This window comes from Achroia grisella, unplaced genomic scaffold, assembly GCF_030625045.1.
Source record: "Achroia grisella isolate CSIRO2021 unplaced genomic scaffold, CSIRO_AGI_Agris_v1 utg149, whole genome shotgun sequence".
NCBI classification, from domain to species: Eukaryota; Metazoa; Arthropoda; class Insecta; order Lepidoptera; family Pyralidae; genus Achroia; species Achroia grisella.
Genome location: NW_026712644.1, coordinates 4,304,407 through 4,588,357, shown reverse-complemented (window position 1 = coordinate 4,588,357; position 283,951 = coordinate 4,304,407). Strand labels below are relative to the sequence as shown.

The 283,951-nt window shown below is 36.8% G+C and overlaps 14 protein-coding genes across 16 annotated transcripts; 4 read left to right on the top strand and 10 right to left on the bottom strand.

The window, feature by feature from the left end:
* Positions 1–5,858: 5,858 nt before the first annotated feature.
* On the bottom strand, positions 5,859–12,514 carry LOC131840714 (zinc finger protein 32-like). Of its 2 annotated transcripts, XM_059188908.1 has the most exons (6): positions 12,164–12,514; positions 11,102–11,458; positions 10,819–10,959; positions 9,327–9,452; positions 7,728–7,850; positions 5,859–6,424 (listed from the first exon to the last, which is right to left on the bottom strand). In XM_059188908.1, the coding sequence occupies exons 1-6, from the start codon at positions 12,374–12,376 to the stop codon at positions 6,221–6,223; spliced, it is 1,164 nt and encodes a 387-aa protein (XP_059044891.1). In that variant the 5' UTR covers positions 12,377–12,514; the 3' UTR covers positions 5,859–6,220. The 2 variants fall into 2 exon arrangements, with proteins under 2 accessions (XP_059044891.1, XP_059044892.1); XM_059188909.1 differs by lacking the exon at positions 9,327–9,452.
* A 567-nt stretch (positions 12,515–13,081) lies between these two features.
* On the bottom strand, positions 13,082–23,128 carry LOC131840715 (zinc finger protein 180-like). Of its 2 annotated transcripts, XM_059188911.1 has the most exons (7): positions 22,649–23,128; positions 21,221–21,496; positions 19,883–20,017; positions 18,276–18,401; positions 15,458–15,580; positions 14,445–14,642; positions 13,082–13,290 (listed from the first exon to the last, which is right to left on the bottom strand). In XM_059188911.1, the coding sequence occupies exons 1-7, from the start codon at positions 22,865–22,867 to the stop codon at positions 13,222–13,224; spliced, it is 1,146 nt and encodes a 381-aa protein (XP_059044894.1). In that variant the 5' UTR covers positions 22,868–23,128; the 3' UTR covers positions 13,082–13,221. The 2 variants fall into 2 exon arrangements, with proteins under 2 accessions (XP_059044894.1, XP_059044893.1); XM_059188910.1 differs by lacking the exon at positions 13,082–13,290 and having other exon boundaries at positions 14,170–14,642.
* A 3,014-nt stretch (positions 23,129–26,142) lies between these two features.
* On the bottom strand, positions 26,143–36,887 carry LOC131840842 (collagen alpha-2(I) chain-like). Its single transcript, XM_059189037.1, has 3 exons — positions 36,613–36,887; positions 27,684–28,268; positions 26,143–27,491 (listed from the first exon to the last, which is right to left on the bottom strand). The coding sequence occupies exons 1-3, from the start codon at positions 36,722–36,724 to the stop codon at positions 26,203–26,205; spliced, it is 1,986 nt and encodes a 661-aa protein (XP_059045020.1). The 5' UTR covers positions 36,725–36,887; the 3' UTR covers positions 26,143–26,202.
* Positions 36,888–53,165: 16,278 nt separating this feature from the next.
* On the bottom strand, positions 53,166–58,047 carry LOC131840841 (uncharacterized). The gene is made up of 2 exons (XM_059189036.1): positions 57,981–58,047; positions 53,166–57,559 (listed from the first exon to the last, which is right to left on the bottom strand). Exons 1-2 carry the CDS (start codon positions 58,045–58,047, stop codon positions 53,166–53,168), a joined length of 4,461 nt encoding a protein of 1,486 aa, XP_059045019.1.
* A 7,114-nt stretch (positions 58,048–65,161) lies between these two features.
* LOC131840717 (aldo-keto reductase family 1 member B1-like) lies at positions 65,162–74,483 on the top strand. Its single transcript, XM_059188913.1, has 7 exons — positions 65,162–65,262; positions 67,329–67,471; positions 70,245–70,386; positions 71,671–71,865; positions 72,547–72,746; positions 73,633–73,788; positions 74,228–74,483. Exons 1-7 carry the CDS (start codon positions 65,191–65,193, stop codon positions 74,265–74,267), a joined length of 948 nt encoding a protein of 315 aa, XP_059044896.1. The 5' UTR covers positions 65,162–65,190; the 3' UTR covers positions 74,268–74,483.
* A 705-nt stretch (positions 74,484–75,188) lies between these two features.
* LOC131840716 (zinc finger protein 418-like) lies at positions 75,189–80,915 on the bottom strand. The gene is made up of 5 exons (XM_059188912.1): positions 80,718–80,915; positions 78,762–79,322; positions 77,180–77,305; positions 76,296–76,421; positions 75,189–75,461 (listed from the first exon to the last, which is right to left on the bottom strand). Exons 1-5 carry the CDS (start codon positions 80,838–80,840, stop codon positions 75,288–75,290), a joined length of 1,110 nt encoding a protein of 369 aa, XP_059044895.1. The 5' UTR covers positions 80,841–80,915; the 3' UTR covers positions 75,189–75,287.
* A 1,510-nt stretch (positions 80,916–82,425) lies between these two features.
* LOC131840678 (WD repeat-containing protein 74) lies at positions 82,426–95,526 on the bottom strand. The gene is made up of 8 exons (XM_059188858.1): positions 95,213–95,526; positions 93,691–93,845; positions 89,929–90,151; positions 88,334–88,514; positions 86,692–86,784; positions 85,732–85,930; positions 83,491–83,654; positions 82,426–82,597 (listed from the first exon to the last, which is right to left on the bottom strand). The coding sequence occupies exons 1-8, from the start codon at positions 95,274–95,276 to the stop codon at positions 82,426–82,428; spliced, it is 1,251 nt and encodes a 416-aa protein (XP_059044841.1). The 5' UTR covers positions 95,277–95,526.
* An 8,757-nt stretch (positions 95,527–104,283) lies between these two features.
* On the bottom strand, positions 104,284–109,580 carry LOC131840695 (uncharacterized). The gene is made up of 5 exons (XM_059188882.1): positions 109,405–109,580; positions 109,246–109,334; positions 105,517–105,638; positions 105,031–105,107; positions 104,284–104,546 (listed from the first exon to the last, which is right to left on the bottom strand). Exons 1-5 carry the CDS (start codon positions 109,478–109,480, stop codon positions 104,395–104,397), a joined length of 516 nt encoding a protein of 171 aa, XP_059044865.1. The 5' UTR covers positions 109,481–109,580; the 3' UTR covers positions 104,284–104,394.
* Positions 109,581–110,064: 484 nt separating this feature from the next.
* LOC131840707 (segment polarity protein dishevelled) lies at positions 110,065–121,686 on the top strand. Its single transcript, XM_059188896.1, has 9 exons — positions 110,065–110,997; positions 113,159–113,330; positions 114,381–114,581; positions 115,485–115,630; positions 116,346–116,503; positions 117,815–117,916; positions 118,734–118,816; positions 120,557–120,737; positions 121,323–121,686. The coding sequence occupies exons 1-8, from the start codon at positions 110,113–110,115 to the stop codon at positions 120,733–120,735; spliced, it is 1,926 nt and encodes a 641-aa protein (XP_059044879.1). The 5' UTR covers positions 110,065–110,112; the 3' UTR covers positions 120,736–120,737; positions 121,323–121,686.
* A 15,421-nt stretch (positions 121,687–137,107) lies between these two features.
* On the bottom strand, positions 137,108–143,603 carry LOC131840694 (UDP-glucose 6-dehydrogenase). Its single transcript, XM_059188881.1, has 2 exons — positions 142,139–143,603; positions 137,108–137,487 (listed from the first exon to the last, which is right to left on the bottom strand). The coding sequence occupies exon 1, from the start codon at positions 143,590–143,592 to the stop codon at positions 142,153–142,155; it is 1,440 nt and encodes a 479-aa protein (XP_059044864.1). The 5' UTR covers positions 143,593–143,603; the 3' UTR covers positions 137,108–137,487; positions 142,139–142,152.
* A 3,378-nt stretch (positions 143,604–146,981) lies between these two features.
* Positions 146,982–170,125, bottom strand: LOC131840703 (U4/U6 small nuclear ribonucleoprotein Prp3). Its single transcript, XM_059188893.1, has 14 exons — positions 169,744–170,125; positions 168,384–168,717; positions 167,309–167,495; positions 165,963–166,046; positions 165,657–165,778; positions 164,974–165,165; positions 163,781–163,908; positions 162,437–162,621; positions 150,892–151,039; positions 150,464–150,617; positions 150,159–150,214; positions 148,515–148,664; positions 147,625–147,757; positions 146,982–147,117 (listed from the first exon to the last, which is right to left on the bottom strand). Exons 1-14 carry the CDS (start codon positions 169,869–169,871, stop codon positions 147,004–147,006), a joined length of 2,115 nt encoding a protein of 704 aa, XP_059044876.1. The 5' UTR covers positions 169,872–170,125; the 3' UTR covers positions 146,982–147,003.
* LOC131840702 (uncharacterized) lies at positions 157,619–160,647 on the top strand. Its single transcript, XM_059188892.1, has 2 exons — positions 157,619–158,278; positions 159,640–160,647. Exon 2 carries the CDS (start codon positions 159,656–159,658, stop codon positions 160,241–160,243), a length of 588 nt encoding a protein of 195 aa, XP_059044875.1. The 5' UTR covers positions 157,619–158,278; positions 159,640–159,655; the 3' UTR covers positions 160,244–160,647.
* A 267-nt stretch (positions 170,126–170,392) lies between the features above and the next one.
* On the top strand, positions 170,393–192,311 carry LOC131840677 (U4/U6 small nuclear ribonucleoprotein Prp4). The gene is made up of 14 exons (XM_059188857.1): positions 170,393–170,733; positions 171,178–171,287; positions 172,386–172,480; positions 172,707–172,865; positions 175,972–176,077; positions 177,743–177,813; positions 181,282–181,411; positions 182,907–183,031; positions 183,609–183,739; positions 185,767–185,851; positions 188,752–188,893; positions 189,934–190,003; positions 190,690–190,811; positions 192,005–192,311. Exons 1-14 carry the CDS (start codon positions 170,571–170,573, stop codon positions 192,095–192,097), a joined length of 1,602 nt encoding a protein of 533 aa, XP_059044840.1. The 5' UTR covers positions 170,393–170,570; the 3' UTR covers positions 192,098–192,311.
* Positions 192,312–196,837: 4,526 nt separating this feature from the next.
* LOC131840666 (AT-rich interactive domain-containing protein 5B-like) lies at positions 196,838–277,068 on the bottom strand. Its single transcript, XM_059188844.1, has 13 exons — positions 276,339–277,068; positions 265,065–265,206; positions 263,360–263,469; positions 209,886–210,090; positions 208,948–209,120; positions 204,345–204,530; positions 203,135–203,297; positions 202,542–202,662; positions 201,641–202,089; positions 200,703–200,818; positions 200,354–200,435; positions 199,690–199,823; positions 196,838–198,895 (listed from the first exon to the last, which is right to left on the bottom strand). Exons 1-13 carry the CDS (start codon positions 276,357–276,359, stop codon positions 197,780–197,782), a joined length of 3,018 nt encoding a protein of 1,005 aa, XP_059044827.1. The 5' UTR covers positions 276,360–277,068; the 3' UTR covers positions 196,838–197,779.
* Between the last annotated feature and the right edge of the window lie 6,883 nt (positions 277,069–283,951).

The window sequence follows — 283,951 nt, the reverse complement described above, 5'->3', positions numbered from 1 at the left end:
ATTATTATTATTAAGTTTAAAGTGGTTGAATTTTACGTAAGGGGTTTTTATACATTATTTCTAATGTACCATTTATTTTAAGTTTTTTAAACTCTATTCATCGAGACCTATCTAATGAGTCCAAACACGATATTTCTGCTGTAAGTTTTCGAAGAGTATGTTCATCATCTGATAATACTGGTGCCAGCATGAAGTCAAGGTTAACAGATAACTAATTACTTTTATTTCGTCAAAATCTTTAGATTACGTATAATAAATTCATAATATCGCTACCTATTCAAATCAAAACAAGTATTAGGTACTTCATGTACTAGTATATAAATTCATCAACACACAAGTAAATGATTTTTAAATATATTCAGAGCCAAAAAATCTTTGTGCATTTAAAAAAAATGCCGATACGGATTCACTATTGCAGGAAATTGTTGAAAAAATATATATCGAGTATAAGTATCTACTACTATCGACGAATACATTTGGCAACAACGCATGGTCTCGGCCGGAACGGCAACATCGCATATTAGAATACAAAGATAGTGATAGAAAGAGAGAGACAGTGGATCAGCAATATCTACGGATCGTGGCTGGATCAACTAAGTGTGCAAGTGTATATAAATATATATATATATATATACATTTGTCTTTAATTCAAAGGAAATATAAATAATGAACGCATCACATTTAAAACAGTATAAATAGTTAATAATTTAATAATAAGTTAATAGTTTAATAAGTACGTACGTAATATTATCACATGGTAACAGCACGTATTATGGCAAAAATAAACATCGGCTGATTTGAAAAGATTTATTATAGTAATAATAGTAATCTCAGGACAATTCACACAGCTTCATCGAGACCAAAGTTAAGCTAGCTGAAGATTATGTTATGGGTACTGATATAAATACAAAGATTTTTTTTCGTAAATACATATATATTATCTATACATAGAAAACACCCAGACCGTTACAAACAATCATACTCATGAATACAAATGTTTGCAGCGTGCGAGGAATCGAACCCTCGACCACCAAGCAGGAATCAAAGCAGTGTGCTAGCTAAATCGCTAGACTACCGACAACTAGCTGTACACGCGACTTCGTCCGCGTGGAATTTAACTTCTTATATTTTAGAAAAATAAAGTTAAATTCAACACGGACGAAATCCCGTGTACAGCTAGTCATCAATAAAAAAACACGTAGGTATCTCTAATATATTATACACTAGCTGTTCCCGCGACTTCGTCCACGTGGTTTTTAACTTTATTTTTCTAAAATAAAAGTAGCCTAAGTTACTCCTTATTACATCAGCTACCTGCCAAAAAAAGTCCCGTCAAAATCGGTCCAGCCATTTCAGAGATTAGCCGGAACAAACAGACAGACAGACAAAAATTGTAAAATATGTTATTTTGGTGTATGTACCGTATTTATATTCATATGCAAGTAGTAAAAAACGGTTATTTCAATATTACAAACAACAGGCTTCAACATTCTCAAGTACCACAAAAAAGATGTTTTTATTAAAAACAAGGTGTTCCCGCGACTTCGTCCGCGTGGAATTTAACTTTATTTTTCTAAAATAAAAGTAACCTAAGTTACTCCTTATAAATCAGCTACCTGCCAAAAAAAAGTACCGTCAAAATCGGTCCAGCCATTTCAGAGATTAGCCGGAACAAACAGACAGACAGACAGACAGACTAAAATTATAAAAATAGTTATTTTGGTATATGTACCTTATATATATTCATATGCATGTAGTAAAAAACGGTTTTTTCAATATTACAAACAGACACTCCAATTTTTATTAAATGTATAGATGTATAGATTATTATTTATTTATTCATCCAAAATAATACAAATTGTGTAGGATAACGTAATAGTAACATTACAGTAAAATTTTGTCAATAACATAATAGCAACTTAAACATTAAATCTCGGTATATCTATAGACTAGCTGGCCCCAGCGACTTCGTCCGCGTGAAATTTTATTTTATTTTTCTAAAATAACAGTAGCGTAAGTTACTCCTTATTACATCAGCTACTTGCCAAAAAAAGTCCCGTCAAAATCGGTCCAGCTATTTCAGAGATTAGCCGCAACAAACAGACAGACAGACAGACTGTACTATGCTATACTATGTATTGATTGATATACCTAAAATAAATATAATATCTGAGGTTTGAACAAAAACTCAAAGGGTAATTTATTTTGAAAAAGTATTTTGAAAATACCTATTTTGCTTTTAGTGTTATAGTACTTTAACTGTTATGTTTTAAGTAACAATGTTTAATTATAATTAATACTACTGCACCAACACTCCGATCGTGCAAAAAATTTAGCTGTTTCATTATTTTTTAGTTCAATTAGTGGTCTACCTAAGTCCTGGGCTAAGGGGGGAGAGTCATGACCCCCCATGACTCCCAAGACCTCCATGACGCTCCCCCCTGGATCCGCCGTTACGTCTTCTCTTCATTCGCTCAGTAACGTTGTTACAAAAGGAAAAATTCCCGTCCAAAAAATAACAAGTATTGAGGTTTGATCTGGAGTCACGTTACTCCAGACTGATTTCTATAAATATTTAGATTAGGTAGACTATTATTTTTGAAATACTAGCTAGACATTATTAAGTTACTGTAGCCATAATGTAGTAGCCCAAACGTGCCAATGAGGAAGCCCTTGGCAAATGCTGCACCCTGATTGGCCCGTTTGAATTGGATCAAGAACTGCTCGTATGCCAAAAAGGTGGATTTGTATAAAATCGTGTATAAATCGCTTAATTATTATTATTACTCGTCGTGACAGTTGTGGCTCAAAACGGATCAACATTTATATATGGTCATCTGGCATTAGATCAACAAAAGGCCTCCGGATCAACAAGTGAAAAAGGATCAACAAAAAACTACCTATACGGCACGTCTGAGCCACAAAGTGCCCAAGGGGATATTTATATATATATATATATATATATATATATATATATATATATATTGTTTTAAAATTGTCATATAATTTATTAAACAAATGCTATACAGTGTAAATTGTAAATTATAGGATAAAAAGCGTGACATCTTAGTCCTCTTAATCTCAATCTAATCTTAGTATAATGACGATACACTACTCGTGCGTCACGGGTGTTATTTTTTTTTATTTATTTATTTCAGGCAACTAGGCCCATATTATAAATACCTTATAGACTAACATACATATAATATAATATTTAAAAACTAATACAATGATATTGTCTGTGTGATCACGGCACTGAAGACGGCAATCTGCCACGGTAGCGCCGATATACCACACCTTTCGGCCAGTAGTCCTCTTTCATGAAGGTGGGCAGCAGTTATGATAACGTGATGTCCGTGATACTGTTCATGTATATAGGCGACGGTTACCACTTACCATCAGTTGGACATATGTTGTTTTGTTATATATAGGTAAAGTACCAGGACAACATGAATTCATAGAAGGTTCGGAGCGTGAATTAATATTAGTATATTTACATAGTACGGATGAGATCTTAGTTGTCAGTCAAGTGTGATATAGGCGTCACGTGATGTCCTGGATACTGTTCATGTATATTGGCGTCGGTTACCATTTACCATCAGGTTTTATTACCATTCTCGTTGAAACAAGCAGTGTGATACAGCGATACTATAGCGAAAGTACCAGGACAACATGAGTTCATAGAAGGTTTGGAGCGTGAATTAATAGTAGTATATCTACATAGTACGGATGAGATCTTAGTCGTCACGAATGACAACTCTTTATGTGTGATATAGACGTCACGTGATAACGTGATGTCCTTGGTACTGTTCATGTACATAGGCAACGGTTACTACTTACCATTAGGTGGGACGTAAGCTTTATTTTACCATTCACGTTGAAAGTGTGATACAGCGATAGTACCAGGACAACATGAATTCATAGAAGGTATATATTTTCTCTACGGTATAATATAAATACAAGTGTATTCTCTCTATCGAAATAGAATAACTGTCAGAAATGTAAGAACCACTAATTATGATGACGACTTAGGCTTCGAAGCCGGCCACCGGAAGAAAAACCCCAAGTAGCGCCCGTGACTTGTGACACGGGTGTAGGTTTAAAAGGCCCTTTTAGAATGCATTAACACTCACCTTCACTACTTGCAGCTTCCCCCCAGGCCCAACTAAGACCGGGATAAACCCATTCCTAATACAATTCACTTTAGAATCCAAAACACAACCGGCACGCTCTGCGCTCGTCGACTGAATGCCGCGGCTCACGCAACGAAAGAGAATTATTCAACTACCGACCTCCGTATTTATAGACCGAAATCAGTGTAGTAGGTCGGTCTATAAATACTAGATGGCGCTATTTACAATATTCGTAATAATCCTTACATTGGGTACTTCATTAGTACTAAACACAAACTACCTTCTTTTAATATCTTTTTAATATATCGGATTTTCTACAATATTGATGAGAACCGTAATATTCCTAGTTTCTGTATTTACAAAAAAAAAACACAATATACATTTTAAATAATTACTCGAATTATTTAATAATATATTTTGTTACAATATATAAATATTCATTAAACCAGTACATATAGATGGCACTCCAAACCGAAGGAAGGACTTATGGAGCGGCTGAAGGCCAACTCTCGCCTGACGGATACGACTTTAGTTTGAGGGTACCGCTAGGGGTTAAAACCTCTCAGGTCATCGTAATTACGATCCCCATTTGAATTGGACGGGGTTCGATCGGAGGGGTGACCGGGGGCACCGGTGTGGAGTGCCGGATATTATACATTAATTATTACAATAATAAATTTGTCTATGATATATATTTTGGCGCGAAAAGTGATGTAATAGTTTGTAAAATATAAAAACTTAATAAACTATAAATATGTCATAATAAAATTGTATTAAGCGAGATCAACATATTAATAAAATTAGAAATAATTATTCTAATATTCATAATAATAATAATAATACTTTATTTGCCAAATGTAGGTAAACAATAAGGTGTTATAAATATGTTGTTGAGATCCGTACATTAACCTCGTAAGAGGTGTGCAAAATTTCAAATTGTAGGTACAATTAATGTATAATGAAATAAAATTACTGTACTACGTCATCATACCGATAGTCATTAATCAATTGTCTTTACGTCAATGTATCAGTCAGGAAATCACCAACCGTGTAGTAAGTTTTACCAATCAGTATATTTCTAAGAGCAGTTTTAAATTGATGGATACTACCAATAGATTTTAATGCCCTTGGAAGATTATTATATATTCTAGGTCCCATTCCTAAAATACTATTACACGACATAGCAGTTTTAGCCGGAAAATTACACAATTTATCATTATTACGTATTCCTTTGATGTTATTAATCATAGGCAATGGGAGGCACAACCTATCCCTCAACTTGAAAATTGTACGGAACTGAACCCGCGACCAACAGATCGACGGTGTACCAAACCGCATAACCACCATAGTCTTCAAACTATATATGACAGCTGCTATAGTAAAAAATAATTACCACTTATGTGTAGATACAAACTGTGCATCTGGGACATATATGGTAAGCATGTCCGAAACTGAACTTTATGCTCTGGAGATAAGGTTAAAATTTACAGATACCATGTTCAGAATCTTGGCACATTAAAACTGAACTTTAATATAAGGATATAAGGTCCAAATTCCTTTATCATCATATACCTATTAGAGCTGCACCCGTACGATGGGCCCGTGTTGCTCGTCGTGCAGCCTGTGCAAGCGCCACGTGTTTTCGTATTCGTCCTGAGTAAGCTGAACTTTAATCTTTGGAGATATGGTCCAAATTCCTACAGCAGACCTATTAAAGCTGCACCCTCATGATGGGCCCCTGCTGTTCGTCGGGCAGGCCGTGAACTCGTCGTGCGTAAACTGGACTTTAGGCTAAGGTTATAAGGTCCTAATTCCTTTAGCGTCAGATACCTACCAGAGCTGCACCCTCACGATGGCCCCCTGCTGGTCTTCGGACAGTCCGTGAACTCGTCGTGCGTAAACTGGACTTTAGGCTAAGGGTATAAGGTCCAAATTCCTTTAGCGTCAGATACCTATTACAGCTGCACACGCACGAAGGCACCCTGTTCGTTGGGCAGCCCGTGAATTCGTCGCGCGTCTCGTACTCGTCGTGCGTAAACTGAACTTTAAGCTTTGGAGATACGGTCCAAATTCGTACAGCAGACCTACTAGAGCTGCACCCTCACGATGGGCCCCTGCTGGTCGTCGGGCAGGCCGTGTACTCGCCTCGCGTGTGCGCGCACTTTGTTGGGTTTCTCGAAGCGATGGTCGCAGACGGCGCACAGGTAGCCGTAGCGGCGGCCCGTGTGCGCGTTGTGTTTGTGTATCTGCAGGAACTTGCGGGACTTCAACCTCTTCGGGCACATGTCGCACTGGTCACCGAGAACAAGTTTAAAAGTAATTTATTCATGTAGAACATTTTAGCCGCTTATGAACATCAAATTATAATTTTTTCCCTACCGTCCAGTTCAGTATACAGATTCAATAGAATAGAATAGAAAATCATTTATTCAAATAAACTTAATTTAAGCACTTTTGAATACTCATAACAATTTGTTTTTTATCTACCGCTCGTTCGGAAAGCTGTCTCATCACAAGAAGAACGAGCAAGAAACTTGTGTGTTGCTCTTTTAAATAATCCTTGTAAGTTTACATTTACAAGTCGAAACGTGTGAATACAAACTACCAACAAGCACTAATTTTTTGGGTTAAATATAATCATGCAATAAGATTAAATCAGTCGTAGTGATAAGAGCAGACCAGTCCCTACAAGCAGCACTCGTTCACGAGTATGACGGATGAGATTAGGACGGGAGAGACAATTGAGAAGGACTGGCGAGAAACTCGACTGAATTTCTTTTTGAAGCCAGTTGGTTTATATTGTACGGTTATGTAGTTCTAACATTAAATGAAAATCCCGTGCATGAACGACTATTGCCATGCACGCTCGTCGTTCAAGTAAACGTTTGAATCGAATCGAACAAATTGACTAATTGACAGTAGTCGAGTGGACGTGTGATAGTCCTCAGAAACAAAATGCGACCTTATTATTCATGCAATAACGTAGGTATTTGAACGAAGCATGTACCTGAAAGTTCTTCTACCGTAGGCGTATGAAGATGCGATTCAAATTGCTACCTTAATACACATGCTATTAAGTTATTTTTTTATTGAGATGAAGCGACTACTTGACAGTAATTGGGAGGACGTATCACAGCGTTCAAGTACAAAATGCGACCTTACTAATCATGCAATAAAGTAGGTATTTGTTTGGATCAAATGCGTCCATGAAAGTTCTACCGCAGACGTATGACGATGTTATTTAAATTGCTACCTTAATACACTTGCTATTAAGTTATTTTTTTATTGAAATGACGTGATTACTTGAGAGTATTCGGGTGGTTACATCACAGTACTCAAGTACAAAATGCGACCTTAGCCGTCGTACAATAAAGTTGTAATTAAATTGGATCGAACATGTATCAGAAAGTTCTACCGCAGACGTATGAAGATGCGATTCCAATTGCTACCTTAATACACTTGCTATTAAGTTTCTTTTTGATTTGAAGCGATTACTTGACAGTAATTGAATGGACGTATCACAGTACTCAAGTACAAAATGCGACCTTAGACCTCATGCAATAAAGTTCTTATTTGATTGGATCAAGCGTGTACCTGGAAGTTCTTCTCCGGCAGATGTATAGCAATATGCTGCACCAGGTTAGACCGGCGATGGAAAGTCGCCCCGCAGTGGTCGCACACGTACGGCCGCTCGCCGGTGTGCCGCCGCTCGTGGATCTGAACCGAGAGAATATTTATTATTACACGAATATGTGAATCAAAAACTTTGTTGTTTGTTTGTTGTGTTTTAGGAAGTTGCGCGGACGGTCGAGTATGAAATATCACACACTTATAGTTTATATAGAGAATAGAATAGAAAATTATCACATTGAAGCACTTTTGAATAGTCATGACATTTTCTTTTCAATCTACCGCTCATTCGGAGAGTTGTCTCATCACAAGAAGAACGAGCGAGAAACTTGCGTGTTGCTCTTTTAAATAATTTTATTGTTACTTTACATTTAAGTTTAAGTGTGTGAATACAAACTACCAATTAGCACTAATTCAATTAAATAATCAAATAGAAAAAACATTCAATACACAACAACTGGTTAAACAATTAATAAAAGAAAATAAGTCATAGTGATCAGAGCAGACCAGTCCACACAAGCAGGACCCGTTCACGAGTATGACGGATGAGCCAGCCACCACTGCGCTCGACCATATTTTAGGGAGCCCCATGACCCGGCCCACCACGCCGCCACAAGTCAAATAGAGAAAATATTGAATATACAACAAACTAGTTGAGTAACTAAATAAGAGTAAATGACCACATCATAGCAACTTAAAATTGCCATGTGTATAGTATTCACATCTATATATAACTCAAAAGGTGACTGACATAGTGACATCTATCAACGCACAGCCCAAACCACTGGAGGGATCGGGCTGAAATTTGGTATGCAGGTAGATGTTATGACGTAGGCATCCGCTAAGAAAGGATTTTGATTAATTCTACCCCCAAGGGGATAAAATAGGGGATGAAAGTTTGTATGAAACTTTGTCAATTTTAAACCGATCAGGCTGAGACTTTGCATGCATAAAGTTACTATGACGTAGACAGCCCGTAAGAAAGTGTTTTGATAAATTCCACCCCTAAGGGGATAAATTAACGCGAGTGAAGCCGCGGGCAAAAGCTAGTTTTACATAAGAATACATGCGGTAATCGATACAAAAATAGCTACGCTTTTATATTTCTCAAATAATTACATCAATATCTCCATAAAGCGAGCTGCAGAATGTTATTATTAATGCATTGAAGATAAATAAATTAATAAAAATTGTAATTGTATCGACGTTGTTACGGGTCCACCCGTTCCATATATACACGACACCGTCCTCGCCGGCGAAGACGACGACCTCAAATACATCATACCGCACAACCAGGCTCCAGCGCGCGCCGTGGCGCTCCACACCGGTGCCCCGATCGACCCCCCGTCCAATTCAAACGGGGTCATAATTGCGACGGTTTTAACTCCTAGCGGTGCCTTCAGACTTGAAGTCGTATAAGGCGGGAGTTGGCCTTCAGCCGCTCCATAAGTCCTTCCTTTGGTTTGGAGTACAATCTGCACTCGCGCCTTATCGTCCGGTGAAGCTGTAAAGGCCAGCTGCGGACAGTAGTATTAGAGTAGTACGAGAAAACCGTGCACTGACCGTGAGCGCCTCCTTGGTGGCGGAGCTGTACTCGCAGTACGCGCACTTGTGTATCCGTCCGAGGCCGTGCCGCGCGCGCTTGTGTTCCTGCAGCTGGTTGTTGTTGCGGCATCGCTTGCCGCACGACTGGACAGTTACAATTTTTTTTTAATTAGTATTCCTAGCTAATTTTAGTTCATCCCCTGATCACTAGATGGCGATGTTCAAAACCTTAAATAGCGCTGTCAACATATTTTCACATTTAATGACCTATCTATAAAGATTATTGTTGCGGCACGACTGATTACGACTACGGTTATAACAGATTTTAGTTAATTCACTGCCGATAGATGGCGCTGTTCAAAGCTTTGAATGTTTTTTAAAAATGAGCTGTACAGTTATAACTAATTTTAGTTCCGTCACTGATCACTCCAGACCGATCGTCGTGGAGATCTTTGGGGGAGGCCTATGTCCAGCAGTGGACGTCTTCCGGGCTGCGATGATGATGACGATGACTAATCACTAGATGTCGCTCCTCAAAACTTTAAATAGCTACGTTGAGATTCCTTTCTAATTTTAGTTCACTAATCACTAGATGGCCTTTGGTTAAGATGTTTGTACATTTAATTAATTCTATATATGTAAACTATACAGATAAATAAAATTGAAGTGCGACACTTCTCGCACTACTGTACAGTTAGAACAGCAATTTTTTCTGGCTAATTTTAGTTCATTCTCTGATCACATAGATGGCGCTGTAACGATGTTTTCACATTTAGTTACCTGTCTATAATCGACTATTACAAATTCAAAATCATCATTTGTTAGTCATGATCATCAGTTATGAAATGAAATGAAATTTTATTGCATAAAATGTGGTACATTGGATGTGGTATTTTGAATATTAATATATTGTTCGCACATTTAGTCATTTCTGACATGCAACAGACAATTGTCAATTGAAATATTGTCATTATACATTGCTCATCATTACATACATATATTATTATAATTAATTTATTTATTAGTACTAGTCACTTTTTCACCATTTGTGAAAGGTATTCGTCTATATTATAAAAGCAGTTAGATAACAACCAATTATACAATTCTTTTTTTAATTTGCTTTTATTTAATTGTTTTAACTCCTTTGGCAACTTGTTAAATATTTTTATGGCCATTGGATAACAATTAGAGCTTGCTAGCGTTGAATTTATCAACGGATAATATAATTTAAAGTAATTTATAATTTAAGTTAACATTGTAGTATTGGATGGAAGAAGAAACATTCATTACTAACAGTTAGTAATGAGTATGGTATCTTATAAATTACTGGTGAATTTGTCAGGATGTGATAACTGACCTGACCTCATGCTCATCTTATCATCCTCCACTGGTGCCCCGCCAGCGTAAACCGTTAGCACAGGCAGGTGGACCATTCCATTATCATAGATTTAAAAAAATACATGGATTATCCACACATTACTTACCTCACACATACATGAATAGTGCTTACCTCACACACACAATAATTTGTGTGAAACCTCATATGAGCCTTGAATGTGGCCTTCATCCTGAACTCCTTGTTGCATGTGGAACATTTGTATGAAGCTGCGTTTGGAATCATACAACGCTTCTTGGGCCCTGGAGTTTGTTTCTGGAAAGTATGATATACGATTACGAGTTAGCTGTACTGACACACTTCCTGGTGTTTCTGAAGGGTGAACAGACTCCCCTGGTGTTGAGAAACACTGGTCAAGATAGTCTGTTAAGTTACAGCTATTTCGTAAGAGGCCTACCTGTTTAAATTTAGGCTTCACATCTTTCTTCACTAAATCATTAAAATCATTATTCACAACAGCATTCTCATAGTCATCGTAATGATTATGACAATCGTCATTCTGGAAATCATTATCATAGAAACCACAATCGAATTCTTCGTTTTTCACTTCCATTTTCGTATTTGTCAGTTTCGTTCTTTTTAGAACTCTCTTCTGTAGTCTGGTATTGTATTTCCTTTTTGATTTCCGACCTGACAGCATGTTTAATAGCGCTTTCTCTGATTTCCTGCAAATTCTTCTGAACTGTAACGCTGTATTCATTATTTCTATGCATTTTGCGCACATTTTTTGTGATAAACCATCGTCCATTTTGATCTGCAATTCAATCAATAATAGTATTATCAATATGTACATATAAATAAAATTGGAGTGTCTGTTTGTAATAACATTTTTTACAATTTTTGTGTCTGTCTGTTTGTTCCGGCTAATCTCTGAAATGGCTGGACCGATATTGACTGAAATTTTTTGGGAGGTAGCTTTAACCTAACTTAGGCTACTTTTATTTTAGAAAATTTTTTAATAAATTCCATGCAGACGAAGTCGCATGTACAGCTAGTTGGTAGTTCATATTCAAATATTTCAACTTAAAATTTTAAAATTAGAACAATTATTTAAAAACACTAACTACAAGTTTTTTTTTATTCTTCTAATGATGAGACAGTTTTCCGAATATATGGTAAATAAAAAAAAAATAACTATGACTATTCAAAAGTGCTTAAATAAACTTAATTATTTGAATAAAGAATTTTCTATTCCAGTCATAATCACGTAGACTAGGCTGTACGGTCTAAGGATCTTTGCCTGTTCCATTGAAAAGGAGATGGACGAATATGAAAAAAAAATATATAGTCATAATCAAGTTATCTAGGGATGGTTGATAGGGCAAAGAGATTCGCCCTGAGGCTCCAACCTTCACCCCCAGGGGGGCGCGGATGACCAATATCAGTCAGAAAAATAACCTAAGTTACAAATTTCAGTCATAAATTGATATTGCAGCGGTTGAAAACAATTAAAACTTACGTTTAAACCAGTGACTACCTTCAGGTCCTCAGTCCGTTTTTTCTCCGTATCTTTGTTTATAAATATAGACACTAGATCCTGGGTACTCAGACAAGTCCGACAGTGCACCATCACAGGCATCTTCTTTTCATTTCTAGCAGGTTTCACTGGTTTTTGTCTACTAGCATTGCGTCGTTTCATTGTGATGTTGTTTAATAATAATAAGGCGAGCATTTTCGCTGATTTGTCGATTATATATCATTTAATTATTAATTAAAACTAATTTATATAATTAATCATTTAGTACTAATAGTATTTACATTGCAAATCTGAGTTTGAGAATAATAAAAACAATAAACATTAAAAATGCTCGGTTGCTACACAGAATTTGTTTGACAACATCGACAGATTGTTTGACAGTGATGTGGGAATATTGACAACTAAAATGACATTTGTTACTGCACAGGTTACTTTTATTGTATTGGGCAAGACATGTTCTCCATCTACGGTATGAGTCGATTTTAGGACTATGAGTACTACGTGAGGTACTTTTACACTTTATTTATATGTAAGATGATACAGATATCTACATAAACTTGACGAACAAACAAAAAATATTAGATATGTTAAAAAGTATTTTGAATGATAACAAATGCACTTGGAATCCTAATGATACGGGTGCTTATGGGCAGCGTACTTGTTTTTATCATTGTTCATGACTTAATCAACAGGTGAGCCGCAAACTCGTTTGTCCCTATTATAGTTTATGTTATAAAAACTTACATATTTAATTTAAATTACTAATGACTTTTTATAAAGGAAACATCGATTAAAATTGAACCGTTACACTTCAAACATGTGTTCATAAAAAATGCGGGCGAAATGAGGTGGTAGTAAAAGATGGTATAATTTAATTATTATTTTATTTAATATCTTTGTTTCCGTGGTAAGAAATAAATGGTACTGGATTTTCTCTGCTTATTTCCACGCCCTTTTCAAAATTGAAGATATATAGGCATCTCAAAAATATCACAGAATTATATAATTCTTTTGAAGAATGCTGCTGTTCGGTCAGCATGCTACAGATGCAGGAGATAAGTTTCGTTTATATTTGGCGGGAGATTTTCTTCACTAATCTGTGGTTTTACCTAAAAAAATATAAATATTTTAGCATCTGCGGGATTAGTTTTTATGTCTTATAATATTTAATTATTAATATTTCGGATAACTGTTTTGCTGTTGGATAGCATATATATCAAGGAACACTATAAGCTATAACATTATGCTACGACCAATAGGAAGAAAGAAAAGAAAGACAGAAAGCTGCAATGAAAAAATGTTGCTAAAACAGGTAAAATGTGACGCAGTCAAAGTTACGTCCGGTCAACTAGTCTGGTAATAAAGCCAAAAACGACCAGAGACAAATCTCAAGATGTTTAAAAGATATAGAAATAATCTTTATTCAAATGAACTTAATATAAGCACTTTTGAATAGTCATATTTATTACTGGCTGTTCCCGCGACTTCGTCCGCGTGGAAATAAACTTTATTTTTCTAAAATAAAAGTAGCCGAAGTTACTCCTTATTACAGCTACCTGCCAAAAAAATTCCAAAAAAAATTAGCCGGTACAAACAGACAGACAGAAATTGTAAAAAATGTTATTCTGGTGTATGTACCGTATTTATATTCATATGCATGTAGAAAAAAACGGTTATTTCAATATTACAAATAGACACTCCAATTTTATTTATATGTATATATTTTGATATATTCCAGATTGAAATTAATGATGGTATGCCCCAACAACTCTGTACCAAATGTGTGGACTTCATAAATCAATATTTGGACTTCAGAGACACAGTTAATTTTAAACTTTCGTGTTTAATATACATGTTTAATAGAGGTAAATACCTTTATTTACCATAAAATTATTCGTGTTAAGACCCGGTTAATAATTCAGAGACACATCCCAACAAGCATATAAAACTCTATCCGAGAAATTAAGCTGTACCAATAACGACGCAGATTCATCACAAGAAGAATAAACAAGCTACTTGCGTGTTGCTCTTTTGAATAAACGTTCTTTCAAATAACAATAGGTGATCTCGGACCGTGCGATTTCAGAGGAGCCTTCTCCGGCGTACAGTTACATTAAAATAGTAAATATATATAATCTGATACAAAAGTCGGTTTTATCGCTAAGAAATCTCTTCCAGACTACCTTTGGGTGGATAGAGAAAGGAAAAATAAGAAATAAAAGAGAAAATAAAAAAGAAAAACATTATCATTCATATGACTAACCAGAATCTTGTCTATGACTCCCTGCTCGTGCCTGGCGACCCCGTGACTTCTGGTCAGGTGCTGCCGAACTGTTCCTGGACTCCTGAACACATCCTGGCAGACAGGGCAGAGGTATCTGTAGCGCTTCTGCCTGTGCACCTTGAAATGGTGATGCTGGAGCAGACGCTTCGACTTCTCCCGCTTGTGGCAGATGGAACACTGTGGAACATACGTTTCTTTTATTATTTATCATTACATATAATAAAACAAAGTCGCTGTCGCTGTCTGTCCGTCCCTATGTATGCTTAAATCTTTAAAACTGCGCAATGGATTTTGGAGCGTTTTTTTTAATAAATAGTGATGGCCGGCCGCCGCAACCTCTTTTGATACTTTTTTTTATTTTTAAATCTATATTTTTAGAACAGTTCTTTTTATATGTCATGTTATTTTATACTTCAATTTATTGTATTATTCTATTATTGTCTTTTGATAGTTTCGCAACTGCACATAATAATATATTATATTATTGCAAACTAAGTGTTTTCATCATTTAGACACCCATACAGTCCACCGATCTATTACAAATAGAGTAATTCAAGAGGAAGGTTTATATATATAATACATGTACACCCGGGCGAAGCCGCGGCGAGTAACTAGTCTTATATATATAATTCTCAAGTCATGTTTTATGAAATTATATATGCATATTCAGTAGGTCTGAGAATCAGCTACTATCTATTTATCATACCCTTAAATAACGAGGGTTGTCCACCCCTAACATTTTTTTTTAGGTCAAAAATTAATTTTATAATGTGGTATTAAAAATACCCTATATTTTCACCCTTCTCTCACCAACCCCTATTTTTAATAGCGATTTTAATTCACTACTTGATGGTGTTGGGTTCGATTCCTCGCACGCAACATTCATTATTTTCTATTCACGAGTATGACTATTTGTATGGTAAGAAAAACAAGCGACACCATGGTATAGCTTGTTTTTTTACCATTTACCATGTAAGAGCAGTTGGACTTACCTGGAAGTTGCTCTCTGGAAGGTGTATGGGTAGATGTTGTATGAGGTTGGACCTGCGATGGAAGGCCAGGCCGCAGTGGTCACACATGTATGGCTTCTCGCCAGTATGCCTCCGCTCATGTACCTAGTAAAACACATACATTTATATATATATATACTAGCTGTACTCGCGACTTTTATATATTTAAAATTTCTGCCATCGATACTTATCTATACATATAAATAAAATTGTAGTGTCTGTTTAATGTAATATTGAAATAACCGTTTTTTACTACATGCATATGAATATAAATACGGTACATACACCAAAATAACATATTTCAAAATTTTTGTCTGTCTGTCTGTTCCGGCTAATCTCTGAAATGGCTGGACCGATTTTGACGGGACTTTTTTTGGCAGGTAGCTGATGTAATAAGGAGTAACTTAGGCTACTTTTATTTTAGAAAAAATATTTTATTATAGAAATATAAACTTAAATTTCACGCAGACAAAGTCGCGGGAACAGCTAGTTTCATATAAGTGTAATGCAGGCGAATTTGCGCGGTTCACTAGTATATATCCTATTGTATTATAAAAACCGTTTATATGCCATTTAAAAATGAGCCCTATTCATATAGAGCGAGATTCTTATCTTGCCGTAACACAGTTATCTAACTAGCACGGGAGGTAATAATTTTTAACTGTATGACCCTCAACAATATTTGTTTTGTTTTATATAGTTTATACAATGTTTTTTTTTGTGGAAAATAAACACGTATTTGCTGCATGGGAAACTAAAATGGATGCGATAGGTGTTTTTTGTGACCTTTCTAAGGCTTTTGATTGCGTTGATCATAATACATTGCTAAAAAAACTTGCTTTTTATGGCGTCAAAGACCATGCTTTAAATTTAATAAAATCTTATCTATCTGATAGAATACAGAAAGTGAAGGTTAGCAACGCTACGTCTGACGGGTCACTTGTGCAAATGGGTGTACCTCAAGGATCTATTCTCGGTCCATTTTTATTCCTAGTTTACATTAATGATCTCCCATATACCATGCAGGATAGATGCGGCATAGTATTATTTGCAGACGATACTTCATTGATTTTTAAAGTTAATAGAATGACTAATAATTATGACGATGTAAATAGTGCTTTGCGGCGTCTCCTGCACTGGTTTACAACTAACAATCTTATGTTAAACGCTAAAAAAACAAAATGTGTTAATTTCTCTCTGTCTAAAAGTTTTAATACTAATTGCAATATTAAATTAAATGACGAATCTCTCGAATTTATAGAATCTACTGTCTTTCTAGGAATCACACTAGATAATAAAACACAATGGGGTGCACAAATTCAAAGCCTTGCAGCGAAACTAAGTTCAGCAGCTTTTGCCGTGCGTAAGGTTAGACAGTACACTGATACTGATACTGCTAGATTAGTCTATTTTAGTTATTTTCATAGTTTACTCTCTTATGGAATATTACTATGGGGAAAAGCGGCAGATATTAAAAATATATTCATATTACAAAAACGTGCCGTTCGAGCGATCTACTGTATGAAGAGTCGTGACTCATTAAGAGAGAAATTCAAAGAGGCAAATATTCTCACCGTTGCTTCTCAATTTATATATTCAAATATCCTATATGTTCATAAAAATCTTGACTTATTTCCAAAAAACAGCAATATTCATAATATTAATACAAGATTTAAAGACAAACTTGCTGTCCCCAAGTATCGTTTAGAAAAAGTTAATAGGTCTTTTATGGGAATAGGTATAAAAATTTACAATAAGATACCAAAGGATATGTTGGAATTACCCTTAAATAAATTCAAAACATCTGTTAAATCATATTTACTGAGCAAAGCCTATTACTCACTAAACGATTACTTGAATGACGAGTGTGCATGGCAATAGTTGTTCATGCACTGAATTTTCATTTAATGTTAGACATAGACACCTATATAAATATACATTGTAAATAAACTGGCTTTTAAAAAAAAAGTAATTCAATTGAGTTTCTTGCCAGTTCTTCTCAATTGGATCTATATACCGAACTGGACGGTAGGGAAAAAAATAAAATTATAATGTAAAAATTTGACGTTCATAAGCGGCTAAAATGTCCTACATGAATAAATGATTTTTGAATTTGAATTTGAATTTGAAACATTATTATTATTATTATTATATATATTTGACGATGCACTAAACAATTACTTAAGTGACAAACGTGCATGGCAATAGTGGTTAAAATCAGGGATGTTATGGATATGAAATTTCGGATACGGATAGGTTTCGGATATAGGAATGATTATTATACCGGATACGGATACGGATATGAAATTATTTCTGATTATCCGTTAGTTTCGGATAAATTATCCGGTTAAGGATATTATTTTTTTAAGAAATTTAAAAAGTATAATACAAATAGTTAATGAAATGGTTACATTTAGGTTATTTGATTTGATAACAGGTGATTTTTTCGATCACTAAACGATTACTTGAATGACGAGCGTGCATGGCAATAGTTGTTCATGTTCGGGATTTTCATTTAATGTTAGACATAGACACCTATATAAATATACATTGTAAATAAACTGGCTTTAAAAAAAAAGTAATTCAATTGAGTTTTTTGCCAGTTCTTCTCAATTGGATCTATATACCGAACTGGATGGTAGGGAAAAAATTAAAGTTATAATGTAATAATTCGACGTTCATAAGCGGCTAAAATGTCCTACATGAATATATGATTTTTGATTTGATAACAGGTGATTTTTGATTTGATTTGATTAGATAGCAGGGTGAATATAATTGCTTCCTTTGTCACTAGACTCACCACTAAGGCTTCCCTAGTGGCGGAGCTATAGTCACAGTATGTACACAGGTGCACCCGCTCGAGGCCGTGCCGGGCGCGCTTGTGAGCTACTAACAGGTGCTCGTTGAGGAACTTCCTGCCGCATACCTGTTAAATAAAAAAAAAATAAGATTTGTTTTTTTTAAGTTTTGTTTTTTTATATCCTGGGGTCCAGTGGTGGTGTTAGATGTCGGCGAAATTTGGATTCTTTTTTCCCAGTCAAGAAACCGTTAAATATAGTTAGTTACATAAGTTTTATAGTTATAGTTACACTAATGTATAATCGACGGCAACAGCGAGTACGATCTTAATTCTTACATAAATATTTGTTACTATTAAGTATTTATAAGAAATATATTATAAATATATATATTTTTTCTTTTTGAGTATTTAATTGAATTAGTGCTAATTGGTGGTTTGTATTCACACACTTAAACTTAAAAATGTAAAGTAATAATAAAATTATTTAAAAGAGCAACACGCAAGTTTCTTGCTCGTTCTTCTTGTGATGAGACAGCTTTCCGAACGAGCGGTAGATAAAAAACAAATTGTTATGACTATTCAAAAGTGCTTCAATGTAAGTTTATTTGAATAAATGATTTTCTATTCTATTCTATTAAAAAGCTTAAAAGACACTATTTTTTATTGAGATAATTTTTATAGATAGAATAATGATAGTATTTATAATGTTTGTTGCTAAGTAACAGCTCGCTAAGAAGTATGTATACTTCTTCACAGTTACGCTTATTCTTCTTTGTAGGTTCCTCAAGACTGAGGGTCGTGACCACCAGGAATGCTCCTTCCAACCAATACTCTCCAGGCATTTGTTACGCAACTGTATGTAAATTAAGGCGACGCATCGCAAATATCGACCTCAGAAACCTTAATTTTTCTCAGCAATTACAAATCCTTCGGGGCTGATATTTAGGTATTTCATTTTTCAGATCTTTGACATCATATTGACAGTTCTCGTTATATGATTGATTAACTTTTGTAGCAGAGAAAAGATCTCAAAGATTTGTCTTATATATTTTTGATTCGTATAAGAAAACGGGACTGATTTAAGACTCGTATTTTCCAATATACTTGCTTTAAATTTGACGTGGTCATTATTTATACGTATAATTAGTAAAAATCACGGGATATATATATTTATTTACTGAGTTCCCGATATTTCGGCACTGCCTTCAACCGCCATGATCACCATGTGGCACCACGTGGTCTTCCCACGCTGCGTCTCCCGGTCCGCGGTCGCCACTCGAGGATTTTACTGCCCCAACGGCCATCTGTCCTAAGAGCTATGTGCCCTGCCCATTGCCACTTCACTCTCGCAATTTTTCGGGCTATGATAGCTCATCCGTCATACTCGTGACCGGGTGCTGCTTGTGGGGACTGGTCCGTTCGGGTTACGACCACTGATTAGACTTTTTGCTTTTGCAATAGCACATGCTGGTGGTCACTCTATTCTCCCAAATTTGAACTTAAAAATGAATCTGTATTATTGTAAACATGTACAACATTTATTCTGCCACTTCAGAGTCGCAATTCTTCAGGCATTTATTTGAATATAGATTATTTATATTTCTTACCTCACAAACACAATAGTTTGTATGGCTGTGTATGTGCGCGCGCAGCGTGTATTTACTCTTGTACTCCTTCTCGCACATGTTACATTTATACCTCCCATTCTCAGATATTACAGTTGGGTACATCTGTTTCGACTTCTGTAATTAAATAAACATACTTAAAGGATTTGCTATTTAAAAAAGAATATTATAATGTAAGCGAATATTTAATAATAATAATAATAATCTCAGGACAATTCACACAGCGCCATCTAGACCCAAGTTAAGCTAGCTAAAGCTTGTGTTATGGGTACTAGATAACTGATACATATACATAGATATTTTTTTTTGTAAATACATACATATTATACATAGAAAACACCCAGACCGATACAAACAATCATACTCATGGATACAAATGTTTGTGCCGTGCGAGGAATCGAACCCGCGACCATCGGTCGTAAAGCGGTGTGCTAGACCGCTAGACCACCGAGGCCGTCAAAATAAAATATTTATGGAAAAAAAAATTATCTATGTATTTGTATCAGTTATCTGGTACCCATAATACAAGCTTTAGCTAGCTTAACTTGAGTCTAGATGGCGCTGTGTGAATTGTCCTGAGATTATTATTATTATTATTATTTTGCCAAAGGGGGCCATCCGCTCCATTTGCGGTATGGGTTCCAGGGAGTCTTTGCGTGAGTGCTTTAAAGAATCGAATATCCTCACCGTTGCTTCTCAATACATCTACGAAAATATTATGTATGCCAGGAAAAACATTAACAGTTTTAAAAAAGTAGGTGATTACACTAATAAAAGCTTACGTAATGTCAACAAACTAGTTTTACCTAAGTGCCGTTTGACGAAAGTCAGTAATTCGTTTTATGGAAATTGCGTAAGGTTTTACAACAAACTCCCAGAGTCTGTACTCAATTTGCCAGAAAAAAAATTCAAATGTGTCATAAAATATTTTCTTTGTAAAAAAGCTTATTATAAAATTGAAGAATTTATAAATGATAATAATGTTTTTATAGAAAAGCACTGACAATGTTATCTGATTGAACAGAGATTAAGTGCGTAGCGGTTTCTATGTTGATTGTCGCATGCCTAATCCTTGTTGTTAATTAAATATAAGTAAATCAATATTTATTTAAAAGAGCAACACACAAGTTTCTTGCTTATTTTTCTTGTGATCAATCTGCATTCCGAATAAGCGGTAGAATAAAAAAAACTTGACTATTCATAAGTGCTTATATTAAGTTTATTTGAATAAAGATTATTTCTATTTCTATTTCTATTTCTAATGCAAAAAATTGTAATACAGTTAAACGGCTACTAAATAAAATGCAAAAAATATATTACCTTGAGAAACTTTTCAATGAGTCCCTGCTTATTAACTTTCACATAGTTATGATCATTGTGCATTTCATTATGATACAACCCATAATCAAACCCTATACCCTCAGCTACATCCTCTGCTGGTGTACTTCTAACAATCATGGGCGATTTCTTTATAGGCAGCATACTTAATAATTTCTTCTGTGCATTTATACTCTTGATTCTGAACTGTAGGGATATATTCATTATTTCTATACACTGTGCACATATTTTCTGAGGCAGACCATCATCCATTTTTATCTGAAAATAAATTGAGACATCCCTATGATTGAAATAGATATAGAAATGGAAATAATCTTTATTCAAATATACTCATTACAAGCACTGAAATAGATATAGAAATAGAAATAATGTTCATTCAAATAAACTCAGTACAAGCACTTTTGAATAGTCATATTTTGATTCTACCACTCATTCAGAACAGATTCATCACAAGATGAATAAGCAAGAAGCTTGTTTGTTGCTCTTTTTAATAGATGTTTTTTTTTATACAATAATTACAGTATAACAAGTAAGAGGCATGCGATAATCAACTTAGAAACCATTACACACTCATTTTTAGTGCACATGCTGCTTGTAGGGACTGTTCAGTTTCATTTATTTATTTATAATTGCATATACATATAATTTACATATTATAAATTAACAATACACACATGGTCTCTGTTTGAAGAGTGTAGCAATTTCGTAGATGACTCTTTCCATATTTTAGTCTGTCAGTTTGTTAGGACGAAATTGAAATCTACTTAGCTCGTACAGTATGTCAGCTAAAAATTCTTTTATAGTATAATATAGTATATGTTTTTGCAGTCAATAAATCTTTGAGCCTTTTTTTAAATATATAAATATCATTACTAGATTATTTTCTTTTGAAACACAATAGCATATGCTGGTGGTCACTATATTCTCCCTAATTTAAAAATATATCTATATTTTTGTAATCATGTACAAGCTCATTTGAATACAATAAGAGCTGAATTTCTTGATAATTCTTCTTAGTTTGAAAGCACTCTGAATTGGTAGATCTAAATATAGCTCAATATAACTCAAAGGTGACTGACCGACATAGTGATCTATCAATGCACAGTCCAAACCACTGGACAGATCTGGCTGAAATTTGGCACGCAGGTAGATGTTATGATGTAGGCATCCCCTAAGAAAGGATTTTGATTAATTCTACCCCCAAGGCGATGAAAGTTTGTATGAAACTTTGTCAATTTAAAACCGATCGGACTGAGAGCTTGCATGCATAAAGCTACTATGACGTAGGCATCCCCTAAGAAAGGATTTTAATAAATTTCACCCTTAACGGGATACATTAACGCGAGCGAAGCCGCAGGCAAAAGCGCCGCAGGCAAAAGGTAGTAAAGAAGAAAGAAACGTTATAAATACCTCTAATCCAGTAAGTATCCTCAAATCCTCCGTTCTTCTTCTCTCTGTTTCTTTATTATAGAAGATAGACATTAAATCAACAGTGCTTAAACACGTCCTGCACATTTCAAGTATATCATTAGTTGATTTTTTTTCTTTTTTCATTTTTCGTTCTTTTCTATAGGCGCGGGAATCCAGATGCCTACTACTCATACGGTTTAATAATAAAACAGCAAGCATTTGCTAAGCAGAATTTACGTATGTTATATTAACTTTTTATTAGAAACACCGAAGGAAAATTAGGTATAGGTTATGTTGTGATTCTTTCAGTTACCCAATGCGTAAAATAAAATTATCGATTCTACCTGGTTATGAAAATGTATATTTACAGCTACATAAATTGCTTTAAGATTAAATACAAATAATTGTAGTATTTGCAGAACTTTTGGTTTTTGTTTTGTTTTCGTTATGTTAATTTGTAAATATTATGAAAATTGAAATGACAAGTATATAGTCAGCCATCTGTCAGTGTCAGTTGGACATTCTAAGCACGTAATCACTATGCTAGATCATTTTTTAATTTAAGTTTATAATATGGTGCAGATGGATGCACTGCGCTAACGTGGCACTAATATAGGATGGGATGAGAAAATGCACTAGGAATTTATCAAGATGGTTTCCAGGGGCCACCGCGTTGAGATCAACCAGACATTGTACATTGCTAGTAATGGTTTCATTAGTCTATATTACTAACAGTCCTAAATTAATATTTAAATATAAATAAAAAAATTAAAAGGACGTTTTCCAGGGGGAAACGTATGGAGGTAAACTTACTATTATACATTGCAAGCAATTAAGTCATCAATCCGCATTACTAACAATCCCTTTACCTCCCTTCAGTTTACATTGCTAGCAAGGTCCACTTTCATGCGGTCACCTCTGTAAGAAATTGTCCTGATACTTTCTCTAGTAGTGGCTGACCCAACTTCATTCTCATCCTATCTTCCACTGGTGGCATCTGCTACTGGTAGGTAGCTCGCTCGGACACACCATTTTCCATCAATAAAATAATGACAATGCATGAAACTACCAGGACAACATAAGTTACATGTAGTACAAAGTTTGTAATAATTACCAAACAAGCCGAGGGCTCTCTTTAGGCGGTAACTGTGTCCTATATACAGAACAGCACTACCAACATCATGCGATCAGTATTACCAAATGCGTTGCACTTTTCTTGCAATACCTGACCTGAGAGATGCTCTAAGGATCTATACTATCTGTGTACCAAATTTCATTTAAATCGGTTCAGTAGACGTACTCTTGTTAATAACCATTTACTCTATCGCTAACAATGTACCAAGTCAGCTTGACCACGCGGTTTCCTATCGTGATAAATTCCTAGTGAATTTGCCACTATGGGCCAACTGATCTGACCTTATGCTCTTCCTGTCCTCCACTGGTGCCCCACCAGTCTTATCCTGTAATTTCATCACTAAGCAAGGTGGTGAAACGGCCTACCTACTCATTGAAATAGAGACTGAGGTACCTATAATACTTAATGTTAGAGGTTAAAATAATACTCAATTGCTTACTTTACTGTATTGATACTGAAATTGCATTGATGTTACAAGTATAAATTGATTCACAAATTTCTGAACGTACTGTGTTCTAAAATCTACCATGGCTAGATATCTTCGGCAAATCCTTGGGTTCATTTATGGACATCAAATAAAGCCATTTTAACGACATCAATGGTGCATCTCTCGTCTGCTTGTGTGTTAATCTGGACTTCCTAACTGGTAATTGATTATCTGCCGTCATTTTCAAAGTGTTGCTTGGTAATGACAGGGTAGGATTAAGTTTGCTACATAATTTGCTTATGGAATCAACATCCTGTTCTGAGGAAGATCTCTTGTGATTATGCTTCAAATCTTTGTCCACATTCAGATTAGCGATAGTAGAGTAGTAGCATGCTAGAGTTGTGTTGACTGGTGGAAGATTTCGGCCGTGAAGGTTAGGTTTTGGTTTATTGAAGGGGTACGTACGAACCAAATTGGGGTTGACGTCGTGAGACGCAGGAGCCGGGGGTAAAGATCTGGGTGTGAGGATTTCCGGGCAAGCACCGCCAGTTTGGCTCTTTGTGCTGGCTGTCCTCGAGGCTCGGCAAGCGGGACAGAAGCAGGTCGGATTCGTATCTTTGAATGAAAGCGGGGGTACTATACAGCATTTGGGGCAAGGATCTACTGATCCGGAGGATCCTGTAGGGCTTGGCTTTATGGGGCCGCATACAGGGAAGGATGGACATGGACAGTTGTAGCAGGGGCCGAGGAAAGGACCACAAAGGGGGCTGCATGGACTGCAGCCGCTAGGACCGCAAGGGCCGCAAGGGCCGCAAGGACCACAAGGGCCGCAAGGACTACAAGGACCAGACCCGCATGGACCGCAAGGACCGCATGGTGCACATGTACCACATGGACCACATGGACCATAGCCACATGGACCGCATGGACCGCATGGACTGCATGGACCGCATGGACCACATGGGCCACATGGGCCACAGCCACAAGGACCGCATGGACCACATGGACCACAGGGACCACAAGGACCGCATGGACTGCATGGACCACAAGGACCACATCCACAAGGACCACAAGGACCACATCCACAAGGACCACAAGGACCACATGGTCCACAAGGTCCACATGGTCCACAAGGCCCGCATGGTCCAATACCACATGGGCCGCATGGACCGCCCACGTTCGGCGGGTTAGGACCACACGGTCCACCAGGAGTGACGGTGCCCGCACATCCACAAGGCCCAGTCTGAATGTGATACGGCCCACAGAACCAGAACCCATAAGGATAATAGTAGTAACCGGTCATATATTGAATGCACCGCGCTGGAGTATTGCAGGGAGCGGGCAGACGGCACGCGCATGGTGTTGGGCAGCCGCATATACTGCAAAGTTCCTTGATAGTATCAACAGCGCTCGGTTTTCCTTCTGAAGGGTTAGAATCCACAGATGGTGTAAATGCTGCACTTTGGATTGGATAACAGAAATGATTATGGTAGATAGGATAGTTTTGGTTGGGGAAGACGGCCGATTGCGTCCGGGGTAAGTATTCGTAGGGTATCTCTGCTTGAGTTTGAGACGCGTCTCGTTGGTGATATAAGAAGCAAGGGCAAGACATACTCTTGTACAGCGAGCTGGAGGTCTGCGCCGGTTTCTCTGGCTCCGGCGGGAGTTCCTTCACTCTCAGCAGCGGCATGTCAAGAAAGGCTTTATTTAGATGCTCTCGCAAGCCCATCTTCTTGGTGCCATTTGCTGAAACGACGAGCGGTACTGTAATCACAATCCTAACATATTTGGAAAGGGACAGGTAGAGTCAATAAAATCATGTAATCGGTTATAGTTTATTGGTTTTAACGATTTCAAAATGCTTAACTTATTACAAGATTATGGTACAAAATATGTGTTTGCTATTATATTTCAAGTCACTTTATATTTACTTTATAGTTAGGGTAATATATATTTAGGTGAAAGTGAATAATTTATGATTCAAATAGTCATTTAAATTCTGTTATTCTTGGTTGGGGGTTCCTGCAACGTGGTACAGAACTGTAGCTCTGCCGGTTTCAATCTGGCATTAGCCTGTTCCTGCCTGGTCATGATCTCTCTGGGTACTACTGCGGGATATAGTTCGTAAATATACCGTTTCGGTCTCTTATGGTGAATGGGACTTCTAGTGCCTTTAAGTTTGTAGTTATCAGAATATTTCGTAAATGTGGTTGATGATATTTTAGCCGTTGGGGTGGAATGACTTTTGACTGGCTTTTGAGAAACTAAGCTTTGAGTACCATTGAGTGACGCTGAATGTTTAGTGTGAAAAGCCTCTAAAGGGCTGTAAAAGAATATATCGGGCTCATATTTAGGCTGAGCTTTGGTACTGTAAGGGCAAAATAAGGAAGCCATAGTTGGTGTGCTTGGTTTCTTAGGGTCACTACTATTGACAGAACCAGGCGTCATTGTGGAATTGAACGGGAAATATCTAGATATGCCAGCACGACTATCTTTAGAAGCTTCTTGGGAGAGAGGACACTTGATGTGGTTCGGTGGAACTACGCCCGACTTAGTTTGTGCTTTAGCTTGCGCGCCAAAGACTGCTGTAGTGGCTGGACAGACGCAACAGGGTCCGCATTTTCCGCATGGACCGCATGGGCCACAAGGACCGCATGGGCCGCATGGGCGGCATGGTCCGCATGGACCGCAGGGCCCACATGCCCCACATGGCCCACAAGCCCCACATGGTCCACATGGTCCACACCCACCGCAAGGACCAACAGGACAGCAAGTGCCCGCAACATGATATGGTCCACAAAACCAAAAACCGTACGGGTAGTAGTAGTACCCGGTCATGTATTGAATGCAACGTGGTGGAGTATTGCAGGGAGGAGGGAGGCAGCCGCAGCCACAAGGACCGCCACAAGGACCGCATGGGATAGGACAGGGGCAGCCACAAACGCAGGGCTTCGAGTAGGGTCGTTTTGACAGGACTTGAGGGAGGTTAGATTCTAAAAGACCAGTCAGGAAAGAAAAAGGAGATTGCGTATATTTCTTAGGGTAGCTGGAATCGGTGAAAACAGGCTTAGTTCTAGGAGGGCTGAGGTGTCTTAGAGGCAGGCGGGGCCTCGCTCTCGTTTCCGGCACGAGATTCGGACACGAGACGCAGAATCGCATTGATGGAGTCTTGCTGGGGCCGGCGCGGCTCAACGACGACAGCTGCCGCGACTTCCCGATCTTCGCGTACCCGAGGGGCACAGCCCAGGCCTCTCTCGCGCTTCGGGCCAGCACTGCCTTCGCTGTAAAGGGATGTTATGCTATTGACCTCGATTAAAATTCGTCAACTCTCAGGATCAGAACTTACGACTACCAAATAAAAATCAATAATAAATATAAACATTTATTGAAAAATACATCCAAATACAAATAAAAGTGTGTAATAAATATAAGCAAGAAATTTCAGCCTAAACAATCATTGTCACGAAACCGTCATGGCGTTATTTTCACCGCACCCGCAGCGGATATGCGCGAAGGCATTTTCTTGTCATCCTTTTTACACTCCTCTGGTTTCATCGGCATTGCCATGGGCTGACCCCCGCACATGGGGCACGTGCCCTCGCACTTCTTCGGCTTCGGGCACGGACACGGACACGGGCAGGGGCACGGGCAGCACGGGCCGCATGGGCCGCATGGGCCGCACGGGCAGGGGCATCGACACGGTCCGCATGGGCCACAAGGGCCGCATGGACCGCATGGGCCGCATGGCCCACATGGTCCGCACGGACCACAGGGACCACACGGTCCACAGGGACCACAGGGACCGCATGGGCCGCACGGTCCGCACGGATAAGGGCACCGACAGGGTCCGCATGGACCGCACGGAAATGAACAGGGACCGTAGGGCCCGCATGGGCCGCAAGGTCCGCATGGGCCGCACGGACAGCCACACGTGGGGCACATCTCCTTTTTCTCATCCTCTTTCTTCTCAGCATACGACCGTATCGAGCCGCGCTGGTCTCCGCTGCAGAGGAGGGTCCTCATCCCGGTGGGGTTGGAAGCCGACGTCGCGTACGGTGCTGAAAAGGACATCCAAGCTTAATACTCGGCCAGTACTGGTCTGCGCATGCTATTGAGAAGAACGACGGCGCTCCGCTCGCCGGCCGAGTATTAAAGCCTGGAGTCCGTAGCTGGCGACCACCGTTCTCCAAAATAACACGCGATACACAGCCGGTTTTAAATATCCAAATAATAAATAAATTAGTACGGGTCAAAGTAACTTCAATTATTAATGAATTAGTACGGGTGAAAGTAACTTCAATTATTAATAAATTAGTACGGGTCAAAGTAACTTCAATTATTAATAAATTAGTACGGGTCAAAGTAACTTCAATAATTAATAAATTAGTACGGGTCAAAGTAACTTCAATTATTAATAAATTAGTACGGGTCAAAGTAACTTCAATTATTAATAAATTAGTACGGGTCAAAGTAACTTCAATTATTAATAAATTAGTACGGGTGAAAGTAACTTCAATTATTAATAAATTAGTACGGGTGAAAGTAACTTCAATTATTAATAAATTAGTACGGGTCAAAGTAACTTCAATTATTAATGAATTAGTACGGGTCAAAGTAACTTCAATTATTAATGAATTAGTACGGGTCAAAGTAACTTCAATTATTAATGAATTAGTACGGGTCAAAGTAACTTCAATTATTAATAAATTAGTACGGGCCAAAGTAACTTCAATTATTAATAAATTAGTACGGGTGAAAGTAACTTCAATTATTAATGAATTAGTACGGGTCAAAGTAACTTCAATTATTAATAAATTAGTACGGGTCAAAGTAACTTCAATTATTAATGAATTAGTACGGGTCAAAGTAACTTCAATTATTAATGAATTAGTACGGGTCAAAGTAACTTCAATTCCATAATTAATAAATTAGTACGGGTCAAAGTAACTTCAATTATTAATAAATTAGTACGGGTCAAAGTAACTTCAATTCCATAATTAATAAATTAGTACGGGTGAAAGTAACTTCAATTATTAATGAATTAGTACGGGTCAAAGTAACTTCAATTATTAATAAATTAGTACGGGTCAAAGTAACTTCAATTATTAATGAATTAGTACGGGTCAAAGTAACTTCAATTCCATAATTAATAAATTAGTACGGGTCAAAGTAACTTCAATTATTAATAAATTAGTACGGGTCAAAGTAACTTCAATTATTAATGAATTAGTACGGGTCAAAGTAACTTCAATTATTAATGAATTAGTACGGGTCAAACTTCAATTATTAATGAATTAGTACGGGTGAAAGTAACTTCAATTATTAATAAATTAGTACGGGTCAAAGTAACTTCAATAATTAATAAATTAGTACGGGTTAAAGTAACTTCATTGCGATTGATTAAACGTCCACTGTTTACAGAAGTGTCTCATACATCAGAATTCTACGATCATTCCAATGATACACGGGCTTGTTGGTCTAGCTGTTTAGGCATACTGTCCTACCTCCGACGGTTGTGAGTTCGATTCTAGTACTGTACGATCATTTGTATTCATGAGCATGCATTGATCTGTGTGGAATAGAAAATCATTTATTCAAATAAACTTACATTGAAGCACTTTTGAATAGTCATCACATTTTTTTAGTATATATTTATTAAGCTCTACCATTTAAAATGATGTAGACTAGATTACCAAAAATAGGCGATTTATCTATTGTAAATTACAATTTATCACATGTCAAAGTCAATATTTTTATGTTTACTATAGATTTATAATTTTGTAACTGAAAAGCTAAATGTAAATTTTATTATATATACATCATCATCATCATCATCATCGCAGCCCGGAAGACGTCCACTGCTGGACATAGGCCTCCCCCAAAGATATATATATATACATGGAAAATCTGAACTCTGAATTTATAAAGGTATTTATTAGTGATCGGTCTGGCATCCATAAACTCTTGCTTAGTTTGGGACTAGATGGCGCTGTGTTAATTGTCTCAAGATATAAATGTACAGAAAAATACTAAGAGTGAAAAATTACGAATAAGACACGTGGTGTCTCCACGTGTCTTATTCGTAATTTTTCACTCTTAGTATTTTTTTATTACTCAAGGTTAGCTTTTCAGCGAGATTATGATACTAGCTACTCGCCCCGACTTCGCACGGGTGTACATGTATTACATATATATAAACCTTCCCATAGAATCACAAAAAAACCGCTTCAAAATCCGTTGCGTAGTTTTAAAGATTTAAGCATAGATAGGGACAGACAGCGACAGAAACTATTTTATACTAGCTGTACTCGCGACTTCGTCCGCTTGGAATAACTTTATTTTTCTAAAATAAAAGTAGCCCAAGTACTTATTACATCAGCTATCTGCCAAAAAAGTCCCGTCAAAATCGGTCCAGCCATTTCAGAGATTAGCCGGAACAAACATACAGACAGACAAAAATTGTAAAAAATGTTATTTTAGTGTATGTACGTATTTATATTCACATGCATGTAGTAAAATCGGTTATTTCAATATCACAAACAGACACTAATTTTATTTATATGTACATACTAGGTAATGAAGTGATAAGTCTTTAGGCAGATGGGGATATGCCAGTTAAGTTAACCTCCACGCGGTTCCACCTAGAAACCACTGGATTTGTCACGATGGGCTACCTTGGTTGCCATTCAAACTACATAAAACCAAGACATCGCTACGTCATGGATGAAGCGTGTTGCCATTCTGTAGCTAAGATATGTCTCTTACCCTGATACTTTCATTATGATTGAGTGTGAAGTTGATCTTTAATCGAAAGAAAGATCTTGGCAGGTACCTGATGTAATAAGGAGTAACTTAGGCTACTTTTATTTTAGAAAATAAAGTCAACGCAGACGAAGACGCGGGAACAGCTAGTGCTAAAGTAAAAATGTATCTGGATAAAGTTATACAGTCTTCAACCGAAAGAAAGAAAATCTTGGCAGGTCCCTGATGTAATAAGGAGCAACTTAGGCTACTTTTATTTTAGAAAAATAAAGTTAAATTCCACGCGGACGAAGTCGCGGGAACAGCTAGTGCTGAAGTAAAAATGTACCTAGATAAAGTTACAGTCTTCAACCGAAAGAAAGAAAATCTTGGCAGGTACCTGATGTAATAAAGAGTAACTTAGGCTACTTTTATTTTAGAAAATAAAGTTAAATTCCACGCGGACAAAGTCGCGGGAACAGCTAGTGCTAAAGTAATGTAACTGGATAAAGTTATACGGCAACTGATATTGAGACACTAACGTGACGGTTCGTCCTATCAGTCGAGCCGTAAGCTTGTTTGTCATATATGTATATACATAAAAAAGTTATAGATTGGCTTTCTGCTAATTCCACTTCATCCAAAGTGACACTAGCGTGACGTTTGTCACTTTACCAGGCGAGCCGTAAGCTTCTTTGACATTCATATATTGTATATGGACTATCTTATTGCTGAAAATGTACCCTGCCAGGTCGACCTCCACGCGGAAACCCCTAGAAACCAACGTACGTTCCTGGGAAATTTGTGACTTATCTCCCACTAGTACCCCGCCAGTGTAAACCGTTAGCCCATAGAGGTACACTAATCCACTGTCAGATTAAAAAAAGTCCTTCGGGACAACAACAACAGTACCTGAACAGTATCAAAGACATCACCCAACTGCCTGTAATTTCATGTCATCCTGGTACTTTCATTGTATCACACCTATTTTATAAGAGCATGGAACTGACCTGTCCTCATGCTCATCTTATCCTCCACTGGTGCCCCGTCAGCGTATACCGTTATCGCAGGCGGGTGCACCATTACATCATGGAAGACCTTCAAGTCTATAGAAAGTAGCAATTATCGCCTATATACATGAACAGTACTGCCTGTAACTTCATGCTATCCTGGTACTTTCACTGTATCATTTTATAACAGCAAGGAAGCAAGGAACTGATTTTTTGATTTTTCTTTCTGCCTTCATTTTCAGCCTATCATCCTACTACTAGTACATCCTCTACTGGTGCCCGCCAGCGTACCTACACAGCAGCGTAGATATAGATAAAGTGTCAACCGTCGCCTATATACATGAACAGTACCAAACATCACCCAACTGCCTGTAACTTCATGTTATCCTGGTACTTTCACTACATCCCACCTATTATTTACTAGCTGTTCCCGCGACTTCGTCTGCGTGGAATTTAACTTTATATTTCTAAGATAAAAGTGGCCTAAGTTACTCCTTATTACATCAGCTACCTGCCAAAAAAGGCCCGTCAAAATCGGTCCAGCTATTTCAGGGATTAGCCAGAACAGACAGACAGAAAATTGTAAAATGTTATTTTGGTGTATGTACCGTATTTATATTCATATGCATGCAGTAAAAAACGGTTATTACAATATTACAAACAGACACTCCAATTTATTTATATATATAGATAAGAGCTTTGAACTGATCTGACCTCATTACTCACCCTATAATCCTCCACTAATGCCACGCCAGCGTATACCGTCAGCACAGGCGGGGGCACTATTCCATTATCATGTATATCATAGTATCTTGTATATACATGAACAGTACCCAAAGACATCACCCAACTGCCTGTAACTTCATGTTATCCTGGTACTTTCACTGTATCACACCTATTATTTTATAAGATCAACCTATCATCCTCCACTGGTGCTCCGCCAGCGTACCTACACATCAGCGTAGATAAAGGGAAAGTGGCAACCGTCGCTATATACACGAACAGTACCCAAAGACATCACTTAACTGCCCGTAACTTCATGTTATCCTGGTACTTTCGCTGTATCACACCTATTATTTTATAAGATCAACCTATCATTCTCCACTGGTGCTCCGCCAGCGTACCTACACATCAGGGTAGATATAGGGAAAGTGGCAACCGTCGCTATATACACGAACAGTACTCAAAGACATCACTTAACTGCCCGTAGCTTCATGTTATCCTGGTACTTTCATTGTATCACAACTATTATTTTATAAGATCAACCTATCATTCTCCACTGGTGCTCCGCCAGCGTACCTACACATGAGCGTAGATATAAGGAAAGTGGCAACCGTCACCTATATACACGAACAGTACCCAAAGACATCACTTAACTGCCTGTAACTTCATGTTATCCTGGTACTTTCACTGTATCACACCTATTATTTTATAAGAGGATGGAACTGACCGGACCTCTTATTCATCCTATCATCAACCACGGGACTCGCCAGGGTATACCGTTTACACCATGGGTGCACCATACAACTATCATACATAAAAAAACACGACTGATAACGTCATCACTGTACCAGACACCTTCAGTTCTACAATATATATAGAGTGTCAACCGTCGCCTATATACATGAACAGTACCAAACATCACCCAACTGCCTGTAACTTCATGTCATCCTGGTACTTTCACTGTATCACACTTGTTATTTTATAAGAGCATGGAACTGACCTAACTTCAAGCTCATCCTATCATCCTCCACATCCGGTGCTTTTTATGTAAATAGGCAACAGTCAATAATTTTCCATTAGGTGGGTAAGTCAGTTGCTATCCCATTGAAATCTTATAAAATTCTCGTGTCACAGTTTCGTTCCCATACTCCTCCAATTCTCATGAAATTTTGTGAGCGTATTGAGTAGTTCTGAGAATCGGCTAACATCTATTTTTCATCCCCCTAAATGTTAGGGGTAGTCCACCCCTAAATTATTATTTTTTATTTTAAGGCAAAACAACGTTTGCCGGGACAGCTAGTCATATATAAAATTCTCGTGTCACTATGTTAGATACCATACTCCTCTCCGAAACGTCTTGACCGATTTTTATTAAATTTTATATGCATGTTCAGTAGGTCTGAGAATCGGCTACTATCTATTTTTCATACCCCTAAGTGATAAAGGTTGTCCACCCAAAACATTTTTTATTTATTGGAATTTTTTATGTTTTTATAATGTTGCATTAAAAATTCATACAACTAAATTATAGCCTTTCTGCCACCAACCCCATTTTTAATAGCGATTATTTTATATGGCAAAGCAACGTTTCCGGGTCAGCTAGTAAATACATGAAAAGCTCGTAAACTAAAACTAAATGTGTTGAAATTTCCATGCGACATTTTTACACTACGATGGTTGTAACCAAGCATTCGGTTCCAATATGATGGTAATCTGATTTACACAAATAATGATCCTTTTAAATAAAAACTTCACCTAACGTTATCTACTTTAGGTGAAGTTTTTATTTAAAAGGACAAATAAAAAAATATTCTTTTTTATATTCAAATATACCCAAAAACAGAGTACCTTCTTATAAATCTGTTAAAAAGAACTAAAACATACTGAATTCTCAACAGACAGAGAGAGAAACTAGACAGTCGTTTTTTTAGGTTTTAAAGTGTCAAATTAAACAATTTACAATTGAAATGTGAACAAACATACCTAAATTCTCAACAACAGACACAGAAACTAGGCATTCGTTTTTTCGTTCGTCTATACATGAACAGCGCTACAGACATCACGTTATCACGTTATCAAGTGACAAACTCATGAGTTGCCTTAATACCAGAATACAAAGCATCATAACACCCTGTAATTTCATTGCCCTACACGCTGCTTTTAATTCTTTATGTTAATAGTCACTATATACATTTATTAATAGAACTATTTTTAATGAAAATAATATTTCTAAAATAAAGTAGCCTTAACATTAGCTATTTGCGAGTTAAGTCCGTCAAAATCGGTCCGGCCGTATCAAAGATTAGCAAGAACAGTAATAATACTTTCATAGGCATTTAGTGAAAAGCTGTTAATTTGAATTTACAGTTATAGACATAGAATATAAGAATATTATATATAGAATATAAACAGTTGTGTATAGATAAGCTTATAAAATTATATATTCTTGTTCGAAAGGCAATTTAGCTTTTAAAAACAGAGATATCAATCAATGCATTTCTATAATGAACCTATGTATTTCAAACAATTAAAAAAGAAAAGCTGTTAATTTGAATTTACAGCTATAGACATAGAATATAAGAATATATTATATAGAATATAAACAGTTGTGTATAGATAAGCTTATAAAATTATATGACGACCTCGGTGGTCTAGCGGTCTAGTACACCGCTTTACTACCGATGGTCGCGGGTTCGATTCCTCGCACGGCACAAACATTTGTATTCATGAGTATGATTGTTTGTATCGGTCTGGGTGTTTTCTATGTATAATATGTATTTATTTACAATAAAATATCTATGTATATGTATCAGTTACGAGTACCCATAACACAAGCTTTAGCTAGCTTAACTTGGGTCTAGATGGCGCTGTGTGACTTGTCCTGAGATTATTATTATTATTATAAGCGGTTAAAAAGTCCTACATGAATAAAATTATATATTATTGTTCGAAAAGCAATTTAGCTTTTAAAAACCGAGATATCAATCAATGCACTTCTATAATGAACCTATGTATTTCAAATAATGGAATAGACAACGGTGTAGAAAAAATCAGGCTAGATCCCTCACTGGGTAGACAGAACCTTCTAGTATTGGCTTTTATGCAGACCTAGTCCCATTTACATTCAACTCGTCTCATGCATAGACAGCAGTTCCAGTGAAATGCATCAGAGATAGAGAATCTGTAGGGTACAGAAGTATCTTCAGGAATGACAACATGAGTACCAGGGCGTTACCACTTACCATCAGGTATGTAGTTCTTTAGGTTTCCAGTTCAAGATTTAGTCCAACAACCGAAAGGTAGGACTTATCTTGCGGCGTCATCTACCAGGCAACCATGATAGGTGCAGAGCACTTAAGTTTTACAAAAGATTTGCTTGTATGCAGAACTAGTTCCATTTAATTTTATGCTATCAGAGATATAACTATAAGGTACAGATGCATCTTCGAATAGCAATGCACGAGTATAAGGTCCTAGTTGCTGTTCATGTATATAGGCGATGACCACTTACCATCCGGCTTGATTGGTTTCCAGTTCATTTTATGTACGCATTAAAAAAGTTTAATCTAGTACCCATAAGCACTTGGCTTGGGACTAGATGGCGCTGTGTGAATTGTCCAAAGATAATAGGAACAACTATTTTTATTAATTTAATGCACATAATCCAAAATGAACATGGCGGATGTGATGCATCTTGTCGCTTTATGTACCAGGCAACCATAAGTGACAAAGAGCTTACACAAAAGATTTTATAAAACTATTGTTTGTACAAGAGTTAGCGGCCTTACCTACCAGGCAATCATGAGTCTAAAGAGCCTTACACAAAAGATTTTATAAGACTATTGTATAAGAGTTAGCGGCCTTACCTACCAGGCAACCATGAGTCGTAAAGAGCTTACACAAAAGGACTATTACAAGAGTTACTTACATAGAGTAGCAGGGTTTTTCTTGTTGACCGTAGTGGCCATGGGTCGCCCCTTCAAACATTTCAGCAGCGAGACGTTCTTCGGCAAAACCGCCTTCCTCAGAACTAGAGCCATGTTTTTTAATTGTTTTTTGTACTATTTCTCTATTAGCCGGTATGGAAAACTTGAAATTTTTCTATTTTATTGAGTTACTTGAGAATTTTGGCCATGGTAGTGGGCTGGATGAATGTGATGTGCCCGAACAAATGCGCCGTGGAATGGATGCGAAATTCAAATTTTCGAATTATTCTTTTTCATGTTCTTTTTATGGCTGTTTGGAATTCTATTCTTGAGTTGTTTTTTTTTAATAAACCTATGAGATGATTTTGCGTAGATGGAGAAATTTATTATTGTTTATTATTTATTTACTTATTAATCTATACATATAAATAAATTTGGAGTGTCTGTTTGTAATATTGGAATAACCGTTTTTTACTACATGCATATGAATATAAATACGGTACATACACCAAAATATTATTTTCTTCCGGTTAATCTCTGAAATGGCTGGACCGATTCGACTGGACTTTTATTGGTATGTAGCTGATATAATAAGGAGTAACTTAGGCTACTTATATTTTAGAAAAATTCTATTATTTTAGAAAAAATAAATTAAATTCCACGCGGACAAAATGATAAATTCCTGTCGAATCCATTAAAAAAATTAGCAGATCAAGAACAACACAAAGATTTTTTAGTGTAGGTTATATTTGAAATCACGACCTTTTGCAATTCAGGGTAGCAGTAAGCTACAACTCACCTCCGATCGATCCCCCGTCCAACTCAAACGGGGATTGAAATTACGACGGCCTGTGCCGAGGTTCGAACCCCCATCAGTGTCCTCATGGGTACCAGGCTGTTACCACTTACCATCAGGTGGATGTGATTCTTTAGGTTTCCAGTTCAAGAGTCATTTTATCCTTAATCCTACTTAAAGGTAGGATTACGGACTTATCTTTCGGTGTTATGTACCAGGCAACCATGATAGGTGCAGAGCACTTACATTTTACAAAAGATTTGCTTTTATGCAGAACTAGTTTTTCCATTCAAAATCAAATTTAAAAATCATTTATTCATGTTCACCAGACATTTTAGCCGCTTATGAACGTCAAGTTTTTACATTATAATTTTTTTTCCCTACCGTCCAGTTCGGTATATAGATCCAATTGAGAAGAACTGGCAAGAAACTCAATTGAATTACTTTTTTTTTAAAAGCCAGTTTATTTACAATGTATAGGTATTTATATAGGTGTCTATGTCTAACATTAAATGAAAATCCCGTACATGAACAACTATTGTCATGCACGCATTCAATTTAATATATCAAGACATAGCAGAAAGTACAGGGAAAGAGGCATCCTCACACTAAAGTCGTATCCGTTAGACAGGAGTTGGCCTTCAGCCGCTCCATAAGTCCTTCCTTTGGTTTGGAGTACCATCTGCACTCGCCCCCTACCGTCCGGTGAAGCTAAAGTACGAACATTAGAGTATTCCGAAAAAAAGGTCTTATACATAAAAATAAAAACTATAATTAACATTTAATATATTTAATGGTTAATAATTTAATCATTTAATAATGTATCTAAATATATATAACTCAAAGATGACTGACATAGTGATCTATCAACGCACAGCCCAAACCACTGGATAGATCGGGCTGAAATTTGGCATGCAAGTAGATGCAATGACGTAGATATCCGCTAAGAAAGGATTTTGATTAATTCTACCCCCAAGGGGATAAAATAGGGGATGAAAGTTTATATGAAACTTTGTCAATTTTAAACCGATCGGGCTGAGACCTTGCATGCCTAAAGCTACTATGACGTAGGCATCCCCTAAGAAAGGATTTTGATAAATTCCACCCCTAAGGGGATAAAATAGGGGATGAAAGTTTTAGTACAGTAAAAAAGTTTAAGTACAGTAAACTGTGCTTTTTTTTTATTGGGTTGTTTGGGCTATTGTCAGATGTGTAGCACCTGTAGCACTGCGACCTACATAGATCTATTGTGCTCGCCCTTTTTCAAAGTTCGCTACCTAGACCCGTCAGGGACAAGAATTGAAGGATATTCTTAGGAGCGATGGTTTTTATCTCCTCAGGATAGAGTGTAAACTTTCCAAAGGAGATATTTCGTTTATGCATGAGTGGGCTACAACCACATAGGATGTGTAGTGGTGTTAAACTCTGCTTAGTTTCAAACTAGATGGCGCTGTGTTATGTGGGTTTATTTATTTAAATATCTTCAGTAATATTTACTCCAAAAACATATTTTTCTAATCGCCAGAATCAGGTGGATCTTCGACTGACTCAACTTCTGTAGGAAAGAAACAATTTATTCAACATATAAATAAAATTGGAGTGTCTGTTTGTGATATTGAAATAAAAATCGTTTTTTACTACATGCATATGAATGTACTAGTTACTCGCCCTGGCTTCGCACGGGTGTACATGTATTATACATATAAACCTTCCTCTAGAATCACTCTATCTATTAAAAAAACCCGCTTCAAAATCCGTTGCGTAGTTTTAAAGATTTAAGCATACATAGGGACAGACAGCGACAGCGACTTTGTTTTATAATAAGTACTAATTATATTTTTTATTACAGAAATACAGTACATACACCAAAATAACATGTTTTACAATTTTTGTCTGTCTGTCTGACTGTTCCGGTTAATTTCTGAAATGGATTGACCGAATTTGAAGTGACTTGTTGGCAGGTAGCTGATGTAATAAGGAGTAACTTAGGCTACTTTTATTTAAGAAAAATAAAGTTAAATTCTACGCGGACAAAGACAAAGTACAATAGTTTACTATAAATTTATTCGTGATTAACAATACAGATAACGTATAATCTAATATATAAAACTGTATGATTAATTATTGAATATTATGTATGATTACATACATGTTTAATATTTATATTCATTTATTCTGATTTATAGTTATTTTTAAAAAATTTTTCTATTAGTCGACTGGGAGAAAATGCCTTAAAGTGTTAAGAACGACATATGCATATGTATTTATGCATACATGTTTTAATAAATAAACATTATCTGGATAAAGGCCCCAAGATGCAATAAAAAAAAAATAAACCCTCCATGAAATTTTGATATCGATCGTACAAGCCGTTTTGGAGGAGAAAGAAAGAAAGAAAGAAAGGAGCATCGTTACAAAGAGTGTAAATCTGATAAATATATAAATACACTTACTAATATTATAAATGCGAAAGTAACTCTGTCTGTCTGTCACCCTTTCACGCAAGAACTACTAAACCGATTCTTAATACTTACGTACGTAGTGAGCACGGAAGAGTCCAGCCATTTCAGAGATTAGCCGGAACAAACAGACCGACAGACAGACAAAAATTATAAAAACTAGCTGTCCTGGCAAACGTTGTTTTGCCATATAAATTAATAACGCTATAAAAAAATAGGGGTTGATGATAGAAGGGTGAAAATTTAGGATTGTATGTATTTTTGTATGTTATATCATAAAATAATAGAAACTAAAAATTTTGTCTAAAAAATAAAAAAAAATATAGGGGTGGACTACCCCTAACATTTAAGGGGATGAAAAATAGATGTTGGCCGATTCTCAGACCTACTCAATACGTTCACAAATTTTCATGAGAATCGGTCAAGCCGTTTCGGAGGAGTATGGGAACCAAAACTGTGACACGAGAATTTTATATATAAGATATTATTTCGGTGTATGTATCGTATTTATATTCATATGCATGTAGTAAAAAACGGTCATTTCAATATTACAAACAGACACTTCAATTTTATATATATATATATAGATTAGCTGTGCCCGCGATTTCACGCGCGTTAAAGTTCAATAAAAATATACCCTATGTGTTATTCTGATGCATAAGCTACTGTAAAGTTTCATCAAAATCCGTTCAGTAGTTTCCGCGTGAAAAAGTAACAAACATCCATACTTACAAACTTTCGCATTTATACATTAATAAGAATAGCAACCCGTCCTTCGTAGCTTCGCACGTGCCCAATTTATTCATGTAGGTCTATTACAGACTCTTATGATATGTCAAATCTACCGTCAGTTCGCAATGATTTCGAGATGAGAAGAACTGACAAGAAACTCAGCTCGTATTCTTTTCAAATAAATGTTGTACATGTTTACAATAATACAGATACATTTAAATTCAAATATAAAAGTAGCAAACTTCGAATTTGACATCTGGGGAAGTAATAAATTAAAAAAAAATCTGCAAGCATGGTCTTGTACCATAATATTAGTTTCACGGTGCGTTTGACTGTATCCATATATGTAATAATTATTCATGTATGTATGTATGAATAATTTAATGGCATATAACATAATACATCACATTATTTGTAATTTATTTATATATTATTATATATAACTTGCTTCCGTCATGATTTGTAATTCCGTTCACATATAAAGGGCTCGAAGTTTAACATATATAACACTAGCTGTACCCGCGACTTCGTACATGTGGAATTTAACTTAATTTTTCTAAAATGAAAGTAGCCTAAGTTACTCCTCATTACATCAGCTATCTGCCAATAAAAGTCCCGTCAAAATCGGTCCAGCCATTTCAGAAATTAGTCGGACTAAACAGACAGACAGATGAAAATTGTAAAAAATGTTATTTTGGTGTATGTACCATATTTATATTCATATGCATGTAGTAAAAAACGGTTATTTCAATATTACAAACAGACACTACAATTTTATTTATACACATATATAGATATATGCCTAGTCTTTCCATAAATATTCTTACAAGGAAAAATCATTATTTTTTCTATTGCATATAACATTTATAATTGTAATTTGACGACCTCGGTGGTCTAGCGGTCTAGCACACCGCTTTACGTCCGATGGTCGCGGGTTCGATTCCTCGCACGGCACAAACATTTGTATTCATGAGTATGATTGTTTGTATCGGTCTGGGTATTTTCTATGTATAATATGTATGTATTTACGAAAAAAAAAAATTATCTATGTATTTGTATCAGTTGTCTAGGACCCATAACACAGGCTTTAGCTAGCTTAACTTGGGTCTAGATGGCGCTGTGTGAATTGTCCTGAGATTATTATTATTATTATTAATTTGTTAGTTTGAACATTAGTATAAAAACACTAATTATTTTAACAAACGTTGTTTTGTAAAATAAATTAATACCACTATTAAAATAGAGGTTGATTGTAATGATCACGATGTGCTAACTGACCTGACCTCATGCTCATCTTATCATCCTCCACTGGTGCCCCGCCAGCGTATACCGTTAGCGCAGGCGGGGGCAGCAATAACATGCATTAAAAAGAAAGTCATCATCAACTGCTTCTTCCCTTATCCCATTTGTGGTCGTCATAATATTTTTCTCTTCCATTCATACTTGTTCGCAGTCATCTTGTCATTCACTCCCTTTCTTATCATATCATCTTTCACATCCATCTCTTTTTCGGTCTACCTCTGTCCTTATAACCATTCACATTCATATGTAATACTTACTTAAAATATCTTGATTCCTACACATTATATGTCCATACCACAATAGATGATTACTCTTCAACCTCTCCGATATCGGCGCCACTTTCATACTTCCTCTAATGTATATAATATAATGTAAAAAGAAAGAAGAAGGAAAATTCACCATAATTAGGTGGAACTACTGCAGCTGGCGCGCCGTCTGCAAGAAAGAAAAGAAATAAACAAGAAAGAAAAGATATAAAATATTAGTTATATAAACTAGTGAAATGAAATGATATTTATTCGGCAGATGTTAAAAAAATAAAACACACATTAAACAAAAAAAAAAACTCAAAATATTGCAATAATTAAAAAAAAAACAGTAGGTACATTTACCATTTATTGTTATAAAATTACAAATTTACGTGTATGCATGTGTATGTCTGTCGAACCATCTACCGAAAAGGTCCGTGCTCAGCATAATGCTGCAATAAAATTATTCAAACATAACCTTATCACTTAGTGGTATAAAAAATAGATAGTAGATTCTCAGACCTGCTGAATATGCATACAAAATGTCATAAAAATCAAGTCGTTAGGGAGGAGTATGGTAACTAACATTGTGACACGAGAATTTTATAAAAGAATCATCATAACGCTTTGGTACGTGCTGATGCTCGAATGCTCGAATGCTCAGATGGTATCTACCATCTGAGCATTCGATGGCTTCAGCAGATTACGGGGTGAATAATTGATAGATTTCGCTTTATTTCTTGAATTTAATTGGTAAATACTATTATAAATTACTACCCCATGATGTATCCGAGTTTGTTTGTAATGGTTGTTGGGTATAATAAATTAGCATTGAAAAGAGATGTCTCTCGTAAAAAATGTTGTGAGTATGCTGCGAGGGTGGGTGCATCACCCAGAAATATTAGAGCAAATTCAGCTATGGGTACCCAATGGTTACGTGAGGGCGCGTCATCCCTTTTTATTCAGTATTCCGGTAGCCAGGATCAATTCACTAAAATATTCACCTGTAACCCGTGCTTTAGAGATACTGAACATTATCAGAAATGATATTGATATTTTTGATTGCAGTCCGCCGAAAATCACAGAAGCCATTCAAATGTATCTAGAATTTTTATAATGTTTATATTATGTAATAAAATATGTTATGTTGTAAATTAATATATACATACTGTTAACTATCGTGTGACGCACCATTAATTAAAAATGGTAAAGTCAATAATCATGTAACCTGAAACGGAACCTCAGAGGCCAGAGCCAAAGTAATCTATGTGACATTGACAAGTGGATGACGGATGATTGAACGTAGGCAGCGAGAGTTTTGGAGCGAAAGTGTTGATATTATTATAAAAACAAATAAGAGATAGGTAATTGTGAATATTGTAGGCATTGAGGTGTTTCTCTCCCTGACCAACCGGCATTACGCCTAAGTCGTCAGGATACTAGTGATTTTAAAAATATATATATGTATACTGTACTAAGTTGCAACACCGATTTGGATATACTGTAATGGTGTTGTAATATTGAAATGAATAAATAAATAAAATAAAAAAAAATTTTTGGTGGAGTGAACAAAAGTACGTCAGATCGATCGGTTGATTTTTGAAGTCTGTACGTTACGTAGCGAATTTAAATTGGATGGGCGTGCGGTCCAATCAATCTGATGTACAGGCCGATTATATAATTTTCAACTTCGTCATGAGCATTTCAGACACTGAAAATTGCCTGATCTGATGAATGAAATATATGAAATATACACCCAGAACGCTCTCTTTGTTTCCGTTTTGTTGCTGCTTGCTGTACGCGACACGCTTTTATATCGTAATATATTAATTTGGTACATTTTTTATTACAAAAAGAAACAACGGAAATTACACATCGCAATGTTTGTTGTCCTTTGCATTAGACGGTTAAGACAGATGTCTATCTTAAAAAGGAACGACTTATTTGACCATTTCTGTCTTATAATAAATACTGAATACAGATCTTGCCTTGATATATGTATAATTAGGATATTACGGGTACATACAATAGCAGTATAAGAATAAACTTGTGGCGGCGTGGTAGGCCGGGTCAATGTGCTCCCTCTAATATGGTTGAGTGCAATGATGGCTGGCTCATCCGTCATACTCGTGATATTAAAAAAGAAATATAAAAAAAAAGTAATAATAATAAAAAAAAATACAATGGATGGTCTATTTTTTTATTTTTAATTATCCTGTACATGTGGTACAGGATAATTAAAAATAAAAAAATAGACTCAAAGGATGTCGCCAGAAAGGAAGCGGCAGATATTACTATAAATTAAAACATAAATGGAAGCTATGAACGTGATCTGGTCATTTCAGGATAGGATCTTGGCAGCAGGAGCTTATTAAACTCGGACGGTGTGGTTTCAGAGGAGTTTTAATGGGCTTCAATGTTTTGTTACACCGCTATATATCGACATTTTAATAAATATATATAATTACGATTTAATTTACAATTTTTTTTTTCGGACTACTCTATAGCTGTTGGCCGCAGCTGGCCTTTACAGCTTCACCGGACGTTATGGGGCGAGTGCAGATGGCACTCCAAACCCGCGGAAGGATTATGGAGCGGCTGAAGGCCAACTCCTGCCCGACGGATACGACTTTAGTCTGAGGGCACCGCTAGGGGTTCGAACCTCGGCTCAGGCCGTCGTAATTTCGATCCCCGTTTGAATTGGACGGGGGATCGATCGGAGGGGGAATAATTTACAATTTGGTGTTTTATAATTATTTACAACGAATACATCCAAGCAACTCGTTGAGATTTGTACAAAATTTTCTTGTTCCCCTTAAGCTTAAGAGAAAAATTACAAGACCATGATCCAGCCTGCTGTCTTGGTACAGTTTATGCTGTAAATAATATAAATGACGTAGTGGAGTAACTTGAAACAGTCATGCTCGCTATAAAGTTCAAACTTGTGGCGGCGTGGTGGGCCGGGTCGATGTGCTCCCTCTAATATGGTTGAGTGCAATGATGGCTGGCTCGTCCGTCATACTCGTGAACGGATGCTGCTTGTGGGGACTGGTCTGTTCAGGTTGCGAACACTGATTAGATTTTTTATTTTTTTTTATATAGCATATGCTGGTGGTCACTCTATTCTGCCAAATTTGAATTTATATTATTGTAAATATGTACAACATTAAAAAAAAATACGAGCTGAGTTTCTTGTCAGTTCTTCTCATCTCGAAATCATTCCGAACTGACGGTAGATTTGACATATCATAAGAGTCTGTAATAGACCTACATGAATAAAGATATTTTGAATTTGAATTTGAATTTGTATGGATCAGAGTGCTGGCCCGTAAAGGAGATGGATGAAAGACGACTGCATGCAACTGAAATGAGAATGTTGAGGTGGATGTGTGGTGTGACAAGAATGGATAAGATAAAGAATGAATACATTAGAGGAAGTATGAAAGTGGCGCCGGTGTCGGAGAGGTTGAAGAGTAATCGTCTGTCATGGTATGGACATGTAATGCGTAGGAACGAGGATAATATTTTAAGAAAGGTGTTACATATGAATGTGGATGGTTATAAGGGCAGAGGAAGGCCGAAAAAGAGATGGATGGACTGTGTGAAAGATGATATGATAAGAAAGGAAGTAAATAACGCGATGACTGCGAACAGGGATGAATGGAAGAAAAAAACATTACGACGACCACAAATAAATGGGATAAGGAAGAAGCAGATGATGATGATGGTGTGATTTCAGAGGAGCTTCCTCCCGCGTACACTTAGATTGTGGAATGAACTGCCTTGAGAGGAGAAGACGATTGTTAGTAATGTGTCAGGTTGACCTCTGCCCGCTGCCCGCAGGGGGAGGGCAACCCCCTTGGGGATTTACTATATTCTGAGGAAAGTTAGTCGGGGCATTTCCTCCACCGTGGAATAATTGCTGCGGCTGAAATGGGTTATGTCCATGACCCTGATCCTGTGGATTGTAAAAAGAATCATCAAAATCAGTCCATTATTCAAAGACACACGTATCTGGGCCAGTTATAAATTAAGTCACATCTATTTTAGTTATCTATATAAATAAATAAAATTGATGCGTCTGTTTGTAATTTCAAATTAACAGCTTTTCACTTAACATTATAACATAAGGAATAACATTAAAAAAATAAGAAAAAAAAATTGTGTGTCTGTCTGTTTGTTCTTGCTAATCTCTAAAACGGCTGGACCGATTTCGATGGGACTTTCACTAACGGATAATTAATTTATAAAATATTAAAGTACTAATATTGCTACTAAAAAATAGATTTTGATAGTAGATGAAAATTTAGGTTATTATGTATGTTTCAATCAAATTAATTGATATATAAAAAATGACAATAAATATTTTGGTGTTTATTCCACTGAAATGGCTTGATCGAAATTATTTATCATAAGTGACATGTGAAAAATAACCTATACATACTTAATATACGCACAAAATTTCATTAGAATCGGTCAAGCCGTTTTAGTGGAGTATATTTACAAACACAGTGACACAAAAAAATTATATATACGGGTGTACATGTATTATATATGTATATATATATATATATATATAATCCTTCCTCTTGAATCACTCTATCGATTAAAAAAATGCTTTAAAATCCGTTGCGTAGTTTTAAAGATCTAAGCATACATAGGGACGTACAGACAGCGACCGCGACTTTGTTTTATACTATGTAATGATAAAATAATATTTCAGGACAATTCACCCAGCGCCCCCTAGTCCCAAGCTAAGCAGAACTTGTGTTATGGGTACTAGACAACTGATACAAATACTCGATGGTTTTGTCTTGTAAATACATACACAATATATATAGAAAACACTCAGACGGCTACAAACAATTATACTTATGAATACATGTTTGTACAGGAAGCGAACTCGCGACAATTACAAACAAGGCAGTGTGCTAAACCACTAGACAACCGAGACCGTACCGCGAAATTCGGTTAATTATTATAATATCTCACCATTATTTACTTAGTTAATTACAATATATTGTATTAAATTGATAAAATTCCTAAATAGCATCATGATTATTTAATATTAACGTAATAAATATAAACAATAATGAATACATAAACGTTTGACAAAATGTCATACAAATATATATATATTAGTCATATTGACATATTTTATTATACAGCTATAATTGTGTGGCGAATTTACTATTATCGCGCGGCAACACCGTTGCCTAGCAACGACAGTTTGTACAATGTAATTGTTTGGCTGAAAGGAAATTTCCAGGGCCGTAAAATAGTTAATAAAAAAATTAAAAATAAATTGCAGTATATCTACAACTGCAACCTGTTATTTTATTGTTGCTATACTATATATATAGTATAGCAACAATAAAATAACAGGTGGCAGCCCTAAACATTTAACAAAACTACATATAAAAGACAATAATATCTGTGAGTGTGGAGAAGATGTGGGTGATCTAAATCATATTGTGTTTTCCTGCTCGATCGTTCTTCATTTATAGTCACTCATCTCATTAGAAATTCCTTTTCCTTCATCCATTATATGCCTATTAGATCATCCTAGTCCTGTAATTTATAAATCTGTTGTGTCTTTTATTTCCCATAATAACAATAAACCATAAAACCCATGATCACGTAATTCCGAGTGTAAGCAGCACTAATTATGATAGACGACTGAGGCTTTGAAGCCGGCTACCGCAAGGGAAACCCCAAGTAGCGCCCGTGACTTGTGACACGGGTGTAGGTTTAAAAGGCCCTTTTAGAATGCATTAACACTCACCTTCACTACTTGCAGCTTCCCCCCAGGCCCAACTAACACCGGGATAAACATCCCTACAATATTAGTAAGGATTACGATATATTACTATACTAGCTCGTTCGCATGGAATTTAACTTTATTTTTCTAAAATAAAAGTAGCCTAAGTTACTCCTTATTACATCAGCTACCTGCCCAAAAAAGTCCCGTCAAAATCGGTCCAGACATTTCAGAGATTAGCCGGAACAGACAGACAGACAAACAAAAATAGTAAAAAATGTTATTTTCGTGTATGTACCGTATTTATATTCATATGCATGTAGTAAAAAACGGTTATTTCAATATTACAAACAGACACTCTAATTTTATTTATATGTATAGATTAATTTATAGAATGTTCTCATTAACTAATACAGTAGCTTCACGTCCAAGGTTATAAGCCTTATCTCGAACACAAGTTTATAGATTTATGATCATACGGTTTAGTATAACAATGACAAGGTCATGTTAACACCATAAACATATAATCTATGGTTTAGAATTGTAAAACTGTTACTCATACGGATAGAGATCTAGGTACAGTCGCCCTCTTACTCCCGCAAAAACTGCTAATTTTTCCAAGCTGAAGAGGAAACGCCACTACACATCCTATGTGGTTGTAGCCCACTCGTGCATAAACGAAATATCTCCTTTGGAAAGTTTACACTCTATTCTGAGGAGATAAAAACCATCGCTAAGTATATCCTTCGATTCTTATCCCTGACGGGTCTAGGTAGCGAACTTTGAAAAAGGGCGAGCACAATAGATCTATGTAGGTCGCAGTGCTACAGGTGCTACACATCTGATAATAGCCCAAACAACCCAATAAAAAAAATATATAAGTAGGTATAGCCTCGGATCTAGAGGGCAACACGGAGCCCATGCCCGGGCGGCAATTTCTGGGGGCGGCAAATCGGAACCCGGCAGATGAATACAAAGAAAGAAAAGAAAAAAAGAAAATTGTTTATTTGGTACACTGAAAATAATTTTTAAAATTTAATTTACATTTTATATTAATAATTAGAGTACCAACTAGGTCTCCGCTCAGCATATGTCGTGACGGGGTGCCACGACGCTGGTTTTCAGCAACATAACACATAACTTTAAATACACAACTCATACTGAGTCTGAGTCTCTAATCTGAGTCCAGACTGGTCTGCTCTTATCACTACGACTGATTTAATCTTATTGTGTATTTATATTTGAGCCTAAATAAATTAGTGCTGGTTGGTAGTTTGTATTCACACGTTTCGACTTGTAAAATGTGAACTTACAAGGATTGTTTAAAAGAGCAACACACAAGTTTCCTGCTTATTCTTCTTGGGAACGGGCAACACTGCGGCCGGCTGTCAAAACAAACGGCTCATACATTATTTATATTTTAATTTAATTTTACTAATAAATAATCGTGTATTTTAATAAAATTTAATATAATAAGTGATAATTAATTAGTACCAGTGTTTGTTAAAGACTTCATCAAGATTTAATTTGTGAAATTCTTGCCCGTTCGACATCTTGTCAAACGGGGTCAACGGCAGCAAAATTCGAAAAACTTTGGATAAACTTTGGATAAACCGGGGAAGTATTGTTTTTATTTATATGTTTACCTTTGATTGAGTAATCTATTTAATCAATAAACTACCTCTTAATATAAATACTTTCTTGCTAATCTAAATAATTAGATTGTCATCAATTCATCACATGCATCGTTTGTTATATACAAATTCTTTGAATGTTGTTTTATTTATAGAAAAATAAGTATCTAGATTTACCATTTTTTACTCATTTTATTCCTAAAGTAATATTAGAAATATTTAACAATAATTGCGACTTACAAAATACACTCCTAACTACCTACATAATAGTACTAACGATTCGTTTATTTTGTCTTTACTGTAATCCCTGACAATTTCTAGTATATTTTCTTAATTAATAATTAATACATAAATATAAAATAATACACAACTACAAAATTGTTTTATAAATTATTAAATTGTCAAGTAATCTTATATATTAACTCCCTAATCAGCCTTACTAAATTGTATATTTTCAATACTCATCTGTTTTATCTTTACTATGTTTCCAGTAAAAATGGTCACTCGCAGTAAGGACTTGGATGTGAAATTGAAGAAGGCTTTACAGGAGTTAAAAGACAAGAAGGAACTATGTGACAAATTAATTCAGGAACGGGATGAGGGGGAGGTAGAAATATCAAATATAGTACATAAAAATACTATATTAAAGCAAAACTTGGCTGAATTAGACTGTAAATTTCAAAATGTACAAAAAGAACGGGATCAACTGCAGTTTCTTGTCGACTCCTTTGACCAGTGCCGGAATGCTCATGACTGTGCACTCAACCGCATCCATGAATTAGAATGTGAATTGTCAGAAGCATATAATAAAATTAACACATTGACCACAAAAATGGGAGACCAAGAAGCAGAAAAGACTATGACATTATATGCCGAGTTGATCGAACAAAGTGTATGTGATGAGCCTGACCCTGTCCACTCCATCTCCGACACACAGAAGCCTTTTGTACAACAGAAGCGAGTAAAGCACCCTCTAACTAATTACAATAGTAAGAACTATAGAAAAATAAGCAGACAAATTAAAAGATTAAGAAAATCTTTCAAACTTAATCAAACTGCCTTATCAAAATTAGTAAAAGAAAAAGAATTTAATTTTGAAAAACAATTAGAATATTATGAAAATCAGTTCTGGACCCATAAATTACAGTTTGATACAAATACTACAAGGTTATTATTGCATATAAAAGAACTGGAAACATCATTGGATGCTATTAGTGACAAGTACTCACATGCTCAGTTTCAAATATCAAAACATAATGTTGTGATGAAGGAATTGCTTGAATTTAACTCAAAAAGTGAAAGTGGAACATCAGAACAACTGTCACAGCAACATGCAGACTGCAACACTATGTCGGGCAATTACACATCACCTTCATCAACATCCATTGTCACTCCGGAACAAACAAATATACTACCCAATGTTGTTAGTAGTCACCACACATGTAAGAATAACACTGTAATATATTCAGATAGTATAGGAATAAATCTAGGATCGCTCATGAATAACTGTTTGAGTGAACATATCCAAAACAATTGTATGCCGAATGCCCCATTTAATTATATAGTTGATAGAATGTTAAAAAATCAAAATAGTTATACTGAATACACAACTATTGTGTTATTCATTGGAAATAGTTTAGGTATCACTCAAAATGATTTGATGAACTTATTTGAATCTGTCTCAAATATGAGAATTAAAAAATTTGTAATATGTACATTTCCATACTCAAAATCATTATCAAAGAATAGAAATAATTATATCTTTAAACTTAACACTCATATATATAACATGAGCTGTTATAATGACAACATTCATTGTTTTGATACAAATAAATTTGTAAAAAAATTTACATTGACTAAAAATACTTTGTATTTGTCACATTTTGATAAAAGACATATAGCTACTTTGTTAGCTTATAATATACACAATCCTGTTGTAAGTAGTATAACGGGTATTTATTCTGACTGCACAGTTTTTAGTAGTTTTACTAATGTTTCTGTGCAAGAATCTTTAAACTTAAGTTACAGACAAAGAGAAAGCCATCACAACTAAATTTAGTACATCAAAATATTCAAGGCTTTCTTGGCAAAGAATTAGAGATAGAATTATTTATAAGTAAATTTAATATTGACATTGTATGCCTCACAGAACATTGGTTGAAACAGTCCAACATGGTATTTCAGTTACCAAATTATGAAATATTGAGTACATTTACTCGGCAAATTTCAATTAGAGGTGGTTCAATTATTTTATTAAAAAATAACATTAAAGGGAAAGAACGTAAAGATATTGTAGCCCTTTCAAATGAATGCATTATAGAATTATCATGTGTAGAACTAGAGAAACACATAATTATATGTGTGTATAGGCCTCCTAACTCAGACTATGAAAAATTTGAGTCTACCATGGAAGATGTACTGAAGTTAGCATTCAAAAGTAACAAATTTATTTTGGTATGTGGGGATTTCAATATAGATCTTCTTGTTGATAGTCCTATAAGTAATAAAATTAGAAACCTTTTTAAAAGTTTTGATCTGGATCATATTTTCTTTGAACCTACTAGGATTACATCCACTACGGCAACATGTATTGATAATATATATTGTAATTTCAGTATTTTAAATAAATCGATTATAAATAGATTGCCGTCAGACCATTGTGGACAAATAGTAACATTCGCATGTAATGAAAAAAACGAGATTATGTATAAGTTCTACAGACCAACAACAGCATTTAAATTACAGAATTTTAAAAACAGATTAAATGGAAGTTTACCGTTTTTGATATTTGATAATATTGATCCAAATATATCATATAATCGTTTTTTCAATATAATAAAAAATCATTTTGATAAAAATTTTACAGTAAAGAAACTTAAAGTCAATAATTCTAAGTACGCTGAATGGTCAACATTAGGTATCAATATAAGTAGGGAAAATATGTATCAATTATATGATATTAGATCATATTTGCGTGATCCTATATTCTATGAATATGTCAAAAATTATTCAAAGTTATTCAAAAAAGTATGTAAGGCCGCCAAGGCACTTTATTTAAAGAATAAAATTAAGTTTTCTAAAAATAAAATAAAAACTACCTGGAATATAATAAATACAGAAACAGGTAACATTAAGTCGCGCCAGTCAGAATATGAGTTAAAAGCAGAAAATGGCGTTATTATTGATAATAATGAACTAGTTGCTCAAACTTTTGATAATTTCTGTACGGGTATCTATTCCCCGTACTTGTTTGTAAGGTTGCGGGTGCAGGTGGAAACAAGAAAGACAAGTGTAAGTATCCTCTCGAGCAGAGTTCGGTGGTCTGTACTAGCGATGGAAGCGGAATGAATTGTGCCGCGTTCGGCACCTATATTTATACTCCGCCCGCTCGCACCGTGTCACGTACTAGGTAACGATTGTGTTACGCACATAGGTGCGAGCGGGACGGAGAGCGCGAAAGACCACCTCTACTCGCTCCTTTATTTATTAATTTAAACTTTACATACAATGCAATTATATTTAATTCTACCTATTAGGGAATTGAAACTACTACAATTATAAATTTTATTAAGCTAACAATAATCAAATATTTACAATAGTCGCGAACATATCTCCCGCCGCAGCTAAGCTGTATTTAATTCGAGTTCGCGTTGTTCGATTGGCAGGATTACTAATTTCTTCGTAGGCCGCCGAAGTATCCCCTTGTTAGTGCGCACGTCGACCGCCCGTATTTCACCATCCGGTCCCGGATACGTAGCCACCACCACGCCGCGCGGCCAGGAGTTCCGAGGCAGGTTGCCGTCCGCCACCAACACCAAGTCTTCTAACTTGATGACTCCGTGTGTAGCTCGGGGCTCCCGCCGGTGTTGTAGCTGTATTGTGTGGGCGCGCTCTTCGCTTGTATTTTCCGTCTGGTGGGAATCGTCTTCATGAGACCACTCTTCTTCTGGTCGATATAGAAACTGCGGCCCCCGGAACCATCTGTATGTTGAAGTGAAGTGGTGTGGTACGTCGCGTGTGGCATCATCCGCGACGTTGTCGGCCGTCGGCACCCATCTCCACTCGTTCGTTTTCGTATCTTCCATAATTTCAGCGACTCGGTGAGCGACGAAGGGCTTGAATGCACGCGGCCCGGTGCGTAACCAAGACAGTACGGTACGCGAATCCGACCAGTAGACACGACGGGCAGGTTTCAGATCGTGTTCTTCGACAGCCGTGCGTGACAGGCGGCTCCCTAGTACGGCCGCTTGCAGCTCCAGACGTGGTATAGTGGTGACCTTGTTCAAAGGGGCCACTCTTCCCTTGGCTGCGATGAGTGACACACGTACCTCGCCGGTCACGCATACGGCCCGCCAGTATACGACACAGGCGTATGCATCTGAGCTCGCGTCGACGAATGTGTGAAGCTCCGTCGTATGTGCCGTCGCCACACCGGGGTAACACCGTGGTATTACCAAGTGGGGTAACTGCTGTGCGTGCGATATCCAGCTCCGCCACGCTGCTGCTTCCCTTTCTTGCAGTTCGGTGTCCCAGCCGATACCCGTGCGCCACGTTTCTTGTAATATCTTCTTGGCTTGTATTGTGACGGGTGTGGCCAGGCCCAATGGGTCGAACAGCGACATAACGGCGCGGAGGGCTTCTCTCTTCGTTGGGGTGCGTTCGCCTCGTATGATGTGTAACGGAAGTTTGTTCCCGTTGAAGTTGAACCCGAGACTGTCTTCCTCAGGCCGCCACACCATTCCCAGTATCTTCTCAGCGTCGAGTTGCACCATGTTCTCTTCATTTCTATGTGAGAACTCTTCTCGTACATGGCGCGAGTTCGATGCCCAGCGCTGAAGATAGTAGTTCGCCCGGCTGTGGATGTAGGCGACCTCGCTTGAGACTCGTACGGCTTGCTCTTCAGTGTCGAAGCTAGCGAGGTAGTCGTCAACATAGTGATTGACAACCACCGCTGCAGCCGCCTCCGGGAACTCTTCTTTATGTAGTTCGGCGTTCTTGTTCTTCACGTATATCGCCGTGCATGGCGACGAAGTGGCCCCGAAGATGACGCTCTTCATCCTATATTCGACAGCTGGACCCTGGCGTCGATCTCCTCTCCATAGAAACCGTTGCATGTCTCGGTCTTCTTCTCGTATTGTGACACGCATGAACATATCCTTGATGTCCGCTGTGACCGCCACACGGCGCTGTCGGAACCTCATGAGGACCCCAGGTAGTGATTGGAGTAGGTCGGGTCCCGACAGCAGCATGTCGTTGAGACTAATGCCCCTTGTCTTGGCGGCGGCGTCGTGCACGATGCGCAGCTTGTCCGGTTTCTGTGGGTTGATGACAGCGAAGTGTGGCAGGTACCATACTCGTTCAGTCTTCACCGGTGGGGCGATTTCTGCATATCCCCTTTCTAACAGCGTGGTAATTTGCTGTTTATATCTGTTCTTCATGTCTTCATTCTTGTCGAGTTTTTTCTCAATTAACTCGAGGCGTCGCATTGCTGAGTCGTAGTTAGCCGGCGGCGTTGCGTTGTCGCGTTTCCATAGCAACGCGGTCTCGTAGCCTCCCGCCGGTAACGGGCGAGTTTTTTCCTGCAATATTTTCAGCGCGCGTTGTTCCTCTTCATTGTATGAGCGCTTCGGTGTGACGCCCAGTGATTCGAGAGCGAAGTGTTCTTTCATTAATCGCTCTATGGATTCTTCATTTTCTTGCCCGTCGACTAAGTGACTGATTCTGTGCACTTGCTGTCTCGCTCTCGCCGCTCCCGTGCCGTGCAACACCCAACCCAGGTCGGTGAGTGATGCGACCGGTTGTGTCTTATTGCCTCTTCTGACTTCATGTGCGAGCAGCAAATGCCAGTTGTCTTGACCCAGCAGAACCGTCGGTTGACCTTCTTCATATGTCAGCTGATCTATTATATCGTACAAGTGTGGACAGTCTTCTATTGCGCTGCGTGATACTGTTTGTGGAGATAACAGTAGTTTCTTCATGGTTCGCGCAGACACGGCATGATCTTCCGATCTTCGTCCCCGTATTGTGAAGTGGACAAGCTTCGATTCATCGGCGTTTATGCGTGTCCCGGCCACGGCCTCTATGTAGAAGGGTGCGGGAGGGCCAGTGGCGCCGATTTGCTTCGCTGTTGCTTCTTCGATGATGGTGCACGTTGCGCCGTCGTCCAGGAGTGCGTATGTATCGCACGTTCCTTTGGGACCGATCACTTGTATCGGCACTATCTTGAGGAATGCGATCTTCTTATCTTCTCTCGCAGACGCGACGACTGCGGCTGCTTTATCATCGGAGGGCTCGCTGTCCTTCTTCTCTATGGTGTCGACGTGCAGGAGTGGGTGATGTAGGTGTGTACACCCACCAACGTTGCATCTCTTCGTCTTGCAGTTGTGACGAAATCTTTTTATCCTCAGGCAACGGAAACATAGCCTGTGTTTTTTTGCTATCTCCCATCTTGCTTGTGGCTCGGCGTTCTTCACAGTGATGCAGTCGGGTGGTGCGTGTCCCTCCCTGTTGCACGTCGGACACGGCGGTGAAGTCGGTTTCTCCTGCGTGATGTATGTTTTCACGCTTCTCTTCGTTGCTGGCTCCCGCCGGTCTTCATTTACTATTATTTCGGCGGGTGCGAAGTCACCGCACCTGGCTGCGGTGATTTGCAGGAACTTGGAGAGCGTTATCAGGTCCGGTTGATCAGCTGGCTGTTCTGCTACGAAGTCGTAGTATTTGAATCGTAGCGCAGAAGGCATCTTCTCCGTGATGGATCTTGTCACTTCTTCGTTGTACAAATAGTGGTTCTTCTTCAGGGCTTGAATTGTTGCAGTGACATTGGCTATTCTGGATGCGAATAGACAGATGTCCTTGGGGTTGTCTGACAGCCGCGGCAGCGCACGAAGTTTATTCATCTCGGCCATCACGAGTGCTCCTGGACGGCCGAACCTCGTAGCAAGTAATTGTATTACTTCTGCTGCAGACGTATCCCCAACGAAAAGACAGTGTGCAGCCTCTTTGGCCGCACCCTTTAAACACCGACGTAATCTACCCAAGTTTTCTTGCTCGGTCAGCTGCCCCGCAGACTCTTCGTAGGCCATCTTCCAGGGCAGCCATTCGCTTGACGCGCCGTTGAAGGGTGGTAGTTCTGTGACTCGCGGCACTGTGGAGGGCTGAATTGCGCGAGCTGCCATAGTCATAGCAGTCGCCAATTCCTTATAGTCGATGCCCCCTTTCAGTGAATCCTCTTCTTTCTTCGTTGGCATCATCGGTGCTATGGAGTCTTCCCTCGGACCGTTGTGGCTTGCATGGTCCCGTCGGAATGCGTCGCTGCACGGCTGCGGCTGCGGCGCTTTCGTTCCCTCTCCGGCGGGTATCGATGAGATATTAATCCCCTGATGCAAGTCGGCGGTCGTCCTCTCTGTGTGCGGCTCCATTGTGAGTGCCAATGTGCTCGTCCGGCGAATCCAGTCCGTAGTCCTCTCTCTTCTTAATGTGGCGGCGTCCTCTTCATTTTCGTCCTCCTCTTCGTCGTCCGTGTCTGCCTCCAATGCTGCGACGCGTGCGGCGGCCAGTTCTACCTCCTTGCGTAGCAATTCTTCTCGGGCTTTAGCCAATTCTTTCTTCTTTTTTGAAGCTGTGGTGCGCGGCGCCCTTGGAATTGTTGTGGTAGTCTCCGCAGAAGTCTCCGCGGAAGTCTCCGTGGTAGCAGTAGGTTCCGAGGACGTGTACGTCGTGGTGGTCGACGTAGTGGCGGCAGCAGGCGACGTAGTGGCGGCGACGGTCGGTGTAGCGGCGACAGGCGACGTGACGGCGGCGGTGTTTTCTTCGTTTGATTGAGCTTCCATGGCTGTTCTTTGGCTTCTTGTTGTTGGCATCTGTGATCTTGATCTCTGTGCAGTCTTGCTTTCTTCTTCCAACAATCCGGCTTCTCGAAGGACCAGATCTTGATCTCTGTGCAGTCTTGCTTTCTTCTTCCAACAATCCGGCTTCTCGAAGGACCAGATGGTCTTGCTTTCTTCTTCCAACAATCCGGCTTCTCGAAGGACCAGATGTACGGGTATCTATTCCCCGTACTTGTTTGTAAGGTTGCGGGTGCAGGTGGAAACAAGAAAGACAAGTGTAAGTATCCTCTCGAGCAGAGTTCGGTGGTCTGTACTAGCGATGGAAGCGGAATGAATTGTGCCGCGTTCGGCACCTATATTTATACTCCGCCCGCTCGCACCGTGTCACGTACTAGGTAACGATTGTGTTACGCACATAGGTGCGAGCGGGACGGAGAGCGCGAAAGACCACCTCTACTCGCTCCTTTATTTATTAATTTAAACTTTACATACAATGCAATTATATTTAATTCTACCTATTAGGGAATTGAAACTACTACAATTATAAATTTTATTAAGCTAACAATAATCAAATATTTACAATAGTCGCGAACAATTTCTTTTCAACAATACCTCTCAAAGCTACGGAAAATTTAAACTCGTCACCTAGTTTAGCTGAAACATTATTAAAAAATACCATAAATCCTTGCGTTCATGACTTTACTTTTCATCATATCAGTTGCTCCTGTGTGATAAAAACGTTCAACGCTCTCAATCTAAAAGGAACTGAGGATATCTGGGGTATGTCAGTTAGAGTCATGAAAACTGTAATAAGTGAAGTTGCTTCACATTTAACTGAAATATTTAATATGAGCATTGATCAAGGTATTTTTCCAGATCTAATGAAAGTGAGTAAAATAATACCGCTATTTAAATCTGGTGACAAAGACAATATATCAAATTTTAGACCTATCTCAATTTTACCAGTATTTAGTAAGATTTTTGAAAAGATACTACTTACACAAATGTTAGCTCATTTTAATACACATGATTTATTTCATAAACAGCAATTTGGATTTATGAGTGGACGGTCTACTACTGATGCAGGCATTAACTTAATACAAAGTATTTTCGGTGCCTGGGAAGATTCACAGGATGCCATTGGTGTCTTCTGTGATCTCTCTAAAGCGTTTGATTGCGTTGACCATAGGATATTATTACGCAAACTAGAGCATTATGGAATTAGAGAAAAATCCTCAGAACTCATTGGATCATATTTGCGCGATAGAATTCAAGTGGTAGACATTAAAGGAAGCAAGTCCAAGGGGTCATTTATAAAAATGGGTGTACCCCAGGGTTCTATACTTGGCCCATTTCTTTTTCTTGTTTATATAAATGACTTACCATACCAGTTTCAAAACATACTTGACATAGTTTTGTTTGCTGATGACACATCACTTATTTTCAAAGTGAAAAGAAATACAAAGGATTTTAATAATATAAATATTGCTCTTGAGGATGTTCTAAACTGGTTTACATCAAATAATCTAGCGCTTAATTCAATGAAGACAAAATGTGTTAAATTCTCTTTACCAAATGTAAAACAAGTAACGACAACTGTTAGTATGAATCATCATGTTTTGGACTTTGTTGATGAGACTTCGTTTCTTGGTATTGTAATAGATAATAAATTGCAGTGGGGTCCACATATATTCACACTAGCCAAAAGACTAAGCTCGGCTGCTTTTGCTATCAGAAAAATTAGACAATTGACTGATACTGCAACAGCGAAACTAGTGTATTTTAGTTACTTCCATAGTATAATGTCGTATGGTATTATATTGTGGGGAAGAGCGGCTGATGTAGAATCAATTTTTATACTACAAAAAAGAGCAATTCGTTCAATATATAATTTACCGTGTCGCGAATCTCTTAGAGAACGCTTTAAAGAAACAGGTATTCTTACTGTTCCCTCTCAATATATATATGAAAATATTATGTATGTACGCAAAAACTTAAATTTATTTCCAAAAAATAGTCACTTACACGCTTTTAATACAAGGAATAAAAATAAATTAAATATGCCTAGTTATCGTCTCAAAAAAGTAAGTACATCTTTCATGGGACATTGTATACGTTTTTATAATAAATTGCCAGATAGTGTTTTAAATTTAAGTGAAGCCAAATTTAAGATACATGTAAAAAAAACACTTTGCTCTAAAGCTTATTATAAAATAAACGACTACTTAAATGACTACAATGTGTGGACTTAATTACAATTTTAACTTTTGTTATGAGGCATATAATTTTTCCCATTGACATGGATAATGTAATAACAATAAAGAAACTTATTATAAATTTTGTAATGACATATTGTAAATTAAATAATGTAAATTTAATATTGTAATGGGTGAAAACTGTGATCGGTACAGCCTATGCTGTAAATAATATAATTGACGTAGTGGAGTAACCTGAAACAGTCATGCTCGCTATAAAGTTCAAACTTGTGGCGGCGTGGTGGGCCGGGTCGATGTGCTCCCTCAAATATGGTTGAGTACAATGATGGCTGGCTCATACGTCATACTCGTGAACGGGTGCTGCTTGTGGGGACTGGTCTGTTCAGGTTGTGAACACTGATTAAATTTTTTGTTCTTTGCGATAGCATATGCTGGTGGTCACTCTATTCTCCCAAATTTGAATTTTAATAACTGTATTTATCATAAACATGTTCCACTATTATTTGAAAAAATTACGAGCTGAGTTTCTTGTCAGTTCTTCTCATCTCGATATCATTCCGAACTGACGGTAGATTTGACATATCATAAGAGTCTGTAATAGACCTACGTGAATAAAGATATTTTGAATTTGAATTTGAATTTGAATTTGTGATGAGACAGCTTTCCGAATAAGCGGTAGATTTAAAAAAAATTGTTGACTATTCAAAAGTGCTTAAATTTGAATAAATGATTTACTATTCTATTCATAATTTTTGACGTATCTTTGATAACTTGACCACTGACAGATGTCAAGTAAATTGTTTGTGTTCAATCCATTTGAAAATGAAGATAGGTTAATAAAACCACAATAATTAATAGCAAAACCAATTGTAAGTTAATATGTATATTGCAAAAATGTTTGCCGGATTGGGAGGCCGGGAGAGTGTTAGTGACTGCCTTTTTTTTGTTTTTGCTCCGCCTCGGATAAAATAAAGATCCGGCTGTTTTAGGTACATTCAGTAGAAACTCGTCTGCGTGGGTACCTCAGTCTGTTAGAACGAGGTTTGCAATCGATGTCTAGACTGGCTGGTATGGCAGATGAAGTATGTTTGAATATTTGAAAAGAGAGTGTGTTTTGTCATCTTGTCTGTCGTCGTATTGATGTATCTATAACTTATCTGTATATTGTATTAAATGTGTTTTTATATTATTTTATTTTAATTAGAAATATATTTTGTTTATCTTATTCTACGTTATTTACTTGAACACCACTATAGTTACTCTGTTAACGTGAGAAGTTCGGAGGTAACTTCTCTCACACAGTCTATTTCAGCTGCCCCAAGTAGATTGCTCTATAAAGCTGTTTTGGTTTAACGCTGACTGTACAGGAAGAAGGAAGTATTGAAATAACAGGATATGGAGGCCTGACACCATATGACATTGTATGACACCAAATAATAATAATAAATATATTAATTGCTAATATTAGTATCGTAATATACATTTATACATTTTTACTATGATTGGCAATAGGGACAAACTCAGCTATTGCTGGACTGATGGGCGTCCAGCGCTGGTTTTCAGTTTGTACGTACGCAGGCGTACCTAAACACGTGTGCTAGATAACCATACCATAGCATAATGAAATAAAGTTTTTACTATACATAAATAATAATATACACAAGGATACACACGTACCATGCATGCAATGCATGTGTACTTACACAAAACTCACATTTTATGTCGAGATTTGTCGCCGCTATCCAAGAGTTGTCTCTATCTATCTAATATTCCTTAAGAATTTTTAAATTTTATCGGTATTATCATTTGGCGTAATGGTAGAGGCAAACCGTTGCAATGTCCGTGGTGTTTTTTTTATGGATGATAATGTAATGGTGCCCCCGCCTGCGCTAACGGTTTACGCTGGGCGGGGCACCAGTGGAGGAAGATAGGATGAGCATGAGGTCAGGTCAGTTAGCGTCGTGACAAATTCACCAGGAATTCATAATGATGGTCCCCTTAGGGGTGGAATTTATCAAAATCCTTTCTTAGGGGATGCTTACGTCATAGTAGCTTTATGCATGCAAAGTCTCAGCCCGATCGGTTTAAAATTGACAAAGTTTCATACAAACTTTCATCCCCTATTTTATCCCCTTGGGGGTAGAATTAATCAAAATCCTTTCTTAGCGGATGCTTACGTCATAACATCTACCTGCATGCCAAATTTCAGCCCGATCCGTCCAGTGGTTTGCGCTGTACGATGATAGATCACTATGTCAGTCACCTTTGACTTATATATATTTAGATAAGATTTTAATATCATTTTTTAAATATCAAATTAAATCATTTTATATAATTCTAATTAAATACTTGGGAAATATATTAATCAAATTAATTCGGTTTCTATAATAATTGTGTACTGATAGTGTTCCAGTTACATTCAGCTTGTATGCCCACATTCCACAGGGTAAGGAGTTTCACGTAATCATGGGGTATTTTTTTTATTGGGTTGTTTGGGCTATTGTCAGGTGTATGGACCTGTATCACTGCGACCTACATAGATCTATTGTGCTCGCCCTTTTTCAAAGTTCGCTACCTATACCCGTCAGGGACAAGAATTGAAGGATATTCTTAGGAGCGATGATTTTTATCTCCTCAGAATAGAGTGTACTTTCCATAGGAGATATTTCGTTTATGCATGAGTGGGCTACAACCACATAGGATGTGTGGCGTGTCCTCTTCAGTTTGGCAATATCTGCAGATTTTTGTTGTGCATAGGTATGGGGTTAGGAGATAAGGAGAAATGGACTCTCAGTACTAAAACTTGAAATCCATTTTTCAAAAAAATATTTTCCGTACTTAATACAGTTTATTATTAAGCCTGCGAACGTGCTTAAAATATTGAAATTTGATGACGTCACGGAAGAATCTGTAAACTGATTACGTCATCAAATGACGAATAGACGTAATGTTCCTTTAGTATCAACTAGCGACGCGCCCCGGCGTTACATCCATGTCTGGTATGTTATGGAGGTCGTATATATATTTGACCTCGGTGGTCTAGTGGTTTAGCACACCGCTTTACATCCGATGGTCGCGGGTTCGATTCCTCAACATTTGTATTCATGAGTATGATAGTTTGTATCGGTCTGGGTGTTTTCTATGTATATGATGCATGTATTTACAAAAAGAAGGTACTTATATAAGTTGTTTAGTACCTACTACCTATAACACAAGCTCTGCTAAGCTTGGGACTAGATAACGCTATCTGAATTGAATACAAGTGATTGCGCCGTGCAAGGAATCGAATCTGCGACCATTGGATGTGAATAAAATTTAAGTGTCTGTTTTTAATTTCAACTATTAAAATATATACAATATTTAGATCAAATATCTATTTAATTTTTGCTGATCTATCTATTTGTTCTTGGAACTCGCGAACGGCTGCACCGATTTACACGGGAGTTTCACTCGCAGATAGCTAAAATCATGAAAAGTAACATAAGCTACTTTTATTTCAGAAATATGTATTTATTTTAATGAAAACAAAGTTATATTCAACGCAGATAATGTCGCGGGTAACTACCTACTCTATATATATAAAAAATCAGTCAAATCTATACATATAAATAAAATTGGAGTGTCTGTTTGTAATATTGAAATAACCGTTTTTTACTACATGCATATGAATATAAATACGGTGCATACATCAAAATAACATTTTTTACTATTTTTGTCTGTCTGTCTGTTTGTTCCTGCTAATCTCTAAAATGGCTGGACCGATTCTGACGGGACTTTTATTGGCAGGTAGCTAATGTAATAAGGAGTAACTTAGGCTACTTTTAGTTTATAAAAAAACATTTATTTTATATAAATAAAGTTAATTTCCGCGCGGACGAAGTATAACTAGTTAAGTAATACATTTTCTTTCTTTATAAAGTAGGTTTATTAACGTGTGGACCCTATAGTAGTCTCACGGTTCGTGTATATATGTGTCACCCTATTTTGACTGTAACGTTAAAATCTCCCAAGGTTAAACAGACCCATACTTTTCCATAGCATCAAATTTGAATGTAGATGCATGAGTCAATGTATGATGTAGACATATATATTTAGTATACGTTTCCATTAACACGACTGAGTTACGACAGAGTCTCTCATCATGATCTGCTTCTTCCATATCCCATTTATTTGTGGTCGGTGATCGGCCAGCCGAACAGGGATGAATGGAAGAGAAAAAATTACGCCGACCTTTTTTTTTTCGCACTACTCTAATGCTGTTGGCCACAGCTGGCCTTTACAGCTTCACCGGACGATAGGGGGCGAGTGCAGATGGCACTCCAAACCAAAGGAAGGACTTATAGAGGGGCTGAAGGCCAACACCTGCCTGACGGATACGACTTTAGTCTGAGGGCACCACTAGGGGTTCGAACCTCGGCTCAGGCCGTAATTTCAAATCCCAGTTAGTCCATAGTGACAAATTCACCAGATATTTATCACGTTGGTTTCCAGGGGAAACCGCGTGGAGGTCAACCTGACATGCTACATTGCTAGCAATAAGGTCGTCAGTCCACATTACTAACAATCCCCTTTCCCCCTCTAAATGCGGATTGAGGAGTAACACCCTCGCAAACATACAAAAAAATCTGTTATTTTCTGTCGGTTTGAAATTAGTATCAATGAGCGTGCGTGGAATAGTGAACTTGACCATATAAAGAAAAAAAAAATAATCTAACCAAAAAAATTTACATCGTTCTAGCTTCCAAATTGACGAAATCTGTATCGATTTCGTCATGTTCATCCCCTATTTTTTTCCACCATTAAGGGTAAAAAACTTTTAGAAACTTTGAATGTTATATTTATTTATATTTCATCAACAGCCTAATAAATAAGTTTCAAACTACTAGATTTAAAAATGACGAAACTTCCGTACAACCTTTCATCTCCCCTTCCAACCCCTTACAACCCTTTTTTCAATAAAAAGTTATAAACTTATATCCTTTCTCCAGGAACTGTGTGTGTACCAAATTTGAATCGGTTCAGTATACAGACGGACAGAGTTACCTACGCATTTATAATATTAGTAAGGACGGTAACTGTTAATAATGTAGACTAATAATTTATCAGGTTGACCTCCACATGGTCCCCTCTGGAAACCATCATGATAAATTCATGGTAAATTTACCACGATGGGCCAACTGACCTGACCTGATCTTATCATCCTCCACTGGTGCCCCGCCAGCGTAAACCGTTAGCACAGTCGAGTGCACCACCCCATCCAAGCCGGCTCAAGTTAATCAGAACAATCTTTTAAATTACGCAACGCATTTCAATGCACTTTTCAGCAATAGATAGAGTGATTCAAGAGGAAGGTTTATATGTATAATACATGTACACTCGTGCGAAGCCGAGACGAGTCATCTATAAATAAAAAAATATTAGTACGGATTGGTCGCACCAATGGAAACTCACCTTAACACGAATACTGGATGTAGATATAGAGCAATATTGCGCTTCCTTGCTTCAGTTCATCGCGACCTTTTGGCGGGAACGTTGCAGTAGACGCCATATTGATAAAACAATTTTCTTTTTCTTTTTTTTTAATATAAGTTCTAAATTTAAAAAATATGTCCGTAGTGCCAGTAGTAAAATTTGAGAACGGCCACACTTGTCCCGTTATCGGTCTCGGTACCTGGAAGGTGAGTTGCGAATTTCAAACAGCTTTATTTTATGTTATCCTGGTGGAGACAGCTTATTTTTATGATGGTGGAAAACAAGCATACGGCCAGTCTGATGATAAATGGTTACCGTAGCCTATGAACGTCTGAAACAGGAGGGATTTCATGCGCGTTGCGACCTTTAGAAACCTTAATATACCCTTCTTGAAAAACTCTAGGTAGATGGAGATCTAAAAATTTGTATTAATCACTAGCTGTCCCGGCAAACGTTGTTTTGACATATAAATTAATAACGTTATAAAAAATAGAGTTTGATGATAGAAGGGTGAAAACTTAGGGTTGTATGTATTTTTGTATGTTGTATCATAAAAAAATAGAAACTAAAAATTTTGTCTAAAAAATAAAATAAAAAAATTTAGGGGTGGGGTGGGGTAAAAATATATAATAAACTACCGGAAGATTTGAAAAATATAAAAGAAGATAAAATATTTATAGATAACCTAAAAAAATTACTAATTAAAAAATGTTATTATAATGTCAACGAATATTTGACAGATAAATTATAGTCACTCTATAATAATAATGTATACAGACCGATTAGAAAAATAATATATAAAATAATTAAATTCTGTTAACGCCACTGCATCTCATAGTAGCTTGCTGCGCCCATCAGGGTCCATGGTGCTCTTATAATAATACCACAGATAACATAATATTACATAATAATACTATGTTAACCACTATTGTAACACTATGGAACGCAAATGAATAAATAAATAAATAAAAACAGTTAAATTAGAGTAAATAATTAGAATACACTAATGCTACGGTAAGTGATAGGCCAGTGATGAAGTGATAATTGATAATACCTTGGTTTTCAATGTATTCGCTTCTAGAGTTGGAGAATTATATGAAACCTTGTCGACTGGCTTGTTAACTACATTCATATTGTAGAATGATGTTATTAAAGTAACGGCTTTAATTAGAATTATGAAAAAATAAGATATTGCACTGTTTGGTAGATTGTGATCGCAGGCTTTTGTTGAAAACGCTATATTTTATATAGAATAGAATAGAATAGAATAGAATAGAATAGAATAGAATAGAATAGAAAATCATTTATTCAAAGCTGCGTGAATTGTAAAAAAAACATTTAGCCGCGGTTTATATTCAATATAGTTTGTATTCACACACTTAAACTTAAATTGTAAGTAAAAATAAATTATTTAAAAGAGCTACACACTAGTTTCTTGATTAAAAAAAAATGTTATGTCTATTCAAAAGTGCTTCAATGTAAGCTTATTTGAATAAATGATTTTCTATTCTATTCTATTCAAATAAACTTACATTGAAGCACTTTTGAATAGTCATCACATTTTTTTAATCTACCGCTCATTCGGAAAGCTGTCTCATCACAAGAAGAACGAACAAGAAACTTGTGTGTTGCTCTTTTAAATAATTTTATTCTTTCTTACAATTAAAAGTTTAAGTGTGAATACAAACTATATTGAATATAAAGCGAGTGAAACCTCGGCCATAGCTAAATATTTTTTATACAATTCACGCAGCGCCATCTAGATCCAAGTTAAGCTACTTTGTGTTATAGGTGTTAGATAACTGATACACATACATAGATATTTTTTTCGTAAATACATACATATTATACGTAGACAACACTCAGACCGACACAAACAATCATAAATTCAAATTCAAATTCAAAAATCATTTATTCATGTAGGATATTTTAGCCGCTTATGAAAGTCAAGTTTTTACGTTATATTTTTTTTCCCTACCGTCCAGTTCAGTATATAGATCCAATTGAGAAGAACTGGCAAGAAACTCAATTGAATTACTTTTTTTTTTAAAAGCCAGTTTATTTACAATGTATAGGTATTTATATAGGTGTCTATGTCTAACATTAAATGAAAATCCCGTGCATGAACAACTATTGCCATGCACGCTCGTCATTTCATAATCATGATAATAAAATAAAAAAACTGTTAACTAATTTATTTGTTATTTGTTATATTATATTTATTTGTTTGTTTGTTTGTTTATATATTTATTTGTTTGTTTGTTTGTTCCAGTCTGCCCCCGGTCAGGTGACGGAGGCTGTTAAGGATGCAATCGATGCTGGTTACCGGCACATAGACTGCGCCCACATATACCTCAACGAGCCGGAGATCGGAGAGGCCCTCAAGGTCAAGTTTGAGGAAGGAGTTGTTAAGAGGTAAGAAAGAAAGACTAAAAAAAAAACATTTTGACAGCCATTGCATTCTCTTCCTTCCTTGATTCTCGGCCTCGGTGGTCTAGCGGTATAGCGCACCGCTTTACTTCCCATGGTCGCGGGTTCGATTCCTCGCATGGTGCTAACATTTGTATTATTCTTAGTATGATTGTTTGTATCAGTCTGGGTGTTATCTATGTATAATCATTACATATTATAAAACAAAGTCGCTGTCGCTGTCTGTCCCTATATATGCTTAAATCTTTAAAACTACGCAACGTATTTTGAAGCGGTTTTTTTAATAGATAGAGTGGTTCAAGAGGAAGATTTATATATATCTATAATACATGTACACCCGGGCGAAGCCGGGCGAGTAGCTAGTATAGTTTAAAACAAAGTCGCTATCGCTGTCTGTCCCTATGTAGGCTTAAATCTTTAAAACTACGCAACGGATTTTGAAGCGGTTTTTTTAATAGATGGAGTTATTCAAGAGGAAGGTTTATATGTATAATACATGTACACCCGTGCGGAGCCGGGGCTCGCTAGTCATCTATAAATAAAAAAATATTAGTACGGATTGGTCGCACCAATGGAAACTCACCTTAACACGAATACTGGATGTAGATATAGAGCAATATTGCTAGTATCTATATATTTATAAAAAAAACTGTATTTAAGTATTTCTAACTATCAATTGTCTAGTACCCATAACACAATATTACCTTGAATAATATAATGATATCGCCGAGTGAATTGTCTCGAGATATTATTAAAAACAACACTAAATCCTGCCCCGAGTCTGAACTTAAAACTTTGAACGGACAATTTTTAATATTTACAAAACATTCTAAAAATGGACTTTACACACAGATAATCAAGAACATTGTTATTATTTGTAAAAAAAATAACATTTACCGGTATTAGTGCTGACCTATAACTAGTATATCGTTAAGGTCGCACATCGGGTGATGTTTTTAATCTGTGGTTTGATAACAAAACGCTGCACTTAGCTCCCGATCAATATGTTAGGACAATTCACACAGCGCCATCTAGGCCCAAGTTAATCAGAGCAATCTTTTAAATTACGCAACGCATTACAATGCAGTTTTCAGCAATAGATAGAGTGATTCAAGAGAAAGGTTAAAAACCTATCTGGGTTTAATCATTACATAGTATAAAATAAAGTCGCTGTCGCTGTCTGTCCCTATGTATGCTTAAATCTTTAAAACTACGCAACGGATTTTGAAGCGGTTTTTTAATACATAGAGTATTTAAGAGAAAGGTTAAAAACCTATCTGGGTTTAATCATTACATAGTATAAAACAAAGTCGCTGTCGCTGTCTGTCCCTATGTATGCTTAAATCTTTAAAACTACGCAACGGATTTTGAAGCGGTTTTTTTAATAGATAGAGTTATTCAAGAGAGATAAAAACCTATCTGGGTTTAATCATTACATAGTATAAAAGAAAGTCGCTGTAGCTGTCTGTCTCTATGTATGCTAGAGACAAAAAATGCTTTTACTCGGTTGACGAATTTTTTGATGAATGACCGTTACTGTACCTGGACCGTTACCGAATTGAGCCACAGTAACGGTAACGACCGTTACTGTGGCTCAATTCGGAAATTATTATTGGTATTATTATTATTTTGACATTGTTATTTTAGATTTAGATTATTTAATTTTGTACTTTGAAATTCGACACAATAATTATTGTTATGAATCAATAAATAAATAGAACAAGCCGAGAAATTAAACGATTAGTAAAGTCGGTAGTTTAAGATAAAAATATTTGTGTCAAGTCTCAAGTTATCCTCACAAAGTTATCTATATTCAAGGTTAATTAGAATTGATTATTTTTTGTGCACACACAGTGGCGTCCATTATTTAGACTATATCTGGTGAGGTTACACACTTGTTCGATCTTTCAATTTATTAATAGTCATGTTTATAATAGAAATTAAATAGCCACTAGTTTAAATGTTTTTATAATCTCACCAAAAGTACAAAAGTACAGTATTATAAATAACTAGTTGACCCGCGCAACATCGTCTGCGTTTCATTTCTTCACCTTTTGCAATATATTTCATTGCAGCTCCGCTCCTATTGGTCGTAGCGTAATGTTATATAGCTTAAAGCCTTCCTCGACAAATGGACTATCCAATACAATAAGAATTCGAACCAGTAGTTCCTGAGATTAGTGTGTTCAAACAAACAAACTGTGTTATAGTCAAGTCAGTAATAAAAATAGTACATTAGGGTGTGTTGAAGCGAAGATTTCTGGTGTGTCTGATGAGTGAGAGGTTCTGAGGGTTTTAATGAGGAAGATACGGAGATAAAATAAAATGAAACTAATATGACAGCGATATATAATAGAATGTAACAAAAAATATGTCATAAAAATCATAACATAGTATAAAACGAAGTCGCTGTCGCTGTCTGTCCCTATGTATGCTTAAATCTTTAAAACTACGCAACGGATTTTGAAGCGGTTTTTTTTAATAGATAGAGTGATTCAGGAGGAAAGTTTATATGTATAATACATGTACACCCATGCCAAGCCGGGATGAGTAGCTAGTTAGATATAAACGCAAAAGTTTGTTAGTATGGATGGATGTTTGTTACTCTTTCACACAAACACTACTAAACAGATTTTGATGAAACTTTACAGTAATATAGCTTATACATCAGAATGACATGGCTATAAATTTCATGCGGGTGAATCCACGGGCTCAGCTAGTGATAAATTAATAAATATTTCTCAAATTTCATTCGCAGAGAAGATATATTCATAACTTCCAAGTTGTGGTGTACGTACCATCGACCAGACCTCGTGGAGGGCGCCGTCAGCGTCACCCTCAAGGACTTGGGTCTGGAGTACCTCGACCTGTACCTGATACACTGGCCACAGGCATACAAGGTAAGAAATTCACGTCCATGTGGAATTTTTTCATCCATATATATAAAACTGAATTGCTGTTCGTTAGTCTCGCTATGTAATATTATGTTATCTGTGGTCTCGCTAAAACTCGAGAACGGCTGAACCGATTTCGCTAATTTTAGTCGAGACTTATTCGTGGTAGTCCAGGAAAGGTTTAAACGGAGATAAAATATGAAGAAATTTAATGTGAAATAGTAAAAACAACATTTGTTTCCCATACTAACTGCTGATACCTGTCAAACAGGGTGCGTTCAGAAATTTATTGCGTAACTAAACTTCAAAAACCCTTTGATATGTTTATTTTGAGGCGAAACAGAGTTTGTGGGGTTAATTAGTATATTACATTTTATCATTGGTAATCAACGTCTATGTGACAGACTCGACCCATTGGCTTTGCGGCGAGATATTGCATCTCTGTGCATTTTCTACCGCATATATCACGGGGAGTGTTCTGAGGAATTGTTCGGATTAATACACCAGCTGAGTTTCACCACCGTACCACCCGCCAGAAACTGAAATACCATCCTGATCATATGGATGAATGGCGGTCTTCCACAGTACTGTTTTCTAGAAACTTTTTGCCTCGCACAACCACATTGTGGAATCACCTTCCAGCAATGGTATTTCCGAAGTGATACGATTGAAACCTTCAAGAGAAGAGCTTATTCCTTCTTAAAAGGCCGACAACGCACTTGCAATTCCCCTGGTGTTGCGGGTGCTCATGGGCGGCGGTAATCACTTACCATCAGGTGAGCCGCATGCTCATTTGTCCCGTGTTATATAAAAAAAAATTACATAAAATTAGTAATATGATAAATATAACTATGTGTTAAGCGGATTGTGGACAGTACATTAGGAACAAAACAGCAACAGGGGAACCGCGTGGAGATCAAGCTGACAGTACATCGCTAACAATGTGGCCATCAGTCCACATTACTATGTAATATTATATTATCTGTGACATTACTAACAATCCACTTTCCCCCTCGATTCTCGCGATGTAATCTTTGACACAGTCCATCCATCTCATTCACGGCATTTCTCTGCCATTATAACTTAATATTAGTTTTAATATTAAGTATATAGTAATATAATTATATTATTATATACTAATAACTCATATAAAATCTATTTTCATATGAGTTTAGTGAAAGCTGTTAATCTTTTTTAAGTTTTTGTTAAGCTGTTGGTTGAATTACAAACGGACAGTTCAATTTTATTTATTTATTTAGGTATAGATTCATTCTTTTTGAAATTTCTTAGGAAGGAGAAGAGAACTTGCCTCTTGACGAGAATGGCAAAGTCATACCCTCACCGGTGGACTTTGTGGACACGTGGAAGGCCATGGAGGGCCTCGTGGAGAAGGGCCTGGTGAAGAGCATCGGCGTCTCCAACTTTAATAGGAGACAAATCGACAGGTTGCTGACATTGGCTGATATAAAACCAGCTGTTTGCCAAGTAAGTAGGATCCAGTAACAACGCAATCGATTGTACTTTTAAAGTTGCTAAGTTCTGGTATAAACATATTTAGATTTACCATAGACACGAAAGAAGAAGGAAGCATTTTTTAATCTTATCTGTGGAACAACTTATAAAGTAACAATATTTGTTATTTGACAGAATCTCTAAACATATTTAGTTTTACCATAGACACGAAAGAAGAAGTAAGAATTTTTTAATCTTATCTGTGGTACATTTCATGCAGTAACCATTTTTATTTGACTAAAACTTATGCATAAATGATACATATCTAATTGGGGGATATCCATAAATTTCGTCAAACGTTGAGTGTCGGAAGAGGGTACAAAGTGTAGGTATATATATAACAAAGGGTCTTGATTTCGTCCAAAAAAATCACTTGCCACTAGAGTAGTAAAAAAAAACTATATCTAGGGCTACTATATTTTATATATATATATATAAAAGCCTTGAGCTTAGTGCAGGGACAGCTGTTAAAACATTTTATCTATAATCATTGATGTAAAATGTACAAATAAATAAACATACTTTTCTTCAATATAGACCATTACTATAACTTACCAAGACGGTTACCTCTTACCTACTTCTTACCTAGACCAGACAGTCTGCCGTCAGCTTCTTTACCATTCAGAATACATAAAACACAATTTTAATTTCCAGATCGAAGTGCATCCATACCTAAACCAACAGAAGCTCATTGACTACTGCATGTCGAAAGGCATCGCTGTGACCGGGTACTCCCCTCTCGGTTCCCCAGACAGACCCTGGGCCAAGCCTGACGATCCCCTCCTGATGGATGACCCAAAGCTGAAGACGATCGCGGAGAAGTATGAAAAGACAGTCCCTCAAGTGCTGATAAGGTATTTTTATGTAGTTATACCTCCGTTAACCATAGAGGGAAAGTTTAATTTTAATTAAAAAAAATTAATTAAAGTAAGTTTAACCAGTTAGGGAATTCATCCCCACACACTGGAACCTAAGTGGTCCCGAACAGTGCGTTTCAGAGGAGTTTCCTCCCGCGTACACTTAGATTGTGGAATGAACTTCCTGCCGAGGTTTTCCCACGAGACTACAGCATGGGGTTTTTCAAAAAGGGTATATTAAGGTTTCTTAAGGGTCGGCAACGCGCAAGTGATACCCCTGGTGTCTCAGGCGTTCATAGGCTACGGCTAACCATTTACCATCAGATGGGCCGTATGCCTGATTGCCACCATCGAAGTATAAAAAAAAATTAGGCCTTAGCTATCAATCTGCAGATGTTGCCAAGCTGAAGAGGAAACGCCACTACACATCCTATGTGGTTGTAGCCCACTCATGCACAAATGAAATATCTCTTTTGGAAAGTATACACTCTATACTGAGGAGATAAAAACCATCGCTCCTAAGAATATCCTTCAATTCTTGTCCCTCACGGGTCTAGGTAGAGAACTCCGAGAGCGAGCAGAATAGACCTATGTGCTCGCTCTCGCTTACATGTTTAGCTTGGTTCTAGATGGCGCTGTATGAATTGTCCAGGGTTATTATTATTATTTATATACTCTTTTTTTTCGGATTACTCTAGTGCTGTTGGCAACTGGCCTTTACAGCTTCACCGGACGATAGCGGGAGAGTGCAGATGGCACTCCAAACCAAAAGAAGGACTTATGGAGCGGCTGAAGGACAACTTCGACAACGGATACGACTTTAGTCTAAAGCCACTGCAATTATTATTATTCTTTTTACATAAAAAATCATTATTTTTTCCAGGTACGCGATCGAACGTGGTCTGATAGTCATCCCCAAGTCCGTCACCAAGAGTCGGATCATCTCCAACTTCGACGTGTTCGACTTCAGCCTCACACCTGATGATCTTACGCAGATCTCCACGCTGGAGTGTAACGGACGCTTCTGCAACATGGGAGAGTAAGTATAGTTTCTGTCAGGGAAAATAACGCTTGTTATGAAGCATGAGGTGAGAGTGGTCAGTCAGGGTATGCTCCGGTTAGGACTTCCCTGGTCTAGGTGATGTTCTCACTTTCTTTTCTATAATTAATCACTCACTTTATATATATTTGAGAATATTTTGATGTGTTATTTTCGATTTTTTTATACTACATACGGCCCATCTGATGGTAAACGGTTACCGTAGCCTATAGACGCCTGAAATACCAGGAATATCTCGTGCACGTTTTTCCAGTTTCAGTTTCAGTAGTTCCAGTTTAGTACGGATGTATGTACATATAAAAAATGCAGTTTATCAGTTGTCTAGCACCAATAACATAAGCTCTGCTTAGCTTGGGACTAGATGGCGCTGTTTGAATTGACCCAAGTTTTATTATTAACATATTTTTTTTTGTTACAGTACACACCACCCCGAGTATCCCTTCAAAGATGAATATTAAGCAAGCGTTGAGATATTTAAGTCGAGTGCCTATAATTTATAAAATTTATGTAACGTGAGCTGTATGGCCAATTTCCTGTGACTTATTGTTTCATAATTTGGTTATAATCTAGTATTGATTATAATCGATAGATTGTCATACAGCTTGTCACAATTAATTTTAAAAATACTATAGTATTTGTAAATATATAATCACAATTTACATTTTTTTTTCTTATTAAAATGAACCTTATAATAGCTTTGCAATGTGATACAAAATTATATAAACAAATTAATTTATTAATCTGTACCTACTATACACATGAAATACACTAAATAAGGAGATATTGTTAATTGTTAAATTTAATAAAATATCTTAAAAAATTAAAATGTGTTTTATTTATATCGCAAAGGTGAAAATTACTGTCTATGCCTGCAGAAGTGTTTTCTGATCACAAAAGTTCTTCATTCATATATTTTTTTTCGTTATAGACTATAAATCGACTGAATCGACTTTTGGCGGCAAAAATTTTACTTTAGTTATAGTTCTTTATTTATACCACGATGGTGGCAAACATGCACACTGCCTGTGATAGTAAATGGTTACCTTTACACGCCTGAAAGACTAGGAGCACTTTACTTTGCTTCTTGAAAATATTTATCCTTCTTGAAAAACTCCATGCTATAATCGCTAGAGAAAACCTTGGCTGATGATAGGTCATTCCACAATCCAAATTTATGTGGGAGGAAGCTCTTCTGAAACCGCACTCTCCGAGACCACACTTATTATTAAAAACAACATTTATTCAACAGAGCAACACGCAAATTTCTTGTTCATTCTTCTTGTGATTTTTCTACCTTACGAATGAGTGGTAGTTTAAAAGAAATACTTCAAATGTGTTTATATTAAGTTTATTTGAATAAAGATTATTTATATTTCTATTAATTAGGTTCCATGATGTGAGGATGAATTTTTTGTCTATGGTAGGATGATTAGTGTGAGAATGAATTATTTGTCTATGGCGCGATGGTAAAAGCTAGCTTATCTGTGGTCAGTTAACAAATCGGGGTGTTGTTTAGTGATGTGGGTGCGTAAATATTTCCGGTTGTAGAGCCGGCCGCAGTGTGGACAAGCTGTTCGAGAGCGCGCATGCGCGGAGTATCGGTGCCGGGCAAGATGGCGGCGGGATTTGAACATCTTATTACATTCTGTGCACTGTTATGAAAAAAATAAATATTAGATTATTTGATTTTATTTAAGAAAAATATATTTATTATGTTGTAGGCTACCAACCTCCTTGCATTAAGTAACTATATAACACAGATAACACACATATATAACACAGATAACACACACATATATAACACATTTTATAAAAAGTATATTGTAAAAAAGTCAAATTCATTCGCTTGCTAATGACTGATTTAATAAATTGTTAAATTAATTATTATTTGTTATTTTTAATTCTGATATTATATATACCGTCATATTATTCAATCTTTTATTAATATCTCTCCTGTATCAACACGCCAACCAAACCACAAGGTTATTTTGTTGTTTTCTATTAAAACAATACAGTAATATATCTTACGTAACTAACAATTTAAATAAATGACCATGGACAATTAACACAGCGCCATCTAATCCCATGGCAAGCAAAACAGCCAGCTCGATATTACCAACCATACTCATGAATACAAATGTATGCACCGTGCGAAGAATCGTACCCGCGACCATCGAAAGTCGAGCAGTGTGCTAAACTACTAGACTATCGGGGGGAAAGGGATTGTTAGTAATGTGGATTGATAACCCCATTGCTAGCAATGTACCATGTCAGGTTGACCTCCACGCGGTTCTCCTTGGAAACCATCGTGATAAATTCTTGGAGAATTTGTCACGATGTGCTAACTGACCTGACCTCATACTCATCTTATCATCCTCCACTGGTGCCCCGCCAGCGTAAACCGTCAGCGCAGGCGGGTGAGCCATTCCATTATCATCCATAAAAAAAAAACTATTACTGTATTGTTTAGAATGAAATATGCTTACATGTATAGTCCCTATATCTCTGTGGGTCTCGATGTGTTGGACGAGGCAGCGCCTGCTGTGGTAAGACGCCCCGCACGTGTCACATACGAACGGTCGCTCGCCGGTGTGTACTCGCCTCTCGTGAAGCTGCAACAGTAGTTGATGGTCATTACTGTTAACTTTAATATATTAATTTAATTTACTGATTAATGACTGATAATTACTGAAGGTTGGGGCCTCGGGCCCCATTGCCCCGGCAAAGGCAGGGAAGACAGCCTCTTAGGGCTGGTTTCTAAAAATAAGAGCCTAAAAGCCACGATACAATGGTAATCTTTTTTTATTAGGCCTTCCTTTCTTGTTCCTTCTTTTTAAATTTATTATAGAGTAATCATTTGACTAATTTGTATTATCATTAATTATTGGGGGCGCCACCGTCGTGCCACAGGGTAATTATATGGGAAGGAGAAAAGGTACGGCCTATCCCTCCAATCTAACCCCGTCCAATTCAAATGGAATTACGACGACCTACGCCGAGGTTCGAACCCTTAATGGTGCCCTCAGACTCAAGTCGTCTCCGTCAAGCGGAAGTTCGCCTTCAGCCACTGGTTTGGAGTGCCAGCTGCACTCGCCGTTGAAGCTGTAAAGGCCAGCTGCGGCCAACAGCAGTGTTAGAGTGACAGCATTTATCAGTTTGTGTCTCGCCCCGAAAAAAAGAAGACCCTGGGCTGTACATATACACAGCTGAAGCTGAAGAGCAGAACTTGTACGCACTAAGGAATTTAGTAATTTTTAGTTGTAATATTGCTAATTTCATATTGAATGTAAAATCTTCTTGTGGAAACTCTGGCTTGCGTTACGACCTGTTTGAATTGGACAGGGACCCAATGAATCTCTCTTTCACTCACCACTAGTTGCACGTTGTCCAGAGCGAGATAGCCGCAATGTTTGCAGGCCAGCTCTCGCCGCATACCGTGGTAGGATCGGCAGTGCCTTTTCAGCTGCGTTGTGGAGACGAAACTTTTGCCGCAATACTATAAAGATGCAAGAAATAGGTTGGAAAACGACCTTGTTGAAATGTGTTCTTAGGAACAGCGAACAAGTTGACTACCCACCTGATGGTAAGTGGTAACCGTTGCCCATATACATGAACAGCACTACGGACATCACGTTATCATAACACCCGTGATACCACTTATGCATTTAATATCAGACGTGGTTGCTAACAATGGGCCCCATCAACAAGCTCAGAGTCACTCAGAGGGCAATGGAGAGGGCTATGCTCGGAGTTACTCTGCGTGATCGAATCAGAAATGAGAAATCCGCAGAAGAACCAGAGTAACCCGAAGAATTGCGACTCTGAAGTGGCAATGGGCAGGGCACATAGCTCGTAGGACAGATGGCCGTTGGGGCAGTAAAGTCCTCGAGTGGCGACCACGGACCGGAAGACGCAGCGTGGGAAGGCCTCCAGCAAGGTGGACCGACGATTTGGTCAAGATTGCTGGAAGGCATTGGATGCGAGCAGCGCAGGACCGATCGTCATGGAGATCTTTGGAGGAGGCCTATGTCCAGCAGTGGACGTCTTCCGGGCTGCGATGATGATGATGATGATGATTTAATATCAGAGGACTAAGACGCCATACTTTGTATTCTGTAAATTCACTGTAGATTTCTCAACAAAGAAATGTAACTTATAAAGCAAGCTGCTTGGTAGTAGAAACAGGGGAGTTATATTTGAGTTTGAAGCCCTAAGTATAGTGAAGGAACCGGAATATCCGCAACCCCCTTAGAAGGAGCAGTTTCTTATGGATGATAATGGAATGATGCACCAGCCTGCGCTAACGGTTTACGCTGGCAGGGCACTAGTGGAGGAGAAGATTAGCATGATGTCAGATCAGTTAGCCCAATGTCGTAAATTAACCATGAATTTATCACAATGGTTTCCAGGAGGAACCACGTAGAGGTCAACCTGAAACGGTACATTGCTAGCAATGTTGTTATTAGTCCACATTACTAACAGTCCTTTTCCTCCCAGAAGGTGCAGGTTGAGGCCTCTTAGCGAGCCCCTTTGCCCCGGCATCAACTCCGGACGCAACAACTCCATGGGACTGAATTTAAGCCCCATGGACAGGAAACTTAACATGTAAAACATAAATACAATTGAGTTATCTAGATCTAGTGCCACAAACTTATCTTATACTTTTAATGAAACTGGTACTAATGTTGCCATTTTAGAATGTTATATTGATGTCAAATCAATAAATAAAGAACAATAATCATTCTTGACGTAAAAACAGCGATATAATTTAGTTTTTAAGTAATACGCCCTAAGAGGCCTATAATTCAGCTGACCTGGGGCAAAAGGACCCCAAGGCCCCAACCTTCACATCCCTCGGATGTGCGGATGACCTCTCAGCCAACAACGTTGTTATCCGGGAGATACAGTTGTGGAACTGGATAGTGTTTTTATTTATATTCATAAGTACTTACTTCGCACACAAATTTGAAACCCAAATGCAATTTCGCGTGACCTAAAAAACAAGACCATTTTCGTAGTGTCTTCTTGCAGATTTTACATTTCACAGGGCCACTGCGATCCAATACTCCGTCTACCATATTCAAATATATAGCTTTCTTCTCACTCTTTGATAGTTCTCCATCTACGTTTTGAAATTTAGGCTGTATCGTTTGTTGGTCTTTAGTCTCATCAGTCTGTGATATTTTCCCGCCTTCCGCATTGATAATTTTAAACTGTTCTTGCTGGTCTTTAGCCTCATTTGTGTCGTCATTTTTTTCTGCTGTCAATCTGTCAAATTCAATTTCGACATTAAATTCTTTTAATCCGTTATTTTCATTATAATCGTTGGATGAATTAATATCAAATGATTCAGCGTCAATTGCAAGTGATTCTTCGTCATTGTGTAAACTATATTTTTGTTTTCTAAGCTTGATTTCACTTAAATAACTCCTATTACGTAGGTCTAATGCAGAGTTGACTAATTTAGTACAGTTTTCACATATACTCTGTGGTAGACAGTCATTTGGTTCGATCTAAAAAATAAAACTCTTTTTTAATGTCATTGGAAATGAGCGCGGGATGTGCTCTTTGCACTGGATTTCGGGGGTCTTCCGGATGGGGGCTCGTTGTGTGGGGAAGTTTAGATGCTTGGAGATTGTGTGTTATTGATATGTATCGTAGTTTTTCTATACAACGATTTCTTCTGTTCGGGAGACTGCTTGCAGTCTTCCATGGTGGGGGTCGTGTCCCGCGCTCTCTTCAGGAATTATTAAGGAACTCAAGAACGTATTATATACTGAACTATTGAGAAACTCAGGATTTTTTTGCACTGTACTATATTATTTCAAAAATACAAGACTAAAGAAACTTAAGAACATCAAAAACGTACAGCTATGGCTGTATAGTCACAATTCCCTTTGCCTTTCCATTAAATGGTAAACAGAACAAAAAAAAAAGCAAACGACCAACCTATAACGTGGTAACCACTTATATACAAGAAAGCTCCACAGACATCACGTCATCATGTATTGTCAATCGGGATCACTAAGATGTCACGCCTCTTATCCTGTAATTTCACATCCTAATCTGCACCCTACAACCAAACAGCTTACAAAGCAAGCTGCTTGGCGGCTGAAATAGGTGAGACAGGTACACACACAGACGAGTTTTTACAAAGTATACCTGAAAATAGCTTGGACTAACTTTTAGAACATTTGACGGCCTCGGCATTTTAGCACACCGCCCTACTTTCGATGGTCGCGGACAAGGATGTTAGGGAGCCGTAACAATAAACAACTGATATAAAAAAATATTCGTAACGGTAACCGAATTCGAAATAAAAGTTTCGGATAATATCGGATAGGGGCGGAGCGTAATTGAGACACATTATGTAACCAATTTATTAGCTATTTTGTGTTTTACTTTTGAAATTCTTTAAAAAATTAATATCCATAACCGAAATTATCCGAAACTAACGGATAATCCGAAATAATTTCATATCCGTATCCGGTATAATAATCATTCCTATGTCCGAAACCTATCCGTATTCGAAATTTCATATCCATTACATCCCTGGTCGCGGGTTCGATTCCTCGCACGGTGCAAATATTTGTATTCATGAGTATGATAGTTTGTATCAATCTGGGTGTTGTTTATGTATGTATTTACAAAAAATATATGTTTTTCTAGAAGTTGTCTAGTACCTATAACACAAGCTCTGGTTACATGGGACTAGATAGCTCTGTATTAATTGTCTTGGATTATTTATTATTTGTTGTAATAATTTCATTCAAAGCGATTCACACATAAAAAAAATACCCATTGTTATTGCTAATACCACGTGATAGAATGTAGCGTGCACAATTACTTAAATCATATATTCATAACATCTCTAATAAAGATGAAATAATAAACACAAAAACACTTACTTTTAAACCTGTCGTTAGATACAACACTTTAGTATACCTCTCATGATGCTGCATATCAAGAAATATAGGACCCAAATTCGAATCCCGGAGACATAACCTACAAATATTTTGGCACTCAAACATAATTACATATTATGTTCATAAATAAACAGCTTTTTTTGTCATTTTGATCAGAAAGAATAGGAAAAGTTGAGTATAACCCAAACACAGTAATTATATTGACAGGTATAGCCTCAAACTCAAATCGTATTTTCTATTCTAGTATAGCCTGACATCTGAAACAATAATGCACAGACATATTGAGGTAAGTGCAACTATTCTAATACTAAACTGCTTGCACTAGTATAGTGGTACGGGTGATAAAAAAGGATGGCTATATTTTTCGTCATACGACTATTAATTTATAGCTACAGTTGTAAATGAACGGAGATGTCAAACAGATGTCATGCAAGTGTCAGTCGTATCGTACGGTTGATCGACTCGTCGTTGTTCCGTGTTAATCGGTTGTTACTCAATTCTCCTTTTAAAAATGAATCTGTATTATTGTAAACATGTACAACATTTATTTGAAAAGAATACGAGCTGAGTTTCTTGTCAGTTCTTCTCATCTCGAAATCACTCCGAACTGACGGTAGATTTGACATATCATAAAAGTCTGTAATAGACCTACATGAATAAAGATATTTTGAATTTTTTATTAATTGTTTTATAGATAATTTGATGGCGATACAGATTTTCGATATTATACAGAACTAGTTGTTGCTTGTAACTTCGTCCACTTGGAATTTTAGTTTTTTTAAAGGAATTAAAATTGTAAAATAGAAGTAGCCTAACTTTAGGTATCCGAGCATTCCCGTGAAAATCGGATAAACAATAAACATACAGAATTACAGACAGAGAGACGAACAAACATTTTTAAATAAACATTTTGATATTAACTGAGACTGGGCTGAAAGCGCAATAAATATAAAGTCGCTTTCAGCCCAGTTCATCCAATAATTTCAAATTAACAGCATTTCACTAAATTCATGAATTTAGTGAAATGCTGTTAATTTGAAATTACAGACACTTCAATTTTATTTATTTTTAAAGATCGAAATAGAAGAGATATTAAACGTTTCATCATTAATCGATGAACTGGGCTGAAAGCGATTTTATATTTATTTATACTACATAAATACTATTTATACTATTTTCTCAGTTATTTTATATTCATAACATTAATACTACATTTAAACTTTGCTATTCCTAGGTATCGTTTAGAAAGTCTTATCTTTCGGTCTTTTATGGGAATGGGTATGAAATTTTACAATAAGATACCAATAGATATATTGGAATTATCCTTAAATAAATTCAAAACATCTGTTAAATCATATTTACTGAGCATGGCCTATTACTCACTAAACGATTACTTGAATGACGAGCGTGCATGGCAATAGTTGTTCATGTACTGGATTTGTATTTAATGTTTGACATAGACACCTATATAAATAAACAATATATAAAAATAGCTTAAAAAAAAGAATTTCCGTTGAGTTTCTTGCCAGTTCATCTCAATAGAATCTGTATACTGAACTGGACGGTAGGCAACAAATATTAATACAAAAAACTTGACGTGCATAAGCGGCTGAAATGTCCTACATGAATAAATTATTTTTAATTTTATTTGATTTATTGAATTAAAACAATTATTTCAAATAAACTTTTATTAAGCATTGTGAAACACGCTCTTCGCCTTCTTTTCTCGTTTACGCTGCTCTCGCTTCCGCTTTTGCTTCTCCGTGCTTTTGAGAAGCTGCTTGATCGCATCTTCTGGTTCCAACTTCTGCTTCTTTGCTTCTGTCTGTTCCGATTGTATCTTTTTCTTTTTCGGTTTCTCACTGCCAGAAATATGTAACAACTTATAATACTGTCCCCTGTGCTATTTTTATAGCACAGGGGACAAACGAGCTCGCGGCTCACCTGTGAGTGATTACCGCCGCCCATGATCACCAACACCATGGGAATTGCAAGTGCGTTGTCGGCCTTTTAAGAAGGAATAAGCTCTTTGAAGGTTTCAATATCGTATCGGTTCGGAAATACCATTGCTGGAAGGTGATTCCACAATGTGGTTGTGTGTGGCAAAAAGTTTCTAGAAAACCGCACTGTGGTGGACCGCCATTCATACACATGATCATACTATACCTTCTACAATGCAATACCTTCTTGACAGCTGTTAGTCAGAGGTTTGTTATTAAAAAAAACTAACGGTCCACCTGATGGTAAGTGGTAAACGTCGCCTATATACATAAATAGCACTAAGGATATCACGTTATCATGTGACACCTGTGATACCACTCACGCGTCACCATTCCAGAGTACTAAGCTGTCACGCCTCTTATCCTGTAATTTCACTTCCTAATCTGCACCCTACAACCGAAACAGCTTACAAAGCAAGCTGCTTGACGGCTGATATAGCTGAGACTGAGGTACAGACGTTTTTTTTTAGTCTAACCTAATAATTTCATCATTGCTTCTCCTTTATCCCATTATTTGTGGTCGGCGCAATATGTCATTCTCTTCCACTGCTCTCTATCTATGAACATACTCTTCTTTTATTCATATCATCTTTCACACAATCCATACATCTTTTCTTAGGGCGTCCCCTCCCTTTACATCCATCCACGTTCATATTATACACTTTCCATAAGACATGGTCCTCGTTTCTCCGCATAACATGCCATACTAGCTGAATCTGTTACCTCGCAACTTAATAATTTATAAAATATCATACCCCACTGTCTCCATATTGTCAAACAACTCGTCCAGATCATCATCAATGAGTTCTACTTCTTCCTTCTCTTCTTTCAACTCTTCTTTTACTTCTGGCTCCTTCTTGAGTGGAGTTGACGTTGCGGTTTGTACCAGTACGGCTGATAATTTGGAAGTAAGGTATTGCTGAAAATAGAATAGAAATAATATATATTCATTAACAGTCTCTGTAGTCTAGCAGTTTAGTTTCCATGGTCGGGAGTTTGACTCCCGGCACTATACGAACATTTGTAGTCACGAGTATAACTTATACATTCCATTACACACAAAATAACATACACGAAGGACATAATGCGGTACCCTCAGACTAAAGTCGTATCCGTCAGGCGGGAGTTGTCCTTCAGCCGCTCTATAAGACCTTCCTTTGGTTTGGAGTGCCATCTGCACTCGCGGTGAAAATGTAAAGGCCAGCCGCGGCCTTAGAGTAGTCCAAAAAAAAAGTCAGTAGCAGTTTAGTCGCCAAACAATAAACACTAGGCTTCCAAGATATATCCGAACTCCATTAAATACCTGATGATGCCTCGTTCAGAAGCGAAACATGTCGCAATATGGATGTAAATAGACCCAATAACGGTCTGAATTTGATCACCAATAGAGAAGTTCCTTAACGCTTCCAGTAGCTGTGGTCAGGTTTCCACACTGAATATTTGTGGTCTCACATGCTAATGATAGCGGATTTAAACAAGATAATCTCGCTGAATAAATGCCAAACGGCCACAACGCAAAAAAGACTGACATTTTTTTCCAAAAACGGTATCTAAATGGTTATAATTTTTATATTAAAAAAAGACACCCATGATTCTAACACTAACACACAAAGTAAGATTATTAATTCCAGTCAGTAAAATGACAAGTGCAACTGTCACTGATACAGAAAAGGGTGACCCGCTACAATAGTGATGTTCAGCAATCAATAGACTTAGACATTTAGTCATGCTTCCTTGTATTAATTTCAAAGCCTTTTTTTTTATTGTAATTATTTAATATATACCGTATACGATTTTAGAAATATGGAACTTACCAGCATTTTAAAATTTCTCACGACTCTACATCTTTACAAAATCTGGGAAAATATGTAAAAAGAGATTCAGAGGAATTAACATTAATTAATTTTATTTATATAAAGGCAATTTGATATTGAATAAAAAAAAAAGTAATCTCGACTAACTTTTGATTGTTAAAACTCGATTCTACCACATCACTATATATTTGGGACTAAAAATCTGCAACACTGGAAATGTCATTTTACTGATGGGAATTAATAATCTTACTTTAGATATACCACTTATAGAGCAAGAGCCCACGACGGCCAGACATACGTCATTTTAGTAAACGTGAAAGTTGTTGTATGTGTGTCCCCAACACAGGAAAGAACGATCCCCAAACATGAAACCTGGATCGTGGTTCATTTGGCAGGTAACAAGTAACAAAGGTGTAAAAAAAATCATATCAAATTCGTTATTTTAAGAAACTCCATATTTTCATATATCGTTCGTAGCATTATTATAACTTGCGCTGCTCATTGCCAGACACTTAGTGTGGTTCCAACCCCCCGCCGGACCCCCCTAAACTATATTATTTTATAAATAAACTTACGTCATTTTAATAAAGCTGAACTTTATACATATTATTGAGAGAACTATTAAACTGATTTTCCTAAATTGCCAGACAGTTTTCTTGGTTCGACAACGAGCAGAGCAAGTTATAATACTGTTACGAGCAATATGTGAAAAAATGGAGCATCTTAAAATAACCAATTTGATATGAAATTGTATACACCGTTGTCACCCAATATACGGTTTCAATGAGTCTGGTAGGATAAGGAACCATATATGAAAATATGAATAATATAATAATGCTACGAACGATATATGAAAATATGGAGTTTCTTAAAATAACGAAATTGTTATGAAATTTTTTACACCTTTGTTACCTGCCAAAGGAACCACGATCCAGGTTTCATGTTTGGGGATCGTTCTTACCTGTGTTGGGGACACACATACAACAACTTTCACGCTTACTAAAATGACGTATGTCTGGCAGTCGTGGGCTCTTGGGCTATTATAGATTCCTAAAAAAGTAAAAATATTGCAGCGAAAATTTTGATGAGCTCTCCTGTAAAAATTACCGTTTGTGTCATGTGGCCCTTTGGTATTTAATCAGCGATATAAATCCATTAAGTAGTGAAAAACCAGGTACTCACCTTATAAACCAGTTCCTTGCTCTCATAGCTATGTATTCGTATATGCCTGTCAAGACTGGAGCTGATGATGAGTCTCTCTCCAGGCACTGTTAGGACATCTGTGATGGCCCCCACTGCACCCTTGAACCCTTTGTCTGGTCGTCCCTTGCGAAGGTCCACTTGGTGTAACTGGCCACGTCCAAAACCGACTAGGACGTTTCTAGAAAAAAAAATATATATCTATACATATAAATAAAATTGGAGTGTCTGTAATATTGAAACCGTTTTTACTACATGCATATGAATATAAATACGGTAGACAAAATTTTTACTTTTTTTTGTCTGTCAGTCTGTCTGTTCCGGCTAATCTCTGAAATGGCTGTATCGATTTTGACGGGATTTTTATTGGCAGGTAGCTTATGTAATAAGGAATAAATACGGTACATGCAAAAAACATTTTTTACAAATTTGTCTGTCTGTCTGTCTAATCTCTGAAATGGCTGGACCGAATTTGACCGGACTTTCATTGGCAGATAGCTGATGTAATAAGGAATAACTAACGGGATTTATTGGCAGGTAGTTGATGTAATAAGGAAAAACTATCTTAAAACTTTATTTTAGAAAAATGTCTTTTATTCAAGAAAACTAAAGTTTAATTCCACGCGGACGAAGTCGCGTGTACAGCTAGTGGATAATATAATTGACTAAATCATTATTAGTCTTACTAATATTATAAACACGAAAGTTTGTGAGATTGCGACGGATAGATAGAACTACTAGACAGATTTCAATGAAACTTTACAATTACATAGCACATACATCAGAATAACATATAGGCTATAATTTAAGAAGATATTATGTAAATATAATGATAAATGTCAAGCAAATGTTACACAGACGAAGTTGCGTGGGTCAGATAGTAAATAAATAAATAAATGAATACACAAATAAATAAATACATAAATAAATATATTTACTCACCGCTCGTCAAAGCTAGGCGCAATACACACGGCAGCCATTGCGTTGAAATCAACATTACATACTGGCCGACGCTGCGCACGACTGTCGTACAAACTTGAAAAAAAACATCAAATATATTGCATTTTCACTCTACAGCAGTGTTTCCCAACGTGGGGCCCACGACCCACAAGGGCCCACATGGGGGGCGTGGGCCCCTGTGGGGAGTGAGTTGTGGAGGAGGAATTTAATTGTTAAGGGACACTCACAATGGCACCCCACAAAATAATATAATCTCAGGACAATTCACACAGCGCCATCTAGACCTAAGATAAGTTAACTTTTTTTTTATAACACAGGGGACAAACGAGCATGCGGCTCACCTGATGGTAAGTGATTACCGCCGCCCATGAGCACCCGCAACACCAGGGGAATTGCAAGCACGTTGTCGGCCTTTTAAAAAGGAATAAGCTCTTTTCTTGAAAGTTTCAATATCGTATCGGTTCGGAAATACCATTGCTGGAAGGTGATTCCATAATATGGTTGCTAGCTAAAGCTTGTGTTATGAGTACTAGACAACTGATACAAATACATAGATATTTTTTCTAAATACATACATATTATACATAGAAAACACCCAGACCGACACAAACAATCATACTCATGAATACATGTTTGTGCCGTGCGAGGAATCGAACCTGCGACCGTCGGAAGTATGGCAGTGTATTAACCACTATATCGACCCCCAGGGGTCTATGACAAACTGCAAGGGGTCTTTATAGACCCAACAACAAGATGACCGCTGTTATCAGCGGTCATCTTGTTGTTTTTACTTTGTTTTTAACACTAAACCTTAAAACAGAAATCTACAAAAAATCATTACCAGGTAAGAATGGGGGGTCTACCCAAAACTGAAAAATATGGCGAGGGGTCTACGACACAAAAAAGTTTGAGAACCTCTGATCTAATTAGTAGTAATATTTATTATATAAATCTAAATATATATATCTCAAAGGTGACTGACATAGTGATCTATCAACGCACAGCCCAAACCACTGGACGGATCGAACTGAAATTTGGCATGCAGGTAGATGTTATGACGTAGGCATCCGCTAAGAAAGGATTTTTATTAATTCTACCCCTAAGGGCATAAAATAGGGGATGAAAATTTGTATGAAACTTTGTCAATTTTAAACCGTTCGGGCTGAGACTTTGCATTCATGAAGCTACTGTGACGTACATCCCCTAAGAAAGGATTTTATTAAACTCCACCCCTAAGGGGATAAAATAGGGGATGAAAGTTTATATAAATCTTTTTAGATTTCGACTGATTGAACTGAAATTAAACATTGGAGCTACCATATTGAAGATGTTCGTTTAAATAGGATTTTGATAAATTCAACCCTCATGGGGATCAAATACGGGATGATGCAGGATGTAAATGTATTAGTTTGAACCTATCAGTACTTAATAGAACGAATAAATTAAGACGACCAAAATAACTTTTAGTTCTTTAGGCTACTTTTATTTTAGAAAAATAAAGTAAATTTTCACGCGGACAAAGTCGCGGGAACAGCTAGTTAAAATATATATATAAAATATGTATATAAAATATATATATAAAATATATATATAAAATATATAGGGGACATCCTTAAATTCTTACCGAACATATCCATGCCTGGAGCAGACAGCGACGAGTTTTCCTCCCTCGTTAGGTAAGAAGGTCAGGTCTGATACCCAGACAGGCCTGCGCAACTGTAGCCAATCGTGTGCAAGGTTTTTGGCCGCAAATACAGGTGCCTTTTCCCCTATTTGCCATATTTTCAGGTCATTCTCCTCGCCACCTGGGGAAAATTTATAACAACTACTGTTGACCCGTCAAACGTTATTTTGCCATATAAATTTAAAAGAAAGAAAGAAAGAAAATTGTTTAATTGGTACACTGAAAATAATTTTTAAAATTAAATTTACATTTTATATTAATAATTAGAGTATCAACTAGGTCTCCGCTCAGCATATGTCGTGACGGGGTGCCACGACGCTGGTTTTCAGCGGACACCTTATATACAATAAACATAATAAAATAATAATAATAATACACATAACGTACTTTTGAATAATAATAATCCCAGGACAATTCACACAGCGCCATCTAGACCCAAGTTAAGCTAGCTAAAGATTGTGTTATGGGTACTAGACAACTGATACAAATATATAGATATTTTTTTTTCGTAAATACATACATATTATACATAGAAAATACCCAGACCGATACAAACAATCATACTCACGAATAAAAATGTTTGTGCCGTGCGAGGAATCGAACCCGCGACCATCGGACGTAAAGCGGTGTACTAGACCGCTAGGCCACCGAGGTCGTTAACGTACTTTGAATAAGGGCGAGCACAATAGATCTATACAGGTCGCAGTGTCACAGGTCTTAGCACCTGGTAACAGCAAAACCCCCACAATAATGAAAAAAGGTTTGTGTGTAGGTTATGTATTTTTTAATGCCACATCATTACATAGTATAAAACAAAGTCGCTGTCGCTGTCTGTCCGTCTCTATGTATGCTTGAATCTTTAAAACTACACAATGGATTTTGAAGCGGTTTTTTAATAGATAGAGTGATTCAAGAGGAAGGTTTATATATATAATACATGTACACCCGGATGAAGCCGGGGTGAGTAGCTAGTAATAAAAAAATAAGAATAAAAAGAAAATGCCATTAGGTGTTAAGTCCGCCATATGTACTTTTTACCTGTGTATGACGTGCATTAAAGTTATTTAAATAAATAAAAATAAATAAATAAAAAAGTTAGTCGAAAAATTGTAAACAATTTTTTGGGGTGAACTACCTATAACACTTAGGGAATAAAAATTTGTTATAAAGCGGCTCATAGAGCCCCCTCCGATCGATCCCCGGTCCAATTCAAACGGGGATCGAAATTACAACAGCCTCAGCCGAGGTTCGAACCCCTAGCGGCGACCTTAGACTAAAGTCGTATCCGTCAGGCGGGAGTTTGCCTTCAGCCGCTCCGAAAGTCCTTCCTTTGGTTTGGAGTGCCATCTGCACTCGCCCCCTATAGTCCGGTGATGCTGTAAAGGCCAGCTGCGGGCAGCATTAGTCCGAAATTAATACAAATGTTTGCACCATGCGAGGAATCGAACGTGCAACCATCGGAAGTAAACCGAGGCCGTCGTCATAAATAAGTCAGTATAAACAAGACCCACAATCCATCAGGTAGTAAACCAAACCTGTAGCAAATAGCGCCGGTTCATCCCCACAGACCCTCATGCGATCCATTTTCCCTGCATCCATTGTAGTCTCCGACTTTTTGCTCCATATCTTCACCATCCCACTGGACAGTGCCGCTATGTACTTCCGTTTGTAGCGCCCGAGACCGACCGGATGACCAGCTCCGAAGTCTGCTGTGTATGATTTGGTGAATTCGTCTTGCTGTGTGTTATATACTTGTATCTGGAAATGAAGAGTTGTTGGCAGATTACAGTGTCAGTTGGAGTACAACAGGCCTTTTTTTTTTTAACGTGTGGAAAAATCTTCAAAAGACCGTCACCCCGCCGGAGGGATGGCGAGGTGGTGTGTGGGACTCGTACCCACTAAAAAACTACACGGTATACCTCGAGGTGCCGTGGGCCGAAGTCCGGGGATCGCACTTGGCACTCAACCCAGACTTCGGCGGCTTGGCCTGTCCTGTAGATGTTGTAGGACAGGGCCCCTCTCTCTGGTTAGGGTGCTATGACTTGCACCCTACCTTCTCGTGGAGGCGCGTGGGTACACGCGCGCGCCTCCAGGGGCCTGGTTGTGGGGTGATGCCTCCCTCAAGGCATGCACCCCGGCCCCCGTGGGGGGTAGACTCGGGACGGAGTTGGGCTCGTCCCGACGTCTACGCCTGGTCCTCCGGCGGCGGATCATTGGGGCGGAAGGATCGTACTCCCGGTCCCTCTCCGCCGCCTCCTTCTGCGAAATAACTTCTTCGCAGAAGGTGAGCACTGCCAGCCACGACCCCTCGCTCCTAACCATTGCCCGAACTAAATTCGGCAGCGAGAGGTCGGCCCCCACTTCCGCGACCAAGACGCGGGGAGTACAACAGGCCTGTGCAACTGTAGCCAATCGTGTGCAAGGTTTTTGGCGACAAATACGTGTCTTTTCTCCAAATTGCCATATTTTTAGGTCATTTTCCTCGACATCTTATTTTATCTTATCTGCATTTTATTTTATTTTAGACTGAAAAATATGGCAAGAGGTCTACGACACAAAAAAGTTTGAGAACCTCTGATCTAATTAGTAGTAATATTTATTATATAAATCTAAATATATATATCTCAAAGGTGACTGACATAGTGATCTATCAACGCACAGCCCAAACAACTGGACGGATCGGACTGAAATTATATGCAGGTAGATGTTATGACGTAGGCATCCGCTAAGATCTTATATGCATTTTAAGATTCAACATTCAAGATTCAAGATTCTTTATTTGTAAAACATGTGTGATTACATAATGAGATGATATAAATATAGAAGGAATTTGTCCGACATGTTTAGCCTGGATGGCATACAATATATTTAAATGCTACAATAAAATATTAAATTTAAATGTTAAACAATAATAAAAAAGAATGATGTCGTAACAATACAAAAACTACAACTTAAGTACATATAAAACTAATAAAACATTTCGTCAAAATTTATCATCTAAAAAATTCGATATACTATAATAACATTTGTCAATCAACAACCTCTTTAATTTATATTTAAATACACTTTGGGCTTCTTATTAGTGTAGATATAAAATAAAAGTTCGACTTACGGTTGATAAATATGTATGTATATATTGTCCCAACACGTAAACACAGTTACACTTAGATAGGAAGAAAGTATATACAGTAGAAGGAGAAGAAAGTCACAAGCACAGTAAAGAAATAAGCACAGAATGAATATAAGCACTAATGAATAAGGTGATATAAATGAGAATAAGCAGAGCAATATCAATTACAGTACGGCCGATTTATCAAGCGAGTAGCGAGCGTTCCGCGTCATAGATAGTTCTCGACTGGTTTGGTAATATCGAATTGAATGTGCGCTCGCGCTGTTGGCCGGTTCCTCGGCGCGCTGACTACCTACATAGCGAACAAAAGAGTTGTGACGTCAACCTCTTATTGAGCGTTTCCACTGCACGCTGCAATTGTACTAGACGAACCGGTACGGTTTATTATTGATAAAGTATAAATAAATATTACGTATATATTTATGTATAAGTATATGTATATTGTATATAATTAAGGTTATTATTATTAAATAATTGTATGTAATAAATATTTGTAAATAACTATAAATAAATTTATGAAACTGTGTATTTATGTGTGGGAATCGCCTACAACACTATTGGGAAGGCTCTTCAAGTATTTAGGTAACTTATTATATATTTTAGGTCCCATACATAATTTTATTTTTAATTATTTATTTTGTACACATTACATCAATGGGAGATCTTTAACTTTAGTGTTACGGTACTACGTACACGGTACTGTCCTGGATTTGTAAATAGGGCACATAGGCCGCGGCCTAGGGGCGGCAGATTTCAGAGGCAGGTCGGTCACTCGATTTCAGAGGTTAAGAGTCACTGTTCACTTATTTTTTATACTTCAAATAAATCCCTATAGTATTGCTTTAGTGATAGATAAGAGAGAGAGAGAGAGAGAGAGGTTCTAGCTTCATAGTGTATGTATTGTTGGTCGCACAAATAAATAAATAAATAAGTATGTATGTTTCAGGTGTCCATAATCTATGGTAACTGTTTACCATCAGATCAGCCATATGCTGTTTTGCCACGGTAACACACAAAAAAAAATATTTATATTCAATGACCACAAGCAAGGAATAACAAAGGAACGCTGTAATATTAACAACTAAAATAAAAAAGCAAAAACACAATTATATTGCCAGTCAACAAAATACAATACAATGGAGTTACAAAAACAATAGTAGTTTGAGATACGTAGTAACATATACATATTGTTTGCATAGTCTATACGCAAAAAGGCAGCACCTCAGTGTATTGTTTGCAGCATACAAACAGCAAAGAACTGATTTTCAGGCACTGCCCAGAGACATAATAAAACTCAATAATGCATCCTGCATTATTGAGTTCTTTTTTTATACTAAAATTTGAGAATGTTTGACCGCAATCTCACCTGATGTTAAGTGATTATGTGGTTTAAGCTGTTATGGCCAATTTACACTCAGCCCGAGTGAGCAGGGAAGTGAGCAGCGCGAGAGTGTAAACACGAGTGGAAACACTTCCCATACCATTGGCGCTGCCACTCGCGCTGCCCGGCGCTCCCTCGATTATCGGTTTTTCGTGCGCGAGTCAAAGGACTGGCAGCGCGAGTGGCAGCGTGTTTTTACATTCAGCCCTCTCGCTCAGTTATCGCCCGGCAATATTTCCGGCAGCGCGAGTGGCAGGGGAAGCGGCTGAATGTAAACGTTGTAAGAGGTTAAATGTAAACATTGTAAAGACCAAATTTTGTAAGAGGCAGGAAAAATAGACGCTGGTAAGAGAGTCCAACTCCTTAGCTGCTCAGATAAGGAATGATCAGTAGGGATCCCACTCCAGTGATTACTAGGGATGTTATGGATATGAAATTTCGGATACGAATAGGTTTCGGATATAGGAATGATTATTATACCGGATACGGATGCGGATGTGAAATTATTCCGGATTATCCGTTAGTTTCGGATAATTTCCGTTATGGATATTAATATTTTAAGGAATTTCAAAAGTAAAATACAAATAGTTAATAAAAGAGTTACACAACGTGGCTCAATTAGGCTCCGTCCCTATCTGATGTTATCTGAAACTTTTATTTCGGATTCGGTTACGGTTACGAATATTTTTTATATCGGATATCCGATAGTTTCGGTTACGGTTAAGGAGCATCCCTGGTAATTACCATATATTTTGTAGGCAAGAAAAAAGAGTTTATATTTCTTACCTGTTGATTCCTCCTGCCGAGCAGTATCTCTGTCTGTTCCTCATTGCCCCACACCATGCATGTGAGTGAATCATCTTTTTGCAATGATTTTATATCAACTAAATTTTCTATACATTTCTTATTGTTTTTTGAGATGTCTGTATGATATTTTATATCTGGAATTGAATGTATTACATATATTATTAATTAATATTATATATGCAAAAGTTTGTGAGTATGGATGACTCTTTGATGCAAAAGATACTCAATCGATTTTGATGAATTTTACAGCAATAATCGCTTACTAGCTACTCGCCCCGGCTTCACACGGGTGTACATGTATTATATATATAAACCTTCCTCTTGAATCACTCTATCTATTAAAGAAACTGCTTAAAAATCCCTTGCATAATTTTAAAGATTTAAGCATACATAGGGACAGACAGCCATAGCGACTTTGTTTTAAACTATACTAGCTTCTCGCCCCGGCTTAACCCGGGTGTACATGTATTATACATATATATAAATCTTCCTCTAGAATCACTCTATCTATTAAAAAAACTGCATCAAAATTTAGATTTAAGCGTACATAGGGACAGACAGCGACAGCGACTTTGTTTTATACTATGTAATGATACATCAGAATAACATATAGGCTATAAATTTCATGCAGGTGAAATTGTAGACACTACTTATATCTATAATATACATATATATATGTAAAATTAAATAAATCACTGAATCTTTATATTCTATTATTACATCCTTGACCTGTCTAGAACAGCAGCAAGTTCTATACTACAAAATATATCTAAAGTAGTATAGCATTGTGATTTCTATGTTGATTATCGCATGCCTCTATATATATACTTGTTATACTGTAATTATTATATAAAAAAAACATCTATTAAAAAGAGCAACACACAAGTTTCTTGCTCATTCTTCTTGTGATGAATCTGCATTCCGAATGTGTGGTAGAATCAAAATATGACTATTCAAAAGTGCTTGTAATGAGTTTATTTGAATAAAGATTATTTCTATTTCTATTTCAGTTCAGCAGGGTGCTACCAGTATCTAATGCTGCTCCTACCAGATTTGTGTGGGCAGGGAGAGAAACACGAGCGGTGAAGGTGAGTGTTGATGTACATCAGCAAAAAGCCCCTTAAACCTACACCCGGGTCACGAGTCCCGGGAACTGGGAGAAGTTTCCCTCTCTGCCACACGATGGATACGGCACCAGTATGGTAAATCCATGGAATGTTAGGGGGAAAGGGGATTGTTAGTAATGTGGACTAATAATACCAGTGCTAGCAATGTACCAGGTTGACCTCCACGCGGTTCCCCCTGGAAACCATCGTGGTAAATTCTTGCTGAATTTGTCACGATGTGCTAACTGACCTGACCTCATGCTCATCTTATTATCCTCCACTGGTGCCCCGCCAGCGTAAACCTTTAGCGCAAGCGGGTGCACCATTTCATTATCATCCTTAAAAAAACCATGTAATACTTAGTTCGTCTCGTATGAATGTATTTATGTACTTACGTTTGAATGATCCTATTTTACTACCAACAAATATATCGACCTCTTTATCCTCAGTTAGTAACATTTTGCTATATTATTTATTAAAGAGATATCCTAAAATATAATATTATATACATTCTACGATAACAGAAAACTTAAGAACAAGTGGAACGTGAGCAAATAGACTAAGAAACAGATTACTATTCTTGAGAGAGAGTGTTTATTATTTATTATTATAATATTTAAGAATTAAAACTTTAGAAAAAAAGGTATTGTAAAAAATAAATAAAGCATGGTCCCATCATTCATTATCAGTTTGACACTTCGATTGACAGACAGATCGAAGCAAATGACAGCCATATGGTTTTTTTTTACTAAACACTATATTTTTACGGCTTTGGATACGTTCGTGATGAAAATGTTTCATACTTTAGATTAAAAATACGTAATTTTACCCGATTGATTCAATTGGTTTTTGATATAAAATGTTTATATTTTGAGACTTGAATTTTGTTTATTCAATATCATAGTAAATCATCATCTCAGCCCGGAAGACGTCCACTGCTGAGCAAAGGAGGACATTTTTTGTAATCATGGTCATATCTGTACCGATAACTTTTTGTAATGTTTCTTACATAATTGTCGTCTAAAAAAAAAGGGAACTAAGCCCTTATTAAGATACATAGAGATGGACATGAGTAAAGTGTGAAATAATATAGTTTTTTTTTGGGGTTTTAAATAAAAAACATGTTTGCTTAATGATTATTTTAATTCAGGCGGTTCACATATAATTCGCTATTTTCTGTCAAATAAACTATTACCTTAACAATAAATGGCGTTGAATAAAAATTTATTCAATTGTAAGTCGAAAACGCGCTAGGATTATCGTTATAATACAACTTCGTGTATGTAGGTAGCAGTAAGAAAATGCACTAAGTTATGGGTACTAGATATTTATTTCCAATTAACCTAAAACAATTCACACAGCGCCATCTAGTTAAAAGGTTACTGTGACTGAACCGGGAACACAACGACTATTTAAAATCAAGCTCACAGCGAAGAAGTAACGACTAGTCAAAAGTGACATATAAAGAGATATCAAATGGCTGTATGGGTTGAGTCCTTTTGCCTTTCCCTAAAAAAGGAAAAACCGAACCAAAAAAATAGATATCAAAAATAAAAAAATTATAAAAATAATTATGTTTAATGCGCAAATATAGATGCATATGGCGGACTTGACATCATGAGATATTTTCTCCGTCAATGGGGCAACCAGAGAACTATGTGGGCAGTGCATTAAAAAAAAATGTTTAACATCTATACATATAAATAAAACTGGAGTGTCTGTTTGTAATATAGAAATAAACGTTTTTTACTACTTGCATATGAATATAAATACGGTACATACACCAGAATAACATATTTTACAATTTTTGTCAGTCTGTCTGTCTGTCGGTCTTTTTGTTCCGGCTAATCTCTGAAATGGCTGGACCGATTTTGACGGCACTTTTATTATTTGGGGGGCGATGGTTGCTCGCGTCCGTAGGCACTTACCACCTTGCCAAGGCCCACCCTACACGTGCCCCCCGGGTGGTGCAAAACGAGCAACAACGCCGAGGAACAGGCGGCGGTAAACTATCCTGCATGAGGTCCTCACTGTCCTTGAGGCATTAAATACCCTCTTAAAGCGTGACTATAGTGCTCTGGGAAGGCACTATAAGTATGTTTCCCAAAACCTATACTATGAAATGTTAGATAATGATGAGTGCGTTATGTCATGCGATCCGGCTAACCCCCGGCGCTCCCCGGTACCCGGGCCGGAGAGTGTGAAATATGTAACCGAAGACTCTGCGAGAGTGGACTCCCAGGCTCCCGTAGCTGTTAATATTACTGGACAGAAAAAGTATATACAACAAGCTTTTCATCCAAGCTTGTTCACTACCAGACAAAGGAGTGCGTCTCTAGGAAGTATTGCCGCAAGTGATACTCCAAAAGTTACTAACCAAGGAAATAATCAATCTAAAACTAACGGCCATCCCACCTGGCAAAAAATCCCTTCAGTTAGAAACCCACAGAAAAAACGAAAACTATCCAACCCCCCAGAAACCATAGAAACGGTCAACAGATATGATGGCTTACCAGTAGACCAACCAGAAACAGAACAACAAAAAACTACAAAACCACCTCCTATAATACTGTATGGAGTCGAGGATATTAACAAACTCACAGAACTTCTAGAAAGTGTAGCCAAACGTGACCAATTCTCTTATAAGTTAATCAATCAGAAACAACTCCGCATAAATTGTCATTGCGTTGAAGTGTACAAAAGTGTAATAACAGTTATTAGAGAACAAGGCCTGATTGGACACACCTTTAATAGAAAAGATAAAAGGAACTACAGAATTGTTATTAGAAATCGACATCACAGCACGCCACATACGGCTATACACGAGGCATTCGAGGAAACAGGAAATTCCGTAATTGGAGAAATCATAAATGCTAAATTTGGTCCTGACAAACGTCCAACAACTACGTTCTTTGTTAATCTAACGGCTGGACCGAACAACAAAGCCGCAAAAGATATCAAATACATATATCATCAAAATGTTAAAATAGAGGATCCCAAAAAGAGCCAAATAATAGTCCAGTGCCAGCGTTGCCAGCAGTATGGTCACTCTAAGAACTATTGTATGAGGCCATACCGTTGTGCCAAATGTGGTCAATCGCACAAGACAAAAGACTGTCGGAAAACTGATCGAACTACGCCAGCGACTTGCGCACTATGCCTCGAACCACATCCAGCAAATTATAAAGGATGTGAAGTCTACAAAGAAATATCAATACGCAGGAACCAAAGACATTCTAAACTGCGACCAAATTCAACTGTAAACCCCTTGCAAACAAATAAGTCCAAAAGTGATGTGAATTCACAGACTACAAGCACAAAGCTAGACACAAATATACAGAAAACTTACAGTTACGCAGACATAGTAAAATTTAATACCAGAGATCAACTACAACCGACCCAACTAAACCTCGATAACTCATCAACAATCCAAAAACTTGAAAACATGTTCATAAAACAATCGGAAAAAATAGATTTAATGTTACAACAAATGAGCACCCTTCTGGGTCTCATAACAACCCTAGTGAAAAATACATCTTTACGTCCTTAAAATTAGCGACCTGGAACGTTAACGGGTTGTCTCCCAACAAAAGTGAAGTGGAAACACTATTAAACTTGCACCATCTGGATATATTACTCATATCTGAATCACACTTCACCAGCAATAGTTTAATTAGAATAAGAAATTACAATATTTATAATACTAACCACCCAGATGGCACTGCGCATGGGGGCACAGCTGTAATCATCAGATCCTCAATAAAGCATAATGAATCAATCGCATATAGGACTGATGCAATTCAGGCGACAACTGTCACTGTTCATGATAAACAGGGCGATATCAATATCTCTTCTGTTTACTGCCCTCCAAAACATAAGGTCACTGAAACCCAGTTTACTACGTATTTAAATTCTCTGGGCTACCGATTTATAACTGGTGGGGACTGGAACGCTAAGCATGAACAATGGGGATCAAGACTGATTACAACTAGAGGTAGGGAGCTCAAGAAAAGCATTGACATGAATCATCTTAGCACTATGTCTACCTCTGATCCTACATATTGGCCAACTGACCAAAATAGGCTTCCAGAGGTGCTGGACTTCTTCATAACTAAAGGTCTATCAAGATTACATTTCAAAATAGAGTCTTGCCTGGATGGATCATCGGATCATATTCCTGTTATCTTAACAGTTAGTGCTAGTGTCATCAAATTCAAGAAAAAGCCAACACTCTATAACAAATTTACGGACTGGAATCTATTTCGAGAAATTATAGAAGATCAACTGGATTTAAAAATCCCTCTCAAATCCCCAGACGACATTGAAGACGGAACCACAAAATTTACGCAATTACTACAGGAAGCCTGCTGGAACAGTACCCCGCAACTAAAAGAAAATACTCATAGGCCTATCAACGTTTCAACTGATATGCGCAAGAAAATTCTTGAAAAAAGGAGGCTTCGGCGCGTTTGGCACGCCAGTAGACATCCAACGGACAAAACTGCTTATAACAGGGCGGCGAAATATTTAAAGGATGCGATTCGAGATGAGGAAGATGCAGTTGTGGCAGCTCAAATTGAGTCCCTCACTGCAACTAGCTCAACGAAATACTCTCTCTGGAAAGCGTGCAGAGTACATCAAACTCCAACTGGATTCAAACCCCCAATTCGTTTGTCAAATAATAAATGGGCTAAAACTCCACAAGAAAAAGCAAATGCATTTGCTAACCATCTTGCCTCAGTATTTAAACCTGTTGAAGACGAAAACCTCGTCGAAGAAGGAATAGTAGTAAATGAGACTGTACATCAGGAACAGCAAACGGACCTTCCGCTTAAACTAACGACACCACGAGAAATAAGAATGTTAATTCAGAAAATGGAAGACAAAAAGGCACCAGGCTTTGACCTGATTGACAAGTACGTACTTAAAGAACTACCACGCAAAGGAGTTGTATACCTTACCACACTATTCAACAGCATTATGAGAATTGGACACTACCCGGCTCTATGGAAAGTCTCTCAAATTATTATGATACCTAAATTGGGCAAATCTCCATATGACATCACATCCTATCGACCAATTAGCCTTTTGCCAGTGGTGTCAAAGCTTTTCGAGAAAGTACTCCTTGAACGTTTGACACAAAGGCTCTCTGAAAAATTGGTAATTCCAGACCACCAATTTGGTTTCAGAAAGGAACACTCAACAATAGAGCAAGTTCATAGAGTGTGCAAGGTTGTTCGAGATGCGTTTGAGCGTAAAGAGTATTGCTCCGCAGCATTTATAGATGTACAGCAAGCATTCGATAAAGTTTGGCATGAAGGCTTACTCTATAAAATCAAGAACCTCCTCCCATATAATCTATATAGGCTAATGGAGTCTTATCTCAGGGAAAGGATCTTCCAAGTAAAGGAGAATGAGTACACCTCGGCATTTTACGAAGTTCTGGCTGGGGTGCCACAAGGCTCCGTACTTGGTCCACTACTATATAGTATCTTCACAGCAGATATTCCGGAAACAAAGGGAACAACCGTAGCCACCTTTGCAGATGATACAGCCATCTTAGCTTGTAGTAAAAATCAAGTGGAGGCTACAGATCTGTTACAAAATGCTCTCACAAAGATTGGTCTGTGGTTAAAGCAATGGAAAATTAAATTCAGCGCCTCAAAATCAGTTCACATAACTTTCACCCTTAGAAAAGGCAACTGTCCATCCGTGATGATGGGTTCGAGCACACTTCCTACTTGTGAAACTGTGAAATACCTGGGTATGCATCTTGATCGTCGACTCACTTGGTCTAAGCACATCCAAGCTAAAAGAGATGAGATTAATATCAAATACCGAGAAATGCAATGGCTGCTTGGAAGAAACTCAAAGCTGTCTACTGACAATAAGCTACTCATATACAAGACAATCCTTAAGCCAATCTGGATGTATGGGCTCCAGCTGTGGGGTTCTGCAAGTGTTACCAACATCAACAAAATTCAAAGAGCTCAAAACTACATATTGAAACAAACCTGTAACGCACCCTGGTTTATTCGTAACTCGGAGGTTCATCACTACCTGGGGATCAACTCTGTCAAGGAGGAAATCTCTCAAACAATAAAAAAATATAAAATCAAGCTGGACAGACATCCAAATAAACTTGCTGTTAAACTGACATTGCCTGATTATATGGCACGTCTTAAGAGACGTAAAATACCAGACTTCAACAACCTGGCATAAGCTGGAATATCTGAGGCTGGATTCTCAATGGAGAATCACCTCTCACGATATCAGATAGTCAACAAATCTGCTTATAGTCTGGAAGACTGATTGCATGATATAAATAAAAAAAAAAAACTTTTATTGGCAGTTAGCTGATGTAATAAGGAGTAACTTAGACTACTTTTTTTTAGAAATTTAAATTTAAATTCCACGCGGACGAAGTCGCGGGCAAAGCTAGTTTAAAATAACAATGTGAAAAAAAACTATGATTATAAACAAGTCCATAATCATATATAATACATAAGATATCTGATATAAATACTTAAAAATGTTTTTTGTGCAATATATACATAGAAAACACCCAAACTAATACATACAATCATATTTATGAATACAATTGTTTGTACTGTGCGAGGAATCGAACCCGCGACCATCGGAAGTAAAGCAGTGTGCTTAACCGCTAGAGTACAGAACCCATCTAAATGTGACAATATATATCAACAATATTATAACACAAAAATAAAACATACACCAAAATAACATAGTTTACAATTTTTGTCTGTCTGTCTGTCTGTTCCGGCTAATCTCTGAAATGGCTGGACCTATTTTGACAGTACTTTTATTGACAGGTAGCTGATGTAATAAGGAGTAACTTAGGCTACTTTTATTTTAGAGAAATCCTTCTCAGTAGTAGAACTGTTATATTGGCAGATGTGGTAGTTTATTTATTTATTTATTCTTTTGCATACAAAATTGTATAGATGGCGGACTTGATGCCTGATGGCAGTCTCTACCAGTCAACAGTCGCGTTGATCAGAGATAATAACGCGGTGCACTTTAATAATTAATTAAAAAGAAAATCAAATTTTATACAGAAAAATAATGCATAATATATTGTTCAAAATCTACCCTGTATCATCGTAAGCACAGATTATTATATTAGAGTCCGTTAGTTTTCTGTTCCCGCGTCTTTCCTTCCCCTCCCTTACCTAGTACTGAACTGACTGTACGGCGGCCATGACGCGCGCGCATTGTGTTGTGAATTAAAATAAATTAGAACTGTTAAACCTACTGTGAAACTGGAAAGCTAGCGAAGATATCTTCGAGACCCTGAAGCCCAAGAAATCCGCAGAACCATACAGGTACGTGACTGACGCTTCCACTCATTTTTCACTATATATATACAGAGAGTAAATACCCTAACATTTTGGTAGCAGAGTAAATTCCCTAACATTTTGGAGCTGTAACTTCCGCTAGTGGCGCCACCGTCGTGCGGCGCGTCTATAAAAGGCTGCGAAACCCGGTGTGGGGCCTCCCCTCCGATCGATCCCCCGTCCAATCCAAACGGGGATCGAAATCACGACGGCCTGAGCCGAGGTTCGAACCCCTAGCGGTGCCCTCAGACTAAAGTCGTATCCGTCAGGCGGGAGTTGTCCTTCAGCCGCTCCAAAAGTCCTTGCTTTGGTTTGGAGTGCCATCTGCACTCGCCCCCTATAGTCCGGTGATGCTGTAAAGGCCAGCTGCGGCCAACAGCATTAGAGTACGGAAAAAAGTGTGCGGCCTCTTTTGGTCGACAGACGTGCTCTCAAACGAATCTCCGTATATGCTTTATATAATTTTAGTTCTACCATGTACTGAGTTTGTTAAAATTAATTATACGATTTGTTATAAGTTTCTTTTATTTAATTAAATTTAGAGCACATTCCTAACAATATACTATATATACATATGCAAATATATAAAAACACTAATATACCCAAATAAAATATATATTATGGATTACATATAAATAAAGTAGTGTAGCGTATTAGCATTGAATCTTCACATATTTTTTTTTAATACTACTAAGGTGGTAAACAGGCATACGGCCCATCTGATGGTAAACGGTTACAGTAGCCTGTGGACGCCTGAAACACCAGGGGTGTCGCGCGTTGCCGACCCTTAAGAAACCTTAATATACCCTTCTTGAAAAACCCCATGCTGTAGTCTCGTGAGAAAACCTCGGCGGGAAGTTCATTCCACAATGTAAGTATGCGGGAGGAAAACATGTAATACAAACATTCATTAGTATTTTTTTATATATATATTATGTATGTATTTAACAAGTAAGGGTAACAAGTCCGCATTGAAAAATCTTATTTCTCACAATGGGACCTGCATTTTTTATTGTTAATCTAAATATATATAACTCAAAGGTGACTGACGTAGTGATCTATCAACGCACAGCCCGAACCACTGGACGGATCGGGCTGAAATTTGGCATGCAGGTAGATGCTATGACGTAGGCATCCGCTAAGAAAGGATTTTGATTAATTCTACCCCCAAAGGCATAAAATAGGGGATGAAAGTTTGTATGAAACTTTAATTTTAAACCGATCGGGCTGAGACTGCATGCATAAAGCTACTATGACGTAGGCATCCCCTAAGAAAGGATTTTGATAAATTCCACCCCTAAGACGATAAATTAACGCTATTAATTGAGTAAAAACTAGTTACGTATATAATTTTTTAATATATTTTTAGTGTACAATAATTTGAGGTAGACATTATTTAACCCCTAGATTTAATTCAATTAAAGTGTCCACGTGTGATCATCCGGTCCCAATGTCTAAATTTACTTTCGTTGTGGAGTGACCCACCGATGGGCATGTGGTCTTTAACGTTAAAAAAACTAGTATATATGTACATATATTAGTATTTAATTTTAAACTTTCGTGTTTAATATACATTATTTAAATTATTAACCGGGTCTTAAAAAGGTCAATGAGCACATCGCAGCGGTTAAAAATCGACAACCACACAAATCAGCGATTGCCGGTCATCTACTGAACGCAGGAACAAATCACTGGATTGAACTACATGCGCCTAAGGTCCTCTCTACTGATCGCCACTATTACCCACGAATGGTCCGGGAGGCGATTGAAATTAAAAAACATCCCAATTTCAACAGAGAGGATGGCTTAAAATTATCATCTGCGTGGAATCCAGTCATAAATAAATTCAAGCAAAGTTCAGTAGCATCAATAGTCAATAAGTGTACGGATACCGTGAGTGCTGTGTGTCGCGAACTTTCGTTAAACAATCTAGTGACGGTAGATGAAGAAAAAACTGCTGTCACCTATCTACATTGACATCGCTGTTACTCCAGTCAGCTGGAGCACGATTAGTGCAACCTAGTCGAAACGTCGAGAGAGGTAAATACCTTTATTTGCCATAAAATTATTCGTGTTAAGACCCGGTTAATAATTTAAATAATATATATTAGTATTTTAGTACCCAATAACTTTCCTTAGTTCGGGCCTAGATGGCGCAGTGTGTATTATCCTGGATTGTTATTTTTATTTCAAGTTAGTCATTAGATCCAGCACCCTAATCAGTTGATAGGACGGTTCTCTTTGTCTGTAAGCTGCGGCCAGCCGGGGCCTGTGGTGGCTTGCAGTAGATTCCATAGGGCTTCACTGTTGCCTCCAGCGGTCATATCGATTTCAAAAGGCTGTAGTAACTTGCGAGCTTCATTTTTGATAACTGAATTTTAAGTAAAGGTATCATATTTAATTAAATCTTCAAATTTAAAAAGACCTATGTATACCTTACCTTACCTTTTACCTTTCTGTTGGTTGACCTACAGCTAGTAGGTAGGATTTGATAAATTCCACCTCTATGGGGATACATTAACGCGAGCGAAGCCGCGGGCAAAAGCTAGTTACAGGATAAGAGGCGTGACATCTTAGTGTTCGGTATTTATATTACTATGAATGAAGAGGTCTTAGATTTTAGGAATGGCAACTCTATATAATTGTCATTGTGTGATACTAAATAATATAGTCAAAGTATCAGGACAACATGAGCTTGTAGAAAGTTTTCCATGGCAGTTATATTACTGTACATACTCGTACGCGTGGGTACCGCAGTCTCAACTATTTCAGCTGCCAAGCAGCTTGCTTTGTAAGATGTTAGCGTTAGCGCAGGCGAGTGCACCATTTCAATATGATAAAAAATAAAAGGATACATCCTTTCGCCACGTTAGGCGGCGCGCTAAAGTCCAGCCGTATGCCTGTTAGCTCCTTAGCCAGCTGATATGTCTCTCTGTAAACATAAAACATATTGATTTTATTATAGATTATATGATATATATTGTCGCTGGACAATTAACACAGCGCCATCTAGTCCCACAGTAAGCAGAGCTTGTGTTATGGGTACTAGACTACTGATACAAAATATATATATTTTTTTTCTGTGTCTATCCTGCAATCAGTCGGAGACTACGAACAGATGTGGTGTAGGTGTTACATCGCGGGTAGAGAGTGATTCCCAGCAGAATCATAAATATATAGACTTTTTTTTTATAAATACATACATAATATACATAGAAAACACCCAGACCGATACAAACAATCATATATGAATACAAATGTTCGTACCGAACCCGCAACCATTGGAATTAAAGCAATGTGTTAAACTGCTGGACCACTAAGATCTTCAAAGTTAAACTTACTTGGCATTGTCCAAGCGTTGCTTGTCGCTGTCTGTGATGGAGAGTGTGCTCAGCGCTGAACATACGCGGTCCAGCTCCCCGCCGCGCCGGGACAGCTCCGACAGCCTCTCACTCAGCTCCAACTGGAATGTAGATTAGATAACTAATTATTTTGGGGGTAAAGTGGATTGTTAGTAATGTGGACTGATGATTTTATTGCTAGCAATGTACCATGTCTGCTGACCTCCACGCGGTTTCACCTGGAAATCATTGTGATGAATTCTTGGTGAATTTGTCACAAGGGGCTGACTGACCTTACATCATCATCTTGTCTGCTGAACAAAGGCCTCCTTGAAAGATCTCCACGACGATCGGTCCTGCGCTGCTCGCATCCAATGCTTTCCAGCGATTTTGACCAGATCGTCGGTGCACCTTGCTGGAGGCCTTCCAACGCTGCGTCTTCCGGTCCGTGGTTGGCACACGAGGGCTTCACGGCCCCAATGGCCATCTGTCCTACGAGCTATGTGCCCTGCCCATTGCCACTTCAGAGTCGCAATTCTTCGGTCTATGTTGGTCACTCTGATTCTTCTGCGGATTTCCTCATTTCTGATTCGATCATGCAGAGAAACTCCGAGCATAGCCCTCTCCATCGCCCTCTGACTGACGTTGAGCCCATAGTTAGCGACCATGTCTCTGTGCCATATATCATCACTGGCAACACATATTGGTTGTAAACCTTCGTCTTGAGACACTGTGGTAATCTGGACGAAAATATATATCGGAGTTTCCTGAACGCTGCCCATCCCAGTTGGATTCCACTATTGACCTCTTTCTTACCTTATGCTCTACTGGTGCCCCACCAGCGTTAGCACAGACAGGAAAATAGAACCTTCCATTGTCATCCATTAAAATAAATGGGCCTATTCACACCGAGGATGTCATATCCTCGGTGTCAGGCTATGGTAACCATTTACCATCAGATGAGCTAATTATAGCAGTAAAATAAAAAAAAAGTGACTGTTCAAAAGTGCCTCTATAAAGTTTATTTGAATATAGATTATTTCTATAGCATAAAAAATTAAATTATATTTTTTTTATGTATGACTAGCTGCACCTGCGACTATGTCTATGTGGAATTGAACTTTATTTTTCTAAAATAAAAGTATTTTCTAAATTCAAAGTTGCCTAAGTTACTCCTTATCACATCAGCTACCTGCCACCCCATCCCCATAAGTCTCGTCAAAATTGGTCCAGCCATTTCAGAGATTAGCCAGAAGAAATAGATAAATTTATGTATATGCATGTGCAATTATAAATAAATAAATAACTTTATTTTTTTAAATAATAGTAGCCTAAGTTGCTCTTTATTACATCATATACCTGCCAGTAAAACTCTCGTCAAAATCGGCCCAGCCATTTCAGAGATTAGCCAGAACAAACAGACAGACAGAGACACACAAAAATTGTAAAAAATGTTATTTTGATGTATATACCATGTTTATATTCATATACATGTAGTAAAATGTAGTAAAAATTGGTTATTTCAATATTACAAACAGACATTCCAATTTTATTTATATGTATAGATAATGGAATGATTCACCTGGCTGTGCTAATGGTTTACACAGGCGAGGAAGATGAGAAAAGATTAGGTAAGGTCAGTCAGCCCATTTTGGCAAATGGCAATTTGCCGTGACAGGCTCCCAAGAGGAACCGTGTGGTGGCCAATCTGACATAGCTAGCAATGAGTTCATTAGTCTACATTACTAACAATCCCCTTACTCCTTTTTTTGTTTTTAATCTAGATTTAATATTCCTTCTAAATTTATTTTGGGGTTTTTGTTTTCAGTCATGTCAACCCCATTATTGCAAACTAATCGGAACAATTCTTAAAAATAATAAACAATCAAATAATTGCCAACTGCGAGGGATCTATTTATTAAGTTTTTATCAGCGCACACAACCGCATAGCAGGGGCATGTGGTATGCTCTGAATAGTACCCACAACAAATTTGTTGATTTTAAAATCTTTAATAAATAGTTCTCTCTCTCTATTCTTATCACATTCCATCAAGAGGTGCTGGAGATCTTCGACTTTTTTTACACAACACAGTCGGTGAATTCTCCTTTTTCACTAAATATCCGTACTTTCTTGATGGATAGTGACCGGTGGGCTAATTATGTAACACGATATGAAATTGTTTCTGTTGAAGTTGTGATGCAATATGAAATCATTTCAATTTAAAAAATGCTATCAAGTAAGGTCGAATGACCGCAACATAAATCATTTCTATCGATAAAACACTACTATGAAGTTGTAGCGGAATATTGTTAATCCGACCAATTTAAAAAGTCAGTACATTAGATAGCTTATACCTTTATAGGGATACATTTTAATTTATTGGGTTTTTACACTAGTTGGTTGATTTGAAACAATTTTTATTGCGTTCAAAAATTACAAAATATACTGCAGCGTTCACTTGTTCTTTTATTTTAATTTTATTAATAGACATTTAATAAAATAAAATAAAGAAAGTCTATTCTATTCTAATGAAAAAATAAGGTTAATAATTTTGAATATAAAAGCATATTTTATACAAACTATTTATAATCATTAATAATATTAATCTAACCTACAAATTAAATTTTCTTTTCTGCTATAGATACCTAGGTAAGTACGTAGGTATCCATATAAATTTAAAATGATATGGGCACATCTTTTTAAATTTGTACATAATTGTAAAAACTTTAAACAAATAAATTTATTTACTTTAAACAAATCACAGAGCATCATAAACGTTGTATTCCGTTCACAGAGCACCGTATTCATTGAAATAGTTTTTTAATTATATTAATATCATAATCAACCCTAATTTTATATTAAACATTTACTCTAGTTAATACAACATTCTATGTGATTTGGGACGAAAATAAAATATCGAATTGGCAACACTGATGTCGTGTTGTGAGTCGTGACAATTTTCCCATTTTAATAAATTTAAAACCTTTTCACGACTTTCTACGTAATATTTAATATAATAAAAATATATGTAATACTGAAAATTACCAAAACAAGATAAATAATGCTGCTAATGCTGATATTTTAAAGATTGTAACCAAAAGAAACACCTTCTAAATTGTTTCTCATAATGTAAAAACCGTTTCAATTCCACGCTGTCATTTCGGCAAAATAGCGATTACGTGACATTGCAACGAGGTTACTAAATCGACATTCGATAGAAATAATTTTTATCGATATGTAAAGTTGCGTTTACGTTGCAATGCTAATTGACAGCGTCAAATGGCGTCTATATGATCGCATTATTGACAGATGACGTCATTTTCACTACGTTACATACGAAAATCGTTGCGAACGAAGTTACATAATTAGCCCACGGATCGGATTCTAAATAACAATTTCAATTTACATCTGTTTGATTTTGCATCAGTAAACCAGGGAAGCTGAAGAGGCTCACACTGTATTGTTTTATACCAAATACCTTTAGTTTTTGAACTCTCATCAAAATATTCCTTCCGTTGTAATTGGCAGTTTTTTAAATTTAGGTAGTACTTCTGAATGTCTACGACTAACATTTCCCTTCCTCCTTGAAAATTAGACTACACATTGCCATTATGATGTAGGATATGTTTGACTGTTAATTACAATCTAGCGGAAATACATCCTTAAAACTCTGGATCACAATTATCACGTCCCGTTGTTTTAGCGTATATGAGAAGATTTAAACTTACGTTAAGCTTCATTTCATGTGCTAGTTTTGTCTCCAATTCAGTCTTTTTTCTACATTCTTTCAATTGTTGTTGTTCTTTAGCTATTTTCTCTGAAAATTTAAAGTTACATCATAAAAATTTTAAATCACTATTAACATCCACAAAGTATTAATTACACACCATCAACTTGGTTACAGAAAGCATCTAATTGCTCCACGATATTCAAAAACCATTGTTCTTTTATATCAACTCCCATTTTTAGTAATATAATTGTAAAATACTATTCTTAAACAATCTGAAACAATTTCAAGACAAGTTTGCAATTTTAATACAAAATTTGTAAACAAATAACGGAAACGAATGTCATTTTCAAATTTAGAACGAATATGACAGTTTTAATTTACATAGAGTAGTTGTGTGCTTTAAGATACAGATTATAATCGATCGATTTATAAAATTATATTTATTTGTTTAAAAATATTTCTATATTAAATTTAATATTTCTTTTAGTATTTATTAGTAGTTATTTATTTATATTCTTATTATGACAGTATATAAAAAAGACACTATGTCTTTTTTTAAATGTACCTTAGCACCATAACTTTTCACACAAATACAAATCAACAAATATATATTACTTAATAAACACTAGGTTAATTGAAATAAAAATAACCCCAAACAAATTTCAGTCGTCAATATTGATAACAATTTATTTCTTATTATTTATTTATATCACATTGTGTGTTTATCCGAACGCTATTGAAAACAAAAGCAACAGTGTCGCCGCGTACTGTCAATTTGTAGAACTAGTTTTATCGCCATTTTTGTGATGGCGGCTGATATTTATAGATCGTGAGGGTGTTGTTATTTATTGTTAAATGCATTAACATGGAGGAAACGAAAGTTATTTACTATATAGACGACGAGGAGACGCCGTATTTAGTTAAAATCCCCATATCACCAGAAAAGGTGACGTTATTAGACTTTAAAAATCAACTAAACAGGCCGAACTATAAGTTTTTCTTTAAATCTATGGACGATGATTTTGGTGTTGTGAAAGAGGAGATAGTGGATGATAACGCGCATCTACCGTGTTTTAACGGTCGTGTGGTGTCGTGGCTGGTGTCTGCGGAGGGCTCCAACCCTTCTGACGGGGCGTCTCAGTGTACGGATAGTAATGCTGGGAAGACTAAACAAAACAATCATGGGGCTGGTACGGCGCCCCTCACGAGGGATACCTGCACTGATACGGACAGCACGATCAGCTCCCGACCCGGGCACAGAGCGTCCTGTGATAAATACAAGTATAGAGGCCTACGCATAAACGGCCATTCCAAATATGGAAACCACGGGTTAGAATACGAGACTGCATCAGTTCTAAGTTCAGATCTGGACTCGACCAGTCTATTCGATAGTCAGTCAGAGATCACTACGACTACGGGGCGGCATACGAACGCGTCCGTGGACAGAGCCCTAACAGAATGCAGCAGTGTGTCCCACCTACAAGTTAGTTCCCGAAAGCGGCCGCAGAGAAGACGAAAAAGACCGCAAGTCATGTCCAGAACCTCTTCATATTCATCGATAACTGATTCTACAATGTCTATGCATATAATAACGGTGACTTTAAATATGGATACGGTTAATTTCCTTGGTATATCAATAGTGGGACAGTCGAACAAGGGTGGTGATGGGGGAATCTATGTGGGGAGCATCATGAAGGGCGGAGCGGTGGCGCTGGACGGTAGGATAGAGCCTGGAGACATGATATTACAGGTAAGTCCGTTCTTATCCGTAGGAATAAAGTGTTGATCCTAACTGGACAGTAGGACAGTGATAAAAAAAATAAGTTGATTGACATAATGCAGTCATTATACCTATGTAATACAGAATAAATGTATTATTATTATAATTGAAAGAGTCCTCAATGTATTAAATACTTGACTTTATCCAAATTTATTTATTTATTATAATTAATAATAATAGTAATAATAATAATAATATTTATTCATGATACACATTTACATTTTAATACAATTGAAAGAAGATATCCTCAATGTATTAAATATTTTGACTTTATCCAAATTTATTTATTTATTTATTATAATTGAAAGAAGATATCCTCAATGTATTAAATATTTTGACTTTATCCAAATTTATTTATTTATTTATTATAATTGAAAGAAGATATCCTCAATGTATTAAATATTTTGATTTTATCCAAATTTATTTATTTTTAGGTTGATCCAAGAGATTTCAACTAATTATCCCCAATGTTTTAATATTATTTTTTAATATAATTTAATAACTACATTGTTAACAATGCAGAATGTGAATTTATTAATATGTGCTACTTTGAGAATGTAAATGTAAAATTTTCATACAATACATGTGAATGAGGACCCTGTTCACATGACAATCTGACAATCACTTGACAATATTTCAAAGCTCATGATTTTTATTAAACTTTCACTATTGTTGTACCAAAAGTTCATCTTTTCACCTTTGAAGACTGGTAGAACTCTCGCCATGGGAACCATACCAAAAGACCATGCAATAAAGATAAATCAATATTATAACTTATCATTACATAGTACAAAGCAAAGTCATCTGTTTGTCCCTAAAGCATACAGCTTAAATCATTAAAATTACGCAATAGATTTTGAAGAGGTTTTTTTAAATAGATAGAGTGATTCAAGAGGAAGGTTTATATGTATAATACATGTACACCCGTGTGAAGCCGGGGCGAGTAGCTAGTAACTAATAAAGTAATAAACGAAACAAACTTTCAGTCTAAATAGAACAGTGAACAATATTTAAACAATATTTGGTATATTTTTATATTTTTAGCAATATATATAAATATACCAAAATATAATGCACATTCCTATACAATAAATAGGTTCTAGGTTGTCAGTAAGAGATTGCATTTAGCGATAAGACCACCTTTTGTTATTATTTTACTATTTACTGTATTTTCTTATTATTTTATGTGTACACAATAAAGAGTTTTATTATTATTATTATTATTATTATTAATAAATTAAGAATACAAAACCCGTTTTAAAAAGTGTATAGTGTATTTGGTATATCTTGATTTTTTTTATAAGTGTGAGCACTATGCAGGTTGCAGGTGCTACAGATCCAAGCACCTTTTTTTTTAACGTGGGCGAAAATAATGTGGACACCCGCCTGTCTCAGGGGTTGGACGGACGGGTACTGTGAGACTCCTCACCAAAAACCCCACGATATTCCTCCTCGCCGCCATAGTGCCAGGCTCACGGGATCGGACTGGCAATCAATCGCGACCCTAGCGGCGGTTGCCCGCAAGCTGGTCCCCCTCAACGCGTGGGAGGAACTCTTCCCAGTTCCCCCGCCTCCACCCACCGTGGGGAAGACGCACCGGAATACAGGTTGCGCCTCACCCCCATCTGGTCCCTGTTGTGTGGACGGCAGGCTTGAGCCCCGAGACTGCCGCCCACACAGAGCCGCACCCGCTCCGCACGTGTTATCCGTGTCCCGTCAAAATCGGTCTACAAGAGTAGAGTCATAGCAGGAGCGGGCCAACAACGCCACGCTTAACAGACGAGACGGGCCCCATCTGTACCCATTGTCCCAGCCTGCGCCGCCCCCCTTCACCGGACTATCCGCCGACATAGCAATATCCCGAAGGAACTACTACTATCCCGCCCAGGGCGTACCAGAACCAAACCATTGCTCAGCCACCGTTCCCCGCGGACGTATCTACAAGGGTGGGGATACCTCCCAATGGCTGGAACATACGAGCAGATTGTCCGACCTCACGCCCCAAAGGTCCAAGCACCTGACCACAGTCCAAGCAACCCAATAAAAAACCACTTACTGTCAGGTGACCTTTGTTGCTTTGACAGCTTGTTTCCTATTCCAGCCTACATGAATATAATAAATAATGTTACAGGTGAATGACGTGAACTTTGAGGATATGACGAATGATGAAGCGGTTCGTGTGCTCCGGGAAGTGGTGCAGAAGCCGGGCCCCATCAAGCTGGTGGTAGCCAAGTGCTGGGACCCCAACCCTAAAGGGTACTTCACAATACCCAGGACGGAACCAGTCAGACCCATAGACCCTGGTGAGTATAGAGATGACAGTTTTTTTTTATTCTGTGTTGTGAGTATATTTTTGCCAACGTAGACTTTGTATAAAGTGGATCTCACAACTTAAATAAAACTTTTTTATATATATATTTTCTCTATATGCACTGTTGAGTAAAAAGAGATAACTAAGGACAAACCTGGTTCGCGTCGTCCCCGCGTGTAGGTCTTATATAAGTGTAGCCGTTTCACTTTAAAAAAGCTAAACACTACGATGATTTTCACTGGATGATGTACTGATGAGATGATTGCGCGGAGATGGCGGCTGGTGGTTTGGTTTACGTTGGTTCGCGGAGAAAATGTGGAACTGCGTGTGCTCGACGCGACTTACACCGAACTACTCTGGTTTTGTTGATCCTACTCCCAGATTTTATGGATAAAAATTAGAGTAGGATGTAGGGTAGTAACATATTGCAAATTGGTAAGAAATAGGTAAATTTATATCAACCAATATTAATATCATGCTATATTTTGTTGGCACGATTTTGTCCGCGTGGAATTTAACTTTGTTATTCTAAAATAAAAGTAGCCTAACAACAGCTACCTGCCAAAAAAAGTCCCGTCAAAATCGGTCTAGCCATTTCAGAGATTAGCCGGAACGAACAGATAGACAGACAAAAATTGTAAAATATTATATTTTAGTGTATGTATTGTATTTATATTCATATACATATAGTAAAAATCGGTTATTTCACTATTACAAACAGACACTCCAATTTTATTTATGTGTATAGATTAATTTATATGGCAAAACAATGTTTGCTAAGTCAACTAGTAGCGGTATCAAATGTACTAAATCAAATCTTGTCTACAACCATTGATGTAATGTGTACAAATAAGAAATAATACTTAAAATAAATAAAATAAATATATAAAATAAATAAATAAAATGAGGATCACGTGATTTTTGGACGGCTCCTATGAAGATTTTCTCCCCGTTAAAAAAAGGCAGCCAGATTGCCAAAATCAGTTACAAGCAAATATACCTACCCTGCGAGAGAGTTGAATCGAAAAATGTGGTATTGCAGGCGCGTGGGTGGCTCACACGCAGGCCCTGCGCGAGGCGTACCCGCCGCCGCCGCCGTCGCTGTCGGCGCTGCCCGCGCTGCCCGGCGGAGCCCCCGGGCCCGCGTCGGAGGCCCCCACGCTGGCGCTGGGCGCGGAGCCCCCGCTCTCCGTCGCCATGGACATGGCGCTCGTCGTGCGCGCCATGCTGCGCCCGGACTCCGGTACGTGCTCTTCTCAAATCTAATAAGTGATTCATGTAGAACATTTTAGCCGCTTGTGAATGTCAAATTTTTGTATTAATATTAGTTCCCTGCCGTCCAGTTCGGTATACAGATTCAACTGAGATGAACTGGCAAGAAAGTCAACTGAATTTCTTTTTTTCAAAAGAGCAACACACAAATTTCTTGTGATAAGTCGAGTTCCGGATGAGTGGTAGAATAAAAAGATATGACTATTCAAAAGTGCTTGTATTGAGTTTATTTGAATAAACTGCGCTAACGGTTTACGCTGGCGGGGCACCAGTGGAGGATGATAGGATGAACATGAAGTCAGATCAGTTAGCCCAACGTGACAAATTCACCGGGATTGTATCACGATGGTTTCCAGGGGGAACCGCGTGGAGGTCGATCTGACATGGTACATTGCTAAGAATAGGTCAACTTGTTACTCCCAAGTCAGCTTGTTTACATTGTGAACTTATGTAGGTCTATGTCTAACATTAAATGAAAATCCCGTGCATGAACAACTGTTACATCACCCGCGTTTTCTTTCTTTTTTAATAATAATAGGTTATATCAGTTAACGCATCATGGCAAATTAACACGATAGCTTCCAGAGGAATCGACGATGCCTACATTACATTTGTATTCATGAGTATATGACTCGTGGATACAAATGTTTGTACCGTGCGAGGATTCGAAACCGCTACGCCATCGAGACCGTCGAACTAACAACTAATGAATGTTATTCACCCTCACATACGTACGGAATGTACATAAAAAACATCCAGATAGGTACAATCATTAATACAAATATTTCTACCCTGCGAGGTTCGAACCCGCGACCATCGGAATTAAAGCCGTCAAAGTAACGATAAATAACTGTGTTTGTTCCAACATCCTCAGGTCTGGAGATCCGAGACCGCATGTGGCTGAAGATCACCATTCCGAACGCGTTCATCGGCGCGGATGTGGTGGAGTGGATCCTGCAGCACGTGGCCGGCGTGGCGGACCGCCGCGATGCCCGGAAGTACGCCTCGCATATGCTCAAGGTACGGAGATTTTTTTTATACCATGTAGGTGGCAAATAAGTAATAAATTCGACCCATCTGATGGTAAACAGTTACCATAGCCTATAGACGCCCGAGACTTGGACTTTTGATGGTTATAAGATTATATACGTCGATACGGCGTTTACAGCTTCACCGGACGTTAAGGGGCGAGTGTAGATGGCACTCCAACCTGCGGGAGAACTAATGGAGCGGCTGAAGATCAACTCCCGTATGACGGATATGACTAGTCTGAGGGGATCGCTAGAGGTGGGAACTTCAACTTAGGTCGTCGTAATTTCGATCCTCGTTTGAATTGAACGTAGGATAGATTAGAGGGGCGAATTAGGCCGGTTTGATTAGGCGTGATTGGGGTCGTCGTCTTCGCCGGCGAGGACGGTGTCATGTCGTTTCATGTCATTTCACTTTTTTCTTCCAAAGAGGTATATAACATAATTATAGAATTATTGATAATATAATTTATATATTGTCTTTGCCCCTTAATCAGGACTTCCTTTTAGAAATTATATTTAATTGCTGCTAAAGCACGCACGATTGAAGGATGTGGAATGCGCGCGCGGTCTTTTTCGCTCTCGTCTACATTTACATGCACATTATTTCCTGCGTTAGAGACGATTTACGAAAGACTTATACGCTCTTACGTAAATCTGCTTTCTTTTCTTTGGTAAGGCAGCTGTTGATGTAACGTATTGCGCAGGCGGGGTTCATCAGGCACACGGTGAACAAGATAACGTTCTCGGAGCAGTGCTACTACGTGGCGGGCGAGCTGTGTGCGGAGCTGGCGGCGCTGAGACTGCGGCCGCACGACGCGGACAGCCTCCTCAGTGACACGCTGGCGCCCCTGCCCAACCCCAAGTACGTGACCCCCCGACCCCCCACACACTGTACATACACTAGCGGAGCTGGCGGCGCTGAGACTGCGGCCGCACGACGCGGACAGCCTCCTCAGTGACACGCTGGCGCCCCTGCCCAACCCCAAGTACGTGACCCCCCGACCCCCCTCACACTGTACATACACTAGCGGAGCTGGCGGCGCTGAGACTGCGGCCGCACGACGCGGACAGCCTCCTCAGTGACACGCTGGCGCCCCTGCCCAACCCCAAGTACGTGACCCCCCGACCCCCCTCACACTGTACATACACTAGCGGAGCTGGCGGCGCTGAGACTGCGGCCGCACGACGCGGACAGCCTCCTCAGTGACACGCTGGCGCCCCTGCCCAACCCCAAGTACGTGACCCCCCGACCCCCCTCACACTGTACATACACTAGCGGAGCTGGCGGCGCTGAGACTGCGGCCGCACGACGCGGACAGCCTCCTCAGTGACACGCTGGCGCCCCTGCCCAACCCCAAGTACGTGACCCCCCGACCCCCCCACACTGTACATACACTAGCGGAGCTGGCGGCGCTGAGACTGCGGCCGCACGACGCGGACAGCCTCCTCAGTGACACGCTGGCGCCCCTGCCCAACCCCAAGTACGTGACCCCCTGACCCCCCTCACACTGTACATACACTAGCGGAGCTGGCGGCGCTGAGACTGCGGCCGCACGACGCGGACAGCCTCCTCAGTGACACGCTGGCGCCCCTGCCCAACCCCAAGTACGTGACCCCCCGACCCCCCTCACACTGTACATACACTAGCGGAGCTGGCGGCGCTGAGACTGCGGCCGCACGACGCGGACAGCCTCCTCAGTGACACGCTGGCGCCCCTGCCCAACCCCAAGTACGTGACCCCCCGACCCCCCTCACACTGTACATACACTAGCGGAGCTGGCGGCGCTGAGACTGCGGCCGCACGACGCGGACAGCCTCCTCAGTGACACGCTGGCGCCCCTGCCCAACCCCAAGTACGTGACCCCCCGACCCCCTCACACTGTACATACACTAGCGGAGCTGGCGCCGCTGCCCAACCCCAAGTATGTAACAAACTTGGGTTTAAAATAAAACAACGTACTCTCATTGACTAGTGGCACAGATAAAAAATATTTATTTAAAACAGAAAAAACAAATGTGTCTACCGACACTACACGACAGATGGCACCAATGTACATGCCATTGTATTTGTAGCCTCCTAAGACCCCAACGTGTTAAACCTGGTCACCGTCCATCGACCATCTACCGTCACTTACAAGCGGTCAGAGACGTTATCGTTGTGTTTGTCCTGCAGCATGATGGCGGCCGGGTACATGCCGTACGCGGGCTCGTACGGCTACCAGCCGATACCGTTCAAGTACACCTCGTGCGTCACCAGCGAGCACACCATATACGGGTGAGTTGTACACCGGCAGTACACATTTTTTTTTATATCAAAGACAACACCGGCAATAGCATGCTTTTTTTTTGTTTCAAAGACAAATTTGCTATTGCCATGTTGCCAGATTCTTAAATAGTGTTGTGCCACTATCGGAAATTAATATTAATAACCGATTTGGAACATTCTAATAATATGTGGGTATTCTTTTAACACATAATAAATAGCTCTACTTTGTATATATATTTTTTTTAATTCACATATATTTTACTGAAACAAACACTAACTGTTTTTTTTTTTATAAAACAAATAACCTTCATTGGTTCATTTAATACAAAAACAGTAATGGAAACACTAGTGTATTACGTATAAAACTTTAAACCTAATATTCTAAAATATATCTGATTAAAGATATCGATACAGCAGGTACACCACTACCCCGCTGTACATGGTAACATTATTTGAAAAATTGACATTTATACCTGTCAATTTAGTCTCCGGGATTAAAAAACAAATTACACGAACTGCTGGAGCCAAAAGAAAATTAAAAAAAAAGAAATTATAGATATAAATTGATATTTTCCTTTCTTTAATATGTATTTATTTAAAAAATTACAATATATTTTTTTCTATATTTTATTTCACTAGTAAATTGTTAAAAATAAATAAATTGTACATATGTTGACCATTCCAATGACGTAAAATAAATGAGTTTATTCAACTCTCGTATAGATATAACAGAGGACGACGCTTACCGCTTACCATCAGGTGGGCCGTAAGCTTGTTGCTCATTCGATTGACATAAAACTAATGAGTTTGTTCAACTGTTGTATAGATATAACAGAGAGGAGAGCGTTTTGTCCGGAAGTGGAGGCTCCAGTGCTGGATCTGATCACCTCACCGCCAAGGAGCTCGCTGGTGAGTACCGCTCACTTATTTGATCATCATCATCATTATCATCGTGTAAGCCCATTTTTAAAAATAAATTATTTAATTTTCTCTTGAGTCACCGAAATGAGTTATAACTGTATTGCATTGTATTAGTATAATCTTATATATAAAATTCTCGTGTCACAGTTTTCGTTCCCATACTCCTCCGAAACGGCTTGACCGATTCTCATGAAATTTTGTGAGCGTATTGAGTAGGTCTGAGAATCGGCCAACATCTATTTCTCATCTCCCTAAATGTTAGGGGTAGTCCACCCCTAATTTTTTTTTTTTTAAGGTAAAACAACGTTTGCCGGGACAGCTAGTATTTAACTATATTTAACATTAATGTATGACATTATATCATATCAGGTATACTATATATATTATTATATGTATATATTTATTTGCATTTCATATATATTATATCATATTTATTAGTAACTTTGTGATTGTTTTTTGACATAACTGCTCCGCAACGCTTTCTGTATACCTGAAGGTTAGCTGCTGAAGAATGCCATAAGGTATTAAGCTCGCCTTTGTACAAGTTATATTGTGCATTAAATAATAAAAAATAAAAAAATTATCTGCTTCTTCCTTATCCCATTTATTTGTGGTCGTCGTAATATGTTTTTCTCTTCCATTCATCCCTGTTCGCAGTCATCGCGTTATTCACTCCCCATTCAATCTCGAGATGGTTTAAAACCTCTGAGGGCGAGGCGAAGCCCATATTCAGCAGAACAGTGATTTCATATAAAAAAGCTTTGAGCTGTCAGTTAAAAATATGCTCTAATTCCATGTAGAGAAGGCTGCTTTTAAAGTTTCACGTTTCATTGTCGAAAGAGCGAGGTCTATTCTACATGGACCGGCTCGGCAGTAAATTCATTTATAAAAACGTTGAACTGTAGAGACGGACGCTTTTAAAACTTCTCGTTTCCAAGTCGAGAAAGCGAGGTGTAGTCCACATTGTCTCAGTGACGATTTCATTTATAAAAAACTTTAAATTGTCAGTCGAAAATATACTCTACATCCATGCCATACGGCCGCTTTTAAAAATTCTCGTTTACAGGTCGAGAAGTCGAGAAGTTCACATCAAGTGTCTCACTGACGATTTCATTTATAAATAGCTTTAAACTGTCAGTCGAAAATATACTCTACATCCATGCCATACGGCCGCTTTTAAAAATTCTCGTTTACAGTCGAGAAGTCGAGGTGAAGTTCACATCAAGTGTCTCACTGACGATTTCATTTATAAATAGCTTTAAACTGTCAGTCGAAAATATACTCTACATCCATGCCATACGGCCGCTTTTAAAAATTCTCGTTTACAGTCGAGAAGTCGAGGTGAAGTTCACATCAAGTGTCTCACTGACGATTTCATTTATAAATAGCTTTAAACTGTCAGGCGAAAATATACTCTACATCCATGCCATACGGCCGCTTTTAAAAATTCTCGTTTACAAGTCGAGAAGTCGAGGTGAAGTTCACATCAAGTGTCTCACTGACGATTTCATTTATAAAAAGCTTTAAACTGTCAGTCGAAAATATACTCTAATTTCATATAGAGAAGGTCGCTTTTAAAATTTCTCATTTAGTTGTCAAGAGAGCGAGGTGATTTCCACAACGAGCGGCTCGGCAGTGATTTCATTTATAAAAACGTTGAACTAATCAGTCGAAAATATACTCTATTTCCATGTGTAAACGGCCGCTTTTAAAAATACTCGTGTCCAGGTCGAGAGGGCGAGGTGAAGTCCACATCGAGCGGCTCGGCGGCGTCCGTGGCGGCCGACGGGGGCGGAGGGGGCGGCGGGGGAGGCGGAGGCGGCGGAGGGGGCGGGGGGGCGCGCAGGGAGCACTCGCACTCCAGCGGGTCCTCGCGAGCCGGGGAGCGGCCCGTGCTGTTCCTCTAACGGTGAGGAGCCCTACATATATTATATAATCATATCCCAGGACACACACACACCCACATCTAGTCCCAAGCGAAGCAGAGCTTGTGTTATGGGTACTAGACAACTGATATAGTTATATAGCTATACATATAAATGAAATTGGAGTTTGTAATATTGAAATAATCGTTTTTTACTACATGCATATGAATATAAATACGGTATATACACCAAAATAACATTTTTTACCATTTTTATCTATCTGTTTGTTTGTTCCGACTAATTCCTGAAATTTTCGGACCGATTTTGACGGGACCTTTATTGGCAGGTAGCTGATGTAATAAGAGAGTAACTTATGCTACTTTTATTTTAAAAAAATAAAGTTAAATTCCACGCGAACGAAATCGCGGAACAGCTAGTATATTATATACATAGAGAACATACATACCAATAATAAACAATGATACCCATGAATACAGACACTTGTACTATGCGTGGAATCGAACCCGCGACCATCGGTAGTAAAACGGTGTGTTTAACGACTAGACTACAGACGCCGTCTTGTTTGAGTTTAAATAACTGATTCTATAATAATGTTTTTTTTTTTTCAGGACGGAACTGTAAGCGCTCTCAGCACATAGCGTCATGAACTGCCAAATATCCCTAGGTAATTTACTGGTATATATATGTATTTGTATACATTTTGTATGTCTGTCGCCATCTAATAAGGATCATAAGGAAGTAGAATCGTAAGGAGTGACGTCACAATTGGAGAACGTCCAATAGCAGTCGCCCGTTATGAAGGACGTTCGAAATTTAAATTGACCTTACACGTGTTAATTATGACGTCAGAATTAAATATCCCATTACATGCAGTAATTAAAAAATACCTGTTCGAAATTTAAAATATCTATACCTTTTTAAAAATAGAATAGGCTGTATGGTCTGAGAATCTTTGGCTGTTCCATTGTTAAAAAAGAGATGGACGTATATGGGGAAAAATATCTATATCTTGAAGTGACGCCATAAAAGGACGTCCCGCCTACTGCAGTCGCCTCACTATGGAGAACGTTCTAAATTTAAATAATCAATTTAACTTGAATTTATATCACATATACGTTGTGACGTCACAATTAAAATTCTAGTTACCTACAGTAGTCCACAATAATAGTCATTCTAAATTTAAAATATCTAGCTTGAAGTAACCTTGAATTGTGACGTCATAATAAGCGTTCAGCCTACAGCAATCGCCCCACTTCCAGTCGTTCCAAATTTAAATTAATTTAACTTGAAGTGACGTCATATTTAAACATGTCAATGTCACACTCGTGTAGTGTGACGTCACAGCGGGATGGCCATGATGGAACTCGTTCTAAATTTAAAATTACAGTGACTTATGACGTCTTAGAAATATCACAAACGTGTTGTGTGACGTCACAATAGGACATCCATGATGGAACTCGTTCTAAATTTGAAAATTTCAGTTGCCGTGACGTAGTAATGACGTCACGGTACCGACATCGGCGTTATAGTGAGGAAACAAATTTGGGTTTTTTTGGATGATAATGGAGTTTTTCTTGTCAGTTGTTCATAGTTCGCAATCACTCCGAACTGACGGTAGATTTGACATATCATCTGTTTGATGACGAAGGACCTTTGCCATCTTTTATCTCTAAAAAGGCAGACGAATTCGCAGGATACAGCTAGTTCAGATAGTTACAAAAAAAAATATTTATTTGAAAGTTTTTCAAGAGGGTATATTAAGGTTTATAGACTACGGATATATATAAGGTCCATAGACTACGGATAACCAATCATGATTGTTTGTCACCTACGTAGTAAAAAAAAAGTGTATCCAAAATATCTTTCAGTATCCTATTATAGAATATAATGCCCATTCCCATAAGAAAAACCCATTTGTTATTATAACGCCATGTCGATGACCTATATGTATTGTTAACACGCGATTCGTAAAATTGTGCGTTTGTCTGTCACAGTGACATGGAGTATTACAGGACGTGTATATACGTAGTACTAGCGTAGTATATATAATTATTGTCATATGGACAGATTATACTAAAATGGGTTTACTCAAAAATTACAAGTTTAAAAAAAAACATACCGTCAGGTCTGTTATCCCAGATGGGAACCCACCACCGGCCCATGGCCATACCAACCTCGTGGTTATACTGACCGAATTACGGGGAATGTGCGTTAAAATGTTATCTGATTGAACACAGATTAAGTGCGTAGCGGTTTCTATATTGATTATCGCATGCCTAATCCTTGTTAATGTAAATATAATTAAAAAAATATTTATTTAAAAGAACAACACTTAAGTTTCTTACTAATTCTTCTTGTGATGAGTCTGCATGCCGAATGAGCGGTAGAATAAAAAAAAATACGTGACTATTCAAAAGTGCTTATATTAAGTTTATTTGAATAAAGATTATTTCTATTTCTATTTCTGAAAAGCACGCATTATCTTTATCCCTACAAATTATTTCTACTCCTATCCCTCTGATTGCTCTCCCCCCTTCTGGGGCAGCGGACGAAACAGTGCCGGCCAGCACTCCTTCACCGGCATCCTCTCTCTCTCTCTGCACCATCTATATCCCAGATAGGGTAATCAGCATACAAGCCATTACATGTACTCTTTCACGGGCGAATAGGCCGTCCAATTCAAACGGGATCGAAATTACGACGGCCTGTACCAGGCCGAACCCCTAGCGGTGCCATCAGACTAAAGTCGTATCCGTCAGGCGGGAGTTGGCCTTCAGCCGCTCCATAAGTCCCTCCTTTGGTTTGGAGTGCCATCTACACTCGCCCCCTATCGTCCGGTGAAGCTGTAAAGGCCAGCTGCGTGTATTCTAGACTGCGCATAAAACTAGACACATACACTTTAAACACAAAATAACTCATTTTTAACTGTCTATTTTCATAACAACTACTTTCAAATGTATATTTTTTATTACACTGTCACGTACGGTGATATTCAGAAAATGATGCGACAGAAAGGGACAGAACATTTCCAATATACATGATACAGTGTCGACAACGGGAAAATCGACTTTAAACGCATTATGAAGGATAAATTAAAAACTACGGTTCAGATGTTAATTAAATATAAATGGGACCATACGATAAGTACCTACTTTCAAACAAGAAAAGAATGATTAACCCCTTATGTCACAATTAGTCACATTATGAAAGTAAATAGTTGTGATTTAATATTAAAATTTAAATGTGATGTCACTAAATCTAAGACACTTAGGAGCCTTTTCTTATCGTGTGGAAAAATCTCTAAAAGATCATCTCCCCAACAGAGGGAATGTGTGGGATTCTTACCCATGTTGCGGGTGAATAATAAGATGTTGCTGGTCGAGACGATGTATTTTACAGATGATAATAAACTGACAATGTGTACATAGAAATAATGATCTTAGGAACATTATTTCTATGTACACATTACAATAGGAAAATGTAAGGTGGGGTGACACAGTTTAGATACAGCAGTGCCTAGTAGACAATATTGAATTTGTCTTACTAGACATTATTAAATGCAATTACTATTTTATGTATCTAGGTGACTGTGTCCCATAGATATTCCCCCCTTGAAAAAAAAAAAATATATACCTATTACACACAAAAAAATTATAAAAGTTAATTGTAAAATTTAAGATATTATGAACTTTAGTAACAATAAAAATTCATTATACCCAAATAACGACGTAAATCTTCGACTGTCGTGGGTTTAGGGTACTCGTCGATTACTTGCCATTTTTCTTGCGTTGGTTTCATCCCTTGGCTCGTTATATGATAACCAAGAAAATCTAACTCATTTGTGAAGAACTCGCATTTGCTCATATTAATTGTTTGCGGCGAATAATTTGATTTCGCTAGCGCTCTCTTTGGTCTGTGCTTGTGTTTTATTCACCGAGATTTTTGCTTTCGGTGTCCACCAAAATTCTATAGCCACTGTTAGAGTCGGTTATAGCTAGGAGGTTAGACGGATGAACAGCACAGCGTTCCGTCTTATTCTGCGTCGAATCTAGTTTTCCGACGGTTGTCTATAGGAGCGCGGCATGTCACATTTGTATGCCTTTTCTTTATATTTGCGATGATATAATATAAATAATAGTCATTTTTCTGACTACGCAATGACCGTAGGTGCGAATTTGACCTAGATCGGTAGTTGCTGCGTCTGTTTGTGTGTGGCGAGCGCTTTTCGCGTATATCAGCAATTTCTGATCGCAGTGTCGCAATTAGTGACGACAGGTGTGCAATGACGTCGGCGGTGACTGTTGGCTGTACTTTTGTAGACAGCATTTTTGCTTTATTTTTCCAGTTTCAATTTTTCGTCCAGAGATTATATCCAGCAGGCAGTTGTGTTTACTGGGGGTCAGTAGCACGGCAGGATCCTTGTTGCGCAGTATTGCCAACGACTTTTATGCCTCTTGAATTTCCGAGCCGGTGAGACCCGCTTCTGGGAAGCCGGTGGAAATGTGCAATTGTTGGTGGTGCGCAGGATGCCGTCAGACAGAGATCTCTTGTTTGATCTCGTCGTTTTCCCAGGTATCGACTCGACCACGTCGGCCAGATCACGTCGGGTAGATCACGTCGGCCAGATCACGTCGGGGTCACCACTGTTGCGGGTGAATAATACGATGTTGCTGGTCGAGACGATGTATATTACAGATGATAATAAACTGACAATGTGTACATAGAAATAATGATCTTATATACTAAATAACAATAGGAAAATGTAAGGTGGGGTGACACAGTTTAGATACAGCAGTGCCTAGTAGACAATATTGAATTTGTCTTACTAGACATTATTAAATGCAATTATTATTTTATGTATCTAGGTGACTGTGTCCCATACCCACTAAAAAAACACGGTGTACCTACGAGCGCCAAGCCGGAGACGCGATGCGGGTTATCATTCTATTCTATAAGTCATGATTTTTTTACAAGAATTTTGGGACACCTTTAACCTCTTCTTATTATACAATGTCCCACTTTGTTAGTCACACGTGGGGGTTGGGGTGTCCCACACGGTCCCCTCAGCATTTAGCGTAATTTATCGTTGGCTTCCAAGTCAAAATGAAAAAACGTATAGTTGGACTTTTAAACAAGATTTGATGACACCTATAACCCCTTATATTGTTATACAATGAACTTTGTTAGTCACACGAGGGGGTGGGGGCGCACACGGCCCCCTTAACATTTGGCGTTATTTATCATTGGCTCCTAAGCCAAAAAGAGAAATGGAAAGCGTATAGTTGGAGTTTTGAAGAGGATTTTATTTTTAGGTCAGAATAATACACGAATATTACCTTGTCAAGTGTTGACTACCTGGAATAACAAATGACGGTATGTTTTTTTTTTAATTTTTAATATTGTTTATGTAAAATATCGCCATAGACCATCGAGTCTCTTTTTTTTTAATTGTATATTTATTATTAATGGTATAAAATGTACATAATTATGGTGAATAAATAGTCGATTCGGAATAGTTTTAAGGGTAGTGATGGCGTGTGACGGATACAGCTTCCTCATTTGTAGGAGGAATAAGTAACATTATGTTTTATAAGAAGTTGTATTTGTCACATTCAAATTTCTTGAAGGGGTTCAACAAAGAGGGAAAACGGGATGACAGGGGGTGAAAGAGGGTCTGACTTTGGTGCCGTTTTATTTCAGAACGTAATATGTTTAAACAGTAAAATTTGAACTATTAAAAACTTAAAAGTATGTCATTAATATTTATATAAATACAAAATATGTGATGTCACACTAGGGGGCGGGAGTGTCCCAAATGTGACCAACTGTGACGAGGAGGGGTTGAAAAATCATGATATTTATATGACGTAATTTATGTATGGCCCCTTATTTGAAGGCTTCGGCAGTCTAGCGGTTTAGCACACCGCCGATGTGTCGACCGATGGTCGCGGGTTCGATTCTCGCACGATACAAATATCTACGTCACACGCCACGATGTCGACGGTTGCTCTATACACTGGGGTTGTCCTTTATGAGGTTGTAACTTATATTTATTTTTAAATTATTTATTTCGATTATATCCATTTATATTTTAAAAAATGGTATTAAGTCCTATTTAGAAATTATTAGTCTGTGGTTAGACTTGAAATGTGGGACGCAGACCCGCGCAGAAATAACAAAACGCATTTTCCTTTCGAAATACTCTATATTGCGTTTGGTTATCGCATTTTGCTTGAGTCAAGTGTAACCGCAGCGTATAAAAAATGAGAATAAAATTAGTATAATAATCTATGGTTAAAAAAAAACAATAGGGCACACGAAAAAGGAATGTATACGTAGAAATTGTCTATTAAAATGAAATTAACGCGATCGTTCCAATTCAGTTGATTAGAACCATAAAAAATGCGTTCAATATACTTGAAATAGAGTTTCTAACGGTCACTAACAAAAACTGCTAAATAGTTCAACGAATTGGAACGATGTATGATATAAATGTATGAGGGTATCTTATATTGTATGGAAAGTATTACACTATGTAAGTATAAATGTAACGAAAGATATCCAAATTTATTTAACCTAACCTATAAGGATTTGTAATCGTTTAATCTAAGTAGGCAGAGGGTTAACCCGAGTGTCAGACTGTCAAAAATTGGCGCGAAACTACGGGACAAGTTGACTTTTTTTTCCACCGACTTAGGCTTGGATCCAAAACGTTTGGAACACATACTGCCATATGTAAAATATAATTATTTTATATTTAATAGTTTAAACATATCAACGCATGTATTACGCTGAATACCCCAAATTGTTTATTTATATTATAAATAATAGCTTCTTGTGTACAAATATTTAAATTATATGTTATCCGTACAAATAATATACGTTTTTGTGTAAAAAAAAATGCAAAAGTTTAATTTTAATATTTGACATTGACGCCATTTTAGTTTTAATTTAATATAAAATAATAAATCTTCATAATATTATTTATCAAGTTTTTTTTTTCTTTGAAAATAATTGAAATATTTTTGTTTTTGCTTTTTTGCATCTGTGGTATCATGTCACAGTGTAAATTTTTTTTAACTAGTAATAATAGACTGTTTAAATTAATTATCAGTAACATGGATACTAGATAACTCTAGACGCATCCTAATTTTTTTTTCGTCAAAGTATTATAAAAAAGATTACGTAAATATTTTTTTTTTAAATAGAGATCCATCGAGATTGCATACTTAAATTAAATTAATTTATCTGTAGTAATATTTCGTCGAAGTGTTTTTATGATTATAATGTATATATGATATAACTAATCTCTGGTACTCGAAAGGGGATATAAAATTCAATTAGTTTGATAACCCAATTGTCATTGAAGATTAAAGAATATTGACTTATGCTCGCGTCTTCACATGTATTAAAAAGCTCAATGACTTACAAAAAAAAATCATAAACTACTTATTATTTTTTTTAATAAATGACCGGTAAAATTTCGGAGCACGTCTTGTATATAGATTTCTGGATTAGAATATTTTTTAATTGTAATAAAGTTCGCGGGAACTGCCTTCACATGTATTAAATTAGCTCAATTATTTATAAAATAAATCATAAAATATACTTTTTTTTTAATAAATAACCGGTAAAATTTCAGAGCATAGGTCGTATATAAATTTCTGGATTTGTATATTTTTAAGTTTGCGGCAACTGCAGTAAATATTATGAACAGGGTATAGACAATGATATTTGCACAGTATATATATATATATATATATATATATATATATATATATATGATGGGATACGATGATTTGTGGTAATTGATCTACCAGTTTTTTTGTCTACCTTGTAAGTAAGTTATTTATATAAATTGGACATTATTACAAGGTACAAAAATATATATTTATAATTTTGGCCAACACGCAATTAACTTGTCATTCTCGATGGAGACTCTGTATAACTATTACTCTATACTATATTTGTATATTTATTTTAACATATAATTATGTTTGAATACTCAATGGTAATCATGCAAGAAATGGTCACATTGTAATCGTTTTTTTTTATTAGTGATCATTTTATATTGACAATATTTAGACTTGCATTTAAAAAAATATAATTATAAGCGTAAATTGTCGATGTTTCTAAAAAATGGCGGGAAGATATCAAATTATGTGCGTAACCGTAATTGTTATTCGACGGAATTAGCTGTTTATTATAATGGATTAAGATGACGCGCGTATTAAATAGATATGACCCAAATCTGGGTCATCGACTGCCCGTTTAGTTTTTGTGGTGCTATAATTTATGATTGCACAGCCCTAGTTCATAAAAAATATATCAGCTGCGCGCGTTAAATGTCAAACTTATGGCGGGAAAGTATTGTTTTATCTGTGGTATTATTTTTTCTTAATAATCTGTAGCATTTATTGCAATTCGAGTCAAGCGGATGGTAGGTGTTTTTGACGTAATAATTTCTATTATATTGTCAATATAAATGTGAAGTTACGTTATGTTGTGATAGTGGCTGCCTAAAAATGTAATTTTAAATTGGACTCTTGTATGGTTTCGTCTTATGTATATTTAAAACAATTATTTTTGGATATATTATGTAGTTATAATGGATATGTTTATAACATGTAATTTTTAATAAACGAAATAGCATTTTCTAATTATTTGTGACTTTTATTCAGATGTGAAACTTTTAAAAGTAGTTGTGACCTCAGGAAGGCCTTGTCTTCTCAGATCTTATGCTATATCAGATAATTGTGGAGTGGTAAGATGCATATACATGAAGGATTTTGTTGTATTCCTAGTTAGAGATGTGTCAACACGACTTGCGGTGAATTCGAGTTAACTCGAGTTGAATTCTGCCAACTCGAGTTGGATGAATTCAACTGATAAATGAACGAATCAAGTGAAAGAGCGAGAACATGAAACTGTCCTCGAACCGACAATGACATGAAACTTTCCGATCATTTCATATCACACAATTTTCACTCGTCATAAATGTTTCAATATTGATTTGAGGTTATCATTTTTTTTTTCGCATATTCATGATCATTAAAATGATTATGCGTTCTACAAGTCCTTCCGCGGCTTTGAAGTGCCATTTCTACTCCTACGGTTCGGTGAAGCTTTCAAGGTTAGCTGCAGCAAAAACATTAGACTTATTCGAAAAATAAAAAAAAAACTGTTTATTCCAGGTAACTCGAGTTACCTGAATTTCAACTCGGAATTATGTTTATTACGAGTTAGCACATCTCTATTCCTAGTATAGATCTAATCTGTGTTTACAGCACAGATTATATAAGGTAATATAGTTCAGTTTTGAAGCGAGAGATGATAAACAATGAAAATAAAAGATAAACTGCAAATACTATATGTACGAGGATTGTTAATAACTCCATTGCAAGCAATTTAGGTACCATAACAGGTTGACCTCTACGCGGTTCCCCCTGCAATCCATCGTGTTAAATTCGCGGAGAATTTGCCTGATGTGCTAACTGACCTGACCTCATTCTCATCTTACCATCCTCCTATAGTGTACCGTCAGCGTAAACCGATAGCGCAGACGGGTGCCCCATTCTATTATCCACTATTAAAAAAATTGAAAATGGCTCTGCTTTGCCCATTTGGGATTACAGTCGTAAAGTATTATAATTTATAACTATGTACGGGTACTTACAGGTCATTGTACTAGTTTTACGAAGAATTTCGTCTGACTCGTCGCATCTGTGCCGGATTAAGCCAGCCGCGGGGCCTGTAGCAAATTCTTTCAACATGCCCACAGCTTCAGTCCTCAAGTTAAAAAACAAATGTTTAAAATTAAACAGATACCAAATCGATATGTCGATTTAACTTTATGCAATATAAAAAAAAAACTTAAACGATTATATATAAAAATTCATTATAAATACAATAGAAAATATACATAAATTTATAATATATCAAAAACTTCTTTGTTAATATATTTTTATTGCATTGTATGAGTCATTATGTTAAGACCGATGTGTCATGTTTGAGTGTGTAATTAATAAAAAAAAGCTAATCCGGCACTGCGTCAATTCACAATAAATATACCTTAGGACTGTGGCTATGGTATGTATAATATAAAAACATTTAGTTAAATAAACTTTGTGCAAACTAAAAAAAATACTTAAATATAAATAAAATAAAAAGTGTACAAATATTTTTTGTTAATTAAAAAAGTTTTATGTTAGTATATTGTGGTTGCTTTTGCCTAGCATTTTTATTGGGTGAAAAAAAAAGATAACCCGGCACTCCGTCGCGGCGTCGCATCGCAATAAATTCTAAATTGTTTGCTATCTACTTACAAATAAGTACGGTATGTCATTATAAGTACATAACTGGTTTTAAGTGCGTTGATCTGACAAATATAAATTAATAACATGATCCGTTCTGTTAATCAATGTATCAGTCACCAGTCTTGCGTCACTGGGAACAAAATATTTGTATGATATTGTAATACAATTTTTTACATCACTGTCAGGGTTGCCATCCTTACTTTATAATAAAGTACCTATTTCACGTTATTTTATATATTTTACAATACTTTATGTGAATAATGAAGTAATTTCATTTTTATTGTCTATTCCCACCACGTCAGCTTTCACAGAAAAAGGTTTTTCTGTGATGAATAGCAAAAAGGTGATAAATAAAAAAAAAATACTTACATATTTTAATTTAAATATAAACTGTAATGATGCTGTGCAATTATTTAGTAGAGATACCGATTTGATACAAACTGCAAAAAGCTATAAAAAATGTTTTAAAATATAATTATAATAAAGAAAAATTTAGGTTTAGGTTTTAGATATTTATTCTCATTAAGAATTACAAATAATTCACTTAACATGAGAACTAAAAGCATAAACTTATACAAAATTAAGTATTAGTGGAAATACAAAAGAAGGTGTATATAAAAATAAATTACACTTTATTTTGATACTATGCACTTTTTTTCTTATCTATAAAATAACCAATGTACTTTAACTGCAAAAAAAAAGGTGGCAACCCTAATCACTGTCCGCAGTACATGATTCATTTTATAGGTTTTGCGCGTGACTTTGCGCCGGAGATCAAACTTTATTAATGTTTGTGCAAGATCTTGATTTTTAGAACCTATAGCAAATACCTGGATAGATTTTAAATTAATCCAAACTGCTGTAGAAAAGTTTAATCCATTCAGAATTAACCTTCCACTTGCAGTGATGGGGTCACCTATGAACTGGTGGCTGTCCCGCGTTCAGAATCCTCAGAAATATTAACACAGATAGATATTACAAATACTAAATCTTTGACCATTTATAGGGGGTGAAAATCTGTACAGATGAACCAAGTAAAGAAATCCTTACTGATTGATAAGTGCGGATGTTACGCTTTCACGCAAAAACTACTGAACTGATAGTCATGTTCATGGAGGTATTGAACATAGGATACTTTTTATTTAAAAAAAAATTAAAATATTAACAGCAAGTGAAACCGCGGGTAAAAGCTAGTATGTACATGCTACATCGTATTTTTTAATAAATACATATACATAGAGAACACCCAGGCCGATACAACCAATCATATTAAAGAATAATGTTTGTACTGTGCGAGGAATCGAACCCGCGACCATCGGATAGTAAAGCGGTATGATATACCAGTAGACCATCAAGGTTGTAAATACTTCAAATTTAATTCAATACTTAGATATTATAGAAATATGATTATCACACTTTATCGACAGCCTCCCCTATTTGTTAGAATCACTAGTCATGTAGACGACTTAGGCTTCGAAGCCGGCTACCAGAAGAGAAACCCCAAGTAGCGCCCGTGACTTGTGACACGGGTGTAGGTTTAAAAGGCCCTTTTAGAATGCATTAACACTCACCTTCACTACTTGCAGCTTCTCCCCAGGCCCAACTAAGACCGGGATAAACCTGTCTCTAATAAAATTCACTTTAGTATCCGAAATACAACCGGCATGTTCTGTGCTCGTCGACCGAATGCCGTGGCTTTAAGACTTCCCCATCTCAAACAGATATGAGTGGGGGTTATATGCGACTAGTTCAACGATACCGAGTAATAATGAAACTACCTTCTTTTACGTTATTTAAATTATTAACCGGGTCTTAACACGAATAATTTTATGGCAAGTAAAGGTATTTACCTCTCTCGACGTTTCGACTAGGTTGTCGTTAAAGTCGTAACTTGCTATGCAATAACGATGAAACACTGTATGAACTTATTATATATATATACATATACACATATATATATGTATATACCAACTATAAATATCATAATGGATATCTGAGCTGAGATTCATTTATGAAACTGAGTTGGATGCGAATCCAAACCTAAATGGTTCATAACACTGAGCTGTGTGACGAGTAACTGAGAGTGCAGCATATGTACATTTGATACTGAGCTGAGTCCCTTGGCTATGTCCAACGGGATGCAGTACATTGTTATAGTAAACTAATATTACGTGCACCAATGAGTAACATACGGAGCTGAGTTCGATCTGAGTATTCTGAGCAGTCGCCTCCAACCACCCCTTACAGCGACCCCTGTCCTCACAACTGAGTAACAAGCATGACACTGAGCACAATCCTGAGGTCTTAAACGCCTTAGACACGGTTCAAGTTGCTTAGCAGGCAACTACTGGGATCGAAGTATAGGCATAACACTGAGACACACCATTTCGTTATAATCATTGTAAATTACACTAAAGATTCAACATTTTTTTTTTTCAATAGCATATGCTGGTGGTCAGTCTATTCTCCCAAATTTGAATTTAAATGAAATTGTATTATTGTAAATATGTACAACATTAAAAAAAAAGTACGAGCTGAGTTTCTTGTCATATCTCATCTCGAAATCATTCCGAACTGACGGTAGATTTGACATATCATACGAGTCTGTAATAGACCTACATGAATAAAGATGTTTTGAATTAGAATTAGAATTAAACAAGTTTACGTTGTATTATAATAGTTGCAAAGCACTTACTGCAATATTTTCGCGAACAAACTCGTAGAACTGAACTCTGACTCGTAGAGCTCGACCTCTTCGCTCTATTTCTAATAACTATCAAACGTTAGTGTATTGCACTTTCATTCTACCGTCGTAATTTAATTCACCTCTTACACGAATAGATATCATGTAAATACAAATATCGCGATGATTCGCTACATAGGTTGCACTAGCCGTGGTCACGAGCTGACCGAGTAACAGCGATGTCAATGTAGATAGGTGACAGCAGTTTTTTCTTCATCTACCGTCACTAGATTGTTTAACGTCCGTGTTAAGACCCGGTTAATAATTTAAATAATGTATATTAAACACGAAAGTTTAAAATGAACTACCTTTTAATATTTTTAAAATATCGGATTTTCATGACACATTTTATGAGTGGCCCCTTATGTAAGAAACTAACTAAAATTTCAGTTACACGCTCCATTTCAGTTTCCGTTTAAAGAAGATAAAATTAAAACAGTCACTTCTTTTAACACATGTTTCGTATCGTACAAAGAGGTACATTACATTGCAATTTTTTGCCTTTTTCGTCCGGCAGTGGACCCGAGTCTAGATAATAGGGTTTAAAGTATGAAATTGGGTTCCCTAAAATATGGTCGAGAACCGTGATGGCTGGCTCATACGTCATACTAGTGAACGAGTGCTGCTTGTAGGGACTGGTCAGTTCTTATCACTACGACTGATTTAATCATATTATGTACTTAATATCTGAAGTTAATAAATTGGTGCTAGTTGGTGGTTTGTTTCAAATTCGAAATGTAAAGTTACAATGATTATTTAAAAGAGCAACACGAAAGTTTCTTGCTCGTTCTTCTTGTGTTGAGACAGCTTTCCGAATGAGCGGTAGATTAAAAAAATTATAACTATGACTATTCAAAAGTGCTTAAATTAAGTTTATTTGAATAAATGATTTTCTATTCTATTACCAACGATGTACCGTATCAGGTTGATCTCCACGTAGTTCCCCTGGAAACCATCGTGGTAATCCGTTTGCCAAGATGTGCTAACTGACCTGACCTCATGCTCATCTTATCATCCTCCACTGGTGCCCCGCCAGCGTAAACCGTTAGCGCAGTTATTCTATTCTAATAAATACTTTGAATTGACATAAAATCGATGATTTTTGAATTTGTAAAATCTATGATATAAATAAAACAACTGACTGATAGAGATACATTTATTTCAACTTAAATAAACTGGGAATATATTTAAGAAAATAACGCTGCGTGCACGGCAGTGCGCGACCAAGTCTTAATATAAAATAATACTCTTCACAATTAAATCACGAATATATCGAGGAACTAAGAAAATAAGGATTCAATTCGAATTTAAACTTATAAGAAAATAAATGCTATGTTTTGTAAAATAATATTTAATTATTTGTTTGTAAATAAATATTTAATTATTTGCGCTCTACACATTGTTAGTAAATAAAAACTAAAATTAGGTCGACCAGTTTTTAGCGTATACCATTAGAATTTCTATAAAAAATTCATTTAAACTTAAAGAATACTGATTTTTAAATAGGTTTATTAAGGCAATACAAAATTATTCATTAATTTTTAAGTAATTGGAATAGACAACAAGCTTACGGCCCACCTGATGGTAAGTGATAACCGTCGCCTAGAAAATTAGTCAAAGTGTGGCACTAATCCTTAAGTTAGGTTAAGTTTAGTTTTCTTTATAAGTTAATTCCCGCTCTAAGAGGCTCACAACCGAGCTACACGGAGGTTGTTGCCCCCGGAGTTGATGCTGAGGCAAAGGGGCCTCGAGGACCCCAACCTTCACCCCCTTAAGGGTGTGCGGATAATCAGTGCCAGTCATGAACAGAACTACTGACGTTATCTAAGTAACATTGTGATACCACTCATGGACTAAATTTAAGACTCCAAGGACTGTGGGAGGATCCTAGAAAACCTAGAATATAGAACCTAGGGAATTCTAGAATTAATGTTTTTTTTTGTACGAATGTTCTTCCTCCAACTCCTTATCCCAATGTCATTTATCTAAATCCGCACATTGCCTCATGTGAGATATGCATAAATTCAATTTGTAAGTTAATTTTATACAACATCTGTTCAATTAAATGAATTTCTAATTGTTTGTTCGTTTCTTTTGTAATACCTTTGATCCCAGCCTGCAACTTTGCGTAAACCTGTACATTCTACTATGTTAAAGAGGTTGGCCTCTCCCACATTTATTTATTTATTCAAGATAAGGTGCTCACCACACTTACAGATAATCCAAAGCGTGTAGTGAGCATATGACGTACTTTATGTGTGGGCCCTTATATCGTACGTACACTATTACTACTTTAGTTTTTGTTCTTAGCCTAAACCACAAGATAAAAAAAATAAGAAAATGGCAAACGCGAAAAACCGGTCAAGTTAAAATTAATACATAGCTGAATAAAGTCATTGTGACAACATGATAGTTCAATTTACAATTACAACACGCCATCACGGAAACATATCAAGCTTATATCCTGTAATTTCAAATCCAAAGCATGTTGCTTGGCGATTGAAATAGGTGAGGAGAATTTAAGGACAACTCAAACGTCGCTATCTGGTTACAAATAAAACAAAGGCAGTACTATGTATACTAAAAAACTTATAGAAATACTTAAATTCATTTATGAACCTGTTTTTGCGTATTATTTTAATGCTGTTGGCCGCAGCTATGGGACGATTGCAGACGGAACTACAAACTAAAGTAAGGACTTATGGAGCGGCTGAAGGCCAACTCCCGCCTGACGGATACGACCTTACTCTAATGACATCGCTAGAAGTTTGAACATCGGCTCAGGCTCGTAATTTGATCCCCGTTTGAATTGTACAAAATTTCTTCATTTTCCGTGACGAGGGATACTTATTGAAATAATGTAATAACGATTTTTAAATTCGATTATTATAAAACATTGTAGACAATCTTAAATACACTAAAAAGTAAAATACAAAAATATACTTAATAATTACAACTATACGATTTATAATATCTTAACCATAACAATTTTACAATGTTCGTCACTGGTTTAATCAGATTACTTTGATACAGTGCTATCATTTGTTCAATTACAAACATTTACGTAAAAATAACTAAAATCTCATACATATTAGACGTGGGCGCTGAATAAACGAACCGTTTTGTGCGTGAACTATTAAACTAGTTTACAGTTCACAAAGGAACTAGTTTATTCGTCGATTGGTTGATGAGTTCGTTGCATCGCGTAGCGATCGTCTCACCTCGTCTAGTGAACCGATCTAGACTGTGGCTCCGTCATCATCAATTGGTAAACTAGATTTTCGTTCGTTTATGTTTACCAACCGTCTATACGAAGATATACTCTTTTCGACGACGAAATCAGCCGAAAATTAGATTGTTTTTTAAACTAGTTACCGTCGATGGTAAACGGTCTCGTTGCATCAACGATCCACCACTAATACACACTATTATAGTGTTTATTGCTTTCTTTCAAATTATGAAAATAATGTTAGCTAAAATGAAAAGGACTATTTTATATACATACATGTAACATTGCCTCGTATTGAAATAGGCGGCAAGACAGGTGAGCGACAAAAACTATCTTTTATACTATTTAGCGAAAGAAATTAATACTTTTTGTTGCAATTCAAAGAATACAAACTGTGTTTGAGAATATAGTCTTGGCTCATGAACACTTCCGTATATATATTTTAATACTTGACATTTCCATTTGTGACCGTTGCGTTGAGATACCTGAAAAAAAAAACAGTAATTTAGTTTTTTTTTTTTTACGTAACTGGAAAGGCAAACAAATAGCCAGGTATTTTTTTTATTGGATGATATTGGTATAGTGCATTGTGCACCAGTGGAGGATAATAAGATGTACATAAGGTCAGGTCAGTTAGCACACTGTGACAAATTCATCAGGAAAAATGGTATTTTCTGGTGAAAAGTGATTCATCAGCTATCCGATGAGATATAACAAAATAGGGTTATATCAAAAATTTGTAAAAAAAAAACTTTGTGTTTTTATATTTGAGCCTAAATAAATTAGTGCTGGTTGGTAGTTTGTATTCACACGTTTCGACTTGTAAAATGTGAACTTACAAGGATTGTTTAAAAGAGCAACACACAAGTTTCTTGCTTATTCTTCTTGTGATGAGACAGCTTTCCGAATAAGAGATGCGAGCCGCCAGGTCGTAAATTTAAAAATACCACGCCAATTGTTCTTTAGGGTTCATGTAATGCGTGCGAGTGAAACACCTTACGATTTATATATATATACATATAAATAAAATTGGAGTGTCTGTTTGTAATATTGAAATAACCGTTTTTTACTACATGCATATGAATATAAATACGGTACATACACCAAAATAACATTTTTTCTCAATTGTTCCGGCTAATCTCTGACATGGCTGGACCGATTTTGCCGTAACTTTTTTTGGCAGGTAGCTGATGTAATAAGCATTAACTTAGGCTACTTTTATTACACCGAAATAACATATTTTTTTAATTTTTGTCTGTCTGTCTGTTTGTTCCGGCTAAACTCTGAAATGGCTGCACCGGATTCGACGGTACTTTTATTGGCAGGTAGCTGATGTAATAAGGAGTAACTTAAACTACTTTCATTTTAGAAAAATAGAGTTACATTCCAAGCGGACGTAGTAGTGGCAACAGCTAGTATATATATATATATATATATATATATATCTATATATATTACATACATAATATTTACGTGTACACATCACGAGGTAATTCCAACATCCTTCGTACGTCATAACACTATTATAAATGTTAGTATTGTTACATCAAATTGAATTAAACGCCACGTTATCACAGGAAATATAATGAACTGATAAGAGAATGTAATTACTATGTAGTTACATCAAACATACAAATTATATTAATAACTAGCTGCACCCGCGACTTCGTCCGCGTGGAATTCGACTTAAATTTTCTAAAATTATTACGTCATCACCTGTCAAAAAAGTCCTATCAAAATCGGTCCAGCCATTTCAGAGATTAGCCGGAATTTTCTAAAATAAAAGATTTCTAAATTACCTTACCTTATTACATCAGTTCCTTGTCAAAAAAAGTCCCGTCAAAATAGGTCCAGCCATTTCAGAGATTCCGGAACAAACAGACAGACAGACAAACACTTCGAAAAATGTTATTCTGGTGTATGTACCGTATTTATATTCATATGCATGTAGTAAAAAACGGTTATTTCAATATTACAAACAGATAATCCAATTTTTTACAATTTTTGTCTGTCTGCCTGCCGGTCTGTTTGTTCCGGCTAATCTCAGAAATGGCTGGACCGATTTTGACGGGACTTTTTTTGGCAGGTAGCTGATGTAATAAAGAGTAACTTTGGCTACCTTTATTTTAGAGAATTAAAGTTAAATTCCACGCGGACGAAGTCCCGGTTACAGCTAGTTAATAATAAACAAAATGTCGGTCTCTATGTGAGAAATAAGATTTTCTATCTGGTCTTCAACGTGTTAAAAATAGAGAAATCAATTACCCCAGTGCAGTCATCATTTAGATTGATGTTGCCTCTGACCCTGACACGATTTGACCTTATACAGTTGTCTGTTTGTTATCACCATACAGGAAAACAGACCCCAAGGTCCCCTAACACACGGCCGACCTCGCGTGTACGTGCCAAATTGCATCACAAAATCAATAGCTTTTTTTCGGACTACTCTAATGCTGTTGGCCGCAGCTGGCCTTTACAGCTTCACCGGACGTTAGGGCGCGAGTGCAGATGGCACTCCAAACCAAAGGAAGGACTTATGGAGCGGCTGAAGGCCAACTCCCGCCTGACGGATACGACTTTACTCTGAGGGCACCGCTAGGGGTTTTTTTTTAATTAAATACAATTTTCCACAGACATATTGGTCCGTGCCTTTTTTAATTTACTTTAATATTATTATATTTCTTTAATTTCCACTTTTGTACAACTCCAGCCGAGATTACAATTTGCCTAACAGTGGCACCGAGGCAGACCTTATCCGTCTGGCCCAGAACCACCGCTGGCCGGCCGGGTGAGTTGACAACATGCAGTGTCACCTATCTTTATTACGATTTTTTTCCTTTTTCTTCAGAAGTGTTAGGCTGTGCTCCTAGGCTCTTATATATTTTTTTTGTTTTTGTATGTTTATAGTATTATGTTTTTTTTTCTATTTTTTTCTTTTCCTAGGAGCCAGTTACATTTACCAATATGCATATACAATTATATAAATCTTACATTACTATTAGGGGTTCGAACTTCGGCTCAGGTCGTCGTAATATCGATCCCCGTTTGAATTGGACGGGGTCCATCGATCGATATTACGATATATCGATCGGAGGGGGAAATCTATAGCGAGTTAGCAACGCCAGGAACCATGAAGGGTAGTAAGTAAGACGTCAGAAATCATGGCCATTCTATAACTAAATGCTGTGGGCCGCAACTTACGAAGCAAGCTGCTTGGCAGATGAAATAGTGAGGACTATTTCCTCAAGGAGGAGACAGGAGAGGAGGTCATTGGGCTCCCTAAAATATGGTCGAGCGCAGTGATAGCTGGCTCATACGTCATACTCGTGAACGAGTGCTGCTTGTAGGGACTGGTCTGCTTTTATCACTACGACTGATTTAATCTTATTATGTTTTAAATTTGAGCCTAAATAAATTAGTGCTGGTTGGTACTATACCGTTGTATTCACACGTTTCGACTTGTAAAATGTGAACTTACAAGGATTATTTAAAAGAGCAACACACAAGTTTCTTGCTTATTCTTCTTGTGATGAGACAGTTTTCCGAATGGGCGGAAGAGTTAAAAAAAAATTGTTGAATATTCAAAAGTGCTTAAATTAAGTTTATTTGAATTTGATTTTCTATTCTATTCTATTCAGTTATCTAAATTTAAAAATGTAGAGTAAAGTAAAAATAAAAATAAAATTTGAAAAAGTATTGTTCCGAAAAAGTCAATAGGTCTTTTATGGAAATAGGTATAAAAATTTACAATACCCTAGACGCAAGTTTATCTTGAAATCTAGTATTAATGTTATGTTATATTATAGTTGTAAAATATTGTATTTTAAGCATTCATATCGGGAATGAGAAACATCCGTTCCACTGGCACGTGGCCTCATTTGCAGCCGATTTAAAAAAAGCACATCCTCTTTGTTTATTTTATGTTCTGCCCAATTTACACTCAGCCCGAGTGGGCAGGGAAGTGAGCAGCGCGAGAGTGTAAACACGAGTGGAAACACTTCCCATGCCATTGTCGCTGCCACTCGCGCTGCCCGGCGCTCCCTCGATTGTCGGTTTTTCGTGCGCGAGTCAAAGGACTGGCAGTGCGAGTGGCAGCGTGTTTTTACATTCAGCCCTCTCGCTCAGTTGTCGCCCGGCAATAATTCCGGCAGCGCGAGTGGCAGGGGGAGCGGCTGAATGTAAACGTAGCATAAAGTGTTTGAATAAATTAAGGTTTTTTTTAACCTGGACAAATAACACAGCGCCATCTAGTCCCACTATAAGCAGAGGTTGTGTTATGGGTACTAGACAACTGATATAAATACTTAGATATTTTTTTTGTAAACGCATACCTAATAAACATATAGATATATAAAACATATAGACTGATAAAAACAATCATACTCATGAATACAAATGTTTGTGCCGTGCGAGGAATCGAACCCGCGACCATCTGAAGGAAGGCGGTGTGCTAAACCGCTAGACCATCGAGACGTCAATAATAATCTTATCTATACATATAAATAAAATTGGAGTGTCTGTTTGTAATATTGAAATAACCGTTTTTTACTACATGCATATGAATATAAATACGGTACATACACTAAAATAACATTTTTTACAATATTTGTCTATCTACCCCAAATAAATGGGATAAGGAAGAAGCAGATGATGATGACGATGATGATTTGTCTATCTGTCTGTTTGTTCCGGCTAATCTCTGAAATGGCTGGACCGATTTTGATGGGACTTTTTTTGGCAGGTAGCTGATGCAATAAGGAATAATAACGAGTAATAACGAGTAACTTAGGCTACTTTTATTTTAGAAAAATAAAGTTAAGTTCCACGCGGTCCAAGTCGTGGCAACAGCTAGATATAATATAATATTATAAATGCGTATGGATGGATGTTTGTTACTCATTCACGCAAAAACTACTGAACGGATTTTGATGAAACTTTACAGTAATATAGCTTATACATCAGAATAACACATATATATATATATAGGCTATAAATTTGACGCGAGTGAAACCGCGGCCACATCTAGTTTATAATATAAATAGACACACAAAACTTTTTTGGTCGCGTTCAGATTCAGAACTTCTTGGTTAATTCTGGGTTGTAAACTGCAGAAAATAAATATAAAAACATACTCACATTAAGTGGATATCTTAAGGCAGGGTCTGACTGCCCTGCGCTCGGATGCTGCCCGTCCTGCAGAGCCTCTTCCCAATAGTCTGTACGTGGAAACCAATGTTTAACAGTGCCTCATGGTCTAGAATCTTCCTACCATCAAATATATATGCTGGCTTCATCATAACTTCGAATATCTTCTTAAAATCCAACTCCTTAAATTCATCCCACTCGGTACATAACACTATAGCATGAGCCCCAGTTACAGCGGAGTAAGCAGAATCATGGATTTCCACGTTCTTGCGAACAATCTCAGGCTCTGATGTGACATAGGGACTTGTTAGTTCGTAGAAAATCTGCTCGGTTTCCACTTTGGGATCGTATATGTGGAGTTTAGCTCCTTCATCGAGTAGAGTTTTGGACACGCAGATAGCTGGAGACTCTCTAGTATCGCCGGTGTTCTTTTTGAAAGAAAACCCTAATATAGCAATATTTTTATCGCTGACCGTATTGAATAATGATTCTATAACTTTACGTGTAAACCGTTTCTTCTGGTAATCATTTAAGTCCACTACTTGCTGCCAGTACGCAGCAACTTCGGGCAAATTTAGACATTCACACAAATAAATAAGGTTCAAAATGTCTTTCTGGAAGCAGCTACCTCCAAATCCTATTGACGCTTCCAAGAACTTTGGTCCGATTCTTGAATCGCGACCGATTGCTTTAGCTACCTCTGATACATCTGCACCTGTGGCTTCGCAGACAGCAGATAAAGAGTTGATGCTGGAGATTCGCTGTGCAAGAAAGGCATTAGCGGCTAATTTGGACAGCTCTGAACTCCATGTGTTGGTTGTTATAATGTTTTTCGCTGGTATCCAATGCTCGTACACCCAGCACAGCTCCTGAACTGCCTTCTTACCCTCAGGAGTGTCTTCTCCACCGATGAGAACGCGTTCAGCCTCAACCAAATCGACAATAGCTGTTCCTTCCGCCAAAAACTCAGGGTTTGATAGAATTTGGTATTTGACACCAGGTTTTGTGTTAGCGCGGAGTATTTTCATGATAATTTCAGCCGCTTTGACGGGAACCGTGCTTTTCTCCACGACAATTTTGTTGTTGGTCGCCAAATCAGCAATCATACGCGCAGCACCTTCGATATACTTCAAATCTGCCGCTCTACCTTTGCCATTACCAAATGTTTTGGTTGGCGTATTAACAGATATGAATATCAAATCGGCTTCCTGTATACTCTTTGCTATATCAGTAGAAAAGAACAAATTTTTACCGCGACATTGCTTCACGACTTCGTCTAAACCAGGCTCGTAGATCGGCAATTTATCAGAATTCCATTGGTTTATGCGCTCCACACTTTTATCACAAACGGTAACTGTTATTTTTGGGCATTTTAACGCTATAACGCTGCAGGTAGGCCCGCCAACGTAACCAGCGCCCAAGCAGCAAATTTTTTCGATCACCATTTTGAAATATTAAATTAAAGTTTTAATAATTTTTTTTTATAAATATAGGTAACAAGGAATTCTTTATATTTTTTTTATGTGTGACGACTAAGGAAGTAATTTATATAACTAACTATTCAACGTAATTACACTAAAAAATACTTAATTACTTTATCAGATTATGGTTTTAAATTGACAAGTGATAAGTCCGTATTATTTAACAGTTCCCGTAAGCGGATTTATAACTGATACAACACGCACTAATCCGCGTAAATCAAACTGTTGGACTTTTCGTTATTAGATAGAAGACAGTAATAAACGAATTGGAATTTGTCTACAAAACAGGTGTCATTGACATTTTGACATTACTGTAAAACCAATGACATTTCTAAGTAGTAGTGATGTGCAAATACGATGAATCGACACATGAAAGATTCCGTGGTATTATTTTTTATACTCGTTCGGATATCATTTTATTTCTTCATTATTAGAGTAAAGTTAATCTGACATAATAATCGATACTTTTGTCTGAAATTAATTTAAACATACATACGTAGATGAATATTTCCTATATTTTACCAACTTATAATAGCACCAAACATCCGTTGATTACGTTTTATAAAAAAATATTTTTATATTGAGAACTCGATTCTTATAGAAAAACATTACGGGTATTGGGGTATCCGCAAATGCATGATTTCATAGTGTAAATAAATAGAAATATAGAAACTACAAAGGTATAACATATATTTGGTTCACTCACATTCGCGTCTACAAAATAGACGAAACAAATTCAATCTCTTTTAACTTTTTTCTTCTAAATACGTAATTATAAATACGATATCTATCAGATAAGAAAATAACGAAATTGGTGGTTCTCAATTAAATAATTTTTTGGTGTATCTGAGGAAGACCTCAGAACAATCTCCTACGTATGCTATTTTTGCGGATTTTTTATTATTTTAAGCTGGTACTTCTTATTCTTGTATAAATTTAATAAAATCTATACGATTTTGAGCCCAAGTATAAATCGTTAACGATTTAATTTTTTTTTATAACATATCTTTTTTTTTTAATCTTGCAATCAGTCACGTGAACTATAAGCAGATGTGGTGTTCCGTATATAGCTGGTAGAGTGCAGCTCCCAGTAGAGCAGCTCCTCGTTCTTAAAACTCAGTCCTGTATATCTTGGTCAAATACATTACTCCTTTTCTTTAAACGACGCACTTTTTCGGGCATTGTAAGTTGCCCAGCATATTATTGTTTTAATATATTGCATATATTTTATTATTGTTATAATTTATATACCATTTGTATTATTTTAATAAATCTAATAAGCTATTGGACTAGATTATAAATAGTGGCATATATAAAATGTTGCTGCAGTTACTTTTACAATAATATTACTTTAAAACCACAGATAACATAATATTACAAACGATTATCGAAAGTGAACAAGTAAAACATTTTAATACTATAATAATTTAAAAGTATAAATACTTTAAGTTTTGTTCTTCAACTGCAAATCCTAGAATAATTATTTTCGTACTTAAGAATTTATTATGTTTATTATGTTACACTTGTAATATTTCTGTCGACACTTGAAACGCTTTTATAATTTACGTCTCCACTACATAGATTTAAGTTACGTGTAAAATCAGTCTACGTCCCGACTCCGCGTCGACTGTACGCGTTATTAATAAGCCATGTAGCACACTACCAATAAACTTAATAATGTCTAATAAATAGTGCAATCATTTACCGGTATACTCATTACCTACATACTACAATAAATAATATATTATGTAGCGCCACCTCATCACAACATATATAACGCTACAGTGATGAGGATAACCACGCTACAATAGCAAAATGCGTGATTCACAAAAACACTGCACTTCACTACCCAATTTTCAATGTTGCCAAAACATTTTTTTTCCTACAGTTATAGGATAATTGTTTCACTTGTTTTTAAGCATTGTAAAGGAGCTATAATACTTATAAACAAATTATGTCCAGTTTGTTTCACTTCCATATAAGTTGCAGATTTGAATACTTAATTTTCTTGCCATCCGATTGAAATATAAAATTTATTTTACACAAGGAAAGTGAGAATAAAATGGCAACACCGATTTTTATTTTTATATGTCAGTTGACAAGGTGTGTCAAGGAAAGAGATCATAAAGCTATATTAATATTAGATTTACAGTTTTTTTTTATAACTTAAATAAATGTCACCTACTTAATGGTGAATAGTAGCAGTCTATATACATGAACAGTATTACAGACATCACATAATGTGTACTGCGACCATTTAAGCGATTTATTTCGATTCTATTACGGCCTCGGTGGTCTATCTGTCTTGCACACCGCTTTACTTCCGATAGTCGCGGGTTCTATTCCAGTCTAACTTGGAATTAAATACAGAATGAGAAACATATTTTTAAATATATATTTTTTATTTCCAGAACTATGTTACAATTACATTTCTTTTTTCTTAATACAAATATACCGGGATGTGAGAGGGGATAATTAGTAATGGGTAGTGATTTTCAATGTACCATCCATGTTAGGTCGACCTCTACGCTGTCTTTGGAAACCATCGTGATAAATGATTTCCAATGTATGGTACATCCAGTCGACCTCTACGCTCTCTCTGGAAACCATCGTGAATTTCCTGGTGAACTCAAATGAGCTAACTGCCGTAACTTCTCGTGTCACCTTCCATTGGTGCCCCGCCAGCGTACAGCATTAGCGAAGGCGGGTGCACCGTTATCATGCATTCGAAAATCTTGAATTCATCTGAAGTTAAGGTTCATCCATAAATTACGTCACACGTTAGGATGGTAGATAGGGTTTGACAAAGAGTGATAATGTGTGACAAAGAGTGATATTGTGTGACAACGTGTGATATTGTGTGACAACGTGTGATATTGTGTGTCAAACGAGTGGGAGTGGTGACACGTACGTTACGTAATCATTTACAAAAAAAAGTATTTCTATCAATTGTCTCTGCTTAGCTTGGGACTAGATGACGCTGTATGGATTGTCTAAGAATATTATTATTAAAACAAGAAATTTTTATTATTAACGAGAATAATTAAACTTTCGAAACATGTCACGTCACAATAGAGGGGTGAGGGAATGTCACAAATGTGACCAACTGTGACAATGACGATGAAAAGGCGAGAGTCAAATTGACGAAAACCGTGTCACGTACTTTTTGGACGTACCCTTAGGGAGACATTATAATTTAACACTGAAGTGAGGGAGTAGGGGGTAGGGGGTAGGGCGGGATTAAGAGGGGTCAAACTTACAGTGAAGAGGGGGGGGGGGGGGGGGAAGCAGGAGGCAGGGGGGGGGGGGGGTCAAACATCACGAAAATCGTGATTACAGACATAATAAGATGTATCTTATTGTTTGCCAGTCTGTTTATACGTCATCTACGCCGGAGCCCAGAACGGCCCCGCTGTACGCCAGGTCCCAGTAGTGTTCTACTCCGTGCTTCTGGAACAGTTCCCTGGCCTGTTTCTCAGTTGGTAGCACCTGGAAAGTGATGGAGATGTGCAGCAGTAAATATAATGTGGATATACAGCAGTTGTTTGTACATATCCTCCGAAAAGGCTTAACCGGTTTTTATGAAATTTTACATGCATATTCAGCAGGTCTGAGAATCAGCTTTCTATTTTCATACCCCTTAGTGATAAGGGTTGTCTACGCCAAACATTATTTTTAATTTAAGGATTTTTTTAAATGTGGCATTAAAAAATACATACAAGCCAAGTAAATAAATAAATAAAATAAAAGTAGCCTAAGTTACTCCTTATTACATCAACTACCTGCCAAAAAAAGTCCCGTTAAAATCGGTCCAGCCATTTCAGACATTAGCCGAAACAAACAGACAGACTGACCGACAAAAATTGTAAAAAATCTTACTTTGGTGTATGTACCGTATTTATATTCATATGCATGTAGTAAATAACGGATATTTCAATATTACAAACAGACATTCCAATTTTATATATATGTATAGATTGAAACTAAGCTTTGTACCTTGAATTTGATTTCTCCAAACGAGCGTTGCTTGGTGACTCCCTCCCAGACCAGCTGGCACGAGTTGGCCACCTCGTTACCTTCCGTGTCCTTCACCATATCCTCCTCCCACTTGATGCGGTGCAGCATCAACCTTTAACATTTAGTTATTTATATCTTTAGATGTGTCAACAAATAATTAAAGTAATTAATAACTTTTGCATGCCAAGTACGATTCCGGCGGGACCTGTAGGGCCCTATATTACTATGTACCTTATGTCCTTGTAAATAGATCATAAATTAGAAGCTCACCGCTTGTACTTGGCCCTCTACTTGCCATATATATATTATGTACCATATGTCCATGCATTCATCATCTGCGTCTTCCTTATCCCATTTATTTGTGGTCGTCGTTATATGTTTTTCTCTTCCATTCATCCCTGTTCGCAGTCATCTCGTTATTTACTTGCTTTCTTACCATATCATCTTTCACACAGACCATCCATCTCTTTTTCGGCCTTCCTCTGCCCTTATAACCATCCACATTCATATGTAACACCTTCCTTAAAATATTATCCTCATTCCTACGCATTACATGTCCATACCATCATAGACGATTACTCTTCAACCTCTCTGACACCGGCGCCACTTTCATACTTCCACAACCATATGTCCATGCAAATAGGTCATAAATTACGACCTTACCGTTTGTACATAGAACATATTATGTACCATATGTCCATGTAAATAGGTCATAAATTAGAACCTCACCGCTTGTACATAGAACATATATATTATGAACCATATGTCCATGTAAATAGGTCATAAATTAGGACTTCACCGCTTGTACATAGAACATATATATTATGTACCATATGCCTATACAAATAGATCATAAATTAGATCCTCACCGCTTGTACTTAGCCCTCTGCTTGGGCCCGCCCTCGACGACGACGACGCAGCAGCCGCGGTGCAGCACCACGCAGCCCGTCATGTGCAGCTGCTGCGCGTTCACCTCCACCTTGAACTTGGCCGACGCAGACTCGAATAGGTCCTTCACCCTGAGAACAAACAAACATACTGACAGGGTCGTTCTTCTCCGATTGATCCCGCGTCCAATACAAACGGAGATCGAAATTACGACGGCCTGAGCCGAGGTGCGAACCTAGCGGTGCTCTCAGACTGAAATTACAGACGGCCTAGTTCTTTTCCGATTGTTTTCCCGTTCAATTCAATTGGGGATCGAAATTACGACGGCCTGAGTCGAAGTTCGAACCTAGCGGTGCCCTAAGACTAAAATTACAGACGGCCTTGTTCTTTTCCGATTGATTTCCCGTTCAATTCAATTGGGGATCGAAATTACCGACGGCCTGAGTCGAAGTTCGAACCTAGCGGTGCCCTAAGACTAAAATTAAAGACGGCCTTGTTCTTTTCCGATTGATTTCCCGTTCAATTCAATTGGGGATCGAAATTACGACGGCCTGAGCCGAGGTACGAACCTAGCGGTGCTCTCAGACTAAAGCTACTAGCGGCCTCGTTCATCTCCACTTGATGCCGCGTCCAATACAAACGGAGATCGAAATTACGACGGCCTGAGCCGAGGTGCGAACCTAGCGGTGCTCTCAGACTAAAGCTACTGACGGCCTCGTTCATCTCCAATTGATCCCGCGTCCAATACAAACGGGGATCGTAATTATGACGGCTCTACCGAGGTTCGAACTAGCGGTGCCCTTACACTAAAGATACTGAGGGGCCTTGTTCTTCTCCGATCGATCGTGACTCTAATTCAAACGGGGATCGAAATTACGACAACTTGAGCCGAAGTTCGAACTTAGAGGTGCCCTCAGAATAACGTTACTGACTGCTTTGTTCGTCTCCTTTTGATTCCCCGTTCAATTCAAACTCAGAACAAAATTACGACGGCCTGATCCGAGGTTGGAACCCCTAGCGGTTCCTTCAGGCTAAAGTCGTATCCGTTAAACAAGAGTTGGCCTTCAGCCGCTCCATAAGTCCTTCCTTTGGTTTGGAGTGCCATCTGCACTCGCCCCCTATCGTCCGGTGAAGCTGTAAAGGCCAGCTGCGGCCAACAGCATTAGAGTAGTCCGAAAAAATGGTCTAGCGATGGTCACACTACCTCATTTCCTATGGTCCCGTATTCTATTCCTCGAAGTACAAACATTTCTATTTATAAGTATGATTTACGATAAGTAACGTCGAGACGGCGATAAGAACAACATGGGCGACTCTCGATGATGATTGATGTGATGGTCTCGCGGGTTCGATTCCTCGCACGGTACAAACATTTATATTCATGAGTATGATTTTTATCGGTCTGGGTGTTCTCTATGTATATTACGTATGTATTTACAAAAAAAACTGTACCTAAGTATTTATATTAAGCGTCTAGTAGCCATAACACAAGCTTAGCTTAGCTTGGGACTAGATGGCGCTGTGTAAATTATCCTGAGTTATTTATGAGAATTACAATTATCAAAATACATTAAAAGTAACATATTACTGTAACAATTACGATGCGACTCGTACAATATACACACCTGTATACAGAGACGTGAACTCCCATACTGGTGTCTTCTCTTATTTTACGATCCACCTGCAATTAAACAAATTTAAAACTCTATTAATACTATATATCGGTATAATATGTAGAAATATCTAATATATATAAAAAATAGATTTTTTTACCATAATGATGGCAATCAAGCATACGGCCCGTCTGATGGTAAACGGTTACCGTAGTCTACGGACGTCTGAAACACCAGCGGTGTAACGCGTTGCCGACCCTTAAGAAACCTTAATATACCCTTCTTGAAACACCCCATGCTGTAGTCTTTATCCTTACCTTCTCCCTCTTCTGTTCCTTGGTGAGTGCCCTCGCTTTGTTCGCCTCTAGATGCGTCTTCTGTCGCTTGGCGATTTGCTCCCTGACTTTTGCCTCGATCGCGGTCGGGTCCTGGACTGCCTCGGTGCCGAGCGCCCGCATCAGATTTGATATCCTGTACATTTTTTATACTACATTGGTGGCAAACAAGCATACGGCCCATCTGATGGTAAACCGTTACCGTAGTTGTTACGGAAGGACTGTATTAAGGCTGGTTTAAAATGAGACACGGTCCTAGGTGAGGTAAAATATGTGTAATCAGCTTGCTATTGTTATATTTACAAACTAGGTATTTGTATCAGTAGTCTAGTACCCAAAACACAAGCTCAGCTTAGCTTGGGACTAGATGGCGCTGTGTTAATTGTTCCAGGTTAACAAAAACAATTTACCTCAACTTTGGCTCGGGTGGCGCCTCCAGCCCCAGCCTGACCTTCTCCTGCTCCTCCTTCCATGCCTCCCTTCTGCTCTGCCGTCGTAACTTCTTTCTTTCCTTCTTCGTGAGGAAGACAGGCATGTACGTTGGTTTTAACGCTTCCGCTATGGACAAAATTGTTGATATTATGATTTTTTTTTCAAAATTCCGTTCAAAATATCTTTATTCATGTAGATCTATTACAGGCTCTTATGATATGTCAAATCTAACGTCAGTTCGTAATGATTTCGAGATGAGAAGAACTGATAAGAAACTCAGCTCGTATTCTTTTCAAATAAATGTTGTACATGTTTATAATACACAGTCATTAAAATTCAAATTTGGGAGAATAGAGTGACCACCAGCATATGCTAATGCAAAAAACAAAAAGTCTAATCAGTGTACGCTACCTGAACAGACCAGTCGCCACAAGCAACACCCGTTCACGAGTATGACGGATGAGCCAGACATCATTGCACTCAACCATATTTGAGGGAGCACATCGACCCGGACCACCACGCCGCCACAAGTTAGAATTTTATATTATATCTTATCATTACATAGTACAAAACAAAGTCGCTATCTGTCCGTCCCTATGTATGCTTAAATCTTTAAAACTACGCAACGGATGTTGAAGCGGTTTTTTTAATAGACAGAGTGATTCTAGAGGATGGTTTATATGTATAATACATGTACATCCGTGCGATTGGAGTGTCTGTTTGTAATATTGAAATAACCGTTTTTTACTACATACAATATAAATACGGTACATACACCAAAATAACATTGTTTACCATTTTTGACAGTCTGTCTGTTTGTTCCGGTTAATCTCTTAAATGACCGATTTCGACGGGACTTTTTGTGGCAGGTAGCTGATGTAACTTAGCCTAAGTTACATCAGCTACCTGCCTGGCAGATGCCAGAAAGTCTTGAACTTGAAAAACTTGACTTTATTTTAGAAAAATAAAGTTCTTTTCCACGCGAAAGAAGTCGCGGGTACAGCTAGTTTCTATATACAAAATCTAATTAGTTTATATTATTAGGTGTTTAAACAACTACACAGAACCATGCCAGTTCATACAACCGCTCACGCATCAACATTTCTTGTTATAAACAAACCAGAGGTCACACAGTTCCCAGTATGAAATGATAACACTTCCAATCATAGTCAATCGTTCGCGTTAGTATATAGATGCATTCACTGTTATTTACATTACGTTCAAAATTATTATATAGTTTAAATCGAGAACAGGTAATCATTTTTTTTATCTAAATATATATAACTCAAAGGTGACTGACGTAGTGATCTATCAACGCACAGCCCAAACCACTGGACGGATCGGGCTGAAATTTGGCATGCAGGTAGATGTTATGACGTAGGCATCCGCTAAGAAAGGATTTTGATTAATTCTACCCCCAACGGGATAAAATAGGGGATGAAAGTTTGCATGACGCTTTGTCAATCAAAGCGAGCGAAGCCGCGGGCAAAAGCTAGTGTAACAGTAATGGTAAACAGCCCGGATGGTAGGTCGTAACCGTGGCATGTATACACGAACAGCACCATGGACATCTCGTCGTCTACTACCCTACTGAATACTTTCTATAACTTCATGTTATCCTGGTACTTTCACTACACCATTTTACCAAACCACTTTGTTTTTGTATTTGTTAGGCAACTCCACTGGAAACTATCTAGAACTTCATGTCATCCTAGTACTTTCTCACTTGTTTATTACATGTATTTCGAAGTAATGAAATTAATCAACAATATCGAACGAAGATGTAGGTGATATAATTTTGTTTTGTATGTATAGTCTGGCCATAAACAGTGTAAAAATAAACAATATATGTACAACTAAGAAACTAAAATTAAAAAGCTTAAAAAATATAATATAATAACTAAAATATATTATTAAAAGGGGTCCTTTTAGGCAAAGTTCCGAAGATACTGGCAGCGTTCCCTCCTTCTTTGTATTGTATTTGTAATGGGTAAACAACGAACAGAACATGCTAGAAACCACTACTCCACTAGAAACTATCTATAACTTCATGTCATCCTGGTACTTTCACTGTACCATTGTACCAAACTTCTTGTTTTTGTAATGGGTAAACAACGAACAGAACATGCTAGAAACCACTACTCCACCGAAAACTATCTATAATTTCATGTCATCCTGGTACTTTCACTGTAGTACCATTGTATCACATTTGTCTATATAAACAGTAATGGTAAAGAAGCGACGTAATCCCGCCGGATGGTAAGTGGTAACCATCCTAACATGAACAGCACTAGAGATATCACGTTATCATGTGACACCCGTTATACTCATATATTGCCCTGATACTGGAGGACTAAGATGTCACGCCTCTTATTCTGTAATTTCACTGCCTAATCTGCACCCTAGAAAGTTTTGAAGTCGCCCTCGGTGGTGCATCGGTTTAGCAACGGTTTTATATCCGAGGGCCCGGGGTGTATTCTGATTATTCTATATCGGTATAGAATAACCATAATACACCCGGGGCCAAAATAAAAAAAAAATGGATCTGTGTATTGTTCATCAGTTGTCTGGTATCCATTAGGCTGTATGGTCTTGTACCTTTGCCTATCCACTTGTGGATAAAATATACCACTACTACTGTCTAGTATCCATAACACAAGCTCTGTGACTAGATGACGCTGTGTTAATACTCTAGTATTAACATTGCACATACTGCCATGATGCGCTCGCCATCCTACTGCGGCTGTGCGCCGTGCAATATTATGAATCTGTGGCGCGTTGCGTTAGCGCGGGAAAAACTATCTACAAGAACTTCTTCTACAGACATTCTTCAATCAGTACTTCTGATCACAAATTTTTATACCATTTCTATACAACTATATATGTTCTATATTTACTTTTATTTTAAACTACTTATATACAACCAAAACTGGCGTATAAATAATGCCCATAATCATATCGCTAACACGCTGTGTGAAATGCCTTACAAAGTAAGTGTGAGCAGCCAGCTGAAATAGGTGAGGCTGAGGTACACACACAGACGAGTTTTTACAAAGTCAAATAATAAAAGATAATCATGAACCTACCATCAACTCCACTCAGTTAACCATAGAGACTTCAGTTAATTAATTTTCTTTCTTTTTCAGAATAAAAAGAATCATAATGTTAGTAGCACTATATATAGCTGCTTGCGTAGTTAACATAATAGGACGGACACACGACTACAACATATATATACCTAAAAACGAAGATATGGATATACGTGTCCGTCGGAGTGTAACAAACAATATTGGAAATACCAACGAGCATGATACAGAAACTAATGAAGTAAGACAAATGAATGATAATGAAGTTTTAAAGGAGAAAATGTACAAATACATTTTGGACTTTATGAACAATTACAATCAACACAATGCAGTCCATTCCAATGAAGTTCATAATGACAAATTAACACATATTGAAGTCGACAGTGATGAATCATTAGTAAATGTTTTGCATGAAGTTTATAATGAGAAACTGAAACAAATTGAAATTGACAGTGATAAAGTAGATTCGGTTGAAGTCGCGAGTGATCATTTAATGAAAACCAAACGATCCCAGGAACCAAGGTTTCTTTGCGCATTTTGCTCGAATTATGTGTGTCCTTCCAATTATATAAGACATAATTTTTTTTGCGTACCTAAAAATAATAATAATACTTTAAATTTTGATTAGATTTTTGATAATTAGAGTTGCGTGCCGGACTCACGCGCCTCATCGCATTTCATACTCCGCTGGGCAATTTTCTTCATCATAGATAACTAGGGTTGCCAACCATACTTTATAATAACGTATCCTACTTTATTTTTGATAATTACATTTTATACTTTTACATAAAGCATGCAAAAATACTTTATTTTCAACCTTTGCTGTGATGCGTAAAACAAAATACTCATTATGGGTACTTAACGATTTATAATTACTGAACGAAATGTTAGATGGCAATTGTGAGTTGTGACATTTGTCACAGCTTTAGTGTTAAAGGCACATAAAAACACATTTTTAAATAAAAAAAAACTTGAAAAATACTTTCTCTTTTCTAATACTTTATTTTTTTCCTACTCAAACCAGTTCACACGTTTATTTTGTCAAAAAAAGTTCGCAACCCTATAGATAACCAACATTTTGCAGCCTGTGCCAAAACAGAGCTACAGATCAAACCTATCGAACTAAAGGCCTATCGCTATCGCATCTGTACTCTCCAAGGTGATGGAGCGTGTAATTAATACACAGCTTCCTGGATACTTGGATACGTGAAATCCGTCATGGAGACGCGCCCGCTCCAGGAGCAACGAGCGGGTACTGCCGGACTACTACCGGCTATAACCCAAAAGTGGGCCTTGGATACTTAGAGGATCACGATCTATTGAGCGACTGCCGGACTCCTACCGGCTAAAACCCCAAGGTGGGCTCCTTGGATACCTAGAGGATCATGATCTATTGAGCGACTGCCGGACTCCTACCGGCTAAAACCCCAAGGTGGGCATTGGATACTTAGAGGATCACGATCTATTGAGCGACTACTGGACTCCTACCGGCTAAAACCCCAAGGTGGGCTCCTTGGATACCTAGAGGATCACGATCTATTCAGCGACTGCCGGACTCCTACCGGCTAAAACCCCAAGGTGGGCATTGGATACTTAGAGGATCACGATCTATTGAGCGACTACTGGACTCCTACCGGCTAAAACCCCAAGGTGGGCTCCTTGGATACCTAGAGGATCACGATCTATTGTGCGACTGCCGGACTCCTACCGACTAAAACCCCAAGGTGGGCATTGGATACTTAGAGGATCACGATCTATTGAGCGACTGCTGGACTCCTACCGGCTAAAACCCCAAAGTGGGCCTTGGATACTAAGAGAATGAAGTACCCAATGTAAAGATTATTACAAATATTGTAAATAGCGCCATCTAGTATTTATAGATCGACCTACTACACTGACTTCGGTCTATAAATACGGAGGTCTGTAGTTGAACTGTTGCCTGCGACTTCGTATGCGTTTCCGTCGTTTTTCGTAAAATAAGTAGCCTATTATATGTATCCTTAATATTTCCTTTCACTGCTCTGCTCCTATTGATCGTAGCGTGATGAAAATCTATATACTATAACCTGCCCGGGAGTATGAAGAATAATTGTACCAAGTTTCGTTAAAATACGTCGAGTAGTTTTTGTTTAATTGTAACGAACATACAGACAGACGGATAAAAAATTTACTGATTGCATTTTTGGCATCAGTATTGATCCCTGATATTTATTTTGGAAATATATTTCAGGTACAGAATTGACCTCTCTACATATCTTTTGTATGATATTCTTCCCGGAACCGCTCCACTAACGTTTGAACGTTATGGTATGATATTAAAGTTCAAATTGACTTTTAAGTATCATTAAGAATCGTTTGTATGGGATTACAGAATAGCTTTATTTTTAGGCATTTTTAGGCAATTTTTTAAATTATTCTCTCCGTAAGAACCATCCTCGTACCTCAAGGAATATTCTAAAAAAAGAATTATCGAAATCGGTTCAGTAGTTCTCGAGATTACCAACCCATTTAGCGATTTATTTTTATATTATAGATATGCCACATGAAAAACGAGGAATTTGAATATTTTTCAAGAAGAGGTTATCTCTTCTCGCAGAACTATGATAAAACATACCGAACTATATTATTGGCATCTCATATATAGAATTCCAGTGTTTTAAATTTCATATTATTTTTTATGGATGATAATGTAATGGTGCACCAGCCTGCGCTAACGGTTTACGCTGGCGGGGCACCAGTGGAGGATGATAAGTTGAGCATGAGGTCAGGTCAGTTAGCACATCGTGGCAAATTCACCAAGAATTTATCACGATGGTTTCCATGGGGAACCGCGTGGAGGTGTATGACATGGTACATTGCTAGCAATAAGATTATCAATCCACATTGCTCACCGCCGTCTTAAACTAAGCTGGGGCCCTTGGGGGGCCCTGGGGCACACAAGAACACGGGGCCCTTTTGGAAAGTAAAAAAAAAGCTCATATAGCTCCAAAGGTATAAGAACAAGAACAGTACTGATTTGTGAAAAAAGTGTAGTGTGCCCGACAAAAATCTTTTGAGAAAAATTGTCAGGCCTTCGGGGGGCCCTGAGAATGGGGGCCCCGTGTGCCCTTATGGTAAAGACGGTATTACTAATCCTCTTTCCCTCCTACGGGGATGGTATTTTGATTTTTTTTTATACGATAAAACATCAGTGTCCAGTCAACCATATGGAACTATAATAATTATTACTCTTTATTGCACCATAATAACAAAAAAAAAAATATACAAACGAAAACAATATTCAGTATATGGGTACAAAAGGCGGTCTTATCGCTTATGAGATCTCTTCCAGACAACCTTTGGGTAGAGGAGAAAAGACAGGTGGTGGATGGCGCATGATGGAGTAGAAACATTAATAATATTAATATATAAAATAATACATATTATAAACATATACATTCTACATAATATATAAATACATAACTTATAAAATAAACATACAATAATATAATACAAATATATACGAGTATAGGTACACAGCAACATATATGCAATTATGAAGGCGACAATATAGTAATAAGAAAGGACAGCAGAAAGAATATTTACTGAGAGAGATAGTGCGATTTCACAGCGTTCTTGAAAATGGTTAGTGATTGCGGACTCCGTATGGAGGATGGTAGTGAGTTCGACAGTCGCACGGCGCGCACAGAGAATGAGTAATAATAATCTCAGGACAATTCACACAGCGCCATCTAGTCCCAAGTTAAGCTAACTAAAGCTAGTGTTATGGATCCTAGACAACTGATACAAATACATAGATTTTTTTCCCAAATACATAATATACATAGAAAACATCCAGACCGACACAAACAATCATACTCATGAACAAATGTTTGTGCCGTGCGAGGAATCGAAGCCGCGAGCATCGGAAGTTAAGCGGTGTGCTAAACCGCTAGACCAGCGAGGCTACGGAACCATATCGTTCAATACCAGTTCAAACAATCAATTTTTTTTATTACAAACAAACCAAAGGTCGCACAGTTCCTAGTATCAATTGATAACACTCTATCACACACTTCACTCGTTCATGCTATTTATTCAAATTGAGATATTGTCTATTATTTAAATTTGGTTAAAAATTAAACTGTACAGTTATATTTAACCATCTACCCGACGCTTGTGAAATCACTCTATCTATTGGTAAAAACTGCATTAAAAACCGTTGCGTAGTTTAGAAGATATCCGCGAAGAGACAGCTGAAGTGACCTAATTTTATACTATGTAAAGATATCGAAATCAGGTAAGCAATTTTTTAATATAATTGTATTGGCAAACAATCGACGGTAGATGGTATGTGGTGACCGTCAACTACAGAGGGAAGGGGATCGTTAGTAATGTGGACTAATGACCACATTACTATCAAAGTACCAAGTCATTGTTGACCTCTACGGGTTTCCCCTTGGAAAACAAATTCTTGGTGAATTTGTCACTATGTGACCTGACCTCGTGTTCATCCTATCATCCTCCACTGGTGCCCCTACAGCGTATACCGTGAGCACCATGGGTGCACCATACAACTATCATACATAAAATAAACACGACTGATAACGTCATCACTGTACCAGACACTTTCAGTTCTACAATATATATAGTGTCAACCGTCGCCTATATACATGAACAGTATCAAACACATCACCTAACTGCCTGTAACTTCATGTTATCCTGGTACTTTCATTTATCACACTCCTTGTTTTATAACAGCAAGGAAGTAACATGACTTCATACTCATCCTATCATCCTCCACTGGTGCCCTTACAGCGTATACCGTCAGCACCATGGGTGCACCATACAACTACCATACATAAAATAAGAACGACTGATAACGTCATCACTGTACCAGACACCTTCGTTCTACAATATATAGAGTGTCAACCGTCGCCTATATACATGAACAGAACTAAAGACATCACCTAACTGCCTGTACCTTCATGTTATCCTGGTACTTTCACTGTCTATTATTTTATAAGAGGATGAAACTGATCTGAATTCATGCTCATCCTATCATTCTCCAATGGTGCCCATGATGATCTATTATGACCTTCGGTTCTATAATATATATAGAGAGTCAACCGTCGCCTATATACATGAACAGTACTAAAGACATCACCTAACTGCCTGTAACTTCATGTTATCCTGGTACTTTAATCTGTTAGTGCACCAAGTTTTTAGATTCCGTTTTTTCAAGAAGGATTTAAGGTTACTTAAGGTCTGGCAACCCGCTCCTGGAGGGGGGGAGGGGAGGAATTGTTAGTAGTGTGGACTCATGACCCCATTACTGGCAATGTGCCATGTCAGGTTGACCTCCACGCGGTTGCCTCTGGAAACCATCGTGATAACTTCCTGGTGAATTGGTCACGATGGGCTAACTGACCTGACCTCATGTTCATCTTATCATCTTCCACTGGTGCCCCGCCAGCGTAAACCGTTAGCGCAAGTGGGTGCACCATTACATTATCATCCATAAAAAAATACCCGCTCCTAGATGTCCATAGGATACGGTAACTATTTACCATTAGACGGGCCGTATGCTTTGCCACCATCGTAGTATAAAAAAAGTGGGCATAGAGACTTCAGTTAATGAATTTTGATTTTTTTTTTCAGAATATAAAGAATCATAATGTTAGTAGCACTATATATAGCTGCTTGCGTAGTTAACATAATAGGACGGACACACAACTACAATATATATATACCTAAAAACGAAGATATGGATATACGTGTCCGTCGGAGTGCAACAAACAATATTGGAAATACCAACGAGCATGATACAGAAACTAATGAAGTAAGACAAATGAATGATAATGAAGTTTTAAAGGAGAAAATGTACAAATACATTTTGGACTTTATGAACAATTACAATCAACACAATGCAGTCCATTCCAATGAAGTTCACAATGACAAATTAACACATATTGAAGTCGACAGTGATGAATCATTAGTAAATGATATTGAAATTCATTATAATGAAAACTTGAAACAAATTGAAGTTGACAGTGATGAAGCAGATCCGGTTGAAGTTGCAAATGATCATATAATAAGAACTAAACGATATTTGGAGAGTAATGGTCAAACTAACAAACGGAACAGGGACTCGGCACCTGGTTTGACAATTATGAACGCATGTTTCTTATGCGTGAGCTTTGGATGCGCCAAAAATTACAGGAGAGTTGGCAATCGATGCATACCAACTGACAATGATTACTGATATTAATTTCCTAGCCTCGATGGTCTAGTGGTTTAGCACACAGCTTTATTATCCGATGGTCGCGGGTTCGATTCCTCGCATAGTACAAACATTTGTATTCATGAGTATAATTGTATCGGTCTGGGTGTTTTCTATTATACGTAGAATTTATCTACAAAAAAAAATGTATCCATGTATTTATATCAGTTGTCTAGTACTCATAACACAAGTTCTGCTTAGCTTGGGACTAGATGGCGCTGTGTGAATTGTCCCGTGATATTATATATTTTATTATATTTTATAGAATTAAGTATTATTTTGTAAGTACATTCATTATTTGATGGATTCATTTTTTTTTATTCCGCCACCATTGGCATGTGTGAGAGCACACATAGTGACTGCATATATTGAATCATACAATAGAACAAAAAGATATGTTCTTTTGTTATCACTAAGATAGCTTTATTTACTACTAGCTACTCGCCCTGACTTCGCACGGGTATACATATATACATATAAATAACATTGGAGTGTCTGTTTGTAATATTGAAATAACCGTTTTTTACTAAATGCATATGAATATAAAAATGGTACATACACCAAAATAACATTTTTTACAATTTTTGTGTCTCTCTGTCTGTCTGTTTATTTCGGCTAATCTCTGAAATGGCTGGGCCGATTTTGACGGGACTTTTATTGGCAGGTAGCTGATGTAATAAAGAGTAACTTAGGCTACTATTATTTTAGAAAAATAAAGTTATTTATTTATTTATAATTACACATGCATATACATAAATTTAATTTAATAGTTAACCTTTTTAGTGCCGGGAGCCGATATATCGGCTACTGCTACACTTGCGAAAAGTGCCAGAGCCGATATATCGGCTCGCGCCCTGTAGTACTACTCGCATTGCGGGAGAACTTTATCTCAAAATAAATTTGTAATGCGTTATAAATGATGAAATGATGATGATGACGACGATGATTTTATTTTCTTTAGTTATCTTTACGTACGCTGTCTCGTGTGTGGTGGCCCCACTGAAAATCAGTACTGTGGTATATGTATACCACAGTATAAATGCTGAGTGGGAGTCACATGTTTTAGCTTTTAAGTTGTATAGGAAATAAGATATATATCATCTAAGAATACTGTAATGCTGAATATATATATATAATTCTCGTGTCACAGTTTTCGTTCCCATACTCCTCCGAAACGGCTTGACCGATTCTCATGAAATTTTGTGAGCGTATTGAGTAGGTCTGAGAATCGGCCAACATCTAATTTTCATCACTCTAAATGTTAGGGGTAGTCCACCCTTACATTTTTTTTTATTTTAAGGCAAAACAACGTTTACCGTGACAGCTAGTTTATGTACATTTGTATGTATTATTTATATATTAGTTGTGTTGTTATTTGCACCCCACCATTTTGTATATACCTTCACCGTCTACCTAAAGGTTGCCTGTAAGAAATTGCTTAGCTATAAGCCCGCCATTGTACATGTTCGAATAATGATATATTTTTAACATTAACTTCCAATAATAGGTACTGGGAATCAAAAATGCACACTGACCTTGTCGCCAAACATGCACAATCTTCGTTCCCGGGAACTTTCGGCAGAATTACCACACTGCACTGCTTTTCATGAACTCATTATGATACACATACAGTCTTTTCTTGTTTTGTTGTATTTTATTTGAAAATTATGACAGAATTATTTTAATATTGGTAAATGTATTTAATATTGGTAATATGATTGGTAAAACTTACTACACGGTTGGTGATTTCCTGACTGATACATTGACGTAAAGACAATTGATTAATGACTATCGGTATGATGACGTAGTACAGTAATTTTATTTCATTATACATTAATTGTACCTACAATTTGAAATTTTGCACACCTCTTACGAGGTTAATGTACGGATCTCAACAACATATTTATAACACCTTATTGTTTACCTACATTTGGCAAATAAAGTATTATTATTATTATTATTATTATATTGAATTAATGATTTGATGCGACCTTGCGACAATGGCGGCAATGCGATTTTTTTTTTTTAAGTGCACGGCTATAGACTCCCAATATGAGGCAAAGACCAGCGCGAACAGTACATATGATTGTATATATATATTTATATTAATTAATATTTTTATGCTCTGGTACAATAAAGTGTATAAATGAATAAAAGTTATTAAAAAACACTCACTGGGCGGCCGGAGTTGTTGCGGGTGCTCCACTAAATTGGTGATGGCGTCTTCGTTGAGGTTGTCTATGATGTCGTCATCGCCGGTGTTACACGCGTCGACCCGTTGCTCGCCCGTCCGGGTATCCGTATCCGGTTTCCGTTTGCATTCCCTTTCATCCGCCGTCATCAGGATGACGCTGTCCCACCTGACACGTGTATTTATTATAATCATTAACTGTAACTTGGTGGTGTAGCGGTTTAGTTCTGTCGCGGGTTCGATTCATCGCACGGTACAAACGTTTGTATTCATGAGTACGATTGTTTGTATCATTCTGGGTGTTTTTTATGTATATTTTTTATAGGGATGATAATGGAATGGTGCACTTGTCTGTGCTAACGGTATACCCTGGCGGGGCACCAGTGGAGGATGACAAGATGAACATGACAATGTAAATAAACTGTCCTTAAAAAAAAATTAATTCAATTGAGTTTCTTGCCAGTTCATCTCAATTGAATCTGCAGTATACAATTTTTCTCTGCACCACCTATGGTTGCCTGGTAGAAAATGCCGCATGGTGTTAAGTCCGCCAAATGTACTCTACTATATATTATATTGTGTGCATTAAAGTTAAATAAATAAAAAAAAAAATATAGATTTGAGATAAACTGGCAAGAAACTGGGCGGCAGGGGAAATATATACATACAAACTTGACGTTCATAAACGGCTAAAATGTCCTACATGAATAAATGATTTTTTATTTTGATTAAGCTTATATGTATGTACCAAGATACAAATAAAAATTATTATCTGTCTATCTATGTGAAAAGGCAGTTAGATAAGTGTTATCATTCGATAGCCTAACATATACGGGCAGTCTGAGAGCACTGGGTAGGTAGGTAGGGGTTCGAACCTCGGCTCAGGCCGTCGTAATTTCAATTCCCGTTTGAATTGAATAGAAAATCATTTATTCAAATAAACTTAATTTAAGCACTTTTGAATAGTCATAACATTTTTTTTTATCTACCGCTCGTTCAGAAAGCTGTCTCATCACAAGAAGAACGAGCGAGAAACTTGCGTGTTGCTCTTTTAAATAATCATTGTAACTTTACATTCCGAAATTGAAACGTGCGAATACAAGCCACCAACTAGCACCAATTTATCAGATATTAAGTACATAATATGATTAAAACAGTCGTAGTGATAAGAGCAGACCAGTTCCTACAAGCAGCACTCGTTCACGAGTATGACGGATGAGCCAGCCATCACTGCGCTCGACCATATTTTAGGGAACCCAATGACCCGGCCCATAATTGAACGGGGGATCGATCGGAACGTGTAAAGGTAGTTATTAGGTAAGAGTTACCATTCGATGTCGGGCACCCGGTCCGAGTCGGGCGTATCCGCTGCGAGTAGAGCTAACTTTGTGGCCGACGAGATACCAGTCTTGCGTGCAATTTGTGATATTTCATTCTGTAACTTCTCTAACTGCGCCTGAAATTAAAAAAAAAATTGATTCTAGTAATCAGGCCTAGGTGGCCTGCTAGGCCTGATTACACGACAAGTATCTGCAGATTCTGCCAAACTGAAGAGGAAACGCCGCTTCACATCCTATGTGGTTGTAGCCCACTCATGCATAAACGAAATATCTCCTTTGGAAAGTTTACACTCTATCCCGAGGAGATAAAAACCATCGCTCCTAAGAATATCCTTCAATTCTTGTCCCTGACGGGTCTAGGTAGCGAACTCTGAAAAGGGCGAGCACAATAGATCTATGTAGGTCGCAGTGCTACAGGTGCTACACATCTGACAATAGCCCAAACAACCCAATAAAAAAAAAAACAGGTGGCCTGAAGTCGGCTGAAGTTGCCCGGCCCACCCCCTTCTACCGCAGCCACTCCGCCATCTGCTGGCTCGTGCTTGTTTACCATTTAAATTACATATAACCCTCCTGAAGTCGGCGGAAGTTGCCTGAACCAGCATCTTTCAACCACAGTAACGCCGCCATCTGCCGGAACTTGCTGGACTCGTGCATGTTTACCATTCAAATTACATAAAATCCTCCTGAAGTTGCCTGAAGTTGCCCGGCCCACCACCCTTTTGCCGCAGCCACACCGCTATCTGCCAGAACTGGCTGGACTCGTGCTTGTTTACCATTTAAATTACATATAACCCTCCTGAAGTCGCTTGAAGTTGCCTGAACCACCAACCTTCATCCGCAGCCACTCCGCCATCTGCCAGAACTTGCTGGACTCGTGCTTGTTTACCATTCAAATTACATAAAATCCTCCTGAAGTTGCCTGAAGTCGGCTGAAGTTGCCCGGCCCACCACCCTTTTGCCGCAGCCACACCGCTATCTGCCAGAACTGGCTGGGCTCGTGCTTGTTTACAATTCAAATTACATAAAATCCTCCTGAAGTCGGCTGAAGTTGCCTGAACCACCAACCTTCATCCGCAGCCACTCCGCCATCTGCCAGAACTTGCTGGGCTCGTGCTTATTTACCATTCAAATTACCTAAAATCCTCCTGAAGTTGGCTGAAATTGCCTAGTCCACTAACCTTCATCCGCAGCCGCTCCGCCATCTGCCGGAACTTGCCGGGCTCGTGGAACCGCAGCGCCCTCTTGGTGCGCGTGGGCGGCTTCAGCTGCACCCTGGAGTCCATCCAGCCCGCATCCGCTGGCGGCTCTGAACTCACTTGACCGGACAGCTGCGCGCGGAACTCTTCACGTCTCTTGGCGCGGATGTTTGCCTACCAAATCGAATGAAATCTTTATTCATGTAGGTCTATTATAGACTTATGATATCTCAAATCTACCGTCAGTTCGGACAGCATACAAGCTAAGAAGATCTGATAAGAAACATATTTCATATTCTCTGTTAATTTTATAATGCCTTTATACGTAGTGATGTAAATTTTTTAAGAATTAGTCTATTGTTATTAGTGAAAGCCTGTCAGTGGCTTACTGTGACATATATATTGATTTTATTTAAGATGTACTTGAATAGCCTTGGTTTTCCTTTAATAAATAAATAAATAAACTCAGCTCTTGTTCTTTGTAAAAGAACTTGTATCTACATGATTACAAAAATACGCTATATAAATTGTTTAATTTGCAGTGTCCTGTGAGGGCCCTAGTCATCATGCATATGTTGTTTTTACTCAATAGCAGTAGTCTATTGGACTATTTGTTCGAGTAGCCCGATATTATGCCTTTAAAATGTACCAATCTGAAGTCTTACCTTAAGTGTTGGAGCAACATGGGTGAGTTGGACCCTCTTACCGGTCGTGTCTATGGTACGACCTTCAGTATCCAAGATTAGGGGAGCAGGCCCTGACCCTCCAGCTGACGATAAGGCTCCACCTGGGGAAAGATTTTTTTTTAATTGCAACTTGCACTTGAACTTGGTGCTTCAGACGTCCATTGGCTACGGTAACCATTTACCATCAGATGGGCCGTATGCTTGATTGTCATGATAATAAATAATATTAAAAAAAATCTAGTAATGAAGGAATATTTCAAATAAGTTTTAATCATGTTAATGTACCAGCTAATTTCCTCTGTATCCTCGCCTGCAGCTCCGCTATCTTCCTCTGCTTCTCCAACTCCTCTTGACTGACTGGTACTGCAGCTGGAAAAAAAAAATAAAGAATTAAAAAATGTATCTATGTATTTATATAAGTTGTCTAGTACCCATAACACAAGCTCTGCTTAGCTTGGGATTATTATTATTAACTAATCATTTGAAATGTTTTTATTTATATATAGAATATTAGATTTTGTAAATTCACAGTTCAATTAAAATTAAAATACAAAAAATCACAGTGTAGAGCAGCGATAGGTTTAAAATACAGCATAGGTTTGATAGAGCTGGGAGACGGGACAGTTATTGGGTTAAAAAATTAATACACACCAGGTTTAGAATACTGACCAGGTTTAGAATACGGGACAGGTTTGATGACGCTGTGCGGCGAAATGGCGTCGTTACGGGTTATATATATTCTATACTGACCCTGTTTTGAATACAGAACATGTTCATCACACATGTTCCCAGCGTCGAGAGACGCTGAGCAACGGAATGGCGTGGTTACGGGATAAGTACTTTTAATACTGCCCAGGTTTAGAATACAGCAGAGGTTTGTTGATGCTAGGTGGTGAGATAGCGTTGCTACGTTATAAATACATTAATTACTGCCCAGATTTAGAATACAAGACAGGTTTGATGACGCTGTGCGGCGAAATATAATATATTCTATACTTTTGAATACAGAACATGTTCATCACACATGTTCCCAGCGTCGAGAGATGCTGAGCAACGGAATGGCGTGGTTACGGGATAAGTACTTTTAATACTGCCCAGGTTTAAAATACAGCAGAGGTTTGTTGATGCTAGGTGGTGAGATAGTGTTGCTACGTTATAAATACATTAATTACTGCCCAGGTTTAGAATACAAGAGAGGTTTAATGACGCTGGACGTGGGTTGAACATGCTACGGGATAACTACTTTTAATACTCGACAACCTCGGTGGTCTAGCGGTCTAGCACACCGCTTTACGTCCGATGGTCGCAGGTTCGATTCCTCGCACGGCACAAACATTTGTATTCATGAGTATGATTGTTTGTGTCGGTCTGGGTGTTTTCTATGTATAATATGTATGTTTTCGAAAAAAAAAAATCTATGTATATATCGTCAGTATTCTATGACTATGAAAGATATGTATCAGTTGTCTAGTACCTATAACACAAGCTTTAGCTAGCTTAACTTGGGTCTAGATGTCCTGAGCTTATTATTATTATTATAATAATACTGCCCAGGTTTAGAATACAGCACAGATTTGATGACGCTGGGGGAAAAATAGAGTTGCTACGTTGGAAGTACTTTTAATACTCACCAGGTTTAGAATACAGCACAGGTTTGATGACACTGGGCGGCGGGATGGCGTTGTTCTGTTGCATTTGAACCTTGATCTGTTGGGCGGCCGCCACAGCTACATTCACTCCAGGCTTGTGGTCGCCCTTCATTGCTATTAGTGCTCTTTTACGTTCCTCAATTTCTTTTTGAGCATTTGCCATCATAAGCTGGGAATGATAGAAATTATTAGGGTAATATACTCTTTAGATAGAATTACCTTACCATTCATTTACACCTATATGTTAGCTTTTTGGTTTTATAGTTGAATAGATTAACCTAGCTTGTTGATCTTGTATTTTAAAATATAAGTTACAGATTACGATATTAGAATAGAATAGAATCACACATCTCAACACAATAAAAACGATGCCGACAGCTGCCTATAAATTATTATATAAGATAAACATAAGTAAAAACAATTCATTAAATTAGAGATGAAATCATTATAAACAAAAAAAAAATATATAAAAGAACAACATAGTAACAAACAAATAAATAATAATAATAAATAATAATAATAAAGTAAAATGCATTTCCTATCCACCACTGCGGAGCATCGCCACCGCGTCACTGTGTACTGATGTGTGTGTAAGGGGCCCATCTCAGCATTATGCCATGACAAAAGCCACGACGCTGATTTTCAGTGGAACCCGGAATAAGTGATTCGGGATATTGATTGCATACTTGAAAAAAGCAAACAATTTTGCCATGTTGGTTTTATAGTTCATTGACAGCCGTACTGGTCTAGTGGTTTAGCACACCACCTCATTTCCAATGTTCGATTCCTCGCATGGTACAAACATTTGTATTTGTGAGTATGATTGTTTGTATCAGACTGGGTGTTTTCTATGTATAATATGTATGTATTTATGAAAAAAATATATATCTATGTATTTGTATCCGTTATCTAGTACCCATAACACAGGCTTTAGCTAGAGTAACTTGGGTCTAAATGGCGCTGTGTGAATTGTCCTGAGATTATTATTATTATAGTTAAAATAAAATAATTTCCAAGTTATTGGTTTTACAGTTGAAAAGAATGAATTACAAGTTACCTTAATTCGATCTGCACTGAGCACAGACATCTTAGATCCCACCGTCTCCCCATCAGGCATGATCGACGGTAATGGAAGTGCCTCCACTCCGTTCCCAAGTTTCTTCTCCTTCTCTTCTCTATCATGCCTTTTCTCTTCTTCATGTTTTTCTCTATCGTCATGCCTTGTTTTCTTTATATCCCTGTCTCGGTCACTCGGTTCGTGTTTACGTTTCTGTGGTTTTGATGAAGTCACCAGTTCTTGGGCTAGTGCGAGGACTTTGTCCGTTAATTTACTGGCTTTCTTTGGATCTATGTGTGATGATATTTTGTCTATGAACTTTCGACGTTCGTAACTGGAACAATAAATTATATGACAATGAAAAATAAAAAAATGTTTATTTCTTTAAAACATAATTTCTATTTATATTATAATTTTCCTGCACTTGCAACTACTGCCTACAGATAAACCCAGACAGGAGTTTTGCAGGACAGTGATTGTAGATAATGTAAAATTGGAAAAATTAAACTTTTTATCTATTTATCTATCTATAACATTCTAGTTCCTATCTCTAAATTCAAGAAGATTGTAAACATGTACATTAAAAAAAATACAAGCTGTGTTTCTTGTCAGTTCTTCTCATCTCGAAATCATTCCGAACTGACGATAGATTTGACATAAGAGTCTGTAATAGACCTACATGAATAAAGATATTTTGAATTTGAATTTGAATTTGAAATCAATTCTATTACAATAACATAGTGTTGGGATGACCTGGTAAGCAGAGAAATGCCTGTGTGAGCTACATCCCGCTCTTACATATACATTGTCATATGTGTTTGTTTTTTTTTTAGATTATTTATGACATTAGATACCTAATATTATAAACTAAAGCAAAAGTTACTTATTAGAAGTTAAGTATAATAAGTAATAATAAGTTTACAAATGGCTTGTCTGTATTAATATCCATATGTTAGTTTGAATATATATGAGATATATTAATTATGTGTATGTATGTATATGTATGAGTATAATTTTTCGGCTAAAGGTTTCGGGTAGGCTAATCTCTGAAATGGCTGGATCGATTTTTTTGGTAGGTAGCTGATTTACTAAGGAGTAACTTCGGCTACTTTTATTTTAGAAAATTTAAGTTAAATTCTACTCATACGAAGTCGCAGGAACAGCTAGTAAATAAATAAATTAAGTAGTAACACCTCTTGCTTTTGTTTCATTAAAGAGTTTTTACGTTTCATCATATGAACTAAAGAGCAAAAGACCTGCGAACTAGTACTGCGTAGTTCATCTTTGTGAGCAATCATACGAACTATATTAGCGAACTATACAAACCTAATAGCTATAATTTAACAACTACACCACTTACCCGTTGGTGAGACAAGAAGAAACAGTCGAAAGTAACGAGTTGTCAGACTTTCCAATAGTTCGGTATATAGCGCGGTCTAGTGACGACCGCAGCTCGTCAACCTCCCGCCGTGATAGCTGTAGCGCCATCACAACAGAAACACTTACAAATTAGATTCAAAACGATATTATTCACAAAACAATTTCGAGGTTATATCATTGATACTTAACTGATCAAATGCACAGATCAGACGGGATGTGTTCAGTCACTATTGTGATAAATCAAATGTAAATCCACATGGCTATCATAAAATAACACAAACAAACGTTTAAATTATTTTCATATTTGTATATTTTCAAGTTTCAATAAATGGATTATGAATTTCGCAAATACGATAAATAGATTGACGTAAACAAGGATAATCTGTACAGCACAGAGTAATCATTACCTCTCGTCAACTATTCATATTTGCCTTTTAATTAAATACCGATACCTACCGATATCAGGTGTTCCGTTATTTATTTAAATACGATATTATTACATTAAAACTTATTTATGCGTTTATTATTAAAATACAAGAGTTATAGAATATTTTTTATCAAGTAGATATTTTATGACATTGATAGTTATTTGACAAAACCTGCTCAGACTGTTCACATTGCCAATTTTTTTAATTAATCTGTACTATTTTTGTTTACCATCCTTTCTTCTGCCTTCGTTAATTTGTATCAAAATTAAGAAAGGAAATCTGTTATTATTGCGTTTTAGTAAATAGATAATTTATAAAACAATTTAAACTCTTTCAATTTTGTGTGATACCTGTAGAGCTTTAGTGTTATAACCTCAAAATGTCTGACGACGAAGATATTCCGGTTAAGAAGAGCAAGCAGATTCATTATGGGTCGCTGGAGGAGCAGGAGAAGGCGCGGCTGGCAGCCCTGGCTGCTGCCGCGAAGGAAGGAGTCGAGGAAACTGGCGGCCAAGACTTGGGAGATATACAAATCTCAAGCGGTATGCCCTTTATTTTAATAAAAATTGCACATCATTTGACTGACTACTTGAATGAAACTGAAGTGGATGGTGATATGCGAGACAAGCATGTTCCATTTCTTGTGGTGTTTTTTTTAATGATGCTTCTGCCTGCGCTATCGGTTTACGCTGGACAGTGTATGATGATAATATGAGCATGAAGTCAGACATTCTCCAAGAATTTGTCATGATGGTTTCCAGGATCTCAACCTGACCTGGTACATTGCTAGCATTGTGCCATTGAAGTTGCCAATTTCTGGCCTAAACTTATCGCTGTAGCACTAAAGGGAAATGCAATTGCCACTGGTTATATTTATAAAAACATTACAAGGGTTACATCAGCTGTGTCCCTATGCTATAAAAAGAGTGCACCATACCATGATCATCCATAAAAAAACATGTCTTAATAGACTATATTGTTTCCAGAATACATGGAGCTGGAGGAAGAAATGTCCAGGGACAAGAAGGCGCTGCTCGAGGAGTTCGAACGGAGACGGAAAGCTCGTCAGCTGAACGTTTCAACCGATGATGATGAGGTATGGATATGACCATGCAGAAATCAGTTAAGCAATGCAATTTTTTTTTTTTATTCATTTACACACAAATTTATACAACATAATATAAAAACAATAAGCCGCAAAACTGCTCAGCAGTTTGTCTGCAGCAAAAGCGCTTAACTTAATACTTATTTCTAATCTATTCACACACACATTCATTCACATAAACACATTACTGTAGAACCAGGTATCTTATGCCACACAATGTTTGTTTACAAAAAGTTTAAGAAGGAGCTTACAAAACTCCTTCTTAAACTTACTTTACTTATTACAAAATTTTAATAATTTCTTTTTAAATAATTTTTTAAATTTTTTTTCCTTGTTAATCAGGAAGTCGACTAAGTCTAAGCATATTTGTTGACTGCTGCTTGATTTGTAGGAGAAGAGGTCAGGAGCACCTCATTGTTAATCTTTTGAGGGGCCGTTTAAGTATTACGTAAGCACTATGGGGGATGGGGTGTCTGTGCTTTGCTTATTTTGGATTACGTCTCCGGAAGTTATTTACTTTTTTACATTAATGATAAACCTCACATTGTCTTTGCAAAAAAAAAAAAATGAGAGCCTAACTTGTTAACTTTACAAATTTATACATGTGTTTAGGCACTAACTGTGGTCCTGTTTATTAATTTAACCTTTATTGTCCATATATTACAATTTTAATTAATATTTTAAGTTAGGATTAATTTATTTTCTTTATATATATGATCCCATGTGGGTTTTCCTTGTCCCAGTTTTCCCCGGCCACTTCTTTAATGTCATCAGACCATTTTTTTCTCTGTCGACCTCCTCGCCTTTTCCCTGTCGGTCCCAGCCACTTTGTTAGTTGGTGAGTCCACCTTTTGTCTTTGTACCTAGCTACGTGACCTGCCCATTTCTATTTCTGTCTTAGGCAATGTTGAAATGCATATTTTATTTTTGTCTTCTCGCGAATGACTGTGTTCCTTATTTTATGTATTATGCGTAGCTTTAGTTCTTCTCTTCATTGCGTGCTGGCAGGACAGGACTTTGTTTTTTAAATTTTCCGTGATCCTGTTAGTCTATATTTTTTTATTTTTTTCCCTTCATTTATTTGCGCAGGTGCGTCGAAGTCTTCGGCAGCTGGGTGAGCCCGTGTGTCTCTTCGGGGAGGGACCTGCAGAGAGGAGAGTACGACTTCGAGACCTGCTCAGCTAGTAAGTGTAATATTAAAATCATGTACTTTGTAGTAGCTGTAGAACGTCACGCAAGTGTCTTTGCTCTTTCTTCTTGTGATGACAAAAAAAAAATATTTCTATTAGCTGTCTTGTAGCTCTGCTTAGTTTAAGACTAGATGGCGCTGTGAATTCTGCCTTCAATGAGCGATAATAGATAGATCAATAGATTCTATAGTAGATGTAAATAATTAAATTTCCACCACAGCCTGGGTGAGGATGCAATCCACAAGAAGCTGGAAGAAGAGGAGGCTCGCATAGAGAGAGACAGGGGCCGCGAAGGTACCTGGTATCACGAAGGACCACCAGAGCTGAGAGACGCTAGGCTTTGGATCGCGCGGTACTCGTTACCAAGAGCCAAACGAAGGTTAGTTGTGTCGGGGCATGCTCGAATTCGTAGATCTGAGGGAAGGGCATTGTAAGTAATGTGGACTCATGACCTATTACTAACAATGAACCATGTCAGGTTGACCTCGACGCGGTTCCCCCTGGAGACCATCGTGATAAATTCCTGGGGAATTTGTCACTATGTGCTAACTGACCTGACCTCATGTTCATCTTATCATCCTCCACTGATGCTCCGCCAGCGTAAACCGTTAACGCAGGTGGGTGCACCATTCCATTATCATCCATAAAAAAATACGTAGATCTCTCGCTACCAAATGTAGTTTCCAAAATTGGGGAGCAGCGAGAGGTAATGGCTGGCAGTAAGCTCGGAGTTTGGTGAGTTGCGCGAAGTCTTGGCTGGGGGTAAGCTCTGCTGCTCTCTTTTGCGAGGTAAGCTCCTAGGCAAAGAGCTACTTAGGTGGCGGAGAGGGAGCTGGAGATGTAGTTCGGAGTTTGGTCAGTAGCGAGAGGACTTGGGTGGCAGTAAGCTCCTTCTGTAAGAAAGTTACCTCGCCAAAGATGGCGAGGAAGATAGAGCGGGAGATATAGCTCAGAGTTTGGTCAGTAGCCAGAGGACTTGGGTGGCAGTGAACTCCTTCTGTAAGAAAGTTACCTCGCCAAAGATGGCGAGGAAGATAGAGCGGGAGATATAGCTCAGAGTTTGGTCAGTAGCGAGAGGTCGTGGGTGGCAGTAAGCTCCTTCTGTAAAAAAGTTACCTCGCCAAAGAAGGCGAGGAAGATAGAGCGGGAGATATAGCTCAGAGTTTGGTCAGTAGCGAGAGGACGTGGGTGGCAGTAAGCTCCTTCTGTAAAAAAGTTACCTCGCCAAAGATGGCGAGGAAGATAGAGCGGGAGATATAGCTCAGAGTTTGGTCAGTAGCGAGAGGACGTGGGTAGCAGTGAGCTCCTTGTGTAAGAAGTTACCTCGCCAAAGAAGGCGAGGAAGATAGAGCGGGAGATATAGCTCAGAGTTTGGTCAGTAGCGAGAGGACTTGGGTGGCAGTAAGCTCCTTCTGTAAGAAAGTTACCTCGCCAAAGATGGCGAGGAAGATAGAGCGGGAGATATAGCTCAGAGTTTGGTCAGTAGCGAGAGGACTTGGGTGGCAGAAAGCTCCATAAGTAACAAAGTTACCACCCCAAAGAAGGCGAGGAAGATAGAGCGGGAGATATAGCTCAGAGTTTGGTCAGTAGCGAGAGGACGTGGGTAGCAGTAAGCTCCTTCTGTAAGAAAGTTACCTCGCCAAAGAAGGCGAGGAAGATAGAGCGGGAGATATAGCTCAGAGTTTGGTCAGTAGCGAGAGGACTTGGGTGGCAGTAAGCTCCTTCTGTAAGAAAGTTACCTCGCCAAAGATGGCGAGGAAGATAGAGCGGGAGATATAGCTCAGAGTTTGGTCAGTAGCCAGAGGTCGTGGGTGGCAGTAAGCTCCTTCTGTAAAAAAGTTACCTCGCCAAAGAAGGCGAGGAAGATAGAGCGGGAGATATAGCTCAGAGTTTGGTCAGTAGCGAGAGGACGTGGGTAGCAGTAAGCTCCTTCTGTAAGAAAGTTACCTCGCCAAAGATGGCGAGGAAGATTGAGCGGGAGATATAGCTCAGAGTTTGGTCAGTAGCGAGAGGACGTGGGTAGCAGTAAGCTCCTTCTGTAAGAAAGTTACCTCGCCAAAGAAGGCGAGGAAGATTGAGCGGGAGATATAGCTCAGAGTTTGGTCAGTAGCGAGAGGACTTGGGTGGCAGTAAGCTCCTTCTGTAAGAAAGTTACCTCGCCAAAGATGGCGAGGAAGATAGAGCGGGAGATATAGCTCAGAGTTTGGTCAGTAGCGAGAGGACGTGGGTGGCAGTAAGCTCCTTCTGGAAGAAAGTTACCTCGCCAAAGATGGCGAGGAAGATTGAGCGGGAGATATAGCTCAGAGTTTGGTCAGTAGCGAGAGGACGTGGGTAGCAGTAAGCTCCTTCTGTAAGAAAGTTACCTCGCCAAAGAAGGCGAGGAAGATTGAGCGGGAGATATAGCTCAGAGTTTGGTCAGTAGCGAGAGGACTTGGGTGGCAGTAAGCTCCTTCTGTAAGAAAGTTACCTCGCCAAAGATGGCGAGGAAGATAGAGCGGGAGATATAGCTCAGAGTTTGGTCAGTAGCGAGAGGACGTGGGTGGCAGTAAGCTCCTTCTGTAAGAAAGTTACCTCGCCAAAGATGGCGAGGAAGATAGAGCGGGAGATATAGCTCAGAGTTTGGTCAGTAGCCAGAGGTCGTGGGTGGCAGTAAGCTCCTTCTGTAAAAAAGTTACCTCGCCAAAGAAGGCGAGGAAGATAGAGCGGGAGATATAGCTCAGAGTTTGGTCAGTAGCGAGAGGACGTGGGTGGCAGTAAGCTCCTTCTGTAAGAAAGTTACCTCGCCAAAGAACGCGACGAAGATAGAGCGGGAGATAGAGCTCAGAGTTTGGTCAGTAGCGAGAGGACGTGGGTAGCAGTAAGCTCCTTCTGTAAGAAAGTTACCTCGCCAAAGAAGGCGAGGAAGATAGAGCGGGAGATATAGCTCAGAGTTTGGTCAGTAGCGAGAGGACTTGGGTGGCAGTAAGCTCCTTCTGTAAGAAAGTTACCTCGCCAAAGATGGCGAGGAAGATAGAGCGGGAGATATAGCTCAGAGTTTGGTCAGTAGCGAGAGGACGTGGGTGGCAGTAAGCTCCTTCTGTAAGAAAGTTACCTCGCCAAAGATGGCGAGGAAGATAGAGCGGGAGATATAGCTCAGAGTTTGGTCAGTAGCGAGAGGACTTGGGTGGCAGTAAGCTCCTTCTGTAAGAAAGTTACCTCGCCAAAGATGGCGAGGAAGATAGAGCGGGAGATATAGCTCAGAGTTTGGTCAGTAGCCAGAGGTCGTGGGTGGCAGTAAGCTCCTTCTGTAAAAAAGTTACCTCGCCAAAGAAGGCGAGGAAGATAGAGCGGGAGATATAGCTCAGAGTTTGGTCAGTAGCCAGAGGACTTGGGTGGCAGTAAGCTCCTTCTGTAAGAAAGTTACCTCGCAGAAGTAGGCGGCGGCTTACCATCAGGTGAGCCGCAAGCTCGTTTGTCTCCTATGTTATAAATCTCTTAATTTTCAGATTGAATAAAGCACGAGAGGAATTAAAATTGGCTGGCAGCGTACGAGCGGCCGCCAAGCAGGAGTCGCAGAGAAGAGCGTCTGCTATATCCACTTATTGCAGTCAGGTATGAACTCTATGTAATGATATAAATAAGTATTAATTTAAATCAGCCATTTAAACGGATCGGTACAGTAATTGTAGTCAAATGTGTAACTATTTTTTAAATTTTTTTTTATTGAGTTTTTTGGACTATTGTCAGATGTAGCACCTGTAGCACTGCGACCTACATAGATCTATTGTGCTCGCCCTTTTCAAAGTTCGCTACCTAGACCCGTCAGTGACAAGAATTGAAGGAAGAAATGTGTAACTGTAACTCTATGTAGTAAGGAATAAGTTCCAAATTTATTCGGATATTTAATAGGATGGGTCGGTTAAAACACGTGTAGGTTATTGCAGTCAGGTATGAACTCTATGTTGTAACAAAATAAGCTTCAAATTAAATTGGCCATTTAATTTAATAGGATCGGTTGATTATTGCAAGCAAATATGACCTCTATGTAATAACGAATATGTTTCAAAATTAACCTTTAAGTTTCAAATCGGCCATTTAATCGGATCGGTCGGTTTATTGATTGTATGTTTTTTTTATGGATGATAATGGTGCACCTGCCTGCGCTAACGGTTTACGCTGGCGGGGCACCAGTGGAGGATGATAGGATGAACACGAGCTCATGTCAGTTAGCCCATCGGGACAAATTCATTAGGAATTTGTCCCGATGGTTTCCAGAGGAACCCCATGGAGGTCAATCTGACATGGTACATTGCTGCAATGAGGTTATTAGTCCACATTACGCAGAAACTCTTCCCCCCCCCCCCCCCCTACCACGTGGAATTAAAAATTAAAATTTCTATAAGAAAGAATAGAATAGAAAATCATTTATTCAAATAAACTTACATTGAAGCACTTTTGAATAGTCATAACATTTTTTTTTTAATCTACCGCTCATTCGGAATGCTGTCTCATCACAAGAAGAACAAGCAAGAAACTTGTGTGTTGCTCTTTTAAATAATTTATTCTTACTTAATACCCCAAGTTACATATGTACTAGCAACCCGCCTGGCTTCTCACTAGACCAACATTTGAGGTTGTTTTTTTTATTAAATTTGCACGCCTGTATGCTGAATACACTGACCATATATTTAATACTAGCTGTACCCGCGACTTCGTCCGCGTGGAATTTATCTTTATTTTCTAAAATAAAAGTAGCCTAAGTTACTCCTTATTACATCCGCTACCTGCCAAAAAAGGTCCCGTCAAAATCGGTCCAACCATTTCAGAGATTAGCCGGAACAGACAGACAAAAATTGTTAAAAATAATATTTTGGTGTATGTACCGTATTTATATTCATATGCATGTAGTAAACAACGGTTAATTCAATATTACAAACAGACACTCTGATTTCATTTATATGTATATATGTATACCCGTGCGAAGTCAGGGCGAGGAGTAGCTAGTAGTAAATAAAGCTATCTTAGTGATAACAAAAGAACATATCTTTTTGTTCTATTGTATGATTCAATATATGCAGTCACTATGTGTGCTCTCACACATGCTAATGGTGGCGGAATAAAAAAAATGAATCCATCAAATAATGAATGTACTTACAAAATAATACTTAATTCTATAAAATATAATCCAGTTTTATTTGTATGTATAAATGGTATACACCTATAAGCACTGCATTATTTAAATAAATGATTTGATTTGATTTAAAATTCATGTTACAGGTAGGCGATAGTCGCCCCATCAGCTTCTGTAGATTCAGCGGCGACAGCAAAATGCTCATCACATCCAGCTGGTAAGGGCATCTAACTTTATATCCTTATCTTTACTCATATTATAAATGTGTAAATATCTATGTTTATTCCGCTTTCACGCAAATTACTGAACGGATTTTGATGAAACTTTACGGTAATATAGCTTATACATCAGAATAACATATAGGCTATAAATTTCATACGGGAAACCACGGGTTAGCTAATACATACATATACATAGAAAACACCCAGACCGATACAAACAATAATACTCATGAATATGTTTTAAACGAAGCTTAATATGAACTAAACTATAGGACAATTCACACAGCGCCATCTAGACACAAGTTAAGCTAGCTAAAGCTTGTGTTATGGGTACTAGATAACTGATACAAATACATAGATATTTTTTTTGTAAATACATACATATTATACATAGAAAACACCCAGATCGATACAAACAATAATACTCATGAATATGTTTTAAACGAAGCTTAATATGAACTAAACTATAGGACAATTCACACAGCGCCATCTAGACACAAGTTAAGCTAGCTAAAGCTTGTGTTATGGGTACTAGATAACTGATACAAATACATAGATATTTTTTTGTAAATAAATACATATTATACATAGAAAACACCCAGACCGATACAAACAATCATACTCATGAATACAAATGTTTGTGCTGTGCGAGGAATCGAACCCGCGACCATTGAAAGAAAAGCAGCCTATACCGCTAGACCACCGAGGCCGTCAATACTGATAAATCTGTATCACACAGACGAAGTTGCGCGGGTCAACTAGTTTATAAGTTTACTAGTGTGTCATATCACCATTTAACACAAATGATTATTTAAATGATAATAATGGATTGTAATAATAATTGGAACACACTGAACCCACACATTGGAACCTAAGTGGTCTCGGACAGTGCGGTTTCAGAGGAGCTTCCTCCCGCGTACAATAGAATAGAATAGAAAATCATTTATTCAAATAAACTTAATTTAAGCACTTTTGAATAGTCATAACAATTTGTTTTTTATCTACCACTCGTTCGGAAAGCTGTCTCATCACAAGAAGAACGAGCAGGAAACTTGTGTGTTGCTCTTTTAAATAATCCTTGAAAGGAATGAACTACCTGCCAAGGTTTTCCCACGAGACTACAGCATGGGGTTTTTCAAGAAGGGTATATTAAGGTATTTAAGGGTCGGCAATGCGCACGTGATACCCCTGGTGTTTCAGGCGTTCATAGGCTACGGTACCATTTACCATCAGATGGGCCGTATGCTTGATTGCCACCATAGTAGTATAAAAAAAAATGTGATAATAAAGTAATATAAATATTATTGTAATATTTTACACGCAGGAAACGGCAGGGCATGTTTGGAACTATTATAATCTTAAGACCATTATGTACACATGTTCCAGTATATAAATTGAATTGAATTAATAATAATAATAATAATAATCAGACATAACCAAATAGCCAACGTTATTGACCTAAATTTAGCACATAAATACAAATTAATACAAGATACAAAAACCCCGTACTACAAATATACACCAGAAACCCTGTTAGAAAATACATCTCATAAACTATATTACGATCGTGCTATACTTACTGATAAGACTATTAATTACAACAGACCAGACATAATACTACAAGATAAAGTAAATAAGAAAACCTACCTCATAGATATTGCAGTTCCTAATACCCACAATCTCCAGAAGACAATTGCTGAAAAAATATACAAATATGCAGAGCTAAAGGAAGAAGTAACAAGAATTTGGAAACAGGAAAAAGTTTATATGATACCCATAGTCCTCTCGTCTACAGGTATCATATCTAATCACCTACATCATAGCCTGAAACAATTAAATACAAAAACACTTTACATCACCCTTCAAAAAGCTGCCATCTTAAATACTTGTCGTACAGTCCGAAAATTTCTCGAAATTGATGAAAATGATATAACACCAGTCACACCAGGCACACAATAAGTACACACACATACACACACTCTGCACTTACTTGGTTTCGGCCCGTAAGTGTGGAGAAAACCAGCAAAAGCTGAGAAAAAATAAATAAATAATAATAATAATAAGCCATCGACATCAGCTGGCTTGGTGCCGGCAGGACCGTCACAGGCCCAGCAATCGGCGCCCGCCACTAGTGGTACACGTCGCATGAGATGGTCGAGAGCCATGAACGAAGACCTCATGCGAGCGTTCTACAGGGCCACAGGGACAGAAACATACAGGGCAGTAATGCACCGCGAGTTCCTGCGTCTTCTGTTTTCTGCGTCTCGGAACAGAACCTAGCCGATAGAGTTCGGTACATACAGCGCTCTGGTATATCGGTGAACGGTCTTATCCCAACCAGTCTGGAGCAACATCTCAGACGGTTGGGATTCCGAGGCAGCTCACTCCCGGGAAAGATGCAGAAAGCTGTGCTGTTAGATTCTGCCCGCATTGTACGCCGGTTTCTGTCCCTGGGGCCCTGAACCCCGGCCGACTGTGCTTCTGCCGGGGGTAAGTTGTCATCTCCTCTCCTTAAGAGGGGAGATGAGAATTTTTTTGGAAGTTAGGAATAATAATAATAATACAATAATATGTATCAGTTATCTAGTACCCATAACACAAGCTTTAACAAACTTAACTTGGGTCTAGATGGCGCTGTGTGAATTGTCCTGAGATTATTATTATTGTACGGTAATTAATGTGACCTGAAGGAACATATCAACCGTCGCCTAATGCTCTTCAAACTTCATGTTCTCCTGGTACTTTCACTGTAATATTGTACCATAATTCATATATTTTTTTTATGTAATAGATAGAATAGAATAGCAAGCATGGCGATCTTGGTGGTCTAGCGGTTTAATTCTGATGGTCGCAGGTTCGATTCCTCGCACGGCGCAAACATTTGTATTCATGAGTATGATTGTTTGTATCGGTCTGGGTGTTTTCTATTTATAACATGTATGTATTTACAAAAAAAATATCTATGTATATGTATCAGTTATTTAGTACCCATAACACAAGCTTTAGCTAGCTTAACTTGGGTCTAGATGGCGCTGTGTGAATTGTCCTGAGATTGTTATTATAAGATTTTTTCTATTCTATTCGTGTATATAAACGGCTGTCACCACTTACCATCAGGTGTAGCATTTATTTCTATATAACCTAAATTTTATTTAAAAAGTAAGGAAACCTTATTTTTTTTTCGGACTACTCTAATGCTGTTGGCCGCAGCTGGCCTTTACAGCTTCACCGGATGTTAGGGGGCGAGTGCAGATGGCACTCCAAACCAAAAGAAGGACTTATGGAGCGGCTGAAGGCCAACTCCTGCCTGACGGATACGACTTTAGTCTGAGGGCACCACTAGGGGTTCGAACCTCGGCTCAGGCCGTCGTAATTTCGATCCCCGTTTGAATTGGACGGGGGATCGATCGGAGGGGTATAAGGAAATCTGCATGATGCAATTAGTATGTAATATCACTTGGCAGGTCTGGTCTGAGTAAGATATGGTCTGTGCCCGAGTGCACTCCGCTGCAGGTCCTGAAGGGCCACACGTGCAACGTGAGCGCGGCCACCTTCCACCCGGCAGCTACCATACCCGACCATTTCCTTGAGAAGGTATGCTCGTACACAGATATTGACTTGTGTTCTCAATATGGTTTATATATTTATTTATTCCTTTATTAATTTAGATGGTTAATCAATTTGTTGTTTAGTTGTATAATCGTTTATTGATTTATTCTTTTCATCATTTATTAATTTATTTTTTTCTTCATTTAGTAATTTATTTGTTTATCCCTTTCTTCAGTTTGTCATTTATTCATTTCTTCACTTAGTCACTTATTTAACCCGTCATTTATTTTTTATTTATGTATCATTCATTTTGTTTATTTATTTAATATCTCTAATAAATAAAATTTAAGTGTCAAAGTGTTTGTGTTCTTATAATTTTTTTGTGCATATTCAGTAGATCAGAGAATTGGAAGTAAATTGTTTTTCATGCCCTCTAAGTGGTAAGGATGGTCACCCCAAAAATATTAACTGTTCCATATCTATCATTCATTACAAAAAAATTGCCTGATTACTCCTAATGGAGATATTCAATGGATATTTAGACAGAAATAATGTCTAAAAATCCCCTCTGTAATATATATATATATATATATATTAATTATACACTAAACGATTACTTGAATGACAGACATGCATGGTATAGTTGGTAATAGTTGTTCATGCACGGGATTTTCATATAATGTTAGACATAGACACCTATATAAATATTTATAAATATAAATAAATATAAATATTTATATAGGTGTCTATGTCTAACATTATATGAAAATCCCGTGCATATACATTGTAAATAAACTGGCTTTAAAAAAATAAGAAATTCAGTCGAGTTTCTTGCCAGTTCTTCTCAATTGAATCTGTACACTGAACTGGACGGCAGGGAAAAATATTAATGCAAAAAACTTGACGTTCATAAGCGGATAAAATGTCCTACATGAATAAATTCAAAATGTGATTTGATTTATAAACTTCATCAAATTTAAATTCAAAATTCAAAATATCTTTATTCATGTAGGTCTATTACAGACTTATGATATGTCAAATCTACCGTCAGTTCGGAATGATTTCGAGATGAGAAGAACTGACAAGAAACTCAGCTCGTATTTTTTTCAAATAATAGTGGAACATGTTTATAATAATATACAGTCATTAAAATTCAAATTTGGGAGAATAGAGTGACCACCAGCATATGCTATTACAAAAAACAAAAAATCTAATCAGTGAAAATATTGTTTTTGACATTTTTTTATGATAAAACAGTATGTGTATTGCGAGACAAATTTGGCAATTTTTTTTTATTAATTCGTTTTACGGCTCTGGATACAATTTCTTTTTAGCCCAACAAAAAGTTTTACAAAAAAAATATTTGTATAAAAACTTTTGCACTTTTTATTTACTATATTTATTAAACACAATGAACGAAGCTTTACAAATCTACGCCTTGCTTACTTTTAATATTCCATGAGGACCGATGTCTACAGAAATATCTACCCACATTTCATTTTCATCTAGTTAATTTAATATTTTCTATTATTTCTTCAAGATTAATGCTGTGAAGGATAGTGAAGAGGGGCAGCTGGCTATGGACACGAGTGGTGACTCCACCAGCGTCTGCAGCATGGCGTCCTGCGCTTACGACGGTACCGTTCATCTGTGGAATTTCGTCAGGTCAGTATCCCAATTTTTTTAGGGTTTTGGGCTATTGTCAGGTGCTGGCCTGGAACACTGCGACCAGATCTATTGCGTTCGTTACTACGGTTTTGGGCTATTGTCAGGTGCTGGCCTGGAACACTGCGACCTGTATAGATCTATTATGTTTGTGACCTGTACGTTCGCGAAAATGTGTTAATAATATGTAAATAATTAAACAAAATCTATGTACATTTATTATTTAAGTTATATAAATATAATATATATTTAAAACTTTAAACTTTATTTTTCCAAAATAAAAGTAGCCTAAGTTACTCCTTATCAAATCGGCTACCTGCCAAAAAAAAGTCCCGTCAAAATCGGACCAGCCATTTCAGAAATTTGCCGGAACCAACACACAGACAAAAATTGTAAAAATTTTATTTATAATCGTATGCATGTAGTAAAAAACAGTTATTTCAATATTACAAACAAACACTTCAATTTTATTTATATGTATAGGTATACACATAAAAAAATATTAATATAAATAAATTGCACAGAATAAATAAATAATATGCTAAATATAAATTCTATGTTGTTTTGTGTCCACCAGCGAAGCCCCGATCGCGTCTCTGCCGGGCCACAGTCCGTCGCGGGTGGCGCGCGCAGAGTTCCATCCGTCGGGCCGGTTCCTCGCCACCACCGTCTTCGACCACTCCTGGAGACTGTGGGACCTAGAAACTGGTAATTCTGCTGATTCTTTTTTTTCGACTGTTCTGTGTGATCGTATCAGAAATGAGGAGATCCGCAGAAGAGCCGACATACATTCAAATTCACAATATCTTTATTCATGTAGGTCTATTACAGACTCTTATGATATGTCAAATCTACCGTCAGTTCGGAGTGATTTCGAGATGAGAAGAACTGACAAGAAACTCAGCTCGTATTCTTTTCAAATAAATGTTGTACATGTTTACAATAATACAGATTCATTTTTAAATTCAAATTTGGAAGAATAGATTACCTCCAGCATATGCTATTGCAAAAGCAAATAGTCTAATCTGTGTTCGTAACGCGAACGGACCAGTCCCCACAAGCAGCACCCGGTCACGAGTATGACGGATGAGCTAGCCATTATAGCCCGAAAAATTGCGAGACTGAAGTGGCAATGGGCGGGGCACGTAGCTCGTAAGACAGACGGCCATTGGGGCAAAGTCCTCAGTGGCGACCACGGACCGGAAGACGCAGCGTGGGAAGGCCTCCAGCAAGGTGGACCGACGATCCGGTCAAGATCGCTGGAAGGCATTGGATGCGAGCAGCGCAGGACCGATCGTCGTGGAGATCTTTGGGGGAGGCCTATGTCCAGCAGTGGACGTCTTCCGGGCTGAGATTATGATGATGATGATTCTAATCCGGTTGGTGATGAGACAGCTTTCCGAATGAACGGTAGATTAAAAACAAATATGTTTAAATTACAATTTATTTCAATGAAGAATTATCTCTGACTCTGGTTTGATGGTTGTTAAAACTTTTTGCGTTTCATCAAATGCGTAACAGCTTCTATGTTGATTGTCGCATGCCTAATCCTTGTTAATGTAAATCTACTCAAAACAACATTTGTTTAAAAGAGCAGCACACAAGTCTCTCGCTCATTCTTCTTGTGATGTCTGTGAGTCTGCGTTCCGAATGGGTGATAGTATAAAAAAGTGTGACTATTCAAAAGTGCTTATATTTAGTTTATTAATACGGCTGGCGTCAGTGAATGTATGGTAAAATAAATAAATAACTTACGAATCTTGTAGTAAGGTATCGAAATCATATATTAACTATAGAAAAACAATATATGAAACAATATATCTCAAAAATTGTAAATAAAAATTATATGTTTAAAAAAAGAAACAGCTATAAAAAGATTTCTTATATATAATATAAGAAATAGAAATAGAAATAATCTTTATTCAAATAAACTTAATATAAGCACTTTTGAATAGTCATATTTTGATTCTACCACTCATTCGGAATGCAGATTCATCACAAGAAGAATGAGCAAGAAACTTGTGTGTTTTAATAGATGTTTTTTTATACAAATAATTACAGTATAACAAGTAAGAGGCATGCGATAATCAACAGAAGTCGCTACGCACTCATTATTAGTGTAATCAGATAATATTGTCAGTGCTAGTAAGTTTTTTTATACTACCGCTCTTTCGGAATGCAGACTCATCACAAGAAGAATGAGCAATAAACTTGTGTGTTGCTCTTTTAAATAAATATTGATTTACTTATATTTAATTAACAACAAGGATTAGGCATGCGACAATCAACATAGAAACCGCTACGCACTTAATCTCTGTTCAATCAGATAACATTGTCAGCGCTATGAATTTTAAATTAGATATTTTCTACAAAAACATTATTATCATTTATAAATTCTTCAATTTTATAATAAGATTTTTTACAAAGAAAATATTTTATAAGACATTTGAATCTTTTTTCTGGCAAATTGAGTACACTCTGGGAGTTTGTTGTAAAACCTTGTGCAATTTCCATAAAACGAGTTACTGACTTTCGTCAAACGGCACTTAGGTAAAACTAGTTTGTTGACATTACGTAAGCTTTTATTAGTGTAATCACCTACTTTTTTAAATATATAAAAAGAGCTTATATATATAAAAAGAGGTTGCCAATGTTTATTTAAATAATTATTATTTCTATTTCTAATTACTTGTGTGTGTTCTTAATAATAAAAGTTTTATCTATATATCTATCAGCAAAAGAAGTGCTGCATCAGGAAGGGCATGCGAAGCCAGTTTACAGCGTCGCATTTCAAGGAGACGGCTCCCTCGCCGCTACGGGGTAAGTTGTAATAATAATAATCTCAGGAGCTAGCTAGGATAGCTTAACTTGTGACTAGATGGCGCTGTGTGAATTGTCACAGCGCCATCTAGTCACAAGTCCGCTAGCTTAACTATATATGTGAGTTAATATGACCAGGGTCATTGGGTTCCCTAAAATATGGTAGAGCGCAGTGACTGGCTTATCACGTCATACTCGTGAACAAGTACTGCTTGTAGGGACAGGTCTGCTGTAATCACTACGACTGATTCACTCAACCAGTTGGTTGTATATTTAATATTTTCTCTATTTGAGTATTTAATTGAATTAGTGCTAATTGGTAGTCTCTATTCACACATTTTAATTTAAAAATGTAATATATTTGAAAGGGTAAAAATGCTGACGGCCTACCAGATAAAAAGGACTAACATCGCTTATATACATGTACCCCTCGATACCAGTCTTGAGTTGCCATTCCAGAAGACTAAGATGTCACGTATCCTATAACTTCACGGCCTGATCTCACCCTACAACCGAAACACAGCGTATAAAGCAAGCTTTATGTGTAAAGTACGTAAAGTTACAAGGATTATTTAAAAGAGCAACACACAAGTTTCTTGCTCGTTCTTCTTGTGATGAGACAGCTTTCCGAATGAGCGGTAGATTAAAAAAATGTGACTATTCAAAAGTGCTTATATTAAGTTTATTTGAATAAAGATTATTTATATTTCTAATAACTAAAAATTAAATTTATTAACTACTAACTACTCGCCCCGGCTTCGCCCGGGTGTACATGTATTACATGTAAAAGGAACTGCTACAAAATCCGTTGCGTAGTTTTAAGAATTGAAGCATATATAGGGACAGACAGCGACAGCGACTTTGTTTTATACTATGTAATGATAATTTCTAATAACATCTATCAGCAAGCCCGTCTTCCCCACAGGGCACACTGGGCCCGTGCCCAGGGCCCCGGGATGGATTGGGGCCCCCTAGTCTAGTCTAGTCCCAACTCCATTAAAAGTCGATAACCCATAGCTACTCCACTCTCGCATTAAAATAGTCTTAACAAATACTTACAGACTATGGTCAATTTGTTCGTTTTTGTTAATTTTTTTTATGTCTACCAAGAACTTGTACCCCTCATCAAATAACGAATTTTTAAAATTATTTTTGACCGGTTTGTTTTGAAATAGAAATAATAGAAATAGAAATAATCTTTATTCAAATAAACTCATTACAAGCACTATTGAATAGTCATATTTTGATTCTACCACTCATTCGGAATGCAGATTCATCACAAGAAGAATGAGCAAGAAACTTGTGTGTTGCTCTTTTTAATAGATGTTTTTTTATATAAATAATTACAGTATAACAAGTAAGAGGCATGCGATAATCAACATAGAAGTCGCTATGCACTCATTATTAATGTAATCAGATAATATTGTCAGTGCTATGGATTTAAAGTTTTTCTATAAAAATATTATTATCGTTAACGAATTCTTCAATTTATAGTAAGCTTTTTTGCAAAGGAAGTGTTTTATTTGACATTTAAATCTTTTTTCTGGCAGATTTATAACATATTCTGGTATTTTATTGTAAAACCTTACGCAATTGCCATAAAACGAATTACTAACTTTAGCCAAACGACGTTTAGGTAAAATCAGTTTGTTATTGTTACGTAAGCTTTTATTAGTGCAATCACTAACTCTTTTGAAACTGTCTATATTCCTTCTGGCATAGATGATATTTTCATAAATGTATTGAGAAGCAACGGTGAGGATATTTGATTCCTTAAAACACTCTCGTAATGACTCCCTGGAACCCATACCATAAATGGAGCGAATGGCCCTCTTTGAAGGTAGGGCATCACCATATATGTACATCTTTAAAGAGTCATGTTCAAAAATTACTTTGTCTTTTCTAACAAAATAGTGCTTTATTACTATGGTCATTGGGGCCCCATTGTCCTAATGTGTCCAGGGCCTCTAGTAGGTGAAATCAAAGTAATTTTTGAACATGACGTTCAAAAATTACTTTGTCTTTTCTAACAAAATAGTGCTTTATTACTATGGTCATTGGGGCCCCATTGTCCTAATGTGTCCAGGGCCTCTAGTAGGTGAAATCAAAGTAATTTTTGAACATGACGTTCAAAAATTACTTTGTCTTTTCTAACAAAATAGTGCTTTATTACTATGGTCATTGGGGCCCCATTGTCCTAATGTGTCCAGGGCCACTAGTAGGTGAAATCAAAGTAATTTTTGAACATGACGTTCAAAAATTACTTTGTCTTTTCTAACAAAATAGTGCTTTATTACTATGGTCATTGGGGCCCCATTGTCCTAATGTGTCCAGGGCCTCTAGTAGGTGAAATCAAAGTAATTTTTGAACATGACGTTCAAAAATTACTTTGTCTTTTCTAACAAAATAGTGCTTTATTACTATGGTCATTGGGGCCCCATTGTCCTAATGTGTCCAGGGCCTCTAGTAGGTGAAATCAAAGTAATTTTTGAACATGACGTTCAAAAATTACTTTGTCTTTTCTAACAAAATAGTACTTTATTACTATGGTCATAGGGGCCCCATTGTCCTAATGTGTCCAGGGCCTCTAGTAGGTGAAATCAAAGTAATTTTTGAACATGACGTTCAAAAATTACTTTGTCTTTTCTAACAAAATAGTGCTTTATTACAATGGTCATAGGGGCCCCATCATCCTAATGTGTCCAGGGCCTCTAACAGGTGAAAACGGCCCTGTCTATTAGGGTTCCTAGCTCAGATAAAAAAGCAACACCCAAATATCTCGCTCATTCTTCTTGTGATGAATATGCGTTTCGAAGGAGTAGTAGATTAAAAAATATGACTATTCAAAAGTGCTTATATTATTAAGTAAAGATTTATTTATTTCTATTAATTAATTCCAGAGGTATGGACGCGTTTGGCCGCGTGTGGGACATACGGACCGGTAGATGCGTGATGTTTCTAGAAGGTCACCTGGGACCGGTGCAGGGTATAGACTGGGCACCAGCCGGACACCAGCTCGCTACTGCCGCCGCTGACAACCAGGTTTTTTTATTTTATTTTTACACTTTTTTGCACCAGTTACAGAAAATATTAATTACTATACAAATATGTATAACAATGACGAGTACAAGAGGCGGCCTTATCGCTATGCAATCTCTTACAGGCAACCTTTAGGTAGACAGTGAAAATATAAGAAAAAGAGCAGGTGGTACAAATGACAACACAACTAAGATGGGTATAAATAATACATGCAAATATACATAAATATATATAGACATACAATACATACATAATAATAATACACATATCCATGAAAAGTTTGAAGGAAAGAAAGGGACTATAAGAAAAAGGAAAAGTAGAACTAAAGGGAAAGAAAATGAGTTTTTACTTTTACGAATAGGAGCGGGAAGCGAGTTCCACAACCTAACAGCCTGGACAGAAAATGATTTTGGTATGTGATGAGGGAATGGTACATCATGGAGCGAAAGGGTTCTTAGCAATATAGACTACGTTGTTTGAAAGAAAAAAAATGTTGGATGTTTTTCTTTCAAACATACAGTTGTTTGAAAGAAAAAAATCCAACATTTTTTTTCTGTCTGTTTTTTAATCCCGGAGACTAAATTGACATTACCGATGTTGCCATGTTATTGTATTTTTTAAATAGTGTTGTGGCACTATCGGAAATTAATATTAATTACCCAATTTTATTGGTTATTCAGAAATAATATGTAAATGTTTATATAGAACGCAGATTCTTTTTTTCGACTGTTCTGTGTGATATCAGAAATGAGAAGATCCGCAGAAGAGCCAGAGAGATCGACATCAATTCAAATTCAAAATATCTTTATTCATGTAGGTCTATTACAGACTCTTATGATATGTCAAATCTACCGTCAGTGCGGAGTGATTTCGAGATGAGAAGAACTGACAAGAAACTCAGCTCGTATTCTTTTCAAATAAATGTTGTACATGTTTATTTTCGTGAAATCTTACAGGGATATAGCTTATACATCAGAAGAACACATAGGCTCGTTTCGTGCAGGCGGGCACAGCTAGTAATTTTTTTTTTATTTCATTTACAGGCAAAAATCTGGGATCTACGCAGACGAGCGCCGTTGTACAGTATACCTTCACACACGCACCTCCTCAGTGGTGAGACAACAAACATACTTATATACAATATCATTGCATAGTATAAAACAAAGTCGCTGTCGCTGTCTGTCCGTCCCTATGTATGCTTAAATCTTTCAAACTACGCAACGGATTTTAGGCAGGTTTATATGTATAATACATGTACACCCGCGCGAAGCCGGGGCGAGTAGCTGGTATGATATAATCCTAATTAATATTATAAAAGCAAAAGTAACTCTGTCTGACTGTCTGTCTGTCTTGCTTTCACGTTATAACTATTGAACCGATTTTAATGCAATTTGGTACACATAATCTGTTTGGGGTGATCCACCCTTAACGCTTAGGGGTATAAAAATTAGTTATAAACCAATCTTACTGAATATGCATATAAAATTTCATCAAAATCGGTCAAGCCGTTTCGCTGGAGTATAAACACGAAACCTGTGACACGAGAAGTTTATATATTAGACAGAAGTTTATATATACAGCGCAGCCTACTACTGTCACTGGAGCTTTATTGTTATGTGCATATCTGTCTGTAATGCGAATAAATGACTTACTTACTTAAGTAAGTAAGTAAGTCATTTATTTACTTTTATTTATTTATTTAGTAACGAGTTCTTCTAGTAAGAGTAAGTACTCTTACTAGAAGAACTCGTTAAATGTGAAATGAACTGGCATTTTCACAAAAAATCACTGTGTTTCAGATATCCGATACCAGCGCAGTCACGGCCATTTCCTGTTAACGGCCTCTTATGACAAGTCGGCTAAGTTGTGGTCCAACCCAGCATGGCACCCGCTACGGACCCTCTCTGGACATGATAATAAGGTAAGGTAATATATAATAATTGATTTGAGTCTGCATCAATCAGACTTTGAATAGATTTGAAAGATATTTTGATTCTAGTCTGCATAGATCAGACTTTGAATAGATTTGAAAGATATTTTGATTCGAGTCTGCATAGATCAGACTTTGAATAGATTTGAAAGATATTTTGATTCGAGTCTGCATCAATCAGACTTTGAATAGATTTGAAAGATATTTTGATTCTAGTCTGCATAGATCAGACTTTGAATAGATTTGAAAGATATTTTGATTCGAGTCTGCATAGATCAGACTTTGAATAGATTTGAAAGATATTTTGATTCTAGTCTGCATAGATCAGACTTTGAATAGATTTGAAAGATATTTTGATTCTAGTCTGCATAGATCAGACTTTGAATAGATTTGAAAGATATTTTGATTCGAGTCTGCATAGATCAGACTTTAAATAGATTTGAAAGATATTTTGATTCGAGTCTGCATAGATCAGACTTAATAGATTTGAAAGATATTTTGATTCGACTCTGCATAGATCAGACTTAATAGATTTGAAAGATATTTTAATTCGACTCTGCATAGATCAGACTGAATAGATTTGAAAGATATTTTGATTCGAGTCTGCATAGATCAGACTTTAAATAGATTTGAAAGATATTTTGATTCGAGTCTGCATCAATCAGACTTTGAATAGATTTGAAAGATATTTTGAATTGATATCTTTCAAATCAAAATATCTTTAATTATTTGACGGCCTCGGTGGTCTAGCGATTTAACACACCGCTCTACTTCCGATGGTCGCGGGTTCGATTCCTTGCACGATGCAAACATTTGTTTTCATGAGTATGGTTGTTTGTATCGGTCTGGGTGTTTTTATTGTATTTACCCATAACACAAGCTCAAGCAGAGCTTGTGTTATGGGTAAACCGTGGGACTAGATGGCGCTGTGTTAATTGTCCAAGGTTAATTATTATTTATCATCTCGAAATCATTCCGAACTGTCGGTAGATTTGACATATCATAAGAGTCTGTAATAAACCTACATGAATAAAGATATTTTGAATTGATTTGAAGAAAGATTCTATTCTATTTTGTATATATATAGCCTGGAATATACTAAAAAATATTTCTTTTCTATTTTATATCGATATAGTTTGGGACATATAGCATTAAATATATTATTTTTATTTTATTATTTACAGGTCATGAGTGCTGATATATCTGCAGATAATAAATATATAGTGACGTGCTCATATGACAGGACCTTCAAACTGTGGGCGCCGGAGTTATCATAATTACAGAACTTAGCATTCCAAGAAGTCACCGTGCAGGAGCCCGGACCATCGTGCGACAGAGAGGGAGGCTCCGAGCAGTTCCCCAGGACTTGTGATCCGGGTGTAGGTTTCAGAGGCCCCTCGCCAACGTCAACAGTCACTTTCACCGTTCGTGTATTTTTTTATGTAATTCGAATGGTGAACAAGCTGACGGTACTGATGGTAAGTGGTAACTGTCGCCATGTGCATGGATATGCCGACAGTATATCCTCCAGTGTTGAGGAGCCCCTAAAGTGTTGAATAGACTTTTCATAAAATTGTTTCTATGAAATATTCATATTATTTTATTAATAAAGTTAATTGACAAATTATTTGTATTTTGTTTTATTTATTAATCTATTACAAAAAAGGGGGAGATACTCAACGTTGCTTTATTTTTTTTATTATTTGTTACTTCATAGCTCTGTCATTTTTTATTTAAAAGAGGATACTTTCAATTTGAGCCCATTTTTCTTTAAGAATTGGAATTGTTTTTTTTTTAAATTATGTTACTTCACACAAAGTTCAGATATACGATATTATACGGTCGACTTTGGGTAAAGTGGTCGAAAGAAATACGACGCTTTCTCATACCTAATGTTTCTTTTATACATAATTTAACAGCTACGCTCTTGTCGATAGACCAGTTTCCGCGATCTAATGTTTAAGTAGTAGATAATGCCATATGCTATAAAGCTCGCCTTGTGTATAAAGTTTCATTGTACAAATAAATTATATAGAAGTGTCTGTTTGTATTTTTAAATTAATAGCTTTTCATTAAACGCGAATGAAAGTATATATGGTACTTACATAAAGAAAGAAGAACCACTTCTTGGTAAACGACTGGACCTATTCTGACAGGTCTTTTATTCATAGATAATGTTATAAGTAGTATCTTAGTACTATTTTAGTTTTTCGAGTGGTGAAACTAAATTTTTAACCATCCCATTGCTAGCAATGTACCATGTCAGACCTCCACGCGGTTCCCCCTGGAAACCATCGTAATAAATTCCCGGTGAATTTGTCACTTTGGGCTAATTGACCTGACTTCATGTTCATCTTATCATCCTCCACTGGTGCCACGCCAGCGTAAACCGTTAGCGCAGGCGGGTGCACCATTCCGTTATCATACACTAAAATACATACCCTGGATCCTGGTACGTCCTGGAGAACATTGAAGCCCTCAGAGTATTCGAAAGGACACAAATATAAAAACATATCGACTCCATAATGAAATAACAGCTATATCACATTAACTTAACTATGTCTCCAACACAATTCACTTTAGCATTTTAAATACAACCAGCACATTCTGTGCTCAAACACCGAATGTCGTGGCTTACAAAAACCCTCCCTTTTATACAAAGATATGAGTGGGTGTTATAATGAAAAGTAATAATGAAACTACCTTCTTTTGTTTTGTCCTTCGTTTGATATGTTTAAAATATCGAATTTTCCTCCAATATCTATGTGAACCCAACACAAATATAACCTCACATGCTTCAACTCAGTAATTCCCAAATTGGTCTATATCGACCCCCAGGAGTCTATGATAAACTGCAAGGGGTCTATGACACAAAAGTGGTCTATATCGACCCCTAGGGATCTATGACAAACTGCAAGGGGTCTATGACAAACTGCAAGGGCTCTATGACAAACTGCACGGGGTCTATAACAGCGGTCATCTTATTGTTTTTACTTTATGTTTTTAACACTAAACTTTACTACAGTTAGAAAATTACAAAAAAACAATACTAGGTAAGAATGGGGGGTCTACCCAAAATCAAAAAAATGGCAAAGCGTCTACGATACAAAAAAGTTTTGCTGCTTATAAGACTTATAACAGTCTTATACAGGAATGAAATAAATTGTTTATAAATATATTAATTTTAGTGAATTATTACGTTTTGACTACTATACTTACACTTCATCAGTAACTATAGCTACGAATACTTGTTAAAACAATCGTAAACCACTATTAACAAGAAATCTAAACGCACTATAACAAGGCAATAAAGGCAAACAATGTCACGTCACACAATGCTGCAAAGTTGTAAGGTTGGCGTAGAATTTGACATCAATTATTTTATGCAGCATATCCATCATTTGCTAACCCAAAAATATTTAAAATATCCTAAACAGAAAAGTGTAAAGATATATTGGCAAATATAATAAAATATTAAATCTTAAAGTTAATTCTATGCCTGACCTTATTGATAAATTAATTATTGGCAAATAAATTGATATTATCATTAATATCACATTACTAAATTATCCAATTCTAATATTAGATTGTCTAGTGTTATTCGATTCATTATATTTACAACGTGGTTAAGCACGAACCACAATGTTATAGTATAATAACAATTCAACCACTCGTATGCATTTAACCAAATTTGATGAACTTCGTTCACAGTAAGTAGATTAAACATTGACTGGAGTCCAATAACAAATATATCGACACCAATCGACGTTCATAGAAAGTTAAATTCAACGTTCAGTATAAAATAGACTTTATTGCAATACGCATACGGACATTGGGAGGTGATACATTGCTTATCAAAACGTTTTTCGTCATTCATCCGTCATACTCGTGAACGGGTGCTGCTTGTAGGGACTGGTCTGCTCTTATCACTACTGATTTCCTCTTATTAATTGTTTAACCAGTTGGTTATATATTCAATATTTTTTCTATTTGAGTATTGAATTGAATTAGTGCTAATTGGTGGTTTGTATTCACACACTTAAACTTAAAAATGTAAAGTAATAATAAAATTATTTAAAAGAGCAACACGCAAGTTTCTTGCTCGTTCTTCTTGTGATGAGACAGCTTTCCGAATGAGCGGTAGATTAAAAAAAATGTAATGACAATTCAAAAGTGCTTCAATGTAAGTTTATTTGAATAAATGATTTTCTATTCTATTCTTTTTATCATGAAATATTCCCGCACACGAAAGTTGCTTTAACTTCATCCCTAACAAAATAAAACAAGGTATATATTTTCATAGTTTTATTTGTACGTCAACCTTATACATACTGTACAGAAATGCGTATTTAAAAAATTCTTAACTAACAATCAACATTTAGGAAAACTTTCAATCTATAATTCAGCTAGGACAATAACCTACGCCTTACGTACTCTATTTATTTACAATATGGAGAAAAGAAACGTTTGTTCCCAATTTATATATTTTTTTGTAACTGAGAGATCATGTATACAGTTCACATTGGTTGCACGTTACGGTGGGAGTTTTTTAATGTTTGGTGCACCCGCCTGCACTAGTGGTATACGCTGGTGGGGCACCAGTGGAGGATGATAAGATAGTGTCAGGACAGCTGCAAGCTCTTTTAAAATAAGAGGTGTGATACAGTGAAAGTACCAGGATGACATGAAGGTACAGGCAGTTGGGTGATGTCTTTGGTACTGTTTATGTATATAGGCGACGGTTGACACTCTATACATTGTAGAACTGAAGGTGTCTGGTACAGTGATGACGTTATCAGTCGTGTTTATTTTATGTATGGTAGTTGTATGGTGTACTCATGGTGCTGACGGTATACGCTGGAGGGGCACCAGTGGAGGATGATAGGATGAACACGAGGTCACGTCAGTTCCATGCTCTTATAAAATAATAGGTGTGATACAGTGAAAGTACCAGGACAACATGAAGTTACAGGCAGTACTGTTCATGTATATAGGCGATAGTTGCTACTCTCTATATATTATAAAACCGAAGGTCATATATAATGTAATGGTGCACCCGCCTGTGATAACGGTATACCCTGGCGGAGCACCAGTGGAGGATGATAAGATGAATAAGAGGTCCGGTGAGTTCCATGCTCTTATAAAATAATAGGTGTGATACAGTGAAAGTACCAGGACAACATGAAGTTACAGGCAGTACTGTTCATGTATATAGGCGATAGTTGCTACTCTCTATATATTATAAAACCGAAGGTCATATATAATGTAATGGTGCACCCGCCTGTGATAACGGTATACCCTGGCGGAGCACCAGTGGAGGATGATAAGATGAATAAGAGGTCCGGTGAGTTCCATGCTCTTATAAAATAATAGGTGTGATACAGTGAAAGTACCAGGACAACATGAAGTTACAGGCAGTACTGTTCATGTATATAGGCGATAGTTGCTACTCTCTATATATTATAGAACAGCAGGTCTTGCATAATGTAATGGTGCACCCGCCTGTGATAACGGTATACCCTGGCGGAGCACCAGTGGAGGATGATAAGATGAATATGAGGTCAGGTCAGTTCCATGCTGTTATAAAATAATAGGTGTGATACAGTGAAAGTACCAGGACAACATGAAGTTACAGGCAGTGGGTGATGTGTTTGGTACTGTTCATGTATATAGGCGACGGTTGACACTGTATATATTATAGAACCGAAGGTCATAACGGGCACCATTGGTGGATGATAGGATGAGCATGAAGTCACGTCAGTTCCATGCAAACTTATAAAATAATAGGTGTGATACAGTGAAAGTACCAGGATAACATGAAGGTACAAAGGTGCTTGGCAATAATTGTTCATTCACGGGATGTAAATAAACTGTCTTTGGAAAAAAAAAGAATTTTAGGAGTCTTGCTAGTTCTCAGTTGAATTTGTATACTGAACATTAGTTATACATTTTCGATTCAATTTTAATATAGGTTGTACCAGGATAACATGAAGTTATAGGAAGTTGGGTACTCTTTGGTACTGTTCATGTAAATAGGCGACGGTTGACACGCTCTATATATTATAGAACAGAAGGTCTTGCATAATGTAATGGTGCACCCGCCTGCGATAACGGTATACGCTGGCGGGGCACCAGTGGAGGATGATAAGATGAACATGAACTCAGGCCCACTTCACCATGAATTTAATATAAAGATTTCAAGAGGATATTGTGATCTATTATAATAATATAACTGACTAAAAAAATCAAACAAAAATATACCAGTTGTGTCTTGCCAGTTCTTAACTGAAGTTGCTATCGGAACTGGACGGTAGGGATAGCGATTTAAAAAGTAGGGTCTAGACTAGGGTGCCCTAATCAATTGCAGGGCCCTGGGCACGTGCCCAATGTGCTCAGTGGGTAATAGGGTACGGACTAGACTAGACTAGGGTGCCCTAATCCGTCGCGGGGCCCTGGCTACGTGCCCAATGTGCTCAGTGGGTAATAGGGTACGAACTAGACTAGACTAGGGTGACCTAATCCATCGCGGGGCCCTGGGCACGTGCCCAATGTGCTCAGTGGGTAATAGGGTACGGACTAGACTAGACTAGGGTGCCCTAATCCATTGCGGGGCCCTGGCCACGTGACCAATGTGCTCAGTGGGTAATAGGGTACGGACTAGACTAGACTAGGGTGCCCTAATCCATCGCGGGGCCCTGGCCACGTGACCAATGTGCCCAGTGGGGAAAAGGGGATTGAATGTTTTAATAGTAATACAGTGAGGTATGTCAAGTCAACATCGGTACCATTTGGTGTAGTGGAACTAGAGGTGAGTGATATAATCTCATCTGCATCTTTTCAACATTATACCGTGGATAAGAGGCCTTAAGGTCTTTTTTGATTTACACAAATTCAACAGTCAAACACGACCCGACCGTAACGTACAATACTAATATTATCACAAAAATTAAGACTAGATATTAATTTTTCGTTGTAGGTGTGTTTGTTACCGCACCCATATTCAGTAGACCACTGTATCCCCTAAACTGGCTGGCCATCATGTCTCTATACGCCGCCAATTGTCTCTGGTCCATCTGGCCCAGACTGTTGTAAAACGCGTTCATGTACATTGGGTCCATAAAACTTGGTACACTCTTCTGCATTTCCATAAACTGCGCTAGATTCTGATTTTTAACCACATTTTGGTAATTCTGCGGGGTCTGACTGTCCCTGGACCCTGTGGAACTTGTCGGGGAAGGGTCGTCTCGGGGATTAACTTGGTAGTTGGGGACAACTATTGGGGACTTCTTCTGGACCCCGGACGGGGACGGACAAGTGTACTGTTTGGGGAAATCTTTAGGGGGCGTAACTGTTTTCGTGGACATGAATTTACCGTTGGACGACCGTTTTTGTGGCGTCCTGTTTTTCATTGTATTATGTTGGGCTTTCGGATTGACTAATGTAATTTCTAAATTCGAACCTACTACTGCTTTCCCGTCGATTAGGGTGTAGTTCTTTGCCAAGTTTTGGGGGGCACTAGAGGCTTTCGACGGGGACGGGGTCGGTGGTACCCTGACGATTTCGACCGCCGGCTTTTGTGGGGTCAACGAGGGGTTCTTACATGTTAAGTCTAGGATATCTTGCGGCGGAGTTTGGGAGGTCGAAGACGCTATATTCTTCTGTGGCTTGACTGGGGTCCCGTGTAGAATGTGGGGTGGGGGCATGAAGGGGTCTTTGGGGTTCCCGTAAACCGTCTTCTCGGGGCCAGATGACCCGAAAATTGAGGTGCCCTGCGTTATTTTCGGTGGTCGTATACCGTTGGCGTAATTCGGTGGTACTATATTGTACATTTGAAACAGTTGTACTTGGGTCATTATTTGATGTTGGACCGCGGGGTTGAGGGTCATGGGGGCGGTGTTTAGCAGGGGGTTGATGGTCGTGAGGGGGACGGGGCCGGGCCACGCGGGGGTGGGTATTGCGGTAACTTCCAGCCCTCTCTCCTTTAGTATATCTAGTTTCTTCTTCTTAATAGCTTGAGGACTCTCCGGATATTCGTCGAGATCAATTATTTCCGGCGTCTTCGGTTTGTACGGAACCTGTATGAATAATTATCAAATTAACATTTATTTTCATACCTTGTGCATGCATTTGACGAGTATGTAAATGAGGGAAGAATTGTGTAAGGACAGAAACCAAAGTAAAGAGAGAAGAAATACTTTTGTTATTATTGTTGTACTGTATTTAATTATTACATTTAAACCATTTTACAATACAGACTCCGCTTCTATAAAATGCACAGAGTAATAAACATCAATTACAAATATCATTATCAGTACATAGTATAAAACAAAGTCGCTGTCGCTATCAGTCCCTATGTATATGCTTAAATCATTAAAACTGCGCAACGGATTTTGAAGCGGTTTTTTTAATAGATAGAGTGATTTAAGAGGAAGGTTTATATATATAACACATGTACATCCGTGCGAAGCCGGGACGAGTAGAGTAGTTATAGATAAATTGGACCAAGGATATATACTGTTGCGAGTGAATGATACATGATGTTGTTGGTAGAGACGATGTATATTACAGATGATAGTAGACTGACAATATGTACATAGAACTAATGATCTTATATACTAAATAACAATAGGAAAATGTAAGGTGGGGTGACACAGTTTAGACACAGCAGTGCTTAGTACACAATATCGGATTTGTCTCACTAGAGATTATTAAATGCAATTATTTTGATGTATCTAGATAACTGTGTCCCATATATACCACCTCAGATGGGCCGTATGCTTGATTGCCACCATCGTAGTATAAAAAAAAATCACCGTTACCGCTAGACCACGGCCGTCAACAAACAATAGAAAAACATAAATAAACTGACCTCAACGATTTCATCATCACTAATCTGCGCGGGCGGGTGATGAATGCCGAAGTTGGTGACGGGCGGCGGCGCCGCGTTCACCGCCGGCTGCGGTGATGATGATGCAGAGTCCGCCCGCAGCGATGCCGTTGGTGCTGTTCACAACAATCATCATTACATCAATCATATGTATACTATACTACATATATATACAATAAATTCTACAAGTATATACATGATATACCCCGATCAAATACATGTGGTAGAAATAATCTTTATTCAAATAAACTTAATTATATAAACACTTTTGAATAGTCAAATTTCTTTATTCTATCACTCATTAGGAACGCAGACTCATCACAAGAAGAACGAGCGAGAAACTGGCGCGTAGCTCTTCTAAAGAAATATTGCAAACAATCTGACCACCTAATGGTAAGGGGTAACAGTACTACTGACATCACTTTATCATGTGAGAACCGTGATACCACTCACGTGTCCCCATTCCAGAGTACTAAGTCACGTCACTTACCCTGTAATTTCGCTGCCTTATCTGCACCCTACAACCGAAACAGCTTACAAAGCAAGCTGCTTGGCGGCTCAAATAGGTAAGACTGAGGTACACACACAGACGAGTTTTTACAATGTATATATGTACATAATATCCTGTAATTTTACATAAACTTACGTGTGTTTGCGGGCGCGTGGTTGGGCCGCGCTGGTTTCACGCGTACAGCCCGCAACGAACTGCGACCGACTGGTTTATTCTTCTGCAAAAAAACATAACATTATTTATATATACATAGTTTTAAAATTACTGATTGGATTCATATTATTAATGTGAATAGTTATAAGGGCAGAGGAAGGTCGAAAAAGAGATGGATGGACTGTGTGAAAGATATGGCAAGAAAGGAAATAACGAGATGACTGCGAACAGATATGAATGGAAGAGAAAAACATAATACGCCGACCACAAATGAGAGGAATAAGGGAGGCGGATGTCGAATAGTATATTTTTTATAAAAAATTCAAATTACCTGATCTACTGGTGGTACGTCGTGGTGACCGTTGACATATTTATCGCCCAGTGTTGACAGACTCGTCAAACTCGACACGGAGGACAGAGTGACGTCGTGGTGTGTGCGCGACGCCTCTTTCAGGAATGTTGGTTCGGTGCCTGCAAACATATAGATATATATAAATCTATTGATCAGGATGGTAGGGAAAAATATTAATATAAAAAAAAATATCGTTTGTAATCAGTTAAAATGGATAAATGATTTTTTAAGCCTAGTAAGTGCGTAGCGGTTTCAATGTTGATTGTCGCATGCCTAATCCTTGTTAATATAAATCTAATTAAAACAACATTTATTTAAAAAAGCAACAATCAAGTTTCTCGTTCATTCTTCTTGTGATGAATCTGCGTTCAGAATGAATGGTAGAATAAAAAAATGTGACTATTCATATATTCTATAAAAAAAGTTGTTATTCTATAAAAAGTGTTTATGTATATTAAGTTTATTTGAATAAAGATTATTTCTATATCCATTTTGCTTTGAAATCTATCTGGCAACCAATCTATCAATCAATCATTAAATGACTGTGGTATCGTAACTCCTAAACTAATGCATCAACACGATTTTTTGTTGAAAATCTGACAGTTCATGTCAGTAGCTTAGCAGTAGTAGTGTAGCTTCTTAGCTACAACTTATTTGTAAAAATTTTATATATTTAACATTTCACTCTCGTGGTAAGTACTAAGCTGTCACGCCTCTTATCCTGTAATTTCACTTCCTAATCTGCACCCTACAACCGAAACAGCTTACAAAGCAAGCTGCTTGGCGGCTCAATAGCAGACTTCCGTCTTAATTCTTCATGCAAGCCACAGACTGTATAGAGATGTCGGTTACCACTTACCATCCCGTGAGCCGTCAACTTGCTTGCCATTCCAATAAAAAAAAGCTTTAAAACTCACCCGACTTTGGCTTCTGCATTTCATTCACAAACACCGTCTCGTTCAACTGTTTACACCCCACACCGTCTATCACATTGCTGGAACTCTTCGTTATCGGCTTATTCTCTACATCTTGGAGTTTCTTATCCGTTCTCTGGTCGGATAGCTTCTCAAACGGTTTCACGTTTAAGTACCTCTCGTCCTTTGGTAATGATTCTAGGAATTCTCTATTCAGTTCTTCAGCAGGTTTGGAGGTTACATATTCTTCCTTCACTTCTCCAGTCTCGCTGTCTACAGGCTCAGGTTTGGGGGACGGTGTCTTCAACCGTTTGTCGGGGAGGTTATGCTTCTTCTCCATATCTCGGAGGGGTGAATCGATTACCTCTATTGTGGTAATGGGATGTTCTTCAACTCTGCCGTTCAGTTTGTGACCATTCCGTCGCTCGTAGTGCTCGAATGGTAACAGGAACCTGAGAGGGTAACAAGTATTTTTAATATATAACTAGTATCGATCAGACATCGCCTTTGCTTAAATTTTATAGGTTTTATATATATAGGTCTACGAAATTATATATATACTAGTCCACGAGTCAGAGCTTAATTTCGTTAATCAGTTCCTCTCGACCGAAAACATTTAAAATAGTAGATCTGAGAATGGGTTGAGGAGGTGGATCTTCACAAATCAAAATATCTATAAGTCGCGCAATTCAAATAGGCAAAGATTACGGCCTGAGCCGAGGTTCGAACTCCTAGCGGTGCCCTAGACTAAACTCGTATCAGTCTGGCGGGAATTGGTCTCCATACGTCCTTCGTTTGGTTCGGAGTGTCCCCTGCACTCGCCCCCTATCGTCCGGTACAGCTGTAAGTCCAGCTGCGGCCAACAGTATTAGAGTAGTATATATATATATATATGCGTGCGTACCTCTCGTAGTGGGCGCGCGCCCTGGCGGGCTGTGCGGCGGCGAGTCTCCACAGCTTGCGTCCGCACACGGCTTCATATCCTCCGCGAGCTCGCACCCACGCGTACAGCGCCCGCAGCGACACTACAACACCATGTATAACGGCTATATCTCAAAACAATGCTACAAAAAATTAAAAAAATGTCCCCAAGTATGATCTACTTCTTAAATTATGTTAAGAAATACTGCTACACCATGTATAACGTCATATCTTAGAACAATCCATCAAAAAATAAAAAATTGTCCCCAAATATGACGCTACGTCTTAAATTAGGTTAATAGACACTGCTACACCACGTATAACGTGATATCTCAAGATAATCCAGGAAAAAAAAGAAGATTAATCAAATCTATTACAGACTCAAGTGATATGTCATATATACCGTAAAAAATTAATCACCAAATATAGGACTAATTCTTAACATACGTTAAGAGATCATGAGAGTGAACTTGACAGTAAGTACAAAATATTGATACAAAGAACTTGTCGTTCATAAGCCGTTAAAATGTCCTACACGAATAAATGAGATTTGATTCGATTTGCTTATATACTCACAGTCCTTGAGCGTATGTGAAGTATTAAACGGCTCGTTCCTGTCCTTGTAGAACTGCTTCAGCGTATTCATGAACGCCCTGTCTTCAGCGCTGCTTTCCTTTAGATCATCATCATCACTCTGCTTATCACCGTTGCGGAGAGTGAGACGGCGTGGCGTTTGAATCTGTATATAAAAATTACATGTGACAATTTTTTTGGACTACTCTAATGCTGTTGGCCGCAGCTGGCCTTTCAGCTTCACCGGACGATAGCGGGCGAGTGCAGATGGCACTCCAAACCGAAGACAGGACTTATGGAGCGGCTGAAGGCCAACTCCAGCCTGACGGATACGACTTTGCTGAAAGCACAGATAGTGTTTCGAACTTTGCCTCAGGTCGTAATTTCGATCCCCGTTTGAATTGGACCAACGGAGAGTCGACGGTGTGGAGCGCCCGGTTGAGTGCGCGATATGGTGTGTTTGAGGTCGTCGTCTTAGCCGGCGAGGACGGTGTCGTGTGTGTGAAAGTGTCGGGACGGATGTTTGTCCGCGATTGAATCCTATTGTAGAGATATTTAATAACTAAACGGCCTTCGAATATCTCTGCATTCCCTAAGGTTGGTAGAGAAAGTATTAGGGGCCGTTCAAGTATTACGTAAGCACTATAGGGGGGCGGGGGTCTTTTCTTTGCTTATTTTGGATGACATGGGGGTGGGGGAGTCTGTATGATGATTACGTCATCGGTCGTAATTTAATTTTTTACACGAATGGCAACCCTCACATTGTCTTTGCTAAAAAAACAATACATTAATTGAGAAATGTTTACGTAAGCATGGGTGGAGGGGGTAAGAGCTTTGCTTACTTTTGCTGACAAGGGGGATGGGGGGTAAATAATTGTGATAAATCTGCTTACGTAATACTTGAACAGCCCCTTAGGCCCGCCTATTGTACTATTAAATAAAGTTTAAATAAATAAATAAATACGTATGACAAGAAGGTATGATACAGACACAGTTGCGTGGGTCAACTAGTAATAAATAAAACATCAGTTTTTCTCACGAGACTACAGCATGCGGTTTTTCAAGAAGGGTATATTAAGGTTTCTTAAGGGTCGGCAACGCGCACGTGACACCCCTGGTGTTTCAGGCGTTCATAGGCTACGGTAACCAATTACCATCAGATGGGCCGTATGCTTGTTTGCCACCATCTTAGTAAAAAAAATACCATACAAACCCTGGGCTGCGGAGGGGGTCGTTCATGCTCGCTGTCACTAGAGCGAGATGGTGATGGCGACGAGGGGGTGTGACTGCGGGAGCGGGGGGGTCGGCGGCGGCGGCCTCGAGGTCGCCCCTTCAGCCGCGGCGCCAGGTGGTTGCACACGAACTCGTGACCCTCCAGCTCTGGGTACTCGAAGGTGTCCTGGAATTATTCATTCTAGATCTAATAACTGGGTTTCCATAATTAAATGAAACACATAATTTGACTTAATCTAGAGGTTTCGCACACCGCCTTACATGCGTCACGGGTTCGATTCCTCGCATGGTGCAATCATTTGTATTCATTAGTATGATTGTTTGTATCGGTCTGGGTGTTTTCTATGATTATTATGTATGTATTTACAAAACAAATATGTATGTATATATATCAGTTGTCTAGTACCCATAACACAAGCTCTGCTTAGCTTGGGACTAGATGGCGCTGTGTGATTTGTCCTGAGATATTATTGTGTACATTATTACTACATACACACAACAATATTTTATTACACGCGGTTCCGCCTGGAAACATTGTGATAAATTCTTGGTGAATTTGCCACGATGTGCTAACTGACCATCCTACACTGGTGCCCCGACAGCGCAGGCGGGTGCACCAATCCATTATCATCCATAAACCCTATGTTACATCACTGCCACTTCAAACTACGCTACACATTCATGTTGTCCTGGTACTTCGACTGTACCAATCCTATGTTACGTTACATCACTGCGACTCCAAACTACGCTACACATTCATGTCGTCCTGGTACTTCGACTGTACTAACCCTCTGTTATGTTACATCATTGCGACTCCAAACTACGCTATACATTCATGTCGTCCTGGTACTTCGACTGTACTAACCCTCTGTTATGTTACATCACTGCGACTCCAAACTACGCTACACATTCATGTCGTCCTGGTACTTCGGCTGTACTAACCCTCTGTTATGTTACATCACTGCCACTCCAAACTACGCTACACATTCATGTCGTCCTGGTACTTCGGCTGTACTAACCCTCTGTTATGTTACATCACTGCGACTCCAAACTACGCTACACATTCATGTCGTCCTGGTACTTCGACTGTACTAACCCTCTGTTATGTTACATCACTGCGACTCCAAACTACGCTACACATTCATGTCGTCCTGGTACTTCGACTGTACTAACCCTCTGTTATGTTACATCACTGCGACTCCAAACTACGCTACACATTCATGTCGTCCTGGTACTTCGACTGTACTAACCCTCTGTTATGTTACATCACTGCGACTCCAAACTACGCTACACATTCATGTCGTCCTGGTACTTCGACTGTACTAAGCCTCTGTTATGTTACACCACTGCCACTTCAAACTACGCTACACATTCATGTCGTCCTGGTACTTCAACTGTACTAACCCTCTGTTATGTTACATCACTGCCACTCCAAACTACGCTACACATTTATGTCGTCCTGGTACTTCGACTGTACTAACCCTCTGTTATGTTACATCACTGCGACTCCAAACTACGCTACACATTCATGTCGTCCTGGTACTTCGACTGTACTAAGCCTCTGTTATGTTACACCACTGCCACTTCAAACTACGCTACACATTCATGTCGTCCTGGTACTTCAACTGTACTAACCCTCTGTTATGTTACATCACTGCGACTCCAAACTACGCTACACATTCATGTCGTCCTGGTACTTCGACTGTACTAACCCTCTGTTATGTTACATCACTGCGACTCCAAACTACGCTACACATTCATGTCGTCCTGGTACTTCGACTGTACTAACCCTCTGTTATGTTACATCACTGCGACTCCAAACTACGCTACACATTCATGTCGTCCTGGTACTTCGGCTGTACTAACCCTCTGTTATGTTACATCACTGCCACTCCAAACTACGCTACACATTCATGTCGTCCTGGTACTTCGGCTGTACTAACCCTCTGTTATGTTACATCACTGCGACTCCAAACTACGCTACACATTCATGTCGTCCTGGTACTTCGACTGTACTAACCCTCTGTTATGTTACATCACTGCGACTCCAAACTACGCTACACATTCATGTCGTCCTGGTACTTCGACTGTACTAACCCTCTGTTATGTTACATCACTGCGACTCCAAACTACGCTACACATTCATGTCGTCCTGGTACTTCGACTGTACTAAGCCTCTGTTATGTTACACCACTGCCACTTCAAACTACGCTACACATTCATGTCGTCCTGGTACTTCAACTGTACTAACCCTCTGTTATGTTACATCACTGCCACTCCAAACTACGCTACACATTTATGTCGTCCTGGTACTTCGACTGTACCAACCCTTTTTTTTTATCGTGTGGAAAAATCTTCAAAAGACCGTCACCCCGCCGGAGGGATGGCGAGGTGGTGTGTGGGACTCGTACCCACTAAAAAACCACACGGTGTACCTACGAGCGCCTATGCCGGAGCCAGGGGATTCGCAAGTGCATTCTACCCCAGCTCCGACGGCGACGGCCCGCCCTGTAGATGTTGTAGGGCAGGCCCCATCTCGTTTTGTGGTTAGGGCGACCTATTTCGCCCTACTCCATTGTGGAGGCGTGTGGGTACACGCGCACACCTCCGGGGCCTTTGGATTGGGGGGACTGCCTTCGACTGTACCAACCCTATGTTACGTTACATCACAGCCACTCCAAACTCCGCTACACATTCATGTTGTCCTGGTACTTCGACTGTACTAACCCTCTGTTATGTTACATCACTGCCACTCCAAACTACGCTACACATTCATGTCGTCCTGGTACTTCGACTGTACCAACCCTATGTTATGTTACACCACTGCCACTTCAAACTACGCTACACATTCATGTCGTCCTGGTACTTCGACTGTACCAACCCTATGTTACGTTACATCACAGCCACTCCAAACTCCGCTACACATTCATGTTGTCCTGGTACTTCGACTGTACTAACCCTCTGTTATGTTACAACACTGCCACTCCAAACTACGCTACACATTCATGTCGTCCTGGTACTTCGACTGTACCAACCCTATGTTATGTTACACCACTGCCACTTCAAACTACGCTACACATTCATGTCGTCCTGGTACTTCGACTGTACTAACCCTCTGTTATGTTACACCACTGCCACTTCAAACTACGCTACACATTCATGTCGTCCTGGTACTTCGACTGTACTAACCCTCTGTTATGTTACATCACTGCCACTCCAAACTACGCTACACATTCATGTCGTCCTGGTACTTCGACTGTACCAACCCTATGTTATGTTACACCACTGCCACTTCAAACTACGCTACACATTCATGTCGTCCTGGTACTTCGACTGTACTAACCCTCTGTTATGTTACATCACTGCCACTCCAAACTACGCTACACATTCATGTCGTCCTGGTACTTCGACTGTACCAACCCTATGTTATGTTACACCACTGCCACTTCAAACTACGCTACACATTCATGTCGTCCTGGTACTTCGACTGTACTAACCCTCTGTTATGTTACATCACTGCCACTCCAAACTACGCTACACATTCATGTCGTCCTGGTACTTCGACTGTACCAACCCTATGTCACAAAATAGAATAGAAATAATCTTTATTCAAATAAACTTAAAGTAAGCACTTTTGAATAGTCAAGATTTTTGTTTTTACCGCTTATTCGGAATGCAGACTCATCACAAGAAGAATAAGCAAGAAACTTGTGTGTTGCTCTTTTAAAATCATATACATCACTGCCACTCCAAACTCCGCTACACATTCATGTTGTCCTGGTACTTCGACTGTACTAACCCTAATTAAAGGTGCGAAGGGGTCCACGCTGTTCTCCTTGGAAACCATCATGTTAAATTTCCCACGATGTGCTAACTGACCTGACCTCATTCATTGCTCATCCTATCATCCTCCACTGGTGCCCCGCCAGCGTACACCGTTAGCGCAGGCGGGTGTACCATTCCAATATCATCCACAAGAACCCTATGTTACACCGATGCCACTCCAAACTACGCTACACATTCATGTTGTCCTGGTACTTTGACTGTACTAACTCTACGTTACAGGTGGGAAAGGGTCCGCTGTTCTCTTTGGAAACCATCATGTGAAATTTCTCACGATGTGCTAACTGACCTATCATCCACCACTGGTGCCCCGCCAGCGTATGCCGACAGCGCAGGCGGGTGCACCAATCCATTATCATCCATAAACCCTATGTTACATCACTGCCACTTCAAACTACGCTACACATTCATGTTGTCCTGGTACTTCGACTGTACCAATCCTATGTTACGTTACATCACTGCCACTCCAAACTCCGCTACACATTCATGTTGTCCTGGTACTTCGACTGTACTAATCCTATGTTACGTTACATCACTGCCACTCCAAACTACGCTACACATTCATGTTGTCCTGGTACTTCGACTGTACCAATCCTATGTTACGTTACATCACTGCCACTCCAAACTCCGCTACACATTCATGTTGTCCTGGTACTTCGACTGTACTAACCCTATGTTATGTTACATCACTGCCACTTCAAACTTGCTACACATTCATATAATCCTGGTACATCACCGACCTTGCAGTACAGTATCCTGGTGTTCTTGGTGGGCGCCGCGTACCCCCCGAGCGCGGCCACCAGCGAGTCCCGCAGCCAGTCGCCTTGTATGCCCTCGAGGCGGGACAGCAGCGCCCGGTAGCGGCAGTACCTCGGGTATGAGAACACCACCACGCCCGGAAAGTCCGCGTCTACTGCAAGTAAGGAGAGATGACTGTTAGGACAACTGCAAATTCTTATTTACCAGCAATCCGTCTCAGTTTTCAACAAATCTTGAAAAAAAATTCACACAACACAACCTTACAATTTCCAATGTCGCAGATTCGACTCCTCGCACGGTACAAACATTTGTATTATTTGTGAGTATGACTGTTTGTTTTGGTGTGGGTGTTTTCTATGTTTTTACAAATAAAAACGTGCACAAGTATTTCTATCACTTGCCTAGTGCCCATAACACAAGCTTTGCTTATCTTGGGACTAGATGGCGCTGTGATCTTCCATATTATTCAACTAGCTATACACGTGACTTCGTCCGCGTGGAATTTAACATTATTTTTCTAAAATAAAAGTAGCCTAAGTTACTCCTTATTACATCAGCTACCTGCCAAAATAAGTACCGTCTTAATAGGTCCAGCCATTTCAGAGGTCAAACTGACTTGACTTCATCACCATCACTGGAGTCCTGCCAGGGTATACCGTTAGCGCAGGCGGGTGCACCATCATATTAACCAGCTTGGTTCAGGGGAGGCAGCGGGATAGGAGGGCGGTAGGTAGGATAAGGAATTACTAGGGAGGAGATCTACCAGAACTCTCCAATGGTACTCTCCTCTCGTTACACATGACTGAAGATCAGCTTGGTTCAGGGGAGCCGTGTGCTGAGGTTCGGCAGCGGGAAATGAGGGGGAGGGGGGTAGGTAGGGGAAGGCATTACTACAGGTAGGAGAACCACCAGAACTCACCAATGGTACTCTTCTCTCGTTCAACATCGCTGAAGTCCAGCTTGGTATGATGCAGGGGCGCCGTGTGGCGAGGGTCTGCTGGAGGAGCACACGAGCCCTTCCAAACGGCCCGGAGGCCCCACCGCCAGCTGTCTCCAACGCACACCCAGCTTAGCAGATCTTCGGCCCGGAGTACCACCTTATCATTTATTGCTAACACCTCATCCTGCAACAATAGAAATGGGAGAAATTTAAAGTGTATTCTAGAATCATTACATAGTATAAAACAAAGTCGCTGTCGCCATCTGTCCCTATGTATGCTTAAATCGTTAAAACTACTGAACGGATTTTGAAGCGGTTTTCTTTAATAGGTAGAGTGATTAAAGAGGAAGATTTATATGTATAATAATACATGTACACCCGTGTGAAGCCGGGGTGCGTAACTAGTTAGATTAGAAATAGAAGATTCTTTATTCAAATAAACTTAATTTAAGCACTTTTGAATAGTCATAACACTTTTTTAATATACCGCTCATTCGGAAAGCTGTCTTTTTTAGCATAGGAAGTGCGGCGGTTTCGGATACCACCTTACTTCCGATGGTCGCGGATTCGATTCCATACACAGCACAAACATTTGTATTCATGATTATAATCATTTGTATCAGTCTGTGTGTTATCTATGTATAATATGTAGATATGTATTATCGAAAAAAAAAATTTTTTATTTGTATCAGTTATCTGGTACCCATAACACAAGCTTTAGCTTAACTTGGGTCTAGATGGCGCTGTGTGAATTGTCCTGAGATTATTATTATTATTATTGTTGTTGTCTCATTAATTCAGCTTTTGCGGGGTTTTTTTCCACACTCACGGATCGAAACCAGTGTATGTGTGTGAATGTATGAGTACGAGTGTGTGTGTACTTATTGTGTGACTGGTGTTATGTCCTTTTCATCGATTTCCAGAATGTTTCGGACAGTTCGACAGATATGTATTATTATTATAATATTAGTAAGATATTCCCACCGGTGGACCATCACCTTTATATAATATGGTGAAAATAACGCTCTTCTCAGCCATCCCTTGATGCCAGAATGTTGGATTATATGTTTGGGGTGCTGTCACACCGAGAGACACTTTTTACCGACTGTACGGACGGTCTCGGTGGTACAGTGGTTTAACACCGCCTTGCTATCAATGAGAATACGAGCTGAGTTTCTTGTCAGTTCTTCTCATCTCGAAATCATTCCGTACTGACGGTAGATTTGACATATCATAAGAGTCAGTAATAGACCTACATGAATAAAGATATTTTGAATTCGAATGACAGCGGGTTCCATTAGTCACTCGTTTCAAAGATTACAAAGATTAGTATTCATGTGTTAATATAAATAACAATTGTAAAAAATAATGAAACATTACAAAACAATTTATGAATGAATTAACTTTAGGGGTGAAATTTATCAAAATCCTTTCTTATGTGATGCCTACGTCATAGTAGCTTTATGCATGCAAGTCTCAGTCCGATCGGTTTAAAATTGACAAAGTTTCATACAAACTTTCATCCCCTATTTTATCCCTTTGGTGGTAGAATTAATCAAAATCCTTTCTTAGCGGATGGCTACGTCATAACATCGGGCTGATATTTGGCATGCAGGTAGCATGCCAAATATCAGCCCGATCCGTCCAGTGGTTTGGGCTGTGCGTTGATAGATCACTATGTCAGTGACCTTTGAGTTATATATATATTGACGATTAGAACATTACAGTTTAAATAAATAAATATCTTACTAATATTATAAATGAGAAACTTTGTGAGTATAGATGTATATGTGTTATTCTTTGACGCAAAAACTACTGAAAGGATGTTAATGAAACTTTACAATGGTCTGCTGTTATCACTACGACTGATTTAATCTTATTGTATACTAGCTGTTCCCGCGACTTCGTTCGCGTGGAATTTAACTTTATTTTTCTAAAATAAAAGTAGCCTAAGTTACTCCTTATTACATCAGCTACCTGCCAAAAAAAGTTCTGTCAAAATCGGGTCAGCCATTTTAAAGATTAGCCGGAACGAACAGACCGACAGACACACAAACAAAAATCATAAAAATTGTTGTTTTGGTATATATATATTCATATGCATGTAGTAAAAAACGGTTATTTCAATATTACAAACAGACACTCCAATTTTATTTATATGTAAAGATTTATATTTGACCCAAAAAATTAGTGCTGGTTGGTAGTTTGTATTCACACGTTTCACGACTTATAAATGTAAACTTACAAGGATTATTTAAAAGAGCAACACACAAGTTTCTTGTTCGTTCTTCTTGTGATGAGAAAGCTTTCCGAACGAGCGGTAGTAAAAAAAATTGTTATGACTATTCAAAAGTACTCAAATTAAACTTATTTGAATAAATGATTTTCTATTCTATTCTATTCTATGTAGCTTATGAATCAGAATGACACATAGACACAATACAAAAAAAAATTATGAAATAAAAAAAAAGCGAACAAGAAAATCAAACAAAAGAAAATAATATATATAAACACATATACCAAAAACAATGATAAAAATGAAAAAAAAAATGCGTATCCATCACTGCGGAGCATCGTCACCGCGTCACTGTACTGATGTGTATGTAAGGGGCCCATCTCAGCATCATGCCATGACAAAAGCCACGACGCTGATAGTAAAAAAAATTCTTGACGCCAGAAATATTCTCATGTACCTACATGACAAAAGCCACTACGCTGATAGTAAAAAAAATTCTTGACGCCAGAAATATTCTCATGTACCCACATGACAAAAGCCACGACGCTGATAGTAAAAAAATTCTTGACGCCAGAAATATTCTCATGTACTCACATGACAAAAGCCACGACGCTGATAGTAACAAAAATTCTTGACGCCAGAAATATTCTCATGTACCTACATGACAAAAGCCACGACGCTGATAGTAAAAAAAAAATCTTGACGCCAGAAATATTCTCATGTACCTACATGACAAAAGCCACGACGCTGATAGTAAAAAAAATTCTTGACGCCAGAAATATTCTCATGTACCTACATGACAAAAGCCACGACGCTGATAGTAAAAAAAAAATCTTGACGCCAGAAATATTCTCATGTACCTACATGACAAAAGCCACGACGCTGATAGTAAAAAAAATTCTTGACGCCAGAAATATTCTCATGTACCTACATGACAAAAGCCACGACGCTGATAGTAAAAAAAAAATCTTGACGCCAGAAATATTCTCATGTACCTACATGACAAAAGCCACGACGCTGATAGTAAAAAAAAAATCTTGACGCCAGAAATATTCTCATGTACCCACAAGACAAAAGCCACGACGCTGATAGTACAAAAAAATCTTGACGCCAGAAATATTCTCATGTACCCACATGACAAAAGCCACAACGCTGATATTAAAAAAAATTCTTGACGCCAGAAATATTCTCATGTACCCACACAGACGCTTTCACACAAAATCCACCTCCACTAAACCACTACTGCCTACCCCATATAGCACTGCAGTCGTGAATATACATTATATAATTTATTGTTGATTTAAAATCTCCCCAATTAGCCATCTTCATTAACACGACCAATGATGCGAGCGTACGGCACAATGGACCGGCCGGTGTACCCCCGGACTTTATTTGGGGGGGTTGAGGGTGGGGTGGGTTTGTACAGGGTCGGATTAGTTATATTATTTACGTTTTAACTACCCGTGCACGCGAGTTTGTTTTCATATCTTCTTTTTTCTGATGTACAGCCATATTATGTTCAAATTCAAATTAAAAAATCATTTATTCATGTACGACATTTTAGCCGCTTATGGACGTCAAACTTTTTTACATTATAATTTAAATTTTTTCCCTACCGTCCAGTTCGGTATATAGATCCAATTGAGAAGAACTGGCAAGAAACTCAATTGAATTACTTTTTTTTAAGCCAGTTTATTTACAATGTATATTTATATAGGTGTCTATGTCTAACATTAAATGAAAATCCCGTGCATGAACAACTATTGCCATGCACGCTCATCATTCAAGTTATATTAGTAAACAACTTACAAACTATGTTACTAAAATATCCTTACGAATCATTACTAATATTATAAATATGACAGCAACTCATTCTGTCTCACTTTCACGCCAACACTACTGAACCGATTTAAATTAAATTTAGTACACAAATAGTCTAGATCCTGAGAAATGACATATGTTATTTGTAATGCAAAAAAGAGGGTTGTATGGGGTTGAAAGGGGAAATGAAAGGTTGTATGGAAGTATCGTATTTTTAAAGCTAGACGCTTGAAACTTATATTTTAGGCTGTTAAATATGAATAAATAAAAAAGGGGAGATGAAGAATTGTATAGAAGTACCGTCATTTCTAAAGTTTTAGGTTTATAAAATAAGAATACAGAATACAAACCACATATATCAAAACTAGAATATTAATCAATAAAATGTAATAATAATATTACACCCTTAACCCGTGCCTGTCTCATTCTAAATGAAGGGGGCGAACTAAAATTGCTTTCAAATAAGTAACCAACCCGCGGTCGTATTCTGTTGCGGTGAGACGATATCGAAACGAGACGAAGTCGATACATCGTTACCGTATTGTGCTTGTTAGAATATATTAATCTGTATCTGTTATATATATAACTCTACAAACGCGCACAATGTCACGTGTAAAACCTAGTGTGTTATATTATTCTATTTATTGACTAAAACGTCCTCATTTTAATCATTTTTTGTATTAATATTTGCTTCCATCGTATTTTTATTGTTTCATTCTCATCAATACATTGCTCTACAGACGCGAACAAACTCACGCGTAAAACCTAGTAATATATTATTCAACGCGTTCAGAATAAGCCGTTCAATTTACGGTTGGCGTTTTCAGGGCGAGTGTTTAAAAGTAATTTTCCCTCTTCGTTATGTATATAAAAAATCTGTTTGTCTGTTAGTTTGTTTATTTAATTTACTAATTACAGATGGCCATAGAGAGAGATTATATCCGTATGGTGATACGTAACCGCTAAAGTTAAATCTATTTTAGATAAACATTTTCCTGTTATCCCATTGACAACTAAATCTTGTTATTTTAAGGCTGCAATAGTAATCAAGTTGAGAGATGATAGAAGCAACCTTCATCTATTTTTTTATACTACGCTGGTGGCAAGCATACGGCCCATCTGATGGGAAACGTTTACCGTTACTTTATATAAATGAACAGCAATACGGCCATTATACCATAAATATTGTTATCTATTCTGTTAGTCTGTTACCTTTCTGAGTTTGTACAAATGTGACCAACTGTGACAATGACGGGGTGAGGTAAAAAATAACATGAAATCCGAGTAACACAATTGAGTCACACAGATATGACAACCTGTGACAATATCGTACTGAATACAAAAAACATGAATTCCGAGTCACCCAATTGACAGTCTCACAAATGTGACCAACTGTGACAAGATCGTACTTAAGAAAAAAATATGAAATCCGGGTGACACAATTGAGTCTTCAACCCCTCTCTCCTTTATTGTCACAGTTGGTCATGTGACATGTGTCATGTGACTAACTGTGACAATGACGGAGCGAAGGATCGAAATAATAATCTACTCCGTGTGACACGATTTATGTCCACAAAACTAATCAACCGCTTTTCTCTATGAACTTCGAACTCCTCATTTCCGAAGTAGGTCTCAAAGTTGACCGGTCCCTATGGATTCGCGGTTACAACTTTATATCAAACGATCGCGACGCCCAACGTTCGACCTAATTTGAAAATGTTTAATGTTATGAGTTTGAGAACATCACAGCTTAGTGGTTTATTGGTCATTGTTATACTAAAGGTAGTAGGTTCTAATCTAGTAGGTACTAAAAAATTACAATTTATATTTCCAACTGACTCTTTAGTATAAGAAATAGAAATAATAAATATAATACGATATACTAAATATATAAAATATAAAAGCGAAAGTTTGATTGTATATATGGATGGATGTTTGTTACTCTTTCACTCAGAAACTACTGAACAGATTTTGATGAAACTTTACAGTAATATAGCTTATATACATTAGAATAACACATACGCCATCGACTACCTTCTGCCTTCTCTCCTCTACCCAAAGGTTGTCTAGAAGAGATTGCTTAAGCGATACGACCACCTCTTTTACCTACATACTATGTATATTCTGTTAAATTTTTCTGAAAGGTGCAATAGAGTTATATAGAAATAAAAAAAAATAGGCTATAAACTTTATGTAGATGAAACCGTGAGCACGGCTAGTACGTAATATGTATGTATTGTCGAGTGCCCATAAAATAAACTATGCTTAGCTTGGGACTAGATGGCGCTGTGTACGTTGTTCTGAAATATTATGATTATTAATATATTATACATAGAAAACACCCAGACCGATACAAACAATCATACTCGTGAATACAAATGTTGGCATCGTGCGAAACGAACCCGCGATCATCAAAAGTAAGACATGTACTAAACCGCTAGACCACCAAGATCGTCTTAATAATAAACCAAATGTGTGTTAAAAATATTGTTACGTAAAAAAACAAACAAACAGTTTATGAAGACGTTCAATAAATAATACAATTAAACAAATTCCATAACCGCGAAATGTGGTAAAGTCATTCCAATACATAGAAACACAACCTAAACACAACATTTCTTAAGTCAGTCAAAAAAGACAACAACCCTACAGAAACCCAGTAGACATATAAAAAAAATTAAAACTAAAACAACATTTTTTCAAGTCGGTCAAAAAAAAGTCGACAACCCTATAAAAACCCAATAGATATATATATAAAAAAATTAAAACCAAAACAACATTTTTTCAAGTCTGTCAAAAAAGTCGACAACCCTATAGAAACCCAGTAGATATATAAAAAAAATTAAAACCAAAACAACATTTTTTCAAATCGGTCAAAAAAAAGTCGACAAGCCCAGTAGACTTAAAAAAAATTAAAACCTAAAAACAACATTTTTTCAAGTCTGTCAAAAAAAAAGTCGACAACCCTATAGAAGCCCAGTAGATTTGTGTTTACAATTAAATTTAACATAAACGCACACACGCGCGCCGCTCACACACGCGCACGTGGCGGCGCGCGTGTGTGCCGTACGCACGCAACACTGTTTGTTCACAACAAGGTGAACTTATACAGGCTGAGTGCAAATATTTATTTTATCTATACAATTTGTTTGGGAAACTACTCTGCTACCAAAATGTTAGGGAATTTACTCTCTGTATATATATAGGGAAAAATAAATGGAAGCGTCAGTCTCGTACCTGTATGGTTTCTTGGGCTTCAGGGTCTCGAAGATATTTTCGCTAGCTTTCCAGTTTCACAGTAGGTTTAACACAGTTCTAATTTATTTTAATTCACAACACAATGCGCGCGCGTCATGGCCGCCGTACAGTCAGTTCAGTACTAGGTAAGGGAGGGGAAGGAAAGACGCGGGAACAGAAACTAACGGACTCTAATATAATAATCTGTGCTTACGATGTTACAGGGTAGATTTTGAACACAATTAATTAAATAAAATTGAAGCGCCCGTTTGTAATTTCTAATTAAAAGCTCTTCACTAAAGGAATATGAAAGTATATAAGGTATTTACATGAACAATGAAGTAAAAAAAAAACTGTCTGTTCTTGCTAATCTCTGAAACAGCTGGACCGATGTAGACGGGACTTTCACTAGCAGATAATGAATGTTAGGGAGTAACTAATGCTACTTTAATTTTAGAAATTGAAAAAAAAAATTATATTATATATTTACACGTATAAAATTACATTCTATATTTACAGAATTATAATATTATAATATTATTGAAATCATAAAAAAATATGTAACAGTTATTTAACTAGCACGGAAAGTAATTATTTTTTAAACTGTATACATTCAAAAAAGATTTTATTTTACATAATTAACAATTTATGTAATCGTATACAACTATTCTATGTATAATATGTATGTATTGACGAAAAATATCTATATATTTGTATCAGTTACCCATAACACAAGCTCTAGCTAGCTTAACTTGGGTCTAGATGGCGCTGTGTGAATTGTCCTGAGATTATTATTATTATTGCTATTGTTAATTTTCATTGAGTACAATAATATTCTTATTCTACATTGATCAACCATAAGAGCAATAATCCAATATTAATAACAAAAACGGAGCACGCTGTATGTGAACATGTGACACGCACACATGGGCGGTACTGATAGCGAACCGAGCTGCTTCTATTCGGTGCAACGGCCGGCCGTCAAGGCGCGGACACACTGTACCAACAAATATATTTATTTTTATTTTAATTAATCATTTTTAATTTAATTTAGTAATTTTGTTCTATTTTTAAAATTCACCTATCTCTCCTTTACTCAAAGTTTCGAACTTACAGGTTGTCAACAAGAGTCCACCAGAACAAAGGCACAGAATAAAAAATGGCAGTATTCAAAATGTATTTTTTTTATAAGACAAGCATTTAAAGTTTTTTAAATTTATTTAAATTATTTTTACCTTTAAAGTTTTAATTTTACACACAAGTATTGTATAACATTTTAAAAGTATTTAGATAATGATTAAGACGGCGTGGTTAATTTAATTGACTTATATAAAAAGAGGCAATTATAGCTTCTAATTTTGAAAAAATAACATTTTTCTATTTAATCGACAAGGGCGAGCACAATAGATCTATGTAGGTCGCAGTGCTACAGGTGCTACACATCTGCAATAGCCCAAACAATCCAATAAAAAAAAATATTTAATCGACGAAATATCTTGTTTAGAAAGGGATTGTTAGTAATGTGGACTCATGACCCCATTACAAGTAATGTACCATATTAGGTTGACCTCCACGCGGTTTCCCCTGGAAACCATCGTGATAAATTCATGGTGAATTTATCATGATGTGCTAACTGACCTGACCTCATGTTCATCTTATCATCCTCCACTGGTGCCCCGCCAGCGTAAACCGTCAGCGTAGGCGGGTGCACCATTCCATTATCATCCGAATAAAAATCTTATTATTATTATAATAAACGAGGAAGTGTGTGAGTTCGAATGGATAGATGGAAGGTTGGATGTTTGTTACTCTTTCACGAAAAAACTACTAAATATTGTATTTCAATGATACTTTACAATATTTAGCTTATACATAAGAATAACAAATAGTCTATATAGAGGCGGGTGAAACCTCAGGCACAGCTGGTAATTAATAATAATATTAACCTTGGACAATTAACACAGCGCCATCTAGTCCCATGGTAGGTAAAGCTTGTGTTATGAGTACTAGACAACTGTTATAAATACAGAAGTATTTTTTTGTATATACATAGACAATATCCATAAAGAATACCAGACCGTTACAATCATATTCATGAATACAAAAATGTTACCGAACCCGTGACTATCGGAAGTAAAGCAGTGTGCTAAACCGCTAAACCACCGGGGCCGTCACATATATACATTGCAAGTTAAAATAAAAACATGTAAAAAAAATATATTCTAAAAATAGTACAAATTCCTGTGTGTACACAGCTTTATCGACATAAATTCTCAATAACACGAAATGGCGCGGAGGCGCGCGGGACGGGGACCAGCCAGGTCCGCACTCAGGGATATTATATATAACAAATATTATCTATACATATTAATAAAATTGTAGTGTCTGTTTGTAATATTGAAATAACCGTTTTTTACTACATGCATATGAATATAAATACGGTACCAATATATTTCAATTTACAATTTCTGTCTGTCTGTTTGTTCTGGCAAATCTCTGAAATGGGTGGACCGATTTTGACGGGACTTTTATTGGCAGGTAGCTGATGTAATAAGGAGTAACTTAGACTACTTTTATTTTAGATAAATGAAGTTAAATTCTACGCGGACGAAGTCGCGGGTACAGCTATTAATTTATAAACATATATCTTCACGATATCAGCTAGATGGGATAGTCAGAAGCATTAAGAACCGTCGACAGGGTTTCATTTTAAATCGATTTATAATAAAACCCTGGTTCGCATGGGTCATAATCTTATAGAATATTATAGCTATATATATAGAATCGATAAGGATGAAGCAGATGATGATGATGATGATATATAGAATCGATAAAATAAAAAAAAATCCAGTATTTTTTATTACTAAACAATATTACAACTCAAATCATTGTAAGATTCTTTCATTTACAAAAAAATATTTCTTAAATTATTAAAAACTATCCTTTTGTAATATATTACATCAATTATACTTATTAAGTGTACTATTTTTTAATCATGCACCAGCTTTGAAAACAATAAGAGCTGAGTTTCTTGACAGTTACTTTTACAGACAGTTCGAAATCATTCCGTACTTACAATAGATTTGACATATACGAGTCTGTAATAGACCTACATGAACAAAGATATTTTGAATTGAAAAATTATACATTCTGGGGTCAATTGTAAGCCCCACAAGTGGATTGTAAAAATAAATATCTTAACATACAATAAAATCGTAAAATCGAAAGTTATTTATACGTAATACTTGAATTGTGACAATTCTATTACGAATTATAAAGAATCTTAACTTTTAAATAAAATAAAATAAAATATTCAATTAAGTTTCTTGCCAGTTATTTGATTGAGTCTTCTCAATTGGATCTATATGCTGAATTGGATGGTAGGGAAAAAATTAAACTATTATAATAAAATAAAATATTCAATTAAGTTTCTTGCCAGTTATTTGATTGAGTCTTCTCAATTGGATCTATATGCTGAATTGGATGGTAGGGAAAAAATTAAAATATTGTAAGTTATTAAGTGAAAAATTCGACATTCATAAGCGGCTAAAATGTCCTACATGAATAAATGATTTTTGAATTTGAATTAGAATTTTGTCTATTACGATAAATAAACTTAACACAAATTTCCACATATCTAAACATTAGTATGCGTTCTACTTAATGTTGTATGAAATTAATTATTAAATGCAGGAAATAGCACACGGAAGCGAGGGAATCTCGTACCGCGCTGAGAATGCATGCGCTTTGGTTACAATACGCCGTATCTGCCAACACGAATTGGGATAACATAATAATAATAATAATCTGGGGGTGAGTTGCCATCTCCTCTCCTTAAGAGGGGAGATGAGAATTTTTGTAGTTTGGAAAATAATAATAAGTTTCGGCCCGTAAATGTGGCAAAAAACCAGGAAAGGTGAGAAAATGTAGAGTAAATAATAATAATAATAATAATACACATATACACACACTCATACATACACACACACGGCACTTACTTGGTTTCGGCCCGTAAGTGTGGTAAAAAACCAGCAATTTCAAATTCAAAATTCAAATTTTGAATATTGAATTTGAAAGACTGAAAAAATTTTGTGTAAATAATAATATAACATATTTTATATTATACAAACAATCATACTCATTAATACAAATGTCTGTATCGAACAATCGAACCCGGGACCAACGGGAAACTAAACTTGCTAAACCGCTACACCACTGCGGCTATCATAGTCTTTTTTATCTCAACATAGGCATGATGGCATATGGCATGAAAACTTTTCCATTTTTTATATACATCATCATCATCATCGCAGCCCGGAAGACGTCCACTGCTGGACATAGGCCTCCCCCAAAGATCTCCACGACGATTTTTTTATATACATATAAAAAAAATATTTTATATATTAATATAAACTAAATTATACATTACTTAATACGTACAATGGTTGAGAATAACACAAAATGGCCGACGTGTACATAGAAGGATAAGCTAAAACAGGCACGTATTAAGGTGTGAATAAATTGTTGAAGATATAAAATAAATATTGTACCGCCACGGTGTGTTTTAACCTGTTTGTATACGATACATATATATACATATCTACAACATAATATTTATATATAGTTTTATAAAATTATTATAATATTGTTTGCACCGTCAACAACTTACATATCTCTGCACAACTCATGGTTATCTGGTAGAAAATGCCATTATGTGGTTATCTGGTAGAAAATGCCATTATGTATTAAGTTCGCTATATATACATTTTTACTTATGTATGACGTGCTTTAAAGTTATTTAAATAAATAAATAAATAAATATAGACTATAGTAATTTGTCTAATGTAATAAATGTGTACATGTAATAAAAAATTTGTTTAATGACCAATACAAAATTGATTTTTACACTTACTTTTAGTTCTACATTTTTAGTTATTTAACCAAATTCGAAATTAAGTATTATATAATTTTTCATTTGTTTATTTTGTATTTTTAATTACCCGACTTGAAAAAGGGGTTATCCATACGACGTATATTTTTTATAACTACTGTATTTCATAAGAATAAATGAAAAATTATACTTAATTTTGTATTAATCATTTACGCCGAAAGGTCGTGAGTTTAAATTTTATTTAACCAAAAGAACATTTACTCTACTGTAATAGAAAAATCCTAAAAAAATATATTAATCTGAGAGAGACTTCAGACTCGCCCCTGATACATTCGATAGAAATGATGGCCCCACTACTAGCAATATACCATGCCGGGTCGACCTCCACGCGGTCCCCCCTGGAAACTATTGTGACGGGGGGAAAGGTGATTGTTAGCAATGTGGACTGATGATCTTATTGCTAGCAATATACCATGCCGGGTTGACCTCCACACGGTCACTGGAAAAATCATGATAAATTTCTGGTGAATTTACCACGATGTGTTACCTGACCTGACCTCATGCTCATCCTATCATCCTCCACTGGTGCACCGGTAAACCGTTAGCACAGGCGGGTGCACCATTCCATTATCACCCAATAAAAAAACCTTGTCAGGTATAATATCCGTAAAGGTAGATATAATATTTTAATAGAAACTTACCTAGTAAATATTTACACAAACAGTCGAAAGTTATTAAGCAAATACTTAATATTACGTTGCATTTTTTATTAATACTATCAAATCTATAATTGAAATTTCGGTCTAGCGGTTTAGTATACCGCTTACTTTACCGTCGCGGGTTCGATTCCTCGCACGGCACAAACATTTTTATTCATGAGTATGATTGTTTGTATCGGTCTGGGTGTTTTCTATATATATATATATATATATATATATATATATATATATATATTTTTATGTATTTTAGAAAGTTTACCAGTTGTCTAGTACTCATAACACAAGCTTTAGCTCAGTTATACGACCTCGGTGGTCTAGCGATCTAGCACACCGCTTTACGACCGATGGTCGCGGATTCGATTCCTCGCACGGCACAAACATTTGTATTCATGAGTATGATTGTTTGTATCGGTTTCTATGTATAATAGGTAGGTATGTATTTACAAAAAAAAAACTATATATTTGTATCAGTTATCTAGTACCCATAACACAATCTTTAGCTAGCTTAACTTGGATCTAGATGGCGCTGTGTGAATTGTCCTGAGATTATTATTATTTTTATTATACAATCTTTGTCAGATGCACTGTATACCCCGTACGGAGCCGAGTGCGGTTGCTAGTGTCAAATAATATAACAATTGTTGTAATATCATCACATTTTTAATTTAACACGAAATTGTTATTGACTCAAAATGGCCGCCGCATACGAAACAAGGCGACGCAGGGCCGTACTTAGATGCGTCATAATCTTGTATTTACTTTATTAATATACTATAATTAACAATGTTTAATTAATAATACTATATTTCTATTATTTTTTATTATTTAAACAAATATTAAAATTATTTACAAAATAATTTAATCATACCGACTTCGGTGGTGTTGCTGTTTAGCATACTGTCTTAGTTTCGATGTTTACGAGTTCGATTCCCCATACAGTACAAACATTTGTATTTATGAGTATGATTGTATCGTTTTTTGTATAATATGCATTTACAAAAAAACAAAATTATTTATACTTAAGTCTTTACATCAGTCGTCTAGTACCCATTACACACGCTCTGCTTAGTTTAGGACTAGATGGCGCTATATATATGAACAGTACTAAACACATCACCTAACTGCCTATAACTTCATGTTATCCTGGTACTTCACCGTAACACACTTATTGTTTTTAAATACACAATATAAAAAAAATTGGTCCAAAGAATAAAAAAAACTGTTAGGGGTGGCCAACCCTTATCACTTAGTGATATGATAAATGGATAACATATTCTCAGACCTACTAAATATGCATATAAAGTTTCATAGAAATCGTTCAAACCGTTTCGGAGGAGTGCAGTGACTAGTAACTGTCCTGACTTCATACTCATCCTATCATCCTCCACTGGTGCCCCGCCAGCGTATACCGTTATCGCAGACGAAGGTCTTGCACCATTACACAATGCAAGACCTTCGGTTCTATAATATATAGAGAGTCAACCGTCGCCTATATACATGAACAGTACCAAACACATCACCCAACTGCCTGTAACTTCATGTTATCCTGGTACTTTCACTGTATCATACTCTTGACCCTGACCTCATGCTCATCCTATTATCCTCCACTGGTGCCCCTACAGCGTATACCGTCAGAACCATGGGTGCACCATACAACTATCATACATAAAAAAACACTGATAACTGTACCAGACACCTTCAATTCTACAATACTATATATAGAAAGCGTCAACCGTCGCCTGAACAGTACCAAAGACATCACCTAACTGCCTTTAACTTCATGTTATCCTGGTACTTTCACTGTATCACACCTATTATTTTGTAAGAGCATGGAACTGACCCTGACCTCATGCTCATCCTATCATCCTCCACTAGTGCCCCTACAGCGTATACCGTCAGCAACATGGGTGCACCATACAACTATCATACATAAATAAACACGACTGATAACGTCATCACTGTACCAGACACCTTCAATTCTACAATACTATATATAGAGAGCGTCTACCGTCGCCTGAACAGTACCAAAGACATCACCTAACTGCCTTTAACTTCATGTAATCCTGGTACTTTCACTGTATCACACCTATTATTTTATAAGAGCATGGAACTGACCCTGACCTCATGCTCATCCTATCCTCCACTGGTGCCCCTACAGCGTATACCGTCAGCACCATGGGTGCACCATACAACTATCATACATAAAATAAACACGACTGATAACGTCATCACTGTACCTATTTGTAATTATAATCACTTCTGTGATAACTTATTTTTTTATGAATATACTGCCGTCAATAACACGAAATGGCGGATGGTGACACAGGGCCGCACTAGGAAGTGAGTATTTAAAATATTTACGTAATCATTTCACAATAGCACTATATACCAGAGTCTGTTATAAATCTGCCAGAAAAAAGATTTAAATGTCAAATAAAACAGTTCCTTTGCAAAAAAAGCTTACTATAAAATTGAAGAATTCGTTAACGATGATAATGTTTTTATAGAACAACTTTAAATCCATAGCACTGACAATATTATCTGATTACATTAATAATGAGTGCGTAGCGACTTCCTATGTTGATTATCGCATGCCTCTTACTTGTTATACTGTAATTATTTATATAAAAAAAAAATCTATTAAAAAGAGCAACACACAAGTTTCTTGCTCATTCTTCTTGTGATGAATCTGCATTCCGAATGAGTGGTAGAATCAAAATATGACTATTCAAAAGTGCTTGTAATGAGTTTATTTGAATAAAGATTATTTCTTTCTTTCACTACGTACAATACGTTATATAACTGGAAGGTAAGAAAAATTAGTAATAAAAATATATACGTTCATAAGTGGCTAAAATATCCTATTATAAGTATTGGTATGAGAATATCATATATGTTTTATTATCTAGCTGTATCCGCGATGTAGTCGTTAAAATAAGTTTCAAGCTTCTAAAATACAATCTTTCATCCCCCTTTCCACACCTTACAACCCTTTTTTCGCATTAAAAAGTAGCCTAGGTCCTTTCTCAGGGTCTTTCAAACTATCTGTGTATCGTTTGAGTACTTTTGGAGTGAAAGTGCGACAGACAGACAAGAGTTACTTTCGCATTTATAATAATATATATTAAATAAGGAATATTATATTACATAATAATAATTTTAATTAAGGTAAGTAAGGGTTTAGGAGTATATATATATGTTTATCCAAAAAAAAGCAGACGAAACCGCAGGAAACTTCTAGTTTACGACTATACATCTTCACAAAGAGCTAGTGAAATTAATGCACGTGATATCCAAATACGACCCTGGCAGAAAGCAGTGAAAGATGAACGCGGGTCGATAGCGGCGATTGTGCAATCTTGATACTATCTTACGTAACAATAACAATGTTATATTTTTTTTATAATTTTATAGAATAACACTGTTATACTTTATAATAATTGATAGTAATCTACCTATATGTGAAACCATCCGTAGCTGTTATTTCATATACACAAATTTACATCCCCTATTTAATTTGATCATAAAATTATTTCATGAGATAAATTCAAATGAAAAAACAAACACGTAAGTTTCTAACTTATTCTTGTAATGAGACGTAAGCTTTCTGAATGAGTGGTAGATAAAAAAAATAAGCATGACTATTAAAAGTGCATACTTTTTATTTTATTTGAATAAAGTTTTCTATTCTAAACTATTAATTTATTCATGTAAGACGTTTTAGTCACTCAGGTCAAGTTTTTGTATTTATATTTTGTTTTCATACTACTTAAAAGATAGACCTGTGTAGGTGATCTTTTCTTTATTTCTAAATTACTATACTACTTTATTTCTATATTAATATTAATAAGAAGAAAGATTTGATTGTCTGTATGCAATGAATAGGCTCCAAAACTACTAAACCTTAATTAAATTTTAATTGCTTTTTTTTCTGTAATTGGTGCAATAAAAAGTATAAATAATAAATAAATAAACCGAAATAATTCCTTTACAATTGGAATTTATATTCTACTATCCTAATTCCTGATAAATATAGGCGATACAATATTTTCAAAACGTTATGGATCCGTATGAAAACTTTAATAATATAACACAACGTGTGAATAAAACACAAAAAAAAATCATTATATCGCGTACGCTGAGGAAATTATTAACAATTAGCAAAGTGATGTGATTTATGTTTTCAAATAATCTATATGTGAACACAGCAAGTAACTTATAGTTAATTAAAAAATAAATTTACTACAGTTATGTAGAGCATATTGATATCAAAAGGACTTCAAAGGGATAATTTGTCAAATACCCATGTGAAACTAGGGTGGGCCGCTAGTATATAAAATAAACAGACAAAGTCACGGGCAATAGCTGATCATATCATACAGTCTAATATAAATATTAGATTAACACATTAATACAAGCTCGCAGTATTCTGGAAAGTAATAAAATCGGCAAGATCATCACAATAATGTGTGGACCGGTTATTTTATTGGTATCATTTCGGTAAACCTGTTATTAGTATATGCTAATCAATAAACGACGTAACGTGTGTGAATTTGAATGTTTGTGGAATCTCCGGAACTACTGCTCCGATTTTGAAAATTCTTTTAGTATTGGACATCCCGTTTAACAAGGTCTAGGCTGATATATATTTACATAATATAAAATAAAGTCGGCATCGCTGTCTGTTCGCTTCTATCTTTTAAATTAGGCTATGGATTTTATTGCAGTTTGCAGCAATAGATAGAGTGATTCAAAAGGATGGTTTATATGTATAATAGAAGCATGTGAAGCTGAGAAATTCAAAGATTTGTAATGTTTTCCGGTGTCGGTCGGGTAGAGTCATCGAGTATCATTAAGCTACCAATAAGAAAGAAACTGCAAAATAGTAATAGATCTGATAACTAAACATTAGGATCTTTATGAATTTGATCAGCAAAGAGGCGTGATTAAATTAGTAAAGTGATATTCAAGTCTAAACATCTGTTTAGGCGTACGGAACCGTTGTACGTGGGCGTCTGACATTGTCCAGGCCACTTTTTTACATAACTGTGAACAAGGTGACCTTTATTAGAGATTGATAGCTCTTATTTGTGTATTGTTCATCAAATAATGTTTTTTATTTGCATAATTAACTTTTATATTTCTTTGGAATTGGAATTACAAACAAAGCTGATGACCTGATGGTTATCAGCTTCAGGTAAACGTCACCTATACTCGTCTGATGGTAAGTGGTAAATGTAACCTACCTACCTATATCTTGCTTGTTCATGCATATACATATATATGAACAAGCAAGACTTCACATTTTCATGTGACGTAGGTATATTAGGTTAGGACGGTCTGAAAATCTATAATATTTCCCACGGATCGCTCTTTCGTCCAATTCAAACGGGGATCGAAATTACAACGGCTTAAGCCGAGGTTCGAACCTCTGGCGGAGCCTAAAGTTATATGCATCAGGCGGGAGTTAGCCTTCAGCCACTCCATAAGTCCTTCCTTTGATTGGCACTCCAAATCGAAGGAAGAACTTATGGAGGACATATATTTTCACTTGCCCTCTATCAACCGGTGAAGCCGTAAAGGCCAGCTCAGGCCAACAGCATTATAGTAATCCGAAATCTATAAAAGGCAACGTCGTTCAATTTGGAGGGAAGCGGATTGTTAGTAATATGGTCATGAGAACTCCATTACTAGCAATGTACCATGTCAGGCTGACCTCCACGCAGTTCCACCTGGAAACCATCTTGATAAATTCCTGGTGAATTTGTCACGATGGGCTAATTGACCTGACCTCATGCTCATCTTATCACCCTCCACTGGTGCCCCGCCAGTTTTAACCGTTAGCGCAGGCGGACAACATTCCATTATCATCCATAAAAAAAACGTCGTTCGATTAACGTTCTGTACCTGATATCAGCCAGGTGTAGAGGTTGATATCCTCGAATGTCCATCAACAGATCTCTGATTACGAATAATGTAATTAGTAAAAAAATATGTGCAGATAAAAAAGCTAAATGTCCGTCCGGCAACGAGTCAATTAAAACACGAATTAATCCAATATGCATCGCAAGAACAAGGTAAAAACAAAACGAAACAATTATAAAAATACATTTTTTAATTTATTTACGATGCAATATTATATCTTAGTTAAATATTGTTATATCTTGGGAAATTCCGGAATCACTTTGACACCGATTGGAATTTTTTTTCACTGTTTCATTGGTACATGTTTCCAGAGTTACACAGGCTATATAGACATATAGATAGGAAATGCGCATATGACATCTTTGTGTTCCATCAACATATATATTATAATATGCCTGGAGAAATCACACATCGCCATCTAGTCTCAAACTAAACATAACTTATGTAATGGGTACTAGATAACTGATCGATATACTTAGACACATTTTTGTAAACACACATACAATCTATACATAGAAAAAACTCAACCAATACAAAACTCGTGAATACAATTTTTTTAACATTTAAACAAACAAACAAACAGTGCGAAAGGTCGAACCTGCGACCATTGATAAAGCGGTGTGCTAAATCGCTAGACCACCTACTCCGTCCCATACCAACGATGACAGATTAACACCAATAAATTCTTGTTTAAACAAAAATAACAATCATACAAAACAAACAAAAAAAATGTTACAAATATCAAGACTTTTACACCGCACTACAAAACCTCACAAAGTTTCAAACACCGCCAAATGTATAACGGCGTAAGTATCAAATCGAATATTTCGGCATCAAATAAAATTTCACTTTAAACGCCATCACGTTAAATACTAATTTTGTTTGTATGTTTACGTCACTTGTTAATGTAGCTTGCTTATATAGAATTTACAGATTAAGAAACTACGGTTTTTAGCTGTTTTTTTTAATGTATGTACCTATCGCTCGGTTTTATTTGCTTAATGCGACTAGGTGATGCACGCGACTTCTGTGTTGAATTAATATTTGGACTATTTGTTACTGCAATTTCTTTATTTTTACATGAGAATTAGTTAATATTAATAATAATTGGACAATTTATACGAGCGCCATCTAGTCCCAAGCTAAGCAGAGCTTGTATTATATTAGAAACCTGACAAATATGTACTTAGAATTTTGAGTCAATTTCATTAGCTTTACATGAGAAATAGTTAATAATAATAATAATATCCTTCGTCATTTGGACCCCAAGCTAAGGAGAGATTGTGTTATGGGTACTAGATAACTATATCTGTTATATAATACGTAGAAAATACCTAGATCGATACAAACGATCATACTTATGAATACAAACGTTCGTACCGTGAGAAATCCAACCCGCTACCATTGGAAGCAAAGCTATGTATTAAAGCACTGGACCACCACCACTTTGTTGTAATAACAGCTAGTAGCCGCGACTTCGTTTGTTTTTTATTATATACCAATATCTCCTCTCAAAACAGTGTTAAGATCCGTTCAGATTTATAGTAGTGAAAAGCCAACAAACAGAAAGACAAATTTCCGCAGTAGGTACATTATATTACTAAATATTTGCACTGTTACAATAACAGCTAGTACCCGAGATTTCGTTTGTTTTTTTTTTATTATAAAAATACCACCCTCGAAATGTTAAGATCCGTTCAGATTTATAGTAGTGAAAAGCCAACAAACAGAAAGACAAATTTCCGCAGTAGGTACATTATATTACTAAATATTTGACTTACATCACTTTACACCCGCAACACTGTCAGTAGTAGGGATTACAAACACTCGATAACAACGTGTATCGATTAATATGTTTTTATCTTGACTGATTTCAATTGAATCAATCATAGGACTGATAAAACATATATTATTATATACTAGTTGCTGATATCGGGTATGCGGACCGAGTATCGAACCCAGGACTTACTCTAGTCTGTTTATTTAACACTAGCTTTTGCCCGCGGTTTCGCTCGCGTTAATTTATCCCCTTAGGGATGGAATTTATCAAAATACTTTCTTAGGGGATGCCTACGTCATAGTAGCTTTATGCATGCAAAGTCTCAGCCCGATCGGTTTAAAATTGACAAAGTTTCATACCAACTTTCATCCCCTATTTTATGCCTTTGGTTGGTAGAATTAATCAAAATCCTTTCTTAGAGGATGCCTACCGTCATAACATGTACCTGCATGCCAAATTTCAGCCCGATCCGTCCAGTGGTTTGGGCTGTGCGTTGATAGATCACTACGTCAGTCACCTCTGAGTTATATATATTTAGATTATCATCCATTAAAAATGCAAAGCTTATATAACTGTGCTTATTAAACTACTGACAGAAATACTTAAATACATACATAAGATATATAGAATACACCCAGACCGATACAAACAATCATAGTCATGAATACAAATGTTTGTGCCGTGCGCGGAATCGAACCCGCGACCATCAGGAGTAAAGCAGTGCTAAACCGCTGGACCACCAAGGCCGTAATGATTTTCTATTTTATTTATTACCTAAAAAAGATACAAATGTTTACACGAGAATTCGAACCTGCGACCGGGCCAGAACCTGCGGTACGCTCAACCACTAGACCACCGCGTTTACCATATATTATACGTACAATTGTACATTACCATACTATTGTATATATAACTTTATTACCGGCCAAACCCGGGTAAATCAACTCTAGAACCGAATTAATCCGGTACGTACCGGTTCCGAAGTGGTGTGTGGTTTAAGTTAAAAACTAATAGCGGGATCATAGCCTACCCGACCAACCGTTACTGGGACTTAGTAATTAGAATAGAAAATCATTTATTCAAATAAACTTAATTTAAGCACTTTTGAATAGTCAACATTTTTTTTAAATCTACCGCTTATTCGGAAAGCTGTCTCATCACAAGAAGAATAAGCAAGAAACTTGTGTGTTGCTCTTTTAAACAATCCTTGTAAGTTCACATTTTACAAGTCGAAACGTGTGAATACAAACTACCAACCAGCACTAATTTATTTAGGCTCAAATATAAAAACACAATAAGATTAAATCAGTCATTCAATTGTATGAAAGGTTGTCAAAAATTGTCAATAAACATCCTATTTTAAAATATTTCTTTATGTAAGGGATTGTCTATTAATCGCCGAGGCTTTAAAGAGAAAAACCCTTCCAGGTTTGTCAAAAATCACGAAATATCCCAAGGGGAAGGGGGAGTATAGTAAGATATCACGTGTTATTTTTTCTGTTTTCATGGCAATCAAACAACAGTCCTTAATTTCAGAGTAAAATAGAATTATAGTTTCTACCTGTATTCAAAGATGATATTCTAAAAATTTTAAGATTCTTTGCAGGCACTAAAAATACGCGTGATGTTGGGGGGACGGGGGACGGTTATCCTAATCCTAACTACGTCTCACCAAAGAGGTGAGGGGGCGGACGAGTGGGGGGGGGGCGTTGTCCTAAACCTCAATAGTAATAGATAATGTAATAGGGCTGATGAGATGCAGCGGTCTCTGGGCAGTGCCTGAATATCAGTGATTTGCTGTTTGTATGCTGCAAACAATACACTGAGGTGCTGCCTTTTGGCGTATACTATGCACACACTACGTTACACCCCTCCGATCGATCCCCCGTCCAGTTCAGACGGGGATCGACATTACGGCTTGAGCAGAGGTTAGAACTCCTAGCGGTGCCCTCAGAGTAAAGTCGTATCCGTCAGGCGGGAGTTGTCCTTCAGCCGCTCCATAAGTCCTTCCTTTGGTTTGGAGTGCCATCTGCACTCGCCCCCTATAGTCCGGTGAAGCTGTAAAGGCCAGCTGCGTTCAACAGCATTATAGTCCAAAAAAAAAAACTACGTTACACTCACCGTTTTTTTTATTTTTGTAACTGTATTGCATTTTACCTGTATATCAGTATTGTATTGTATTTTGTTGACTGACTAATGTAATTGTGTATTCACTTTTAATTTTTATTGTTACTATTACTGTGCCTTGTGTGTGTGCGTACCTTAATGGTAAATAAAATTTTTATCTATATATCTATCTAAATAACATTTTTTACAATTTTTGTCTGTCTGTTCCGGCTAATCCCTGAAATGGCTGGACCGATTTTGACGGGACTCTTATTGGCAGATAGCTGATGTAATAAACAGTAACTTAGGCTACCTTCATTTTAGAAAAATAAAGTTCAATTCCACGCGGACGAAGTCGCGTGTACAGCTAGTACTTAATATACATAGCAAACACCCAGACCTACACAAACAATCATACTCATTTTCACCGTGCGAGCAATCGAACCTGCGACCATCGGAAGTAAAGCGGCGTGCTAAACCGCCAGACCACCGCGGCCGTCATACGATTATTAATACACGTGGCTATACAATAGCAATTGATCAATGGCCATACATTACCAAAGTAAATCAAGTTACGACTGTTACTAATCCAGTGAAAGCCGATGCTATGTTAAAATATCCCGACTCAAGTCACAAGATTACCGCGTGTTATTTTGCAGAATAGAAAATCCTTTAATAAAAAAAATAGAGATTAAGTGCGTAGCGGTTTCTATGTTGATTGTCGCATGCCTAATCCTTGTTATTAATTAAATATAAGTAAATCAATATTCATTTAAAAGAGCAACACACAAGTTTCTTGCTTATTCTTCATGTGATGAATGTGCATTCCGAATAAACAGTAGAATAAAAAAACTTGACTATTATTTCTATTTCTATTTCCTTTAAACTGAATTTAGGCACTTTTGAATATTCACCACATTTTTAATCCACCGCTCATTCGGAAAACTGTCTCATCACAAGAAGAATGAACAAGAAACTTGAGTCGGAAAACTGTCTCATCACAAGAAAAATGAACAAGAAAATTACGTCGGAAAACTGTCTCATCACAAGAAGAATCAAGAAGAAACTTGCGTCGGAAAACTGTCTCATCACAAGAAGAATCAACAAGAAACTTGAGTCGGAAAACTGTCTCATCACAAGAAAAATGAACAAGAAAATTACGTCGGAAAACTGTCTCATCACAAGAAGAATCAACAAGAAAATTACGTCGGAAAACTGTCTCATCACAAGAAGAATCAACAAGAAAATTACGTCGGAAAACTGTCTCATCACAAGAAAAATGAACAAGAAAATTACGTCGGAAAACTGTCTCATCACAAAAAGAATGAACAAGAAACTTGACGTGTTGCTTCTTTTAAATAATCCTTATAACATTGTACTTTTAAGTCGAAACGTGCGAATACAAACTACCAACTAGCACTAATTTATTAGGGTCAAGTATTAATCTTAATCATTACATAGTATAAAACAAAGTCGCTGTCGCTGTCTGTCCATCCCTATGTATGCTTAAATCTTTAAAAATACGCAACGGATTTTGAAGCGGTTTTTTTAATAGATAGAGTGATTCAAGAGGAAGGTTTATATGTATAATACGTGTACACCCGAGCAAAGCCGGGGCGAGTAGCTAGTAATATTATAAACGCGAAACTTTGTCAGTATGGATGTTTGTTACTTTTTCACGTAAAAACTACTGAACGCATTTTGATGAAACTTTACAGTAATATAGCTTATGCATCAGAATAACACATATGCTATATTTTATATTGAAATATAGCGCGGATGAAACCGCAGGCACAACTAATACACAATCAGAATCAGACGTAGTGAATAGAGCAGATTAGGCCCTTAAAAGCAGCACTCGTTCACGGGTATGACGTATATTTTTGACAGACAACAACTACAAAAACTGTCAGTACTTGACAAGGTTCAAAATCCATCATTTTCAGTTTAAACTTTTGAATACCAACTTTATACTTGCCGTATTTGGTAACCCGCTACCAACTCATGAATTGTACCACACGCTACATCTGTTCTATTATTAGTGCCCAATCGATAAACTGACTTAAATGTGACAGTACGTACGTTTCGTAGACTGTTTTAACCGACTGCACAAACGGGGGTTGTGTTTTACAATATTATTATGCACTTTACAATATTATTATTGTTTTACAATACACATATATTCCCATACATTCATACGATATCTTATCTATACTAACATTATACAGCTGACGAGTTTCTTGCAAAAAAGTCCCGTCAAAATCGGTCTAGCCATTTTAGAGATTAACCGGAACAAACAGACAGACAGACAAAAATTGTAAAAAAAATGTTATTTTGGTGTTGTTTGTTTGTTTGAACGCGCTAATCTCAGGAACTACTGCTACAAATTGATAAATTATTTTTGTGTTGGATAGTCCATTTGTCGAGGAAGGCTTTAAGCTATATAACATTACGCTACGACCAATAGCAGCGGAGCTGCAATGAAAAATATTACACAAGGTGGTGAAATGTAACACAGACGTAGTTGCGCGGGTCAGCTAGTGTAAGTATACCTAGGTACATATACTAGCTGTCCCGCTATTATAGCTGTATTTCCATATCAAAATAAGACATAGGCTATAAATTCCATGCGGATAAAACCGCGGGCAGAGCTAGTATGCTAGAAGACAAATATAGTATAGTTGTATAGTTGATAAGGGGAAATTAATATTACACAAATGGCCCCCCATTCTGTATTCTGTATTAGCACTTCTATAGGCGTTTCTAGATTATCACCAATTTTTCAAGACATACACACATACACTCACACTCACACACTCCTATGATTACACCAACCTACTTAAATTGTAATATATCATAACAAACTCACTTAAAGTACACCTCAATATGGAAGAGGACACTGACTTCTGAAACACAGGTATTTTCTATACCTACCTCAGAATTCAGGGACTTCATAATTATTTGTATTATTTGTATTTGTAAAAAAAAAATATTAAAAAAAAAGGGGGGGGAGAAGATTTGCCACGATAGGCTAACTGACCTGACCCAACGCTCATCCTATGAGAGTGTCAACCGTCGCCTATATACATGAACAGTACCAAAGACACCCAACTTCCTGTAACTTCATGTTATCCTGGTACTTTCTCTGTCTCACACTCATTTAAAAGAGGATAGAACTGACCTTCCTGGTCACCCTATCATCAACCTCTGGTCTCGCCAGCGTATACCGCCAGCGCAGACAGACACACGATTCCATTATTATCAATTAAAAATAATACATTTATTATCTATGACTGTCTTCCACCATCATTCATTACATATGAAATGATCAATTGAACAATTATAATTGTTACAAATCACTATCGTACTATATACATTAATAGTACCAAACACATCACTCAACTGCCTGCTACTTCATGTTATCCTGGTACTTTCACTTATCACACCTATTATTTTAAAAGAGCATGGAAGTAACCTGACTTCATACTCATCCTATCATCCTCCACTGGTACCCCTACAGCGTATACCGTCAGCACCATGGGTGCACCATACAACTATCATGTCATCACTGTACCAGACACCTTCAGTTCTACAATATATAGAGAGTGTCAACCGTCGCCTATATACATGAACAGTACCAAACACATCACCCAACTGCCTGTAACTTCATGTTATCCTGGTACTTTCACTGTATCACACCTATTATTTATAAGAGTATGGAACTGACCTGACCTCAACTCATCATCCTATCAATATCCACTGGTGCCCCGCCAGCATATACCGTTATCGTAGACGGGTCCACCATTAAAACATAAAATAAAATAAAAATTACACATCAATATGAGAAGATTAGTCAAAGAAATACATCAATATGAGAAGAGATGACTATTAGTCATAGAAATAGTCAACTGACCTTTCCTTCATCACAAGTTATTGGCGACTACATAGATAGTTAGACAGATAAAATATTTATTTGTTTAATCACAATTACTGAGCAAACCCTGTTACTCACTGAACGATTACTTGAACGACGAGCGTGCATGGCAATAGTTGTTCATGTACGGGATTTTCATTTAATGTTAGACATAGACACCTATATAAATATACATTGTTAATAAACTGACTTTTAAAAAGAAAATCTGTTAAATTTCTTGCTAGTTCTTAATTGATTCTGTACACTAAACTGGTCGGTAGGGAAAAAATATTAACAACAAAAAAACTTGACGTTCATAAGCGGCTAAAATGTCCTACATGATTTCTGATTTTATTTTATTAATCTGTAACACGTATTTTTTTTATTTCATCAATAGATTAATACATCATAATTGACTTAATATTTAAAAAATCAAGTAATTTAAATATTATTTACATAATTAAACTGGTACGAACACACCAGCTAACCATACTAACGTTGACCCGCACATCCGCGTCACACATTCTCCGTTCTCTGCGACATTTTTCATTCCTACACCGCTCCTATTGGTCGCAGCGTGATGTTATATAATACTAGCTAACGATGTTTTGCCATATAAATTAATAACGCTATAAATAATATTTAGTATTGTATGTATTTTGTATGTTGTATTATAAAAAAATATAATATAAATTTTGTCTAGAAAATAAAAAAAAAAAAAAAATTATCGGTGGACTACCCCTAACATTTAGGGGGATAAAAAATAGATGTTGGCCGATTCTCAGATCTGCTCAATACGCTCACAAAATTTCATGAGAATCGGTCAAGCCGTTTCGGAGGAGCCAGACCGATACAAACAATCATACTCATGAATACAAAATGTTTGTGCCGTGCGAGGAATCGTACCCGCGACCATAGGACGTAAAGCGGTGTGCTAGACCGCTAGACCACCGAGGTCGTCAATATTAATTGATAATATAGAATTCAGAATTATATATTAGAATAATTTTGTATGGATTTTGTTAACATTACAGGTACAAACATTTGTAGTCATGAGAATGATTGTTTGTATCGGTCTGGGTGTTTTCTATATATATTATGTATCTACAATTTTTTTTCCGGACTACTGCTGTTGGCCGCAGCTGGCCTTTACAGCTTCACCAGACGATAGGGGGCGAGTGCAGATGGCACTCCAAACCAAAGGAAGGACTTATGGAGCGGCTGAAGGCCAACTCTTGCCTGACGGATACGCCTTTAGTCTGAGGGCACCGCTCGGGGTTCGAACCTCAGGTCAGGCCGTCGTAATTTCGATCTCCGTTTGAATTGGACGGGGGATCGATCGGAGGGACGCCCGGGGGCGCTGGTGTGGAGCGCCCGGTCGCGCGGAGTCGCCCGGTTGAATTGTATGTTTAGGTCGTCGTCTTCGCCGGCGAGGACGGTGTCGTGTGTGTGTGTAAAAGTGTGGTCGGGCTGAAAAACCTGACGGGTCTAGATAGCGATCTCTGAAAAAGGGCGAGTACAATAGATCTATGCAGGCCGTGGCTTACAAAAACCCTCCCTTTTATACAGAGAAGATATGAGTGGGGGTTATACGCAACTAGTTTAACGATACCCAGTAATAATGAAACTACCTTCTTTTAACATTAAATATCAGATTTTTCGACAATATCGATGTGAACCCTAACTTATGATGATTTTTTTTCTAAAACACTATCATTTCAGATGTTATTTATTTACTAAATTGCTTGATATATTCACAATAGCATAGATTCATACACTGAGCTTCTTTTAATTTATATATTTACATGACAAAACAACATTAGCGGGGTCAACTAGTCAGCTAATTATACTATAAATTCCACGCTACTCTACTCGTATATCACTACATAGTATAAAACAAAGTCGCTGTCACTGTCTGTCCCTATAATAATGGGTATGGGATATTATATTATAATATGGGTAATGCGTAATGGGAGAAGTTTAAAGTGTATTCTAGAATCACTACATAGTATAAAACAAAGTCGCTGTCTGTTCTTATATATGGTTAAATCTTTAAAACTACGCAACGGATTTTGAAGCGGTTCGTTTTAGTAGATAGATTGATTCAAGAGGAAGGTTTATATGTATAGTACATGCACACCCGTGCGAAGCCGGGGCGAGTAGCTAGTAATATTATAAACGCGAAAGTTTGTGAGTGGATGTTTATGGATGTTATTCTTTCAAGTAAAAACTACTGAACGCATTTTGATGAAGCTTTACAGTTACATCAGAATAACACAAAGGTTATATTTTATATTGAAATAAAACACCCGGGCGTAGCCGGGGCGAGTAGCTAGTAGCATATATAATGCTACAAGTATCAAGAGTCGTCCGTCGTTGTATTCGGCGGAATCCGGCGTCGAGCGTCGCTTACGAAATGCTACCGGCGTCCCACACGACAAAACACGTAGCTGACAATTTTAAAACCATTTGTTTAAATTATATTATTTACTAGCTGGCAGCGAGTAACTTAACACAAATAATTCTATTATTTACCAGCTACTCGCCCCGGCTTTCGGAATGTACATGTATTATACATACATATACGAACAGAGATGAATGGAAGAGAAAAACATATTACGCCGACCCCAAATAAATGGGATAAGGAAGAAGCAGATGATGATGATGTATTATACATATAAACCTTCCTCTCGTATCACTCGTATCTATTAACAAAAACCGCTTCAAAATCCGTTGCGTAGTTTTAAAGATTTAAGCATACATAGGGACGGACAGACAGCGACAGCGACTTTGTTTTATACTATGTAATGATTAGCCACCGGTTCCGCACGAATGCATTACAAATCTTTGAACTAATTTACTATACTATAATATAGATACAGTATACATATAAACCTTCCTCTTGAATTAATCTATCTATTGCTGAAAACTACATTAGAATCGGTTGCGTAATTTAAAAAATATAAGCGAACAGATTAAAATCAGAAAAAAATTTTTTGAATAGTTGAAAATTTTTCTAATTCTTAAAATTTTATCAAAATGTATATATATTTATTTATTTACTTATAACTGCACATCCATATATATAAATTTACATATAATAAATCAACAACATCCTTAAATTATATTATATGTATTTACAAAAAAAATGTATTTGTATCAGTTGTCTAGTACCCATAATACGAGCTTCAGCCGGCTTAACTTGGGTCTAGATGGCGCTGTGTGAATTGTCCTGAGGTTATTATGTTTTTATTATTAAAGAGTATATCCATTTCGTAGATGACTCATTCCCAAAATGAAATTTAAAATTTAAGTCTGCTGTATTGTCTGCTTAGCTCCAGTACGTCTGATAAAAATTCTTTTACTGTATATAATAATCTTTTTCAGTATCATATTCATGAATGAAATGAAATAATTTATTTGCGAAATATTGGTACAGTAGAGAAGAAAGAAAGAAAGAAAGAAAGAAAAATATTTTATTCAGTGCAATGTAAAAAATACAGTACTATAATTAATACGATGCCACATGAAATCTATTGATCAGCAATATTTACCATACAGGCATGCAAATTACGTGAAGGCGCTTGTGCCACTCAAATATTCTCTCATGTTTTTTTTCAGATATTTTATCTAAAGTTTGTTTTTGAACAGCATTTTTAACATTTTAAATAATGTCTATTATATTTAAACATTTATATTTAACAAAATGAATAATCAGATACAAATAGAAATAATCTTTATTGAAATGAACTTAATATAAGCAACTTTGAATAGTAATATTTATTTTATTCTACCACTCATCCGTAACGGAAACTCACACATCACAAGACGAGCAAGAAACTTGCGTATTGCTCCTATTATAAAATCATTTCAATAAAAAACAATCATATATAAAAAAAATATTAATATAATAGGGTTAATTCAGAAATATTTTATATTATATTATGTGGTTAATTCAAAATGTTCAGTTGCGTCCGTCCAACTGTGGAGTGCACTAAGTAAAGCAAGCAAACGAAGCAAACTCGAGGGCACAGGGTTGTCACCGAGTTTACTATTTCATTAATTCGATTCACAATAATTTCTTATAATTTTTATATATTTCTAAAATTATTAACTTAGTATTTTTTACTAATATTATACACGCCTTAACGTTTTGTTTTGTAAGTATGGATGGATGTTTGTTACTCATTCACGCAAAAGCTACTAAATAAATTTTAATGAAACTTTGCAATTATACAGCCAAAACAGCAGATTAACAAATTTCAGGCTAATAAAACCAGAGGCACAGTTAATTCAAAAATAATTTATTTTTGAATTAACTGTGCCACCCACCCTGTTCATATTTCCACCCAAAGGTAGTCTGGAAGAGATTGCTTAGCGATAAGACCGCCTTTTGTATGAGTCAATGTATATTTTCTATCTTAATTGTTTTTTTTGTTCTGTAATTTTTGTATTGTAATACAATAAAGAGTATAAATAAATAAATAAATAATAATTTAATATTATAAGACTATTCTTAATACATACTATGTACATACATATTATTATACAGATACTTTATAAATAGTTACAGATCAGAATAACACAGGCTATAAACTTCATGCGGCTGAAACCGCGAGGAGCTAGTAATATTATAAACAAGCTTATAAAGTGAGGTTCTTACAATGTACCTACTTTTATTTCACATTTATTTGCTTTTGACAAAAATGCAATATCATATGCTTATAGTTTATTTCTTTCTTAGTTACTACATTCTCACTAACAGTATTTAAAAATGAATCTGTATTATTTATAATACAAGCTCATTTGAAAACAATACGACCTGAGTTTCTTTTCAGGTCTCATCTCGAAATCATTATCGGTAGATTTGACATGTCATAAGTCTGCAGTACACCTATATGAATAAAGTATTTTTTATATTGATTAAAAATGTAATTAAAAATAATAATAATAACAAGCGAGCGACAGCCCTGCACAGTCAACGGCAAGTATGCGCCCGGCCGATATTTTTTCATTCTAGAACATAACCCAATGGAGTCGAATTGTGATTTTAAATTTTCTAAATACAATTATTATATTATATAAAAGATTACTTGAGTACCAAATTACAAAATCATATGCGGAGACATGATGATGTGACAAAAATATGAACAGCTGACCTCACTACTGTAATATAGGGTATGCATTATAAAGTTGTGAGGGTGTCGTTTCGCATACGGATGATCGCCATCTTGTCTGTGAATAAACTCAGTATAAAGCTGTCGTATTACTCATTATATACCCTGTAGTACCTAAAGACTTAACTACCATGTGGGATATATACCTAGGAAGAGAGAGAGAGAGAGAGAGAGAGAGAGAAAGAGAGAGAGAGAGAGAGAGAGAAAGAGAGAGAGAGAGAGATAATCGGAGATATGATACAATTTCATCCGAGATACTCGTGAACGTGTGCTGCTTACAGATACTGGTCTGCACTGATAAGTATGACAGATTTCTTTTATTACTCAAGCAACTATATACAATACATTATAATTACCTACTTTTACTATTTTGGAATTTGCATTTAATAAAGTTTCGAAAACTAGTTGTGTGTGTAGCTAGCTAAACCGTAAAATCGTGAATCATAGCCTGTATTATTCTGATATATAAGCTATATTATACTGTAAAGTTTCATCAAAATCCGAAATCAGAATCACCGAATCAAAAAGTAGATTTTTGAGTGAAAGAATAACAAACATCCATACATCTATCCATCCATAACTTTCGCATTTATAATATTTTAGTTACACGTAAAGTTGTACATTTGCATAAAGAACAACAGGTAAGCTATTCTTGCTCATTCATCTTGTCCGGACGAACGATCGAGACAAATAACTATTCAACACTGCCCATAATAAGTTAACGACAATTTGAATAAAGTTAATTTCTACACCTAATTCTTATTTGTGTCTTTGTTTCTGTAATTTATAAAAATGTGTCCCATGTAAATATAATCAAATATTTTAGAATAGAACAGAATAGATCATGCCTTCATTTTTTATTTATTATGATTATTTTAGAACCGCCAACAATTTTTCTCTGTACTATCTATGGTTGACTGGTAGAAAATATTGTGCTAACGGTTTACGCTGGCGGGGCACCAGTGGAGCATAAGATGAGCTTGAGGTCATGTTAGTTAGCAAATCGTGACAAATTCACCGGGAATTTATCACGATAGTACCGCGTGGAGGTCGACCTGCCATGATACATTGCTAGTAATAGGATCATTAGTCCACATAGCGAGTGCGTAGCAATTTCTATGTTGATTATCGCATGCCTCTTACTTGTTACACTGTAATTATTTATATAAAAAAACATCTATTAAAAAGAGCAGCACACAAGTTTCTTGCTCATTCTTCTTGTGATGAATCTGCATTCCGAATGAGTGGTAGAATCAAAATATGACTATTCAAAAGTGCTTGTAATGAGTTTATTTGAATAAACATTATTTCTATTACATTACTAAGAACCCCCTATCCAGTTCGGTTAGATACTTCAGTTCAATTGACAATCATTGATGAGACACATGTAACACTCAACATGCAAATGTACATAATACATAATAAATAACGTACTTCTTTAAAGTCGGTTAACACGCATAAATGAGTCGTTATTATTGTAAAATTGTAGCACTAAGCATCTCCACGGTCGCCCTGTCTCACAACAATACGTGCGTCCCGCTCGCTCGCTCCCCCCACTACTCTACCATAATCGAAGGGTTCACGCCGCCGTGTGGTATGTAACTGTTGTTACAATTCAATCATACAAATAATAAATAATATATATATACATGATTCTGAAATATACCTAATATATATAAGATTCAGTTTGCATTTTTCTCTATCTATACATAGAAATCAAATTGAAGTGTCTGTTTGTAATATTGAAATAACCGTTTTTTTCTACATGCATATGAATATAAATACATACATACACCAAAATAACATTTATTACAATTTTTATCTGTCTCTCTATTTGTTCCGGCCAATATCTGAAATAGCTGGACCGATTTTGACGAGACTTTTATTGGCAAGTAGCTGATGTAATAAGGAGTAACTTAGGCTACTTTTATTTTAGAAAAATAATGTTAAATTCCACGCGGACGAAGTCGCGGGTGCAGCTAGTCTTTCATGTACACAACAGACAGTTACATACAGTAGCGCGGCCGGCTAGCGCAGCGCCGCGTGTGACCGTGTGACGTTACTTTTTTTATTCCGTTTCTTCTCAACCGCCATTACCTGCCCACATATTAGTGGCATACACATTTGGCATAGATTACATATTATACTAGCTGTACCCGCGACTACGTCCGCGTGGAATTTAACAAAAAAGTTAAAAGAGTATTTTTCTAAAATACAACTAGCCTAAGTTACTCCTTATTACATCAGCTACCTGCCAATAAAGTCCCGTCAAAAACGACAGACAGACAAAAATTGTAAAAAATGTTATTCTGGTGTATGTACCGTTATATACATATGCATGTAGTAAAAACGGTTATTTCAATATTACAAACAGACACTCCAATTTTATTTATATGTATAGATTTAATATACTTTTATGTATAATTGTAAGAATATATCATTCTCAACTCCTTCTCTACATAAACTATAAGTGTGCGAAATTTCATACGTCTCCGTCTGAGCAATTTTCGTTAAAAGGGACACAAATTTTTTGCTTCACAAAGTAATATATTGATAACAAATTAGCTAATTCTTGCGTCTTCGTCTGCTGTAATAAATTTTCAACCCTTATTTCATCCCTTCCAAAATACTTTATGAGATATAAGATAGATAGTTTCAACCCCTATTTCATTCCTTTCAAAATATTTTGAGATATAAGATAGATATTTTCAACCCCTAGTTCATCCCTTCCAAATTACTTTAAGATAATACTTTGAGATATAAGATAGCTTATGTATATGATTAAATATTTTTAATTATCTTAACTCAGACAAACCCGCCTACGTATACTAGTAAAACACTCTTATCAGAAACAATAAACCGTTATCAATGAGGCCAATAGCCATTTATTTGAAATAAAAACGTTACTGCCTGAAAACTATGTCAAGTTATTACATACTAGCTCACCCGCGTGACTTCGTCTGCGTCACACATTCCCGGAAAACACATTTTTCAATGCTACTCCGCTCCTATTGGTCGTAGCGTGATGTTATATAGCCTATGGGATTCGTCATTAAATGATCTATAAAACGTTAAAAGAATGTTCAAAATCGGATCAGTAGTACCGGAGATTACACAGAACATACAAACACACAAATTTTATAACATTACTTCAGCAATTTGCTTGCAGTTTGTAAGTTCCTGAATATCAAAGAATCAATAAATATAAAAAAAAAACATTATCATAGCAGTATTCAAGTGTTTTATTTCTTTCATTAGCCGTTCCGTTCTTATCATTAAAAAAAAAATACGTATATATTTTAATCTATGAAATATGAGGTCAGGTCTATTGTCACATCGTGGCTCATCCTATCATCCTCTACCGGTACCCCGCCAAGGCATACCATCCATGATTCCATTAAAAAAAATCATTTATTATATATGACTGTCTTCGACTATCATTCATTACATATGAAATCATCAATTGAATAATTATAATTGTTACAAATCACTATTGTACTATATATATGAACAGTACGAAAGATATCACCTAACTGCCTGTAACTCCATGTTATCCTGGTACTTTCCCTATTACTTTATAAGAGCATGGAACTGACCTGACTTCAATCTTATCTTTTCATCCTCTATTGGTGCCCCTCCAGCGTATACCGTCAGCACCATGGGTGCACCATACAACTATCATACATAAAATAAACACGACTGATAACGTCATCACTGTACCAGACACCTCCAGTTTAGAGTATCAACCGTCCCCTGAACAGTAAGAACCAAAAACATCACTCAACTGCCTGTAACTTCATGTCATCCTGGTACTTTCACTGTATCACACCTATTATTTTATATGAGGATGGAACTGACCTGACCTTAACTCAGTCTATCATCCTCCACTGGTGCCGCGTCAGCGTACCGTCAGGGTACATGGTTACTCGATTCCATCATCATCCATAAAAAAAACACTTATTATCTATGACTGTTCGACTATCATTCATTACATATGAAATCATCGAATGAACAATTATAATTGTTACAAATCACTAACGTACTATTATACATGAACTAAAATCCAAGACATCACCCAACTGCCTGTAACTCATGTTACCCTGGTACTTTCAATGTATCACACTTGTATTTTATAAGAGCAAGGACTGAACTGACCTCATGCTCATCCTACACTAGTGCCCCGCTAGCGTATACCGTCAGCACCATACAGCTATCATGTCATCACTGTACTAGACACCTTCAGTTCTACAATATATATAGGGAGTGTCAACTCGCCTATATACATGAACAGAACCAAATACATCACCTAACTGCCTGTAACTTCATGTTACCCTGGTACTTTCAATGTATCACACTTGTATTTTATAAGAGCAAGGACTGAACTGACCTCATGCTCATCCTACACTAGTGCCCCGCTAGTGTATACCGTCAGCACCATACAGCTATCATGTCATCACTGTACTAGACACCTTCAGTTCTACAATATATAGAGAGTGACAACTCGCCTATATACATGAACAGTACCAAATACATCACCTAACTGCCTGTAACTTCATGATATCCTGGTACTTTCACTGTATCACACCTATTATTTTATAAGAGCCAGGAAGTAACCTGACTTCATACTCATCCTATCATCCACCAATGGTGCCCATTATGTTCCATTAGGACCTTCGGTTCTATAATATATACAGAGTGTCAACCGTCGCCTATATATATGAGCAGTACCAAATACATCACCCAACTGCCTGTAACTTCATGATATCCTGGTACTTTCACTGTATCACACCTATTATTTTATAAGAGCATGGAACTGACCCTGACCTCCATACTCGTCCTATAAACCTCCACTGGTGCCCCGCCAGCGTATACAGTTAGTTCCTGATCCGATCCATATTCATCCATAATGAAAAACCAAATCTCAGACTACCTCTGGGATTACAATTGTAAATATATAAAAAAATAAAATATATAAACTACGTCACACAGATAATAAACTTCAACGGCCTTCGCACAAACTTTCTCAACTTACATAACAAACTTACGTTTCTTAAAAAAAAAACAATTAAAAGTGGCGAGCACACCCGCGGTATCAACTTATAGCGAGCTGCAGAAATTACCTCGATTGTATATTGATATTTATGGCGTTGAGTGTCGCAGCGTTGCAACTCGCGCGATATTATTATTACTTCATAAACATACTCATGCCGCATGCCGCCGCGCCGGCCACATTGGCAACAAGAAATTTAACACAAATTATTTTATTATTTACTAGCTACTCGCCCCAGCTTCGCACGGTTGTACATAAACCTTCCTCTAGAATCACTCTATATTAAAAACCGCTTCAAAATCAGTTGCGTAGTTTTAAAGATTTAAACATACATAGGGACGGACAAACAGCGACAGCGACTTTGTTGTATACTATGTAATATGATGAAGATAGTTAATGTTATAGCTAACATTATATCGACAACAAATAGCATACTGTCTTGTCATGTAATTTCTTTTTAATACACGAATTCAAATTAAAAAAATCTCAGAGTCAGTATTATCTTCCTCGAATTTTTAATAATCCCAATTTACATGTAAACAATCAACATGTAAATCAGGATTTTTATACTTATATACATAAATTTAAACCAACTAACAATATCAATACCAGAAAGAAAGAAAGACAAAATATTTGATCAGTACCTACTTGCAGTTTTAATAAAATTAAGATTTTTTATTAAGTTTTTACTCAAGTAAACTTAGTTCACAATGTTAGGATTGGAAATTTTACCAATCGTAAATAATTGTTCAACTATAATGATCTATTAATGTATTATTAATAGGTCACTCTTATTTCTTATTCATATTATTTACATAGTAATTATAAATTATGAAATACTAAACATTACAATCCGAGCTACATCATTTTTCCACTCAGCGAACAGAGCAACCTTTAATACACACACACAAATGCAACTAATTTTACGGCTGCGCACACCAACACAACAATAACAACAAACACATACCAAGTAAATATCCACTTTAACCCTATACAGTTAAAGTCGAAATTCCTATACATAAATAGGACATACGACGTTTTATATCCGCGGCGGTCCACTAACGTTATAAGAGACGAGTTCGTGAGCCGAATCTTTGAAATTATACATACGATTTTCAACTTTATAACATTAAACTTAGAGATGCGAACTATATTACTAGCGGGTATTGATATTCGAACATTGTATTCTTTACTCCGTCGCATTAAGGTCGTAATTTGAATTACTGTTTCTAGTACGTGTGACGTAAGAGGTAGTGATTTTCAGATTTTCTTCTCTACATAATAAAATGGTAACCAAGTCAATACTGTACATTAAATATTTCAGATACACACTTCGCTAGCCAATACACGTGACTTCGTCTGTGTTTATTTAGATTTCAAACGCAGTCTATACTCGTTTTCATGATATTTTTCACTAAACTCCGTTATTCTAAAGAGCTTGTGTTACGGGTACTAGACAACTGATATAAATACATAGATTACCTATCTACCTATATAAATATACATTGTAAATAAACTGACTTTATAAAAAAAAGTGATTCAATTGAGTTTCTTGCCAGTTCTTCTCAATTGGATCTATATACCGAATTGGACGGTAGGGAAAAAATTATAATTATAATGTAAAAACTTGATGTTCATAAGCGGCTAAAATGTCCTACATGAATAAATGATTTTTTAATTTTAGTAGATTCATTTCCATGTGTTTCGGATTGTGATGAGTTTGATGTGCGAATGAGTGGTAGAATAAAAAAAATATATATCTATACATATAAATTAAAATTGTAATGTCTGTTTGTAATATTGAAATTACCGTTTTTTACTACATGCATATGCATATAAATACGGTACATACATCAGAATAACATTTTTTACAATTTTATTTGTCTGTCTATCTGTTTGTTCCGGCTAATCTCTGAAAAGGCTCGACCGATTTTGACGAGACTTTTTTGGCAGGTAGCCGATGTAAAAGGAGTAACTAAAGTAGTTGATGTAATAAGCAATAACTTAGGCTACTTTTATTTTAGAAAAATAAAGTTAAATTCCACGCGAACGATGTCGCGGGAACAGCTAGTATTAAATAAAAACTTTCAGATTCATATTATTAGTAGCTATGTATAGATGCGCATACTGTACAGACGGGACATAGCGACAACAATTATACACAATTCACTATGTATTGAGGTTGCGACCTCGCACAACTCGCGTGCGAGCAAACACCGGCGCTAACACTATACATAATCACAACTAATATAAACTGTACACGCGACTTCGTCCGCGTGGAATTTATTTTTCTAAAATAAAAGAAGCCAAGTTACTCCTTATTACATCAGCTACTTGCCAAAAAAAGTTTCGTCAAAATCGGTCCAGCCTTTTCAGAGATTAGCCAGAACAAACAGACAGACAGATTAAAATGGTAAACGTTTACCGTAGCCCGCATGAAACACCAGGAGAAGAAACAATAATATCTCCTTCTTGAAAACCCTGTGCTGTAGGTGGTCTAGCGGTTTAGTACACCACGTTACTACGGATGGTCGTGGATTCGATTCCTCGCACAGTGCAAATATTTGTATTCATGAGTATGATTGTTTGCATCGGAATGGTAAACGGTAACCGGTAACAATAATATATCCTTCTTGAAAAACCCCATGCTGTAGTCTCCAGAATGAGTGATAGAAAAAGAAGCTGACTAAACAAAAGATCTTCATAAAGTAAGAAATGAAGAAATATTGCACAGGATGAAAGAAAAAAGGCAGATATTCAATGCTACAGGAATGAGGATAATATTTTAAGAAAGGTGTTACATATGAATGTGGATGGTTACAAGGGCAGAGGAAGGCCGAAAAAGAGATGGATGGACTGTGTGAAACATAATATGGTAAGAAAGGAAGTAGAATAGAATAGAACAGAAAATCATTTATTCAAATAAACTTAATTTAAGCACTTTTGAATAGTCAACATTTTTTTAAATCTACCACTTAATCGGAAAGCTGTCTCATCACAAGAAGAATAAACAAGAAACTTGTGTGTTGCTCTTTTAAACAATCCTTGTAAGTTCACATTTTACAAGTCGAAACGTGAATACAAACTACCAACCAGCACTAATTTATATAGGCTAGGCAAGTAAATAACGAGATGACTGCGAACAGAGATGAATGGAAGAGAAAAACATTACGACGACCAAAAAAATATGTGATAAGGAAGAAGCAGGTGATGATTAAATGCTATAGAAAGTAGACGAGGAAAAATGTTGGAGCACTTGATACGGCACGATGAAGTTTTGATACTAATTAACAGGGATGTTATGGATATGAAATTTCGGATACGGATAGGTTTCGGATATAGGAATGATTATTATACCGGATACGGATGCGGATGCGGATATGAAATTATTTCGGATTATCCGTTAGTTTCTGATAATTTCGGTTACGGATATTAATTTTTTAAGGAATTTCAAAAGTAAAACACAAATGGTTACATAACGTGTCTCAATTACGCTTCGCCCCTATCCGATATTATCCGAAACTTTTATTTCGGATTCGGTTACGGTTACGGTTACGGAGCTCCCTTACATCCCTGCTAATTATTGAGGGAAAGAGAAGGAAAGAGGGAGAGAGGAAGACCAAGGCATAGTTACATCAAACAAATTAAAAACAGAATTGGAGTCGTGTCGTATCAAGCCTTGAAGAGTATGATGGAAGATCGTAGAAAGTGGCAAGAGCTCCACCGACAAGAGCGTTGCTCTTACTGACCTGACCTCATTCTCATCCTATCCTACACTGGTGCCTCGCCAGCGTATACCATCAGCACAGACGGGTGCACCATTACATTATGGAAGACCATCGGTTCTATAATACATAGAGAGTATCAACCGTGGCAAGTACCAAAGACATCACCTAACTGCCTGTAACTTCATGTTATCCTGGTACTCTCACTGTATGATGGAACTGAACTATCTTCATGTTCATCCTATCATCCACTGGTGCCCCGCCAGCGTATACCGATAGCGCAGGCATGTATAGCATTTGATTCCCCATTTCTTCAACCCAAATATTAAAATACCCTAACGCCCTGGTAAATAGACTACGTTGTTCTAACTGACCCGACTTCGCTCATCTTATCATCTTCCACTGATGCCCCGCCAGCGTATACCGTTAACGCAGACGTGTACACCATTTGATTCCCCATGTCTTTCTATCATCTTCCACTGATGCCCCACCAGTGAATACCGTTAGCACAAACGAGTCCACTATTCCATTCCCCATTTCTTCCAACCATATCTTATACCCTAACGCCTTAAATCCCCCAATATTTGGGGGGGAGACCCCAAATCTGGCATCACCGGTCACGCATATCAAACACAGTGTCGTTACAACTCGCGTACGCAGTAGAAAGTTGTCCCCATCCGGCTGTCTGTCATAATGGCAACTCGGAAACTTGTTTTTTTAATTACTTTTCAAATTATAATTAAATCACACTGCAGTTAATTTTAAACAAAGCGCTGAACGTCGTGGCGTAGTGGTTTATATGAACCACTTAGATTACGATAGGTCACGAGTTTAAATCTGTCTCACAACTAGATTTATTTCTTTCCTAATTGCCGTTAGATTTTACATATTATAAGAGTCTGTCATAGACCTACCTGAATAAAGATATTTTGAATTTTAATTCTTATTTATTTACAAGCTACTCACCCCGGCGAATTGAATTACTCTATCTATTTAAAAAAAACCGCTTCAAAATATGCGTAGTTTTAAAGATTTAAGCATACATAGGGACAGACAGCGACAGCGACTTTGTTTTATACTATGTAATGATTACTTTTCATTGCATTTGAAAAAAATATAACGAACAAAATTTATATCATACCAGCTACTCGCCATTTAAGATTTTATTTAATTCGCTAAGTTGTAGAAATATGTAGTAAAATAATTTATAATAGTATTAATGTTATAAATATTTAATTGTTAGTTATTGAAGCATTGACATGTTGTACAGAATTTTGTTTTACATTTTGATTAGAGAACACCAAAACATAAACTTCATATATATTAATATTAAAAGAGTGTATCGTTAGTGCGTAGCGGTTTCCATATTCATGTCGCATGCCTCTTACTTGTTATTATCTATATATATAAATAAAATTGTAGTGTCTCTTTGTAATATTAAAATAACCGTTTTTTATTACATGCATATAAATATATATACGGTACACATACCAAAATAACATTTTATATAATTTTTGTCTGTCTGTCTATCGGTCTGTTTGTTCCGGTTAATCTCTGACATGGCTGGACCGATTTTTTGACTGGTAGCTGATGTAATAAGGAGTAACTTAGGCTACTTTTATTTTAGAATTATTTTGTTATTTTAGAAAAAAAGAAGTACAAAAATAAATGCCCCGCGGAGGAAGTCGAGGGACCAGCTAGTGAATTTATATATTTAAAATAACATCTATTCAAAAGAGCAACACACAAGTTTCTCGCTCGTTCTTCTTGTGGTCCGAATAAGTGATAGAATAAAAAAATATGTCTATTAAACTACATTACGTTTATTTGGTATCTATTTATATAATCTTGAATAATATATATATATAATATTCTTGAATAAAGAATATATCTACACCTATTTCTATTCCAACATTGAACTAAAACTTTATTTTTAATAAAAAAAATTTATGACATACACTAGGTGTGTAATAATAATAATAATAATCTCAGGACGATTCACACAGCGCCATCTAGACCCAAGTTAAGTTAGCTAAACCTTGTGTTATGGGTACTAGACAACTGATACAAAAACATTGATTTTTTTAAAATGCATATATATTATACATTGAAAACACCCAGACCGAGACAAACACTCATGAGTACAAATGTTTGTGCCGTGCGAGGAATCGAACCCGCGACCATCGGTCGTAAAGCGGTATGCTAGACCGCTAGACCACCGAGGTCGTCATGAATCTTACCCTTATAACACCGACCCTAGTAGTAATAATAAAAAGGACAGCGATTTTACAGCGTTCTTGAAATTAAAACTATGTGTCAACTTGGTTTCTTAGTTTCCAAGTCGGTTAAAATAATGTTCAGGTATTATTAACTTCCGTCTTTAGACGACTATTAATTAAAATAAAAAAAAACGCATAAAAAACACTTTATTGTATAATTTTCTTTGTTACGTTTTCTAGGATAATATGAATAAAGGTAAGGACGGACCGGACACAAAGCTATAGGGGTCCGTATATGTTTTAAACGAAGCTTAATATGAACTAAACTATAGGACAATTCACACAGCGCCATCTAGACACAAGTTAAGCTAGCTAAAGCTTATGTTATGGGTACTAGATAACTAATACAAATACAGAGATATTTGTTTTGTAAATACATACATATTATACATAGAAAACACCCAGAGCGATACAAACAATCATACTCGTGAATACAAATGTTTGTGCCGTGCGAGGAATCGAACCCGCGACCATCAGGAGTAAAGCGGTGCTAAACCGCATGGGCGTAATGATTTTCTATTCTATTCTATTACATAAAAAAAAACCTTAAATTCCACGCGGACGATGTTGCGTCGCGAATTTAACGTTTTTTATTTACTTACACAACTATTATTACAGGCCTAAGCCCAATACAATAGTATATCTAATTCTGTTATACATGTTCGTTAATATAACATATAATATACATTGTTGTTTTTTTATGTAATAGAATACAACTAGTATTTAAACATAGAGAACTCTAAAACATTGGTGACCAGTGATTTTTTGTATTGGCAGTAATGTGAATAAATCAACCCATTGGTACCAATGTTATGTGGTATATGATATCTTCTATTACTTCATGTTGTCCTGGTACTTTTTCATACGTCAACAGAAAAAGTAAAATCTGTTTGCAATGCTCGTATTTTTGAAATTGGTCAGTTATGCCTTCTCTTCATGTTTTCCTGGTACTTTTTCTATAATATCACAGTCAACATAAAAATTAATCTTTTGCAAACCTCGTGTTTTTGAAGTCGGTTAGTAATTGAGATTTCATCGCAGAAAAAGAAAAACGTTAAATTCCACGCGGACGATGTCGCGTCGCGAATTTAACGTTTTTTTTTTTTATGTAATAGAATACAGCTAGTACTTAAACATAGAGAACTCTAAAACATAAGTGACCAGTGACTTTTTTATCCGATCGTATTAATTTACATAGTTTCATTGTATTCACTCATTACCAATTTAAATCCATTATAATTCAATATTCCTCTACAATAATTACTGGAAAATTTGCGACAAATTCATTACACACCGAAAAACAATTAACAAATTAACATTATCCTATTACTAGTTGACCCGCCCGACTTCGTCTGCATCACATTTACTTGACACTTATTATACTGTACCCGCGATTTCGTCCGCGTAGAATTTAACAAAAAAGTCAATTAGAGAATTTTTCTAAAATAAAAATAGCCTAAGCTACTCCTTGCTACATCAGCTACCTGGCAAAAAAAGTCCCGTCAAAATCGGTCCAGCCATTTCAGAGATTAGCCGGAACAAACCGACAGACAAACAAAAATTGTAAAAAATGTCATTTTGGTGTAAGTACCGTATTCATATTCATATGCGTGTAGTAAAAACGGTTATTTCAATATTACAAACAGACACTCCAATTTTATTTACATGTATAGATGCTGACTATTTTTTTAATGTCAATTTTCAAAATTGCACATCGGCAGCGGTAATCATTTACCATCAGGTGAGCCGCAAGCTCGTTTGTCCCATTTGTTATAAAAAAAAACTTTATAACAACAAAAATCCTATTTTTTTTTCACCAATCTAATCACAAATTATTTACAAATGATTCACAACATGACGTCATCGTAATTCTCAGTAACAAGCTATTGTCTCGTGCATACAAACATACATCGTTGCATATGTGACCATCATATGATACTATCGTGATGAAATGATCTCAATTACTAACCGACTTCAAAAACACGAGGTTTGCAAAAGATTAATTCTTATGTTGACGTGTCATATTATAGAAAAAGTACCAGGAAAACATGAAGAGAAGGTATAACTAACCAATTTCAAAAACACGAGCATTGCAAACAGATTTATATTTTAAATTGATGTATGATATTATAGAAAAAGATTAAAGGTTGTAACTTCAAATCTAGCCAACACCAATAAAAAAAATCCTACTGACACCCGCTGATGGAAACACCGTTAACAAACAGATCGAGACGGCGCGGCGCAGTAGGTAAGTAGTAGAGCGAGAACTCAGAAAATACTAACCGATTCCAAAGTATCATAAAATCGTACATATTCCAATACAGTCGCGCGCTCGTATGTATGGCACAACGTATCTGGTATATAATTGCCAAATGGGAAAACCATGGAGTCGTCGCGGGTTCGATACCTCGCTGAGTGGTATAAAAATTTGTATTAAATAATTTATTTATTTATTTGCATTCTATAATGCTACGTTTTAATAATCCTTACTCCTTACTAATATTATAAATGCGAAAGTAACTCTATCCGTCTGTCTCGCTTTCACGCTAAAACGACTGAACCGGATTACATGAAATTTGGTACACATAATATAGTCTAAACCCTCAGAAAGCATGCATATGAGAAATAACAATCAGTAGCCGTAACCACAAACAAAATTTTATTGTGAAGGCCATATGCAAAGTCGTGTGAATTACTACCCTTACATACATTACTAGTCAAAATAGAATAGAATATTATCATCACCTCAGTCCGGAAGACATCCACTGCTGAACAAAGGCCTCCCCCCAAAAAACTCCACAACGATCAGTCCTGCGCTGCTCGCATCCAATAATATATAAAAGGTAATAGAAAATTATTTATTCAAAAAATAACATAAATTTCAGCCCTTTTGAATAGTCATACATATTTTTTTAATCTACTCCCAATCGGCAAGGCAAGGTCTCTTATCACAAAAAGAACGAGCAAGAAACTTAAACAAGGGTAAGTAAATAAAAAAATTGCGCATCTAAAATATCCAATCCGAGTTCAAATCCAAATTCAAATCTTTATATATAAAAATTACATGTCACGTTGTTTGTCCGCGATGGACTCCTAAACTACTGAACCGATTGCAAATTTAATTTGAATATTGTGTGTAATTTGATCCAACTCGCAATATTGTTTTATTAAAGAACCTTAGCCACAGCAACGCGTGGCCGGATCAGCTAGTATATATATACATACACTAGCTTTTGCCCGCGGCATCGCTCGCGTTAACTTATCCCCTTAGGTTTTGAATTTATCAAAATCCTATCTTAGGGGATGCCTACGTCATAGTAGCTTTATGCATGCAAAGTCTCAGCCCGATCGGTTTAAAATTGACAAAGTTTCATACACTCTTTCATCCACTTGGGGGTAGAATTAATCAAAAACCGTTCTTAGCGGATCCCTACGTCATAACATCTACTTGCAAGCCAAATTTCAGCCCGATCCGTACAGTGGTTTGGGCTGTGCGTTGATAGATCACTATGTTAGTCAGTCACCTTTGAGTTATATATATTTAGATATATTTCATCTATTATTGCTGAACTATTTAATATTATAGGTATTTTCAAGAATCTTGTAGACCTACTCCTTATCAACAGGCACATTAAGAACTTCAACTCTTGTTATTATTATTACATGTACAGTCGATACCAAAATGCTTTCGATGTCAAATATGAATCATTTAAAACATACAAATATGGCAACTTCGTCATAGTTAGATTAATGATCTAACTAATAATAACTAATCTTTCCGTCAAATTCGGTCCAGCCATTTCAGAGATTAGCCGGAACAAACAAACCGAGAGATAGATAGACAAAAATGATAAAAAATGTTATTTGTACCGTATATATTTTCATATGCATGTAGTAAAAAACGGTTATTTCAATATTACAAACAGACACTCCAATTTTATTTATATGCATAGATGTATAGATAAAATGTTACAAACAAACTTTTTACAAAGTCTTTTTTTCGGGTTCAACTCTTACTCTATTGCTGTTGGCCCCAGTTGGCCTTTACAGCTACATCGGACGATCCATGTACTGTGACGACCCGTGTACCATGTAATGTGGGATACATTATTATTGTAATAAACACGTTAAGCACTTTACGCCGCGACGGTAACCCATCGGTCGTTGTTATCGTTTGTGTTCACAAAGAGTCGTAGATAAGATATACAAATACCTAAGTTGTAGTCCGACCGACGAACTACGAGTATCGAAGCATTTGGCACCGTTTATAATGTACAGACAACGTAAAAATTGGGTTTCCCGCACCTAAACAAATCAAATCAAAACTAAAATAGTTTATTCATGTAGGACATTTCAACCGTTTATGAACATCAAGTTTTTTATATTAATATTTTTATTCCCTATCGTAATACATAGTATTAACTATCTTTCACTAGCGTCTCCGCTCGCGGTAATTCGCTTACTCAATTACTAGTTACCTAAATATGAAGGTAAGATTGTTTGTTTGTTATGATTTCACAGCTGTATCGATTATGATTATACATTTTTTTTGTAATATTATAGAAGCCAGTAAGTTTAAATCTCAGTAAATCATAAACATGATGATTGAAATACGTTTTGTACTAGCTGTTACTCGCGACTCCGCCTGTATTTTAACATAAAATATAGTCTATATCTGTCCTTGTTATATCTATCCTATTAATCTATTTTCAGAAGAATTCAATAAAAATCTGCTCAGTCGTTTATTAGTGAAAAGGTAACAAACAGTCAGACAGACACACTATAACATTTATAATATTAGTATGTTTAATCAATCGAACAAATACATTACATCAGAAAAAAAATGTATTGTGTGGGCACAGAACCCGCGACCATCGGAAGTGAGACGTTACATTCAACCACTAGATAACCGAGGTCGTCATGTTTGTGATATTGAATTATTTCAAAGTACAGTGATAACAAGTTAAAGGTCAGGTCATATTAAGGTTAATTTATAAAAACAAAAAACTTCCGACATACAATTGAGTTGAGGTATTTATATTATCACGTGTGTAAAACACAGACAAACAAACAAACGACAGATGTACAGTATGGAATTATATAATAATATATACTTCGGACTACAGTAATACTGTTCGCCGCAGCTGGCCTTTACAGCTTCACCGGACGATAGGAGGCGAGTGCAGATGGCTCTCCAAACCAAAAGAAGGACTTATGCGGCTGAAGGTCAACTCTCGTCTGACGGATACGACTTTAGTCTGAGGGTTCGAACCTCGGCTGAGGCCGTCGTAATTTTGATACCCGTTTGAATTGGACGAAAGAATGATTGGTATATTATCTTTAGAAACTAAATTTTAATTTAAATTTAAAGTAAAACTTTAATTCTAATAAAAAAAATAATGCAAATTTTTTTTTATTAAATTTAAAATTATTAAAATATTTAGTTCAAAAATCCACTCCATTGCTTTTATAATACGAAGTCGTCACAAGGCGTCCAACGAAAATATTGTACACTCTTTGGGCAGTACTTGATACTTTCATATATATTTTTAATGGATGATAATGGAATGGTGCCCCCACCTGCACTAAATAATATGTAGGTCTATTACAGACTCTTATGATATGTCAAATCTACCGTCAGTTCGTAATGATTTCGAGATGAGAAGAACTGACAAGAAACACAGCTCGTATTCTTTTCAAATAAACGTTGTACATGTTTACAATAATACAGATTCATTTTTAAATTCAAATTTGGAAGAATAGAGTGACCACCAGCATGTGCTACGCAAGTCAGTATTATATATATTGGTCAGTACAGACTGATATATTGAACTAGTAAACCAGTCGTAGGTAGTAAATAAACTACAGTTCTGAACTATATGTAAACAACATATAGTAGTCACAGCTCACATCAAACATAACTTAACAACATCCATTTGTGCGAGTAACAAAATAATTTCAAAACTATGTTACTGACACTATAGGTACAGAAAAATAATTTCATGATGAGTCTGATCACATGATCAGATCCGTTACTACATCGTGGTGAATTCACGATCACATCAAACATAACTTAACAACATCCATTTGTGCGAGTAACAAAATAATTTCAAAACTATGTTACTGACACTATAGGTACAGAAAAATAATTTCATGATGAGTCTGATCACATGATCAGATCCGTTACTACATCGTGGTGAATTCACGATCACATCAAACATAACTTAACAACATCCATTTGTGCGAGTAACAAAATAATTTCAAAACTATGTTATTGATACTATAGGTACAGAAAAATAATTTCATGATGAGTTTGAACACATGATCAGATCTGTTGGAGAATTCACGATGATCACATGATCACATCTGCAAGTATATCGTGGTTAATTCACGATGAATCAAAATTAGACATATAATTTCACTTTCCAGGGGACACCGAAATATCGTATTCTAAAAGTAATCCTTAATAATATTATAAATGCGAAAGTAACTCTGTCCGTCTGTCTCGCTTACACTACTGAACCGATTTAAATGATATTTGATACACATATAGTCTAGAATTTGAAAAAGGATATAGGCTACTTTTTAATCCGAAAAAAGGTTGTAAGGGGTTGAAAGGTTATATAGAAGTATCGACAATTTACGCGGACGAATTCGCGGGCACATCTAGTTTTACATATAGAAATATGTAAAACTAGTATAATGTATGTAATGTAGAAACAATCTGTATTCAAATAAACTTAATATAAGCACTATTGCAAAGTCACATTTTTTTAATCTACCACTCATTCGGAACGTAGACTCATCACAAGAAGAACGAGTGAGAAACTTGTGTGTTGCTATTTAAAATAAATGTTGTTGAGAATTCCATATTTAAGGACTGTGTGTATATAAACTGCCAGATTTGTTACCGGTGTGTTGTTTACACGCCAGGTCACATGTGGATGCGAGCGTGTTTATTCTTAAAAACACGACCTTGACCGATCCGATTTTTTGAGTGCTAACCGTTGGAGACCCGAAGGTCGACGTTCGATGAAATTTTGGTCTCATCGTCGAGTAATTTCGGAGGAGTATCGTTACAAAGAGTGCAAATCTGATCTCTAAGATCACTCCTCTCAATAAACAGCTACTTGAGTAACAAAATAAAACAGTAATAATCATCAGAGCAGTCCTTACAATAAGCTAGTTGTTTTTTTAATGACGTACCGCGTCACGGCCGACAGCCTGCGAGGACATGCCATTGTTTCCGCGGTCGTAGAAAAAAAAATCAATAAAATATTTCAATGATCAAATCACATCGCCCGCTCTATAAAAATCCCATAGCGTTCAACGAAATTACTCCACTACTTGTACAGTGTATTTCCACCGTTGTAACTATAGCATTTAAGTTGAAATTCGAATGCAGATAGGTTATAGAGGTGGGTGCGTGGTACAAAAATAATACACCACGTGTAATAATTTAAAAGTGATTTAAATATTTTTTTTTGTAAATATTCGATGTGTGAGTTATTTAGTATATTCATTCTATTTCAAAGTCAAAATCATTTATTAATGTATGAACACTTTTGGCCACTTATGCACGTCAGAATTTTTTATCCCCATCCTTACACCGTTTCAGTTTAGAAGAACTGGTAAGAAACTCAACTGGTCATTTTATTTATCACTTTCCTTGTTTTTTTTTTAATTACAGTGCTGTAATGGTGTAGTAGTAATAATAATAATAATAATCTCAAGACAATTCGCACAGCGCCATCTAGACCCAAGTTAAGCTAGCTAAAGCTTGTGTTATGTGTACTAGACATCTGATACAAATACATAGATAATTTTTTTTTCGTAAATACATACATATTATACATAGAAAATACCCAGACCGATACAAACAATCTTACTCATGATTACAAATGTTTGTGCCGTGCGAGGAGTCGAACCCGCGACCATCGGACGTAAAGCGGTGTACTAGACCGCTAGACCACCGAGGCCGTAGTAATATTAATAAATTACTGTGCACGTAGAAGAAATACGATAAGAATAACAGTAAATAGAAAATTAATAACAATAGGAGGTCTTACCGCTGTAAGCAATTTTTACAGATAACCTGGAATCTAGAACTAATGTACACTGAAAAGGTAGATGGCATACACAAGACACTATAATTGTATATGTATACTAGCAGTACACGCGACTTCGTTCACGTGGAATTTAACTTTATTTTATTAAAATAAAAGTAGCCTATGTTACTCCTTATTACATCAGCTACCTGCCAATCAAAGTCCCGTCAAAATTGGCCCAGCATTTCAGAGATTAGCCGGAACAAACAGACAGACAGACAAAAATTGTAAAAAATGTTATTTTGGCGTATTTATATTCATAAACATGTATTAAAAAACGGTTATTTCAATATTACAAACAGACACTACAATTTATTTATATGCACTTTTATTTTAGAAATTTTTTTAATAAGAACAGCGGTTTAAATCATTGTTTAAATAAAATAAATCCGCTACGCTTGCAATTTGGACCACACACTTATCGTAATTTCATACATGAAATAGTTGGCGTTACCAAATGGGGATTAGACAGAGACGGCGAATGTGCTAGTGCGCGTGCGAGCGAGACGGCCGCATCGAGCGGACTCAATTTTTGTGGTTTCCACACTAGCTGCTTTTAAATGTTTTCAATAATAGATTTTTATGTTCATACTTCATATTACTTGAGGGCGTAAGCAGGACTAATTGAGACTCGATCATCTTCACGCGAAACATACATTTTATTATAAATTAGGTATGCTTGCGTTAAATTTTAATAAAACAAAATAGCCTGTGTTATTCTGATGCTTAACCTATATTATTGTAAAGTTTCATCAAAATTCCTTCAGTAGTTTTTTTGTGAAAGAGTAACAAACATTCATACCTACCATTTTTGCATTAACAATATTTATTTTTTATTTTATATACAATTTTCCACAGACATATTCGTCCGTGCCTTTTTTAATTTACTTTAATATTATTATATTTCTTTAATTTCCACTTTTGTACAACTCCAGCCGAGATGTTACAATTTGCCTAACAGTGGCACCGAGGCAGACCTTATCCGTCTGGCCCAGGACCTCCGCTGGCCGGCCGGGTGAGTTGACGACATGCAGTGTCACCTATCTTTATTACGATTTTTTTCCTTTTTCTTCAGAAGTGTTAGGCTGTGCTCCTAGGCTCCTATATATTTTTTTGTTTTTGTATGTTTATAGTATTATGTTTTTTCTTTCTATTTTTTTCTTTTCCTAGGAACCAGTTACATTTACCAATATGCATATACAATTATATAAATCTTCACTCAATCTCAATTCACTTTCCGATGGGCCTGGCCCGGGCCAACGCATCAAGAGTGGACTGATCTAATTGAGAGTTTACAATATTAATAACTAGCTGTACCCGCGACTTCGTCCGCGTGGATTTTAACTTTATTTATCTAAAATAAAAGTAGCCTAAGTTACTCCTTATTACAGTAGCTACCGGCCAATAAAAGTACCGTCAAAATCTGTCCTGTCATTTCAGAGATTAGCCGGAACAAACAGACAGACTAAAATTGTAAAAAATATTATTTTGGTGTATGTACCGTATATATTCATATGCATGTAGTAAAAAACGGTTATTTCAACATTACCAACAGATACTACAATTTTATTTATATGTATAGATGTATAGATAAGATAACCCTGGACAATTAACAAAGCGCCATCTAGTCCTAAGTTAAGCAGACCTTGTGTTATGGGTACTAGACAACTCATATAAATACATAGATATAAATCATATACATAGAAAACACCCAGACCGATTATATTCATGAGTATAATTGTTTGTATCCGGGTGTTTTCTGTATGTATATATGTTCAAAATCTACCCTGTATCATCGTAAACACAGATTATTATATTAGAGTCCGTTAGTTTGTTCCCGCGCTTTTACTTCCCCTCCCTTACCTAGTACTGAACTGACCGTACAGCGGCCTTGACGCGCGCGCGCATTGTGGTGTGAATTAAAATAAATTAGAACTGTGTTAAACCTACTGTGAAACTGGAAAGCTAGCGAAGATACCTTCGAGACCCTGAAGCCCAAGAAATCCGCAGAACCATACAGGTACCATACATACGTGACAGACGTTTTTCCCTATATATATACATAGTACTTTCCCTAACATTTTGGTAGCAGAGAGTATTTTCCCTAACAATATATGTATGATATATGCATTGACAGAAAATATATCTATGTATTTATATCAGTTGTCTAGTACCCATAACACAAGCTCTACTTACCATGAGACTAGATGATACTGCGTGAATTTTCCTGAGATATTTTTATTATTATCACCCATTAAAACCAGGATTATCACAAGGACAGTAACACTAATACACAAGTCTTCAATCGATAAAAAAAACACCATTCATTCTTGTTACAATAACCTTTTTAACACAGGTAAAACCGCGGAACGCTATTAGTGTTATAAACGAAACACTCTCATTTGACCGCGCAATAGGTCATCACAACGCATAGCACCCGTTCCCGAGTATGACGCAATATAAATCAGTAACGTCATAACACTCACCTCGCCGTGCAGCCCGCGACCGTCCGGCGTGTTCTCAGGCAGGAAGTACAGCCTGAGGCTGACCAGGGTCTGATCAGACACCCTGTCCGTCCATAGCAGCTGGAGCTCGCCTGTGGAGAAGCGAATATTTTTTTTTAAAAATCTACCGACATCAAAGGAAGAGATGAGAGAACAGTGTTTTTATGCGCTCATAATTTCTTTCCACGTGAACCGATTTTGGTAATTCTTTTTCCATTTAAAAGATGGTACTTCTCTTTTCATACCTTGATTGCCATCTTCAAGGTACAAAAAAACAAACATATAGATTCTCAAATCAACAGAATTTTTATATGAGTTACTCCAATGTTTCTTTCTACTTGAACCGATTTTGATTATTATTTTTCCATTTAAAAGCTGGTGCTTCTTGTTTGATACCATATAAATATTAGACACGATACGACAGAATCGGTGGTAGTCTGGTAGCCGAACAGTCAACGCTAGCCTCCCAAGCTATATCAGGATTCTATTCAATGCCTGATGACGCCTCGTTTAGAGGCGAAACACGATGCAATATGGATGTAAATAGATGCAATAACGGTCTGAATTTGATCACCAATAGAGAAGGTCGTGACGCTTCCAGTAGCGGTGGTCAGGTTTCCGCACTGAATATTTGTGGTCTCACACATGATAATGATAGCGGAATTAAACAAAATAATATATATCTATCAAGTAATGAAAGGGACTTCCGCAAAATCACATATTTCTATAAAATACTAGCTGTCTCGGCAAACGTTGTTTTACCATAAAATAAAAAAAAATTAGGGGTGGACTACCCCTAACATTTAGGGGGATGAAAAATAGATGTTGGCCGATTCTCAGACCTACACAATACGCTCTCAAAATTTCATGAGAATCGGTCAAGCCGTTTCGGAGGAGTTTGGGAACGAAAACTGTGACACGAGAATTTTATATATAAGATATTCTATTTCCATTGGCCGTACCTGAACTTTACAGGTTCATTGGGCGAAATGGGGGCGAATGTAGATGGCACTGTAAACCCGCGTAAGGATTTACCGAGCGGCTGAAGGCCAACTCCTGCCTGATAGATACGACTGCACTTCCTACCACTTCCATAGTGAAATGAATTACCTGCCGAGGTTTCTCTAAAGACTATAGAATGGCGTGATCAAGGGTATATGAAAGGTTCTTAAGGCCTGGCCGAGATTGTCTCTAGACACTACAGAATGGGGTTTTACCAGGGTGGTATATTAGGGTTTCTTAAAGACCTTACCGAGATTTTCTCTAGATACTACAGCATGGCATTTACCAAAATTCCTCTGCGAATTCCTCTTCTTCAGCCTGTTAGAAGAGTCGGGAAATTGCTTAATATATCCTTCTTGAAAAACACCATGCTGTAGTTTTTAGAGAAAATGTCCGTAAGGTATTTAAGAAACCTTATAATTTAAGGTTTCTTAAATACCTTTTGGTGAATTTGGAATTTTGCTGAGTAAGAATTTCCCCACTCGCTCCCAAAGACGAGTGGTTGAACCTATGAAGATTTCTTGTTCAAAAAAGGTTTCGGTAACCGTTTATCGAAAGGTTGACCGAATGTGTACTTGTTTGCCAACATCGTGGTATAAAAAAATAGCAATTTCCATCCACTGTGCCATCATGTACTAAGATATCACACCTCTGTTACAGAGACAGCAGAATTCAATCAACTCACCAATGGAGACAAGCTCGGAGTCCTGCCAGATCCTCACAAAGAAGAAGTCCCCGATGGCCACGATCCTCTCGCGCGGCCCAGTCAGCCGGAGAGCTTTGTAGAAGGTGTACTGCCCGTGGTGACCGCATGGTAATCCCACCAGCTGGACACGACAAAAATATATATTAACAACACATATAATAATAGTACTAACAAGAGGAGGCCACGGAGTTTCAAAGGCTTATTTCTTTGAAACTACAGGCCTGTGATGACAGGATGGGTGGTGAGAGTAAACACACACAGTAGGGTGTAACTTATATATTAACTGTTACATCTTGAATTACTCTAGCTTACACTAATTACATAAACTATATATATGACCAACTGCGTGACCTACCTGTCGTTAGATAAAACGTACACTCGCACAATCTACTATCAAACGTGCTGATTTACATCACTATATCACAGGCCATTCTGAAATAATACTTTTGGGTTTGCAATTTTGTATACGCTTATAGGAAACTACTATACGGAGTCTCGTCTTTAAGTGAATTTCCCATATCGTGTCCTAATCGTTTTGGCCTGTTTTATTATTACGATCCTGTGTGTGTATTCCAAACATTTTTTCCCTTTTTTTACATACTATGCTATTTATTGCACGTTACCTGTAAACCCTTCATTATTCTTCAATATTTACACTACTTATTCTTATTACTCATTGGTTTCAGGGTTTCTGTTGCAAACTCTAAAAATTTTTATCTATTTACCTATCATTAATTTTCTTATTTATTTACATTGCGTTACACAATTATGGTATATCAATGAATTAAGTCACACACATAACACGCACCTTTTAGGCACTGCAACGTTATTTCTATATCTAGTCAATTTTCATAATGATATTTTTTTGTATACTGTAATTATTTATATAAAAATAACATCTATTAAAAAGAGCAACACACAAGTTTCTTGCTCATTCTTCTTGTAATGAATCTGCATTCCGAATGAGTGGTAGAATCAAAATATGACTATTCAAAAGTGCTTGTAATGAGTTTATTTGAATAAAGATTATTTCTATTTCTATTTCTATTAAACATGGGGGGCAATCCGTTATAACATGTATCACAGACTGCGTCGTTTCGCTTCGTTATGACATTTTTTTTACATTTATTTTCTGTTGATATAGAATATAGCATTGCATCGGCAATTATAACTAACTAATGTCTCGCCCCGGCTTCGCACGGGTGCAATGCTGATACTATATACCAAAATTGTTGTGTTTCTCTACAATATTATGCATGTATTAAATATACATATAAACCTTCCTCTTGTATCACTCTATCTATAAAAAAACGCTTCAAAATCCGTTGCGTAGTTTTAAAGATTTAAGCATACATAGGGACGGACAGACAGCGACAGCGACTTTGTTTTATACTACTAGTGATAACAAATATCGATAAAGTTGAAACAAATAAATAACTATAATATCGATGACAACTAATGCATCGATATAATACATCGACAACGTTACAACACTGGTCGCAGAACGCAGCCGACCATTCATTGCCATTAGGAGGCATTTAATTCCATTTTTTTTGTTGCATTTTGTTCAGGATGCGTTCACTGTACGCTGAACTTTAGTATCCTACTTTTTTTTTGTATATATTACAAAAACCAGTCAAGTCCGACACGCACTAGTGTACAAAAGTTCATTGTTGAAATAGATTTTATACTAGCTGTTTTTGTTCTGAATTTAACTTTCATTTTCTAAAATAAAAGTAGCCTAAGTTACTCCTTATTACATCTCATCAGCTACCTGCCAATAGAAGTCGCGTCAAAATCGGTCCAGCCATTTCAGAGATTAGCCGAAATAAACAGACAGACAGACAAAAATAGTAAAAAATGTTATTTTGGTGTATGTACCGTATTTATATTCATATGCATGTAGTAAAAAAACGGTTATTTCAATATTACAAACAGACACTTCAATTTTATTTATATGTATAGATGTATAGTAATAATCTCTTCCATTATTTTTATAATCAATACTAGATTTAAAGACAAACTAAAAGTCCTGAGTATCGTTTAGAAAAAGGTAATAGGTCTTTTATGGGAATGGGTATAAAAATTTACAATAAGATACCAAAGGATATATTGGAATTACTTTTAAATAAATTCAAAACATCTGTTAAATCATATTTACTGCGCAAAGCCTATTACTCACTAAACGATTACTTGAATGACGAGCGTGCATGGCAATAGTTGTTCATGCACTGGATTTTCATTTAATGTTAGACATACAAAAATTTGACGTTCATAAGCGGCTAAAATGTCATGAATAAATGATCTTTGGTTTTGATTTGATTTGATTAATGTTCTACATAGACACCTATATGCAGATAATGTAAATAAACTGGTTTCTAATAAAAAGAAATTCAGTTGAGTTTTTTGCCAGTTTTTATCAATTTTTTTTTTTATTTATTTACACACAAATTTATACAACATAATATAATAATTGAATCAGTATATTGAAGAAAAAAATATTAATACAAAAACTTGACATTTATAAGCGGCTAAAATGTCCTACAATAAATGATTTTTGATTTGAGCTTGTACCATCGCACTGCTCGCCATAGACAGGGAATTCATCCCCGCCCGTTGGAACCTAAGTGGTCTCGGACAGTGCTGTTTCAGAGGAGCTTCCTCCCGCGTACACTTACATTGTGGAATAAACTACCTGCCGCGGTTTTCTCACGAGACTACAGCATGGGGTTTTTCAAGAAGGGTATATTGAGAGTCAGCAACGCGCATGAGACACCGCTGGTGTGCAAGCCAGGTCCATAGGAAACCGTTTACCATCAAATGAGATTGCAGAATGAACTATCTGCCAAGGTTTTCTCGAGAGACTACAGCGTGGAGTTTTTCAAGAAGGGTATATTGAGTCAGCAATGGCGCATGAGACAACGCTGATGTGCAAACCAGGTCCATAGGAAACCGTTTAACATCAAATAAAATTGTAGAATGACCTATCTGCCGAGGTTTTCTCGAGAGACTACATCGTGGGGTTTTTCAAGAAGGTTATATTAAGGATCGGCAGCGCGTGACGCCCTGGTGTTTCAGGCATCCATAGGTATTTTTTTTTACCGTTTACCATCAGATGGGCTGTATGCTTGTTCGTGCCGAAATATCGGGAACTCAATAAATATAAAAGCGTGGGAAGGCCTCCAACAAGGTGGACCGACGATCTGGTAAAGATCGCTGGAAGGCATTGGATGCGAGCAGCACAGGACCGATCGTCGTGGAGATCTTTGGGGGAGGGCCTATGGCCAGCAGTGGACATCTTCCTGGCTGCGATGATGATGATGATGAATAAATATAAAACGTGGTAAGATCCCGTGATTTTTACTAATTATACGTATATTATACAGGTAACTCACCTCGAAAGAGAAACAAATTTTTATGCTATTATTTCATAAATTATGAACAATTTTAAACGAATTTATTATTTATCAAATCTGTTGAACCAAGAAACTTCCTGAATAAACGACGTACGTCATTCTGACGTTACAACTGAATGTGCGACAAATTCAAATTGTTGGCGATATACCTCCTTCTATATTTCTTTTCATATATATTGAAATTTATATAACAAAACAAAGTATTATATAAGTATAGTTATATAATACTTTGTTTTGTTATATACCTACATTAAAATCGCTATTAATAAATAGGGGTTGATGCTACAAGGGTGAAAATTTAGGGTCGTTTTTTTTAATGCCACATTATAAATAAATATAAATAAAAACATTTGCCCGAAAAATAAAAATATGTGGGTAATCTTTATCACTTAGGGGTATGAAAAATAGATAGTAGCCGCTTCTCAGATCTACTGAACATGCGTATAAAATTTCATAAAAATCGATCAAGCCGTTTGGGAGGAGTATTGTAACTAACATTGTGACACGAGAATTTTATATATAAGATTATAACGCTAAAGAATTTGTTTGTTTGAACGCGCTAATCTAAGAAACTATTCGAATTGAAAAATTCTATTTGTGTTGGATAGTCCATTTGTCGAGGAAGGCTTTAAGCTATATAACATTACGCTACGACCAATAGGAGCGGAGCTGCAATGACAAATATTGCAAATGTAGATGAAACGTAGACGAAGTTGCGAGGGTCAGTGGAGACTGGTCTGTTCGGAGTAGTCTTTGCTTTTGACAAAACTGCTATAGCGCAGAGGTCCCTAAACTTTTTTGTGTCGTAGACCCCTTGCCATATCTTTCGGTTATAGGTAGACCCTCCATTCTTACCTGGTATTGATTTTTTGAAAATTTCTAACTGTATTAAAGTTTTGTGTTAAAAACATAAAGTAAAAACAACAAATGACCCCTGTCGTAGACCTTGCAGGGTGTCATAGACCCCTGAGGGTATAGACCACTTTGGGAATCACTATAGCGTATACTGGTGGTCACTGTATTCTCCCGAATTTGAATTTAAAAATGAATGAATATAATACATATACAAACTTATTTGAAAATATTACGACCTGAGTTTCTTGTCAGTTCTTCTCATCTCGAAATCATTCCAAACTGACGGTAGATTTGACATATCATAAGTCTGTAATAGACCTACATACATGAATAAAGATATTTTGAATTTATTTGATACAACTTTTGACATTATATATTTTCTGTGTTTTTCTATTGCTGTGTCAAATAAATACAGTAATACTGTAATGGATTGGTGAGTTGGTACATTATATTATTTATAATATAGTATTTATATTATGTATATCATAGTATTTCATTTATCACTACATAGTATAAAATAAAGTAGCTGTCACCGTCTGTCCATCCCTAAATATGCTTAAATCTTTATAACTACAGAATGGATTTTGAAGCGGTTTTTTTTATAGATAGTGATTCAAGAGCTAGGTTTATATATATAACACGTGTACACCCGAGCAAAGCCGGGGCGAGTAGCTAGTTTTACATATAAAAAAGTCATTCTCTGCGTTGCCAGCTGTATTACAGACTAGCTATACCCGCGGCTTCGCTCGCATCGCTCGCTGGCTACTAAATGGCGCTGAAGTAGCAAAACGTTGATATTTTATTTTGTTGGTATTTATATATTTTTCTTTTTAATAAAAAGTATTCTATGTTCATTCTAATACCTCCGTGAACATTTGTACAAAATTTCATGATGATCGGTTCAGTAGTTTTTGCGTGAAAACGTAACAAACATCTCATTTATAATAGTAAGTATTTGGCACCTATTTCTTCTTCTTTCTTTTGTCCTTCTGATATATATTACTGTAAAGTCTCATCAAAATCCGTTCAGTAGTTTTTGCGTGAAAGAGTAACGAACATCCATACTCACAAACACTTCACGACCTTAACAATGACCTTCATGTTTTTTTATAGCATAGGGGACGAGTTCACGGCTCACCTGATGGTAAGTAATTACCATAAGCACCAGGAGAACCACGCGTTAACGGCCTTAAGAAGGAATAATATAAATAAATAACCCTGGACAATTATCACAGCACCATCTAGTCCCACGGTAAGCAGAGCTTGTGTTATGAGTACTAGACAACTCATATAAATTTGACGGGACTTTTATTGGTAGGTAGCTGATGTAATAAGGAGTAACTTAGGCTACTTTTATTTTAGAAAAATTAAGTTAAATTCCACGCGGACGTAGTCACGGGTAAAAGCTAGTTAATATATATGAAACTGTCTCCTTATTTATTTGTCTGTTTATTGCCTTTCCATTGTTAAACGACTTACCGTATCTTAACGACTCATACACATACTGTCCATATATAAAAAAAAAAACAGACAAAACCGCGTGTAACAGCTAGTCAACAACACATTTATACCGGTAGGTAGTAACGACGTAAACAGTATTACCGTTTCATTATCGATTTAACGTAAAAATCGTTACCATATTGCGTACCGAGTCAATGACCCACATTTCACTGTTGGGCAACAAAAAGTTTAAAAATAGCTACATTTGGTTGATCGTGGAGTTGTGATTGAGTGTAGTGGGATCAGCCCATCGTTGGGATAGGTTTTTTTATTAAATAATGGAATAGTGCCCCCACCTATGCTGACGGGGCACCAGTGGGGGTAATAGGATGAGAATAAAAGGTCAGTTCTATAATATCTTCTTATAAAATAAAGAGTGTAAGCGAAAGTACCAGGATAACATGAAGTTACAGGCAGTTGGGTGATGTCTTTGGTACTGTTCATGTATATATATGATAATGGATTGGCGTCCGCGTATGTGTGATGGATGATAATAGAATGGTACCCCCGTCTGTGTTGACGGTATACGCTGGCGGGGCACCAGTGTGATAGGATGAGAATAAAAAGAAGAAAAAAAAGAAGAAGTCAGGTCAGTTGCATGCTCTTATAAAATAATAAATGTGATATAGTAAAAGTACCAGGATAACATGAAGTTACAGGAGGTTAGATGATCTTTGGCACTGTTTATGTATAACATATACATGATAAATAATAATATGTTGACTATTCAAAAGTGCTTAAATTAAGTTTATTTGAATAAATGATTTTCTATTCTATTCTATTTTAATAGAATGGGGCCCCCGCCTGTGCTGACGTTATACGCTGGCGGAGCACTAATGTAGGATAGGATGAGAATGTCAGGTCAGTTCCATGCTCTTATAAAATAATAAATGTGATACAGTAAAAGTACCAGGATAACATGAGGTTACAGGAGGTTAGACGACGTCTTTGGGTACTGTTCATGTATTTAGGTGCCGGTTGATACTCTATATATCATAGAACCGAAGGTCTTCCATAATGTAATGGTGCACCCGCCTGCGATAACAGTATACACTGGCGGGGCACCAGTGGATGATGATAGGATAAGCATGAGGTCAGGTTACTTCCATCCTCTTATAAAATAACAAGTGTGATACAGTAAAAGTACCAGGATAACATGAAGTTACAGGCAGTTAGGTGATGAGTTTGGTACTGTTCATGTATATAGGCGACGGTGCCATCAAATTTGATTGAGTCGTTTTAGAGATTAACAACAACAAACAGACAGACAAAAAATTATAAAATTATTTTTTGATGTAAATACATCAACAATAGTTTATAGTTTCATATGCATTATCAAGAACAAAAAGACGAGTGGACAGTTTAAAAAAAAATTGTTGTAAGTACTTATATGTATATATATGCATTTGTTGAAAAGTTGTTAGTTTAAATTTACAGTCACAACATTTTTTTTATTTCTATACTATATATAGCTAACTCGCGATTTAGAGTTTTTTTTAAATAAAATATAACCTACATCCGTCCCCATCGAATAGTAAAAAAAAATTAAATTAAAAAAAACCTTCTTTTTACAAGTCGGTTAAAAATATCTTTGTTTGCTTGCGGTCTTTTATGTCGTTACACCTCACCTTATAAATATCTCATTTCATACATACTGCAATTGCGTACTACAATCTGAACGTGTGCCGAGCTAAAATCAACCCTATCCCTTCGTATTACGGTTCAGTTTTGTGTTGTACAATACATTTGAAGTTAAGATTCATTTTTATTCCACTTCTGAGTACAACTCACAATATAACAGACAATATAATTTATTAATAATCTAATTGAAATACCTACCTGGAAATTTCTTGTTGGACATTCATTTTTTTTATCACCGCCGCCACCTTGGATTAATTCCGATTATAAGCGGCCGTCCACAAATTACATCACACGTTAACGAGCTGAGAAAGTGTGACGATGTGTGACAAAGTGTGACGTTATGTGACAAAGTGTGACGGTGCCTTAAATTTCGTGACGTCACATTTCAAAGACCTATCTAAGTATTTAAAAATTTATTTTAAACAATTAACGAAAGCTTCAAAATATTTCTATAATCCTCAATAATATGGGATACGAAAGGTATGGAAGTAACGTCATTTTTAAATCTAGAAGCTTGAAACTTATTTTTAAGACTGTTGATTAAATATAAATAAGTATAAGATTCAGTTTGTAAAATTTGTACCTTTAAGGAAAATAAAATAAGGTAAAAAAGTTTGTATGAAATTAAGTATTTTTGAAGCTAGAACTATGAAAGTTTTTCTTTAGCGTTCTTGGGTTAGGTTAGGTTTATTTACTTATTTCTTAAAATAATAAAAAATGCTATACAAGGTCACTATTACTTGCGGACGAAGCCGCGAGCACAGCTAATATTTAATAAAATTATTGTATTTTTAATAAACATGTGACGTCACAATACGGTGGAGTGTCACAAATGTGACCATCTGTGACAAAGAGATCGTTAATATCGTGTGACGTAATTTATGGATGGCCCCTAAGCTACTATAAATAGGGATTATAATGCAACGACAGATATTAATATATCGATAAAATGGACTGAGTGAGACAGCGTATGCGCTATCCAAGATTAAAAAAAATGGTTTACAACCTAGAAACATAAACCTTGTAAGAAAAAAGACAAAATCCCTTATTTCTATATATATTTGGCTCTCAAACCAAGTACATCTTAGTTTTTTGACCGATTGTCGTTGGGGCAAAGGGGGGTTGTTAGTAATGAGGTTTAATAGCTACATTGCTAGCAATGTATGCCAGGTTGACCTCCACGCGGTTCCCTCTGGAAACCATCGGTATAATTTCATGCTGAATTTACCACGATGGGCTAACTCACCTAACCTCGTGATCCTATAACCATTCATTGGTGCCAACGTAAACCAGCTAGCGCAGGTCGGTGCACCATTCCATTATCATCCATAATACCGATTGTGGGGAGGAAACGAATTGTTAGTAATGTGGATTGATAACCCCATTGCTAGCAATATACCATGTCAGGTTGACCTCCACGCGGTTCCCCTGGAAACCATCGTGATAAATTCTTAGTGAATTTGTCACGATGGGCTAACTGACCTGACCTCATGCTTATCTTATAACCCTCCATTGGTACCAACGTAAACCGTTAGCGCAGTCCGGTGCATTCCATTATCATCCATAATACCAATTGTAGTTGGTCCATAGTATTTTGACAGAATGCAGTTGGTCAAACTTTGGTACAAACTTGTACAAGGTTGAAAATATCTTCGAACAAGAGCCAAAAATCTCGTATTTGTACTAGGGTCTTAGTACGATTGGCATACTTGGTGCTATGTTGTTTTAACAGAATTTTAAAGTGCAAGACGAAATGTATCTATCTATCCTACTCTAATAGGGAGACACTCGTAACCTGTAATACTTTGAGAATTGAGTATAATAACACTAGTCACCCGTCCCGAGTTCACACGGGTGCATTTGAAATCTTTGAATTTGTCGACCTGTTCCATACTATAACACGCGTGTATTATACATATAAACCTTCCTCTTGAATCACTCTATCTATTACTGAAAACTGCATTAAAATCCGTTGCGTAGTTTACAAGATCTAAGCGTACAGAGAGCGAAGCGACTTCATTTTAAACTATGTAAATATAAAGATAGTAAATGAACTAGTACAATGCAATACTGAATTCACTCATAAACAAAAATTACAAAAGTTGCAAAATACACTCTAAAACATTATGTTTAAAGTCTAATTTCAATAATATGTTTTTTTTTATCAAATTAGGCGTTTTTTGGGGAAGTCCATGTTACTATAGTAATTTGATTTTTTTTAATAAACCAGTTTTGTATTAGGTATGATTTTTAAATAAACCAGTTTTGTACCATGTATGAGATATATTACTGACCTACCTTTTACATGCGGCTTTGTCTGTTTTTTTTTTTTTATATAAAAAATAGTTTATGTCCGTCTTTTTATTACAAAGTATCTTGCATACATATACTTAACATCTTTTCGACCGTTTAGTCGTGAAAAGTGACAAACAGACAGACGGACAAACTTCCGAATTTATTTGTATTAGATATTTCTATAAGCATTAGATATATAGATAGATAGATAAATTCTTTATTCATTACTCGTATCGTCTTTTATCAAACGATAGCCCGTTTGTTAACACTGTTTACTATCACTGGAGAGAGACGGAAATTAAATTGTGATGTTGTTTTGTTATCAATTTGTTTTGAACCTACTACCTTTGTTTTTAAGACTTATTTTTATTTGCATAGCAATGCGCATTATCTTACTTAACAAACAATTTGATACATATACACATCGTTACGTCTATACTAAACACTATGTGTTCCCGCGATGTCACAATGGCACGTGACTTTGTCACAGTGTCACGTGACATCGTCACAATCTCATGTGACATTGTCACACGATGCTTGTCACAATTTAACGTTAAAATATATACTCGTTTATAACGGGAGTTTTTACAAACGATTTAAAATGCGAAACTTTGCTAGTAATCTAGTACTTGGTTAAATGTAAAAAGTCTAAGGAATTTATTTTTATTTATTATTTAATTATTGGCAAGAAATATTTTATAAATAAATTCATTTTTATATTATAATTTTAAAGGTAATAAATACACGTTTTAATTATTTTAGGCAAAGATACAATTGCACAAATCCGTAAGAAATAGCAATATAATTTTTCGATGTTTTAATTAAAATGACATACGTAGGTACTCCGTCCACCCAAAATAATAGGTTAATGTCAAGGAAGTAATAATGAATGGTTCAAATAGGAACTTAAACATAAATTTATTTTTAATTTATTCGTGATTTTGAGTAAAAAAAAATGTTTATATTATAAAAATAATAATATACAAATATCGATATTCGATAATTTGCGCACTGCGTCACAACACTAGTATTCGCTGATATGGCGCACAGCGGCAGGGTTGAAATGAAGCCAACAATTTATTTCCTTACTTTTGAACGCTCCTTTTATTAAAATTGAATGTCTAATTTTATCTTGACCTTATTTACCGATAAACGAATTAGTATCATTAATACTTAAAAATCATTATTTGATTACGTAATTACTGGTTGAATTCATAGACTATTACTCTAATAATAAACATTTATTTTTAATTTCAATGATTATAATTTTGAAAATGGAATAAACAATATTCATTTGAAAATCGAACAGCTTCCTTCATAAGCGAAACAATGGATGACGTCACGCGTTAACAAAAGTACATTCTCATTCTCAACATCTATTTAATTCGATACGACTGTTTTTACATCTACTCAAACCGTTTCACAGAGTAACTAATTAAATAGAACAAATTGAATTACAAAAATTATCTATTTTAATTAAAACCTAATAAATTTACAGTCTAATTATGGAGGAAGGAAACCTTATTAAAAGAATATTCATATTTACCTTGAATGACGGTTTATCCATGATTAGAGGCAATCCAAAGGACAAAGGACGCACATCCAAGTCACTTTAACTTCACAAAAACACAAATAGAGGGCATATTTTTCCATAGAACGCTATGTAACATAATTACAAAATAACAATGGACATATGCAATATTATTTATAACTTTTCAGCTTAGACATTGCACTAAATTTAAACACACTGAATGTACTGTGGCAGTTATTTTTCAACAAACTATAAATAGATACACTACATAAACTACACTACATTCGCGCGCACGTAAGGGAATTACTTTTTAATTTTATTTTTTCAATTAAAATTTTTCATGTTCAATAATTGACAAAGGCATAACGGTTATAGTGCCAAGTTTCGGAACGAACCGTTCAATAATGATTGATCGAGATAATTATTTAATTATCTACAGCGTAGATAAACGAATGATTGTGTTAATAATACTAATCATATACACATCCATATTCACACACGCGCGGTGACACTCACACGTAGCAAATCAAGAGAAAAAAAAATAACATTACACTATTATTATATTTTTTAATCACATAACCACTTTTCATTCCGCCATTACTGTGTAGTCGTAAAATTAATGACTTGATGATGATTCAAATTAAAATATTAAGAACACAATAAAACAATATGGCGATCGCTTGACAAAAATAAGTCAAAACACGCGCGAGGGGAGCGATTACTTGACAGCACGGCCATCCCGGTAGACGGCGATGGCGTATCTGTGTGCTAGCTGTATTTTCTTACCCGCTCACACGCTGAGGGGCTAGGGTTGAACTTACTTTGTCAAATCCTTGCTGATTTATTTGTTTAGTACATAAATTTTATATTATACGTCCGCCATCTTGTGAATTAAGGTAGCACTGTTTGTGAAATTAGATTACATTAATATTTCTGGGAGAAAATTAATAATTAGTATATTGTATTCGGTATATATTCACGGTCAGTTACTTACGGGGTATGCAGATGATTTTGAATATAAATAAACGTTTTTTATATTTAATAAACAGTTTTATTATTAAATTAATATATTTGTCCCTGTTACTTTATTATTCGTTATATGATATTAACCCATATAATATAAAATATATTTGTTATAAAAACAAACATACATAGGTTATATCTATAATAATTTTAAAACGATATTATTTTTAACAAATATATTTGATTTTAAGTAATTTAAAGTCTGTAGATATTTTCATTGGATGTGGATGTTTGATTGCTCAGACAACCTTTAAAAAGTAATTATTATGATAAAATGAAATAAAATCAACCAACAATAAAAGTAAAATGTGTAATCCTATTGTCTCTGATTTTTTTTATAACATATTTCTAATCAATTACTTATAAATATAGGTACATAATAAAATTATCACTAATTATTATAATATGAATATTTATCGTTTACTATTCATTGTTATAATATAACATGTGTTATTTTTTTATGTATATTTATTTAATTTGTTCATGTTATTAAAAATTATATAACTCGAGAATGATTACAAAATGGCGGTATTGACGGCCCTACTGTACTCACACATTGACACAAACTGCCACATCTATACGTACGTAAGTACATACAATATTTTTTACATAAATATAATGATTGGCGTAGTACAAACGAAATATTCACATTAACCGAGTAACTTTTTTTTTGTTTACGTAACTGAATACTTGTGATTTTTGCCTTGGTTGTTTAATAATTGAATTGTTAGATATGATATAGACAATAGTAATATAACGTTGGAGATAACAAAATGATAATATTACAATGTTCAGACCACGAAGAAACCGACCTCAATCACATTATTAAAGATAACTCAATAATTAAGAGTGGGATTGTTATTAAATGTTTATAAGACGACTAGAAGAAGAATCAATATTGGTTCAAGTACACCTACAAAATAAAAAATACAGTCGTTTTATTAGAACCCACTTTTTGAAATCGGTTGATTGAATATAATATTTCCTACGGCTTTAACATTTCCAGATTTAATTAATTCACATTATGGTAGGAATTTATTGGTTTTTCCTTGTGTTTATCTTATTTTACTACAAAGCAGAATACGTCGTTATTATCTATCTATAATTCTATACATATAAACAAAATTGGAGTGTCTGTTTGTAATATTGAAATAACTGTTTTTTTACTACATGCATATGAATATAAATACGGTACAAACACCAAAATAAAAATTTTTGTCTGTCTGTCTGTTTGTTCCTGCTAATCTCTGAAATGGCTACACCGATTTTGACGGGATATTTATTGACAGGTAGCTAATGTAATAGGGAGTAACTTCGGCTACTTTTATGTTAGAAAATTCTTTCATTTTAGAAAAAAAGTTTAATTCCACTCGGACGAAGTCGCGTGTACAGCTAGTTAACTATAAATAAAACAAGATAACAGAAATCTAAACCAGCTTAAACTTGCGACTTCTCTGACCGCGATAATAATTTATACGCATAAATAAAATTGGATTGTCTGTTTGTAATATTTCTTTGGCAGGTAGCTGATGTTATAAAAAATAACTTAGGCTACTTTTATTTAAAAAAAAGAAAGCTAAATTCCACGCGGACGAAGTCGCGTGTATAGCCAGTCATGCTATTGCTCCGTTAATAAATGCTATTATTCCGTTTTGTGTAAATTGGCCTTTAAAGTCATTGTTTCCGCTTCACGTCACATCGCAGTAACTTACATTTTGGTCTACTACGATTACTACTACCGTACTATCATTAGCGAACTGTTCTGTACCAAAATAAAACAATTTGTCACTTTATTTAAATAAAAAAAAGTAAGACTTTGGTCCAAATTTTTTTTATTTAAAGTAATATCTATCGCTTTCTTTGTGCCCCATCCTTTTGGCCTAACCTGCTATTAAAAATATATATACGATTTTTTAATAATTTTGCTATGACATGAAGGTCATTTATTGTATCAATCTAGGCGAATTCACCAGAAATTTGTTTTACAATGATTGCTTGTAGGTACCGCGTGGAGGTCGTTCTGACTGCAATGTATTTGTATTTGTATTGCTAAAAATGAGGGCCACATTGCTAGTAATACAAATGATTACTAATGACATCATTAATCAATTGCCAGGGTTAATACCTGCTGCTAGTATGGGATAACTGACCTGACTTAATCCTTGTGCTGTTATACTCAATTGGTGCTCAGTCCCAGAATATACCGTTAGTGGTGGAGAATGCACCATTTCATAATCATTATTAAAAAAAAAGTGTTAATATTATGTTCTAAAATTCTAACGAACTTTTCTCTTCAAATTTGTCATATACTACACCCTCATACAGTTTGTTGATTTCAGTTAATTCATTTTTAGCTTAGCGCTAGATTTCCGCAAAAAGTGTTCAAACGATATTTCGAATTTCGAACGTTTTGTTTGAACGCCACACGGATCACAAAAAGTTCGATTATTGAATATAAAAAAAAAATATTTAGAGATTATGATATGGATGAGTCAATCGATTATACCTATTAGATTAGCTGAACTTAGAACGTTATGTTAGTTATTGAAATAGATAGGTATGTACGTTACACGACATTTTCAGTATAAGTACGTAAATAAACTTGATAAACTGTGTTTGTTTTTGAATTGTACAATATCGAATATCGATACACGTATTGCCCGCCGCCATTTTGTTCATTTGTGACATTTCACACTACTTTTAATATTACTAGCCAGCCGTCCTGTCTTCACACGGATGCATTACAAATCTTTCTATATTATAACATGCGTGTATTATACATATATACCTTCCTCTTGAATCACTCTATCTATTGCTGAAAAGTACATTAAAATCTAGTGCGTAATTTTAAAGATATAAGCGGGCAGATAGCGGAAGCGACTCAGTTTTGTACTATGTAAAGATTACGTGTTCATTTTTTTTTATTGTTTTATAATGATTGTTTTTTTTATATTTATTCTTTTTTTTATTAACAAATGATAATAAAATATTGATGTGTAGGTAAGAAATATTAGGTTTTGTATATGTTATACAAAGTATCCGCGAGTAACTTAGTCTCGCCTGTATCAACCGCTAAACAGCTTGCATTGTAAGCTGTTTCGGTTGTAGGGTGAGATATGGCAGTATAATTATTGTGTACAAATACATGACACATTTTTTTATATTTATAATAGCTGCTATTAGCGTTGCCGAAACGTAGCGTATTTCCCGGGACGTCCCGTATTTTAGGCTTAGTTTCAAATGTCCCGACGGGACTGACTCTGTCCCGATTCTGTCTCTGTAGAAAACTGAGTACGGTTGGAGCTTAGTTTTTTATTATTAAATCGATCAATCTGCGCTAGACAAAAATACTCTACCACGCAATGTTTGTGCCCCTAATTTAAAAGAAAGCAAATGATAACCGTTTTTAATTACGATTATAATTATATTGATTTTTATAAATATGTTAAACCAATAAAAATATGTTACGTTAAAACTGATAGAAAATAATAATAATAATAATCTCAGGAAAATTCACACAGCGCCATCTAGACCCAAGTTAAGCTAGCTAAAGCTTGTGTTATGGGTCCTAGACAACTGATACAAATATATAGATTTTTTTTTTCGTAAATACATACATATTATACATAGAAAATACCCAGACCGATACAAACAATCATACTCGTGAATACAAATGTTTGTGCCGTGCGAGGAATCGAACCCGCGACCATCGGTCGTAAAGCGGTGTGCTAGACCGCTAGACCACCGAGGTCGTCAAAAATATATATAAAAAAAAATGTCACTATACAATTTTGTTTTTTATTTGTCCCGGGTAAAAAACTAAATTACCGTATTTTTTTGCCTATTTAAGCATTTGCCACTTATAGGCTGAAAAAAAATCTGGTAACTCTATCTGCCACTTCCTTTGTCCTTTTTTTACATCCTTTTGACCTATTTTTTCTTTTTAATTAACCTGTACATGAGTTCCATTGTTTTTTTTATACATGACACCTTAGTGCTCAGGAATGGGAAAATAATCTTTATTCAAATAAACTTAACATAAGCACCTTTGAATAGTTAAGTTTTTCTTCAACAAGAAAAAAGGGCACGAAACTTGTGTGTCGCTCTTTTAAATAAATATAATTTTAAATATATAGATAGACTAGCGTTTGCCCGCGGCTTCGCTCGCGTTTATTTATCCTCTAAGGGGTGGAATTTATCAAAATCCTTTCTTAGGGATGCCTACGTCATAGTAGCTTTATGCATGCAAAGTCTCAGACCGATCGGTTTAAAATTGACAAAGTTTCATACAAACTTTCATCCCCTATTTTATCCCCTTGGGGGTAGAATTAATCAAAATCCTTTCTAAGCGGATGCCTACGTCTTAACATCTACCTGCATGCCACATTTCAGCCCGATCCGTCCAGTGGTTTGGGCTGTGCGGTGATAGATCACTATGTCAGTCACCTTTGAGTTATATATATTTAGATAGATAGATAGAATATAGTTGATTTACAACATACAGTAAAGGAGAATCATAAACAATATAACAAAGGACATGTGTATCGTCATAATAAGGCGGCTAATTTAATTTTATTTACATTAACAAGGATTAGGCATGCGAATGTATGAGTAACACAAACATCATACCTTATGACCTCATGTTCATCTTATCATCCTCCACTGGTGCCCCGCCAGCGTATACTGTTAGCGCAATCGGGGGCACCATTACATTATTATCGTTAAAAAAAATGGGTCATCAGTTCATGTTACTGACAATCTTCCCCCCCCCCCCCCCTCCAGGATGGAAAATTATGAAGTCAAATCAGTTAATTATTCAGCAGGATGTTAATTATTTATTAAATATCCTGTATTAAAGTACTTACAATATCCTTACTAATATTTTAAATGCGAAAGTAACTCTGTCTGTCTGTCTGTCTCGCTTTCACGCCAAAACTACCGAACCGATTTAAATGAAATTTGGTACACAGATAGTCTAGACCCTGAGAGAGAATACTAAGTACTACTGATATAAAAAGATATAAAACATAGGCTACTTTTTAATGCGAGAAGGGTTGTAAGAGGTTGAAAGGGGAGAATTAAGGTTGTATGGAAATTCGACATTTTTGAAGCTAGAAGCTTGAAAATAGATTATTTTTTAATGAGAAGAAGGGTTGAAAGGGAGATACATCTCCCTCTCAATTTCAATTTCAAAAAGGACAGAAGAATTGTCATTTTTAAGACTAGAAGCTTCGAACTTATTTGTTTGGTTGTTGATTAAATATAAATAAATATGACATTCAAAGTATGTAAAAATTTTACCCTTAAGGGTGTAAAATAACATAGGGGATGAAAGTTTCTATAGAAATACGTCATTATTGAAGCTAGAACGGTGATTTTTTTTTAATTTGCTTTTATTGGGTTAGATTATTAAATATTTTTTCTTTATTTGGTCACAGTTGGTTTTACCCCAACGAAGTCGCGAGTACAGCCAGTGGTAAATATATTTATAATGATTCATTGACACTAATATTATATATTTGCGTGTTTAATAAACCATAAAACCACGCGATAAGAAAAAAATGTAGGTACATCTAGACAATGGTCACGTAGAATAATTACTCTGTGTATTACAGGCACAGAGTAATTATTGTGGGTACCCACTGAATATCCGTTGTATCTTATTTTATACAAGCTCCATTTTGTTGGTCCGTTCATGTTGGAAATAGAAACAAATAATCTGTATTCAAATAAACTCATTACAAGCACTTTTGAATAGTCATATTTTGATTCTACCACTCATTCGGAATGCAGATTCATCACAAGAAGAACGAGCAAGAAACTTGTGTGTTGCTCTTTTTAATAGATGTTTTTTTTATATAATAATTACAGTATAACAAGTAAGAGGCATGCGATAATCAACATAGAAAACGCTACGCACTCATTCTTAGTGTAATCAGATAATATTGTCAGTGCTATGGATTTTAAGTTTTTCTATAAAAACATTATTGTCGTTAACGAATTCTTCAATTTTATAGTAAGCTTTTTTGCAAAGGAATTGTTAAACATTTAAATTATTTTTCTGTCAGATTTATAACAGACTCTGGTATTTTGTTCTAAAACCTTACGCAATTGCCATAAAACGAATTACTAACTTTAGCTAAACGACGTTTAGGTAAAATCAATTTGTTATTGTTATGTAAGCTTTTATTAGTGTATTATGTATGAGCGATAAATAAACGTAGGTATGTATGTACCAGTATGACATTGTGTGACTAAGATGTGACAGATACTAAATATTGTCACGTCACATTTGAAAATCGTGTGACAAAATACGAAATTAAAACTGTTGCCGTTAGTATACTTTTTATATAGATTTATTACTTTTTCTTTTGTTCTTTTTTTCCTTTAACGGAAAGGCAAAGGGAACTGCGCCCTTTAGATTTATTATTTTTTTAATAATTTGACATATTAAAAAAAAACAAATAAATGCTACAGACTATTAAAGATAAGTTTAATGTTCAACAAAAACTACAAACGAAAATGTTTTAATTTTAATTTTTATATAGGTATAGTTTATTCTTCTTCTCTATTTTATTGACTATTTACATATACAAATAAATTAA

Excerpts from the sequence above, each read along its gene's own strand:
- LOC131840702 (XM_059188892.1), top strand. The coding sequence starts at position 159,656 with ATGTTAGTAGCACTATATATAGCTGCTTGCGTAGTTAACATAATAGGA.
- LOC131840715 (XM_059188910.1), bottom strand. The coding sequence starts at position 22,867 with ATGCTTGCTGTTTTATTATTAAACCGTATGAGTAGTAGGCATCTGGAT. Across the intron at positions 20,018-21,220 it reads TCATTGAAAAGTTTCTCAAG|AAGTCGAAACAGATGTACCC; the intron begins GTAATATATTTT and ends ATTTAATTACAG. Across the intron at positions 18,402-19,882 it reads CAAACTATTGTGTTTGTGAG|GTATGCGGCAGGAAGTTCCT; the intron begins GTAAGAAATATA and ends TTTATTTAACAG.
- LOC131840677 (XM_059188857.1), top strand. The coding sequence starts at position 170,571 with ATGTCTGACGACGAAGATATTCCGGTTAAGAAGAGCAAGCAGATTCAT. Across the intron at positions 181,412-182,906 it reads CCGACCATTTCCTTGAGAAG|ATTAATGCTGTGAAGGATAG; the intron begins GTATGCTCGTAC and ends TATTTCTTCAAG. Across the intron at positions 185,852-188,751 it reads GGCTCCCTCGCCGCTACGGG|AGGTATGGACGCGTTTGGCC; the intron begins GTAAGTTGTAAT and ends AATTAATTCCAG.
- LOC131840716 (XM_059188912.1), bottom strand. The coding sequence starts at position 80,840 with ATGTTTGAGTGCCAAAATATTTGTAGGTTATGTCTCCGGGATTCGAAT. Across the intron at positions 77,306-78,761 it reads GTTTCAAATTTGTGTGCGAA|TATTGCGGCAAAAGTTTCGT; the intron begins GTAAGTACTTAT and ends GCATCTTTATAG. Across the intron at positions 76,422-77,179 it reads TGGACAACGTGCAACTAGTG|CTTCACGAGAGGCGAGTACA; the intron begins GTGAGTGAAAGA and ends CTACTGTTGCAG.
- LOC131840678 (XM_059188858.1), bottom strand. The coding sequence starts at position 95,276 with ATGTTACTAACTGAGGATAAAGAGGTCGATATATTTGTTGGTAGTAAA. Across the intron at positions 90,152-93,690 it reads TCGGCAGGAGGAATCAACAG|ATACAAGTATATAACACACA; the intron begins GTAAGAAATATA and ends CTTCATTTCCAG. Across the intron at positions 86,785-88,333 it reads TCCAGGCATGGATATGTTCG|TTTGTACGACAGTCGTGCGC; the intron begins GTAAGAATTTAA and ends TTTTTTTTCAAG.
- LOC131840842 (XM_059189037.1), bottom strand. The coding sequence starts at position 36,724 with ATGGCTCTAGTTCTGAGGAAGGCGGTTTTGCCGAAGAACGTCTCGCTG. Across the intron at positions 28,269-36,612 it reads GAAAAACCCTGCTACTCTAT|CACCGTACGCGACGTCGGCT; the intron begins GTAAGTAACTCT and ends TGTCCTTTTCAG. Across the intron at positions 27,492-27,683 it reads TGCGGTGAAAATAACGCCAT|CGAAGGCAGTGCTGGCCCGA; the intron begins GACGGTTTCGTG and ends ATCCCTTTACAG.
- LOC131840694 (XM_059188881.1), bottom strand. The coding sequence starts at position 143,592 with ATGGTGATCGAAAAAATTTGCTGCTTGGGCGCTGGTTACGTTGGCGGG.
- LOC131840841 (XM_059189036.1), bottom strand. The coding sequence starts at position 58,047 with ATGGTATTTTTTAATAATGTTTCAGCTAAACTAGGTGACGAGTTTAAA. Across the intron at positions 57,560-57,980 it reads ATTTTCCGTAGCTTTGAGAG|CCGGATTGTTGGAAGAAGAA; the intron begins GTATTGTTGAAA and ends TCCTTCGAGAAG.
- LOC131840666 (XM_059188844.1), bottom strand. The coding sequence starts at position 276,359 with ATGGATAAACCGTCATTCAAG. Across the intron at positions 203,298-204,344 it reads GACCCCCTCCGCAGCCCAGG|ATTCAAACGCCACGCCGTCT; the intron begins GTTTGTATGGTA and ends TTTTATATACAG. Across the intron at positions 199,824-200,353 it reads CCACGCGCCCGCAAACACAC|CACCAACGGCATCGCTGCGG; the intron begins GTAAGTTTATGT and ends TGTTGTGAACAG.
- LOC131840714 (XM_059188908.1), bottom strand. The coding sequence starts at position 12,376 with ATGCTCGCCTTATTATTATTAAACAACATCACAATGAAACGACGCAAT. Across the intron at positions 11,459-12,163 it reads AGGTAGTCACTGGTTTAAAC|ATCAAAATGGACGATGGTTT; the intron begins GTAAGTTTTAAT and ends ATTGAATTGCAG. Across the intron at positions 10,960-11,101 it reads TGAAGCCTAAATTTAAACAG|AAACAAACTCCAGGGCCCAA; the intron begins GTAGGCCTCTTA and ends CATACTTTCCAG.
- LOC131840695 (XM_059188882.1), bottom strand. The coding sequence starts at position 109,480 with ATGGGAGTTGATATAAAAGAACAATGGTTTTTGAATATCGTGGAGCAA. Across the intron at positions 109,335-109,404 it reads TTTCTGTAACCAAGTTGATG|AGAAAATAGCTAAAGAACAA; the intron begins GTGTGTAATTAA and ends TTAAATTTTCAG. Across the intron at positions 104,547-105,030 it reads GCCTAACGTGGCGAAAGGAT|TTATCAAAAATGAAGCTCGC; the intron begins GTATCCTTTTAT and ends CTTAAAATTCAG.
- LOC131840707 (XM_059188896.1), top strand. The coding sequence starts at position 110,113 with ATGGAGGAAACGAAAGTTATTTACTATATAGACGACGAGGAGACGCCG. Across the intron at positions 114,582-115,484 it reads CATGCTGCGCCCGGACTCCG|GTCTGGAGATCCGAGACCGC; the intron begins GTACGTGCTCTT and ends CAACATCCTCAG. Across the intron at positions 115,631-116,345 it reads ACGCCTCGCATATGCTCAAG|GCGGGGTTCATCAGGCACAC; the intron begins GTACGGAGATTT and ends CGTATTGCGCAG.
- LOC131840717 (XM_059188913.1), top strand. The coding sequence starts at position 65,191 with ATGTCCGTAGTGCCAGTAGTAAAATTTGAGAACGGCCACACTTGTCCC. Across the intron at positions 65,263-67,328 it reads TCGGTCTCGGTACCTGGAAG|TCTGCCCCCGGTCAGGTGAC; the intron begins GTGAGTTGCGAA and ends TGTTTGTTCCAG. Across the intron at positions 67,472-70,244 it reads GAGGAAGGAGTTGTTAAGAG|AGAAGATATATTCATAACTT; the intron begins GTAAGAAAGAAA and ends TTTCATTCGCAG.
- LOC131840703 (XM_059188893.1), bottom strand. The coding sequence starts at position 169,871 with ATGGCGCTACAGCTATCACGGCGGGAGGTTGACGAGCTGCGGTCGTCA. Across the intron at positions 168,718-169,743 it reads TCTTCTTGTCTCACCAACGG|TTACGAACGTCGAAAGTTCA; the intron begins GTAAGTGGTGTA and ends TTATTGTTCCAG. Across the intron at positions 150,215-150,463 it reads AGGAACAGAAGAGGGAGAAG|GTGGATCGTAAAATAAGAGA; the intron begins GTAAGGATAAAG and ends GTTTAATTGCAG.